Genomic DNA, 288,358 nt, shown 5'->3' with positions numbered 1-288,358 from the left:
AATATATCAAAAAGAAAAGATTCTATAATGCATTCAAGCAGTACCAAACCACAAAACTGACATACATTCCAATACAATAGTTCTTTATAACATATCAGTTTCCCTCAAGATTCATGCATCAACAAAATACATAGTATTTAAAGGAGGGTGGAAGATGTCGTTTTGGACTTTTTAAAAGGTAGACCGGCAAAAATTGGGAGTTCTTTTATTACATAAGATAATATTTTACAGCTAGGGTATTATATTTGATTATTTGTGTATCATTAAAAATATAATAATGGCATTCCATCATATCAAAATTCATGAGATACCGACAAAGAACATTTTATCCATTACTAAGAAACATAATGATCAAAACTTGAATTCCAGACGTTGAATAATCTTTCGATAATTCGTTTTATGTCAAAATCAAATGAACGAATGGATGATTTCACACGACATCACGTTGATCATGAATGCAAGTACCACTTGATCGCATTGATCGACTCATTATAAATGCAAGTTTGTACATTATACGGGGTAATTTACTTTCTGATGAAACGGACATAATCATATATAATCAAGAAAACCGAAGCCTTAGCCTTACAAATCTACTAAAGAATTATCTACGTACATATATAAGGTATTATATATATATATATATATATATATATATATATATATATATATATATATATATATATATATATATAGTGGTAGGATCAAGAGAGAAGTAACCATTCGGGGGAAGCGGTGGAAGCAAAAACTTTTTTTTTTCATTTTTTTAAAAAACTTTGTTCACGAACATTATAGATGAGATGAAAATATGAACATTTAGTAGAGACACTTTGTGATAAATGTTTTTATTTTGGCGGAAAAACGCTCGAAGAAGTAATATATAACAATTATCGTGTTTTTCGAGCGTATTTTGAGGTTTTAGCTATTGGGGTTTAGATATTAGGGTTTAGATATTAGGGTTTATAGGGTTTAGATATTAGGGTTTAGAAATTTAGGGTTTAGGGTTTAGATTGAGTTTTTAACACGAACGGTTTAGAGTTTAGGGTTTAGGGTTTGGTGTTTTGGGTTTATGGAATAAACCCAAAACACCAAACCCTAAACTCTAAATCGGGCTAAATTTTACTTCACAAAACATGAAAAAAAAAATGTTAACATTTTTCACGAACAATATTATCTTGAATGTTATTTTTGTCGATCGTTTTTCCGTCAAAATAATAACATTCATCACGAAGTGTCTTTTCTAAATGTTCATATTTTCATCCAATCTATAATGTTCGTGAACAAAGTTTTTTCAAAAAGCGAATTTTTTTTTGCTTCCCCCCGATTGGTTACTTCCCAATTGATCCTGCCCCTATATATATATATATATATATATATATATATATATATATATATATATATATATATATATATATATATGTTGTAATATATTAATAAAATAAATATATGTTGTAATATATTAATAAAATAAATATATGTTGTGTCGTCATAATAGAATAGAAAATTAGTTATCAATTTTCAAAGTAAAAACCAACGTTTAACATCAATATTCACCAGATTATAAATTCATAATAATTAATTATTGAACAAACAATAACAATGAATTGTATATTTATTGTAAATGAATTGTATACAAAAAAAATTGCATACACAAATTACTCCATAAATGGATGATGGTAAAATTCGCATTTTTGATAGCAACCTATTTATGCTTTGCTGCCTTGTTCATTTGCTTCCAATTCACATAATTGTCTCCATTCCTCTAAGACAAATCACGTACATACCCTCTTTCAGTTCCATCTATTGCTCACATGTGTGCATTAATCATTACAAAATTACAATTTTTTGCTACAAATATAATTCCATTCCTTTCCATATATATAATACAAAAACATATATCCTCATATATATTTGATATTTGGTTAAATAGATAACTCTAGTAGTCTACGTATCCATCCCCGCTAATTAAATTTTCCCACATACATTCTGAAGTGAAGAACTAACTTAGGGAAAAAGAATTATTCATTCATTCGTGATTCAATTTTGCTATTCTTATTAAATCGATCATCATATCACAAAATAATTTAATGGATATGTTATAATATTCTTACAAAAGGTCTTAAGTTAAAAATTCACTAGCATTAAATCTTGAGACGGTCAAAGAAATAATCAGATATATTATATGATCTGAGACCGTGTTACAAAATAAAAATATTCTTGATTATTTAGTTTGATCGATCCGTAGACAACTAAGGATTTATATCCAACAAATGTTTGTGAGCTACTGATATATATATATATATATATATATATATATATATATATATATATATATATATATATATATATATATATATATATATATATATATATATATATATAGGGGCATGATCAATGGAGAAGTAATCAATCGGGGGGAAGCGGGAGGAAGCAAAATTATTTTTTTTTCGTTTTTTTTTTTGAAATTTTCATTTTCCGGCATCAAGATCACACGAAAATATGAATATTTAGAAAAGACACTTCGTGATGAATGTTATTATTTAGGCGGAAAAACGATCGACAAAAATAACATTCAAGATAATATTGTTCGTGAAGAATATGAACGTTTTTTTTTTCTTCATGTTTTGCGAAGTAAAATTTAGCCCGATTTAGAGTTTAGGGTTTGGTGTTTTGGGTTTATTCCATAAACCCAAAACACCAAACCCTAAACCCTAAACCGTAAACTCTAAACCGTTCGTGTTAAAAAACTCAATCTAAATCTTAAATCTAAACCCTAAACCCTAAATTTCTAAACCCTAATATCTAAACCCTATAAACCCTAATATCTAAACCCTAATATCTAAACCCCAATAGCTAAAACCTCAAAATACGCTTGAAAAACACGATAATTGTTATATATTACTTCTTCGAGCGTTTTCCCGCCAAAATAAAAACATTTATCACAAAGTGTCTCTACTAAATGTTCATATTTTCATCTCATCTATAATGTTCGTGAACAAAGTTTTTTCAAAAAACGAAAAAAAAAGTTTTTGCTTCCCCCCGCTTCCCCCCGAATGGTTACTTCCCTCTTGATCCTAACACTATATATATATATATATATATATATATATATATATATATATATATATATATATATATATATATATATATATATATATATATATATATATATATATATATATATATATATATATATATATATATATATATATATAAAGGATCCTGAGAGAACTTGACAAGGAAGAGAACCCATAGTACCATGTTATTTCATGAAGAGCAGCAACAACTTTTTCTACTTTCAGGTTGAAGTTGATTTAACAATTAAACTGATTTCATGCCTCGATTCCTTCTGCAAATTTGTTTCAAATCATCCATAGAACCTTCATTGATCATTATATTGATCAGAAACATCACAGATTCTTCCAATCAAATTATTGACTGAAGAACGCAAAAGTTTGACTTCAAATCTGCGAATTCATTGATGAATCTCCAGCTGATCTGAAGCATTACGAAGCTGAAAAATATCACGAGGACTCTAAAACAGCTCTCGGATCAAATTTTGGTGGAGTAGATTTTGCACAACTAATCAATCACCACTTTGCGGTTAAAAACGAAGAACTCGAGATCGATTAGCTTAAATCTATTGTTGTTGAGGCTTGCTGATGATTTGAGAATGCTAGGAATCGTATTAGGAATGAGAAACTGATCTCAATTCATGTTGTTACGAATTTGATTTGTGGTGTTCATCTTCAAAAAACAGTGTCCGCACCTAAAATAAGCTCAATCTGCACGTAGATCGACTCAATCTGCACGCAGATCGACTCATTCTGCACGCTGATCGACTCAATCTGCACGCAGATTGAAGGTTAGTCTGAAGGTTAGTTCGATGGTTCTCTTGGTTCTCTATCATCTTTGGTTCTCTGTGGATCCTCACCCTATATATATATATATATATATATATATATATATATATATATATATATATATATATATATATATATATATATATATATATATATATATATATATATATATATATATATATATATATATATATATATATATATATATATATATAGTGGTAGGATCAAGAGGGAAGTAACCAATTGGGGGGAAGCGAGGGGAAGCAATTTTTTTTTTCGTTTTTTGAAAAAACTTTGTTCACGAACATTATAGATTGGATGAAAATAAGAACATTTAGAAAAGACACTTCGTGATAAATGTTATTATTTTGGCAGAAAAACGCTCGAAGAAGTAATATATGACAATTATCGTGTTTTTCGAGCGAATGTTGAGGTTTTAGACATTAGTGTTTAGATATTAGGGTTTATAGGGTTTAGAAATTTAGGGTTTAGGGTTTAGATTTAGGGTTTAGATTTAGGATTTAGATCGAATTTTTAACACGAACGGTTTAGAGTTTAGGGTTTAGGGTTTGGTGTTTTGGGTTTATGGAATAAAACCAAAACACCAAACCCTAAACCCTAAACTCTAAATCGGGCTAAATTTTACTTCACAAAACATGAAGAAAAAAAACGTTAACATTCTTCACGAACAATATTATCTTGAATGTTATTTTTGTCGATCGTTTTTCTGCCAAAATAATAACATTCATCACGAAGTGTCTTTTCTAAATGTTCTTATTTTCATCCAATCTATAATGTTCGTGAACAAAGTTTTTTCAAAAATTGAAAAAAAAATTTTTGCTTCCCCCCGCTTGGTTACTTCCTCATTGATCCTGCCCATATATATATATATATATATATATATATATATATATATATATATATATATATATATATATATATATATATATATAATTCTAACTATAATATAATTAAATTCTACAAACATTAGGAGTCGTAGTATTTTATAAAAAATTTTTTTTTTACCCTAGGCATGGTTCGTTTTCCTCTATATATATGTTTTTTCCTGATAGAAATATATATAGTATTAATTTACAGCACACACATATATAAGGTGTATTAACAGTTATTTTATTATTTAATTTATAAAAGAATGTAAATGTAATCTTGAAAGTTTGCCACTTATAATTATCGTCATAAGACTATTCATAATAGTGGCTATAACGTGACAAGACGATAAGGCTTTGAGGGATCGGATGAGTGTGACGTGATGAATGTGGTGATATGAATAAAATAAAGCAGCGGGGAAGATGTTAGAATAGAGTGTTGAGTGATGTGTTAAAATTGTATTGTGAGTTAGTTAAAAATGTGATAAAAAACAGGTAAATACACTTTAGAGGCCTTTAAATAAATGAATGAATAAGGTAAAAAAAAAAAGTGAAAATATAATAATCAAACACCCATTAAGTTCAAGGTGGTGAGCATGTTGATGGCGTTATGAACTAAAAAGGTTTTCAGAACACTACACAAGAAGGAGCCTAGATAGTAGTTGTATGGCAAACTTGCAATTTTAGTATATTGTATATGTACAAGATGATTGATATTCATAATTCGATTGCTAGGAATTATAAACTTCAAACAAAACATGTGAATGATCGCCAAATCACAAACTACAATAAAAAATGGATAGTCACAAGCAAAACGATAAATAAATATAAAAAACACAGGAATTTAGCGTGGTTATATCTCATCTTCAATCGCATGACAAAAATTTTATATTAATGATACGCATACCCGATTAGCTCGTGTAACGCATCACACATGCGTTGTCACACATGCTGCATAAAGAGCGCCCCTTTTCAAAATAATAGCTCATTTCAAACTTATTTTGAAACATTTATTTCTTTCTTACTTGCGGTTTGTTCTAGTACTTTATGCAGGTATCTTGCTGAGATTACATGCTATGAAGATGGCAGTTAATAGCAGTTGGATAGATGCAGTTTTCTACAGCGTAATTTATTATTAATTTATGATTATTGCTAAAGTTGATGGAAAGAAGTATTTTGTGTTGATTCTTTCAACAATACTAGTAGAGGGACTGGAACTGACATTTTTGGAAATTTGGGCTCAAGGGAGTATATAACCCTAATCATCTCTCAGATTAGGATTACGATCATATTTATCATCTGCACACTGTTGGCTTCTTCTCTCATTCGTTTAAGCATATTTCTCCATATTTAATCCTTGTTATTTTTTCTCTTTATTGAGTGATTTGTTGATCATTCCACATCTTGTGGCTTGATTGTGAGGTGTGTTTAGTTCCTGTATTTGCTCTATTCAAATACAATTGATATTGTTTGAGTGATTAGGGTTGAAATCTTGTTTCTGGATTGATTCTTGTGTGTAATCATTACAGATTGTGTAATTGTGGTTGAATATTTGTTGATTTTCATAATTTTACATGGTATCAGAGCGGTTACACTCTTGATTTTGTTCGATTGAAAAAAGGTTTTTTAGGGTTTCTTCGTGATTCGGTGTTATGTGGTTGTATTTGAGATCTTTTGAAGATTGAAAGAGGTTTGTGTAGGTTCGTTTGTCAATTGGTGAACTGTGGTTGGTGATATTCATCAAAACCCCAATTTATCAAAATTAGGGCTAGGGTTTCTACCTGTCGAAAAAGGACTTTCGCTGCTTATTCTTCGTCTTCTCTCTGATTTCTTTTGATCTTCAAAGGGGAGTCTCGCGTTTATTCATACTATTTGGCTTTCCTAATTGTTTAGTTGCTTCTTGTGGTTATTTGTTATACAATTAATAGATTAATTAATCACTGTGCCCAACTCTTGATCCAAGTTCTTGAAACTTGTGAAAACCTGATCAAGCACAGGTTAGATTAATTAGTCAATTGTTTGTTCTTTTGTTATTACTTCTTGTTTTTCTTGATTGTTTCTGTGAAATATGGGTTATAGTGGTGGAGGTGCTACTTCTGCTACTCAGATTAATAAGTTGGATTTTAGTGATCCACTTTATCTTCATTCTAATGATACAACTGGAACACCAATAATATATGTCAAACTAAAAGGCACAAAAAATTACAATATCTAGAGTAGATCTATGAAATTGGCTTTATCTACTAAGAATAAAATTGGTTTTATTAATGGAACTGTGATTAGAAGTCAAACTAATGATATTCTTGCTTCTCAATGGGACAGATGCAATTCAGTTGTACTGTCCTGGATTCTTGGGTCTGTAACAGAAAACCTGTATTGTGGTCAAATTTTTTCTTCTAATGCAACTGATGTATGGAATGAGCTTTAAGAAACCTATGATAAAATAGATACTTCTATCATTTATAACTTACATCATCAAATTAATAATCTAAAACAGAATGATAATTCACTTTCTGAATATTATCATAAGCGTAACACTTTGTAGAAACAATATGATGCTATGGTGTCCTCACCAATTTGTACATGTGGTGCAACTGCCTGCACATGTGCTGCAGCTACATCACATAAAGAACATACAAAGATGATGAAGTTAATGCAGTTTTTAATGGGCTTAAGTAATGAATATTCAACTGTTAGAAGTAATATTTTACTTAGGGATGTTGTTATGGATGTAAAAGAAGCATATGCTTTAATTTCCAGGGAAGAATCTTATAAAGGAATCTCATATGATAAAACTGTTAAAACTCAAACTAGTGCTTTTGTTATTCAAGCTAATAACACTTTCAATAAGAATAATAATAATTCTGGTAACTTCTATGGTAATAATGGTAATAATTGTAATAATAGAAGTTCAAATCAGAACTTAAAATGTAAAAAGTGTAAAAAAATTGGTCACACAATTGAAAGATGTTATGAAATTGCTGGGTATCCTCCTTCTTTTAGGAGAAGAACTAGTGGTAATCAAGCTAATAACTATAATAACAGTTCTGGAAATAAAAATTACTCCAATAACAGTGTTACCAAAGATGATTTACCAGGGACAGCTCCTGCTAGTCTGACTAATGATCAATTGATGAAGCTTCTTAATTTGATTAATGATAATGCTGCTACTGTGGATGCTAGTACAAATATGGCAGGTAAAATTGTCAATCATTATGTTTATTTCAATTCAAATTTTAAGAAGTTTTTTAATGGTCATATTAATGATAAATTCAAAAACAAAAGTCAAGGGTGGATCATTGATTCAGGTACTAACCAACATATGACTGTGTCTGAAACTGGTCTAAATAAAGTTGTTGATATTTCTCAGTTAAACTTAAATGTTGGTCATCCTAATGGAACTCAAGCTAAAGTTACAAAAGTTGGAAATTTAAAGCTTTCAAACAATGTGATTTTATATGATGTGTTGGTTGTTCTTGAATACTGTGTTAGTCTCATGTCTGTTCATAAGTTGTCTAAAGATAGTAAATTAACTGTCAGTTTTGATGAGAATAAATGTTTTATTCAGGACTTGAAAGCTAAGACAAGATTAGGGACTGGTAGTCAATCTGGTGGTCTATATGTGTTTGATTATTACAATATGAATGTGTTAGGTATGACTTGTAATGTGTGTGTGTGCATTATGTTTCTGCTCAGTTGTGGCATGCAAGGCTTGGTCATCCTTCTGATCAAGTCTTGAAGGTTAAGGCATAAACTAGATTTAAAAGATTTTAAAGAAAATTGTCCCTGTGATATATGCCATAAGGCAAAACAAACCAGGGAACCATTTCCTCTTAGTGATCATAAATCACAAGGGATAGGTGATTTAATACATTTAGATCTTTGGGGTCCATTTAAAGTTCAAAGTAAAGAGGGTTTTAAATATTTCTTAACTATTGTGGATGATTTTTCTAGAGCTGTGTGGATATATCTTCTTAAAAATAAAGAAGATACTTTTGATAACTTTCAAACTTTTATTCAATTAATTAAAAATCAGTTTAATAAAACCATTAAAGTCATAAGAAGTGACAATGGTACTGAGTTTATGAACAATAAAATGAGCAATTTTTTAAGGTTAAATGGTATTGTGCATCAGACTTCTTGTGCCTACACTCAACAACAAAATGGCATAGCTGAGAGGAAACATAGGCACTTGTTAAATGTTGCAAGGGCCCTTATGTTTTAAGGGGCGTTACCTTTAAATATGTAGAGTGAGTGTCTTTTAACTGCTTGTTACTTGATTAACATGACTCCTTCAAGTGTTCTCTCTGGAAAGACTCCTTATGAATATGTGTTCAAAAAAGAACCTAGTCTCTCTCACCTCAGATGTTTTGGTTGTTTGTGTTATGCAACTATTTTAAATACAGAAAATAAATTTTCTAGCAGGTCTTATAAGTGTATTCTCATTGGTTTTGGTAATGTGCAAAAGGGTTATAAATTGTTAAATTTAGAAAACAGAAGTTTTCTTTTTTCAAGAGATGTTAAATTTTATGAGAATATTTTTCCTCTGAAATCAAAATTTGTTGATAACAGTCAAAATGATCACAGTAGTGAAAGGGAAATTTTTTTTATGTTTGATCAAATTTTTCAAAATGACCAAAATGTCTTAAGTCCCAATGATGATGTGAGAGCAGCATATGATGGTGATGGTAGTAGTACAAGTGGCTACACTAGTGATCATAGTCCTACAAATGGAAGTTATACTTCTAGTAGAGATAGTGGTTCTAGTGAAGGTCCAAGTACTTCTGCAACTCCCATGGATAACATATCCTCTCCTGAGGGCAATACTTTTGTAAATGAAAACAATACTAGTTCTGTTCATACTCAACCTGTAAGGAGGACTTTCAGAGAATCTGTGCTTCCAAAAAATTTTGATGATTATGTTTTAGATGGAAAGGTTAAATATGGGATTGAAAAAGTTGTTAACTATTCTTTGCTTACTCATGATAATATGTGCTTTACTACTAATCTTAATAAGTCTTATAAACCTAAATCATTTTATGAGGCTTCTCAAGATAGCAATTGGGTTGAGGCAATGAATCAAGAAATTGAAGCTCTTAATAGAAATAATACTTGGATTATTACTGATTTACCCTCTGATAGAAAACCCATTGGTAGCAAATGGATTTATAAAATTAAGTATAAATCTAATGGTGAGATATAAAGGTATAAGGAAAGGCTGGTAGCCAAAGGCTATAGTCAAAAGGAGGGAATAGATTATGATGAAACTTATTCTCATGTGGTTAAACATGTGACTGTCAGATGTATTACTACGTTGGTTGTTCAAAATAACTTGCCTTTGTATCAACTTGATGTGAATAATGCTTTTCTTTATGGTGATCTGAATGAAGAAATTTATATAAAACTGCCTGAAGGATATTTTTTTAAAGATGAAACTAAAGTTTGCAAATTAGTTAAGTCTTTATATGGTTTAAAACAAGCTCCTAGGTAATGGAATCATAAGTTAAATTCTGCATTAATTGAGCATGGTTTTGTGCAAAGTGTTTCTGATCATTCTTTATATGTTAAAAACATCAATGATGTTTTCATTGCTTCACTTGTTTATGTTGATGATATTGTTATCACAGGAAATAATTTGACTGAAATTGAGAACTTTAAGAGGTTTCTTAAAACAAAATTTATGATTAAAGATCTTGGTATACTTAAATATTTTCTTGGTATTGAAATTTTACTAAATAATTATGGTATATGCATGAATCAAAGGAAATATTGTCTTGAATTATTGAATGATTATGGGATGCTAGGGTGTAAACCTATGAGCACTCCCATTGAGGTTAACTTGAGTGTTGAAAATGTTCCAAGTCTAAAAGACAGATTTCTTACTAACATTACAGAATACCAAAAACTTGTTGAAAGGTTAATATACTTAACTCTAACAAGACCTGATATTGGATTTGTTGTGCAAGTTTTGAGTCAATATATTCATGCTCCCCTTCAGTCTCATTTTAATCTTGCATTTAGGGTTTTAAGGTATTTAAAAGGTTCTCCTGGAAAAGGAGTACAAATTGTTAAAAGTGATTCCTTTAAACTCTTTGCATATAGTGATTCTGACTATGCTAAATTCAAACTTGATAGAAAATCTGTCACTGGTTATTTGGTATATTTATGTAATTCATTAGTCTCTTGGAAAAGTAAAAAACAAGCAACTATTTCTAGGTCTTCAGCTGAAGCTGAATATAGGGCCATGGGTTCAGTTGCTTGTGAAATCATTTGGATTAAAAACTTATTGCAAGAGCTTAATATTAATGTTGAGCTTCCTGTAAACTTATTTTGTGATAATAACTCTGCTTTACAACTTGTAGCCAATCCTTGTTTTCATGAAAGGATCAAACATTTTGAAGTGGATGTACATTTTATAAGAAATAAAGTTGCTACAGGCATAATAAAACCTGTGAAAGTTGAATCTAAAGTTCAACTTGCAGATATTTTAACTAAAGGTTTAACTGCAGGTCAACATGACCTTCTGGTAAGATAGTTAGTGTAGTGACCCGAACTTTTCCATGTTTATATATATATTAAATGAAATTATTATTTACATGATTAAGTGTTTCCAACATGTTAAGCAATCAAACTTGTTAAGACTTGATTAATTGAAATAGGTTTCATATAGACAATTGACTACCCAAGTTGACCGGTGATTCACGAACGTTAAAACTTTTAAAAACTATGCGATGACATATATATGGTTATATATATAGTTAACATGATTTTATTATAAGTATGTATCTCATTAGGTATTTTAACAATGAGTTATATACATAAAAATGAGACTATTAATTTAAGAAACTCGAAAACGATATATATAACGATTATCGTTATAACAAAGTCTTACTAGGTACATATGAATCATATTAAGATATTGATACACTTGGTTAATTATGTTAAATGATAAGTAAATATATTATTAAGTGTATTAACAATGAAATACATATGTAAAAATAAGACTACTAACTTAATGATTTCGAAACGAGACATATATGTAACGATTATCGTTGTAACGACATTTAACTGTATATATATCATACTAAGATATATTATATATCATAATATCATGATAATATAACAATTTAACATCTCATTTGTTATAATAAACAATGGGTTAACAACATTCAACAAGATCGTTAACCTAAAGGTTTCAAAACAACATTTACATGTAACGACTAACGATGACTTAACGACTCAGTTAAAATGTATATACATGTAGTGTTTTAATATGTATTCATACACTTTTGAAAGAATTCAAGACACTTATCAAAATACTTCTACTTAACAAAAATGTTTACAATTACATCCTCGTTCAGTTTCATCAACAATTCTACTCGTATGCACCCGTATTCGTACTCGTACAATACACAGCTTTTAGATGTATGTACTATTGGTATATACACTCCAATGATCAGCTCTTAGCAGCCCATGTGAGTTACCTAACACATGTGGGAACCATCATTTGGCAACTAGCATGAAATATCTCATAAAATTACAAAAATATGAGTAATCATTCATGACTTATTTACATGAAAACAAAATTACATATCCTTTATATCTAATCCATACACCAATGACCAAAAACACCTACAAACACTTTCATTCTTCAATTTTCTTCATCTAATTGATCTCTCTCAAGTTCTATCTTCAAGTTCTAAGTGTTCTTCATAAATTCCAAAAGTTCTAGTTTCATAAAATCAAGAATACTTCCAAGATTGCAAGTTTACTTCCAAGTTTTCTAAATCCATTCCAAGTAATCATCCAAGATCAAGAAACCTTTGTTACTTACAGTAGGTTATCTTTCTAATACAAGGTAATAATCATATTCAAACTTTAATTCAATTTCTATAACTATAACAATCTTATTTCGAGTGGAAATCTTACTTGAAATTGTTTTCGTGTCATGATTCTGCTTCAAGAACTTTCAAGCCATCCAAGGATCCTTTGAAGCTAGATCTATTTTTCTCATTTCCAGTAGGTTTATCCAAGGAACTTGAGGTAGTAATGATGTTCATAACATCATTCGATTCATACATATAAAGCTATCTTATTCGAAGGTTTAAACTTGTAATAACTAGAACATAGTTTAGTTAATTCTAGACTTGTTCGCAAATAAAAGTTAATCCTTCTAACTTGACTTTTAAAATCAACTAAACACATGTTCTATATCTATATGATATGCTAACTTAATGATTTAAAACCTGGAAACACGAAAAACACCGTAAAACCGGATTTACGCCGTCGTAGTAACACCGCGGGCTGTTTTGGGTTAGTTAATTAAAAACTATGATAAACTTTGATTTAAAAGTTGTTATTCTGGGAAAATGATTTTTATTATGAACATGAAACTATATCCAAAAATTATGGTTAAACTCAAAGTGGAAGTATGTTTTCTAAAATGGTCATCTAGACGTCGTTCTTTCGACTGAAATGACTACCTTTACAAAAACGACTTGTAACTTATTTTTCCGACTATAAACCTATACTTTTTCTGTTTAGATTCATAAAATAGAGTTCAATATGAAACCATAGCAATTTGATTCACTCAAAACGGATTTAAAATGAAGAAGTTATGGGTAAAACAAGATTGGATAATTTTTCTCATTTTAGCTACGTGAAAATTGGTAACAAATCTATTCTAACCATAACTTAATCAACTTGTATTGTATATTATGTAATCTTGAGATACCATAGACACGTATACAATGTTTCGACCTATCATGTCGACACATCTATATATATTTCGGAACAACCATAGACACTCTATATGTGAATGTTGGAGTTAGCTATACAGGGTTGAGGTTGATTCCAAAATATATATAGTTTGAGTTGTGATCAATACTGAGATACGTATACACTGGGTCGTGGATTGATTGAAGATAATATTTATCGATTTATTTCTGTACATCTAACTGTGGACAACTAGTTGTAGGTTACTAACGAGGACAGCTGACTTAATAAACTTAAAACATCAAAATATATTAAAAGTGTTGTAAATATATTTTGAACATACTTTGATATATATGTATATATTGTTATAGGTTCGTGAATCAACCATTGGCCAAGTCTTACTTCCCGACGAAGTAAAAATCTGTGAAAGTGAGTTATAGACCCACTTTTAAAATCTAATATTTTTGGGATGAGAATACATACAAGTTTTATAAATGATTTATAAAATAGACACAAGTACGTGAAACTACATTCTATGGTTGAATTATCGAAATCGAATATGCCCCTTTTTATTAAGTCTGGTAATCTAAGAATTAGGGAACATACACCCTAATTGACGCGAATCCTAAAGATAGATCTATTGGGCCTAACAAACCCCATCCAAAGTACCGGATGCTTTAGTACTTCGAAATTTATATCATATCCGAAGGGTGTCCCGGAATGATGGGGATATTCTTATATATGCATCTTGTTAATGTCGGTTACCAGGTGTTCAACATATGAATGATTTTTATCTCTATGTATGGGATGTGTATTGAAATATGAAATCTTGTGGTCTATTGTTATGATTTGATATATATAGGTTAAACCTATAACTCACCAACATTTTTGTTGACGTTTAAAGCATGTTTATTTTCAGGTGAATACTAAGAGCTTCCGCTGTTGCATACTGAAATAAGGACAAGATTTGGAGTCCATGTTTGTATGATATTGTGTAAAAACTGCATTCAAGAAACTGATTTCGATGTAACATATTTGTAATGTAAACCATTATGTAATGGTCGTGTGTAAACAGGATATTTTAGATTATCATTATTTGATAATCTACGTAAAGCTTTTTAAACCTTTATTTATGAAATAAAGGTTATGGTTTGGTTTAAAATGAATGCAGTCTTTGAAAAACGTCTCATATAGAGGTCAAAACCTCGCAACGAAATCAATTAATATGGAACGTTTTTAATCAATAAGAACGGGACATTTCAATTGGTATCCGAGCGTTGGTCTTAGAGAACCAGAAATTTGCATTAGTGTGTCTTATCGAGTTTGTTAGTATGCATTAGTGAGTCTGGACTTCGACCGTGTTTTCTTTAAAAATGATTGCTTAACATTTTTGTTGGAAACTATATATTATTAACATGTATATATTATGTGATATATTAATCTCTTAACATGTTTGATATTGTATAGATGTCTACCTCTAGCACAAATCCCATTGACTCACCTAATAATAATGAAGAGTCGAATATATATTGGACTGATTCACAAGTTCCCGAAGAGGAACCGGAAGAAGAATCAGAACCGGAAGAGGAGGAACCGGAGGAGGAAATAGAACCGGTGGGGGAAATAATAAAACGGTTAAGTAAAAGAAAATCCTCAACCAACCGACCAAGGTTAATTATGGTCAATGGTGTTTCCGCCAAGGAAGCAAAATATTGGGAGGATTACCAATTCTCCGATGAATCGGATTCCGACGAGAATTCCGATGATGTTATAGAAATTACCCCAACTGAATTTAAAAAGGCAAAAGAAAATAATAAGGGAAAGGGCATAAAAATAGAGAAATCTAATTCCAACCCCGATGAACTTTATATGTATCGTCAACCCCCGAAGTCGTTAAGTTGTAACAATGACCCGGGAACCTCTAAACCACCAGGTTTTTCGAAACCGTTGTGGAAAACGACAGCTAGTATTAGGGGAACATCATATATCCCTAGAAACTTGGCAAAATGAAACAAAACCGAAGAAGAAGAAACGAGCGAGTCGGAATAAGATAGTTGTATTCGTGTGGTGTAATATATGTAATATAGTGTGCTTATGCGTTATGATATATGTAAAAATTGCTTGTATTAATAAGTATTTTTTTATGAATCTAACTCTTGTCTATTTTACAGTTTAAAAACACAAAATAGATAGACAACCCAATATTTTAAGAGACCTACCCGGAGACATGATTGATGAAATCTTGTCTAGAGTCGGTCAGAATTCCTCGGCACAACTATTTAAGGAGAGATCAGTTTGTAAGACATTCGAAAAACGATCCAAGAATGCCTTAGTTTATAAAAGGCTTTTGTTCGAAAGATGGGGGATATCACATTGGGAAATCCATAAGTTACGATGTGTTTACTTTGACGCATATATTGCGGGGAACCCAAATGCTATTTTACGCAACGGGTTAAGAAATTATTTTGACTCAATATATCCAAATATAGGACTTCATGATTTAGAAAAAGCGGCTAACATGCAACATAAAGAAGCATGCTATGCTTACGGGTTAGTAATGTTCGCTTCTCACCAAAGTGAGAAAAAAGAACATCGGGCTACAACTATTAAACAAAACGTTCCCACAAGTGACGGAGTCGGTAATTGGGGTAAGAAATGAGGTTTTTAGGTTATTACGAGACTGTTGGTCATTACGTAACCCTCGTCCCTTTGACGACGTTACAACACGCTGTCTTATCAACGGCCATAACAGTTATGTTCCACAAGACCAAGGATGGGAAGTAGTCCTGGTAAAACCAGAATGCATGACTTGTTTCTGGACGTATGAATTACGTGTCTTTATTGACTTTGCTGAACGACTTGTGTACTAGCTAGAATTATCTTCACAACTATCTTGTATCAAAGTTATTGTGTGCTATATTTCATGCTTTATGTAAAATAAGCGGTATTGTAAGTTTGTAAAATATTGTATAAAAGTTTGAACGCGAAATATTATTATAATCAGTTTTTCATATAGAATTGTAGTAGTTGAATTGTATATTAGCTACTAAGTATGAACTTAACGGGTAGGTACTACCCAAATTTAAACTTATAAAATGCTAATATGAAGAAAAAACTTTTATAAATGAGTTCATATTATGCTACGAAATACTATTAACTACTCTTAATATTCTGTATGATTAACTTGTTCCATTTGACTATTTTGAAGGAAATGGCACCGACTACTCGACACACCGTGAATATGAATGAAGAGGAATTCCGTACTTTTCTAGCTTCAAACATAGCCGCAGTACAGGCTGCGCTACATACCAACAATAACCTTGGATCTAGCATTACAGGAAATCGTGTAGGATGCACCTACAAAGAATTCACTGCCTGCAAACCTTTGGAATTTGATGGAACCGAAGGACCGATCGGATTGAAACGGTGGACCGAGAAGGTTGAATCGGTGTTTGCCATAAGTAAGTGTACTGAAGAGGACAAAGTGAAGTACGCTACGCATACCTTCACAGGTTCTGCGTTAACTTGGTGGAATACCTATCTAGAGCAAGTGGGACAAGATGATGCGTACGCACTACCATGGTCAGCATTCAAGCACTTGATGAACGAGAAGTACCGTCCCAGAACCGAGGTCAATAAGCTCAAGACAGAACTTAGAGGGTTACGAACCCAAGGATTTGATATTACCACGTACGAAAGACGATTCACAGAATTGTGCCTATTGTGTCCGGGAGCGTTTGAAGATGAGGAAGAGAAGATCGACGCGTTTGTGAAAGGATTACCGGAAAGAATCCAAGAAGATATAAGTTCACACGAGCCCGCCTCCATACAACAGGCATGTAGAATGGCTCACAAACTAGTGAACCAGGTTGAGGAAAGAATTAAAGAACAGAAGGCTGAAGAGGCCAATGTGAAGCAAGTCAAAAGAAAGTGGGAGGAAAACGGTGATAAGAATCACCAATACAACAAAAACAGCAATTACAATAATAATCGCAACAATTATCCCAACAATCGCAACATCAATCGCAACTACAACAAATGGCCCAACAACAACAACAACAACAACAACAACAACAACAACAACAACAACAACAACAACAACAACAACAACAACAACAGCAACTACAACAATCATCCCAACAACAATAACAACCGCAACAACAACAACAATCAGAAGCAGCTATGCCAAAGGTGTGAAAAGTATCACTCGGGGTTCTGCACCAAATTTTGCAACAAGTGTAAAAGAAATGGTCATAGCGCGGTGAAGTGTGAGGTCTACGGACCAGGGGTTAACAGAACGAAAGGAACAAATGGTGTCGGAACGAGTAATGGCGGAGCAAGTAGTGTCGGAGCAAGTTATGCCAATGTAGTTTGTTATAAATGTGGAAAACCGGGCCACATTATTAGAAATTGCCCGAACCAGGAGAACACGAATGGACAAGGCCGCGGAAGAGTTTTCAATATTAATGCGGCAGAGGCACAGGAAGACCCGGAGCTTGTTACGGGTACGTTTCTTATTGACAATAAATCTGCTTACGTTTTATTTGATTCGGGTGCGGATAGAAGCTATATGAGTAGAGATTTTTGTGCTAAATTAAGTTGTCCATTGACGCCGTTGGATAGTAAATTTTTACTCGAATTAGCAAACGGTAAATTAATTTCAGCAGATAATATATGCCGGAATCGAGAAATTAAACTGGGTAGCGAAATATTTAAGATTGATTTGATACCAGTAGAGTTAGGGAGTTTTGATGTAATAGTTGGCATGGACTGGCTGAAGAAGGTGAAAGCAGAGATCGTATGTTATAAAAATGCAATTCGCATTATACAAGAAGAAGGAGAACCCTTAATGGTGTATGGAGAAAAGGGCAACATGAAGCTACATCTTATTAGTAATTTGAAGGCACAAAAACTAATAAGAAAAGGTTGCTATGCTGTTCTAGCACACGTCGAGAAAGTACAAACTGAAGAAAAGAGCATCAATGATGTTCCCGTCGCAAAAGAATTTTCCAATGTATTTCCGAAAGAATTACCGGGACTACCTCCACATCGATCTGTTGAATTTCAAATAGATCTTGTACCAGGAGCTGCACCAATAGCTCGTGCTCCTTATAGACTCGCACCCAGCGAGATGAAAGAACTGCAAAGCCAACTACAAGAATTATTAGAACGTGGTTTCATTCGACCAAGCACATCACCATGGGGAGCTCCTATTTTGTTTGTCAAGAAGAAGGATGGTACATTTAGGTTGTGTATTGACTACAGAGAGTTGAACAAACTTACCATCAAAAACCGTTATCCACTGCCGAGAATTGACGACTTATTTGATCAACTACAAGGCTCTTCGGTTTATTCGAAGATCGATTTACGTTCTAGATATCATCAAATGCGAGTAAAGGAGGATGATATTCCAAAAACTGCTTTTAGGACGTGTTATGGTCATTACGAGTTTATGGTTATGCCGTTTGGATTGACTAACGCACTAGCTGTGTTCATGGACCTTATGAACCGAGTGTGTGGGCCATATCTTGACAAGTTTGTCATTGTTTTCATCGATGACATACTTATTTACTCAAAGAATGATCAAGAGCACGAAGAAAATTTGAGAAAAGTGCTAAAAGTATTGAGGAAAGAAAAACTGTACGCTAAGTTTTCAAAGTGTGCATTTTGGTTGGAAGAAGTTTAATTCCTCGGTCACATAGTGAACAAAGAAGGTATCCAGGTGGACCCAGCAAAGATCGAAACCGTTGAAAAGTGGGAAACCCCAAAAACTCCGAAGCATATACGTCAATTTTTAGGATTGGCTGGTTACTACAGAAGATTCATCCAAGATTTCTCCAAAATAGCAAAACCCTTGACTGCATTAACGCATAAAGGGAAGAAATTTGAATGGAAGGATGAACAAGAGAAGGCGTTTCAATTATTGAAGAAAAAGCTAACTACGGCACCTATATTGTCATTGCCTGAAGGGAATGATGATTTTGTGATTTATTGTGACGCATCAAAGCAAGGTCTCGGTTGTCTATTAATGTAACGGACCAAGGTGATTGCTTATGCGTCTAGACAATTGAAGATTCACGAGCAAAATTATACGACGCATGATTTGGAATTAGGCGCGGTTGTTTTTGCATTAAAGACTTGGAGGCACTACTTATATGGGGTCAAAAGTATTATATATACCGACCACAAAAGTCTTCAACACATATTTAATCAGAAACAACTGAATATGAGGCAGCGTAGGTGGATTGAATTGTTGAATGATTACGACTTTGAGATTCGTTACCACTCGGGGAATGCAAATGTGGTAGCCGACGCCTTGAGCAGAAAGGACAGAGAACCCATTCGAGTAAAATCTATGAATATAATGATTCACACTAACCTTACTACTCAAATAAAGGAGGCGCAACAAGGAGTTTTAAAAGAGGGAAATTTAAAGGATGAAATACCCAAAGGATCGGAGAAGCATCTTAATATTCGGGAAGACGGAACCCGGTATAGGGCTGAAAGAATTTGGGTACCAAAATTTGGAGATATGAGAGAAATGGTACTTAGAGAAGCTCGTAAAACCAGATACTCAATACATCTTGGAACGGGGAAGATGTACAAGGATCTTAAGAAACATTTTTGGTGGCCAGGTATGAAAGCCGATATTGCTAAATATGTAGGAGAATGTTTGACGTGTTCTAAGGTCAAAGCTGAACATCAGAAACCATCAGGTCTACTACAACAACCTGAAATCCCGGAATGGAAATGGGAAAACATTACCATGGATTTCATTACTAAATTGCCAATGACTGCAAGTGGTTATGATACTATTTGGGTAATAGTTTATCGTCTCACCAAGTCAGCACACTTCCTGCCAATAAGAGAAGATGACAAGATGGAGAAGTTAGCACGACTGTATTTGAAGGAAGTCGTCTCCAGACATGGAATACCAATCTCTATTATCTCTGATAGGGATGGCAGATTTATTTCAAGATTCTGGCAGACATTACAGCAAGCATTGGGAACTCGTCTAGACATGAGTACTGCCTATCATCCACAAACTGATGGGCAGAGTGAAAGGACGATACAAACGCTTGAAGACATGCTACGAGCTTGTGTTATTGATTTCGGAAACAGTTGGGATCGACATCTACCGTTAGCAGAATTTTCCTACAACAACAGCTACCATTCAAGCATTGAGATGGCGCCGTTTGAAGCACTTTATGGTAAAAAGTGCAGGTCTCCAATTTGTTAGAGTGAAGTGGGGGATAGACAGATTACGGGTCCGGAGATAATACAAGAAACTACCGAGAAAATCATCAAAATTCAACAAAGATTGAAAACCGCCCAGAGTCGACAAAAGAGCTACGCGGACAGTAAAAGAAAAGATATAGAGTTTGAAATTGGAGAAATGGTCATGCTTAAGGTTTCACCTTGGAAAGGCGTTGTTCGATTTGGTAAACGGGGGAAACTAAATCCAAGGTACATTGGACCATTCAAGATTATAGATCGTGTCGGACCAGTAGCTTACCAACTGGAGCTACCTCAACAACTCGCGGCTGTACATAACACTTTCCACGTCTCAAATTTGAAGAAATGTTTTGCTAAAGAAGATCTCACTATTCCGTTGGACGAAATCCAAATCAATGAAAAACTTCAATTCATTGAAGAACCCGTCGAAATAATGGATCGTGAGGTTAAGAGACTTAAACAAAACAAGATACCGATTGTTAAGGTTCGATGGAATGCTCGTAGAGGACCCGAGTTCACCTGGGAGCGTGAAGATTAGATGAAGAAGAAATACCCGCATTTATTTCCAGAAGATACGTCAACACCTCCAACTGCTTAAAATTTCGGGACGAAATTTATTTAACGGGTAGGTACTGTAGTGACCCGAACTTTTCCATGTTTATATATATATTAAATGAAATTTTTATTTACATGATTAAGTATTTCCAACATGTTAAGCAATCAAACTTGTTAAGACTTGATTAATTGAAATAGGTTTCATATAGACAATTGACCACCCAAGTTGACCGGTGATTCACGAACGTTAAAACTTGTAAAAACTATACGATGACATATATATGGTTATATATATAGTTAACATGATTTTATTATAAGTATGTATCTCATTAGGTATTTTAACAATGAGTTATATACATAAAAATGAGACTATTAATTTAAGAAACTCGAAAACGATATATATAACGATTATCGTTATAACAACGTCTTAAAAGGTACATATGAATCATATTAAGATATTGATACACTTGGTTAATTATGTTAAATGATAAGTAAATATATTATTAAGTGTATTAACAATGAAATACATATGTAAAAATAAGACTACTAACTTAATGATTTCGAAACGAGACATATATGTAACGATTATCGTTGTAACGACATTTAACTGTATATATATCATACTAAGATATATTATATATCATAATATCATGATAATATAACAATTTAACATCTCATTTGTTATAATAAACAATGGGTTAACAACATTCAACAAGATCGTTAACCTAAAGGTTTCAAAACAACATTTACATGTAACGACTAACGATGACTTAACGACTCAGTTAAAATGTATATACATGTAGTGTTTTAATATGTATTCATACACTTTTGAAAGACTTCAAGACACTTATCAAAATACTTCTACTTAACAAAAATGCTTACAATTACATCCTCGTTCAGTTTCATCAACAATTCTACTCTTATGCACCCGTATTCGTACTCGTACAATACACAGCTTTTAGATGTATGTACTATTGGTATATACACTCCAATGATCAGCTATTAGCAGCCCATGTGAGTTACCTAACACATGTGGGAACCATCATTTGGCAACTAGCATGAAATATCTCATAAAATTACAAAAATATGAGTAATCATTCATGACTTATTTACATGAAAACAAAATTACATATCCTTTATATCTAATCCATACACCAATGACCAAAAATACCTACAAAAACTTTCATTCTTCAATTTTCTTCATCTAAATGATCTCTCTCAAGTTCTATCTTCAAGTTCTAAGTGTTCTTCATAAATTCCAAAAGTTCTAGTTTCATAAAATCAAGAATACTTCCAAGATTGCAAGTTTACTTTCAAGTTTTCTAAATCCATTCCAAGTAATCATCCAAGATCAAGAAACCTTTGTTACTTATAGTAGGTTATCTTTCTAATACAAGGTAATAATCATATTTAAACTTTAATTCAATTTCTATAACTATAACAATCTTATTTCGAGTGGAAATCTTACTTGAAATTGTTTTCGTGTCATGATTCTGCTTCAAGAACTTTCAAGCCATCCAAGGATCCTTTGAAGCTAGATCTATTTTTTTCATTTCCAGTAGGTTTATCCAAGGAACTTGAGATAGTAATGATGTTCATAACATCATTCGATTCATACATATAAAGCTATCTTATTCGAAGGTTTAAACTTGTAATCACTAGAACATAGTTTAGTTAATTCTAAACTTGTTCGCAAATAAAAGTTAATCCTTCTAACTTGACTTTTAAAATCAACTAAACACATGTTCTATATCTATATGATATGCTAACTTAATGATTTAAAACCTGAAAACACGAAAAACACCGTAAAACCGGATTTACGCCGTCGTAGTAACACCGCGGGCTGTTTTGGGTTAGTTAATTAAAAACTATGATAAACTTTTATTTAAAAGTTGTTATTCTGGGAAAATGATTTTTATTATGAACATGAAACTATATCCAAAAATTATGGTTAAACTCAAAGTGGAAGTATGTTTTCTAAAATGGTCATCTAGACGTCGTTCTTTCGACTGAAATGACTACCTTTACAAAAATGACTTGTAACTTATTTTTCCGACTATAAACCTATACTTTTTCTATTTAGATTCATAAAATAGAGTTCAATATGAAACCATGGCAATTTGATTCACTCAAAACGGATTTAAAATGAAGAAGTTATGGGTAAAACAAGATTGGATAATTTTTCTCATTTTAGCTACGTGAAAATTGGTTACAAATCTATTCCAACCATAACTTAATCAACTTGTATTGTATATTATGTAATCTTGAGATATCATAGACACGTATACAATGTTTCTGAAAGGACCCGTCCTAATCCACCTGGACGAAGTCATCAACATTTGGTCCCATTGCGATGATCGGCTCCAAGTAATGCCCATATATTGAGCAAATACACAGCGGAAGACTTAATTCGTACCTGAGAATAAACATGCTTTAAAGTGTCAACCAAAAGGTTGGTGAGTTCATAGGTTTATCATAACAATCATTTCAATATGTTAATAGACCACAAGATTTCATAATCATAAACATAATACACTCGCAAGTGTATGTAAAGCATTCTAAGTGGTTGAGCACTTGGTAACCATACTTAACATTTAATCAACGTCGCATATTCCCTTTATTATGAAATCTCACTACACCGTACCAAGTGTAGTCACCAAAACGAAGTACTGTGCAACCGTTGAATACTGGTCGTCCAGTCCGGTTGGGGTTGTCAGGCCCGATAGATCTATCAACAGGATTCGCGTTTACAATACCACATGTAAATAGTAGTTACCAAGCTACAGGGAAGTATGTCAGTGGTACAACTCAACGTAGAATATATTTTTAAGTACTTGTGTCTATTTCGTAAACATTTATAAAAGCAGCGCATGTATTCTCAGCCCAAAAATATATATTGCAAAAGCAATTAAAAGGGAGCAAATGAAACTCACTTTTGCCTTGAAGGTATTTAATTCGACTTGGTCTCCGATAAATATCACGAACCTAACCATATATATAATATATCAACATATTTTCTTTTTAAGTAATCGTTACATATATATATACTTTTAATACTTTTAATATTTTCTTAGTCCGTAGTTAGCAGTCCGATGTTAGTGGTCCACAATTAGTTGCTTAAATAAAATAAATAAAGACCCCATCGTATTCGTATTGATCAGAATTAATCTCGACCCATGGTACCATGTTGTCAAATGACGTGTTGCGTACATAAAGTACCGTGTTGTCAAATGACGTGTTGCGTACAATCATGAGGTCTTATGATTAATCTTCTCGTGTTGTTTACGGGTGGTCCTGAAATATATAAAATTAAATCATAAGTAATTATATATAAAATATCATATTAATTAGAAAAGATATGATTAATTTACTTTTTCTCCAAATATTTTCGTAGCTAAACTAGCTTCGGATACCCAATCTTGTTTTAGTCGTAGTTTCTTCATTACAACTCCGTTTTTGTTGGTTCAACTTGCCACTTCCTTGGATCGAGTCAAATTTTAAGACTATGAACTGAAAATACCTTAGTTTGTATTCAAAATAACAGGTTATAGGTCAAACTTTGGTAAAACTTATGAAAGTGATCATTTCCGTCATAAAAACAACATCTAGATGATCATTTTTATAAAAATAGTTACACTTTGAGTTAAACCATGAAATTTTTATGTGTTAACATATTCATAAGAAATATCATTTTTCCAATATATGAACTTCCAATTCAAAGTTTAAAATGGTTTTTAATTATCCAACCCAAAACAGCCCCCGGTTGCACTCTGACGACGTATATTCAGTTTTAAGGTGTTCTTTGTAAAAACAAGTTGTATCTTGTTAAGTTAGCATATCATTATGATATATTACAGGTCTTGAAGTGTTTTAAAAGTCAAGTTAGAAGGATCTATTTAGTTAGCGAACAAGTTTGAAATCATTCAAACTATGTTCTTGTTGTTAAAATTTTATACCACAAAATAAGATAGCTTTATGAATATGAATCGAATAAGATTATGAATAAGGTTACTACCTCAAGTTACTTGGATAAAGCTACTGGAAAGGATGTATAATTCTTGATCTTCAAAGAGTTTTTGAAATAGGTTCAAAAGATTAAAAGTATAAACTTGAAATGGATGTTCTTCATGAAGTGTTCTTGAATGATTATTATGAGATGATTAGGGCTTGATTCTTGAAGTAGTTTTTGAAGATGATGAAGATTAATTTGTTGGAATTTAGTGTGTTCTTGAGTAGGTGTTTAAAGAGAATAGATTTTTAAGAGAATTTATGAAGTAATGATGGAAAAATAAAATGAATATACATGTATATGTAATATCACAATTTTGGAATGGAATCAAAAATAGATTTTCAAGTTGTAATTTAGCTAAACTACTTGACACTAAAGGTTAAACTTTGTCTAAACATGTTCCTCCATAATTAAAAAAAGTTGAAAATGATGTTTTACTATTTGTATATACGAATAGTAAATACATCTAGAAGCTGTGTATTATACGGGTATAATACGGGTATAAAATGTCCTTGTCTTGATGTCTAAAGATGTCTCATGAGTCATATGTAATAACAAAGATGTCTTTTTCCATGATAAAAGGTTGAAAATGATGTTTTCCTATTAGTATATTCCAATAGTAAATACATCTAGAAACTGTGTTTTAATACATCTTAATACAATATATATATATTTATTTTAACTTAGAACTTTTAACGTCGTTAAGCGTTATATATATATATATATATATATATATATATATATATATATATATATATATATATATATATATATATATATATATATATATATATATATATATATATATATATATATATATATATCGTTTCGAAGTCCTTAAGTTAGTAGTCTCATTTTATGTATATAATCCATTGTTAATATATTTAATGAGATACTTAATTATCATATATTCAAGTTATATATAATCTATATATATCCATATTAATACAAGTTATGACGTTCATGAATCGTCGGACAAATGGATGGTCAATGGGTAATTGATTACATGAATATAGTTTCAAACTTTTCGAGACTCAACATTACAGATTTTGCTTATCGTGTCGGGAACATATAGAGATTAAAGTTTAAATTTGATCGGAAATTTCTGGGTCATCACAGTACCTACCCGTTAAAGAAATTTCGTCCCAAAATTTGAGTGAGGTCGTCATGGATAACTATAAAAATGTTTTCATGACGAATATGAGTTGATAATAAAGTTTTATCATCATTGGGTAATATAGATAAAACAATTTGATTACACGAGGAGTATAAGCGAAGCTATAGCATAAGAATGAATAAATGCAGATTTGACTTAACCGGTGGCGTAGTCAAGATTGATTTCCGGAATTCAAGGAATTTAGAAGAAATCTTCATAATAAGATTTGATTCTTCGGTAACTAAGGAGATTCAGATCTTCTTTGGTTATACGCGATAATCTGCTTCGATTGTTCTGTCGGATATTTCCCTATAAATCCACACTCTCCATTTCCAGACAACCCACACCTTCTATTCTTTCTTACTCAATTCATACCTTAAAGCATTCGTTAATATGCTTCATCCCATTCTGATCCTTGATATACTCTTAACTTTCATATCTGTCATTCTTCTCTTTCATCTACCGCCGGAAGAATCTATTCATTTCTATTATTTCCTTGGGATTATAATGTTTTTAATTCTCCCGTGTCTTTACGTTGCAATACGTATTGATATATATGATTTGTAATTTATGTGCTATTGTCGAGCTTTATATTTTCTTTTATATTCAAGAGTTATATACTTTTGTCTCCTCTTTCCGACTTCAAGTCAAGCGAATAATGGTCTGGAATTTGTAGGTATAGATTTTGAATTGAACATAGTTAATGTTCTAAGGAGGGAATCATAATGCCATGATCTTGATTTGTCAAATTACCAGTATATCCAGAAAGATAGAACTATCAAGATGATATGTTCTTAATATGTTTGGAGATTGGATAGAATGTAAGAGTCGTGTAATATGGCACATGATGATGGTACTGTGAATCATCACATTCCATTAGAAACTCAACATGACTTACTGTAATATAATGACGTTGATCAAGTGTCATTATATTATACTAATTCATGCTTCAGTTCCCAACACTACTTCAAAAATATTCATACTTCAATTTCGAAGGTTTCAGATTTTAGAAACTAACATAGTTTCTTTTATGATGTAGGACAGATATTATGGAGAGATAAATGATCTCAGATAAGAATAGTTGTGAAAATATCTCCAAAAATATGGAGAATATGTATAAAGAAAGATGCGAAGATATCTTATAATATTTAAGATAAGATGATGATGAAGAATATCATCTGGAAAGGTTTAGAATAAGAAGTGAGGTGTTTGCTAACGATTTCAGCAGACATTGAATCATTTGGATCATTTGAAGGCAGGTTTAGTCTTTATGATTTATCTACAGCCTCTTTCATACTTCGCTCAATCCGTTTTCCAGTTCTAAACCTTCTCTTTTTCTGAGCTTTACAAACACATTATACTTTATCATCAAACTTTTGACTGTTAAAGTCGTTTACAGTTTTTGCTGCTTCATCAGCATTTCAAGAACTAGTTCGTAGTTCAGGGTGTTTTTCAGAAACTTCACATTCGAAGTATGTAATTCTTGGGAATAGACGTTATAGGTATAACTGGAGAAGTTCTGCGAGATTTTCAAAATACTGATTGCTGATTCCTGGTAATTGGTACGTCAATTCTTGGTACAGGATGTGGGTGAATATACGGTCAAGTTTTAACGAACAATTATAATGGCTTTTCAGAAAGACTTAAACCATTGAGTAATGGAGTTGTTGGTAATTTTACTGCTGATGTGGTAGAATATGAAAGGTTCCCTAACAACGATGGCGAAAGGGCAATGTGTCTATCGAGGTTAGAATAAGGCTAGTAGAAGTTGACTTGCTGGAACTGTGACAAAAATTGGCTACTTTGAAATGGAATCGTAAAATTATTTTTGATAATATCAATGCCAATGAAGCTGGCACAGATACGGGTTAAATATTTACTTAGTTTCTGAGAGCTTTTCAGGTGCATAAATATATGCAAAAATCTTTTCTTTCGTAAATGAGGTGCGGTTGGTTCATTCTCCCGATTGAGATGTTTTCAAGAATCATAAAAGGTTTGAACGCAGATTGTATTCATCAAGATACAAATGAGGTTGAAGATGAAATCAAGTGGCAAGTTTGAAGAAGTGTTTAGTTTCATATGTTATAATCAATATTTTAATTCGTTTTAATTGTCCAATGTTGATAGTCTACAGTTAGCAGTCCACAGTTAGCAGTGCGTATATACAATTAATTGACGTATCGTGACCCATTGTACAACGTATTGTCTCAGAATTAATCCGATGTATTGTGTACATGTGTCCCGATTTTTAAAGTGCGTAAAGTAAATAACAAAAATTAAATAACGATAAATAAAATTGCGAGAATATAAATTGCGATAAATAAATTGCGATAAATAAAATTTAATCAGTTAGCTAGGAACAGTTAGCTAGGAACAGTTAGCGTGGAATCTTAACAAAATTCTTCTCATAGTTAGATTGTTTGCTTCTAACAAATTTTATCCAATGTTTTCTTCATTATGCCACTTGTTGGATTCTGATAGGTCAAAACCCAAATATGAAATTGAATGAAAATGGTTATTCTGTGGTGTACAGATTCATATATCGGTGAATGTAAACATGGTAATAGATGATCATTGAATCAGATTTGAAGAATGTACAGTGTAACTTATTAATGTGAAATCTAAATATTCCTCGGGTATTACCTACCCGTTAAAATATTCTCATCATTAACAGTTTGTGCAAAAGAATTTTTAGTTACAATCTTTATGAAAATATACATACATATATATTTTCTTCAGATGTAATCATGGATTTAATGAGTCAATAAGATATTAAACTCATTTGATTTATCGTTAGTACTAGATTACATGATCTCTAAAACATTAGAGATTACATAATCGCCATGTCGAACGAAGATAAATGAGGTAGAACGATACGTAAAGCGAAGATAATCGATGTAGAACGATATGTAGAACGAAGATCATACTCGAAGTACAGATGGTGATATTGAGGCGTGTGTTGTTGATATCCAAGGTACAGATTGTGATGTTGAGGTTTACGACGCGGTTGTGGTTGGGGGTAATAAAAGTACCGTTGGCGTTGATGATGGTGGTGCTGATTATGCTGCTGGGGCTGCTGCTGGTGTTTGTATCCTTCGCACCATATTCTCTAAAGCCACTACCCGAGCGCGAAGTTTGTTGACTTCTTCTATTATACCGGGATGATTGACGGTTGGAGCGAGCGGATGAATAAGATTCGTAATATGGGATAGTATATAATCGTGACGAGATACTCTAGAAATGAGAGAGAAAATGGTTTCTCGAACAGGTTCACCGGTAAGTGCTTCGGGTTCATTGCCAAGAGGGCAATTTGGTGGATGGAAGGGATCGTCTTCTTCTTGTCTCCAGTGATTTAGTATATTACGAACCCATCCCCAATTCATCCAGAATAGATGATGGGAAATTGGTTGATCCATTCCAGTGACGCTGCTTTCGGAGCCCGAATGGAAATCCATATCGGCATAAGTGTCGGAATCTGAAGAGTTCGAACTAGATGCGGAATCCATCTTGTATAATGGGGAAAATGAATTTTTGGTATGGAATAGATTATAGGAGTTAGATTTGGTACTCTTCAATACATAATTTACATATGTATATATAATACCAAATCCCATAAATTACGAAGAATCTTTGAAAAAATATCAGTCAAAGTTCACAATAACAGATATGCTAAGATAAGAATTCGTCTATACACTATTATGCAATAAATGCAGGAAAATGCATCTAGACTTAAGATGATAAGCAGATAATTTTCTAAGGATGATAAGTAGATGAATTCCGACTAGAAATGATAAGCAAAACTTTTGACATGTAGACACGGTCGAAGTCCAGACTTACTAATGTAACCTAACGACTCTCTGTTAGACACACTAATGCAAGACCAGGTTCGCTAAGACCACCGCTCTGATACCAACTGAAAGGACCCTTCCTAATCCACCTGGACGAAGTCATCAACATTTGGTCCCATTGCGATGATCGGCTCCAAGTAATGCCCATATATTGAGCAAATGCACAGCGGAAGACTTAATTCGTACCTGAGAATAAACATGCTTTAAAGTGTCAACCAAAAGGTTGGTGAGTTCATAGGTTTATCATAACAATCATTTCAATATGTTAATAGACCACAAGATTTCATAATCATAAACATAATACACTCGCAAGTGTATGTAAAGCATTCTAAGTGGTTGAGCACTTGGTAACCATACTTAACATTTAATCAACGTCGCATATTCCCTTTATTATGAAATCTCACTACACCGTACCAAGTGTAGTCACCAAAACGAAGTACTGTGCAACCGTTGAATACTGGTCGTCCAGTCCGGTTGGGGTTGTCAGGCCCGATAGATCTATCAACAGGATTCGCGTTTACAATACCACATGTAAATAGTAGTTACCAAGCTACAGGGAAGTATGCCAGTGGTACAACTCAACGTAGAATATATTTTTAAGTACTTGTGTCTATTTCGTAAACATTTATAAAAGCAGCGCATGTATTCTCAGCCCAAAAATATATATTGCAAAAGCAATTAAAAAGGGAGCAAATGAAACTCACTTTTGCCTTGAAGGTATTTAATTCGACTTGGTCTCCGATAGATATCACTAACCTAACCATATATATAATATATCAACATATTTTCTTTTTAAGTAATCGTTACATATATATATATATACTTTTAATACTTTTAATATTTTCTTAGTCCGTAGTTAGTAGTCCGATGTTAGTGGTCCACAATTAGTTGCTTAAATAAAAAAATAAAGAACCCATCGTATTCGTATTGATCAGAATTAATCTTGACCCATGGTACCATGTTGTCAAATGACGTGTTGCGTACATAAAGTACCGTGTTGTCAAATGACGTGTTGCGTACAATCATGAGGTCTTATGATTAATCTTCTCGTGTTGTTTACGGGTGGTCCTGAAATATATAAAATTAAATCATAAGTAATTATATATAAAATATCATATTAATTAGAAAAGATATGATTAATTTACTTTTTCTCCAAATATTTTCGTAGCTAAACTAGCTTCGGATACCCAATCTTGTTTTAGTCGTAGTTTCTTCATTACAACTCCGTTTTTGTTGGTTCAACTTGCCACTTCCTTGGATCGAGTCAAATTTTAAGACTATGAATTGAAAATACCTTAGTTTGTATTCGAAATCACAGGTTATAGGTCAAACTTTGGTAAAACTTATGAAAGTGATCATTTCCGTCATAAAAACAACATCTAGATGATCATTTTTATAAAAATAGTTACACTTTGAGTTAAACCATGAAATTTTTATGTGTTAACATATTCATAAGAAATATCATTTTTCCAATATATGAACTTCCAATTCAATGTTTAAAATGGTTTTTAATTATCCAACCCAAAACAGCCCCCGGTTGCACTCTGACGACGTATATTCAGTTTTAAGGTGTTCTTTGTAAAAACAAGTTGTATCTTGTTAAGTTAGCATATCATTATGATATATTACAGGTCTTGAAGTGTTTTAAAAGTCAAGTTAGAAGGATCTATTTAGTTTGCGAACAAGTTTGAAATCATTCAAACTATGTTCTTGTTGTTAAAATTTTATACCACAAAATAAGATAGCTTTATGAATATGAATCGAATAAGATTATGAATAAGGTTACTACCTCAAGTTACTTGGATAAAGCTACTGGAAAGGAAGTATAATTCTTGATCTTCAAAGAGTTTTTGAAATAGGTTCAAAAGATTAAAAGTATAAACTTGAAATGGATGTTCTTCATGAAGTGTTCTTGAATGATTATTATGAGATGATTAGGGCTTGATTCTTAAAGTAGTTTTTGAAGATGATGAAGATTAATTTGCTGGAATTCAGAGTGTTCTTGAGTAGGTGTTTAAAGAGGATAGATTTTTAAGAGAATTTATGAAGTAATGATGGAAAAATAAAATGAATATACATGTATATGTAATATCACAATTTTGGAATGGAATCAAAAATAGATTTTCAAGTTGTAATTTAGCTAAACTACTTGACACTAAAGGTTAAACTTTGTCTAAACATGTTCCTCCATAATTAAAAAAAGTTGAAAATGATGTTTTACTATTTGTATATACGAATAGTAAATACATCTAGAAGCTGTGTATTATACGGGTATAATACGGGTATAAAATGTCCTTGTCTTGATGTGTAAAGATGTCTCATGAGTCATATGTAATAACAAAGATGTCTTTTTCCATGATAAAAGGTTGAAAATGATGTTTTCCTATTAGTATATTCTAATAGTAAATACATCTAGAAACTGTGTATTAATACATCTTAATACAATACATATATATTTATTTTAACTTAGAAGTTTTAATGTCGTTAAGCGTTATATATATATACATATATATATATATATATACATATATATATATATATATACATATATATATATACAATAATATATATATATATATATATATATATATATATATATATATATATATATATATATATATATATATATATATATATATATATATATATATATATATATATCGTTTCGAAGTCCTTAAGTTAGTAGTCTCATTTTATGTATATAATCCATTGTTAATATATTTAATGAGATACTTAATTATCATATATTCAAGTTATATATAATCCATATATATCCATATTAATACAAGTTATGACGTTCATGAATCGTTGGACAAATGGATGGTCAATGGGTAATTGATTACATGAATATAGTTTCAAACTTTTCGAGACTCAACATTACAGATTTTGCTTATCGTGTCGGGAACATATAGAGATTAAAGTTTAAATTTGATCGGAAATTTCTGGGTCATCACAGTTTCGACCTATCATGTCGACACATCTATATATATTTCGGAACAACCATAGACACTCTATATGTGAATGTTGGAGTTAGCTATACAGGGTTGAGGTTGATTCCAAAATATATATAGTTTGAGTTGTGATCAATACTGAGATACGTATGCACTGGGTCGTGGATTGATTCAAGATAATATTTATCGATTTATTTCTGTACATCTAACTGTAGACAACTAGTTGTACGTTACTAACGAGGACAGCTGACTTAATAAACTTAAAACATCAAAATATATTAAAAGTGTTGTAAATATATTTTGAACATACTTTGATATATATGTATATATTGTTATAGGTTCGTGAATCAACCACTGGCCAAGTCTTACTTCCCGACGAAGTAAAAATCTGTGAAAGTGAGTTATAGTCCCACTTTTAAAATCTAATATTTTTGGGATGAGAATACATGCAGGTTTTATAAATGATTTACAAAATAGACACAAGTACGTGAAACTACATTCTATGGTTGAATTATCGAAATCGAATATGCCCCTTTTTATTAAGTCTGGTAATCTAAGAATTAGGGAACAGACACCCTAATTGACGCGAATCCTAAAGATAGATCTATTGGGCCTAACAAACCCCATCCAAAGTACCGGATGCTTTAGTACTTCGAAATTTATATCATATCCGAAGGGTGTCCCGGAATGATGGGGATATTCTTATATATGCATCTTGTTAATGTCGGTTACCAGGTGTTCACCATATGAATGATTTTTATCTCTATGTATGGGATGTGTATTGAAATATGAAATCTTGTGGTCTATTGTTACGATTTGATATATATAGGTTAAACCTATAACTCACCAACATTTTTGTTGACTTTTAAAACATGTTTATTTTCAGGTGAATACTAAGAGCTTCCGCTGTTGCATACTAAAATAAGGACAAGATTTAGAGTCCATGTTTGTATGATATTGTGTAAAAACTGCATTCAAGAAACTGATTTCGATGTAACATATTTGTATTGTAAACCATTATGTAATGGTCGTGTGTAAACAGGATATTTTAGATTATCATTATTTGATAATCTACGTAAAGCTTTTTAAACCTTTATTTATGAAATAAAGGTTATGGTTTGTTTTAAAAATGAATGCAGTCTTTGAAAAACGTCTCATATAGAGGTCAAAACCTCGCAACGAAATCAATTAATATGGAACATTTTTAATCAATAAGAACGGGACATTTCAGTTAGGGCTTGTTGACTTATTTCAAAATAAGTTTGAGGGGGAATGTTCAAAATAATAGCTCATTTCAAACTTATTTTGAAACATTTATTTCTTTCATACTCACTTGCGGTTTGTTCTAGTACTTTATGCAGGTATCTTGCTGAGATTACATGCTATGAAGATGGCAGTTAATAGCAGTTGGATAGATGCAGTTTTCTACAGCTTAATTTATTATTAATTTATGATTATTGGTAAAGTTGATGGAAAGAAGTATTTTGTGTTGATTCTTTCAACAATACTAGTAGAGGCACTGAAACTGACATTTTTGGAAAGTTGGGCTCAAGGGAGTATATAACCCTAATCATCTCTCAAATTAGGGTTACGATCATATTTTTCATCTGCACACTGCTGTCTTCTTCTCTCATTCGTTTAAGCATATTTCTCCAGATTCAATCCTTGTTATTTTTCCTCTTTATTGAGTGATTTGTTTATCATTCCACATCTTGTGGCTTGATTGTGAGGTGTGTTTAGTTCCTGTATTTGCTCTATTCAAATACAGTTGATATTGTTTGAGTGATTAGGGTTGAAATCTTGTTTCTGGATTGATTCTTGTGTATAATCATTACAGATTGTGTAATTGTGGTTGAATAATTGTTATTTTCATAGTTTTACAGCCCCACAATGCTCGACGTACGGAGAAGGGCTTAGCGCACAACATCATAAAGCCTGCAAGCGTTGGGTCGACGTACAGTCTGTCAGAAAGTGTTGTAGCTTGCAGGGTGTATGTGGCAGACAAGAATCAGGTCTGACGAGATTTTTTTTTTACTTTTGTCGGCTCCCTCTTGAAAGGAAGTACTATTGGGACATGCCACGATCCCCTAGCCTTATTACGCGGCACTAGATGACAAAGAGGAATACCCTATAAATAAGAGGTCCAAGTCACAACAAGAGGAGAGGGGGGGGGGGGGGAATTTCACCTGGTCTCACACATATACTATTTTTAGCTTCGAAGCATAACCAATATAGTCGCGCTACTCACACATCGCAACTTTCACCCGCGCTACCGGACTCATAGCATTTTACTAGACTCACTCACGGTCAATAGGTAACGTTCCATGAACATAAATCCTACAATCCGTCCCGAGCCATCAATAACCGGCTATCCCGTCGATGGTGGGTCTACGTTTAACCACCTCTGTCGAGATTCGCATATTGCAAGGGGTTATTCACGGTACACCGGACCGGAGAGTTAAACTCGAATGACACTTATATCCCCCTTTAATCGTTGTCAAGCATGGACCGGACCCGACACTTCTATTCTATGCTTGATCAAATATACGTGCGCAAACCAATGATTTTTTATTATAATTTTCTTGCATACAATTAGAGGACGTTGGGGTGGCATTATCTAGGCGTAAAATAAATAGTTTCCTAATCGGAATCAAATTTTCTACGCAAGTCATCCTTGCAATCCACGAGGCACACCTCGCGATCCGCTAGACCCCTCTATCTAGTATCGAGACAGCTTCGGCCAGAATCTTGCAATTCTCGTGCCTCATAACTTGCACCTCTCGATTTGCGGACCTTCCATGATTTGAAATTGTTCTTAGGTAAATACAAGATCATCTTCACACCTAACTAACATCGATCTCCTTCAATTCTATATTAATCTACGTGAATTATGATCTGAATCGAATGATATTTCCTGGTCCGGCCCATTTTGAGGTACGTGCATTCTTGTGATTTAGAGTATATCTCACCGATTTAAGAGATGCCATCACATTCTCTAGAGGGCAAAGTCGATATATCACATCAAATCATCACATCGTCAATGGTCTGTTAAATTCCAAAAAGTAACATTCTCTATAGATCAATTAATTATATTCAATATACATATAATGCCATTCTATCTGGCAACCAAAATGTATCTCGTGACATTTAATTCAAATTATTGCTCCTAAAATCCAAATCAAATAAACACCTTTTTAATATATTTAAAAAAAATATAAGAGTAAAATGGATTTTTTTAGCAGATCTCACCGACTCGTCTTACGTCAAATATGGGTTGAGAAAAATTGTGTAACCCATGGTGAAAATCGAACTCATGACCTTTATTTTAATGTCCCTTGGACTATATACAATTGCAGGACATATTTGCAATTTATAGTACAAACGAGCAGGATGGTGGCCCATGTTTCGCTAGGGAAAACCTAAAAATGATGTTAAAAGAAGAAAATAATTTTTCTAATGACAGCCTTAAGGGCTGTCGTTAAGAGATTTAGACATGCTTTATCTGCTTGTAAATTTATAATAGTCAACCCACTCCCACAACCATCATATTGTACCACATGTTATGCATACTTTTAATTCTTAATGACAGCCCTAAGGGCTGTCATTAGAAAAATTCATCTTCTTTTTCTAAATATAAAAGTCGTTTCTCAAAGAAAAGAAAAAAGAGGTAAGCGGCTAATAATAAAAACAAATGACAATCTTAACCTTTAATGAACAGCAAAAATTGGACTAAAACGAGAATTGTATGAATTTAAATGCCAAAATTTTTCATGGGTAGGGCTGTCATTAGAAAAATTCATCTTCTTTTTCTAAATATAAAAGTCGTTTCTCAAAGAAAAGAAAAAAGAGGTAAGCGGCTAATAATAAAAACAAATGACAATCTTAACCTTTAATGAACAGCAAAAATTGGACTAAAACGAGAATTGTATGAATTTAAATGCCAAAATTTTTCATGGGTTTTAGGAATATTGATATTGATAATGATAATGATAATGATGATATAATTGTGTATATATTGACTTGATGACATTATATGTTACTTTGGAAATCCAATAAAATTGGAATGATGGATAAAATAACCAAAAATGATCCATTAGTAATAGTATATTGTAGTAAACTTAACGTACTTATGTCCTACATGCATAAACACTATAGCAGCAAAATAAAAATAATGTTTGTTTATGGTATAGGATTCTTTTGTTATGTGAATAAAAATGAACACGTGAGGCGAATTTACTTTGGGAAAGTACATTCACATGAGTCCTTCTTCATTCCAAACAAACTTAAATGAAGCATCAAGTTAGAAGGTAAGACATACAAGACAATGAGGTGAGTGAGTTGATGTTATGTGGGGAGTAAAAATATATTGTCTATACAAGAGAATTGTGACAACTCGAAAATTTCCGACCAAATTTAAACTTAATCTTTATATGTTTCCGACACGATAAGCAAAATCTGTAATATTGAGTCTCAAGAGTTTTGAAATTATATTCATGTAATCAATTACCCTTTGACTGTGCTCGACGAGTCACGAACATTTATGTGTATACAGATATGTATATATAATATATAGTTATATTAATTGAAAACGTTAATAAAGTATTAGATGTATAATACTTTACATGAACGTAATTAGTTCGATATATGTTATCGATGGAATTAAAAGATAATATTAAATGATTGATTTATCAGATACATTGTGATATGATTAGGGGTCTCGGTTGTGAGGTCCACTGTGATTTAAAGAAATCTGTTCTTTTTAACGGTATTCGAAATAAATGGTAAAGTGATTTACAAGTAAGAACAAATGTGTCAACTAACGAAGATTAGACAAAAGTTGGTGGAGAATTGAAATTCATAATATTCAATCGGTTTAGTTTTAAACGTACGGAAACGTTTTTCGATTCAATAGAACTTGATTATTAAAATGTTTTGTTTAAATAACATAATTTGAATATATACAATATGATATTAACTATTAGAATTAAATATATAAACTCACAACGTGTATTTAAAACGTGTTTATGAATATTGAATATATATATAGTTTCAAATTAGTTAAGTAAACAATAGTAACACTTGTTTATTAATTCGATTAATATTTACTTATGTTAATTAGAACGTTTAAGAAGTTAAAATAAACGCTAGTACATAATGGAACTATATCTACTCAAGTTTTAAAATGAAAACGTTATATGATATAATATTTTCTAAACGGTCTTAAATTATACTTTGAAATATAATTAGTTTTGAAAAACTAAATATTATATTATTAAATAAATATTTTAATCATATATAATATTTACAAATATATATATATATATATATATATATATATATATATATATATATATATATATATTACAAGGTGATTAAATATAATATTAACTAGATACAAAACGTTTTGATTATATATATATATATATATGTATATATAACGAAACGATGGTTTAAAGAAACAAATGACCATAACACTCAAATATATAAGTTACATTTCTTATAATATAATTTATCGTTGGTTAAGTCTAATTATTGATAAAGGTACGTGTCGCGAAACGTAAAGTAAAAGTTTTCTAAGCGTACGAAAGGACGTTCGAAAAACCGGAACCGGTACGTAAGTCGAGCGTCAACGTACAATTCATCGGTGCTAAAATTACAAATCAACTATGCACGAGAATATAATATAATATTTAATTAATTCTAAAGATTAAATATATTATATATTAAATAATATTTATATATGTGTCGGCAGGATGTTTAAATCATTTGTAAGCTGTAATTGGGACTCATGCACTCGTATGAGATCCCTCTCACAAACTCATGCAAGTGCATGAGGGGTAGGTGAGATTACACTCCTTTAAAAGTCGGCAATTTCGTTTATGAATTCATGTTTTTTCATTCATCTATCTCCTGAATTCTCTATATACATATATATATTTATATTATTATTATTATTATTAAGATTAATATTATTAATCTTATAATTATAATTAGTAGTATTAATATTATTATTAGTATTACTACATAAAATACTACGACGAGGTTATGAGTGAGTAATTTCAAACGGGTTTTATGAGCGGGATAGAGCTAAGGAAATTATGGGTTATAGCTATGGAGGTTATGGGTATGGTTCGGGGGTATAGCTTGTGAGTCAAACATAGTGTTGATCATCTCCGTTGCGTCTACGTACTTTCTTGCAATATTGAATCACAATATTGATACGTGAGCATTCATATCTTATCTTTTATATATTAATAGTGTATCCCTGACTAGTGTTCGAGTATATATGAATATGCATGCTTGTATGCTTAAGTTCGTCGTTAGATAATTTATGATGAATCACGAATTTGATACATATGCTACTGATATAATGTATATGATATGTATGTCGTTGGAAAGCTGACGAAAAATTAATAACTTTTCATTTAGAAAGCGTATGGTTTCGATGAACGGATTAAAAGATATAGTCAACCAAATTATCATTAATTTTAGTATTATTATTAAAATGATTATTATTATTACTATCGTCGTTATTATCGTCTTTATTATTATTATCTAATTATTATTATTATTATTATTATTATTATTATTATTATTATTATTATTATTATTATTATCATTATCGTTATTAATAAAAGTATTATCATTAAAAATTGTTATTGTTATTATTATTACTATCGTTATTATCGTTAAGGTTATTATTAATATTACTAATATTATTATTATTATTATTATTATTATTATTATTATTATTATTATTAGTATTATGATTAATATTATTATAATATTTATTATTATCATTAAAACTAATATTATTATCATCTAATTATTATAATTACTATTATTATTATCATTATTATGAATGCGATATAAAAGAGGACTACAAGCTATTAAACAAATTAATTAGGAAATAATGAGTATAAGTATCATGATGAAATTAAAATATTGTAAGATATTGATTCAGATAAAAATACCGTTTTCATTATTTTTTTCATTATTATTATTATTATTAAAAGTATCATTAATATTAAAAATATCATTTTTATTAAAATTATCATTTAAATAGAAATATCATTGTTATTATAAAATATCATTATTATTATTATTATCATTTTAGTATTATTATTAAAAATTATCATTTTAAATAAAATTATTATTGTTATATAAAAATATTATTATTATTAAAAAGTATCGTAATTATTAAAATTATCATGATTAGAGTTATCATTTTATCATAATTGATATCATCATTAGTAAATATAAATATTTTTATTATTATTAGTAGGATAATAATTATTATTATTATTATTACAAAATAATATAACATTTATTTATTATTATTATCAATATTATCTTATCAAATAAATTTGTGATACAAAGATATTTTTACCACACGTAATATAATAATACATACCACTATATTTTTATGATATTAAGTGAACTTTATAAATTTTATTACTTAAGATATATAAAAGTATATTTTTCATATATAAATTTTAATATAAATTTTTATTAACAAATGACTTTTATTATTTACTCTAGTAAAATCTGATAAATATATTTAAATATATAAGACGGCTATATTTAAGTTATATGATAAACATGTATAGATTTTGGAAGTCATTTTGGGTCCAGTTGACTTTTGTTGACTTTTGCATGATAATCTCGAGCATTAGGATTGTGATACACTACGACTTGACCTAAATTATTAGACAGATATTGATCAACATATAAATATATATACTTAATATAGGTTCGTTAATCCGAGGCCAACCCTACACTTGCTCAATGACGTCATATGTATTTTTACTACGAAATACAGTATCGTGAGTTTCATTACTCCTTTTTTAAATGCTTTTGCAGTATATATTTTTGGGACTGAGAATACATGCGTTGTTTTATAAATGTTTTGCGAAATAGACACAAGTAATCGAAACTACATTCTATGGTTGGATTATCGAATCGAATATGCCCCTTTTTAGTTTGATAATCTAAGAATTAGGGAACAGACAACCTAATTGACGCGAATCCTAAAGATAGATCTATCGGGCCCAACAAGCCCCATCCAGGTTACGGATGCTTTAGTACTTCGAATTTATCATGTCCGAAGGGAGTCCCGGAATGATGTGGATATTCTATATGCATCTTGTTAAGGTCGATTACTAGGTGTTCACCATATGAATGATTTTTATCTCTATGCAGTTTGCGAAATGCCTGATATGAGATGTATATTTATGAGAAATGGAAATGATAATCTTGTGGTCTATTAAAATAATGGAAATGAATGTTTATGATAAACTAATGAACTCACCAACCTTTTGGTTGACACTTGAATGTATGTTTATTCTCAGGTATTAAAGAAATCTTCCGCTGTGCATTTGCTCATTTTAAAGTTATTACTTGGAGTCATTCATGGCATATTTCAAAAGACGTTGCATTCAAGTTGTTAAGTTCAATAAAGATTATCATTAAGTAAATGACAGATTAAGTCATATATAGTTTGGATATATTATGAAATGGTATTCATGCCTGTCAACTTTCGTTATAATGAAAGTTTGTCTTTTAAAAACGAAGGCAATATTTGTAAAATGTATCATATAGAGGTCAAATACCTCGCAATGTAAACATATGTTATTGTATTTGTCCTTATGGATTAGGACGGGTCGCTTCATGTGGTATCAGAGCGGTGGTCTTAGCGAACCAGGTCTTGCATTAGTGTGTCTAACTGATAGTTATTAAGATACATTAGTGAGTCTAGACTTCGACCGTGTCTGCATATCAAAAGTTTTGCTTATCATTTTTGTCGAAAATTACCTACTTATCATTCTTAGTTTAGACACGTCTTACCTCATTGATTGCATGAATAGTGTATAGACAAAATTCATATCTTAGCGTATCTGCTAATTCATATCTTAGCGTATCTTTTACTGTAAACTTTGCCTGACATAATCCGTAAATTCCTCCGTAATCTACGAAATCTTTTGTTCTATATATATAGATATTCTATGTAATTAGAATACTATCCGATAGTCGGAAATCATTTCATATCGAAAAATCCTTTATTTAATCGTACGAAATGGAATTCGCCACTAGTTCAAGTCCCTCGGATTCCGATATGGAGTTTTACTTGAGCTCCGAAAGCAGTATGACCGGAATGGATCAACCAATTAGCCATCATCTATTCTGGATGAATTGGGGATGGGTTCGTAGCCTACTTAATCATTGGAGACAAAAAGAAGGTGATCCCTTTCATCCACCACATTGCCCTCATGGCGAAGAACTTGAAGCACTTACCGGCGAACCTGTTCGAGATACCATTTTCTCTCCCATTTCCAGAGTATCCCATCACGATTATATACTATCTCAAATTCTAGATCTTATTCACCCGCTCGTCCGAACTACCGATCATCCCGGTGTACTAGAAGAAGTCAACAAGCTTCGCGCTAGAGTGGTGGCTTTGGAGAATATGATGCAGAACTTACAAGCATCACAAGCCCCACAAACACCAACTGCACCACCCGCATCAACACCAACAGTACCATTACCACCACCAACAACATCCGCATCGCAAGCCTCAACATCACAATCTGTCTCACGAGCATCAACGCCATGCGCCCTGTAAATACCAAGGAATACCAATAACAACAAACGATGAAGTATTGATTCATAACTTCATCGGAGAAATATTCTACGGTGATTATGTAATCTCCAAAGTTTTAGAGATTATTTATTCGAATCATAACCGTAAATCAAGATGAGTGGATGGATAGAGATGTTAAAGGGGAGAATAGAAACCCTGAAAGAAATGATGCGTGCGTTACAAAAATAGACTTGTTATACAAGCAGCAATGGCAGTACCGTCAGCATCACCAGCACCATCAGTACCGACAGCACCACCAGCACCAGCAGCACCTACAACATCACAAGCTCCGCCAGACCCATAATCACCGCGGACATCATCACTAATCAACAACGCGTATATTGTATCAACGAGTTATGAAATATTAACTCATTTTCCCTAAAGAAATTATATATATATATATATATATATATATATATATATGAATTTTGAAGTCAAAATACATTTCTTCGTACTAAGCTATTACGTGTGAATTCTCAAGGGTAGAGACTACTCCGTTAATTCATATTACTAATATGCTATAATGTACATCCTTCGTTAATAATTTAACACGGTAACTATAATCCCTGCTTCAACTTAATAGATTCTATTTCATAATGAATCAAGTGTATTATTCAAGTACATGTTTGGTTTTACACTTTCATTTTCGATGTACTCGAAACTTTCTAGAAACATCATTCGTGCCTTACGAAGTTTACAAAAATCCCACGAAAAACAACATCATTCACCAAAGAAATATCAATAGATGAATAATGAAGTATTAATTCATAATTTCACTCAAGTGGAAGAAATTCTCAGCAAAGATTACGTAATTTCTAAAGTTTTAGGAATTGTTCAATTCTAGTTCCAACCGAATGAGTTTAATTTAACATTAACTCATTAAATCTATATTACATCTGAAGAAAATATACATGCATATATTTTCATAAAGACTGTAATAAAATTCATTTATACAAAGTACTAGTTGTGAAATTTTTTTTAACGGGTAGGTAATACTTGAGAGATATTTAAATTTCACAATAATATATTACACTGTACATTCTTCAATTCTGAATCATTAACTATACTCACTACTTTCACAACAATATACATTCTTTCATAAAATCAGGACAACCATTTCATAACAAATTCAATTACATATTCTGATTTTGGACAGATCAGAAATCCAAGTCAAGATTTTACAGAAGATATCACTCTTAGATTCTTATATCTTTGAAAATCATACTTTGAATCCAAACTATACTAGAACATCACTTTTATTCATAAAAACACGGAAACATATTCGAGTCATTCAAGATTCACGACGATTGCATCATACAGATATTGACGATGACAACCTGCGTTCAAACCCTTCAAAATTCTTGAAAACACCTCAACTAAGGAACAATCGAGAAAATCAACCAATCTCACGTTATCAATGGAAAGAAGGATTTACGCATATAGCGATACACCTGGAAAACTCTCGAAACCAAAGTAACAGCTTAACACATATCTGTATCAGATCCCTTGGCATTTATTACCAAAAATAACTTTGCAATCCCTTTTCAAAGTAGCAAATTTTTTCACAGCTTCAACAAGCCGATTTTGACTTTTCATTCGAATTAGCCTTATTATATCCTTGATATATACGTTATCTTTTCGCCATCGTTACCGGGGAAACTTTTATATTCCACCACATTATCAGCAGATGTACCAACAACTTCATTACTCTTTGGCGTAAGCCTCTCTGAAAAATCATTATATGTACTCATTGAAACCCCATCATCTACTCATCTGCATCTTGTAACGATAATTTCCATACCAATTACCGAGAATCAGCATTCAGTATTTCGAATCTCGCAGCGTTTCTACATCAATAGTTATATGTATACATATAACATTTATCTCCTAGAATTATGATCTTTAATTCTGAAATTCTAAAAAGCACAAAGTCTACGAATCAATACCCTGAATTTTGAAAAAATGCTGATGAAGCAGCAAAAACTGTAAACTACCTTAACATCTAAAAGTTTAATGATAAAGAATAGTGTATGGCAAAGCTCAGAAAAAGAGAATGTTTGGTACTGGAAAACGGATTGAGCAAACTATGAAGGAGACTGTGGACAAATCACAAAGACTAAACCTGCCTTCAAAGAGTCCAAATGATCCAGTATCTGTAGAAGTCATTAACGAATACTTTGCTCCTAACTCTAAACCCTTGCGGACAATATTCTTCATCATCCTCTAATCTTAGAAATTCTAAGATATCATCGTATCTTTTATTATAAATATCCTCGATATTTCTGAAAATATTTTTCTAACTATTCTTATCTGAAATCATTTATCTCTTTGCACTATCAGTGTTACACCTAAAGAAAACTGTTCAGTTTCTATATTCTGTAAACCTTCGAGTTTAAATTATGAATGTTTTAAAGTAGTGTTGGGAACTGAAGCAATAGTTAGTATAATATAATGACAGTTGATCAATGTGATTATATTATAGTAAGTCATGCTGAGTTTCTAATGGAACGTGATGATTCACAGGTCATAACGTCATCATGTGTCATGTTACACGACTCTTACATTCTACCTAATCTCCAAACATATGAAGAACATATCTTCTTGATAATTCTATTTTTCCGGATATTCTGGTAATTTAACAAATCAAGATCGTGCCATTACAATTTCCTTCTTAGAACATTAACTATGTTCATTTCGAAATCCATACCCACGAATTCTAGACAATTACTTACTGTACTTAAGGTTGAGAAGAGAAGACGAAAACATGAAGCTTCGAAGTATAAAGAGGAGTATAATCACAGCAAATTTGAGAGAGTATTAACTGTGGATGTCAATGATTATAGAAAGACAGAAGCAGAGACATCGAAATATAAGGGAAAATATAAAACCCAACAACAACCCAGAAATTACAAACCGTATATATCGATACATATAGCAATATAAAGACAAGGGAGGACTAAAAACACTATAAAACGAAGAGTATATTAGAAGTAAATAGATTCTTCCGGTGGCAGATGAAAAAGAAGAATGACAGATATGAAAGTTAGGAGTATATCAAGAATCAGAACGGGATGGAGAATATTGATGAATGCTTTAAAGTATGAATTGAGGGAGAAAGAATAGAGGATGTGAGCTGTGGAAAATAAGGAAATGAAGGGAGTGGATTTATAGTGAAACATCCGACAGAGCAATCGAAATAGATCATTGAAGTTAATCAAAGAAGATCCTAATTTACTTAATTACTGAAGAATCAAATCTTATCAAAAAGATTTTCTCCAAATCCTTTGAACTCTGGAAATCAACCATATCTACGTCAAAAGATATGACAAAACTTTACCTTTCTCATTTCACTCTTTTGTGATAGCTTCACTTATACTCTTCGCGTAATCGAATTGTTTTATCCATATTACTCAATAAAGATAAAACTCTAATTATCAACTCATATTCGTCATAAAAATATTTTTATTATTAGCCATGACGACCTCGATCAAATTTCAGGACGAAATTTCTTCAACGGGTAGAAACTGTGACAACCCGAAAATTTCCGACCAAATTTAAACTTAATCTTTATATGTTTCCGACACGATAAGCAAAATCTGTAATATTGAGTCTCAAGAGTTTTGGAATTATATTCATGTAATCAATTACCCTTTGACTGTCCTCGACGATTCACGAACATTTATGTGTATACAGATATGTATATATAATATATAGTTATATTAATTAAAAACGTTAATAAAGTATTAGATGTATAATACTTTACATGAACGTAATTAGTTCGATATATGTTATCGATTGAATTAAAAGATAATATCAAATGATTGATTTATCAGATACATTGTGATATGATTAGGGGTCACGGTTGTGAGGTCCGCTGTGATTTAAAGAAATCTGTTCTTTTTAACGGTATTCAGAATAAATGGTAAAGTGATTTACAAGTAAGAACAAATGTGTCAACTAACGAAGGTTAGACAAAAGTTAGTGGAGAATTGAAATTCATAATATTCAATCGGTTTAGTTTTAAATGTATGGAAACATTTTTTGATTCAATAGAATTTGATTATTAAAATGTTTTGTTTAAATAACATAATTTGAATATATACAATATGATATTAACTATTAGAATTAAATATATAAACTCACAACGTGTATTTAAAACGTGTTTATATATATATATATATATATATATATATATATATATATATATATATATATATATATATATATATATATATATATATATATAGTTTCAAATTAGTTAAGTAAACAATAGTAACACTTGTTTATTGATTCGATTAATATTTACTTATGTTAATTAGAACGTTTAAGAAGTTAAAATAAACGCTAGTACATAAAGGAACTATATCTACTCAAGTTTTAAAATGAAAATGTTATATGATATAATATTTTCTAAACGGTCTTAAATTATACTTTGAAATATAATTAGTTTTGAAAAACTAAATATTATATTATTAAATAAATATTTTAATCATATATAATATGTACAAATTTATATATTTAAATGAAGATATATATATATATATATATATATATATATATATATATATATATATATTATAAGGTGATTAAATATAATATTAACTAGATACAAAACGTTTTGATTATATATATATATATATATATATATATATATATATATATATATATATATATATGTATATGTATATATAACGAAACAATGGTTTAAAGAAGCAAATGACCATAACACTCAAATATATAAGTTACATTTCTTATAATATAATTTATCGTTGCTTAAGTCTAATTATTGATAAAGTTACGTGTCGCGAAACGTAAAGTACAAGTTTTCTAAGCGTACGAAAGGACGTTCGAAAAACCGGAACCAGTACGTAAGTCGAGCGTCAACGTACAATTCATCGGTGCTAATATTACAATTCAACTATGCACGAGAATATAATATAATATTTAATTAATTCTAAAGATTAAATATATTATATATTAAATAATATTTATATATGTGTCGGCAACATGTTTAAGTCATTTGTGAGCTGTAATTGGGACTCATGCACTCGCATGAGATCCCTCTCACAAACTCATGCGAGTGCATGAGGGGTAGGTGAGATTACACTCCTTTAAAAGTCGGCAATTTCGTTTATGAATTCATTTTTTTTCATTCATCTATCTCCTGAATTCTCTATATACATATATATATATATATATATATATATATATATATATATATATATATATATATATATATATATATATATATATATATTATTATTATTAAGATTAATATTATTAATATTATAATTATAATTAGTTGTATTAATATTATTATTAGTATTACTACATAAAATACTACGACGACAATATGAGCGAGTAATTTCAAATGGGTTTTATGAGCGGGATAGAGCTAAGGAAATTATGGGTTATAGCTATGGAGGTTATGGGTATGGTTCGGGGGTATAGCTCGTGAGTCAAACATAGTGTTCATCATCTCCGTTGCGTCTACGTACTTTCCTGCAATATTGAATCACAATATTGTTACGTGAGCATTCATATCTTATCTTTTATATATTAATAGTGTATCCCTGACTAGTGCTCGAGTATATATGAATATGCATGCTTGTATGCTTAAGTTCATTGTTAGATAGTTTATGATGAATCACGAATTTGATACATATGCTACTGATATAATGTATATGATATGCATGTCGTTGGAAAGCTGACAAAAAATTAATAACTTTTCATTTAGAAAGCGTATGGTTTCGATGAACGGATTAAAAGATATAGTCAACTGAATTATCATTAATTTTAGTATTATTATTAAAATAATTATTATTACTACTGTCGTCGTTATTATCGTCGTTATTATTATTATCTAATTATTATTATTATTATCATTATCGTTATTAATAAAAGTATTATCATTAAAAATTGTTATTGTTATTATTATTACTATCGTTAAGGTTATTATTAATATTACCAATATTATTATTATTATTATTATTATTATTATTATTATTATTATTATTATTATTATTATTATTATTATTATTAATATTATTAGTATTATCATTAATATTATTATAATATTTATTATTATCATTATCATTAAAACTAATATTAGTATCCTCTAATTATTATAATTACTATTATTATTATCATTATTATGAATGTGATATAAAGGAGGACTAAAAGCTATTAAACAAATTGATTAGGAAATAATGAGTATAAGTAACATGATGAAATTAAAATATTGTAAGATATTGATTCAGATAAAAATATCGTTTTCATTATTTTTATCATTATTATTATTATTAAAAGTATCATTAATATTAAAACTATCATTTTTATTAAAATTATCATTTTAAATAGAAATATCATTGTTATTAATTTTAGTATTATTATTAAAAATTATCATTTTAAATAGAATTATTATTGTTATATAAAAATATTATTATTATTAAAAAGTATCGTAATTATTAAAATTATCATGATTAGAATTATCATAATATCATAATTAATATCATCATTAGTAAATATAAATATTGTTATTATTATTAGTAGGATAATAATAATTATTATTATTATTACAAAATAATATAACATTTATTTATTATTATTATCAATATTATCTTATCAAATAAATATGTGATACAAAGATATTTTTACCACATGTAATATAATAATACATACAACTATATTTTTATGATATTTAGTGAACTTTATAAATTTTATTACTTAAGATATATAAAAGTATATTTTTATCATATATAAATTTTAATATATTTTTTTATTAACAAATGACTTTTATTATTTAATCTAATAAAATCTGATTAATATATTTAAATATATAAGACGACTATATTTAAGTTATATGATAAACATGTATAGATTTTGGAAGTCATTTTGGATCAAGTTGACTTTTGTTGACTTTTGCATGATAATCCCGAGCATTAGGATTGTGATACACTACGACTTGACCTAAATTGTTAGACAGATATTGATCAACATATAAATATATATACTTAATATAGGTTCGTGAATCCGAGGCCAAACCTACACTTGCTCAATGACGTCATATGTATTTTTACTACGAAATACAGTTTCGTGAGTTTCATTACTCCCTTTTTAAATGCTTTTGCAGTATCTATTTTTGGGACTGAGAATACATGTGCTATTTTATAAATTTTTTACGAAATAGACACAAGTAATCGAAACTACATTCTATGGTTGGATTATCGAATCGAATATGCACCTTTTAAGTCTGGTAATCTAAGACTTAGGGAACAGACACCCTAATTGACGCGAATCCTAAAGATAGATCTATCGGGCCCAACAAGCCCCATCCAGGTTACGGATGCTTTAGTACTTCAAATTTATCATGTCCGAAGGGAGTCCCGAAGTGATGGGGATATTCTATATGCATCTTGTTAAGGTCGATTACCAAGTGTTCACCATATGAATGATTTTTATCTCTATGCAGTTTGCGAAACGCCTGATATGAGATGTATATTTATGAGAAATGGAAATGAAAATCTTGTGGTCTAATAAAATAATGGAAATGAATGTTTATGATAAACTAATGAACTCACCAACCTTTTGGTTGACACTTGAAAGCATGTTTATTCTCAGGTATTAATGAAATCTTCCGCTGTGCATTTGCTCATTTTAAAGTTATTACTTGGAGTCATTCATGGCATATTTTAAAAGACGTTGCATTGAAGTTGTTGAGTTCAATAAAGATTATCATTAAGTAAATGACAGATTAAGTCATATATAATTTGGATATATTATGAAATGGTATGCATGTCTGTCAACTTTTGTTGTAATGAAAGTGAAAGGACCCGTTCATATTGATTATAAACGATTCACAATAGTTGATTACATCGCGAGGTACTTGACCTCTATATGATACATTTTACAAACATTGCATTCGTTTTTAAAAGACAAACTTTCATTACATTGAAAGTTGACGGCATGCATACCATTTCATAATATATCCAACTATAAATGACTTAATAATAATCTTGATGAACTCAACGACTCGAATGCAACGTGTTTTGAAATATGTCATGAATGACTCCAAGTAACATCTTTATAATGAGCAAATGCACAGCGGAAGATTTCTTTCATACCTGAGAATAAACATGCTTTAAAGTGTCAACCAAAAGGTTGGTGAGTTCATTAGTTTAACATAAATAATCATTTCCATCATTTTAATAGACCACAAGATTTTCATTTCTCATAAATATACATCCCATGCATAGAGACAAAAATCATTCATATGGATTGAACACCTGGTAACCGACATTAACAAGATGCATATAAGAATATCCCCTATCATTCCGGGACATCCATCGGACATGATAAAACAACATCGAAGTACTAAAGCATCCGGTAGTTTGGATGGGGTTTGTTAGGCCCAATAGATCTATCTTTAGGATTCGCGTCAATTAGTAGATCGGTTTACTAATTCTTAGGCTACCAAGCAAAAGGGGCATATTCGGCTTCAATCATTCAACCATATAATGTAGTTTTAATTACTTGTGTTTATTTCATCAAATATTTATAAAAGTGATGTGTAAAACCTAGTATATAATTTATCTTGGAAAAAGCCGGTTTAAAGATTACTACACTCTAACGGGCAGTGTACCCGATCGTGTAATAGTATAAAGTTGGTAATTCCGAAATCGTTCCAAGGACAGTTTAAACGTGAGAATTAAAGATTGTAATTAATGGAAATAAACTAAGTTAATCTAGAAAATGGAAATTACGAGATAATAGTCTTGGTGGCTATTTAACGATTAGCCAAATCAAAGATAGATTTAATTGATAACAAGAAAGAACAATATTTTTGGTATTTTAAGATTTAAGCTTTAAAGCAAACAAACAAGTAAAAATAAGATAGTTGTAAACATATAGGAGAACGAATGCTTGTCTAGACCTTTTACACCTAGTATTGGATGTATTTAGATTACGCCCCAGCTATTATCTAACTTATGTGAATTATCTAGTCGTTTCACCTGGAATTCCCCAGCGCAAACACTTCAATTAAGATTACACGACACGGAATTCCCCGTAGCCTAAGACCTCCTAATTGTGACCAAATTTTCAACTGAGATGAAGACTCGAATCACAATCACACCAACTCTCGTTGCGTATAATTCACCCCTATTTCGTCTAGCCTTTTGAATCCAATTTACTCTCGTCTCCGAGTAAGCAAATAACCAATTAAGATAAACCAATTATAAATTTATGTATTAAATCAATGAACTCTCGTCCTACCAAACAAGTACACAACCAATTGAATCGAAAAGTCTAGCTTTAATAAGAATCGTTCTTTAATTCAAACATCAAAACATCATAAATTAAATGAATAACTGATAAGTAGCATCCAACACATAGGTTTATAAGTCTAGACAAACATTAAATAACTTAGCCAATAACCATGGCAATAATAGAAATAAAAAACAAACAATTAAGATAATTCATTATGGTTGATAAGAATTAAACCTAGTTGAAATCTTGATCTTGAACGATTGACGAATCAAAATGTGTTTCCAGAATGATTGAGTTGATTAGATGATGTTGGGATTCCCCAAAAATCACTAAAAATCGCCCCAAAGTTGCTGGAATTCGTCAGGATAAAAAGTGATAAAAAGTTAGGGTTTAATTCCCTATTTATAGCTCCAAAACCGACAACAGTAACGACCCACGCCACGGGCCTTCGGGCCGCGCCACGGCTTAAAACGTCTCCAGAATCCAACCTCTTTCACAATGCTCGACCCTCAAAATTAGGCATAACCCGCACCGCGGGCCTTCTGGCCGCGCCGCGGCTTAGTACTTGCACAGATTCTCTTCTTTTTTTACACCACAAAAATGCCTAAAACCTCATTGCTTCATCATATTAAGGCACCGCTGATAAAATAACATGGAACATACCTCAAAATGATCAAAAAGGCGTATAAAAGATCTTCTCGGCTCTCAAATCATAATCTTCCCAATTATCGCGAATAAAGACCAAAACCGTATCCAATTGGACTAAAAATGAAGGATATTGCCATGATAAATATATGAGAAATGTGCAATATCAAATCACCCCACACTAGAGTCTTACTTGTCCTCAAGCAAATTCGACTCGAAAATAATCATCTACTAAATGATAACGTCTTCATAAATGATAGTAGAATCAACGAACAATAACCAAATGAGCAACTAGCGTGGGTACAGTTTAAAGAGAACATATCAATAATGTAACTTCCACTTGTAATCCCAAAAATCTCCAACATCCCCAAATAAAGTATCGGCACAATAATAATAATAATAATAATAACACGAACAACGTGCACCAAATATGTAATCCAAATAAATGTAGAGAATCCCGAACCTAATAATGTCTTCAAATATAGAACGAGGATACAGGTGGAAGCCATGACCCGAGAAGGTGAAACACACGAACCAAAGAACCGTACAGGCTACCCCACGATTGGTCAAGCTAATGCCTTCCACAGTACCTAACATCGTGAGATATCGGTAAGAAAATAATGTGCTTAGGAGGATACACATTACGTCTGGATATCATCGATAATCATGAGGTAATCATCTAATCCGTTAAGTCAACCATAAAGATTGAGGTTCATCAGACTTAAAAGCTGATATCTTACCTTTCCGTAGGTTATCCAATGGGAATCTGATCAATCACTGATGTGATGACCCGGAAATTTCTGACCAAATTTAAACTTAATCTTTAACGTTTCCGACACGATAAGCAAAGTCTATGAAGTTGAATCTCAAAATTTTAGAACTGTTTCATGTATTCAATTACATTTGATTACTCTCGACGATTCACGAACAATTATATATATATATATATATATATATATATATATATATATATATATATATATATATATATATATATATATATATATATATATATATATATATATATATATATATATATATATATATATATATATATATATATATATATATAAGACGTACAAGTAAACACTATTTACTACAGTAAAAATCACTTTGCTACAGTAAAACACTATTTGCTACAGTGAAAACGACTTTGCTACAGTAAAACACTATTTGCTACAGTGAAAACGACTTGCTACAGTGGTACAGTGAAAATAACTTTGCTACATGAAAACACTATTTGCTACAATAAAAAACTATTTGCTACAGTGAAAAACTATTTGCTACAGTAAACACTATTTGCTACAGTAAACACTATTGCTACAGTACACTATTTGCTACAGTAACACTATTTACTGCAGTATTTTTATGTCGACGAGCTAAAAGTTAAACGATTGTGAGCTGGATCCTCTAGCCATGCGATCGCATGGCCAAGGAGGCTAAACCCCATGCGATCGCATGGGGTACTGTAGCAGGCCACATACTATAAAAACTCGATTTGGTTCCAGTTTGTTTCCTCACTCAATTTTACTCCGTAAGTATTTATTTATTTAAATTATTATTATTATTATTATTATTATTATTATTATTATTATTATTAAGATTAATATTATTATTAATCTTATTATTATTAGTATTAGTATTATTAATTAATATTATACATAAAATACTACGACGAGGTTATGAGCGTGTCACTTTCAAAATGGGTTTTCAAGCGGGATAGAGTAAGGAAATTATGGGTTATAGCTATGGAGGTTATGGGTAATATTCATAGGTATTATTTGCAAGTCAAACCTAGTGTTTATCATCTTCGTTGCGTCTACGTACTTTCCTACAATATTGAATCTCAATATTGATACGTAAGCACTCATATTTTATCTTTTATATATTAATTGTGTATCCATGTCTAGTGCTCGAGTATATATATTTATATATGCTTGTATGCTAAATTTCATCGTTAAACAGTTTATAATGAATCACAAATTAAATACATATATTACTGGTAAAAGGTATATGATATACATGTTTTTGGAAAGCTGGCGAAAAATCAATAACTTTTCATTTAGATATCGAATAGTTTCGATAAACGGATTAAAAGATATGATCAACTGAATTATGATTGACGTTAATTGAAATTGCTTTTGAATCTGCAATTAAGATTTAAACAACTTGTTTACGAGATTGATAAATGAACTTTTAAATATTACCAACCGAGTAAATGAATCCTTATATAAGGCACGTCTCGTTTTGTTGAACTATTGTCAAAATTGACTTTTTGAAACGACTTTGGATAACTTTTGTATGTCGATCTCGAGCATTAGGATTGTGATACACTATGATCTGACCTAGCTTGATAGACATTTATTGACCAACATATGTTCTCTAGGTTGAGATCTACGATTAATTGATATTCCGAGTTTCGGTGACATTACGATGAATAACTTTATGTGCTGCTAAGGTGAGTTTCATATGATCCCTTTTTAATTGCTTTTGCAATATACATTTTTGGGCTGAGAATACATGCACTTTATTTAAACGCAATGGATACAAGTATATATTTAATTCTACACCGAGTTTAAACTGAAAATCCCTTAGCTTTGGTAACTAGTAACTGCCAGTACATAGGATGTGGACTGGTGGGCGCGAATAACAGTATATGGATCCATAGGACTTGACATCCTCGTCCGAGCTAGAGCGCTAGCCTTTTAACGGACGTGCGTTATTTGAGTTTAGGACACGTTGGTTTGCGTGTATTAAAGCGAATGGGGTATTTATCATTATAACGTTAAAGTTTAGTTACCAGGGTGCTCTGTTATGTAGAATCTATTGATAAACGTTTCTGGATAAAACAACTGAAATCTTGTGATCCACTTTTATATACAGATTATGCGAAACACTAAAACTATGAACTCACCAACCTTTGTGTTGACACTTGTTAGTATGTTTATTCTCAGGTTCCCTAGAAGTCTTCCGCTGTTTTCTTATATGTTATACAAGCTATGTGCATGGAGTCTTACATGGCATATTTTTCGAGGAAACGTTGCATTCACCAAATCATCACCATGTATCTTATTTTGACTGCATTGTCAACGGAAGTACTATTGTAAACTATTATTACGCTGATTGTCTATATGTAGAAATCATCAGATGTCGAAAACCTTTGATTTAAATATACATTTATGGTGTGCCTTTTCAAAAGAATGCAATGTTTACAAAACGTATCATATAGAGGTCAAATACCTCGCAATGAAATTGATGAATGACGTGTTCATCCATATGGATTTGGAGCGATCGTCACAGTTGACATTTTGTGTATCATGGTGCGCTTCCCATTTGGCTAGCAAATCTCCCTCATTGAGATAAGCTTTGACTACCAGTTTCCTTGTTTGATGTTGAGGCCTGATAGATTTTCAGTCGATTTTAGCAATGACTTTTCAAGATTTTTCGTCACCCTACAACTGATCTGGACTACAACTTCTGAAATAAATCAGCAAGTGTGTCGTTCGGGAGACTTGACTCCCTTAAGGATGGAATAGATACATCCTGTGTGGTTAAATAAAGTGGTCGGGTGCAACATTGTCCTTGTTAGGAGAAACAATGAGGATCACCCTGTTAAAGTTTTCGATCTAGCACATGGTCCGGTTTCGACCACATGCTACTATCACCGTTCATACGGTTGACACTCGCCTTGGTGCAAGTGACCAATGTATAAATTTTTATGTTCATGTAGAATTTCACATTCAAAATAATGAACATGTTTTGAAAGTTCAAGACTTTCACCTCTAACAGTACCTCATCGTGATATGATGTGTAATGAAATGGTACAGCTTAAGAGGTATACGTACCAAGTGAAATGGTCGGAAGACTTTACTTCCTTAATGAGTGGATCTGACTCACTCGGGAGTGCCAATCTATTTCAATTGACACTCGGTTTGAAGCAACTTTCGAAAGACTTTACTTCCGATAAATCCCAAAAACCTTTGGGTGTCATAGTTTTTGGCTATGGGTTGTGTTGTCTAAGCAAACACAAGCACGTAGCTATTGTTCCTAAAAAGGACAACACTGGTGAAGCTCAAGGCTCCTCTTCCCACAGTATCACACCATTAGATGATGTAATAATAAAATGGTATAGTTTTAAAAGTCTGCTATACCAAGTAACCAAAAGTTTTTGATCTGGCACGTGATTCGGTGACAATCACGCTATGCAATCACCGCTCTCTCACGGTTTACACCCATTTTGGTACAGGTGACCTACTATTGAGTTCTTTGAACTCGTAGGATTTCATGTCCAAGAAAATGAACATGTGGAACACTTTTGGCTTCTTTGAATTCACAAATTAAATCATTAAAATACCAAGCCATATCATAACCAATTTTCATACACAAGGGTTTTGGCTGAATTTTCAATGGTTTTTCTATTTTTTCTTATTTTTCTCTAAATTTTTCAAATTTTTTTTTACGACCAAAACTCGTGAAACGTCAAGTCTTTTTATATCAAAACTAATATGATGATGATTCCATTAACAACCAACCCGCAAGAATTTACATCCCCACCCCACACTTGAGATCAAGTAATGTCCCCATTACTTGATTTCAAAAATGGATTAAATTCAGAAGGGTAAAAGGAGGAATAAGGTAAGACTTGCCAAGTTACAAACATGAATCGTGGAATGCTAGTGACAGACCGGCCTGCACTTAATGTCATTCCTCGATAGTTATCACGCAATGTTCATCATCAAAAGTACCTGCAATGAATCCAAACAAATATACAATGCTCTACAAAATGGTGTATTTCATTGAGTCGTGCACTCGACTCGACCCCTATAATCAGCCTTTAGTGGGGTCTGAATCACCCACACTTAGCTGACGATACGAGAAATCAGTAGAGTATGTTCCACGAATCAGCAATGTCAACCAGTCATTTACACCGCGAGTTGTGAACATTAAATTTGGGAGTTCATTTACCTTCTTCATGGAGAACTCTAAAATAACCCAAAATTTAGAAGATGTATCACCCTTAAAATCAGATTGAGACACTCGAATGTACCCCACAGTCATGTTCAAATCAAATGGGTCCTTACATACCGTCGTCCTCATACTATAATCACTGTGATATCCATCTAAAAATGAACCATTACTCTCCTCAATATCAACATCCTCTGGAATAAGTGTGGACCAGCTCTGAATCTCAACTATGGAACGAGATTCAACCTCTAATTTCACTTCCTTCAATTCCTCAGTCGTAGGCTCATACCCATTAGCCATTAGAACAACTAACAAATCATCTTCCTCCTCCACCATAGTCTCATCTATATAACTAGAAGGGCAAGAATGTAATTCCGAGAAATCCTGCAAAAGCTCAGAAAGTGGATCTAAACGAGTATGTTTTTCAACAACGAGTTCGTCTTGCAAAATAGATTGTGATCTTATAAGTTGTGGAGCTGGACCGGACTCCATCACATTAGAATGTTCCGGAAACATAATCAATGGTGAATAAAGATTGGTAGCAAGTTGCGTAATAGGTAAGGGACTCGAATGTTTTACGTCCGGATTCATGCATCATTGCCAAGACCCATAAAAACACGGACAGAAACCTTCAGCTATCATCCTCTCTTTCATAGACCTTTTTTGAGTGTTAACCACAATTTCATTAACTTCTTTCTCTTGGTACCCCTCGTTGGTAACACTAGGAGATGAATATAATGCGATTAGTTTCTTCCGTTCTATTCTCATTCTCTCAGCCATTGTCATATTCCTGTAGTCAATCATTTCCCTGTAACTGACAAAAACAAAGAAAAGAATAAAAGCACCGACTCTAGAAAATGATAAATACTAAAAAGGAACAAGAACTACCTAAAAACAAAAAGACTCAAACAAATCACAACTAGCAACAATCTCAAATTGACACAACTATCCCCGACAGCGGCCCCAAAAACTTGATGTGTAAAATCTAGTATATAATTTATCTTGGAAAATGCCGGTTTAAAGATTACTACACTCTAACAGGCAGTGTACCCGATCGTGTAATAGTATAAAGTTGATAATTCCGAAATCGTTCCAAGGACAGTTTAAACGTCAGAATTAAAGATTGTAACTAATGGAAATAAACTAAGTTAATCTAGAAAATGGAAATTACGAGATAATAGTCTTGGTGGCTATTTAACGATTAGGCAAATCAAAGATAGATTTAATTGATAACAAGAAAGAACAATATTTTTGGTATTTTAAGATTTAAGCTTTAAAGCAAACAAACAAGTAAAAGTAAGATAGTGGTAAACAAATAGGAGAACGAATGCTTGTCTAGACCTTTTACACCTAGTATTGGATGTATTTAGATTACGCCCCAGCTATAATCTAACTTATGTGAATTATCTAGTCGTTTCACCTGGAATTCCCCAGCGCAAACACTTCAATTAAAATTACACGACACGGAATTCCCCGTAGCCTAAGACCTCCTAATTGTGACCAAATATTTCGACTGAGATGAAGACTCGAATCACAATCACACCAACTCTCGTTGCGTATAATTCACCCCTATTTCGTCTAGCCTTTTGAATCCAATTTACTCTCGTCTCCGAGTAAGCAAATAACCAATTAAGATAAACCAATTATAAATTTATGTATTAAATCAATGAACTCTCGTCCTATTAAACAAGTACACAACCAATTGAATCGAAAAGTCTAGCTTTAATAAGAATCGTTCTTTAATTCAAACATCAAAACATCATAAATTAAACGAATAACTGATAAGTAGCATCCAACACATAGGTTTATAAGTCTAGACAAACATTAAATAACTTAGCCAATAACCATGGCAACAATAGAAATAAAAAACAAACAATTAAGATAATTCATTATGGTTGATAAGAATTAAACCTAGTTGAAATCTTGATCTTGAACGATTGACGAATCAAAATGTGTTTCCAGAATGATTGAGTTGATTAGATGATGTTGGGATTCCCCAAAAATCACTAAAAATCGCCCCAAAGTTGCTGGAATTCGTCAGGATAAAAAGTGATAAAAAGTTAGGGTTTAATTCCCTATTTATAGCTCCAAAACCGACAACAGTAACGACCCGCGCCGCGGGCCTTCGGGCCGCGCCGCGGCTTAAAACGTAGCCAGAATCCTACCTCTTTCACAATGCTCGACCCTCAAAATTAGGCATAACCCGCGCCGCGGGCCTTCTGGCCGCGCCGCGGCTTAGTACTTGCACAGATTCTCTTCTTTTTTTTACACCATAAAAATGCCTAATACCTCATTGCTTCATCATATTAAGGCACCGCTGATAAAATAACATGGAACATACCTCAAAATGATCAAAAAGGCGTATAAAATATCTTCTCGGCTCTCAAATCATAATCTTCTCAATTATCGCGAATAAAGACCAAAACCGTATCCAATTGGACTAAAAATGAAGGATATTGCCATGATAAATATATGAGAAATTTGCAATATCAAAAAGCGCATGTATTCTAAGTCCCAAAAATACATATTGCAAAAGCATTTAAAAAGGGAGCAAATGAAACTCACAATACTGTATTTTGTAGTAAAAATACATATAACGTGTAACATCCCGCCTTTTTCCATTTATTTTTCCGTTATACTAATATAAAGTCCGTTATATGTTTATAACATCTCCCGTTGATACGCGTTTTAAATTATCTCGTTTAGGTAATTCCCGCACCCGAACGAAAGTTGAGGGACTAAACTTGACAAGGGATCAAACCCTTGACTAGGTCAAAGGGTCAAACCCCTTTCACCCATTCATTACCATCTCCCTATCTCTCTCTCTTTCTCTCTAGCAAGAACACACCCAATTTCCTTTCTCATTCATTCATCATCTAAATCCGGATTAGGGAGCTAGCAACCAAATAAATTACATATTCGTGATCCTCTCTTCATCCTCTTCATTTTGGTACCAACTTCATCTCATTTGGGTAACTTTCTAAAATCACTAGATTTTGTGTTCTTGATGTTTTTAACTTATAAAAGTGTTAATTAGTGTCTATGGCTCAAGTCTAACATGAATATATGATTTATATGCTCGATCTCGTTGTTTTAGTGTAACTAACATGAACTTGAATTTTGGTGTGATGTTCTTGAATTTTGGATGATCATATGTTGTTAGATGTTGAAAGTTGATGTTTTAATTGTGTTACTAGCATCACTAGCTTCAATTTGATGTATAGGTTGATTAAGGAAACTCCAAAAACATGATTATTGATTTTGAGATGTTTGACTAGGGTTTGATAGTTCTTGACATGCATTTTTGGATGCTTGAATGCCATGGAATGTTAATTATTAGTGTTTAGTTGTAATGTATGTTTCATTACCTTCAAAACGGCATATTATATGTGTGAATTGGTTTCCCGAAACTCAAATTGCATTTGAAGAACTTGAAACCTTAAAAATGAACGTTTAATGATCACTTGATGAGTTTTCGGCTATTATAAATGATGTTTTTGTTTGGTGAAACATGTTTAGTTGTGTTCCTTGTCAAAAGAGCTTTCCAACGGTATAAGATACGTCTTCTAGTTGTTTACGGTTTGAGTTTTGCGTTTGTTTGAAAATTGACCAAGTCTTGAACAAGTGAAACAGGCCTGGGACCAGGCCACGGCCATTGTCGCGGCGCGACAGGCCTGGCCGCGGCGCGGCATAAGCCGTGCCCAGCTTCTGTCTCCGGTGTCCATTTTATGGAAAATGTTTGGCATACTACGGACCTCCGATTCACATGAAACTTGTTCTAACATGTTCATATATGATTAAAAACCTCAGAAAAATAGTTCGGAACCCGACCCGAACGTGTTGACTTTCGTTGACTTTGACCGACCAAAGTTTGACTTTTAATCAAACTTAACCAAATATTTGTGCAATAGTTCTAACATGTTTTTATACTTGTACCTTGCATGAAACATGACAATTTGATTCACATGCTATTATGATCGAGTCTTAACGAGCCATAGGACTAATTGAACATCTTTGACCTATCGTGTTTACCGTTATTGATACAACCTATATGTTTAGGTCAAGACTAGCTTCGTCTTTGCACGCGTCTACTTGTTGAAGTACTTTATTAACTCTTGCACTCAAGGTGAGATCATAGTCCCACTTTTACTCTTTTTGAACTTATATTTGGGATGAGAAAACATAAACGATTCTTTTGAACTAAGTGAACACAAGAACGGGAAAACAAACATTCTACATACGAGTTTAGAACAAAAATCCTCAATTCGATTATCATTAGTTACACTTGCCGGGTGTAAGCGAGAACTTATGTTATATGGCCATATGGGTTGACAACCCTCATCTTTGACGGTTCGCTACCGTCTACGGATGAAATATATTTTCGAGAATCAGTGTTTGTTCTAGCACTAAGTGATGGGGTATACAATGGAAGGAATGTTAAGCTTTGATAATTGGGTGCTCGTGAAACAAACTTTTGGAATGTATTACTATTATTTCATTGATGCAAATCTTGTGGTTCACTTGTACTTACTTACTTAAACCTATGATTTCACCAACGTTTTCGTTGACAGATTTCTATGTTTTTCTCAGGTCCTTGAACGATACATGATACATGCTTCCGCTCATTAATTTGATACTTGCATTGGATGTCGAGTATACATGCATACATGGAGCGTCTTTTGGATACTTTTAAATTGTGTCGCATAAGTTTCATTTGTACTTAAAACTTGGTATCGTAACTTGTGGTGGAACTATTCTTGTAAAACTTGAACAACCTTTACATTTGAAATGAATGCGACATATCTTTTGGTCAACGTTGTTTTAAAGACTTATGACCACGTAACGGGACCTAAGTAGACGGCGCCGTCAATGACGATTTGGTCGGGTCGCTACAGATGGTATCAGAGCGTTGGTTGTAGGGATTTAGAGTTCATTGGTGTCAACCTCGAGTCATAGGGTACATTGGTGAGTCTAGACTACAACCGGCATATAGACTTGAAGTAGGAATTACTTGACTACTTGTGCATTTATACTCGAACGCTTCTACTCATATCTACTCTTAGTTCATCTTAATCTCACGTTGTTTAATTTGATTGACACGCCACCTTGACTATATGAAATGATGTCGAATGCACATATGATTCAGGGTAATATAATTTCCGGGATTATATTACGGTGACTCATATGAACGTTCCGACATTATGACATAAAGAATTTAAGGCGAGTCGAGGAAAAAACTTCTCTTTATCTTTATTCTATATCACGGTTAGTATTATTGAGAATACTAATCAATGATATTCTTGTGTCTTGAAGGAACAATGGCTCCTCGTCGTGTACGCCGCAATGAAACTCCCGAACAAGCTCTCGAACGGATGATAGCTACCGCCGTAGATGCGGCCATGGCCGGTCACTCATCCAACAACAATAATAATAACAACCACAACAACAACAACAACAACAACAACAATGGAGCCGGAAACTCAAACGAGGGATGCTCCTATAAAGCTTTCATGGGGTGCAAACCTCACACTTTTGATGGAACCGGGGGACCGGTCGTGCTCACCCGATGGTTTGAGCAAACGGAAGCCGTCTTTAGCATAAGCGGTTGTCGGGACCAAGACAAGGTCAAATACTCCACTCACACCTTCGCCGGTGTCACTCTTACATGGTGGAATACTTATGTACAATCGGTGGGTACCGATGAAGCTCATGCCCTCTCTTGGGCCGATCTAAAGGAAAAGATGATTGTTGAATATTTTCCGCGCGAAGAAACCCGAAAGCTTGAGGAAGAATTAAGAGCTTTGAAAGCGGTCGGAAACGATCTTAAAGCTTATAATCAACGCTTCGCCGAACTATCCTTGATGTGTCCTAATCTTGTTAACCCCGAATCCCAAAGGATTGAGCTCTACATGCTCGGTCTTCCAAAAAGCATCAAACAAGGGGTGATGTCATCCAAACCCACTACTCATCAAGCCGCTATGAACATGGCTCGCCAACTAATCGAAACGGTTGACGAAATCGTAGTTCCGGCACCTAAGGCCGAGGATAAATCGAGCGGCAACAAAAGAAAGTGGGAACCCTCCCAATCAAGCAACAACAACTTTGCTAAGAAGCCTTACACCTCCGACGGCAAGAAAGGTTATGCCGGGAACCTACCTCTTTGCAACAAATGCAACAAACATCACTTTGGCGAATGTAGTAAGTTAATTTGCCACCGGTGCCAAGGAGTTGGTCATAAGGCCAACGATTGTAAAAGTGCCACTCCCGTCGCTCGAAAGTGGCCCAATGCACCAAAGACGGGCACTTGTTACGAATGTGGCCAAACGGGTCATTATAGAAATGCATGCCCGAAAAGGAAAGATAACACCAATACGCGCGGCCGAGCTTTCAACATCAACACCGAGGAAGCCCGGGATGACACTGAACTAGTCACGGGTACGTTCCTTCTCAACAATTTTTATGTCTCTTGCTTATTCGATTCGGGTGCCGATAAATGCTTTGTATCCAAGACTTTGACTCATTATTTTAGCACTCCACCTCTTCCATTAGATACCACTTATACCATTGAGGTGGCTAACGGGAAACTATTAAGTGCCAACACATATTACCGGGGGTGTACGTTAAACATTTTGGGTAAGGAATTTGAAATTGACTTGATACCCATGGAACTAGGAAGCTTTGAAGTAATAATCGGTATGAATTGGTTAGTCAAAACGAAATCTCACATTCTTTGTGATCTTAACGCAATCCGAATTCCTATCGAGAATGGTGAACCTTTGATTGTCCACGGCGATAAGAGTTGCACCAGACTCAACCTCGTTTCGTGCCTTAAAGTTAGAAAACTACTCCGTAAGGGTTGTTTTGCGATCCTTGCCCACGTTAAGAAAGTCGAGTCCGATGATAAGCATATCGATGATGTGCCAATTGTTAGTGACTATTCCGATGTATTTCCCGATGAATTGCCGGGTCTTCCGCCTCATCGACCGGTTGAATTTCAAATCGATCTTATTCCGGGAGCCGCACCCGTAGCACGTGCACCATATAGACTCGCTCCATCTGAAATGCAAGAATTGCAAAGTCAAATCCAAGAACTACTTGATCGTGGTTTTATCCAACCTAGCCATTCACCTTGGGGCGCTCCGATTTTGTTTGTTAAAAAGAAAGACGGATCCCTACGAATGTGCATTGATTATCGCGAACTAAATAAATTGAAGGTTAAGAACCGATATCCTCTTCCTCGCATCGATGACCTCTTTGATCAACTACAAGGGTCTTGTGTATATTCGAAAATCGATCTCCGCTCGGGTTATCATCAATTGAGGGTTAAGGGGGAAGATGTCTCCAAAACCGCTTTCCGAACTCGTTATGGTAGTTATGAATTCCTTGTCATGCCATTTGGTCTCACTAACGCACCGGCGGTGTTCATGGATCTTATGAACCGCGTGTGCAAACCGTATCTCGATAAATTCGTTATTGTGTTCATCGATGACATATTGATCTATTCTAAAAATGAAGAAGAGCACGAACAACATCTCCGACTTGTGCTTGAACTTTTAAGACAAGAACAACTCTATGCCAAATTCTCCAAGTGTGAATTTTGGTTAAAGGAAGTTCAATTTCTTGGTCATGTTGTAAGTGACCAAGGTATTAAAGTCGATCCATCGAAAATCGAAGCCATTAGCAAATGGGAGACTCCTACTACTCCTACTCACATTCGTCAATTTTTGGGTCTCGCCGGGTACTATCGTAGATTCATCGAAAATTTCTCTTTGGTTGCACGTCCTCTAACCGCATTGACTCACAAGGGAAAGAAATTCATTTGGGCGACCGAACATGAATCCGCATTCCAAATCTTGAAAACGAAGCTAACCACCGCTCCTATCTTGTCACTTCCCGAAGGCAATGATGACTTTGTTGTATATTGCGATGCCTCAAAACATGGTTTTGGGTGTGTATTGATGCAACGAACGAAAGTCATTGCTTATGCTTCTCGACAACTCAAAATTCATGAACGAAACTATACGACACATGATCTCGAACTCGGAGCCGTTGTCTTTGCACTTAAAATGTGGAGACACTATCTTTATGGAACCAAGAGTACTATCTTTACCGACCACAAAAGTCTCCAACACATTTTCGATTAAAAGCAACTAAACATGAGACAACGACGGTGGATTGAAACTTTGAACGATTACGATTGCGAGCTTCGTTACCATCCCGGGAAGGCAAATGTAGTAGCCGATGCCTTAAGTCGAAAAGAAAGAGTGGTGCCTCTCCGTGTCCGAGCTTTAAACATCACCATTCACACCAACCTTAATAGCCAAATTCGGGTAGCCCAAGATGAGGCTCTCAAGGATGAAAACATCTCTCTCGAACACTTGAACGTCCTCACCTCTCGATTCGAAGTTAAAGAAACCGGACTCCGATATTTCGCCGGAAGAATTTGGGTGCCTAGTTATGGGGATCTACGAAGCCTTATTTTAGATGAAGCCCATAAGTCACGATACTCGATTCACCCCGGTGCCAATAAGATGTACCACGACCTTAAACAACTATATTGGTGGCCGAACATCAAAAGGGACGTAGCTACTTATGTTTCCAAGTGTTTGACATGTTCCAAAGTCAAAGCCGAACACCAAAGACCGTCCGGACTACTTCGACAACCCGAGATCCCGCAATGGAAGTGGGAAGGGATAACGATGGATTTTATCACCAAACTACCAAAAACGACGGGCGGTTATGATACCATTTGGGTTATTGTTGACCGTCTCACCAAATCCGCACACTTCCTGGCCATGAAAGAAACGGACAAAATGGAGAAACTTGCACAACTTTACATTAAGGAGATCGTAGCCCTACACGGTGTACCTTTATCGATTATCTCCGACCGAGATGGCCGTTTCATTTCTAGATTTTGGCGTACACTGCAAGAAGGGTTGGGAACGCGTTTAGACATGAGCACCGCATATCATCCTCAAACCGATGGACAAAGCGAACGTACAATTCAAACCTTAGAAGACATGTTACGAGCTTGCGTGGTTGATTTCGGAAAAGCTTGGGACAAGCACTTACCTCTCGCCGAGTTCTCTTATAACAATAGTTATCACGCGAGTATTAAAGCCGCACCCTTTGAAGCGCTATATGGCCGCAAATGTCGTTCACCTCTTTGTTGGGCCGAGGTAGGCGACGTGCAAATCACCGGACCCGAACTCATTCACGAAACTACCGAGAAAATCGTTCAAATCCGAGATAGGCTTAGGACGGCCCGAAGTCGTCAAAAGAGCTATACCGATAAACGACGCAACGATCTTGAATTTCAAGTCGGTGACTGAGTAATGTTAAAAGTCGCACCTTGGAAGGGTGTAATCCGTTTTGGGAAACGCGGGAAGCTAAATCCGCGGTATATTGGTCCTTTCGAAATCTTGGAGCGTATTGGAACCGTTGCTTATCGTTTAGATCTTCCGCCTCAATTGAACTCCGTTCATCCTACCTTCCATGTATCTAACTTGAAAAAGTGTCTTGCCGAACCCGATATCGTCATCCCTCTTGAGGAACTTACTATTGATGACAAGCTTCATTTTGTGGAAGAACCGGTTGAAATTGTGGATACCTCCGTCAAGACATTGAAACAAAGCCGAATCCCGATTGTTAAAGTCCGTTGGAACGCCAAAAGGGGACCCGAGTTTATTTGGGAAAGACAAGATCAAATGCAAAGGAAGTATCCTCATCTATTCGTGAATTCAGAAACGCAAGATCTCGAGGGAGAAACAACGACTACTACGCCTACTTAAATTTCGGGACGAAATTTCTTTTAAGGAGTAGGTAATGTAACATCCCGCCTTTTTCCATTTATTTTTCCGTTATACTAATATAAAGTCCGTTATATGTTTATAACATCTCCCGTTAATACGCGTTTTAAATTATCTCGTTTAGGTAATTCCCGCACCCGAACGAAAGTTGAGGGACTAAACTTGACAAGGGATCAAACCCTTGACTAGGTCAAAGGGTCAAACCCCTTTCACCCATTCATTACCATCTCCCTATCTCTCTCTCTTTCTCTCTAGCAAGAACACACCCAATTTCCTTTCTCATTCATTCATCATCTAAATCCGGATTAGGGAGCTAGCAACCAAATAAATTACATATTCGTGATCCTCTCTTCATCCTCTTCATTTTGGTACCAACTTCATCTCATTTGGGTAACTTTCTAAAATCACTAGATTTTGTGTTCTTGATGTTTTTAACTTATAAAAGTGTTAATTAGTGTCTATGGCTCAAGTCTAACATGAATATATGATTTATATGCTCGATCTCGTTGTTTTAGTGTAACTAACATGAACTTGAATTTTGGTGTGATGTTCTTGAATTTTGGATGATCATATGTTGTTAGATGTTGAAAGTTGATGTTTTAATTGTGTTACTAGCATCACTAGCTTCAATTTGATGTATAGGTTGATTAAGGAAACTCCAAAAACATGATTATTGATTTTGAGATGTTTGACTAGGGTTTGATAGTTCTTGACATGAATTTTTGGATGCTTGAATGCCATGGAATGTTAATTATTAGTGTTTAGTTGTAATGTATGTTTCATTACCTTCAAAACGGAATATTATATGTGTGAATTGGTTTCCCGAAACTCAAATTGCATTTGAAGAACTTGAAACCTTAAAAATGAACGTTTAATGATCACTTGATGAGTTTTCGGCTATTATAAATGATGTTTTTGTTTGGTGAAACATGTTTAGTTGTGTTCCTTGTCAAAAGAGCTTTCCAACGGTATAAGATACGTCTTCTAGTTGTTTACGGTTTGAGTTTTGCGTTTGTTTGAAAATTGACCAAGTCTTGAACAAGTGAAACAGGCCTGGGACCAGGCCACGGCCATTGTCGCGGCGCGACAGGCCTGGCCGCGGCGCGGCATAAGCCGTGCCCAGCTTCTGTCTCCGGTGTCCATTTTATGGAAAATGTTTGGCATACTACGGACCTCCGATTCACATGAAACTTGTTCTAACATGTTCATATATGATTAAAAACCTCAGAAAAATAGTTCGGAACCCGACCCGAACGTGTTGACTTTCGTTGACTTTGACCGACCAAAGTTTGACTTTTAATCAAACTTAACCAAATATTTGTGCAATCGTTCTAACATGTTTTTATACTTGTACCTTGCATGAAACATGACAATTTGATTCACATGCTATTATGATCGAGTCTTAACGAGCCATAGGACTAATTGAACATCTTTGACCTATCGTGTTTACCGTTATTGATACAACCTATATGTTTAGGTCAAGACTAGCTTCGTCTTTGCACGCGTCTACTTGTTGAAGTACTTTATTAACTCTTGCACTCAAGGTGAGATCATAGTCCCACTTTTACTCTTTTTGAACTTATATTTGGGATGAGAAAACATAAACGATTCTTTTGAACTAAGTGAACACAAGAACGGGAAAACAAACATTCTACATACGAGTTTAGAACAAAAATCCTCAATTCGATTATCATTAGTTACACTTGCCGGGTGTAAGCGAGAACTTATGTTATATGGCCATATGGGTTGACAACCCTCATCTTTGACGGTTCGCTACCGTCTACGGATGAAATATATTTTCGAGAATCAGTGTTTGTTCTAGCACTAAGTGATGGGGTATACAATGGAAGGAATGTTAAGCTTTGATAATTGGGTGCTCGTGAAACAAACTTTTGGAATGTATTACTATTATTTCATTGATGCAAATCTTGTGGTTCACTTGTACTTACTTACTTAAACCTATGATTTCACCAACGTTTTCGTTGACAGATTTCTATGTTTTTCTCAGGTCCTTGAACGATACATGATACATGCTTCCGCTCATTAATTTGATACTTGCATTGGATGTCGAGTATACATGCATACATGGAGCGTCTTTTGGATACTTTTAAATTGTGTCGCATAAGTTTCATTTGTACTTAAAACTTGGTATCGTAACTTGTGGTGGAACTATTCTTATAAAACTTGAACAACCTTTACATTTGAAATGAATGCGACATATCTTTTGGTCAACGTTGTTTTAAAGACTTATGACCACGTAACGGGACCTAAGTAGACGGCGCCGTCAATGACGATTTGGTCGGGTCGCTACATAACGGCATTGAACAAGCGTAAGGTTGGTCTCGGATTCACGAACCTATATCATTTATACGTATATTAACACATATAATGGTAATCTAACAAATTTATGTAATATTATTAATTGTTATTTTTACGTTTTATTAATAACTAAATTAACTATATTTATTTTTATATACATTAAATAGATAATTAATATTTATTACAAACATATTAATATAGTTATGTTTTATGTAAATAATATATATTTATATAGAAAATCTTTATTTGATATATTAATAATACTAATAATAATAATGATAAAAATAATAATATTAGTGTTAGAAATAATAAAAATGATAATAAAAATAATAATGATAAAAATAATGATAATTCTTAATAATAATAATAATGATAGTTATAAAAATGATAAAAAAAATCAGTTTCAATAATAATACTGCTTACAATAAAAATGATGATAATAATAATAATAATAATAATAATAATAATAATAATAATAATAATAATAATAATAATAATAATAATAATAATAATAATAATAATAATAATAATAATAATAATAATAATAAAAATGAGTAATAAGTAAACTACCTCAAAGAAGTAGTCCTAAAAAATGCCCAAGTCCGGTTTTGAACCCGCGACGTCCCACTAACCTGATAACATCCTTAACGATTACGCTATGTGTTTCAATTCTGAAGTAATACCCAACTTAAATTGTTTTTAACTTTTACTTCTGCATCCTTCTTCTTCTTTTCTAAAAAAAATAATGCCCGAGCCCGGGCTCGAACCCGTGATCTCTCGATAACCCAAATCACCTCTTAACCAACCATTCAATTCTGTTTTAATTTATAAACTTATTCTATTTAATCCATCGTCTTCTTCGTGTTTTTGTCATCATATATCTCGGATTACAATCAATATGCATCATTCTTTTCATATTATACCTCGATCATCTTTATCATTTTAATTGTTTCAACATGGATTATTATTATCATCATATTCATGTAATCATCAACTTATCAATTATCTTCATCGTTTTACCTCATCATTAATCTTAACCATCATCATTATCATTCATATCTATACGTATCATCATCATTTTATATTATCATCATCTAATCCGTAACATCATTAACTCATCATGATCACTACATCATCATCACCTAATCATCACGACATCTTGTTCACGTCTACCATCATAATCATCACTACTAAATTATCAAAGAATCATAAACTTCATTTAATCATCTTAAAATACAAAAGCCCACTTATCAATATATTAAGTTCATCTTGCCCACAAGCACCAAAGTACTCCAGGCCCATCACATAAGTTAAAGGCCTGCGGCCCAATCTAATAAGAGCCCATTTAGCCAACTAGTCCACTAATTCGTTTTTAATTTAGACAACTTGTTATATTTTATCTTCTTTTGTCGATGGAAAAAGAAATGAAACAAGAAGCTGTCACTTTCCTTGCAGCTCATTACCTAACATAAAATCACACGTCCTGTATCATTTTCTCAATTAATGTCATCACCATCCATGTTCTGTTCCGTTCCTTCCTTCTTCTCGCCAATATTTTAATTAAGCATCATCTAGATTATATGTACAGCAGTTTGACCAAACAGCTGTTCATCGAGAGAGAAAAATATAACTCGCTGCAGTAGCAGTAGTGTAGATCTTTACGGTAGTGGTGTTAAGGTGGTGATAAAGTGGTGATGAATGAACCGGTGGTGGTGTTGTACCGATTCAAAATAGACACAACAGAAAGCGTACAAGGCGAGTAGCAGTAATTTTTGAACAATAATAGTTATTTATTACGTTGGGTTTTCTAATGTGGATTTACAAAGAAAAGAACTACAAACAGTTAAGCCTAATAGTTCGGTTAATGGTAATAGGGTTTAGTTTGTGTGTGGCTTTTGTAAATAGAAGTAACACTGCATCATCATCATCTATATTACATTGTAATTGTGCAGTGAATCATGAGCAGGGAACAATAACAGACGTAGTTGCAGTATTTTTAAACGGTGATGGGAAAGAAAGAAAAGAGAAAGAAAAATAATAATAATAATAATAAAAGAATACCGGCGGTCATGTCAGGAAACAGACACAACAGAAAGCTGAGTTGTTGTTTGAACTACAACAGGTAGTAGTTTAGTAGGTATCCAAGTGATGGTTCAATGATTTTGAATGATGGTGACGATGGTAGTTTGAGTTTGAAGTTCTTAGTGATCGAAGGTTAATTCAATGATGGCGTTTATGGTGGGTTATGGTGGTGGATGGATGAGGCGGAAGGTGATGGTACATGGTGGTTGCTCGTGGTGTTCAAGAATGAAGGTGGTATGGTGCTCGGTGATGGTCACGATGGTAGTGATGGAATCCATGGTGGCGTGGCCGGTGGTTGAATATTGAGCGAAGGTTGGGGTAGAGAAGGAAGTTCATAAGCATGTATGCATAAGTATCATGTAAATATATAATTATAGATATATATAATACAATAATAGATTTAATAGTAATATAATAATAACCCTCAAATTAAACGTGTGATATCAATTCACTATGCTGCCGACACTTCTTCACGGCCCGTGTATCGTGTACTATTTGAAATCAGGGGCGAATAAAAGTCTTCGAAAAAATCTCAAAATTTTAATTTAAGTATCTTTATTTATTTAGGTCATTATGGTATAAAATCCAGTCATTAATTTAATAGATAAAAATTACATCAACTGTCTCTCTCATTTATGGGTAAAATATAAAAAAAATGTTAAAATTAAATAATTAGATCCTAAATGTACTTTTAATAAGCCTATAAATTATATAACTCATTTTCGGATCACCTTTTATTTTAAAATCATTTAAGTTCATTTTTAACTTGATTAATAACCATCAAGATGATAAACGAGTGCTATTATTGTTTCCTAAATGAACTCAAAACTATTTATTTTTGAATTACATTATATTTACATAAATATACTTTAACTAACAAATTAATTATTAATTCAAATCATAAAATCATATAATACTTTATTTAATATTAATATTATATATACCTATATATATACATATTTAATTACACACAATTGTTCGTGAATCGTCGAGAACAGTCGAAGGTCAATCGACTATATGAAATAGTTCAAAATTTTGAGACTCAGTTTAACAGACTTTTCTTATCGTGTCGAAATCAAATAAAGATTAAGTTTAAATTTGGTCGGGAATTTCCGGGTCGTCACAGTACCTACCCGTTAAAGAAATTTCATCCGGAAATTTGATTGGGATGGTCATGGCTGACAATAAGTATGTTTTCATAACGAATATGAGTTGATAAATAGAGTCTTATCATTATTGATTATCATAGGTATAAAGATTCGATTATGTGAAGCGTACGAGTGAAGTTATCCCAAAAGAGTGAATTGAAGAAATAAAGTTTCGACTTAACTTTTGACGTTGTCTTGGTTGAATTCCGGAATTCAAGGTATTTAAAGAAAATCTTCGAAATCTAAAGATCTGTTTCTTCGGTGAATAGGGGAATTACGATCTCTTTTAATAAATACGGTGATCTGCCTCGATTGCTCTGTCGGATATTTCCATTATAAATTCACTTTTTCCGTTCCGTTAATTTTCACCACCTTAATACTTTCTTTCTTAGTTCATACATCCAAAAGATTGTGAAAATACTTAATCCCGTTCTATTCCTTGATATTTTCCTAATTATTATTTCTGTCATCCTTCTTTTCAATCTTCCACCAGGAAAATCTGTTTACTTCTGCTATTACCTTGGGGTGATACTATTCTTAATTCTACCGTGTCTTTATATTGCTATTCATATTAATATGCACGGTTTGTAATCTCCGTGTTGTTATCGGGCTATATATTTTCTCTTATATTTTGGAGCTCTTTACCTTTTTATTCTCTTCTCGATCTCTAGTAAAGCGAGTAACGGTCCAGAATTCGTAAGTATGGAGTTTCGAATGAACTTAATGTTCTAAACAAGAAAGAACGTAATATCATGATTTGATTTTCCAAATTACCAGAATCACTGAGAATAGAACTATCAAGAATATACTTTCTTGATATGTTCAGAAGTTAAGCAGAATGAAAGAGTTATGTAACATGACACATGATGACGTTATGATCTGTGAATCATCATGTCTCATTAGAAACTCAGCATGACTTACTGTAATATAATCACGTTGTTCAAGTATCATTATATTATACTAACTCATGCATCAGTTCCCCAACATTACTTCAAACATCCAAATTTTAAGTTCGAATTTTTTTCAGAATTTAGAAACTAAAACAGTTTCCTTTCTGATGTGACACTAATATCGCGAAGAGATAAATGATTTCAGATAAGAATAGTTATGAAAATGTCTTCAGAAATATCGAGGATATTTATAATGAAAGATTCGATGATATCTTAGAATTTTAGAAATCAAATTGTGATGAAGAAATTCATTCATGATGATTTAGAGTAATTAAGGAGCAAGGTATTCGCTAAATATTTCATCAGAATTAGAATCATCAGGATTCTTTATGTACAAGTTTAGTCCTTGTTATTTGTCCACAGCCTCCCTCATACTTTGCTCAATCCGTTTTCCAGTTCCAAAACTTCTCTTTTTCTGAGCCTTGCCAATACACTATTCCTTATCATCAAACTTTTTAATGTTAAGGTCATTTACGGTTGTCTACAGTTTCTACTGCTTCATTCAGCTTTTTCAACATTCAGTGTATTATTTCGTAGACTAGGTGCTTTTCAGAATTTCAGAATGGAAGATCATAATTCTAAGAGATAAATGTAATATGTATACATATAACTGTTAATGTAGACATGCTTCGAGGTTCGAAATACTGATTGCTAATTCCCGGTAATTGATGTGGTAATTCTCATTATAAGATGTGGATGAGTATATGAATAGGTTTTAACGAACAAATATAATGGTTCTTCGAAGAGACTTAAGCCAATGAGTAATGAAGTTGCTGGTAAGTTCGCTGCTAATGTGGTGGAATATAAACGGTTTTTCGGTAACGATGATGAAAGGAAAACTTATATATCAAAGCTACAATAAGGCTAATCCGAATGAAAGTCAAAGTTGATTTGCTGGAGCTGTGACAAAATTGGCTAGTTTAGAAAAAGATTGTAAAGTTATTTCCGGTAATAACAACGGCAAAGGAGCTAGCACATATACGTGTTAAATGTTTTCTCAGATTCCGAGTGTTTCTAGGTGCATAACTCTATGCATAAATCTTTTCTTCCGTAGATGAAGTGCGGTTGGTTCATCTTCTCGATTGAGGTATTTTCAAGAATCATGAAAGGTTTGAACGCAGATTAGAATCTTCAAGATACAAACGAGGTTTAAGATGAAATCAAGTGGCAAACTTGAAGAAATGTTTAGTTTCATATGTTATAATCAATATTTTAATTCATTTTAATTGTACAATGTTGGAAGTCTACAGTTAATAGTCCACAGTTAGCAATTCAATAATTCATATATAATTTAATATATAATATTTGAATTAATTAATACGTATTGTGACCCGTGTACATGTCTCAGACTCGATCACAACTCAAAGTATATATATTATTGTAGAATCAACCTCAACCCTGTATAGCTAACTCTATCATTACTGCATATAGAGTGTCTATGGTTATTCCAAATAATATATATAGATGCGTCGATATGATATGTCAAAACATTGTATACGTGTCCCGATATTTAAAATGCGTAAATAACAGTATTTAAATGACGATAAATAAAGTACGTAAAATAAATAACATAAATTAAATGACAATAAATAAAATTGAGAGAATTAAATTGCGATAAAATAAATTGCGATAAATAAAATGTAATCAGTTAGCTAGGAACAGTTAGCTGGAAACAGTTAGCGTGGATTCTTAACAAAATTTCTCATAGTTAATTTGCTTGTTTCTAACAAATTTTATTTTTGTCCAATGTTTTCTTCATTATGCCACTTGTTGGATTCTGATAGATCAAAATCCAAATATAAAATTGAATGAAAATGGTTATTTTGCGATGAACGAATACGTATATCGGTGGATGTAAGTAGGATAGTAAATGATTGTTAAATCAGATTGGAAGAATTTACAGTATAACATGTTAATATGAAAGTTAAATATTTCCTCGGGTATTACCTACCCGATAAAATATTTTCACCATTAACAGTTTGTACGAAAGAATTTTTAATTACAATCTTTATGAAAACGTATATATACATATATATTTTCTTCAGAGGTAATCATGGATTTAATGAGTTAATGTGATATTAAACTCTTTTGATTTACCGTTGGAACAAGAATATATAATCCCTAAAACATTAGAGATTACATAATCGCCATGAAGAACGAAGATAATTGATGTAGAACGATACGTAGAACGATGATTATACTTGAGGTACAGAATGAGATGTTGAGGCATGGATTGTTGATACTTGGGTTGTTGGTGGTACTGGTATTGCCTATGATGTTGTTGAAGCTGGTATGTTTTGCACCATATTTTTAAAATTGATTACTCGAGCGCGAAGCTCGTTGACTTCTTCCATTATTCCCGAATGATTGACGGTCGGAACGAGTGGATGAATAAGATTTAGAATTGTGGATAGAATATAATCGTGACGAGCTACTCTAGAAATGAGGCTAAAAATGGTGTTTCAGATAGGTTCACCAGTAAGTGTTTCAGGTTCTTCACCAAGAGGTGAATTCAGTTGGTGGAAGGTATCGCCTTCTTCGCGTCTCCGTTGATTAAGTAGACAAAGAACCCACCTCCAATTCATCCAGAATAAATGATGGCTGATTGGTTGATTCATTCCGGTGATGCTGCTTTCGGAGTTTAGGTGAGCATCCATGTCGGAATAGCTGTCGAATTCCGAAGAACTTGAACTAGTGGCGAGTTCCATTCTGTACGATTGAGTAAAGGGTTTTTCGATATGAAATGATTTTCGGAGATCGGATGATATTCTAATTACATAGAATACCTATACATAGTACAGAAGATTCCGTAGATTACGGAGGGAATTAAGGAAATGTGTCAGATAAAATCTACAGTAACAGATACACTAAGATATGGATTGGCAGATACACTAAGATATGAATTTGTTTATACACTATTCATGTAATCAATGTAGTAAGATGTGTCTAGACTAAGAGTGATAAGCAGTGATTCTTTAAGAATGATATGCATGTAATTTTCGACACGAAATGATAAGCAAAACTTTTGACATGCAGACACGGTCGAAGTCCAGACTCGTTAATGCATCCTAACGACTTATCAGTTAGACACACTATTGCAGACCTGGTTCGCTAAGACCACCGCTCTGATACCAACTGAAAGGACCTGTTCATATCGATTATAAATGATTCACAATAGTTGATTACATCGCGAGGTACTTGACCTCTATATGATACATTTTACAAACATTGCATTCATTTCTAAAAGACAAACTTTCATTACATTGAAAGTTGACGGCATGCATACCATTTCATAATATATCCAACTATAATTGACTTAATAATAATCTTGATGAGATCAACGACTCGAATGCAACGTCTTTTGAAATATGTCATGAATGACTCCAAGTAACATCTTTATAATGAAATGTCCCGTTCATATTGATTATAAATGTTCTATATTAATTGATTTCGTTGCGAGGTTTTGACCTCTATATGAGACGTTTTTCAAAGACTGCATTCATTTTTAAAACAACCATAACCTTTATTTTATCAATAAAGGTTTTAAAAACATTACGTAGATTATCAAATAATGATAATCTAAAATATACTGTTTACACACGACCATTACATAATGGTTTACAATAGAAATATATTACATCGACATATGTTTCTTGAATGCAGTTTTTACACAATATCATACAAACATGGACTCCAAATCTTGTCCTTATTTTAGTATGCAACAGCGGAAGCTCTTAATATTCACCTGAGAATAAACATGCTTTAAACGTCAACAAAAATGTTGGTGAGCTATAGGTTTAACCTATATATATCAAATCGTAACAATAGACCACAAGATTTCATATTTCAATACACATCCCATACATAGAGATAAAAATCATTCATATGGCGAACACCTGGTAACCGACATTAACAAGATGCATATATAAGAATATCCCCATCATTCCGGGACACCCTTCGGATATGATATAAATTTCGAAGTACTAAAGCATCTGGTACTTTGGATGGGGTTTGTTAGGCCCAATATATCTATCTTTAGGATTCGCGTCAATTAGGGTGTCTGTTCCCTAATTCTTAGATTACCAGACTTAATAAAAAGAGGCATATTCGATTTTGATAATTCAACCATAGAATGTAGTTTCACGTACTTGTGTCTATTTTGTAAATCATTTATAAAACCTGCATGTATTCTCATCCCAAAAATATTAGATTTTAAAAGTGGGACTATAACTCACTTTCACAGATATTTCCTTCTTCGGAAATAAGACTTGGCCACAGATCGATTCGCGAACCTATACAAATATGTACATATATATCAAAGTATGATCAAAATATAATTACAACCATTTTTATTATGTTTTAAAGATTTGAGTGTATTAAGTCAGCTTTCCTCGTTAGTAACCTACAACTAGTTGTTCACAGTTAGATGTACCAAAATAAATCGATATATATTATCTTGAACTAATCCACGACCCAGTGTATACACGTCTCAGGCTAGATCACAACTCAAAGTATATATATTTTTGGAATCAACCTCAACCCGGTATTGCTAACTCCAACATTACTGCATATAGAGTGTCTATGGTTGTTCCAAATAATATATACATGGGTCGATATGATATGTCAAAACATTTGCATACGTGTATATGGTATCCCAAGATTACATAATATATTAGAATATATGTATAATAAAATATAAGTTAGCTAGGATATGATTTGTATAGATTTGTTAAACATTTCCCGTAGCTAAAAAGATCAAAAATATCCAATCTTGTTTTACCCATAACTTCTTCATTTTAAATCCGTTTTGAGTAAATAAAATTGCTATGGTTTCATATTGAACTCTAATTTAAGAATCCAAAAAGAAAAAGTATAGGTTTATAGTCAGAAATTTAAGTTACATGTCAATTACTAAAGAGGTAGTCATTTCTGTCGAAAGAACGACATCTTGATGACCATTTTGAAAAACATACTTTCACTTTGAGTTTAACCAAGATTTTTGGATATAGTTTCATGTTCATATGAAAAATAATTTTCCCAGAAGAACAACTTTTAAATCAAAGTTTATCAAAGTTTTTAATTATCCAAACCAAAACAGCCCCCGGTTTCACTACGACGGCGTATATCCGATTTTATGGTGTTCATCGTGTTTCCAGGTTTTAAATCATTAAGTTAGCATATCATATAGATATAGAACATGTGTTTAGTTGATTTTAAAAGTCAAGTTAGAATGATTAACTTTATTTGCGAACAAGTTTAGAATTAACTAAACTATGTTCCAGTGATTACAAGTTTAAACCTTCGAATAAGATAGCTTTATATGTATGAATCGAATGATGTTATGAACATCATTACTACCTCAAGTTTTCTGGATAAAACTACTGGAAATTATAAAAATGGATCTAGCTTTAAAGGATCCTTGGATGGCTTGAAAGTTCTTGAAGCAGAATCATGACACGAAAACAGTTCAAGTAAGATTTTCACTCGAAATAAGATTGTTATAGTTGTAGAAATTGAATCAAAGTTTGAATATGAATATTACCTTGAATTAGAAAGATAACCTACTATAAATAACAAAGGTTCCTTGATCTTAAATGATTACTTGGAATGGATTAGAAAGCTTGGAAGTAAACTTGCAAACTTGGTAGTATTCTTGATTTTTATGAAACTATACTTATGAAATTTATGAAGAACACTTAGAACTTGAAGATGGAACTTGAGAGAGATAAAATAGATGAAGAAAATTGAAGAATTAAAGTGTTTGTAGGTGTTTTTGGTCGTTGTTATATGGATTAGATATAAATGATATGTAATTTTGTTTTCATGTAAATAAGTCATGAATGATTACTAATATTTTTGTAATTTTATGAGATATTTCATGCTAGTTGCCAAATGATGGTTCCCACATGTGTTAGGTGACTCACATGGGCTGCTAAGAGCTGATCATTGGAGTGTATATACCAATAGTACATACATCTAAAAGCTGTGTATTGAACGAGTACGAATACGGGTGCATACGAGTAGAATTGTTGATGAAACTGAATGAGGATGTAATTGTAAGCATTTTTGTTAAGTAGAAGTACTTTGATATGTGTCTTAAAGTCTTTCAAAATTTTAAGAATACATATCAAAACACAACATGTATATACATTCTAATGGAGTCGTTAAGTCTTCGTTAGTCGTTACATGTAAGTGTTGTTTTGAAACCTTTAAGTTAACGATCTCAATTAATGTTGTTAACCCAATGTTTATTATATCAAATTAGATGTTAAATTATTATATTATCATGATATTATGATGTATGAATATCTCTTAATATGATATATACATTAAAATATCGTTACAACGATAATCGTTACATATAAGTCTCGTTTCGTAATTCTTGAGTTAGTAGTCTTGTTTTTACATATGTAGTTCATTGTTAACACACTTAATGATATATTTAAATATCATTTTATCATGTTAAATATAGTGTATCAATATCTTAATATGATACATATGTATTTAGTAGACGTTATCATAACGATAATCGTTATATATATCATTTCGAGTTTCTTAACTTAGTAATCCCATTTCTTATGTATATCACACATTGTTAATATATTTAGTGAGATACTTACTCATCATAATCTTATGTCAACCATATATATATGTCCATATATACCACAACATGTAGTTTTTACAATTTTGTAACGTTCGTGAATCGCCGGTCAACTTGGGTGATCAATTGTCTATATGAAACTTATTTCATTTAATCAAGTCTTAACAAGTTTGATTGCTTAACACGTTGGAAACATTTAGTGATGTAAATATCAATCTCAATTAATATATATAAACATGGAAAAGTTCGGGTCACTATAGTACCTACCCGTTAAATAAATTTTGTCCCGAAATTTTAAGCTGTTGAAGGTTTTGACGAATTTTCTGGAAATAGATGCGGGTACTTCTTCTTCATCTGATCTTCACGCTCCCAGGTGAACTCAGGTCCTCTACGAGCATTTCATTGAACCTTAACAATCGATATCCTGTTTTGCTTAAGTCTCTTAACCTCACGATCCATTATTTCGACGGGTTCTTCAATGAATTGAAGTTTTTCATTGATTTTCATTTCGTCCAACGGAATAGTGAGATCTTCTTTAGCAAAACATTTCTTCAAATTCGAGACGTGGAAAGTGTTATGTACAGCCGCGAGTTGTTGAGGTAGCTCCAGTTGGTAAGCTAGTGGTCCGACACGATCTATAATCTTGAATGATCCAATGTACCTTGGATTTAGTTTCCCCCGTTTACCAAATCGAACAACGCCTTTCCAAGGTGAAACCTTAAGCATGACCATTTCTCCAATTTAAAACTCTATATCTTTTCTTTTACTGTCCGCGTAGCTCTTTTGTCGACTCTGGGCGGTTTTCAATCGTTGTTGAATTTGTATGATTTTCTCGGTAGTTTCTTGTATTATCTCCAGACCCGTAATCTGTCTATCCCCCACTTCATTCCAACAAATCGGAGACCTGCACTTTCTTCCATAAAGTGCCTCAAATGGCGCCATCTCAATACTAGAATGATAACTGTTTTTGTTGGAAAATTCTGCTAATGGTAGGTGTCGATCCCAACTGTTTCTGAAATCAATAACACATGCTCGTAGCATGTCTTCAAGCATTTATATCGTCCTTTCACTCTGCCCATCAGTTTGTGGATGATAGGCAGTACTCATGTCTAGACGAGTCCCCAATGCTTGTTGCAACGTCTGCCAGAACCTTGAAACAAATCTACCATCCCTATCAGAGATAATAGAGACGGGTATTCCATGTCTGGAGACAACCTCCTTCAAATACAATCGCGCCAACTTCTCCATTTTGTCATCTTCTCTCATTGGCAGGAAGTGTGCTGACTTGCTGAGACGATCAACTATTACCCAAATAGTATCATAACCACTTGCAGTCCTTGGCAATTTAGTAATGAAATCTATGGTAATGTTTTCCCATTTCCATTCCGGGATTTCAGGTTGTTGTAGTAGACCTGATGGTTTCTGATATTCAGCTTTGACCTTAGAACACGTCAAACATTCTCCTACATATTTAGCAATATCGGCTTTCATACCCGGCCACCAAAAGTGTTTCTTGAGATCTTTATATATCTTCCCCACTCCGAGATGTATTGAATATCTGGTTTTATGTGCTTCTTTAAGTACCATTTCTCTCACATCTCCAAACCTTGGTACCCAAATTCTATCAGTCCTATATCGGGTTCCGTCTTCCCGAATATTAAGATGTTTCTCTGATCCTTTGGGTATCTCATTCTTCAACTTTCCTTCTTTTACAACCCCCTGTTGCACCTCCTTTATTTGAGTAGTAAGGTTAGTACGAATAATTATATTCATAGCTTTTACCCGTATAGGTTCTCTGTCCTTTCTACTCAAAGCGTCGGCTACCACATTCGCCTTCTCCGAGTGGTATCGAATCTTAAAATCATAATCATTCAACAGTTCAATCCACCTGCGTTGTCTCATATTCAGTTGCTTCTGATTAAATATGTGTTGGAGACTTTTGTGTTCGGTATATATAATACTTTTGACTCCATATAAATAATTCCTCCAAGTCTTTAATGCAAAAACAACAGCACCCAATTCCAAATCGTGAGTTGTATAATTTTGCTCGTGAATCTTCAATTATCTAGACGCATAAGCAATCACCTTCGTTCGTTGCATTAATACACAACCGAGACCTTGCTTTGATGCGTCACAATAAATCACAAAATCATCATTCCTTTCAGGCAATGACAATATATGTTCCGTAGTTAGCTTTTTCTTCAATAACTAAAACACCTTCTCTTGTTCATCCTTCCATTCAAATTTCTTCCCTTTATGCATTAATGCAGTCAAGGGTTTTGCTATTTTGGAGAAATCTTAGATGAATCTTCTGTAGTAACCAGCCAATCCTAAAAATTGACGTATATGCTTCGGAGTTTTTGGGGTTTCCTACTTTTCAACGGTTTTGATCTTTGACGGGTCCACCTGGATACCTTCTTTGTTCACTATGTGACCGAGGAATTGAACTTCTTCCAACCAAAATGCACACTTTGAAAACTTAGCGTACAGTTTTTCTTTCCTCAATACTTCTAGTACTTTTATCAAATGTTCTTCGTGCTCTTGATCATTCTTTGAGTAAATAAGTATGTCATCGATGAAAACAATGACAAACTTGTCAAGATATGGCCCACACACTCGGTTCATAAGGTCCATGAACACAGCTGGTGCGTTAGTCAATCCAAACGGCATAACCATAAACTCGTAATGACCATAACGCGTCCTAAAAGCAGTTTTTGGAATATCATCCTCTTTTACTGGCATTTGATGATATCCGGAACGTAAATCAATTTTAGAATAAACCGACGAGCCTTGTAGTTGATCAAATAAGTCATCAATCTCGGAAGTGGATAACGGTTTTTGATGGTAAGTTTATTCAACTCTCTGTAGTCAATACACAACCTAAATGTACCATCCTTCTTCTTGACAAACAAAACAGGAGCTCCCCATGGTGATGTGCTTGGTCGAATGAAACCACGTTCTAATAGTTCTTGCAGTTAGCTTTGCAGTTCTTTCATCTCGCTGGGTGCGAGTCTGTAAGGAGCACGAGCTATTGGTGCAGCTCCTAGTACAAGATCTATTTGAAATTTAACAGATCGATGTGGAGGTAGTCCCGGTAATTCTTTCAGAAATACATCGGGAAATTCTTTTGCGACGGGAACATTATTGATGCTCTTTTCTTCAGTTTGTACTTTCTCGACATGTGCTAGAACATCATAGCAACCTTTTCTTATTAGTTTTTGTTCCTTCAAATTACTAATAAGATGTAGCTTCGTGTTGACCTTTTCTCCGTACACCATTAAGGGTTCTCCTTCTTCTCGTACAATGCGAATTACATTTTTGTAACATACGATCTATGCTTTCATCTCCTTCAGCCAGTCCATGACAACTATTACATCAAAACTCCCTAACTCTACTGGTATCAAATCAATCTTAAATATTTCGCTACCCAGTTTAATTTCTCGATTCCGGCATATATAATCTGCTGAAATTAATTTACCGTTTGCTAGTTCGAGTAAAAATTTACTATCCAACGGCGTCAATGGACAACTTAATTTAGCACAAAAATCTCTACTCATATAGCTTCTATCCACATCCGAATCAAATAAAATGTAAGTAGATTTATTGTCAATAAGAAACGTACCCGTAACAAGTTCCGGGTCTTCCTGTGCCTCTGCCGCATTAATATTGAAAACTCTTCCGTAGCCTTTTCCATTCGTGTTCTCCTGGTTCGGGCAATTTCTAATAATGTGTCCCGGTTTTCCACATTTATAACAAACTACATTGGCATAACTTGCCCCGATACTACTTGCTCCGCCATTACTCGTTCCGACACCATTTGTTCCTTTTGTTCTGTTAACCCCTGGTCCGTAGACCTCACACTTCGCCGCGCTATGACCATTTCTTTTATACTTGTTGCAAAATTTGGTGCAGAACCCCGAGTGATACTTTTCACACCTTTGGCATAGCTGCTTCTGATTGTTGTTGTTGTTGCAGTTGTTATTATTGTTGGGATGATTGTTGTAGTTGTTGTTGTTGTTGTTGTTATTGTTGTTGTTGTTGTTGTTGTTGTGCCGTTTGTTGTAGTTGCGATTGATGTTGCGATTGTTGGGATAGTTGTTGTTGTTTTGGTGACTCTTATCACCATTTTTCTCCCACTTTCTTTTGACTAACTTCACGTTGGCCTCTTCGGCCGCCTGTTCTTTAATTCTTCCCTCAATCTGGCTCACTAGTTTGTGAGCCATTCTACATGCCTTTTGTATGGAGGCAGGCTCGTGTGAACTTATATCTTCTTGGATTCTCTCCGATAATCCTTTCACAAACGCGTCGATCTTCTCTTCCTCATCTTCGAATGCTCTCGGACACAATAGGCACAATTCTGTGAATCGTCTTTCGTACGAAGTAATATCGAATCCCTGTGTTCGTAACCCTCTAAGTTCTGACTTGAGCTTATTTACCTCGGTTCTGGGACGGTACTTCTTGTTCATCAAGTGCTTGAATGCTGACCACGGTAGCGCGTAAGCAACATCTTGTCCCACTTGCTCTAGATAGGTATTCCACCATGTTAACGCAATACCTGTGAAGGTATGCGTAGCGTACTTCACTTTGTCTCCTTCAGCACACTTACTTATGGCAAACACCGATTCAACTTTCTCGGTCCATGTTTCAATCCAATTGGTCCTTCGGTCCCATCAAATTCTGAAGGTTTGCAGGCAGTGAATTCCTTGTAGGAGCATCCTACATGATTTCTTGCGCCGTTAGCTGTATTGCTAGATTCAGAGTTATTGTTGGTATGTAGCGTGGCCTGTACTGCGGCTATGTTTGAAGCAAGAAAGGCACGAAATTCCTCTTCACTCATATTCAAGGTGTGTCGAGTAGTCGATGCCATTTCCTTCAAAATAGTCAAATGAAACAATTTAATCATACAGAATATTAAGAGTAGTCAATAGTATCTCGTAGCATAATATGAACTCATTTATAAAAGCTTTTTCTTCATATTAGCGTTTTATAAGTTTAAATTCGGGTACTACCTACCCGTTAAGTTCATACTTAGTAGCTAATATACAATTCAACTACTACAATTCCATATGAAAAACTGATTATAATAATATATCACACACAAATATTCTTCGAACTTACAACTTCGCTATATTACATATAACATGAAATATAGTACACTTTGATACAGGACAGTTTTGAAGATAAATCTAGTTAATACGCAAGTTGTTCAGCAAAGGAAATAAAGACACATAATTCATAAGTCCAGAAACAAGTCATGCATTCTGGTTTTACTAAGACGACTTCCCATCCTTGGTTTTGTGGAAAATAACCGTTATGACCTTTAGCTAGGCAGCATGTTGTAATGTCGTTAAAAGGACGAGGGTTTCGTAATGTCCAACATCCCCGTAATAATCTAAAAACCTTGTTTCTTACCCCAACTACTGAATCCGTCACTTGTGGGAAAGTTTTATTTAAAAGCTACAATCCGATGTTCTTTTTCTCACTTTGGTAAGAAGCGAACATCAATAACCCGTAAGCATAACACGCTTCTTTATGTTGCATGTTAGAAGCTCTTTCTAATTCACGAAATCCTATGTTGGGATATGTTGAGTCAAAATAGGTTCTTAACCCGTAGCGTAAAATTGCATTTGGGTTCCCCGCATTTAACGCTTTAAAGAAAACACAGCGTAACTTAATGTCTCCTCAATGTGATATACCCCACATATCAAAGGAAAGCCTTTTATAAACAAAGGCATTTCTGAAAAGTCTTTCAAATGTTTGACAAGTTAATTTCGCCATAACTAAATGTGCTGATGAATTCTGACCGACTCTAGACAAGATTTCCTCAATCATATCCTCTGGTAGGTCTTCTAAAATATTCGGTTGTCTACCCTTAACGTCCATTTTGTTTTTATGCTGTAAAATAGACAAGGATTAGATTCGTAATAACAAACAATACAAGCAATTTTTACATAGAACATAAAAGTACAAGCACACTACAATACATTTATTACACAACATGCTCACACCCCTCTAATCTGAATCACTGGTTTCTTCTTCTTCGGACTTGGTTCTTTTTCCTAATCTTCTAGGGATATATGATGTTCCTCTAATACGAGTCGTCGTTTTCCACAATGGTTTAGAAAAACCTGGTGGGTTAGAGGTTCCCGGGTTATTGTCACGATATTTAAAATACGGGTGTTGACGTTACATATAAAGTTCATCGGGGTCGGAATCAGATTTCTCTATTTTGATGCCTTTTCCCTTATTATTTTATTTTGCCTCCTTAAATTGGGTCGGGGTAATTTCTATAACATCATCGGAATCCTCATCAGGATCCGATTCATCGGAAAATTGCTAATTTTCCCAATATTTTGCTTCGTTAGCGGAAACACCATTGACCATTATTAACTTTGGTCCATTGGTTGAGGATTTTCTTTTATTTGACCGGTTTTCTGTGGTTCCTACTATTCCCCCCTTTGGAACCTCTTCTTCTTCCGGTTCCTCTTCTTCTGGTTCCTCTTCTTTCGGTTCCGTTTCCTCTTCTTCCGGTTCTTCGAGAACTTGTGAATCTTGCCAATATATATTCGACTCTTCGTTATTATTAGGTGAGTCAATGGGATTTGTGCTAGAGGTAGACATCTATCACACAATATCAAACATGTTAAGAGATTAATATATTACATAATATTTACATGTTAATAATATATAGTTTCCAACAAAAATGATAAGCAATCATTTTTAAAGAAAACACGGTCGAAGTCCATACTCACTAATGCATCCTAACAAACTCGATAAGACACACTAATGCAAATTTTTTGGTTCTCTAAGACCAACGCTCGGATACCAACTGAAATGTCCCGTTCATATTGTCATAACCCGTCCTTAACCATAAGAACGTGTTAGATAACGTATGATTTCATTGCGAGGTATTGACCTCTATATGCGACATTTTTAAAAGAACAACTGCATATATTTTACATTACAAACCATAATTCTTATTTTGATACAAGCTTTAGACAAAATAAAGATGATTATCGTTTAGCGATAATCTTAGACTTACAAACTTTACAAATGATGATAACAACACGATTTCTAGCATATTTTACAATACAAATCCTCGGATATGCAGTTTTATTTTTGACACAAATATGAGTACGCAAGATCCTGCTTAAATTCAACATGTTGCAGCGGAAGCTTCTAATTATCACATGAGAATAGACATGCTTAAAACGTCAACATAAAGTTGGTGAGATATAGGTTTAATGCCGGCAGCAATATATATATATAGACCACAAGATTTCATATATAAACGTTTTAATAAAAATATTCTAAGTGGTTGAGCACTTGGTAACCATACTTAACATTTAATCACGTCGCATATTCCCTTTATTATGAAATCTTACTACACCGTACCAAGTGTAGTCACAAAACGAAGTACTGTGCAACCGTTGAATACTGGTCGTCCAGTCCGGTTGGGGTTGTCAGGCCCGATAAATCTATCAACAGGATTCGCGTTTACAATACCGCTGTAAATAACAGTTACCAAGCTACAGGGAAGTATGCCAGTGGTACAACTCAACGTAGAATATATTTTTCAGTTACTTGTGTCCATAACGTAAAACATAAAATACATGTATTCTCATCCCGAAATACTTAGAGTTTAAAAGTGGGACTATATACTCACTTTCGTCTTGAAGATATGTAATTTTGACTTGGTCTCCGATTGATATCACGAACCTATCCATATATAGTTTATCAATATATTTCTATTTTAAACAATCGTCACATATATATACTTTTTATACTTTTAATAGTTTTAATAATTTCTTAGTCCGTAGTTAGCAGTCCGATGTTAGTAATTCAATTTTAATGGTTCATTTTTAGGTGTTTAATAAACCCCCAATGAAATAAATAAAAACCCCCATCGTATATGTATTGGTCGAGATTAATCTTGACCCACGGTACCGGTGTTGTCAAATGACGTGTTGCGTACATAAAGTACCGGTGTTGTCAAATGACGTGTTGCGTACAATCGTGGGATCTTATGATTAATCTTCTCGTATTGTTTACGGGTGATCCTGAACCATATAAAATTAAATTATGAGTACATATATATAAAATATCATGTTATTTTAAAAAATTGTGATTTATTTAATTTTCTCCAATTATTTTCGTAGCTAAACTAGTCTTAGATATCCGATCTCGTTTTGGTCATAGTTTCTTCGTTACAACTCCGTTTTCGTTGATTCAACTTGCCACTTCCTTGGATCGAGTCCCTCTTTAAGACTATGAACTGTAAATACCTTAGTTTGTATTTGAAATCACAGGCCATAGGTCAAACTTTAGTGAAACTTATGAAGTTGATCATTTTCCATCATGTAAACAACCTTAAATGATTATTTTTCTAAAAATACTTATACTTTGAGTTAAATCATGAAATTTTTATGTGTTAACATATTCATAGTAAATATCAATTTTCCAGAAAATAAGTCTCCAATTCAAAGTTCAAAATAGTTTTTAATTATCCAACCCAAAACAGCCCCCGGTTGCACTCCGACGTCGTAAATTCAATTTTTAAGGTGTTCTTTGAAGAACCAAGTTTTACCTTGTTAAGTTAGCATATATTTATGATATATTACAGGTCTTGAATTATTTTAAAAGTTAAGTTAGAAGGATCTATTTAGTTTGCAAACAAGTTTGAAATCATTCAAACTATGTTCTTGTTGTTAAAATTGTATACCATAAAATAAGATAGTTATATATATATGAATCGAATAAGGTTATGAACAAAGTTACTACCTCAAGTTACTTGGACAAGATTGCTGTAAGAAATAAGAAAAATCCTAGAACCAAAGAGTGGTGGAGTTGGATTGAAGATTGGAAGCAACTTAGGACATAAACTTGAAATGAAAGTAGTATTTTGTAGTGTTTTTGTTTGATCTTGATATGGTGGTTATTAAGGTGATTCTTGAGAGGATTTTTGCTGGATTTCTTAGGGATGCATGAGGCTTGTAAGTGTGTGTTCCTAGCTAGAGAAATGATGTAGTAAAAATTGAAAAATGGATGGGGTATATAAGGTTAAAATTTCGTGAATGGGGGGGGACAAAACAAGATTTTTATGTTGTAATCTTGTGAAATTTTCCATGCTAGCATCCAATCAAGGTTACCTCTCTTGGAGGGCAGTAATATGGCTGATTTAGATGTTGATTTGATGTGTATATACCAATAGTAAATACGTATAGAAGCTGGGTATGATACGGGTACATATACCCTTGATATACGTATAGAAATCTTGAGAAAACGGAACGAGGATTCAAATATAACTATCTTTTGTAAATACACTTATATTGTTTTATGTATTTAAGTCCTTAAAAAGTGATTAAATACATTAATTATACGATATATGTATAAACATTATAGGTCATAAGTATTTATATCAAAAACGTTACTTAAAGTTATCGTTTTGAAAACTTAAGTTAGTAGTTTCAAAATATACTTATAACTTATTGTTATTAATACAAAATGAGATATTAAAACATCCTTAGATCATGTTAAATATGTATATATACATAAATATACACAAACGTATAATTATCATATGTTATATAGTTCGTGATATCATCGGTCAAACTAGACGGTCAAACGTTGTGTAAAACTCTTTTCAAAAACATAAATCTCAACAATTTGGATTGCTTATCATGTTGGTAAGGTTTAATTTATGTAAATATTAATCTTATAAGTATAGAATGATCGAAAAAGTGCGGGTCATTACAGTACCTACCCGTTAAATAAATTTCGTCCCGAAATTTTAAAATTGTACCTATTTTGCGTCATCGGGAAACAAGTGTGGATACTTTTGTTTCATTTGATCCTCTCGTTCCCAAGTAAACTCGGGACCCCTTCGAGCATTCCAACGAACCTTAACGATCGGTATGTTGCTCTGCTTGAGCCGTTTAACTTCACGATCCATGATTTCGATTGGTTCTTCGATGAATTGTAGTTTCTCGTCGACATGGATTTCTTCAAGAGGAATGGTGAGGTCTTCCTTTGCAAGACACTTCTTAAGGTTTGAGACGTTAAAGGTATTATGTACTCCGGCGAGTTGTTGTAACTCGAGTCGATAAGCTACCGGTCCAATGCGTTCGATGATCTTGAACGGGCCTACATACCTTGGGTTTAGTTTACCCCTTTTTCCAAAACGTATTACACCTTTCCAAGATGACACCTTTAACATAACCATGTCACCGATCTGAAACTCTAATGGTTTCCTTCGAACATCGGCGTAGCTCTTTTGGCGACTACGGGCTGTTTTCAATCTCTCCTTGATTTGTACTATCTTCTCAGTCGTTTCGTGTATGATCTCGGGACCAGTTAATTGTCGATCTCCTACTTCATTCCAACAGATAGGAGATCTACACTTCCTTCCATACAGTGCTTCGAATGGCGCAGCTTTAATGCTCGCATGATAACTATTATTATACGAGAATTCTGCTAACGGTAAATACTTATCCCATCCGTTTCCAAAATCGATCCCACATGCCCTGAGCATGTCTTCAAGAGTTTGAATCGTTCTTTCACTCTGCCCATCGGTTTGCGGATGATATGCGGTGCTCATATCCAAACGAGTTCCTAGGGCCTCCTGTAGTGATTGCCAGAACTTTGAGGTAAATCTACTATCACGATCGGATATAATGGAAATAGGTATTCCATGCCTTGAAACAATTTCCTTTATATACAATCGTAATAGTTTCTCCATTCTATCCGTTTCCTTTATAGGCAAGAAATGTGCAGACTTGGTGAGATGATCAACAATCACCCAAATGGTGTCGTATCCCCAGGCAGTCTTTGGTAACTTCGTGATGAAATCCATGGTAATACCATCCCATTTCCATTCTGGGATTTCTGGTTGTTGAAGTAACCCTGACGGCTTTTGGTGTTCTGCTTTGACCTTGGAACAAGTTAAACACTCCCCAACATATGTTGCAACGTCTGTCTTTAAATTAGGCCACCAATAATGTGTCTTAAGATCTTGATACATCTTTCCAACTCCAGGATGTATCGAGTATCTTGTCTTATGTGCCTCGTTCAATATCAACTTCCTTAATCCACCCAACTTCGGTACCCAAATACGATTTGCAAAATATCGAATTCCATCTTCCCGCATAACGAGTTGCTTCTCATACTTCTTCATTATTTCATTTCCTATATTTTCTTTAGTAAGTGCTTCTCGTTGAACTTCTTTGATTTGTGAGTTGAGATTCATGCGAATTTTTATGTTCATCGCTCGTACTCGAATTGGTTCTCGTTCCTTTCTGCTTAGAGCGTCGGCCACCACGTTTGCTTTCCCGGGATGATAACGAATTTCACAATCATAGTCATTTATTAACTCAACCCACCTACGTTGCCTCATGTTCAGCTGTTTTTGATCGAAAATATGTTGAAGGCTTTTATGATCAGTAAACACAGTGCATTTAACCCCATACAAGTAGTGTCTCCATATCTTCAATGCAAACACGACTGCTCCCAGTTCTAGATCATGCGTCGTATAATTCCGCTCGTGAATCTTTAATTGTCGGGATGCGTATGCAATAACTTTCTTTTGTTGCATAAGAACACAACCAAAACCTTGTCGCGAAGCATCACAATATATTTCAAAATCATCGTTCCCTTCAGGTAACGATAAAATAGGCGCCGTAGTTAACTTCTTCTTCAGTAATTGAAATGCGTTCTCCTGCTCCGAGGTCCATTCGTATTTCTTCCCTTTTTGCGTTAATGCTGTCAACGGCTTAGCTATTCGGGAAAAATCTTGAATAAACCTTCTATAATAACCGGCTAAACCCAAAAATTGGCGTATCTGCATTGGTGTTTTAGGAGTCTCCCATTTTTCAATGACTTCAATTTTTGCTGGATCAACCTGAATTCCTTTGCTACTAACAACGTGGCCAAGAAATTGCACTTCTTTCAACCAGAAAGCACACTTAGAAAATTTAGCGTATAGCTGTTCTTTTCTCAACAACTCTAATATCAACCTTAAATGCTGCTCATGCTCTTGCTCACTCTTGAAATAGATAAGAATATCATCAATGAAAACGATAACAAACTTATCTAAATATGGACTACAAACTCGATTCATGAGGTCCATGAATACAGCTGGTGCATTTGTCAACCCAAACTGCATGACCAAAAATTCGTAATGACCATAACGTGTCCGAAAAGAAGTTTTCGGTATATCTTCTTCTTTGACGCGTAGTTGATGATAGCCCGATCTTAGGTCGATTTTCGAATAAACACATGATCCTTGCAGTTGATCAAATAAGTCATCAATTCTCGGTAGTGGATACCGATTCTTGATAGTTAACTTATTTAATTCACGATAATCTATACACATCCTAAAAGATCCATCTTTCTTTTTAACAAATAGAATCAGAGCTCCCCATGGTGAAGTACTTGGTCGTATGAATCCACGATCCAGTAATTCTTTTAACTGACTCTGAAGTTCTTTTAACTCGGACGGTGCTAGTCTATATGGAGCACGGGCAACTGGTGCAGCTCCTGGTACTAAATCTATTTGAAATTCTACAGATCTAAATGGAGGTAATCCCGGCAACTCTTCCGGAAAGACTTCAGGAAAATCTCTTGCCACAGGCACGTCATTAATGCTCTTCACTTTTTCCTTCGTTTTGACTTTATTAACATGTGCTAAGATAGCATAGCACCCTTTCTTCAAGCACTTTTGAGCTTTCAAATAACTAATGAGTTTTAGCTTTGAGTTACCCTTCTCTCCATAAATCATTACTGGCGTTTTATCCTTACAAGGAATGCGAATTGCCTTCTTGGAACACACAACTTCAGCTCCTACTTTGGACATCCTGTCCATGCCGACTATTACATCAAAACTTCCTAATTCTACGGGTATCAAATCAATCTTAAATGTTTCTCCGGCTAAATTTATTTTACAATCACGGCAAATTTTATCGGCTTTAATTAGTTTACCATTAGCTAACTCAATCATGTACTTAGCATCTAGAGGTAATGATGAACAATTCAATTTAGCGTAAAAGCCTCTACTCACGTAACTTCTATCGGCACCAGTATCAAATATAATAGATGCGGATAAGTTATTAATGGTAAACGTACCCGTAACAAGCTCCGGGTCTTCACACGCCTCTCTAGCATTAATAACAAATGCTCTTCCACGTGCAGATCCATTATTCTTCTCTGGATTCGGACACTGGCTCTTATAGTGACCTTGTTTTCCACACCCATAACAAGTAATGGTAGCCAAAGCAGTTCTATTTGCATTAGTGGCAGGAGTCTTGGTACCATTTGTATTTGTAACGAGAGCCCTACAATCTTCAGCAAGATGACCCTTTCGATTACATTTGTTGCATACCACATTGCAGTAACCAGAGTGATGTTTGTGGCATCGGTTGCATAAAGGACTTTGTCCTTTGTAACCAAAACCTGAACCACTACCCGCACCTTTCGTGGTTTCTTGTTTCTTAAAAGATTGTTGTTGGTTACCTCGATCATAATTTCCATTCCACTTTCTTTTGTTACCCAATACCTTCACATCAGTATTGGATGATTTCTTATCCAAGATGACCTGATCCATTAGCTCATTTTCCATGGTTATAGCTTCATGAATTGTCTTAGGTCTCGATGCTGTAACGTTTGCCTTGACCTTTGTGGGCAAACCATCTTTGTACATTTCAATCTTCCGTTCTTCGGTTGGAACCAATTCAGGACATAGCAAAACTAATTCCATGAATCGCTGATTGTAGTTGGTGATTTCAGTACCAACAACCTTCAGACTTCGTAATTCATCTTCCAACTTCCTAACCTCGTTCCTTGGACAATATTCGTTGATTAACATTGTTTTGAATTCTTCCCATGGAGTATCATAAGCTACATCTCCTCCTACAGCCTTCACATAATTTTTCCACCACGTGAGTGCACTATCTTGTAAAGTGCACGATGCATACTTGATCATGTCCTTTTCAACACAACCACTGATTTTAAACACAGTCTCCATCTTTTCTATCCACCGGGTTAAACCGATCGGTCCTTCCGTTCCACTGAATGATGAGGGCTTGCAAGCTTGAAAAGTCTTGTAGGTACATCCTACACGAGGATTTGGGTTAACTGCAGCAGCTCTTGCAGCTTCGACCCATAACATTCTGTCGTTCACTCGCTGGTTGATGAATTCCTCGACTTCTTGTTCCATCATTCGATTCACTCGCGCCATTTCCTAATGAAAGAAAATAATTATTCACATGGAATATTATAGATGTAGTGTGTATTTATAGTACATTATAGCTTGTTAATAATATGAACTAGGTATTATTATAAAAGCCTTTTCTTCTTATTAGCGTTTTATAATTATATCTAGGGTAGTACCTACCCGTTAATGTTCATACTTAATAGCTTAGTACAGAACCAATTACTACAATCTAAATAATACTTAACCATGGAAAATTATTGCATTTCATACTTCACTATTTTACATATGCTTATCTTACATCGAACATTAAGCAAACCACTCTAATAATATTATACAAAACATTATATGATCCCATGGTTTAATACGGCAGCACATCGTTTGGTCTATTTTCTAGGACGTTTAGGTTCAAGGAATGGCCTAACGCTTATCCTAGCTGTCTGCCTATATTTTGGCGGTGGGGCTGAAGAACTGGATGCCGGGATAGAACGAATAGGAATAGCGGGAATAGGGGTGGTAGTGTCTAGTGGAGTTGGTGCCACATCATCCTTATTAAACTCAGGATTTGAATTTTCTAATTCATTAGCCTTTCGTTTCTTTCCTAGTTCGAACTCGTCTTTTGTAATTTCCTGTATTTCTTCCTCGGGTTCACTTTCCTCCTCGGGTTCACTTTCCTCCTCGGGTTCACTTTCCTCCTCGGGTTCACTTTCTTCCTCGGGTTCACTTTCCGGGTTCTCTATAGTTGGTTCATCCGGAATTTGTGAGTCTTCCCCAAAGATATCATTTTCGTCATCGGATAGGTTAATGACTGGAACACCATCTGAAGATTCTGGTTCGGAGTCGCTGAATGTGATAACAAGTTTTGAGCCCGACATCTATCATACAACAACTAACCCATTAGTACTACATAATATTTACATATAAATTTTAACCAACAATGATAAGCAATGGTTTTTAAATCAGACCCGGTCAAAGTCCAGACTTACTAATGTATCCTAACGACTTATCGGTTAGACACACTAATGCAAACCTGGTTCGCTAAGACCACCGCTCTGATACCACATGTCATAACCCGTCCTTAACCATAAGAACGTGTTAGATAACGTATGATTTCATTGCGAGGTATTGACCTCTATATGCGACATTTTTAAAAGAACAACTGCATATATTTTACATTACAAACCATAATTCTTATTTTGATACAAGCTTTAGACAAAATAAAGATGATTATTGTTTAGCGATAATCTTAGACTTACAAACTTTACAAATGATGATAACAACACGATTTCTAGCATATTTTACAATACAAATCCTCGGATATGCAGTTTTATTTTTGACACAAATATGAGTACGCAAGATCCTGCTTAAATTCAACATGTTGCAGCGGAAGCTTCTAATTATCACCTGAGAATAGACATGCTTAAAACGTCAACATAAAGTTGGTGAGATATAGGTTTAATGCCGGCAGCAATATATATATATATAGACCACAAGATTTCATATATAAACGTTTTAATAAAAATATTCTAAGTGGTTGAGCACTTGGTAACCATACTTAACATTTAATCACGTCGCATATTCCCTTTATTATGAAATCTTACTACACCGTACCAAGTGTAGTCACAAAACGAAGTACTGTGCAACCGTTGAATACTGGTCGTCCAGTCCGGTTGGGGTTGTCAGGCCCGATAAATCTATCAACAGGATTCGCGTTTACAATACCGCTGTAAATAACAGTTACCAAGCTACAGGGAAGTATGCCAGTGGTACAACTCAACGTAGAATATATTTTTCAGTTACTTGTGTCCATAACGTAAAACATAAAATACATGTATTCTCATCCCGAAATACTTAGAGTTTAAAAGTGGGACTATATACTCACTTTCGTCTTGAAGATATGTAATTTTGACTTGGTCTCCGATTGATATCACGAACCTATCCATATATAGTTTATCAATATATTTCTATTTTAAACAATCGTCACATATATATACTTTTTATACTTTTAATAGTTTTAATAATTTCTTAGTCCGTAGTTAGCAGTCCGATGTTAGTAATTCAATTTTAATGGTTCATTTTTAGGTGTTTAATAAACCCCCAATGAAATAAATAAAAACCCCCATCGTATATGTATTGGTCGAGATTAATCTTGACCCACGGTACCGGTGTTGTCAAATGACGTGTTGCGTACATAAAGTACCGGTGTTGTCAAATGACGTGTTGCGTACAATCGTGGGATCTTATGATTAATCTTCTCGTATTATTTACGGGTGATCCTGAACCATATAAAATTAAATTATGAGTACATATATATAAAATATCATGTTATTTTAAAAAGATGTGATTTATTTAATTTTCTCCAATTATTTTCGTAGCTAAACTAGTCTTAGATATCCGATCTCGTTTTGGTCATAGTTTCTTCGTTACAACTCCGTTTTCGTTGATTCAACTTGCCACTTCCTTGGATCGAGTCCCTCTTTAAGACTATGAACTGTAAATACCTTAGTTTGTATTCGAAATCACAGGTCATAGGTCAAACTTTAGTGAAACTTATGAAGTTGATCATTTTCCATCATGTAAACAACCTTAAATGATTATTTTTCTAAAAATACTTATACTTTGAGTTAAATCATGAAATTTTTATGTGTTAACATAATCATAGTAAATATCAATTTTCCAGAAAATAAGCCTCCAATTCAAAGTTCAAAATAGTTTTTAATTATCCAACCCAAAACAGCCCCCGGTTGCACTCCGACGTCGTAAATTCAATTTTTAAGGTGTTCTTTGAAGAACCAAGTTTTACCTTGTTAAGTTAGCATATATTTATGATATATTACAGGTCTTGAAGTATTTTAAAAGTTAAGTTAGAAGGATCTATTTAGTTTGCAAACAAGTTTGAAATCATTCAAACTATGTTCTTGTTGTTAAAATTGTATACCATAAAACAAGATAGTTATATATATATGAATCGAATAAGGTTATGAACAAAGTTACTACCTCAAGTTACTTGGACAAGATTGCTGTAAGAAATAAGAAAAATCCTAGAACCAAAGAGTGGTGGAGTTGGATTGAAGATTGGAAGCAACTTAGGACATAAACTTGAAATGAAAGTAGTATTTTGTAGTGTTTTTGTTTGATCTTGATATGGTGGTTATTAAGGTGATTCTTGAGAGGATTTTTGCTGGATTTCTTAGGGATGCATGAGGCTTGTAAGTGTGTGTTCCTAGCTAGAGAAATGATGTAGTAAAAATTGAAAAATGGATGGGGTATATAAGGTTAAAATTTCGTGAATGGGGGGGGGGGACAAAACAAGATTTTTATGTTGTAATCTTGTTAAATTTTCCATGCTAGCATCCAATCAAGGTTACCTCTCTTGGAGGGCAGTAATATGGCTGATTTAGATGTTGATTTGATGTGTATATACCAATAGTAAATACGTGTAGAAGCTGGGTATGATACGGGTACATATACCCTTGATATACGTATAGAAATCTTGAGAAAACGGAACGAGGATTCAAATATAACTATCTTTTGTAAATACACTTATATTGTTTTATGTATTTAAGTCCTTAAAAAGTGATTAAATACATTAATTATACGATATATGTATAAACATTATAGGTCATAAGTATTTATATCAAAAACGTTACTTAAAGTTATCGTTTTGAAAACTTAAGTTAGTAGTTTCAAAATATACTTATAACTTATTGTTATTAATACAAAATGAGATATTAAAACATCCTTAGATCATGTTAAATATGTATATATACATATATATACACAAACGTATAATTATCATATGTTATATAGTTCGTGATATCATCGGTCAAACTAGACGGTCAAACGTTGTGTAAAACTCTTTTCAAAAACATAAATCTCAACAATTTGGATTGCTTATCATGTTGGTAAGGTTTAATTTATGTAAATATTAATCTTATAAGTATAGAATGATCGAAAAAGTGCGGGTCATTACACATATTGATTATAAACGTTCCATATTAATTAATTTCGTTGCGAGGTTTTGACCTCTATATGAGACGTTTTTCAAAGACTGCATTCAATTTTAAAACAACCATAACCTTTATTTTATCAATAAAGGTTTTAAAAACATTACGTAGATTATCAAATAATGATAATATAAAATATACTGTTTACACACGACCATTACATAATGGTTTACAATAGAAATATATTACATCGACATATGTTTCTTGAATGCAGTTTTTACACAATATCATACAAACATGGACTCCAAATCTTGTCCTTATTTTAGTATGCAACAGCGGAAGCTCTTAATATTCACCTGAGAATAAACATGCTTTAAACGTCAACAAAAATATTGGTGAGTTATAGGTTTAACCTATATATATCAAATCATAACAATAGACCACAAGATCTCATATTTCAATACACATCCCATACATAGAGATAAAAATCATTCATATGGCGAACACCTGGTAACCGACATTAACAAGATGCATATATAAGAATATCCCCATCATTCCGGGACACCCTTCGGATATGATATAAATTTTGAAGTACTAAAGCATCCGGTACTTTGGATGGGGTTTGTTAGGCCCAATAGATCTATCTTTAGGATTCGCGTCAATTAGGGTGTCTGTTCCCTAATTCTTATATTATCAGACTTAATAAAAAGGGGCATATTCGATTTCGATAATTCAACCATTGAATGTAGTTTCACGTACTTGTGTCTATTTTATAAATCATTTATAAAACCTGCATGTATTCTCATCCCAAAAATATTAGATTTTAAAAGTGGGACTATAACTCACTTTCACAGATATTTCCTTCCTCAGAAATAAGACTTGGCCACGGATCGATTCACGAACCTACACAAATATGTACATATATATCAAAGTATGATCAAAATATAATTACAACCATTTTTATTATGTTTTAAAGATTTGAGTGTATTAAGTCAGCTTTCCTCGTTAGTAACCTACAACTAGTTGTCCACAGTTAGATGTACCAAAATAAATCGATATATATTATCTTGAACCAATCCATGACCCAGTGTATACATGTCTCAGGCTAGATCACAACTCAAAGTATATATATTTTTGGAATCAACTTCATCCCGGTATAGCTAACTCCAACATTACTGCATATGGAGTGTCTATGGTTGTTCCAAATAATATATATACATGGGTCGATATGATATGTCAAAACATTTGCATACGTGTCTATGGTATCCCAAGATTACATAATATATTAGAATATATGTATAATAAAATATAAGTTAGCTAGGATATGATTTGTATAGATTTGTTAAACATTTCCCGTAGCTAAAAAGATCAAAAATATCCAATCTTGTTTTACCCATAACTTCTTCATTTTAAATCCGTTTTGAGTTAATAAAATTGCTATGGTTTCATATTGAACTCAAATTTAAGAATCCAAAAAGAAAAAGTATAGGTTTATAGTCGGAAATTTAAGTTACATGTCAATTACTAAAGAGGTAGTCATTTTCGTCGAAAGAACGACATCTTGATGACCATTTTGAAAAACATACTTTCACTTTGAGTTTAACCAAGATTTTTGGATATAGTTTCATGTTCATATGAAAAATAATTTTCCCAGAAGAACAACTTTTAAATCAAAGTTTATCATAGTTTTTAATTATCCAAACCAAAACAGCCCCCGGTTTCACTACGACGGCGTATATCCGATTTTATGGTGTTCATCGTGTTTCCAGGTTTTAAATCATTAAGTTAGCATTTCATATAGATATAGAACATGTGTTTAGTTGATTTTAAAAGTCAAGTTAGAATGATTAACTTTATTTGCGAAAAAGTTTAGAATTAACTAAACTATGTTCCAGTGATTACAAGTTTAAACCTTCGAATAAGATAGCTTTATATGTATGAATAGAATGATGTTATGAACATCATTACTACCTCAAGTTTTCTGGATAAAACTACTGGAAATGAGAAAAATGGATCTAGCTTTAAAGGATCCTTGGATGGCTTGAAAGTTCTTGAAGCAGAATCATGACACGAAAACAGTTCAAGTAAGATTTTCACTCGAAATAAGATTGTTATTGTAACGACCCCTCAAAATTGCTATTGACGAGGCACGTTAATCATTGATTCCACAGTGAGGTTTTGACCTCTATATGATACGTTTTGATAAAATATTGCATTCATTAAAATAAGTGACTTTCTAAACATAGAAAGTTATAAACATGTGGGCAAGTGCTTAGGTATAAGCAAAACCCCGAAATACATAAGTCTTTAATTTACAGGTTGACATCACAGTCCAATTATTTATTACACAACGCAGTTTTATTTTGAATGCAATAAACTTTGTACAAAGCATGAGAGACTCCGTGCAGGCAACAAGCACATCACAGCGGAAGCATTCTAAGGACCTGAGAATAAAACATGCTAAAAAGTCAACACGAATGTTGGTGAGTTATTTGTTTAATTGCTCGAGTCATAAACATATATAAAGATAGACCACAAGATTTCATCAAAAGTTTATCAATAGATTCTACGTAACAGAGCACCCTGGTAACTAAACTTAACGCTATAGTGATAATTACCCCATTCGTTTTAATACACGCAAACCAACGTGTCTTAAACTCAAATAACATACGTCCGTTAAAAGGCTAGCGCTCTAGCTCGGACGGGGATGTCAAGCCTTATGGATCCATATACAATTATTCGCGCCCACCAATCCATATCCTATGTACTGGCACCTACTAGTTACCAAAGCTAAGGGATTTTCGATTTAACTCAGTGTAGAATTTAGTATGTACTTGTGTCTTACCGCGTTTAAAATAAATTACATGTATTCTCAGCCCAAAAATATTTAAAGTATTTAAAAAGGGAGACTATAAACTCACAGTTCAATATTGCGATTCAATATTGTAGGCAAATTGCGTAGACGTAATGATGGTAGACGACTGTATGGTTGGCCTTGGATTCAAGAACAATACCCTGAATAATACCTAATATTTCCTTAGCTTAAAGCGGTTTGAAACCCGAATTAAAAACACCCTCGTATATACCTTATTATTATTAAACTTAAATTTAAAATTATAATTATAATATAAATATAAATATTGAGAGTTAATGTGAAAGAGTTCGTCGAACAAACTGCGTATTTATATTACTTTTCGATTTACTGTAGCTCATGCGATCGCATGAGTTTTCAGTGTTTTTGTCATGCGATCGCATGGCCGCCTTTTCCGTTTTTTTTGCTAGTTCGCCGACATCAAAGTAGTGTTTACTGTAGCAAATAGTGTTTACTGTAGCAAATAGTGTTACTGCACAAATAGTGTTTACTGTAGCAAATAGTGTTACTGTAGCACTGTAGCACTGTAGCACTGTAGCAAAATACGGTTTCACTGTAGCAAATAGTGTTTTACTGTAGCAAATAGTGTTTTACTGTAGCAAAGTAATTTTTACTGTAGCAACTAGGGTTTTACTGTAGGAAAGTCGTTTTTACTTGTACATATATATATATATATATATATATATATATATATATATATATACATACATATAATTGTTCATGAATCGTTGAGAGTAGTCAAAGGTAATTGTATATATGAAACAGTTCTAAAATTTTGAGACTCAATCTAACAGACTTTGTTTAACGTGCCAAAATAATAAATCGTATTGAGAATTGGTTTAAATTAGTCGAAATTTTTCGGGTCATCACAGTACCTCCCCGTTAAAGAAAATTTCGTCCCGAAATTTTGAGTAGTACCTGTTTCATGAGCGATATCAGTGAACAAATGTGGATACTTTTGCTTCATTTGATCTTCACGTTCCTAAGTAAACTCGGGTCCTCGTCTTGCGTTCCAACGAACTCTAACTATCGGTATTTTGCTTTGTTTTAATTGTTTGACCTCACGGTCCATGATTTCAACAGGTTCTTCGACAAAATGGAGTTTATCATTAATTCGTATTTCGTCAAGAGGAATTACGACATCCTCTTCAGCTAAACATTTCTTCAAATTTGACACGTGAAATGTGTCGTGAACACTACTAAGTTCTTGCGGTAGCTTTAATCGATAAGCAACTGCTCCAATTCTTTCGGTGATTTCAAAGGGTCCTACGTACCTAGGACTTAGCTTTCCTCGTTTACCGAATCGTACAATGCCTTTCCAGGGTGACACTTTCAACATGACTTTGTCGCCCACTTGAAATTCTAGCGGTTTTCTTCTTACATCAGCATAACTCTTTTGGCGACTCATGGCCATTTTCAATCGCTGTTATATTTGAATGATCTTTTCGGTGGTTTCGTGAATAATTTCTGGTCCAGTAAGTTGTCTTTCTCCTACTTCACTCCAACAGATAGGAGATCTGCACTTTCTACCGTAAAGTGCTTCAAATGGTGCTGCATTGATGCTCGTATGATAGCTGTTATTGTATGAAAATTCCGCCAACGGTAAGTGTCGATCCCAACTGGTTCCAAAGTCAATCACGCATGCCCGTAACATGTCTTCCAATGTTTGTATTGTTCTTTCACTTTGACCATCTGTCTGTGGGTGATAAGCGGTGCTCATATCTAATCGAGTTCCCAATGCTTTTTGTAATGATTGCCAAAAACGTGATGTGAATCGGGTGTCGCGATCAGATATGATGGAGATGGGTACACCATGCCTGGAAACTACTTCCTTCAAATATAGGCGTGCTAATTTCTCCATACTGTCTGTCTCCTTTATTGGTAGGAAGTGAGCTGATTTAGTTAGACGATCAACTATCACCCAAATAGTATCATGACTACTTGCAGTCCTTGGCAATTTCGTAATGAAATCCATGGTTATTCTTTCCCATTTCCACTGCGGAATTTCTGGTTGTTGCAGTAATCCTGACGGCTTTTGGTGCTCAGCTTTAACCTTTGCACACGTCAAACATTTGCTTACATAAGTAGCAATTTCTGTCTTCATATTAGGCCACCAATAGAACTTCTTGAGATCGTGGTACATTTTCCCATTTCCTGGGTGAATTGAGTACCTCGTTTTGTGTGCTTCATCTAGTACTAGTTGCCTTAGGTTACCATGTCTTGGTACCCATATCCTACCAGCAAAATACAGGGTTCCATCGGCTTTTACTTCAAGTTGTTTTTCTAACCCTTTGCTCATTTCACCTTTTTCGTTTTCTTCTTTTAAAGTTTCTAACTGTGCTGCTTGAATTTGCTTTGTGAGATCAGTACGAATTGTAATATTTAAAGCTCGGACCCTAAGAGGTTTTACTCTTTCTTTTCGACTTAGGGCATCAGCTACAACATTAGCTTTTCCGGGGTGGTAACGAATTTCACAATCGTAATCGTTTAACAACTCTACCCAGCGACGTTGCCTCATATTGAGTTGTTTTTGATCAAAAATATGATGAAGACTCTTATGGTCGGTGTACACTGTACACTTGGTGCCATATAGATAGTGTCTCCATATTTTGAGTGCAAAAACTACTGCTCCAAGTTCCAAATCGTGCGTCGTATAGTTCTTTTCATGAATTTTTAGTTGTCGTGAGGCATATGCGATAACTTTTGTGCGTTGCATTAATACACATCCTAAACCTTGGCGCGAAGCGTCACAATAGATCACGAAATCATCATTTCCTTCCGGTAATGACAAAATGGGTGCAGACGTTAACTTCTTCTTTAATAACTGGAATGAGGATTCCTGTTCCGTGGACCAATCATACTTCTTTCCCTTTTGAGTCAATGCAGTTAAGGGTTTGGCGATTCTAGAGAAATCTTGAATGAATCTTCGGAAGTAACCAGCAAGACATAAGAATTGGCGGATTTGTGTTGGAGTCTTCGGTGTTTCCCATTTACTAATGGCTTCGATCTTGGCGGGGTCAACTTTAATTCCATGTTTACTGACAACATGGCCCAAAAATTGTACTTCTTGTAACCGGAAATCACACTTCGAAAATTTTGCGTACAATTCTTCTTTCTTGAGTATCTCTAGTACCAGTCTTAAGTGTTGCTCATGTTCTTCCTTGTTCTTCGAGTAAATCAATATGTCGTCGATAAAAACAATGACAAATTTGTCTAAATACGGTCTACAGATGCGATTCATTAGATCCATGAATACTGCTGGAGCATTATTCAATCCAAAAGGCATGACTAAAAATTCATAGTGACCGTAACGGGTTCTGAACGCTGTTTTAGGAACATCTTCTTCCTTCACTCTCAGCTGATGATATTCGGAGCGTAGATCAATCTTAGAATAAACACTTGATCCTTGCAATTGATCAAACAAATCATCAATCCTCGGTAATGGGTACCGATTCTTGATCGTTAATTTATTTAATTCTCGATAATCTATGCACATTCTCATAGATCTATCCTTCTTCTTGACGAACAGAATAGGAGCACCCCAAGGTGAAAAACTAGGACGAATAAATCCACGGTCCGATAATTCTTGCAACTGGTCTTGTAATTCTTGCATTTCTGAAGGTGCAAGTCTATATGGAGATCGGGCTACAGGTGCAGCTCCTGGTATGAGATCAATCTGGAATTCTACACATCTGTGTGGAGGTAGCCCCGGTAATTCTTCTGGAAATACTCCGGGATATTCTCTTACAACCGGCATGTCATTAATGCTTCTTTCTTCAGTATCGATTTTCTTTACGTGTGCCAGAATAGCATAACAACCTTTTCTTATAAGTTTCTGGGCCTTCATACAGCTGATAAAGTTCAGCTTTGAGTTGCTCTTCTCCCCATAAATCATTAATGACGTTTCATCCTTACGAGGGATGCGGATTTCTTTCTCATCGCAAACAACTTCCGCTCTTGTTTTGGACATCCAGTCCATGCCAACGATTACGTCAAAACTTCCTAGTTCTACGGGTATCAAATCGATTTTGAAGGTTTCACCAGCGAGATTCATTTCGCAACCATGGCAAATTTTATCGGCTTTTATCAGTTTACCATTAGCTAATTCAATAGTATATTTATCGTCTAGAGGTAATGATGCACATTTTAGTTTAAAACTAAAGTCTTTACACATATAACTTCTATCAGCACCCGTATCAAACATAATAGAAGCTAGTTGATTATTAACGGTAAACGTACCCGTGACAAGATTAGGATCCTCACGTGCTTTACTGGCACTAACATTAAATGCCCTCCCACGTGCGGGTTCTTTGTTCTTCTCCTTATCAGGGCATTGATTTATAAAGTGACCATACTTCCCGCATCCATAACATTTCTTGACATCGGTCAATTTTGTCTTTACTTCAAAAACGGTGGCATAACAATCTTTCGCCACATGTCCTTTCTTGTTGCACTTATCACAGACCACTTGGCAATAGCCTGCATGATGTGTGTAACACCTTTTGCAGAACGGATGAGGTCCCTTATAGTTTGGACTTGCAGTTTCCCTATCTTGTTTACCTTTAAAAGTTTCTTGTTTCTTCAGGTGAGTACTTTTGCCCTTATAGTCTTCCCATTTCCTCTTTCCTTCAGTTGTCTTGACTTCGGTAATTGGTGCCTTAATCGAACTCTCTGTGATCTGGTCTATGAGTTGGTGTGCCATTGTCATGGCTTCCTGCATCGTATTTGGTTTGGACGATGTAACATTTCCTTTGATATTGATCGATAAACCGTCAATATACATTTCTATCTTTCGTTTCTCGTTTGGCACCAATTCGGGACACAACAAGGCTAGTTCCATGAAACGCTTTTCATAGTTATTGAGATTCGCGCCGATAACCTTAAAATTACGTAACTCAGATTCCATTTTTCTGATCTCGTTTCGAGGACAGTACTCCTCGATTAGCATCTTTTTCAGTTCTTCCCAAGAGATATCATATGCCGTATCTATTCCTTCTGCTTTAGCATAATTGTTCCACCAAGTAAGTGCACCGTCTTGCAACGTACACGAAGCATACTTTGACTTGTCTCCGTTCGCACAATTACTGATTTTGAAAACGGACTCCATCTTTTCAAACCATCGGGTTAAACCGACTGGTCCCTCGGTTCCACAAAACGTCTGTGGTTTGCATCCTTGAAAAGTTTTGTATGAGCATCCGTTTCGTGAGTTTGTGTTTACGGCTGCTGCTTTGGCTGCTGCTTCGGCTGTTGCTTTTGCTGCCTCGGCTGCAGCAATTCTTTCATTCACACGTTTCTCGACTAGTTGCTCAAACTCAGCATCCGACATTTGAGACATGTTTCTTCAATAAACACAACAGATATAATTTAATCATATAGAATATTATAGGTAAAATGAGTTGTCAATAGTTAATCGTATCATATTAATAATATGAACCGATTATTATAAAAGCCTTTTCTTCTTATTAGCATTTTATAATTATTTCTAGGGTATTACCTACCCGTTAAGTTCATACATAATAGCTAGTACAAGGAATTAACTACTAAAATCCTAATAATATTCCACTATGAAAAATTATAGCGAGTTACTACATTATTATGTAATAATAATAATAAGAAGTAGTAATAATACAAATAATCATTCCATGCATTTATTATTAATAAACTAAAATAATACAATACCATACAATACTGATATTTTACATATGCTTATTTTACATAACAAGATAGAGTAGCACACATAAGCAATAAAATAGCGCATGGAAGATTTATGGTTGCGAGGTCGTTTATTCAGAACTATCAGAAACTTCTTCCCATTTGGTTCTCTCTGCCAATTGTTTTTGTGCACATGGTCCGACAGACATTCTGGCAGTGTATTTTATTTTTGGTTGGGGTTTTGAGGTACCCGTTGCCTCAGTGGGTTTAATACAATAAGGGTGGTTACGGATCGAATGGTCCTATTCTTTTTTAATAATTAAGGACATTTTATTATTGTGGTTGTTTTTATTATCTATAGCAAGTTGAAATTTCTCCTTAGTGATCTCTTTTATTTCATTAGCGAAATCCTCCTCCTTACTGATCTCGTCTGTTGACGAACTGTCTGAGTCATGTGTAGGAGAATATGATGACGAACTGCAAGAATATGTACCGGTGGTCATGAACCGAAATCTTCCAGGCGTAATCGGCACAACCCGCCCGTCGGCGGTATATCTGGACCAATGTCCATATTTGTTTAGAAATGGACGATCCTCGTTTACTCCAGGGATCATGGGTCCATGCCAACGATACTGTAGCTCCGGAAAACTAGAGTTGGGTGGAGCTGGAACCTCCTCTGGGTTTACCGGGAGTTGAGATTCCCCGGCTAACACAATTTCTTCTTTAATAGGTATTGGAACGCCCTTTTCAGTTGTGGATAGAATAGATTCAGTGTCCGATTCTGAGTCGTACAAAATGATAGGATTAGAGGAAGTCATCTATCACATAATTGAAACAACAATTACATTAGCATATAAATATATTACATATAATGTTTTTGACCAAATGATAAGCAAAAATCAGTAAAAACAAATATGGTCATAATCCAGACTCACTAATGCATCCTAACAATTACCAGTTAAACACACTAATGTAATTTCTGGTTCCCTATGACCTCAAGCTCGGATACCAACTGTAACGACCCGTCAAAATTGCTATTGACGTGGCACGTTAATCATTGATTCCACAGTGAGGTTTTGACCTCTATATGATACGTTTTGATAAAATATTGCATTCATTAAAATAAGTGACTTTCTAAACATAGAAAGTTATAAACATGTGGGCAAGTGCTTAGGTATAAGCAAAACCCCGAAATACATAAGTCTTTAATTTACAGGTTGACATCACAGTCCAATTATTTATTACACAACGCAGTTTTATTTTGAATGCAATAAACTTTGTACAAAGCATGAGAGACTCCGTGCAGGCAACAAGCACATCACAGCAGAAGCATTCTAAGGACCTGAGAATAAAACATGCTAAAAAGTCAACACGAATGTTGGTGAGTTATTTGTTTAATTGCTCGAGTCATAAACATATATAAAGATAGACCACAAGATTTCATCAAAAGTTTATCAATAGATTCTACGTAACAGAGCACCCTGGTAACTAAACTTAACGCTATAGTGATAATTACCCCATTCATTTTAATATACGCAAACCAACGTGTCTTAAACTCAAATAACATACGTCCGTTAAAAGGCTAGCGCTCTAGCTCGGAAGGGAATGTCAAGCCCTATGGATCCATATACAATTATTCGCGCCCACCAGTCCATATCCTATGTACTGGCAGCTACTAGTTACCAAAGCTAAGGGATTTTCGGTTTAACTCAGTGTAGAATTTAATATGTACTTGTGTCTTATTGCGTTTAAAATAAATTGCATGTATTCTCAGCCCAAAAATATTTAAAGTATTTAAAAAGGGAGACTATAAACTCACAGTTCAATATTGCGATTCAATATTGTAGGCAAATTGCGTAGACGTAATGATGGTAGACGACTGTATGGTTAGCCTTGGATTCAAGAACAATACCCCAAATAATACCTAATATTTCCTTAGCTTAAAGCGGTTTGAAACCCGAATTAAAAACACCCTCGTATATACCTTATTATTATTAAACTTAAATTTAAAATTATAATTATAATATAAATATAAATATTGAGAGTTAATGTGAAAGAGTTCGTCGAACAAACTGCGTATTTATATTACTTTTCGATTTACTGTAGCTCATGCGATCGCATGAGTTTTCAGTGTTTTTGCCATGCGATCGCATGGCCGCCTTTTCCGTTTTTGTTTGCTAGTTCGCCGACATCAAATAGTGTTTACTGTAGCATATAGTGTACTGTAGCAAATAGTGGTTTACTGTAGTAAATAGTATTTACTGTAGCAAATAGTGTTTTACTGTAGCAAATAGTGTTGCAAGTCGTTTTCACTGTAGCACTGTAGCAAAATACGGTTACTGTAGCAAATAGTGTTTTACTGTAGCAAATAGTGTTTTACTGTAGCAAAGTAATTTTTACTGTAGCAACTAGGGTTTTACTGTAGGAAAGTCGTTTTTACTTGTACATATATATATATATATATATACATACATATAATTGTTCATGAATCGTTGAGAGTAGTCAAAGGTAATTGTATATATGAAACAGTTCTAAAATTTTGAGACTCAATCTAACAGACTTTGTTTAACGTGCCAAAATAATAAATCGTATTGAGAATTGGTTTAAATTAGTCGAAATTTTTCGGGTTATCACAGTTATAGTTGTAGAAATTGAATCAAAGTTTGAATATGAATATTACCTTGAAATATAAATAACAAAGGTTCCTTGATCTTAGATGATTACTTGGAATGGATTAGAAAGCTTGGAAGTAAACTTGCAAACTTGGTAGTATTCTTGATTTTTATGAAACTATACTTATGGAATTTATGAAGAACACTTAGAACTTGAAGATGGAACTTGAGAGAGATCAATTAGATGAAGAAAATTGAAGAATGAAAGTGTTTGTAGGTTTTTTTGGTCGTTGGTATATGGATTAGATATAAAGGATATGTAATTTTGTTTTCATGTAAATAAGTCATGAATGATTACTAATATTTTTGTAATTTTATGAGATATTTCATGCTAGTTGCCAATTGATAGTTCCCACATGTGTTAGGTGACTCACATGGGCTGCTAAGAGCTAATCATTGGAGTGTATATACCAATAGTACATACATCTAAAAGCTGCGTATTGTATGAGTACGAATACGGGTGCATACGAGTAGAATTGTTGATGAATCTGAACGAGGATGTAATTGTAAGCATTTTTGTTAAGTAGAAGTACTTTGATATGTGTCTTGAAGTCTTTAAAAAGTGTAAGAATACATATCAAAACACAACATGTATATACATTCTAATGGAGTCGTTAAGTCTTCATTAGTCGTTACATGTAAGTGTTGTTTTGAAACCTTTAAGTTAACGATCTCAATTAATGTTGTTAACCCAATGTTTATTATATCAAATGAGATGTTAAATTATTATATTATCATGATATTTTGATGTATGAATATCTCTTAATATGATATATACATTAAAATATCGTTACAACGATAATCGTTACATATAAGTCTCGTTTCGTAATTCTTGAGTTAGTAGTCTTGTTTTTACATATGTAGTTCATTGTTAACATACTTAATGATATATTTAAATATTATTTTATCATGTTAAATATAGTGTATCAATATCTTAATATGATACATATGTATTTAGTAGACGTTATCATAACGATAATCGTTATATATATCATTTCGAGTTTCTTAACTTAGTAATCTCATTTCTTATATATATCACACATTGTTAATATATTTAGTGAGATACTTACTCATCATAATCTTATGTCAACCATATATATATGTCCATATATACCACAACATGTAGTTTTTATAATTTTGTAACGTTCGTGAATCGCCGGTCAACTTGGGTGATCAATTGTCTATATGAAACTTATTTCATTTAATCAAGTCTTAACAAGTTTGATTGCTTAACACGTTGGAAACATTTAGTCATGTAAATATCAATCTCAATTAATATATATAAACATGGAAAAGTTCGGGTCACTACATATAATGAGCAAATGCATAGCGGAAGATTTCTTTCATACCTGAGAATAAACATGCTTTAAAGTGTCAACCAAAAGGTTGGTGAGTTGATTAGTTTAACATAAATAATCATTTCCATCATTTTAATAGACCACAAGATTTTCATTTTAATTTCTCATAAATATACGTCCCATGCATAGAGACAAAAATCATTCATATGGATTGAACACTTGGTAACCGACATTAACAAGATGCATATAAGAATATCCCCTATCATTCCGGGACATCCATCGGACATGATAAAACAACATCGAAGTTCTAAAGCATCCGGTACTTTGAATGGGGTTTGTTAGGCCCAATAGATCTATCTTTAGGATTCACGTCAATTAGTAGATCAGTTTACTAATTCTTAGGCTACCAAGCAAAAGGGGCATATTCGGCTTCGATCATTCAACCATATAATGTAGTTTTAATTACTTGTGTCAATTTCGTCAAATATTTATAAAAGCGCATGTGTTCTCAGTCCCAAAAATATATATTGCAAAAGCATTTAAAAATGGAGCAAATGAAACTCACAATACTGTATTTTGTAGTAAAAATACATATAACGGCATTGAACAAGCGTAAGGTTGGTCTCGGATTCACGAACCTATATCATTTATATGTATATTAACACATATAATGGTAATCGAACAAATTTAGGTAATATTATTAATTGTTATTTGTACGTTTTATTAATAACTAAATTAACTATATTTATTTTTATATACATTAAATAAATAATTAATATTTATTACAAACATATTAATATAGTTATGTTTTATTTAAATAATATATTTTTATATAGAAAATATTTATTTGATATATTAATAATACTAATAATAATAATGATAAAAATAATAATATTAGTGTTAGAAATAATAAAAATGATAATAAAAATAATAATGATAAAAATAATGATAATTCTTAATAATAATAATAATGATAGTTATAAAAATGATAATTTTTATAAAAAAATCAGTTTCAATAATAATACTGCTTACATTAAAAATGATAATAATAATAATAATAATAATAATAATAATAATAATAATAATAATAATAATAATAATAATAATAATGAGTAATAAGTAAACTACCTCAAACAAGTAGTCCTAAAAAATGCCTAAGTCCGGTTTTGAACCCGCGACGTCCCGCTAACCCGATAACATCTTTAACCATTACGCTATGTGTTTCAATTCTGAAGTAATACCCAACTTAAATTGTTTTTAACTTTTACTTCTGCATCCTTCTTCTTCTTTTCTAAAAAAATAATGCCCGAGCCCGGGCTCGAACCCGTGACCTCTCGATAACCCAAATCACCTCTTAACCAACCATTTAATTCTGTTTTAATTTATAAACTTATTCTATTTAACCCATCGTCTTGTTCGTGTTTTTATCATCATATATCTCGGATTACAATCAACATGCGTCATTCTTTTCATATTATATCTCGATCATCTTTATCATTTTAATTGTTTCAACATGGATTATTATTATCATCATATTCATCTAATCATCAACTTATCAATTATCTTCATCATTTTACCTCATCATTAATCTTAACCATCATCATTATCTTTCATATCTATACGTATCATCATCATTTTATATTATCGTTATCTAATCCGTAACGTCATTAACTCGTCATGATCACTACATCATCATCACCTAATCATCACGACATCTCGTTCACGTCTACCATCATAATCATCACTACTAAATTATCAAAGAATCATAAAATTCATTTAATCATCTTAAAATACAAAAGCCCACTTATCAATATATTAAGTTCATCTTGCCCACAAGCACCAAAGTACTCCAGGCCCATCACATAAGTTAAAGGCCTGCAGCCCAATCTAATAAGAGCCCATTTAGCCAACTAGTCCACTAATTCGTTTTTAATTTAGACAACTTGTTATATTTTATCTTCTTTTATCGATGGAAAAAGAAATGAAACAAGAAGCTGTCACTTTCCTTACAGCTCATTACCTAACATAAAATCACACGTCCTGTATCATTTTCTCAATTGATGTCATCACTTCTGTTCCATTCCTTCCTTCTTCTCGCCACTATTTTAATTAAGCATCATCTAGATTATATGTACATCAGTTTGACCAAACAGCTGTTCATTGAGAGAGAAAAATATAACTCGCTGCAGTAGCAGTTGTGTAGATCTTTACGGTAGTGGTGTTAAGGTGGTGATAAGATGGTGATGACTGAACCGGTGGTGGTGTTGTACCGATTCAAAACAGACAAAACAGAAAGCGTACAAGGCGAGTAGCAGTAATTTTTGAACAATAGTAGTTATTTATTACGTTGGGTTTTTCTAATGTAGGTTTACAAAGAAAAGAACTACAAACAGTTAAGCCTAATGGTTCAGTTAATGGTAATAGGGTTTAGTTTGTGTGTGGCTTTTGTTAATAGCAAGTAACACTGCATCATCATCTATATTACTTTGTAATTGTGCAGTGAATGATGAGCAGGGAACAATAACAGACGTAGTTGCAGCATTTTTAAACGGTGATGGGAAAGAAAGAAAAGAGAAAGAATAATAATAATAATAATAGTAATAATAATAATAATAATAATAATAATAATAATAATAATAATAATAATAATAATAATAATAATAATAATAATAATAATAATAATAATAATAATAATAATAATAATAATAATAATAATAAAAGAATACCGGCGGTCATGACAGGAAACGGACACAGCAGAAAGCTGAGTTGTTGTTTGAACCACAACAAGTAGTAGTTTAGTAGGTATCCAAGTGATGGTTCGATGATTTTGAATGATGGTGACGATGGTAGTTTGAGTTTGAAGTTCTTAGTGATCGAAGGTTAATTCAATGATGGCATTTATGGTGGGTTATGGTGGTGGATGGATGAGGCGGAGGGTGATGGTACATGGTAGTTGCTTGTGGTGTTCGAGAATGAAGGTGGTATGGTGCACGGTGATGGTCACGATGGTAGTGATGGAATCCATGGTGGAGTGGCCGGTGGTTGAAGATTGAGAGAAGGTTGGGGTAGAGAAGGAAGTTCATAAGCATGTATGCATAAGTATCATGTAAATATATAATTATAGATATATAATAGAATAATAGATTTAAAAGTAATATAATAATAACCCTCAAATTAAATGTGTGATCTCAATTCACTATGCTGCCGACACTTCTTCACGGCCCGTGTATCGTGTACTATTTGAAATCAGGGGCGAATAAAAGTCTTCGGAAAAATTCCAAAATTTTAATTTAAGTATCTTTATTTATTTAGGTCATTATGGTATAAAATTCAGTCATTAATTTAATAGATAAAAATTACATCAATTGTCCCTCTCATTTATGGGTAAAATATAAAAAAAAAATGTTAAAATTAAATAATTAGATCCTAAATGTACTTTTAATAAGCCTATACCTTATATAACTCATTTTCGGATCACCTTTTATTTTAAAATCATATAAGTTCGTTTTTAACTTGATTAATAACCATCAAGATGATAAACGAGTGCTATTATTGTTTCCTAAATGAACTCAAAACTATTTATTTTTGAATTACATTATATTTACATAAACATACTTTAACTAACAAATTAATTATTAATTCAAATCATAAAATCATATAATACTTTATTTAATATTAATATTATATATATATATATATATATATATATATATATATATATACATATTTAATTACACATAATTGTTCGTGAATCGTTGAGAACAGTTGAAGGTCAATCGACTATATGAAATAGTTCAAAATTTTGAGACTCAATTTAACAGACTTTGCTTATCGTATCTAAATCAAATAAAGATTAAGTTTAAATTTGGTCGGGAATTTTCGGGTCGTCACAGAAAGTTTGTCTTTTAAAAGCGAATGCAATGTTTGTAAAATGTATCATATAGAGGTCAAATACCTCGCAACGTAACCATATGTTATTGTATTCGTCCTTATAGATTAGGAAGGGTCGCTTCAAGAATTAAGAAAAGAACTATGTCGTGTAGGTTGTGTGGTTTTGTTAGATCGGTTTTCTTGAGTTTTTGTTTTTGTTTTTTTTAACGGTGATTTTTTGGCATCAGTGGATCATTTATTTCAAAGACCCTCATCATTTTCACTTATCACACACGTTCGGATAGAAACCCGAATCCGATTGAGAGTACCCGGAAACACATCCATTCGAACAGTGTTCCTGAGTAGAGGTCCGTGAACGAATCCGGTAAAAACTCCCTATAGGGTCAACATATAACACCATTATTGGTGTTCAATTATTTTAAAGATAATCATGTCATCCCTAATGATCGAACTCATGACATCTCCCTATCCCATGGCATAAAGTACATGGGAAAACCGTTAGGCTACGCCCGTAAGTTTTCTTGAGTTGTCTTCGTGTTTTGTCTAGCTTCTCGCTAGTTTTTATATATAAAATATTTGCCTTAAAAAAACAACTCTAATGGATAACATAGTGGTTAGATGTTTGAAAAATTTCATATTCTCTATTAGTTACAACGAGAATAAAATATTTGCGCATCGCGGCAGGGTGATTTTGGTCGGTTAACAATCGTTTTATTGAAGGTTTAGAAAAACAGTCAACCAATCAGTTAATTGAACGCTAAAAAATGATTAAACAGCCGGTTTATATGAATGTTTTAAAAAACGATTAAGAGTCGGTTAATTGAACGATTAAAAAATAAAAGGAATAAATAAGAAAGGAAAATATACAAACATCGCACGTCATTGTAGGGTGATTTTGATCGGTTAACGGTCGATTAATTGAGCATTTAGAAAAAGGCAGTTAGTGGTCGGTTAGTTGAGCAATAAAATAAATAGGAGTAAAAAAGAAATATGAAAAAAAGATGTGAGAAAAAAGTGTAAAAAAATGGAAAAGAATATATAAAGAAAACCCATTTATCAAATTACCCCCAAATTTAGAGGTATTACCATTTACCATGTTGCCATGGTAAATAGTAAACCCTGATCTGTTTTCTCTATGAGTTACAACGAGAATAAAATATTCGCGCATCGCGGCAGGGTGATTTTGGTCGGTTAACAATCGTTTTATTGAATGTTTAGAAAAACGGTCAACCACTCGGTTAATTGAACGTTAAAAAAATGATTAAAATAGCTGGTTAATTTGAACGTTTTAAAAAACGATTAAGAGTCGGTTGATTGAACGATTAAAAAATAAAAGGAATAAATAAGAAAGGAAAATATACAAACATCGCACGTCGTTGTAGGGTGATTTTGGTTGGTTAATGATCAATTAATGGAGCATTTAGAAAAAGACAGTTAGTGGTCGGTCGGTTGAGTAGTAAAACAAATAGGAGTGAAAAAGAAATGTGAAAAAAAGATGTGCGAAAAAGGTGTAAAAATGGAAATGAATATATAAAGAAAACCCATTTATCAAATTACCCCCAAAATTTAGAGGTATTTACCATGTTGCCATGGTAAATAGTAACTCCAGATCTGTTTTAGTTTATAGATAAATAAATAAATAAATTGCCTTGCTTTAAAAAAAAAATTAAGGGTACGCTTAGGCTACTTTAATCAATCATAAATTTTTCACTTGAAAAAATATCAATAATAAATTTAAATGAATAAGATTGTACAGATTCCAATTATCCATAAACGTCAAATATTTTAAATTTGATGTATAATCGGATTAGCCCTAACTATTTTTGACTCACTTCTCTAGTCACTTTAAAATATGTTATTAATAAAGTATGAAATTGAAACCTTTTGTAAAAAGGGAATAATATGTACACAACCAAATTTTGTTATATACACAACCATCATGCTTTATAGTGTTATACAGTACAACACTGTAAAGCATGATAGTTGTATACATAACAAAATTTGGTTGTGTAATCTATTCTATATCTTATATTATACTGTATACAAATAATATGTGAGAGTGTTCAAAAGGAAATCACTATTTTGAAAGGAAATAAATACATAAATAAATAAATAACAACTATCATAAATTATCTTAGGTTCACCAATACAAATAGTAAAAAGTGAAAATGTTTACGATAATAAGTATCCGTTTTACTCTCTCTCCTAGAAACCTCTCCGTACATCTTAAAAAAAAAACGAACATATATTGTTTTTGCCCTAATTTCTACAGCCGCCACCATCTTCAAATTGCTTCCTTCTTTTGCTGGTTCGTAGTTCTCTGCAGCCCTCTTTTTCGACCACCGGCATCTCGCCAGTGGTCTGGATCTATTGTTCTGTTTCAATAAGCTTCAACCACATTTTATTCTTCCAGGCGGCGGCTTGCCGATCATCTTCTCCGATCTCTTTCCTGCGACCAGTCGACGATTTCATGGGTTTTTCATGGAATCTGCGAACCGGGTGTGTTTGAGGTTGTGTTGGTCTTTCTGTCCCATTCGAAGGTTTTTAGCCCCGCTGCATTTTGAATCCCGTACCTTACTGTCATCTATTTTCTTCTTGGTGGTTGAAGGAGACGAGTTCCGGTGGAACTCTACATCCATCTTGATCTTGTTCCGGTATTTCTGGAGGTATGGTTCGTATTTTTGGGCTGGAGGTTGAATGTGTTTGCTTTTATTTTCGAAATCTGTAAATTCTGAAGGTAGGCGGCTACCGTGGCTACTGGTGGCTAATGGCAGCTACTGGCGACCAGTGGTGGTTGCTAGCAGACGTTGGCGGGCACTGGTGGCTGTAGGTGGCTGGTATTAGCGGTTGTTGGTGGTCACTAGCGGCTGTCGACGGCTGATGGTGACTTATTGTTGCTGAGATGTTGTTGGTGGCCGCTAGTGGTTGCTGGTGGCCTTCGATGGTGCTACTGGTGGTTGCTGGTGACGTTGCTGGTTGTTGGTAGTGGCTGTCATCGGACGGTTTGCCGATGGGTCTGCAGGTTTATTATTAAAAAGTAAAAAATATATATATAATTTTAAAAATTTGGTGAAGATGGATGGTTTTCTTTGCAGTTTGATTATGCGTTTCGTCTGTATGATAGCCGCGTGTGGTCTTGTTCATTCCATTTAACCCGTCGTCTTGTCTATTCGGTTGGGCTCGATGTTGTTGCCGACGTTGTTGACTTAGTCAGCTTCGAAAAGTTGATGTATGTTGAGGTGATCTCTCGGGGTGTTTTTGGCTGCCGGACGGTGATTGATACTTAGTCGATGGGCTCGATGTTTGTCTGGGTTGGTTACTTGGAGAGGTATTTGGGTTTATCGGATACGAGAGATTTCTTTGGTTTGCAGGCCTCGGGTTAGGTGTTCTTAGGTTGCCCGGTGAACGTTATTTATGTGTGGCTTTTGAGGAGTGTCGAATGCGACGTTTGGATACGGGATCGGGTTATTTTGTATGTTTTAGGTTTAATGTATGGTGGTTTGTTATTTGCTAGCAATTTCATTAGCTTTCAATAGTGCTCGCTCTATAATTTCAATGTTGTTGTCCGTTTGAGTAGGTCATGTAGAGCTAGCGTCATTGAGTTTTGGTTGGTTGTGATCAAGTATTTTTCAACAGATCGGTAGAATCTGCTCAATTAGATCATTTGATCTATTATATATATACATATAAATATTTTCGCATATATATATATATGTGTGTGTGTGTGTGTATATATATATATATATATATATATATACATACATACATACATACTAGCTTAAGACCCGCGAATTCGCGGGATTTTTTTATAGGTCAAATCAAATTTTTATTTGTTCCATCAATAGTATTTCGTATTGTATATGTTATGTTGATTATAAAGCAAAACAATATTAGAAATGATGGTGTGTTAATATTACAAAAACAAATTTATCAATATAACTAATAGACAAAATTTGTCTTATTTGTTATGAACAGTACTATTCAGTTTTTCACTTTTCACAAACCAATCCCTTAACTTCCATTAAAATACAAATCGAACCCCCCACTTTATACCTATATTCTAAATTATTATTTATCCCATCACTAACATCAAAAATACTGAATAATAACACCCACCACGCTTTACCGACTTGTACACTACGCTCTAACAGTAGGACCCACATAGGCCACTACTGTGCTACATTTTTTTTTCCTCCAACGATAAAAGAAGCAACTTTCTTAAAAGGAACAAACCCTTCAATGCTACCAAAAGATGTCGAAAAACATTCTTTTTACAAAATAGATCAACTAACTTTAATGCTAAAAGAAAGCAACTTTCACAAAAGGAACAACCCTTCAATGTTAGATGTCAAAAAAAAAAAAAAATATTTTTTACAAAATAGAGAAATACTTTTTTTTTAACTCGCATTCAAAACGGTGTCCCCGGCGCGAAGCGAGGGCTCCACAACTAGTTAAAACAAAGTTGTAAACCATAATATCACTACAAAGCGAGACTTTCTACTCACTTTTCAAGTCGAGTTTCCCACATCCTACTTCATGATTCTAATCTTGTAACGTGTTGATGAATTGTATAGAGAGCGAAAGTCGTTTGATTTATCATGAGTATACTTTGAACGTGCTTTAAGGTAACAACTAACAACATCTAAATTTCATTATTCTTTTAATTTGTTATAATTGTAAACATATTGGGTACATTTCAAAGGACGGTAAATTCCAAATTATTATATGATGGTGATCTAAAAGCAACAGAAACATCATATAAATTGATGGTGATCACACATCTTCTATTTCTCAATTGTATTTCAATATATAAATAATACTTAACAACTAATTACATTGAAATTTTCATATAAAAAGTAACACATAATTGTTTGGTGATTAATTATTAACCTTTTTTCAATCTCTACTTTTCTTGGAAGGAAGACTGCTAATTTAGCTCTCTTCCTTCCTAACTACAATGAAATCAAAACCAAAAACTATTACATAAGAAACAATGAATGAAATTGTGTTGATCGTCAATGAACAAATAAATAATATGGTTTGAAGATTAATAACGCATCGAAGTTGTTTTGTTGATCGAATCTTGATACATTGAAGCTTACTAAATATACATTATATACAATGAATGTTGAATGAATTAAGAAAATACCGAATTAAGATCCAATATAGCTGTTCTATATATAAAAAACTAATGTAATATTTGTAACATCCCGTTTTTCATCATACATGTCCGAGGTACGTGTTTGATCTTTAGAACGTTTATACTTGGTTGCATATGTGGTTACATGACTTAAGAACAAGTTTAGGGACCCTACTGTTAAACTGTCGCGTTGAAGCTTGGTATGCCGCGAGTTGGCTTGTCGCGATCCGCGACAAAGTTGGTTGATACGCGACGGTTGAAAACCACCCCACCTGATCAACCTGTCGCGTCTGAGCTATCACTGTCGCGTTTTGGTTGTCGCGAATCGCGACACATAGTCACGAAACGTGACAATATCGTTGAATTGACCTTTTTAACCAGTTATTAAGGGAATCTTTGGGGGTGTTTTGGTCTTTTTACTTGGTGAACGGTTTGGGGAGCCTAAAAACTGATACAAGCCTATCCTAACCTCATTAAACACTTCTCCATCTACCCATATTCAATTTTAGAGAGAGAGAGAGAGAGTGTGTGTGTGTGTGTGTGTGAGTTTTAGAGTGAGAGAGCTCACTTTGGGGAAGAAGAAGGCCAAATTGTAGTGACCCGAACTTTTCCATGATTATATATTATATGATATTCATATTTATATGATTAAATATTTCCAACATGTTAAGCAATCAAACTTGTTAAGACTCGATTAATTGAAATGAGTTTATGTAGACAATTGACCACCCAAATTGACCGGCGATTCACGAACGTTAAAACTTGTAAAAATGACATGATGATGATGATGATGATATATATATATATATATATATATATATATATATATATATATATATATATATATATATATATATATATATATATATATATTTAACATGATATTATGATAAGTAAGTATCTCACAAAGTATTTTAACAAAGAGTTATATGCATAAAATGAGACTACTGAATTAAAGAACTCGAAACGATATATATAACGATTATCGTTATAACAACGTCTGAATTAAAATAAATACATATGTATCGTATTAAGATATTAATACACTATGTTTAACATGATAAAATGATAATTAAATATATCATTAAGAATGTTAACAATGAACTACATATGTAAAACAAGACTACTAACTTAAGGATTTTGAAACGAGTTATATATATAACGATTATCGTTGTAATAACGTTTTAATGAATATATATCATATTGAGATATATTCAAACACCATGTTATCATGATAATATAACAATTTAACATCTCATTGGATATAATAATAATGGGTTGATTACATTAAACAAGATTGTTAACTTATAAGTTTCGAAACAACACATACATTTAAAGACTAACGATGAGTTAATGACTTAATTAAAATGTATATATATGTAGTGTATTAAGATGTATTAATACACTTTTGGAAGACTTCAAGACACATATCAAAACACTCATACTTATCAAAGTTGGTTACAATTGCATTCTCGTTCATTTTCATCAACAATACTACTCGTATTCGTTCGGTACCCGTACTCGTACAATACCCAGCTTCTATGTAACGACCCTGGAAATTCCAACATTTATTTATTAATAATAATTATTATTAATACGTGTGATTAAACGAATGTATGTTATTACATTTACATGTTACCATGATTGCCCGTACTTGACTTTTAAGTACCCGAAACGTCTTTGTGACACTCGAAACTTTCACGAATAATATTTTTAGATATTATTTGCATTCATGATTAAGTTTATTAATCATTTTAATTAACTAAGGCTTTTAGTTAATTACTTGGGCTTTGTTGGACTTAACTTGTTAGTTACTTGAACTTGGGCTTTTATTGGTGTTAATGGACTTAAAGAGCCCACTCTACTTCTTTAATGGATTATTTAGCCCATTTAACATGTAAGTATTACCTTAGAATTAAACTAGACTAATAAACCTTGTATGGAATCTAGTTACATGATACTTCCCATGTAAGCACCCTCATTAACCAACTTTTAAAGGCTTTACATGTATGAGACTAGTAGATAATTTCCTACCCCTCTTTTCCTCTTTGGCCGTGACTTTGGGGGTTGTAAAGGGAGGGTTTAGTTTCAAATTTTGTTTACTTCTTACTTCCATTCTTTCATTCCAAAACACACACAAAGTTACTTGCATTTCTCTCTACTTTTCCTCTCACTTTTCTCTCAAAATAGTGTAAGTAATATGAACATTCTTCCTCATTTCTTGTCTTAAAAACCGAATACTTAGCACCTCTTTATCATCATCATCTTTTGTTACTTGATTATTGTTTACTTACTTGTAATTGTTAGTTGTAGTTGCTTACTTTGTTGTTGTTGTTCTTTACTAGTTACAAGATCAAACTTACTAGTTTGATTCTTCATTCATCTTGTATTTACAAGAACATTTAAGAACATAAACATACTAGTTTATGTTCTACTTTTAAAGTTTCAAAGACTTAAGTTCATGTGTTGTGAAAACATACTTGTAAGTCATGTTAGTAAACTTTAAAGTTTACTTTCTTAAAGATCAAACTTTGGTTTGAATCTTTAAAGTATGAAATCCATGAACTCATTTACTTGTTTATTTAGTATTACTTGCACTTTAATTTTATGATTTTGGTTGTTGTTGGTCAAGTACTACAAGTTAGTCTTGATCTCATATCTCTTGGTACTAAAAGATAACTTAAAAGTTCAAGAACACATAAATAAGTTTTCTTTAAATATAACTTTGTATACTTATGCTTGATCTAGACTTTTGGGTCTTGGATCTTCAAGATCTAACTAAGAACTATGTTCTACATCTTAAGATCTTGATTAGTTAGTTTACTTTCAAGTTTGTAACTTGTTATTAGCTTTAAAGTTCATGTATGTGTTAGATCTAAGACTTTGATGTAACATTGGTTCATCAAAACACTTACAACTCTTAAGTGAAGTTGTGCTACATGTCTTGGACTTGCACAAGGGTTATGATGGTCAAAACTTGGTAAATATGATGTAAACACATCAATGAGTTGTACACTTGAAGCTATAGGCATCAAGGATGAGAACCATGATGAACATCAAACACCAAACCCACCGGAACCCATTATTTATCTGCTTACTGTTCTCTGCCTACTGTTCTGCTGTTTCTGTAACAGACCAGTAGACCTGCGCTGTTGTGATTATTATTTTCAAATAGATCTTTCCAAGTAGATAACTTTTCATATAGGACTCTTCTTAATCCGAGTTACGGTTTAGGATTTATGGCCCTCCGATCGTCACTATGTCCTTTTAACGTTGTGCAGAAATTTCTGACCTACTCGCACTTAGACCGTCGCCACGGTCAAACAAAGATGAGTTTGCTTCTGGAAATTTTACCACACTTAAAGGACTCATATACGGATCCATGGCCACTGGTCTCACCTTATTTCAGTAAGGGTAGAGGTCGTGGTGACTGACTGAAATCAGCCTTTGTTTTAAACTACTTTCATAAATAAACCTACTTTACGTCTTTTGTTTGATGATGAATGATGATGACCCTTAAGACCTTGTTTACATACTTTTAAACCTATTAAGACGATTTACTGACTTAGTACTATTTGACTTAGGTTGAGGACCTTCGGACCGATTACTTGCACACCTTTTCCGAACCGACTTTACAACTACATTATCATTGTGAGTTATAGCATTCCCTTTTTACTTTAACTTATTTTGGGAACTGAGAATACATGCGGATTTTATGTTTTACATACTAGGCACGAGTACTTAAACTTTATATATGTGTGGGTTATACAACGGCATAAACATTCCCTTTAGCTCGGTAACGTTTAATCATTGGTTTTTGAACCGTGAACGCGAATCTTAGATATGGATCCATAGGGTTTGACATCCCCACTCGGGCTAGTCGCGCTAGCATTTAACGAGTGTTTAATACTTCGTAAACATACGCACTTGCCAAGTGTACTTTCAGGGGGTATAAACGTTAAGTTAGTTACCAAGTGCCCACGGTTAACATATACTTTATCATACTGTTTTGAAACGCTCGTTGTAGCACTGAAATCTCGTGGCCTACTTACATTACTGTTATACTTAAACTATAGCTCACCAACCTTTATGTTGACATTTTTAAGCATGTATTTCTCAGGTGCTTGAGGTTAGCTTCCGCTTTGTACTTGTTATGCTGTAGACACCCGCTGCTTAGAGTTGTCACCGCATGAACTACTTTATCTTGCATTCAAACTTTAGTACTTTTGAACTATGCTTTGTAACGACCATTTTGGGTCACGTACACTTATTTATTTGCTTCTACTTAGCGAAGCATGCTTTTGGATTGTAAAACATTTGACGTTAGTTATGACGTCACCTTTTATTAATGAATGCAAACTCTTTTTGAAATCGCATATAGTACTTAACCTTGTAATGATCCTGTTGTTGATGGTCCGTACATGATGATTTAGTACGGGGCATCACATTTGGTATCAGAGCATTGGTTGTAGGGAATTAGGTTGCATTAGTGAGTCTAAGACCGACCCAAGTAGGATTCACTAATAGGACTAATCTACAACTTGCTAGTTTACTTGTTTCTGCGAAACTTACTGCATGCTGCTGCTTGCTTTTACTGCTATATATCGTATACTGCTACTTGTTTACACTACTGCATGATATTATCTGCTTTCGATTGCATGCTACTGCATTATATTACTGCACGTTACTGTTTACTACTACTGCATGCTACTGCTTACTTCTATTGCTGCATGAACTTACTGCATGTTACCATTTCCTTTTTACTGATATGTAAACTCGCTGTATGCTTTTGCTTACTCTCATTACTGCATGCCACTATCTGCTTTTAACATGTTACTTCGGTATGATACTGTTACTATTGCCATGCTACGTGCTGATGTAAACGATCTAGGCTGCTGTAGTTGTTATGCCTGGATTACGCGCTTGCTACATGTCTATTATTCGTTGTACCGACGTGGAGAACTTATCCTTCCCAGTTCAGATGTTTTCCTGAACTACTTTCCCGCTCGTCTAACCCTAAGAACAAGTAGTGTAATCCACCTGTTACTACTGCTCCACCGTTCCTGAGATCAAAAACATTACTTCACGCAATCTAGAAGATTGTTCAGTTGACACAAACCCTGTACGCTTTCATGACCGTCACTTAAGTCTTTCATTCTTCACCACCGCTCGACGATCTAACGACACCTCTGGACTTAGGTCCCTAACACTACTAGACATTGGAGCAGTCGGGAAGGCATTCCCTTTAACAAGGTCGTAGTGTCTTCTACTGATGCTCAGCCATACCCAAAGACTTGGGAGTCACCTCGAGACACATCGTATCACTACTTGTTACACGTACAACTCAACACGAGACCCAGATTGAATTTCTAGAAAGGAATCTAACGACGTTACTTGGACCCGAATATTTTAAAGAAACTTCGAGGCATTTAAGCATTGGTGCACGACCTATGGAACATACGCACCCACACCGAGAAACCGTGAGATTAGTTGTGTAGATTTTGTTTTGAGATGGCATAGATATAGCACCGTTAGATGAAATTGTGTATAATTGGAAGTGATCACGTTACATTGACCATATGGAATGGTATTGGAATGAACACACGATTTAGTACAATATAATGACGCCGGGCCAGCGTGATTATATTGAAGTAAATCATGCAGAAGTTCCAATATTACTGCATGAGGAATATGGGGTGATCCAGGGGAAAATTTGTTAGGAATCACTTGAGCATACGCAATATAGCCTGTTAAAGGTAGGAAAAGAATAACCACGTAGCCCAGATACTATACAAGAAGGGCTTTGATTGCAGGACTGATAACCTGAAAATTTGTTATAGATATCGACACCCTGGATATTTAAGGAAAAGTTTCACTATAGGAAAAACTTTAAACTTACCTGCGGTAAAGAAACCATTATGAAAACTTGCATGGATCCTGATTCTCGTTAGGGTACGTTTCGGCACAACGTTTTATTGTTTCGGAGTTGTTCAATACTAGAATGATAGAAACCTTACATCTAAGAACCTTAGCGTTATCATGAATAATAAACCATCAACAACCATGGGAATTAAGTATTCTATAGGACACAAGCAAATGGTAAACTGAGGAAGATAGAAGAATAATTTAAGGTAGTACTTTAAGATTAACAGGTGGGTCATTTGGGGATGACCTCTTATTAACCAAACTTGGGAGTTTTAATGTAGTAGTTGAAAAGGATTAGTTACCTACGTACAGGCATATGTTATTTGAGAAGATTGATAGAATTTTTCATAGTAGTACAGTAAGATTTGATTTGGGGTGAACTATAAGATTCACCTAATACTCATCAAGTTAGGAAGTTTGATGAAATAGTTGGAACGAACTGACTTTCAAGGATGAAAGAGGAATTTATTTATAATCAGGAAAAATTTATTCGTATACCTCGCAAGAATGGTGAAACTATTATGGGGAGAGATGTAGCCCGAAAACTGAACCTTATTAGTTACATGACAACAACCCGAAATCTCACAATGGGAATGGGAAGAAATTCATCACTAACTACCAGGGACGGTAGGCAGTTAGGACATCATCTGGGTTATTATTGACCATCTCGCCAAAACTACTCACTTCCTAGCCATGAAAGAAACCGATACAATGGACAAACTTGCACAACGATACGTAAAGGAAATTTTATTCCGTTACTTCAGCAATTCAAATTCTATATTGAAGATTTCTCAAGAATCTCATTTGATACTCATTCTTACGCAACTCTAAATCCTAACTTATTACAAGGAATTTCTTATTCGATGATAACCGCAACATCATCTTTCTTACCTCGATATTAGTCATACCAGTTCGAAACCTTCTAAAAATCAATGAGTGGTTAACTCTCATCCTCATGCCCTCCCATTCGTATCTCACTTATAAGCAACAACTTCACACTTAAGCTTTTTTTTTGGTCAAAAGACTTATGCCCTACAAATAGTCATCAATCACATATAAATTCAATGGTTTTTATTACCTCAAATATCACTCGAATTTTCAAAAGTCTTTTACACGATTCTCATCAATCTTTTCCAACTTGTAATCTCCGAAATATGAAAATTTCGTTTGCCAAAATTTTCCACACATTATTTTACTGTGCTATCCTCTCAAAGCTTTATAAAAATAAATTTATTTTGTTTGCCATTCATGAAAATTTTTGAATTCGTATCCGTTATATAAAATAAAGTAAATGAGTATTAATTTTTGACAAGTACATATAAAACTTCACTTTCACTGTTACAAATCAAATCTTTTATTCAAAATATATCATACTTTGAACGGTACGTGTTGTACATAACCCTAATTTACTAAGAACTTCATTCCTTCTCTTACATTGTCACCATAAACGATTTTTATAAAACCTTTGTTGCTTATTATATAAAACTTTTCGTTGCTCATTCGTACCCAAGTCATCATGAAAACTTTGCAACCGTTGAAATCGAAAGATTCATGTGTGTATGTGTTGAAGACACTTCTGCCACATCATTCAGAGCCTTTGGGCATCCACTGACACTTAAACTATTTAAAAACCATTGCGTTACCCCATGGATTTGTTTCACCGCACCAGTTAGAACAATGCTCTTTCTTACATGACTCTAAATACTGACTCATTCCAAAAAACTCTCATTTAGTGATACCAACACCATCAGTATTCAGACCTTATCATTAGTCATGACCTGGTTGGCATTTTGTAAATTCAAGAAGCGATTAACTTCTCATCCTCGTGCTCTATCCTTCGTACCTCACTCTTTAGCAACGGCTTCGCAAGTGAATATTTTGGCCCAAAGACTTGTGTCCCGATTATTACCAAAACTACATTTATGTCATTAGTTTTCATTTCCTAGTAACTGGCCCCCGATGATTCAAAGCTTTTTCACTCAATCTTTTCCAACTCGTAACCTTTGAAATACGAAAACTATGTTTATCAAAATTTTTACACATTGTTTATTTGTGCGGTCCTCACAAGATTTACAGACAATGAAAGTACTAAAAAATTTTTGGTCACTTAAACGATTTATAAAATCATATATGTATAAATTTATACTTACTTATTTTGATACTAAGTTATATCTTCAATTATTAAAAAAAAAAAACCGCTCCTTACCGAGTTATTCAACTTAAGTCAAATAGTTTTGAGTAAAATGGTACACGTTGTACCTACTTCTAAATTTACTAGGAACTTCGTTCCGTTTACGTTGTCACAACAAACATTTAAAGGTTTTGTTTTTCAAAACTCCGTTAGTTGATTTTATTAAAGGTTTTCGTATATTATACTACACCATGTATGGAACACACTTTTTATCGCCCTCTGTTAAGAGATGAAACTTACTATTAAGATCTTTTGTTAAAAACTCTTGAGCCACTTTGGATGGAGGTTTTATAAAAAAATTATTAGAAAATCTTTGCACTCATAAAATGTTCTTTTAAAGCTAGACATGACAAAAATGCGGGCCAATAAATCAGTTTTCAGGGTACACTCAGTAGCCACTCCATCGTAGGACAAGCACTAGGTGAGTTTCCACTCTCAATACTTCACGGATAAACGCAACACCCTCGTAAACATCATCTCTATGAATCAGTATGTTGAGATACAAGAATCATTTTGGAGATTCTTTTCACTCGGAATAAACCATTCTTTAGGACTAAGAGTTCACGTATCTTCTCATCCGCTCACCCCCTTAAGTACACAGATAAATTCAGAACGAACCACACAAGGAGTTCACTCTCATGCCTTTCGTGCGACTTTCTTTTGGAAATGTAATATAAGATACTCTGAGAACCTGTGAATCTTGTTACCCCCTTTGGGAGGCGACTGCTTAAAACATCTACCACACTGATGTGGTTACTCTACACATTCATTCCTTCATTGGTTGCAACTGTATGTTGCTCTAGTTAACGTTAACCCTAACTTCAACATGTAACTGAAAGGATGAAGTTACATTACAGAACAGTGCTTTCATTCCATCCAAGGATAAGTCCATCTACAGTGTGGTAAAATAGGTGGTACCTTTCATTTTTCGCTCAGACCATCCTAAAGACACTAAATAATTATGGCTTGCAAGTCCGATTGGTCACTTTCAGCTAAAATTTCAACTCATTAATTCAAATGAAACGTTCTTAAATATCGGGTTCCTTATGCCTATGGCCTCCTTCTGAAATCAAGGGGTTTTGTAAAATCCGTGGCTAACGCTATCCAGACATCAAATAGCATGGTTGTGATCACCATGTTTTCCATCCTACCTGTCAGCTTTGTATTACGACATAAGCGCTCGATGTTTTAGATGAGTTTAGAAACATTCATGATGCATTTCAAGCATCCATCTTACTGAAGATGCCTGTAAGGCTAGACACACCATCTATCCTTTTGTGGATATACATTCAGATGACATACTCATGTTAAGCAGAAACGAAATCGATTTGCGGATCTTTTAAGACACGAGACTTAATTAATGGCATGTACCCATTCTTACTTTCATACACTGAAATACCTTTCAGGGTAAATAACTTACTTCTGAGCCCACGGGTCTCACGGAACTATGATACGCTCCTTATTATTCGAATACGGTACCATTATTGGACACTCCTTAAAATTTCGGGACGAAATTTTCTTTAACAGGTGGGTAATGTAACGACCCTGGAAATTCCAACATTTATTTATTAATAATAATTATTATTAATACGTGTGATTAAACGAATGTATGTTATTACATTTACATGTTACCATGATTGCCCGTACTTGACTTTTAAGTGCCCGAAACGTCTTTGTGACACTCGAAACTTTCACGAATAATATTTTTAGATATTATTTGCATTCATGATTATGTTTATTAATCATTTTAATTAACTAAGGCTTTTAGTTAATTACTTGGGCTTTGTTGGACTTAACTTGTTAGTTACTTGAACTTGGGCTTTTATTGGTGTTAATGGACTTAAAGAGCCCACTCTACTTCGTTAATGGATTATTTAGCCCATTTAACATGTAAGTATTACCTTAGAATTAAACTAGACTAATAAACCTTGTATGGAATCTAGTTACATGATACTTCCCATGTAAGCACCCTCATTAACCAACTTTTAAAGGCTTTACATGTATGAGACTAGTAGATAATTTCCTACCCCTCTTTTCCTCTTTGGCCGTGACTTTGGGGGTTGTAAAGGGAGGGTTTGGTTTCAAATTTTGTTTACTTCTTACTTCCATTCTTTCATTCCAAAACACACACAAAGTTACTTGCATTTTTCTCTCTACTTTTCCTCTCACTTTTCTCTCAAAATAGTGTAAGTAATATGAACATTCTTCCTCATTTCTTGTCTTAAAAACCGAATACTTAGCACGCTTTATCATCATCATCTTTTGTTACTTGATTATTGTTTACTTACTTGTAATTGTTAGTTGTAGTTGCTTACTTTGTTGTTGTTGTTCTTTACTAGTTACAAGATCAAACTTACTAGTTTCATTCTTCATTCATCTTGTATTTACAAGAACATTTAAGAACATAAACATACTAGTTTATGTTCTACTTTTAAAGTTTCAAAGACTTAAGTTCATGTGTTGTGAAAACATACTTGTAAGTCATGTTAGTAAACTTTAAAGTTTACTTTCTTAAAGATCAAACTTTGGTTTGAATCTTTAAAGTATGAAATCCATGAACTCATTTACTTGTTTATTTAGTATTACTTGCACTTTAATTTTATGATTTTGGTTGTTGTTGGTCAATTACTACAAGTTATTCTTGATCTCATATCTCTTGGAACTAAAAGATAACTTAAAAGTTCAAGAACACATAAATAAGTTTTCTTTAAATATAACTTTGTATACTTATGCTTGATCTAGACTTTTGGATCTTCAAGATCTAACTAAGAACTATGTTCTACATCTTAAGATCTTGATTAGTTAGTTTACTTTCAAGTTTGTAACTTGTTATTAGCTTTAAAGTTCATGTATGTGTTAGATCTAAGACTTTGATGTAACATTGGTTCATCAAAACACTTACAACTCTTAAGTGAAGTTGTGCTACATGTCTTGGACTTGCTCAAGGGTTATGATGGTCAAAACTTGATAAATATGATGTAAACATATCAATGAGTTGTACACTTGAAGCTATAGGCATCAAGGATGAGAACCATGATGAACATCAAACACCAAACCCACCGGAACCCATTATTTATCTTCTTACTGTTCTCTGCCTATTGTTCTGCTGTTTCTGTAACAGACCAGTAGACCTGGGCTGTTGTGATTATTATTTTCAAATAGATCTTTCCGAGTATATAACTTTTAATATAGGACTCGTATTAATCCGAGTTACGGTTTAGGATTTATGGCCCTCCGATCGTCACTATGTCCTTTTAACGTTGTGCAGAAATTTCTGACCTACTCGCACTTAGACCGTCACCATGGTCAAACAAAGACGAGTTTGCTTCTAGAAATTTTATCACACTTAAAGGACTCATATATGGATCCATAACCACTGGTCTCACCTTATTTCAGTAAGGTTAGAGGTCGTGGTGACTGACTGAAGTCAGCCTTTGTTTTAAACTGCTTTCATAAACGAAACCTACTTTACGCCTTTTGTTTGATGATGAATGATGATGAACCTTAAGACCTTGTTTACATACTTTTAAACCTATTAAGATGATTTACTGACTTAGTACTATTTGACTTAGGTTGAGGACCTTCGGACCGATTACTTGCACACCTTTTCCGAACCGACTTTACAACTACATTATCATTGTGAGTTATAGTATTCCCTTTTTACTTTAACTTATTTTGGGAACTGAGAATAGATGCGGATTTTATGTTTTACATACTAGGAACGAGTACTTAAACTTTATATATGTGTGGGTTATACAACGGCATAAACATTCCCTTTAGCTCGGTAACGTTTAATCATTGGTTTTTGAACCGTGAACGCGAATCTTAGATATGGATCCATAGGGTTTGACATCCCCACTCGGGCTAGTCGCACTAGCATTTAACGAGTGTTTAATACTTCGTAAACATACGCACTTGCCAAGTGTACTTTCAGGGGGTATAAATGTTAAGTTAGTTACCAAGTGCTCACGGTTAACATATACTTTATCATACTGTTTTGAAACGCTCGTTGTAGCACTGAAATCTCGTGGCCTACTTACATTACTGTTATACTTAAACTATAGCTCACCAACCTTTGTGTTGACATTTTTAAGCATGTATTTCTCAGGTGCTTGAGGTTAGCTTCCGCTTTGTACTTGTTATGCTGTAGACACCCGCTGCTTAGAGTTGTCACCGCATAAACTACTTTATCTTGCATTCAAACTTTAGTACTTTTGAACTATGCTTTGTAACGACCATTTTGGGTCACGTACACTTATTTATTTGCTTCTACTTAGCGAAGCATGCTTTTGGATTGTAAAACATTTGACCTTAGTTATGACGTCACCTTTTATTAATGAATGCAAACTCTTTTTGAAATCGCTTATAGTACTTAACCTTGTAATGATCCTGTTGTTGATGGTCTGTACATGATGATTTAGTACGGGGCACCACATTCTAGTTGTACATACTATTGGTATATACACTCAATGATCAGCTCCTTAGCAGCCTTAATGAGTCATCAAACATGTGGGAACCATTCTTTTTAATCTTGTATGAATTATTTAGCAAGATTACAAAAATATTATTAATCATTCATGAATTATTTACAAGAAAACAAACTTACACATCCTTTATATCTAATCCATATATCACGACCCAAAACACATACAAACACCTTCTTTCTTCAATTTTCTTCATCTAATTGATCTCTCTCAAGTTCTATCTTCAAGTTCTAAGTGTTCTTCATAAATTCTATAAGTTCTAGTTTCATAAAATCAAGAATACTTTCAAGTTTGCAAGTATACTTCCAAGCTTTCTAATCCATTCCAAGTAATTATCTAAGATCAAGAAACCTTTGTTATTTATAGTAGTTTATCTTTCTTATTCAAGGTAATATTCATATTCAAACTTTGATTCGATTTCTATAACTATAACTATCTTAATTCGAGTAGTAATCTTACTTGAAATTGTTTTCGTGTCATGATTCTACTTCAAGAACTTCCAATCCATCAAAGATCTTTTGAATCTCAAGTTATTTTTTCATCATTTCCAGTAGGTTTACCTACTATAATTGAGGTAGTAATGTTGTTCATAACCTTGTTCGATTCATATATATATATATATATATATATATATATATATATATATATATATATATATATATATATATATATATATATAACTATCTTATTCGAAGATTATAACTTGTAATCACTAGAACATAGTTTAGTTAATTCTAAACTTGTTCGCAAACAAAGTTAATCCTTCTAACTTGACTTTTAAAATCAACTAAACACATGTTCTATATCTATATGATATGCTAACTTAATGATTTAAAACTTGGAAACACGAAGAACACCGTAAAACCGGACATACGCCGTCATAGTTAAACCGGGGGCTGTTTTGGGTTGGATAATTAAAAACTATGATAACCTGTGATTTAAAAGTTGTTCTTCTGAGAAAATGATATTTCTTATGAACATGAAACTATATCCAAAAATCATGGTTAAACTCAAAGTGAAAGTATGTTTTTCAAAATGGTCATCAAGATGTCGTTCTTTCGACGGAAATGACTATCTCTTTCAAAAATGACTTTTAACCTGTATTTCTGACTATAAACTTATACTTTTTCTGTTTAGATTAATAAATTATGGTTCGATACGAAACCATAGCCTTTTGAATCACTCAAAACGGATTTGAAATGAAGAAATTATGGGTAAAACAAAATTGGATAGAATTACTAGTTTAGCTAAGAAAATTTTATAACAAATCTATACTAACCATATCCTAACTAACTTATTCTATATTCTATATATATAATATACCTTGATAGACCATAGACACGTATACAATGTTTTGACATATCATATTGTCATAACCCGTCCTTAACCATAAGAACGCGTTAGATAACGTATGATTTCATTGCGAGGTATTGACCTCTATATGAGACATTTTTGAAAGAAAACTGCATATATTATACATTACAAACCATAACCATTATTTTTGTTACAAGCTTAAGACAATAAAAAGAAGATTAACGTTTAGCGATAATCTTCGACTTACAAACTTTACAAATGATGACAACAACACGGTTTCTAGCATATTTTACAATACAACATCTCGGATATGCAGTTTTATTTTTGACACAAACATGCGTACGCAAGATCCTGGTTAGATCCAACATGATGCAGCGGAAGCTTTAGAAATCACCTGAGAATAGACATGTTTTAAAAAGGTCAACATAAAGTTGGTGAGATATAGGTTTAGTGCCGGCAGCAATATATATATAGACCACAAGATTTCGTATATAAACAGTTTAATAAAAGTATTCTAAGTGGTTGAGCACTTGGTAACCATACTTAACATTTTCACGTCGCATATTCCCTTTAATATGAAATCTTACTACACCGTACCAAGTGTAGTCACAAAACGAAGTACTGTGCAACCGTTGAATACTGGTCGTCCAGTCCGGTTGGGGTTGTCAGGCCCGATAGATCTATCAACAGGATTCGCGTTTACAATACCGCTGTAAATATTAGTTACCAAGCTACAGGGAAGTATGCCAGTGGTACAACTCAACGTAGAATATATTTTTCAGTTACTTGTGTCCATATCGTAAAACATAAAATACATGTATTCTCATCCCGAAATATTTAGAGTTTAAAAGTGGGACTATATACTCACTCTTGTCTTGATGATATAAATAATTTGACTCGGTCTTCCGGTTGATATCACGAACCTATCCATATATAATATATCAATATGTTTTCATTTTTAAACAAACGTTATAAATATATACTTGTTATACTTTTAATACTTTGAATAATTCCTTAGTCCGTAGTTAGCAGTCCGATGTTAGTAATTCAATTTTAATGGTTCATTTTTAGATGTTTAATATACCCGCAATGAAATAAATAAAACCCCCAACGAAATCAATAAAACCCCATCGTATATGTGTTGGTCGAGATTAATCTTGACCCATGGTACCGGTGTTGTCAAATGACGTGTTGCGTACATAAAGTACCGGTGTTGTCAAATGACGTGTTGCGTACAATCATGGGATCTTATGATTAATCTTCTCGTGTTGTTTACGGGTGATCCTGAACCATATAAAATTGAATTATAAGTACATATATATAAAATATCATGTTATCTTAGAAATATGTGATTTATATCATTTTTTTTCCAATTGATCCCGTAGTTGAAATGATCTAGGATAACCAATTTTGTTTCGGTCATAGTTTCTTCGTTACAAATCCGTTTTCGTTGATTCAAATTGCCATCTTCTTGGATCGAGTTCTTCTTTAAGACTATGAACTGTAAATACCTTGGTTTGTATTCAAAATCATACGGCATAAGTGAAACATTAGTGAAACATATGAAGTTAAACATTTTTGTTACAACAAAATCATTTAATGACCATTTTTCCAAAAATACTTATACTTTGAAAAACCAAGTTTTACCTTGTTAAATTAACATATAAATAAGTTATGTTACATGTCTTGAAGTATTTTAAAAGTTAAGTTAGAAGGATCTATTTAGTTTGCAAACAAGTTTGAAAACATTCAAACTATGTTCTTGTTGTTAAACTTGTATACCACAAAATATGATAGCTATATCTATATGAATCGAATAAGGTTATGAACATAGATTCTACCTCAAGTTCCTTGGATGAAGTTGCTGTAAAAGAGAAGTAAGAAGCTAGAATCAAAAGGGTACTAGAGGTGGATGAAAGATTGGAAGTAAGTTGGTGTTCTTGGAGGGTTTTCTTGAAGTGTTTTTGTATGGTTTTCTTATGGTGTTTTAGTATGGTTTTTGAAGCTAGATTTTTGTAGATGTGAGCTGAGATGATTAAGGGGTTTAAGGCTCATAAGTGTGTGTGTTTTAGAGTTAGTGATCTAGTGAAGAAAATGGAAATGAGCATGTATATATATACACATATCAAAAACGTGATATATAGATATATGATATGTATAACTTTGTTTTGTTACAAATAAGTCTTGATAAATGACTAAAGATGGTTCCCACAAGTTGTTATCATGTCCCTTAATCATTCATGGCTGATCATTGGTATTTCCTATTGGTATATACCAATAGTAAATACATCTAGAAGCTAGGTATGATACGAGTACAAATACTCTAGTTATACGTATAGAAATTTTGTGAAAAATGGATTGAGGATTCAAATATAGCTATCTTTTGTGAATACACTTATATGGTTTTATGTATTTAAGTCTTTAAAAGTGATTAAATACATTACTTATACGATACATGTATAACATTATATGTCTTAAGTATTTATGTCAAATAACGTTACGTATAGTTATCGTTTTGAAAACTTAAGTTAGTAGTTTCAAAATACACATATAACTTGTTGTTATTAATATAAAATGAGGTATTAAAACATTCTTTAATCATGTTAAATATGTATATATACATATATATACACAAACGTATAATTATCATATATTGTATAGTTCGTGATATCATCGGTCAAACTAGACGGTCAAACGTTGTGTAAAACTCTTTTCGGAAATATAAGTCTCGACAATTTGGATTGCTTATCATGTTGGTAAGGTTTAATTTATGTAAATATTAATCTTATAAGTATAGTATGATCGAAAAAGTGCGGGTCGTTACATTACCTCCCCGTTAAATAAATTTCGTCCCGAAATTTTAAAATTGTACCTATTTTGCGTCATCGAGAAACAAGTGCGGATACTTTCTTTTCATCTGACCCTCGCGTTCCCAAGTAAACTCGGGACCTCTTCTAGCATTCCAACGAACCTTAACAATCGGTATATTACTCTGTTTGAGCTGTTTAACTTCACGGTCCATGATTTCGATTGGTTCTTCGACGAATTGTAGTTTCTCGTCGACATGGATTTCTTCAAGAGGAATGGTGAGGTCTTCCTTTGCAAGACACTTCTTAAGGTTCGAGATGTGAAAGGTATTATGTACTCCAGCGAGTTGTTGCGGTAACTCGAGTCGATAAGCTACCGGTCCAATGCGTTCGATGATCTTGAACGGGCCTACATATCTTGGGTTCAGTTTACCCCTTTTTCCAAAACGTATCACACCTTTCCAAGGTGACACCTTTAGCATAACCATGTCCCCGACCTGAAACTCTAATGGTTTCCTTCGGACATCGGCGTAGCTCTTTTGGCGACTACGGGCTGTTTTCAATCTCTCCTTGATTTGTACTATCTTCTCAGTCGTTTCGTGTATGATCTCGGGACCAGTTAATTGTCGATCTCCTACTTCATTCCAACAGATAGGAGATCTACACTTCCTTCCATACAATGCTTCGAATGGCGCAGCTCCAATGCTCGCATGATAACTATTATTATACGAGAATTCTGCTAACGGTAGATATTTATCCCATCCGTTTCCAAAATCGATCACACATGCCCTGAGCATGTCTTCGAGAGTCTGAATTGTTCTTTCACTCTGCCCGTCGGTTTGCGGATGATATGCGGTACTCATATCCAAACGAGTTCCTAGTGCCTCCTGTAGTGATTGCCAAAACTTTGAGGTAAATCTACTATCACGATCGGATATAATGGAAATAGGTATCCCATGCCTTGAAACAACTTCCTTTATATACAATCGTAATAGTTTCTCCATTCTATCCGTTTCCTTTATAGGTAAGAAATGTGCAGACTTGGTGAGACGATCAACAATCACCCAAATGGTGTCGTATCCCCAGGCAGTCTTTGGTAACTTTGTGATGAAATCCATGGTAATACCATCCCATTTCCATTCTGGGATTTCTGGTTGTTGAAGTAACCCTGACGGCTTCTGGTGTTCTGCTTTGACCTTAGAACAAGTTAAACACTCCCCAACATATGTTGCAACGTCGGTCTTTAAATTAGGCCACCAATAACGTGTCTTAAGATCTTGATACATCTTTCCAACTCCAGGATGTATCGAGTATCTTGTCTTATGTGCCTCGTTCAATATCAACTTCCTTAATCCACCCAACTTCGGTACCCAAATACGATTTGCAAAATACCGAATTCCATCTTCCCGCATAACGAGTTGCTTCTCATACTTCTTCATTATTTCATTTCCTATATTTTCTTTAGTAAGTGCTTCTCGTTGAACTTCTTTGATTTGTGAGTTGAGATTCATGCGAATTTTTATGTTCATCGCTCGTACTCGAATTGGTTCTCGTTCCTTTCTGCTTAATGCGTCAGCCACTACATTCGCTTTCCCGGGATGATAGCGAATCTCACAATCATAGTCGTTTATTAACTCGACCCACCTACGTTGCCTCATGTTCAATTGTTTCTGATCAAAAATATGTTGAAGGCTTTTATGATCAGTAAACACAGTGAATTTAACCCCATACAAGTAGTGTCTCCACATCTTCAATGCAAACACGACTGCTCCCATTTCTAGATCATGCGTCGTATAATTTCGCTCGTGAATCTTCAATTGTCGGGATGCGAATGCAATAACTTTCTTTCGTTGCATAAGAACACAACCAAAACCTTGTCGCGAAGCGTCACAATATATTTCAAAATCATCGTTCCCTTCTGGTAACGATAAAATAGGCGCCGTAGTTAACTTCTTCTTCAGTAATTGAAATGCGTTCTCCTGCTCCGAGGTCCATTCATATTTCTTCCCTTTTTGTGTTAACGCTGTCAACGGCTTAGCTATTCGGGAAAAATCTTGAATAAACCTTCTATAATAACCGACTAAACCCAAAAATTGGCGTATCTGCGTTGGTGTCTTAGGAGTCTCCCATTTTTCAATAGCTTCAGTTTTTGCTGGATCAACCTGAATTCCTTCGCTATTAACAACGTGACCAAGAAATTGCACTTCTTTCAACCAGAAAGCACACTTAGAAAATTTAGCATAAAGTTGTTCTTTTCTCAACAACTCCAGTATCAACCTTAAATGCTCTTCATGCTCTTGCTCACTCTTGGAATAGATAAGAATATCATCAATGAAAACGATAACAAACTTATCTAAATACGGACTACAAACTCGATTCATGAGGTCCATGAATACAGCTGGCGCATTCGTCAATCCAAACGGCATAACCAAAAATTCGTAATGACCATAACGTGTCCGAAAAGCAGTTTTCGGAATATCTTCTTCTTTGACGCGTAGTTGATGATAACCTGATCTTAGGTCGATTTTTGAATACACACATGATCCTTGCAATTGATCAAATAAGTCATCAATTCTCGGTAGTGGATACCGATTCTTGATAGTTAACTTATTTAATTCACGATAGTCTATACACATCCTAAAAGATCCATCTTTCTTCTTAACAAACAAAATTGGAGCTCCCCACGGTGAAGTACTCGGTCGTATGAATCCACGGTCCAGTAATTCTTTTAACTGACTTTGAAGTTCTTTTAACTCGGACGGTGCAAGTCTATATGGAGCACGAGCCACTGGTGCAGCTCCTGGTACTAAATCTATTTGAAATTCTACCGATCTAAATGGAGGTAATCCCGGCAATTCTTCCGGAAAAACTTCAGGAAAATCTCTTGCCACAGGCACGTCGTTGATGCACTTTTCTTTCTTTTCGACTTTATTAACATGTGCTAAAATAGCGTAACATCCCTTTTCTAAACACTTCTTGGCTTTCAAACAGCTAATGAGTTTTAGCTTTGAATTACCCTTCTCTCCATAAATCATCACCGGTATTTTATCCTTACCAGGAATACGAATTGCCTTCTTAGCACAAACAACTTCCGCTCCTATTTTGGACATCCAGTCCATGCCGACTATTACATCAAAACCTCCTAATTCTACGGGTATTAAGTCGATTTTAAACGTTTCTCCGGCTAGATTTATTTCACAATCACGACAAATTTTATCGGCTTTAATTAGTTTACCATTAGCTAACTCAATCAAGTACTTAGCATCTAGAGGTAATGATGAACAATTCAATTTAGTGTAAAAATTTATACACACGTAACTTCTATCGGCGCCAGTATCAAATAAGATAGATGCTGATAAGTTATTAATGGTAAACGTACCCGTAACAAGCTCCGGGTCTTCTCGTGCCTCTCTAGCATTAATAACAAACGCTCTTCCACGTGCAGGTCCGCCATTCTTTTCTGGATTCGGGCACTGACTCTTATAGTGACCTTGTTTTCCACACCCAAAACAAGTAATGTTAGCCAAAGCAGTTCTATTTGCGTTGGTGGCAGGAGTCTTGTTACCATTTGTAACGAGAGCCTTACAATCTTCAGCAAGATGTCCCTGTCTATTGCATTTAGTGCACAACACACTACAGTAACCAAAATGATGTTTGTGACAACGGTTGCATAAAGGACTTTGTCCTTTGTAACCAAAGCCTGAACCACTACCCGCACCTTTCGTGGTTTCTTGTTTCTTATAAGGTTGTTGTTGGTTACCTCGATCATAACCTCCATTCCACTTTTTCTTGTTCCCCAATACCTTCACCTCAGTATTGAATGCTTTCTTGTCCAAAATGACCTGATCCATTAGCTCGTTTGCCATGGTTATAGCTTCATGAATTGTTTTAGGTTTCGATGCCGTAACGTTTGCCTTGACCTTTCTGGGCAAACCACCTTTGTACATTTCAATCTTCCGTGCTTCGGTTGGAACCAATTCAGGACATAGTAAAACCAATTCCATGAATCGCTGATTGTAGTTGGTGATTTCAGTACCAACCACCTTTAAACTTCGTAACTCATCTTCTAACTTAATAACCTCATTCCTTGGACAATACTCGGTGATTATCATCGCTTTGAATTCTTCCCATGGAGTATCATAAGCTACATCTCCTCCTACCGCCTTCACATAATTCTTCCACCATGTGAGTGCACTATCTTGTAAAGTGCACGATGCAAACTTGGTCATGTCTTTTTCATCACAACCACTGATTTTGAACACCGTCTCCATCTTTTCTATCCATCGGGTTAAACCGATCGGTCCTTCCGTTCCACTGAATGATGATGGCTTGCAAGCTTGAAACGTCTTGTAGGAGCATCCTACACGAGGATTTGGGTTAACTGCAGCAGCTCTTGCAGCTTCGACCCATAGCATTCTATCGTTCACTCGCTGGTTGATGAGTTCCTCGAGTTCTTGTTCCGTCATTCGATTCAATCGCGCCATTTCCTAATGAAAGAAAATAATTATTCACATGGAATATTATAGATGTAGTGTGCATTTATAGTACATTTATAGCTTGTTAATAATATGAACCAGGTATTATTATAAAAGCCTTTTCTTCTTATTAGCGTTTTATAATTATATCTTGGGTAGTACCTACCCGTTAATGTTCATACTTAATAGCTTAGTACAGAACCAATTACTACAATCTAAATAATACTTAACCATGGAAAATTATTGCATTTCATACTTCGCTATTTTACATATGCTTATCTTACATCAAACTTTAAGCAAACCACACTAATAATATTATACAAAACATTATTTGATTCCATGGTTTAATACGGCAGTGCATCGTTCGGTCTATTTTCTAGGGCGTTTAGTTCCAATGAATGGCCTAACGCTTATCCTAGCTGTCTGCCTACGTTTTGGCTGAGGAGCCGAAGAACTAGACGCCGGGATAGCACTAATAGGAATAGCGGGAATAGGGGTGGTAGTGTTGAGTGGAATTGGTGCCACGTCATTCTCACTAAGTTCGGGATTTGAATTTTCTAATTCATTCGCTTTTCGTTTCTTTCCTTGATCGAATTTTTCTTTCGTAATTTCTAGTATTTCTTCCTCGGGTTCACTTTCTTCTTCGGGTTCACTTTCCTCTTCGGGTTCACTTTCCTCCTCGGGTTCACTTTCCGATATTTCAATAGTTGGTTCATCCGGAAATTGTGAGTCTTCCCCAAAAATACCACTTTCGTCATCGGATATGTTAATGACTGAAACACAATCTGAAGGTTCTGATTCGGAGTCGCTGAATGTGATAATAAGTTTCCAGCCCGACATCTATCACATAACAACTAACCCATTAGTACTTACATAATATTTACATATAAATTTTTAACCAACAGTGATAAGCAATGGGTTTTAAAATCAGACCCGGTCAAAGTCCAGACTTTACTAATGTATCCTAACGACTTCTTGGTTAGACACACTAATGCAAACCTGGTTCGCTAAGACCAACGCTCTGATACCACATGTCATAACCCGTCCTTAACCATAAGAACGCGTTAGATAACGTATGATTTCATTGCGAGGTATTGACCTCTATATGAGACATTTTTGAAAGAAAACTGCATATATTATACATTACAAACCATAACCATTATTTTTGTTACAAGCTTAAGACAATAAAAAGAAGATTAACGTTTAGCGATAATCTTCGACTTACAAACTTTACAAATGATGACAACAACACGGTTTCTAGCATATTTTACAATACAACATCTCGGATATGCAGTTTTATTTTTGACACAAACATGCGTACGCAAGATCCTGGTTAGATCCAACATGATGCAGCGGAAGCTTTAGAAATCACCTGAGAATAGACATGTTTTAAAAAGGTCAACATAAAGTTGGTGAGATATAGGTTTAGTGCCGGCAGCAATATATATATAGACCACAAGATTTCGTATATAAACAGTTTAATAAAAGTATTCTAAGTGGTTGAGCACTTGGTAACCATACTTAACATTTTCACGTCGCATATTCCCTTTAATATGAAATCTTACTACACCGTACCAAGTGTAGTCACAAAACGAAGTACTGTGCAACCGTTGAATACTGGTCGTCCAGTCCGGTTGGGGTTGTCAGGCCCGATAGATCTATCAACAGGATTCGCGTTTACAATACCGCTGTAAATATTAGTTACCAAGCTACAGGGAAGTATGCCAGTGGTACAACTCAACGTAGAATATATTTTTCAGTTACTTGTGTCCATATCGTAAAACATAAAATACATGTATTCTCATCCCGAAATATTTAGAGTTTAAAAGTGGGACTATATACTCACTCTTGTCTTGATGATATAAATAATTTGACTCGGTCTTCCGGTTGATATCACGAACCTATCCATATATAATATATCAATATGTTTTCATTTTTAAACAAACGTTATAAATATATACTTGTTATACTTTTAATACTTTGAATAATTCCTTAGTCCGTAGTTAGCAGTCCGATGTTAGTAATTCAATTTTAATGGTTCATTTTTAGATGTTTAATATACCCGCAATGAAATAAATAAAACCCCTAACGAAATCAATAAAACCCCATCGTATATGTGTTGGTCGAGATTAATCTTGACCCATGGTACCGGTGTTGTCAAATGACGTGTTGCGTACATAAAGTACCGGTGTTGTCAAATGACGTGTTGCGTACAATCATGGGATCTTATGATTAATCTTCTCGTGTTGTTTACGGGTGATCCTGAACCATATAAAATTGAATTATAAGTACATATATATAAAATATCATGTTATCTTAGAAATATGTGATTTATATCATTTTTTTCCAATTGATCCCGTAGTTGAAATGATCTAGGATAACCAATTTTGTTTCGGTCATAGTTTCTTCGTTACAAATCCGTTTTCGTTGATTCAAATTGCCATCTTCTTGGATCGAGTTCTTCTTTAAGACTATGAACTGTAAATACCTTGGTTTGTATTCAAAATCATACGGCATAAGTGAAACATTAGTGAAACATATGAAGTTAAACATTTTTGTTACAACAAAATCATTTAATGACCATTTTTCCAAAAATACTTATACTTTGAAAAACCAAGTTTTACCTTGTTAAATTAACATATAAATAAGTTATGTTACATGTCTTGAAGTATTTTAAAAGTTAAGTTAGAAGGATCTATTTAGTTTGCAAACAAGTTTGAAAACATTCAAACTATGTTCTTGTTGTTAAACTTGTATACCACAAAATATGATAGCTATATCTATATGAATCGAATAAGGTTATGAACATAGATTCTACCTCAAGTTCCTTGGATGAAGTTGCTGTAAAAGAGAAGTAAGAAGCTAGAATCAAAAGGGTACTAGAGGTGGATGAAAGATTGGAAGTAAGTTGCTGTTCTTGGAGGGTTTTCTTGAAGTGTTTTTGTATGGTTTTCTTATGGTGTTTTAGTATGGTTTTTGAAGCTAGATTTTTGTAGATGTGAGCTGAGATGATTAAGGGGTTTAAGGCTCATAAGTGTGTGTGTTTTAGAGTTAGTGATCTAGTGAAGAAAATGGAAATGAGCATGTATATATATACACATATCAAAAACGTGATATATAGATATATGATATGTATAACTTTGTTTTGTTACAAATAAGTCTTGATAAATGACTAAAGATGGTTCCCACAAGTTGTTATCATGTCCCTTAATCATTCATGGCTGATCATTGGTATTTCCTATTGGTATATACCAATAGTAAATACATCTAGAAGCTAGGTATGATACGAGTACAAATACTCTAGTTATACGTATAGAAATTTTGTGAAAAATGGATTGAGGATTCAAATATAGCTATCTTTTGTGAATACACTTATATGGTTTTATGTATTTAAGTCTTTAAAAGTGATTAAATACATTACTTATACGATACATGTATAACATTATATGTCTTAAGTATTTATGTCAAATAACGTTACGTATAGTTATCGTTTTGAAAACTTAAGTTAGTAGTTTCAAAATACACATATAACTTGTTGTTATTAATATAAAATGAGGTATTAAAACATTCTTTAATCATGTTAAATATGTATATATACATATATATACACAAACGTATAATTATCATATATTGTATAGTTCGTGATATCATCGGTCAAACTAGACGGTCAAACGTTGTGTAAAACTCTTTTCGGAAATATAAGTCTCGACAATTTGGATTGCTTATCATGTTGGTAAGGTTTAATTTATGTAAATATTAATCTTATAAGTATAGTATGATCGAAAAAGTGCGGGTCGTTACACATATTGACATCATCTATATATATTATTTTGGAATTACCGTAAGACACAATATGCGGTAATGCTCGAGTTAGCATATAATGGGTCGAGGTTGATTCTAAAATAATATATATACCTTGAGTTGTGATCGAGTCTGAGACATGTATACACTGGGTCGTGGATTGATTCGAGATAATATGCATATATTGATTTATTTATGTACTACTAACTGTGGACAACTAATTGTGGACTACTAACGTTGGACTGCAAACTTAACAATTTAAATCGTCAACACGTAATAAAATATGTTGTGAATATATTTCGATCATACCTTGATATGTATGTATATATTTGTTATAGGTTTGTGAATCAACCCGTGGCTAAGTCTAATTCTCGACGAATTAAAAATATGTGAAAGTGAGTTATAGTCTCACTTTTAAAATCTAATATTTTTAGGATGAGAATACATGTAGTTTTATAAATGTTTTACAAAATAGACACAAGTACGCGAAACTACATTCTATGGTTGGATTATTAAACCGAATATCGCCCTTTTTAGCTTGGTAGCCTAAGAATTAGGGAACTGGCCCCTAATTGACACGAATCCTAAAGGCAGATCTATGGGCCTAACAAACCCCATTCTGGAATTTGGAATGCTTTAGTACTTCGAGTTTTTATCATATCCGATGGGAGTCCCGGAATGATGGGGATATTCTATATGCATCTTGTTAATGTCGGTTACTAGGTGTTCACCATATGAATGATTTTTATACAGATTGATATATATCTGTGTGCAATTTATGAAAAATGAAATCTTGTGGTCTATTATTACAAATTGATATATAGGTTAAACCTATAACTCACCAACATTTTTGTTGACGTTTTAAGCATGTTTATTCTCAGGTGATTATTAAGAGCATCCGCTGTTGCATGTTAAATTAAGGACAAGATTTGGAGTCAGCATGCTTGTAATATATTGTTTAAAAACTGCATTCGGGAACTTATTTTGTTGTAACATATTATTATTGTAAACCATTATGTAATGGTCGTGTGTAAGCGTTATATTTTAGATTATCATTGTTTGATAATCTAAGTTATGTCTTTTAAACATTTGGTGATTAAATAAAGGTTATGGTTTGTTTAAAAACGAATACAGTCTTTGAAAAATGTCTCATATAGAGGTCAAAACGTCACAACGAAACCAACTAATATGAAACATTTATAATCGATATGAACGGGGCATTTCAGTTGGTGTCAGATCGTTGGTCTTAGAGAACCAGAAATTTGCATTAGTGTGTCTTATCGAGTTTGTTAGGATGCATTAGTGAGTCTGGACTTCGACCGTGTTTACTTTAAAAACGATTGCTTAACATTTTTGTTGGAAACAATATCTTTTTACATGTAAATATTGTGTGGTATATTACTAATATGTTAGTTGATGTGTGATAGATGTCTACTTCAAGTACCAATCCCATCAACTCACCTAATAACAATGAAGAGTCGAATGTATTTTGGGAAGATTCACAAATTCCGGAAGAAGAAGAAGAAGAACCGAAAGAAGAGGAACCGGAAGAAGAGGAACCAGAAGAAGAGGAACTGGAAGAAGAAGAAGTTCCGGAGGAGGAAATAATAAAAATCACAGAAAAACCGTTAAATAAAAGAAAATCTTCAACCAATGGACCAAAGCTAAAAATGGTTTGTGGTGTCTCCGCTGGGGAGGAAAAATATTGGGAAGATTACCAAATTTCTGATGAATCGAATCCCGACGAGGGTTCCGATGATGTTATAGAAATTACCCCGGCTCAATTTAATAAAGAAAAAGAAAACAATAAGGGAAAATCTATAAAAATAGAGAAACCCGACCCCAAACCCGATGAACAATATGTTATGATGAGATATCCCGATGTAGTATACCGTAAACACCCGCATTTCTTAAATTTTAACTATAACTGTAACGACCCGACCTTTTTTGACTTATGTTTTTACTTGTTGCTTTCACGAAACTTCATATTTGTGCGTACTGTGATAGATTATATTCTAGGATCATGAATTATGTTAAATACTTTCATTAATGCCTTGCAACGTGCTTTTAAGTACTTAACGCGATCCTTGATTGCATTTACGACCATTAGTGTCACTTAAGGATTAAAACGAGATACGTACTTGGTACACGTTAAACTTTCATCATAATTGGAATATTATGACTGCGTAAACGTAATTGTTAATTATTAATGGCAATTACTTGGTTTTATGGTCCCTTAATTAAGCTTAGTGTTTACTAAGGCTTACTAGTCACCTTAATGGACTTTATCTTAGTGGACTTCCAAGGCCCACCCTACTTACTTGATGGGTTCACTTAATGGACTAGTTAATGGACTAATTTAGCCCATTAAGCATAAGACAAAACCCATTAGTTAATTAGACAAGATTAAGCATGCTTGGTACCATATACTTACACTTTTTAGCCTTTTGTTCCATGCCACCCAACATGTACAACCACCACCATGTACCACCATCCAATAGCAAGCAAATGGTCCCCCCACCCCCAATTCTAACTGTTGGCCTAAGGGTCACCACTAACACCACCACTTCATTTTAAACATCTCATTCTCATTTCAAAAACACACACACTTATTCTTTCAAATTTCTCTCTACTTTTCTCTCATCTTTTCTTGAAGAAACTTGAAGGTTTTGATTCTTTTTCTCTTCTTTTTCTTCTCAAAACCGTAGCATCATCATCATCATTGTTATTTTTGGAGTTTGGTTTTTATAACTTCAATCCTCATGTTATCTTGCAATCTTTGATCTCTTTTATGATAAAGAAGCAAGAACAAGGATCAAAGCTTTGTAGCTTTTGGTTCTACATGAACTTGTAGCAATTTTTAAGATCAAATTACTTTATGATCTTCTTCATGTTCAAGTATTGAAACTTTAAAGTTCATTTCATGAAGATTCAAGTTTATGACTTGATATCTTTTTATATAAAGAATCCTTACTTGAACTTGTTTATTTTTGACTTTAAATCTATCATTTATGTTTATGGATTTCAATTTGTTTAAGTGGCTTGGTCAAAGATTACTTGTTAAACTTTGATCTCATAAATCTTGTAAGCAAAGTCCAACTTTGAAAGTTGAAGAACAAGAAAGTTTAAGCTTACTAGTTTACAACTTTCACACATGTAAGATTGATCTAAGATATATAACTTATGGTCATCTAACTTGTTAAAACAAGAATTCATTTATTTGTGTTCACTTTACTTTACAAAATCTAAGTTTCTTAGCTTATGGTTGTGTAAAGTTGAAGGTCTAAGTGTTTTGACTTAGGGTTTCACCAATAACATGAAATCTAGACTTTTTAGTCTAAGATCTTTAATATCTAGTTAAGATATAAGCTCTCTAGCTTAAGGTCTTGATTATTTAGTTGATTCAAAGTTTATAGCTTTATAAGACTTGTATTTGTGTTGAAACTAAGAAAAGTGATGCAACCTTGGTTCATCACCTTGCTCAAACTCTCACATGAGTTGTTACTTAATTCTTAGTCTTTATTGTTTTTTGTTGATGGTAGAACCTTGGTCAAAAGTGATGCAAACACATCAACGAGTTGTACACTTGAAGCTATAAGCATCAAGGATGAGAACCGTGATGAGCATCAAGCACCAAGAAACCCGCCGGAGCACCTTGCTTACTGTTTTCTAGATCTGATCTTTCACCTGGGCTACTTGAAAAGTTGATTTCCAGGTATTTCAGTTTGAGTAGATGACTTTTTGTTTAAGACTCGTCTTAATCCGATATACGGTTTAGGATTTATAGCCTTCCGAAAGTCACTATGTCTTTGTAACGTTGTGCTGAAATTTCTGACCTACTCGCACTTAAATGGTCGCCACGGTCAAACGAAGACGAGTTTGGTTCTGAAAATTGGTTAGTGGTTGGAGGACTCACATACGGATCCATGGCCACTAAATACAAGTCTTTTCGATTTGTATAGAGGTCGTAGCAGCTGAACGAAGTCAGCCTTTGTTTCGATCTCTATTCTTGATTGAAACCTACTTTACTCTTTTTGATTGATGATGAATGATGATGATACTTAAGACTTAATTTACGTACTTTTAAACCTTTGGGAACGATTTACTGAATTAGTAACTTTTGACTTAGGTTGAGGACCTTTCGGACCAACTACTTACTTACTTATCTCGTATCAACTTTTACTGCTTATTCACTGTGAGTTATAGCTTCCCTTTTTACTTCAACTATTTTTAGGACTTAGAATACATGCGCTTTTTATGTTTTACTTACTAGGCATGAGTACTTAAGCTTTTATATGTGTGGGTTATATAACGGCATAAACTTTCCCCTTAGCTCGGTAACGTTTAGTCATTGGTTTTTGAACCGGTGAACGCAAATCTTAGATATGGATCCATAGGGTTTGACATCCCCACTCGGGCTAGTCGCGCTAGCATTTAACGGGTGTTTAATACTTCGTAGACTTACGCACTCGCCAAGTGTACTTTTAGGGGGTGATATTTCCGTTAAGTTAGTTACCAAGTGCCCACGGTTAAGCATATACTTTTCATACTATTTTGAATACGAAATCTCGTGGCCTACATTACATTATTGTTACAATTAAACTATAGCTCAACAACATTCGTGTTGACTTTTAAGCATGTTATTTCTCAGGTGCTTAGATGTTTGATGCTTCCGCTGTATTAGTCTCGCTGTTAGACTTGCTGTGTAGACTCCCGCTGCTTTTGTTTAGAGATGTCTCTGCATGAAACTTTTACTTTGCATTCACGAACTATGTTACTTTTGAACAATGAATTTGTAATGACCTTTGAGTCTCGTACTTATGTTATTGCTTTCTATTCGTAGAAACACAATGTCGTTTGTAAAACATTTGACGTCGGTAAAGATGTTACCCCTTTTTATGAATGCAAACATATTTTAAAACAGCATATAGTGTTTGACTTTGTAATGATCATGTTGTTGATGATCCGCACACGTTAACTTTGCAACAGTAAAACACTATTTCAAAATGAAAATGTATATATATATATATTTTACAAGGTGATAAAATAAAATATTAACTTAATCTTAAAAACGATTTGATATTAAATATATGTTAACAAATAGCGAGACGATGATTTAAAGAAGTAAATGACCAAAACACTCAAATGTATAAATTATTTTTCGAGTGTAACATCCCGCCTTTTCCCGTTTACCTTTCCGTCATACTATTTTAAATTCCGTTATGTAATTATAACATCTCCCGTTGATACGCGTTTTAGATTATCTCATTTAGGTAATTCACGCACCCGAATGAAACTAGAGGGACCAAGCTTGCCAAAGTGCCAAACCTTTGACTAGGTCAAAGGGTCAACACCCTTTCTCATCCATTCATTCTATCCATTTCATTTTTCCTTTTCATTTAATACTTTCAAGTATTCTCTCAAATCTTCAAACAAAGAACTCATCATCCATCCAAGATCTAGCAAGTGTTTCACAAAACAAATTACATATTTTGAATCCTTACAACTTCCTCTTCGATTCCATACCGATTTCATTACATTTGGGTAACTTTCTAAAATCACTAGATTTTGTGTTCTTGATGTTTTTAACTTATAAAGTTGTTAATTAGTGTCTATGGCTCAAGTCTAACATGAATATATGATTTATATGTTCGATTTTGTTATTTGAAGTAACTAGCTTGAGTATGAACTTTGGTGTGCTTGATTTGGTGATTTGGTTGTTTGAATGCTATAAATGCATGTATTAAATGTGTTCCTAGTATCACTAGCTTCAATTTGATGTTTAGGTTGCTTGAGAAAACTCCATAAACTTGATTAGTGATTTTGGTGAATTTGGGTTAGGGTTTGAGAAGCTTGAAATGAATATTTGATGCATTGTATGCCATGAATTATTGTTAGTAAGTAGTTAGTTGTATTGTATGCTTGATTACCTACAAAACGGCGTGTTTTATGTATGCATTAAATGCCCGAATCATAAATGTGCACTTATAAAATTTGAAGCATTAAATGTGTGCATTGATTGATCATTTGATTTGAAAAGTCGGTTATCGCAAATAAGGTTTTGGTTGGTAAAATGTATTTAGTTGTGTTCCTTATCAAATTACCTTTCCAACGATATAAGATGCGTGTCATAAGTTTTTACGGTTTGTGTTTTGTGTTTGATCAAAGTTCGGAAAAAGACTTGAACAATTGAAACTGACCAGGTACCAGCACCCGTTAAATGCCGCGGCGCGGCAGCCTTGGGTCGCGGCGCGACCTAAGGCGTGTCCAGCTTCTGACCTCCTTGGTCAAAATAAGAAAAATGTTTGGCACGCTATGGACCTCCGATTCACATAAGACTTGTTCTAATATGCTTATATATGAATAAAAACCTCAGAAAAATAGTTCGGGACCCGACCCGAACGCGTTGACTTTTTCGTTGACCTTGACCGACCAAAGTTTGACTTTTTGTCAAACTTAACCGAATGATTATGCGATCTTTCTAACATGATCCTATACTTGTATCTTGCATGTAACTTGACAATTTGATTCACATGCTACATAATCGAGTCGTATTGAGCCATATGACTAATTGAACATCTTTGACCAATCGTGACTATCGTTATTGATACAACCTATTTGTTTAGGTCGAGACTAGCATTGTTCTTGCATACGTTACTTGTTGGAGTAAATTTACATTCATACACTCAAGGTGAGATCATAGCCCTACTTCTCAAATACTTTTATACTTTTAAAATCGTGGGATGAGAAAACATATACATTACATACTTATATATACTTTTCACATGTATATATATACTTTTCATACTTTGATACTTTAAATACTATACGAAAGCAAAGATACATACGAGTTAGAACGAAAATCCTCAAGTCCAATTATCATTAGTTACACTTGTAGAGTGTAAGCGAGAAATTATGTTGTGTGGCCATGCGGGTTTGACGAACCCTCATTCAGATGAATGAAACGTACTTTCGATGTATAGTGTAGGTTCTAACACTATTATGCAGAGGTAAGATTCAGTTAAGCTTGATAATTGGGTGCTCGTGATACAAATACATCTTTTGAGATGTATACGCTTGATAAACGATTTATACTAAGCCTTGTGATACAAATATACTTTATGCATCAACTATGATTTCACCAACATTTTCGTTGACAGATTCTTTTATGTTTTCTCAGGTCTTTGAATGCTTAAATGATACATGCTTCCGCTCATTCTTTTTGATACTTGCTTTGGATGTCGAGTATACTTGCATACGTGGAGCGTCTTTTGACTACTTTCAAATTGTGTCGCATATGTTTCATTTATACTTTAAACTTTGCTATGTAACAAATTGTCGAACTACTTTGTAAACCTTGAAACATCCACACTTATGAAATGAATGCGACATGTTTTCGGTCAAACGTTGTCTTAAAGACTTATGACCATGTAATGGGACCTACGTAGATGGCGCCATCAAACATGATTTGGTCAGGTCACTACAGATGGTATCAGAGCATTGGTTGTAGGGATTTAGAGTTCATTGGTGTCGACCCCGAGTCATAGGGTACATTGGTGAGTCTAGACTATAACCGGCATATAGACTTGACGTAGGAATTACTTGACTACTTGTGCATTTATACTCGAACTCTCCTACTCATATCTATCCTTATTCTACCTTAATCTCACGTTGACTAATTTAATTGACATGCCACCTTGACTTAGTGAAATAATGTCGAATGCACATATGAATTAGGGTAATATAATTTTCGGGATTATATTACGGTGACTCATATGAACGTTCCGATATTATGGCATAAAGAATTTAAGGCGAGTCAAGGAAAATTTTCTCTCTATCTTTATTCCATATCATGATTAGTATTATTGAAAATACTAATCAACGGTATTCTTGTGTTTTGAAGGAACAATGCCTCCTCGTCGCGTGCCACGCCATGAGACTCCCGAACAAGCACTACAACGAATGGTGGCCACCGCCGTAGAGGCGGCAATGGCCGGTCACTCCTCCAACAACAACGATAACAACAACCAAGGGGCCGGTAACTCTAGAGAAGGGTGCTCCTACAAAGCTTTTATGGGGTACAAACCTCACACTTATGATGGAACCGGGGGACCGGTTACTCTCACTCGATGGTTCGAACAAACGGAGGCCATCTTTAGCATAAGCGGTTGTCGGGACCAAGACAAGGTCAAATACTCCACTCACACTTTCGCTGGTGTCGCCCTCACGTGGTGGAACACCTATGTTCAATTGGTGGGTACCGATGAAGCTGATGCCCTCTCTTGGGCCGACTTAAGGGAGAAGATGATTGTTGAATACTTCCTTCGCGAAGAAACCCGAAAGCTCGAACAAGAGCTAAGAACTTTGAAGGCGGTCAGAAACGATCTCTTTAGTAACCCGAACTTTTCCATGTTTATATATATATTAAATGAAATTGTTATTTACATGATTAAGTGTTTCCAACATGTTAAGCAATCAAACTTGTTAAGACTTGATTAATTGAAATAGGTTTCATATAGACAATTGACCACCCAAGTTGACCGGTGATTCACGAACGTTAAAACTTGTAAAAACTATATGATGACATATATAGGGTTATATATATAGTTAACATGATATTATGATAAGTAAACATATCATTAAGTATATTAATAATGAACTACATATGTAAAAACAAGACTACTAACTTAATGATTTTGAAACGAGACATATATGTAACGATTATAGTTGTAACGTCATTTAATGTATATATATCATATTAAGAGATATTCGTACATCATAATATCATGATATTATAATAATTTAAAATCTTATTTGATATTATAAACATTGGGTTAACAACATTTAACAAGATCGTTAACCTAAAGGTTTCAAAACAACACTTACATGTAACGACTAACGATGACTTAACGACTCAGTTAAAATGTATATACATGTAGTGTTTTAATATGTATGCACCCGTTCAGTTTCATCAACAATTCTACTCGTATGCACCCGTATTCGTACTCGTACAATACACAGCTTTTAGATGTATGTACTATTGGTATATATACTCCAATGATCAGCTCTTAGTAGCCCATGTGAGTCACCTAACACATGTGAGAACCTTCATTTGGCAACTAGCATGAAATATCTCATAAAATTACAAAAATATGAGTAATCATTCATGACTTATTTACATGAAAATAAAATTACATATCCTTTATATCTAATCCATACACCAACGACCAAAAACACCTACAAACACTTTTATTCTTAAATTTTCTTCATCTAATTGATCTCTCTCAAGTTCTATCTTCAAGTTCTAAGTGTTCTTCATAAATTCTACAAGTTCTAGTTTCATAAAATCAAGAATACTTCCAAGTTTGCTAGCTTACTTCCAATCTTGTAGAGTGATCATCCAACCTCAAGAAATCTTTCTTATTTATAGTAAGATATCTTTCTAATATAAGGTAATACTCATATTCAAACTTTGGTTCAATTTCTATAACTATAACAATCTTATTTCGAGTGATGATCTTACTTGAACTTGTTTTTGTGTCATGATTCTGCTTCAAGAACTTCAAGCCATCCAAGGATCCGTTGAAGCTAGATCCATTTTAATCTTTTCCAGTAGGTTTATCCAAGGAACTTAAGGTAGTAATAATGTTCATAACATCATTCGATTCATACATGAAAAGCTATCATATTCGAAGTGGTAAACTTGTAATCACTAGAACATAGTTTAGTTAATTCTAAACTTGTTCGCAAATAAAGTTAATCCTTCTAACTACACTTTTAAAATCAACTATACACATGTTCTATATCTATATTATATGCTAACTTAATGATTTAAAACTCGGAAACACGATAAACACCATAAAACCGGATTTACGCCGTCGTAGTTACAACCGGGGGCTGTTTTGGTTTGGATAATTAAAAACTATGAAAAACTTTGATTTAAAAGCTATACTTCTGGGAAAATGATTTTTCTTATGAACATGAAACCATATCCAAAAATCATGGTTAAACTCAAAGTGAAAGTATGTTTTTCAAAACAGTCATCAAGATGTCGTTCTTTCGACGGAAATGACTACCTCTTTCAAAAACGACTTGTAACTTGTATTTCCGACTTTAAACCTATACCTTTTCTGTTTAGTTTCATAAATTCAAGTTCAATACAAAACCGTGGCCGCTTAAATCACTCAAAACGGATTAGAAACGAAGAAATGGCGAGCAAAACAAAATTGGTAAAAACTACTCATTTTAGCTACGTGAAAATTGGTAACAAATCTATTCCAACTATAAATTAATCAACTTGTATTGTATATTATGTAATCTTGAGATACCATAGACACGTATACAATGTTTTGACCTATCATGTCGACACATCTATATATATTTCGGAACAACCATAGACACTCTATATGTGAATGTTGGAGTTAGCTATACAGGGTTGAGGTTGATTCCAAAATATATATAGTTTGAGTTGTGATCAATACTGAGATATGTATACACTGGGTCGTGGATTGATTCAAGATATATATATATATTAAATTATTCATGTACGATCAATTGTGGACTTCTAACATCGGACCGCTAACTGGACAACTAAAAATCATCAACACGTAATAAAGAATATATTGTGAATATATTTCGATCATATTTTGATATATGTATATATTGTTATAGGTTTGTGAATCAACCCGTGGCCAAGTCAAATTCTCGACGAAGTGATATTTGGTGAAAGTGAGTTATAGTCCCACTTTTAAAATCTAATATTTTTGGGATGAGAATACATGCAGGTTTTATAAATGATTTACAAAATAAACACAAGTACGTGAAACTACATTCTATGGTTGAATTATCGAAATCGAATATGCCCCTTTTTATTAAGTCTGGTAATCTAAGAATTAGGGAACGGACACCCTAATTGACGCGAATCCTAAAGATAGATCTATTGGGCCTAACAAACCCCATCCAAAGTACCGGATGCTTTAGTACTTCGAAATTTATGTCATATCCGAAGGGTGTCCCGGAATGATGGGGATATTCTTATATATGCATCTTGTTAATGTCGGTTACCAGGTGTTCACCATATGAATGATTTTTATCTCTATGTATAGGATGTATATTGAAATATGAAATCTTGTGGTCTATTGTTACGATTTGATATATAGGTTAAACATATAACTCACCAATATTTTTGTTGACGTTTAAAGCATGTTTATTCTCATGTGAATACTAAGAGCTTGTAGTGACCCGAACTTTTCCATGTTTATATATATTAATTGAGATTGATATTTACATGATTAAATGTTTCCAACATGTTAAGCAATCAAACTTGTTAAGACTTGATTAATTGAAATATGTTTCATATAGACAATTGACCACCCAAGTTGACCGGTGATTCACAAACGTTAAAACTTGTAAAAACTATATGATGACATATATATGGATATATATAGTTAACATGATACTATGATAAGTAGACATATCATTAAGTATATTAACAATGAACTACATATGTAAAAACAAGACTACTAACTTAATGATTTTTAAACGAGACATATATGTAACGATTATCGTTGTAAAGACATTTAATGTATATATATCATATTAAGAGATATTCATACATGATAATATCATGATAATATAATAATTTAAAATCTCATTTGATATTATAAACATTGGGTTAACAACATTTAACAAGATCGTTAACCTAAAGGTTTCAAAACAACACTTACATGTAACGACTAACGATGACTTAACGACTCAGTTAAAATGTATATACATGTAGTGTTTTAATATGTATTTATACACTTTTGAAAGACTTCAATCCACTTATCAAAATACTTCTACTTAACAAAAATGCTTACAATTACATCCTCGTTCAGTTTCAACAACAATTCTACCCGTATGCACCCGTATTCGTACTCGTACAATACACAACTTTTAGATGTATGTACTATTGGTATATACACTCCAATGATCAGCTCTTAGCAGCCCATGTGAGTCACCTAACACATGTGGGAACCATTATTTGGCAACTAGCATGAAATATCTCATACAATTACAAAAATATGAGTAATCATTCATGACTTATTTACATGAAAACAAAATTACATATCCTTTATATCTAATCCATACACCAACGACCAAAAACACCTACAAACACTTTCATTCTTCAATTTTCTTCATCTAATTGATCTCTCTCAAGTTCTATCTTCAAGTTCTAAGTGTTCTTCATATATTCTACAAGTTCTAGTTACATAAAATCAAGAATACTTTCAAGTTTGCTAGCTCACTTCCAATCTTGTAAGGTGATCATCCAACTTCAAGAAATCTTTGTTTCTTACAGTAGGTTATCATTCTAATACAAGGTAATAATCATATTTAAACTTTGGTTCAATTTCTATAACTATAACAATCTTATTTCAAGTGATGATCTTACTTGAACTTGTTTTCGTGTCATGATTCTGCTTCAAGAACTTCGAGCCATCCAAGGATCTGTTGAAGCTAGATCCATTTTTCTCTTTTCCAGTAGGTTTATCCAAGGAACTTAAGGTAGTAATGATGTTCATAACATCATTCGATTCATACATATAAAGCTATCTTATTCGAAGGTTTAAACTTGTAATCACTAGAACATAGTTTAGTTAATTCTAAACTTGTTCGCAAACAAAAGTTAATCCTTCTAACTTGACTTTTAAAATCAACTAAACACATGTTCTATATATATATATGATATGCTAACTTAATGATTTAAAACCTGGAAACACGAAAAACACCGTAAAACCGAATTTACGCCGTCGTAGTAACACCGCGGGCTGTTTTGGGTTAGTTAATTAAAAACTATGATAAACTTTGATTTAAAAGTTTTTATTCTGAGAAAATGATTTTTATTATGAACATGAAACTATATCCAAAAATTATGGTTAAACTCAAAGTGGAAGTATGTTTTCTAAAATGGTCATCTAGACGTCGTTCTTTCGACTGAAATGACTACCTTTACAAAAACAACTTGTAACTTATTTTTCTGACTATAAACCTATACTTTTTCTGTTTATATTCATAAAATAGAGTTCAATATGAAACCATATCAATTTGATTCACTCAAAACGGATTTAAAATGAAGTGGTTATGGGTAAAACAAGATTGGATAATTTTTCTCATTTTAGCTATGTGAAAATTGGTAACAAATCTATTCCAACCATAACTTAATCAACTTGTATTATATATTATGTAATCTTGAGATACCATAGACACGTATACAATGTTTCATCCTATCATGTCGACACATCTATATATATTTCGGAACAACCATAGACACTCTATATGTGAATGTTGGAGTTAGCTATACAGGGTTGAGGTTGATTCCAAAATATATATAGTTTGAGTTGTGATCAATACTGAGATACGTATACACTGGGTCGTGGATTGATTTAAAATAATATTTATCGATTTATTTCTGTACATCTAACTGTGGACAACTAGTTGTAGGTTACTAACGAGGACAGCTGACTTAATAAACTTAAAACATCAAAATATATTAAAAGTGTTGTAAATATATTTTGAACATACTTTGATATATATGTATATATTGTTATAGGTTCGTGAATCAACCAGTGGCCAAGTCTTACTTCCCGACGAAGTAAAAATCTGTGAAAGTGAGTTATAGTCCCACTTTTAAAATCTAATATTTTTGGGATGAGAATACATGCAGGTTTTATAAATGATTTACAAAATAGACACAAGTACGTGAAACTACATTTTATGGTTGAATTATCGAAATCGAATATGCCCCTTTTTATTAAGTCCGGTAATCTAAGAATTAGGGAACAGACACCCTAATTGACGCGAATCCTAAAGATAGATCTATTGGGCCTAACAAACCCCATCCAAAGTACCGGATGCTTTAGTACTTCAAAATTTATATCATATCCGAAGGGTGTCCCGGAATGATGGGGATATTCTTATATATGCATCTTGTTAATGTCGGTTACCAGGTGTTCACCATATGAATGATTTTTATCTCTATGTATGGGATGTGTATTGAAATATGAAATCTTGTGGTCTATTATTATGATTTGATATATATAGGTTAAACCTATAACTCACCAACATTTTTGTTGACGTTTTAAGCATGTTTATTCTCAGGTGATTATTAAGAGCTTCCGCTGTCGCATACTTAAATAAGGACGAGATTTGGAGTCCATGCTTATATGATATTGTGTAAAAACTGCATTCAAGAAACTTATTTTGTTGTAACATATTTGTATTGTAAACCATTATGTAATGGTCGTGTGTAAACAGGATATTTTAGATTATCATTATTTGATAATCTACGTAAAGCTTTTTAAACCTTTATTGATGAAATAAAGCTTATGGTTTGTTTTAAAATGAATGCAGTCTTTGAAAAACGTCTCATATAGAGGTCAAAACCTCGCAACGAAATCAATTAATATGGAACGTTTTTAATCAATAAGAACGGGACATTTCAGTTGGTATCCGAGCGTTGGTCTTAGAGAACCAGAATTTTTCATTAGTGTGTCTTATCGAGTTTGTTAGGATGCATTAGTGAGTCTGGACTTCGACCGTGTTTACTGGAAAAATGATTGCTTAACAAATTTTGTTGGAAACTATATATTTTTAACATGTGAATATTATGTGATATATTAATCTCTTAACGCGTTTGATATTATGTGATAGATGTCTACCTCTAGAACAAGTCCCATTGACTCACCTAATAATAATGAAGAGTCAAATGTAAATTGGAATGATTCGTGGACTGATTCACAAGTTCCTGAAGAGGAACCGGAAGAAGAGTCGGAACCGGAAGAAGAATCGGAACCGGAAGAAGAATCGGAACCGGATGAATAAATAGAACCGGTGGGGGAAATAATAAAACGGTTAAGTAAAAGAAAATCCTCAACCAACCGACCAAGGTTAATTATGGTCAATGGTGTTTCCGCCAAGGAAGCAAAATATTGGGAGGATTACCAATTCTCTGATGAATCGGATTCCGACGAGAATTCCGATGATGTTATAGAAATTACCCCAACTGAATTTAAAAAGGCAAAAGAAAATAATAAGGGAAAGGGCATAAAAATAGAGAAATCTAATTCCAACCCAGATGAACTTTATATGTATCGTCAACCCCCGAAGTCCTTAAGTTGTAACAATGACCCGGGAACCTCTAAACCACCAGGTTTTTCTAAACCAATGTGGAAAACGACGGCTCGTATTAGGGGAACATCATATATCCCTAGAAACTTGGCAAAACGAACCAAAACCGAAGAAGAAGAAACAAGCGAGTCGGAATAAGATAGTTGTATTCGTGTGGTGTAATATATGTAATATAGTGTGCTTATGCTTTATGATATATGTAAAAATTGCTTGTATTAATAAGTATTTTTTTTATGAATCTAACTCTTGTCTATTTTACAGTATAAAAACACAAAATGGATAGACAACTCAATATTTTAAGAGACCTACCCGGAGACATGATTGATGAAATCTTGTCTAGAGTCGGTCAGAATTCTTCGGCACAACTATTTAAGGCGAGATCAGTTTGTAAGACATTCGAAGAACCAAGAATGCCTTGGTTTATAAAAGGCTTTCGTTCGAAAGATGGGGGATATCACATTGGGAAATCCATAAGTTACGATGTGTTTACTTTGACGCATATATTGCGGGGAACCCAAATGCTATTTTATGCAATGGGTTAAGAAATTATTTTGACTCAATGTATCCGAATATTGGACTTCGTGATTTAGAAAAAGCGGCTAACATGCAACACAAAGAAGCATGTTATGCTTACGGATTAGTAATGTTCGCTTCTCACCAAAGTGAGAACAAGAACATCGGGCTACAACTATTAAACAAAATGTTCCCACAAGTGACGGAGTCAGTAATTGGGGTAAGAAATGAGGTTTTTAGATTGTTACGGGACTGTTGGACATTACATAACCCTCGTCCCTTTGACGATGTTACAACACGCTGTCTTATCAACGTCCATAACGGTTATGTTCCACAAGACCAAGGATGGGAAGTAGTCCTAGTAAAACCAGAATGCATGACTTGTTTCTGGACGTATGAATTACGTGTCTTTATTGCCTTTGCTGAACGACTTGTGTACTAGCTAGAATTATCTTCACAACTATCTTGTATCAAAGTTATTGTGTGCTATATTTCATGCTTTATATAAAATAAGCGGTATTGTAAGTTTGTAAAATATTGTATAAAAGTTTGAACGCGAAATATTATTATAATCAGTTTTTCATATAGAATTGTAGTAGTTGAATTGTATATTAGCTACTAAGTATGAACTTAACGGGTAGGTACTACCCGAATTTAAACTTATAAAACGCTAATATGAAGAAAAAGCTTTTATAAATGAGTTCATATTATGCTACGAAATACTATTAACTACTCTTAATATTCTGTATGATTAACTTGTTCCATTTGACTATTTTGAAGGAAATGGCACCGACTACTCGACACACCGTGAATATGAATGAAGAGGAATTCCGTACTTTTCTAGCTTCAAACATAGCCGCAGTACAGGCTGCGCTACATACCAACAATAACCTTGGATCTAGCAGTACAGGAAATCGTGTAGGATGCACCTACAAAGAATTCACTGCCTGCAAACCTTTGGAATTTGGTGGAACCGAAGGACCGATCGGATTGAAACGGTGGACCGAGAAGGTCGAATCGGTATTTGCCATAAGTAAGTGTACTGAAGAGGACAAAGTGAAGTACGCTACGCATACCTTCACAGGTTCTGCGTTAACATGGTGGAATACCTATCTAGAGCAAGTGGGACAAGACGATGCGTACGCACTACCGTGGTCAGCATTCAAGCACTTGATGAACGAGAAGTACCGTCCCAGAACCGAGGTCAATAAGCTCAAGACAGAACTTAGAGGGTTACGAACCCAAGGATTTGATATTACCACGTACGAAAGACGATTCACAGAATTGTGCCTATTGTGTCCTGGAGCATTTGAAGATGAGGAAGAGAAGATCGACGCGTTTGTGAAAGGATTACCGGAAAGAATCCAAGAAGATATAAGTTCACACGAGCCCGCTTCCATACAACAGGCATGTAGAATGGCTCACAAACTAGTGAACCAGATTGAAGAAAGAATTAAAGAACAGACTGCTGAAGAGGCCAATGTGAAGCAAGTCAAAAGAAAGTAGGAGGAAAACGGTGATAAGAATCACCAATACAACAACAACAGCAATTACAACAATAATCGCAACAATTATCCCAACAATCGCAACATCAATCGCAACTACAACAAACGGCCCAACAACAACAACAACAACAACAACAACAACAACAACAACAACAACAACAACAACAACAACAACAACAAAAACAACAACAACAACAACAACAACAACAACAACAACAGCAACTACAACAATCATCCCAACAACAATAATAACCGCAACAACAACAACAATCAGAAGCAGCTATGCCAAAGGTGTGAAAAGTATCACTCGGGGTTCTGCACCAAATTTTGCAACAAGTGTAAAAGAAATGGTCATAGGGCGGCGAAGTGTGAGGTCTACGGACCAGGGGTTAATAGAACGAAAGGAACAAATGGTGTCAGAACGAGTAATGGCGGAGCAAGTAGTGTCGGAGCAAGTTATGCCAATGTAGTTTGTTATAAATGTGGAAAACCGGGCCACATTATTAGAAATTGCCCGAACCAGGAGAACACGAATGGACAAGGCCGCGAAAGAGTTTTCAATATTAATGCGGCAGAGGCACAGGAAGACCCGGAGCTTGTTACGGGTACGTTTCTTATTGACAATAAATCTGCTTACGTTTTATTTGATTCGGGTGTGGATAGAAGCTATATGAGTAGAGATTTTTGTGCTAAATTAAGTTGTCCATTGACGCCTTTGGATAGTAAATTTTTACTCGAATTAGCAAATGGTAAATTAATTTCAGCAGATAATATATATCGGAATCGAGAAATTAAACTGGTTAGCGAAACATTTAAGATTGATTTGATAACAGTAGAGTTAGGGAGTTTTGATGTGATAATCGGTATGGACTGGTTGAAAGAAGTGAAAGCAGAGATCGTTTGTTACAAAAATGCAATTCGCATTATACGAGAAAAAGGAAAACCCTTAATGGTGTACGGAGAAAAGGGCAACACGAAGCTACATCTTATTAGTAATTTGAAGGCACAAAAACTAATAAGAAAAGGTTGCTATGATGTTCTAGCACACGTCGAGAAAGTACAAACTGAAGAAAAGAGCATCAATGATGTTCCCGTCGCAAAAGAATTTCCCGATGTATTTTCGAAAGAATTACCGGGATTACCCCCACATCGATCCGTTGAATTTTAAATAGATCTTGTACCAGGAGCTGCACCAATAGCTCGTGCTCCTTACAGACTCGCACCCAGCGAGATGAAAGAACTGCAAAGCCAATTACAAGAACTTTTAGAGCGTGGTTTCATTCGACCAAGCACATCACCGTGGGGAGCTCCTGTTTTGTTTGTCAAGAAGAAAGATGGTACATTCAGGTTGTGTATCAACTACCGAGAGTTGAACAAACTTACCATCAAGAACTGCTACCCACTACCGAGAATCGACGACTTATTTGATCAACTACAAGGCCCGTCTGTTTATTCAAAGATTGACTTACGTTCCGGGTATCATCAAATGCGGGTGAAGGAAGATGATATTCCAAAGACTGCTTTCAGAACACGTTACGGTCATTACGAGTTTATGGTCATGCCGTTTGGTTTAACTAATGCACCAGCTGTGTTCATGGACCTTATGAACCGAGTGTGTGGACCATACCTTGACAAGTTTGTCATTGTTTTCATTGATGACATACTTATTTACTCAAAGAATGACCAAGAACACGGTGAACATTTGAGAAAAGTGTTAGAAGTATTGAAGATGGAAGAATTGTACGCTAAGTTTTCAAAGTGCGCATTTTGGTTGGAAGAAGTTCAATTCCTCGGTCACATAGTGAACAAAGAAGGTATTAAGGTGGATCCGGCAAAAATAGAAACTGTTGAAAAGGGGGAAACCCCGAAAACTCCGAAACACATACGCCAGTTTTTAGGACTAGCTGGTTACTACAGAAGGTTCATCTAAGACTTTTCCAGAATAGCAAAACCCTTGACTGCCTTAACGCATAAAGGGAAGAAATTTGAATGGAATGATGAACAAGAGAAAGCGTTTCAGTTATTGAAGAAAAAGCTAACTACGGCACCTATATTGTCATTGCCTGAAGGGAATGATGATTTTGTGATTTATTGTGACGCATCAAAGCAAGGTCTCGGTTGTGTATTAATGCAACGAACGAAGGTGATTGCTTATGCATCTAGACAATTGAAGATTCACGAACAAAATTATACGACGCATGATTTGGAATTAGGCGCGGTTGTTTTTGCATTAAAGACTTGGAGGCACTACTTATATGGGGTCAAAAGTATTATATATACCGACCACAAAAGTCTTCAACACATATTTAATCAGAAACAACTGAATATGAGGCAGCGTAGGTGGATTGAATTGTTGAATGATTACGACTTTGAGATTCGTTACCACCCGGGAAAGGCAAATGTGGTAGCTGATGCCTTGAGCAGGAAGGACAGAGAACCCATTCGAGTAAAATCTATGAATATAATGATTCATAATAACCTTACTACTCAAATAAAGGAGGCGCAACAAGGAGTTTTAAAAGAGGGAAATTTAAAGGATGAAATACCCAAGGGATCGGAGAAGCATCTTAATATTTGGGAAGACGGAACCCGGTATAGGGCTGAAAGGATTTGGGTACCAAAATTTGGAGTTTTGAGAGAAATGGTACTTAGAGAAGCTCATAAAACCAGATACTCAATACATCCTGGAACGGGGAAGATGTACAAGGATCTCAAGAAACATTTTTGGTGGCCGGGTATGAAAGCCGATGTTGCTAAATATGTAGGAGAATGTTTGACGTGTTCTAAGGTCAAAGCTGAGCATCAAAAACCATCAGGTCTACTTCAACAACCCGAAATCCCGGAATGGAAATGGGAAAACATTACCATGGATTTCATCACTAAATTGCCAAGGACTGCAAGTGGTTTTGATACTATTTGGGTAATAGTTGATCGTCTCACCAAATCAGCACACTTCCTGCCAATAAGAGAAGATGACAAGATGGTGAAGTTAGCACGACTGTATTTGAAGGAAGTCGTCTCCAGACATGGAATACCAATCTCTATTATCTCTGATAGGGATGGCAGATTTATTTCAAGATTCTGGCAGACATTACAGCAAGCATTAGGAACTCGTCTAGACATGAGTACTGCCTATCATCCACAAACTGATGGTCAGAGTGAAAGGACGATACAAATGCTTGAAGACATGCTACGAGCATGTGTTATTGATTTCGAAAACAGTTGGGATCGACATCTACCGTTAGTAGAATTTTCCTACAACAACAGCTACCATTCAAGCATTGAGATGGCGCTGTTTGAAGCACTTTATGGTAGAAAGTGCAGGTCTCCGATTTGTTGGAGTGAAGTGGGGGATAGACAGATTACGGGTCCGGAGATTATACAAGAAACTACCGAGAAGATCATCCAAATTCAACAACAGTTGAAAACCGCCCAAAGTCGACAAAAGAGCTACGCTGACATTAAAAGAAAAGATATAGAATTTGAAATTGGAGAGATGGTCATGCTTAAAGTTGCACCTTGGAAAGGCGTTGTTCGATTTGGTAAACGAGGGAAATTAAATCCAAGGTATATTGGACCATTCAAGATTATTGATCGTGTCGGACCAGTAGCTTACCGACTTGAGTTACCTCAACAACTCGTGGCTGTACATAACACTTTCCACGTCTCGAATTTGAAGAAATGTTTTGCTAAAGAAGATCTCACTATTCCGTTAGATGAAATCCAAATCAACGAAAAACTTCAATTCATCGAAGAACCCGTCGAAATAATGGATCGTGAGGTTAAAAGACTTAAGCAAAACAAGATACCAATTGTTAAGGTTCGATGGAATGCTCGTAGAGGACCCGAGTTCACCTGGGAGCGTGAAGATCAGATAAAGAAGAAATACCCGCATCTATTTCCAGAAGATTCGTCAACACCTTCAACAGCTTAAAATTTCGGGACGAAATTTATTTAACGGGTAGGTACTGTAGTGACCCGAACTTTTCCATGTTTATATATATTAATTGAGATTTATATTTACATGATTAAATGTTTCCAACATGTTAAGCAATCAAACTTGTTAAGACTTGATTAATTGAAATATGTTTCATATAGACAATTGACCACCCAAGTTGACCGGTGATTCACGAACGTTAAAACTTGTAAAAACTATATGATTACATATATATGGATATATATATATATATAGTTAACATTATACTATGATAAGTAGACATATCATTAAGTATATTAACAATGAACTACATATATAAAAACAAGACTACTAACTTAATGATTTTTAAACGAGACATATATGTAACGATTATCGTTGTAAAGACATTTAATGTATATATATCATATTAAGAGATATTCATACATGATAATATCATGATAATATAATAATTTAAAATCTCATTTGATATTATAAACAATGGGTTAACAACATTTAACAAGATCGTTAACCTAAAGGTTTCAAAACAACACTTACATGTAACGACTAACGATGACTTAACGACTCAGTTAAAATGTATATACATGTAGTGTTTTAATATGTATTTATACACTTTTGAAAGACTTCAATACACTTATCAAAATACTTCTACTTAACAAAAATGCTTACAATTACATCCTCGTTCAGTTTCAACAACAATTCTACCCGTATGCACCCGTATTCGTACTCGTACAATACACAGCTTTTAGATGTATGTACTATTGGTATATACACTCCAATGATCAGCTCTTAGCAGCCCATGTGAGTCACCTAACACATGTGGGAACCATTATTTGGCAACTAGCATGAAATATCTCATAAAATTACAAAAATATGAGTAATCATTCATGACTTATTTACATGAAAACAAAATTACATATCCTTTATATCTAATCCATACACCAACGACCAAAAACACGTACAAACACTTTCATTCTTCAATTTTCTTCATCTAATTGATCTCTCTCAAGTTCTATCTTCAAGTTCTAAGTGTTCTTCATATATTCTACAAGTTCTAGTTACATAAAATCAAGAATACTTTCAAGTTTGCTAGCTCACTTCCAATCTTGTAAGGTGATCATCCAACTTCAAGAAATCTTTGTTTCTTACAGTAGGTTATCATTCTAATACAAGGTAATAATCATATTCAAACTTTGGTTCAATTTCTATAACTATAACAATCTTATTTCAAATGATGATCTTACTTGAACTTGTTTTCGTGTCATGATTCTGCTTCAAGAACTTCGAGCCATCCAAGGATCCGTTAAAGCTAGATCCATTTTTCTCTTTTCCAGTAGGTTTATCCAAGGAACTTAAGGTAGTAATGATGTTCATAACATCATTCGATTCATACATGAAAAGCTATCATATTCGAAGGTTTAAACTTGTAATCATTAGAACATAGTTTAGTTAATTCTAAACTTGTTCGCAAAAAAAGTTAATCCTTCTAACTTGACTTTTAAAATCAACTAAACACATGTTCTATATCTATATGATATGCTAACTTAATGATTTAAAACCTGGAAACACGAAAAACACCGTAAAACCGAATTTACGCCGTCGTAGTAACACCGCGGGCTGTTTTGGGTTAGTTAATTAAAAACTATGATAAACTTTGATTTAAAAGTTGTTATTCTGAGAAAATGATTTTTATTATGAACATAAAACTATATCCAAAAATTATGGTTAAACTCAAAGTGGAAGTATGTTTTCTAAAATGGTCATCTAGACGTCGTTCTTTCGACTGAAATGACTACCTTTACAAAAATGACTTGTAACTTATTTTTCCGACTATAAACCTATACTTTTTCTGTTTAGATTCATAAAATAGAGTTCAATATGAAACCATAGCAATTTGATTCACTCAAAACGGATTTAAAATGAAGAGGTTATGGGTAAAACAAGATTGGATAATTTTTCTCATTTTAGCTACGTGAAAATTGGTAACAAATCTATTCCAACCATAACTTAATTAACTTGTATTGTATATTATGTAATCTTGAGATACCATAGACACGTATACAATGTTTCGACCTATCATGTTGACACATCTATATATATTTCGGAACAACCATAGACACTCTGTATGTGAATGTTGGAGTTAGCTATACATGGTTGAGGTTGATTCCAAAATATATATAGTTTGAGTTGTGATCAATACTGAGATACGTATACACTGGGTCGTGGATTGATTTAAGATAATATTTATCGATTTATTTCTGTACATCTAACTGTGGACAACTAGTTGTAGGTTACTAACAAGGACAACTGACTTAATAAACTTAAAACATCAAAATATATTAAAAGTGTTGTAAATATATTTTGAACATACTTTGATATATATGTATATATTGTTATAGGTTCGTGAATCAACCAGTGGCCAAGTCTTACTTCCCGATGAAGTAAAAATCTGTGAAAGTGAGTTATAGTCCCACTTTTAAAATCTAATATTTTTGGGATGAGAATACATGCAGGTTTTATAAATGATTTACAAAATAGACACAAGTACGTGAAAATACATTCTATGGTTGAATTATCGAAATCGAATATGCCCCTTTTTATTAAGTCCGGTAATCTAAGAATTAGGGAACAGACACCCTAATTGACGCGAATCCTAAAGATAGATCTATTGGGCCTAACAAACCCCATCCAAAGTACCGGATGCTTTAGTACTTCGAAATTTATATCATATCTGAAGGGTGTCCCGGAATGATGGGGATATTCTTATATATGCATCTTGTTAATGTCGGTTACCAGGTGTTCACCATATGAATGATTTTTATCTCTATGTATGAGATGTGTATTGAAATATGAAATCTTGTGGTCTATTATTATGATTTGATATATATAGGTTAAACCTATAACTCACCAACATTTTTGTTGACGTTTTAAGCATGTTTATTCTCAGGTGATTATTAAGAGCTTCCGCTATCGCATACTTAAATAAGGACGAGATTTGGAGTCCATGCTTGTATGATATTGTGTAAAAACTGCATTCAAGAAACTTATTTTGTTGTAACATATTTGTGTTGTAAACCATTATGTAATGGTCGTGTGTAAACAGTATATTTTAGATTATCATTATTTGATAATCTACGTAAAGCTTTTTAAACCTTTATTGATGAAATAAAGGTTATGGTTTGTTTTAAAATGAATGCAGTCTTTGAAAAACGTCTCATATAGAGGTCAAAACCTCGCAACGAAATCAATTAATATGGAACGTTTTTAATCAATAAGAACGGGACATTTCAGAGCTTCCGCTGTTGCATACTAAACTAAGGACAAGATTTGGAGTCCATATTTGTATGATATTATGTAAAAACTGCATTCAAGAAACATATGTCGATGTAATATATTTCTATTGTAAACCATTATGTAATGGTCGTGTGTAAACAGTATATTTTAGATTATCATTATTTGATAATCTACGTAATGCTTTTAAAACCTTTATTGATAAAATAAAGGTTATGGTTGTTTTAAAAATGAATGCAGTCTTTGAAAAACGTCTCATATAGAGGTCAAAACCTCGCAACGAAATCAATTAATATGGAACGTTTATAATCAATATGAACGGGACATTTCAGTTGGTATCCGAGCGTTGGTCTTAGAGAACCAGAAAATTTGCATTAGTGTGTCTTATCGAGTTTGTTAGGATGCATTAGTGAGTCTGGACTTCGACCGTGTTTTCTTTAAAAATGATTGCTTAACATTTTTGTTGGAAACTATATATTTTTAACATGTGAATATTATGTGATATATTAATCTCTTAACGCGTTTGATATTATGTGATAGATGTCTACCTCTAGAACAAGTCCCAATGACTCACCTAATAATAATGAAGAGTCAAATGTAAATTGAAATGATTCGTGGACTGATTCACAAGTTCCCGAAGAGGAACCGGAAGAAGAGTCGAAACCGAAAGAAGAATCGGAACCTGAAGAAGAATCGGAACCGGAAGAAGAAATAGAACCAGTGGGGAAAATAATAAAAAGGTTAAGTAAAAGAAAATCCTCAATCAACCGACCAAAGTTAATTATGGTCAATGGTGTTTCCGCTAAGGAAGCGAAGTATTGGGAGGATTACCAATTCTCCGATGAATTGGATCCCGACAAGGATTTCGATGATGTTATAGAAATTACCCCAACACAATTTAATAAGTCAAAAGAGAACAATAAGGGAAAGGGCATAAAAATAGAGAAATCTGATTCCAAAACCGATGAACTTTATATGTATCGTCAACACCCGTATTTCTTAAGTTGTGACAATAACCCGGGAACCTCTAAACCACCAGGTTTTTCTAAACCAATGTGGAAAACGACGGCTCCTATTAGGGGAACATCATATATCCCTAGAAACTTGGCAAAACGAACCAAAACCGAAGAAGAAGAAATGAGCGAGTCGGAATAAGATAGTTGTATTCGTGTGGTGTAATATATGTAATATAGTGTGCTTATGATTTATGATATATGTAAAAATTGCTTGTATTAATAAGTATTTTTTTTATGAATCTAACTCTTGTCTATTTTACAGTATAAAAACACAAAATGGATAGACAACCCAATATTTTAAGAGACCTACCCGGAGACATGATTGATGAAATTTTGTCTAGAGTCGGTCAGAATTCCTCGGCACAACTATTTAAGGCAAGATCAGTTTGTAAGACATTCGAAGAATGTTCCAAGAATGCCTTGGTTTATAAAAGGCTTTCGTTCGAAAGATGGGGGATATCACATTAGGAAATCCATAAGTTACGATGTGTTTACTTTGACGCATATATTGCGGGGAACCCAAATGCTATTTTACGCAACGGGTTAAGAAATTATTTTGACTCAATATATCCGAATATAGGACTTCGTGATTTAGAAAAAGCGGCTAACATGCAACATAAAGAAGCATGTTATACTTAAGGGTTAGTAATGTTCGCTTCTCACCAAAGTGAGAACAAGAACATCGGGCTACAACTATTAAACAAAACGTTCCCACAAGTGACGGAGTCGGTAATTGGGGTAAGAAATGAGGTTTTTAGGTTATTACGAGACTGTTGGTCATTACGTAACCTTCATCCTTTTGACGACGTTACAACACATTGTCTTACTATCGGTCACAACGGTTATGTTCCACAAAACCAAGGATGGGAAGTGGTATTAGTAAAACCAGAATGCATGACTTGTTTCTGGACGTATGAATTGCGTGTCTTTATTGCCTTTGCTGAACGCCTTATTTATTAACTAGAATTATCTTCGCAACTACTTTGTATCAAAGTTTTATGTGCTATATTTCATGCTATATGTAAAATAGCGGTATTGTAAGTTTGCAAGTTATTGTATAAAGGCTTGAATATGATTTTTTGTTTTTGTTTTTGTGATTAGTTTTTCATATAGAATTGTAGTAGTTGAAATGGTATGTTAGCTACTAAGTATGAACTTAACGGGTAGGTACTACCCGAATTAAAGAGTATAAAATGCTAATATGAAGAAAGAGCTTTTATAAATAAGTTCATATTACGCTACGAAATACTATTGACTACTCTTGATATTCTATATGATTAACTCATTTCATTTGACTATTTTGAAGGAAATGGCACCGACTACTCGACACACCTTGAATATGAGCTAAGAGGAATTTCGTGCCTTTCTTGCTTCAATCATAGCCGCAGTACAGGCTGCGGTACATACCAACAACAACCTTAGATCTAGCAGTACAGGAAATCGTGTAGGATGCACCTACAAAGAATTCACTGCCTGCAAACCTTTGGAATTTGATGGAACTGAAGGATCGATCGGATTGAAACGGTGGACCGAGAAGGTTGAATCGGTGTTTACCATAAGTAAGTGTACTGAAGAGGACAAAGTGAAGTACGCTACGCATACCTTCACAGGTTCTGCGTTAACATGGTGGAATACCTATCTAGAGCAAGTGGGACAAGATGATGCTTACGCACTACCGTGGTCAGCATTCAAGCACTTGATGAACGAGAAGTACCGTCCCAGAACCGAGGTCAATTAGCTCAAGACAAAACTTAGAGGGTTACGAACCCAAGTATTTGATATTACCACATATGAAAGACGATTCACAGAATTGTGCCTATTGTGTCCGGGAGCGTTCGAAGATGAGGAAGAGAAGATCGACGCGTTTATGAAAGGATTACCGGAAAGAATCCAAGAAGATATAAGTTCACACGAGCCCGCCTCCATACAACAAGCATGTAGAATGGCTCACAAACTAGTGAACCAGATTGAGGAAAGAACAGACTGCTGAAGAGACTAATGTGAAGCAAGTCAAAAGAGAGTGGGAGGAAAACGGTGATAAGAATCACCAATACAACAACCACAGCAATTACAACAATAATCGCAACAACTATCCCAACAATCGAAACATCAATCGCAACTACAATAAACGGGCCAACAACAACAACAACAACAATAACAACAACAACAACAACAACTACAACAATCATCCCAACAACAATAATAACCGCAACAACAACAACAATCAGAAACAGCTATGCCAAAGGTGTGAAAAGTATCACTCGGGGTTCTGCACCAAATTTTGCAACAAGTGTAAAAGAAATGGTCATAGCGCGGCGAAGTGTGAGGTCTACGGACCAGGGGTTAACAGAACGAAAGGAACAAATGGTGTCAGAACGAGTAATGGCGGAGCAAGTAGTGTCGGAGCAAGTTATGCCAATGTAGTTTGTTATAAATGTGGAAAACCGGGCCACAATATTAGAAATTTCCCGAACCAGGAGAACACGAATGGACAAGGCCGCGAAAGAGTTTTCAATATTAATGCGGCAGAGGCACAGGAAGACCCGGAGCTTGTTACGGGTACGTTTCTTATTGACAATAAATTTGCTTACGTTTTATTTGATTCGGGTGCGGATAGAAGCTATATGAGTAGAGATTTTTGTGCTAAATTAAGTTGTCCATTGACGCCTTTGGATAGTAAATTTTTACTCGAATTAGCAAATGGTAAATTAATTTCAGCAGATAATATATGTCAGAATCGAGAAATTAAACTGGTTAGCGAAACAATTAAGATTGACTTGATACCAGTAGAGTTAGGGAGTTTTGATGTGATAATCGGTATGGACTAGTTGAAAGAAGTGAAAGCAGAGATTGTTTGTTACAAAAATGCAATTCGCATTATACGAGAAAAAGGAAAACCCTTAATGGTGTACGGAGAAAAGGGCAACACAAAGCTACATCTTATTAGTAATTTGAAGGCACAAAAACTAATAAGAAAAGGTTGCTATGCTGTTCTAGCACACGTCGTGAAAGTACAAACTGAAGAAAAGAGCATCAATGATGTTCCCGTCGCAAAAGAAATTCCCGATGTATTTCTGAAAGAATTACCGGGATTACCCCGACATCGATCCGTTGAATTTCAAATAGATCTTATACCAGGAGATGCACCAATAGCTCGTGCTCCTTACAGACTCGCACCCAGCGAGATGAAAGAACTGCAAAGCCAATTACAAGAACTTTTAGAGCGTGGTTTCATTCGACCAAGCACATCACCGTGGGGAGCTCCATTTTTGTTTGTAAAGAAGAAAGATGGTACATTCAGGTTGTGTATCGACTACCGAGAGTTGAACAAACTTATCATCAAGAACCGCTACCCACTACTGAGAATCGACGACTTATTTGATCAACTACAAGGCTCGTCTGTTTATTCAAAGATTGACTTACGTTCCGAGTATCATCAAATGCGGGTGAAAGAAGATGATATTCCAAAGACTGCTTTCTGAACACGTTCCCGTCATTACGAGTTTATGGTCATGCCGTTTGGTTTAACTAATGCACCAGCTATGTTCATGGACCTTATGAACCGAGTGTGTGGACCATACCTTGACAAGTTTGTCATTGTTTTCATTGATGACATACTTATTTACTCAAAGAATGACCAAGAACACGGTGAACATTTGAGAAAGGTGTTAGAAGTATTGAGGAAGGAAGAATTGTACGCTAAGTTTTCAAAGTGTGCATTTTGGTCGGAAGAAGTTCAATTCCTCGGTCACATAGTGAACAAAGAAGGTATTAATGTGGATCCGGCAAAGATAGAAACTGTTGAAAAGTGGAAAACCCCGAAAACTCCAAAACACATACGCCAGTTTTTAGGACTAGCTGGTTACTACAGAAGGTTCATCCAAGACTTTCCCAGAATAGCAAAACCCTTGACTGCATTAACGCATAAAGGGAAGAAATTTGAATGGAAGGATGAACAAGAGAAAGCGTTTCAGTTATTGAAGAAAAAGCTAACTACGACACCTATATTGTCATTGCCTGAAGGGAATGATGATTTTGTGATTTATTGTGATGCATCAAAGCAAGGTCTCGGTTGTGTATTAATGCAACGAATGAAGGTGATTGCTTATACGTCTAGACAATTGAAGATTCACGAACAAATTATACGACGCATGATTTGGAATTAGGCGCGGTTGTTTTTGCATTAAAGACTTGGAGGCACTACTTATATGGGGTCAAAAGTATTATATATACCGACCACAAAAGTCTTCAACACATATTTAATCAGAAACAACTGAATATGAGGCAGCGTAGGTGGATTGAATTGTTGAATGATTACGACTTTGAGATTCGTTACCACCCGGGGAAGGCAAATGTGGTAGCTGACGCCTTGAGCAGAAAGGACTGAGAACCCATTCGAGTAAAATCTATGAATATAATGATTCACACTAACCTTACTACTCAAATAAAGGAGGCGCAACAAGGAGTTTTAAAAGAGGGAAATTTAAAGGATGAAATACCTAAAGGATCAGAGAAGCATCTTAATATTCGGGAAGACGGAACCCGGTATAGGGCTGAAAGAATTTGTGTACCAAAATTTGGAGATATGAGAGAAATGGTACTTAGAGAAGCTCATAAAACCAGATACTCAATACATCCTGGAACGGGGAAGATGTACAAGGATCTTAAGAAACATTTTTGGTGGCCAGGTATGAAAGCCGATATTGCTAAATATGTAGGAGAATGTTTGACGTGTTCTAAGGTCAAAGCTGAGCATCAGAAACCATCAGGTCTACTACAACAACCTGAAATCCCGGAATGGAAATGGGAAAACATTACCATGGATTTCATTACTAAATTGCCAAGGACTGCAAGTGGTTATGATACTATTTGGGTAATAGTTGATCGTCTCACCAAGTCAGCACACTTCCTGCCAATAAGAGAAGATGACAAGATGGAGAAGTTAGCACGACTGTATTTGAAGGAAGTTGTCTCCAGACATGGAATACCAATCTCTATTATCTCTGATAGGGATGGCAGATTTATTTCAAGATTCTGGCAGACATTACAGCAAGCATTAGGAACTCGTCTAGACATGAGTACTGCCTATCATCCACAAACTGATGGGCAGAGCTAAAGGACGATACAAACGCTTGAAGACATGCTATGAGCATGTGTTATTGATTTCGGAAACAGTTGGGATCGACATCTACCGTTAGCAGAATTTTCCTACAACAACAGCTATCATTCAAGCATTGAGATGGCGCCGTTTAAAGCACTTTATGGTAGAAAGTGCAGGTCTCCGATTTGTTAGAGTGAAGTGGGGGATAGACAGATTACGGGTCCGGAGATAATACAAGAAACTACCGAGAAGATCATCCAAATTCAACAACGGTTGAAAACCGCCCAAAGTCGACAAAAGAGCTACGCTGACAATAAAAGAAAAGATATAGAATTTGAAATTGGAGAGATGGTCATGCTTAAAGTTGCACCTTGGAAAGGCGTTGTTCGATTTGGTAAACGAGGGAAATTAAATCCAAGGTATATTGGACCATTCAAGATTATTGATCGTGTCGGACCAGTAGCTTACCGACTTGAGTTACCTCAACAACTCGCGGCTGTACATAACACTTTCCACGTCTCGAATTTGAAGAAATGTTTTGCTAAAGAAGATCTCACTATTCCGTTAGATGAAATCCAAATCAACGAAAAACTTCAATTCATCGAAGAACCCGTCGAAATAATGGATCGTGAGGTTAAAAGACTTAAGCAAAAAAAGATACCAATTGTTAAGGTTCGATGGAATGCTCGTAGAGGACCTGAGTTCACCTGGGAACGAGAAGATCAGATGAAGAAGAAATACCCGCATTTATTTCCAGAAGATACGTCAACACCTCCAACTGCTTAAAATTTCGGGACAAAATTTATTTAACTGGTAGGTACTGTTGTGACCAGAACTTTTCCATGTTTTTATATATATTAAATGAAATTGTAATTTACATGATTAAGTGTTTCCAACATGTTATGCAATCAAACTTGTTAAGACTTGATTAATTGAAATAGGTTTCATATAGACAATTGACCACCCAAGTTGACCGGTGATTCACGAACGTTAAAACTTGTAAAAACTATATGATGACATATATATGGTTATATATATAGTTAACATGATATTATAATAAGTAAACATATCATTAAGTATATTAATAATGAACTACATCTGTAAAAACAAGACTACTAACTTAATGATTTTGAAACGAGACATGTATGTAACGATTATCGTTGTAACGACATTTAATGTATATATATCATATTAAGAGATGTCCGTACATTATAATATCATGATATTATAATAATTTAAAATCTCATTTGATATTATAAACATTGGGTTAACAACATTTAACAAGATCGTTAACCTAAAGGTTTCAAAACAACACTTACATGTAACGATTAACGATAACTTAACGACTCAGTTAACATGTATATACATGTAGTGTTTTAATATGTATTCATACACTTTTGAAAGACTTCAAGACACTTATCAAAATACTTCTACTTAACAAAAATGCTTACAATTACATCCTCGTTCAGTTTCATCAACAATTCTACTCGTATGCACCCGTATTCGTACTCGTACAATACACAGCTTTTAGATGTATGTACTATTGGTATATACACTCCAATGATCAGCTCTTAGCAGCCCATGTGAGTCACCTAACACATGTGGGAACCATCATTTGGCAACTAGCATGAAATATCTCATAAAATTACAAAAATATGAGTAATCATTCATGACTTATTTACATGAAAACAAAATTATATATCCTTTATATCTAATCCATACACCAATGACCAAAAACATCTACAAACACTTTCATTCTTCAATTTTCTTCATCTAATTGATCTCTCTCAAGTTCTATCTTCAAGTTCTAAGTGTTCTTCATAAATTCTACAAGTTCTAGTTTCATAAAATCAAGAATACTTCCAAGTTTGCTAGCTTACTTCCAATCTTGTAGAGTGATCATCCAACCTCAAGAAATCTTTCTTATTTACAGTAAGATATCTTTCTAATATAAGGTAATACTCATATTCAAACTTTGGTTCAATTTCTATAACTATAACAATCTTATTTCGAGTGATGATCTTACTTGAACTTGTTTTTGTGTCATGATTCTGCTTCAAGAACTTCGAGCCATCCAAGGATCCGTTGAAGCTAGATCCATTTTTCTCTTTTCCAGTAGGTTTATCCAAGGAACTTAAGGTAGTAATGATGTTCATAACATCATTCGATTCATACATGAAAAGCTATCATATTCGAAGTGGTAAACTTGTAATCACTAGAACATAGTTTAGTTAATTCTAAACTTGTTCGCAAATAAAGTTAATCCTTCTAACTACACTTTTAAAATCAACTATACACATGTTATATATCTATATGATATGCTAACTTAATGATTTAAAACCCGGAAACACGATAAACACCATAAAACCGGATTTACGCCGTCGTAGTTACAACCGGGGGCTGTTTTGGTTTGGATAATTAAAAACTATGAAAAACTTTGATTTAAAAGCTATACTTCTGGGAAAATGATTTTTCTTATGAACATGAAACCATATCCAAAAATCATGGTTAAACTCAAAGTAAAAGTATGTTTTTCAAAACGGTCATCAAGATGTCGTTCTTTCGAAGGAAATGACTACCTCTTTCAAAAACGACTTGTAACTTGTATTTCTGACTATAAACCTATACCTTTTCTGTTTAGTTTCATAAAGTCAAGTTCAATACGAAACCGTCTTAAATCACTCAAAACGGATTAGAAACGAAGAAATGGCGAGTAAAACAAAATTGGTAAAAACTACTCATTTTAGCTACGTGAAAATTGGTAACAAATCTATTCCAACCATAACTTAATCAACTTGTATTGTATATTATGTAATCTTGAGATACCATAGACACGTATACAATGTTTCAACCTATCATGTCGACACATCTATATATATATCGGAACAACCATAGACACTCTATATGTGAATGTTGGAGTTAGCTATACAGGGTTGAGGTTGATTCCAAAATATATATAGTTTGAGTTGTGATCAATACTGAGATATGTATACACTGGGTCGTGGATTGATTCAAGATATATATATATATATATATATATATATATATATATATATATATATATATATATATATATATATATATATATATATATATATATATATATATATATATATATATATATATATATATATATATATATATATATATATATATATATATATATATATATATTAAATTATTCATGTACGATCAATTGTGGACTTCTAACATCGGACCGCTAACTGGACAACTAAAAATCATCAACACATAATAAAGAAAGTATTGTGAATATATTTCGATCATATTTTGATATATGTATATATTGTTATAGGTTCGTGAATCAACCCGTGGCCAAGTCAAATTCTCGACGAAGTGATATTTGGTGAAAGTGAGTTATAGTCCCACTTTTAAAATCTAATATTTTTGGGATGAGAATACATGCAGGTTTTATAAATGATTTACAAAATAGACACAAGTACGTGAAACAACATTCTATGATTGAATTATCGAAATCGAATATGCCCCTTTTTATTAAGTCTGGTAATCTAAGAATTAGGGAACAGACACCCTAATTGACGCGAATCCTAAAGATAGATCTATTGGGCCTAACAAACCCCATCCAAAGTACCGGATGCTTTAGTACTTCGAAATTTATATCATATCCGAAGGGTGTCCCGGAATGATGGGGATATTCTTATATATGCATCTTGTTAATGTCGGTTACCAGGTGTTCACCATATGAATGATTTTTATCTCTATGTATGGGATGTATATTGAAATATGAAATCTTGTGGTCTATTGTTACAATTTGATATATATAGGTTAAACCTATAACTCACCAACATTTTTGTTGACGTTTAAAGCATGTTTATTCTCAGGTGAATACTAAGAGCTTCCGCTGTTGCATACTAAAATAAGGACAAGATTTGGAGTCCATGTTTGTATGATATTATGTAAAAACTGCATTCAAGAAACATATGTCGATGTAATATATTTCTATTGTAAACCATTATGTAATGGTCGTGTGTAAACAGTATATTTTAGATTATCATTATTTGATAATCTACGTAATGCTTTTAAAACCTTTATTGATAAAATAAAGGTTATGGTTGTTTTAAAAATGAATGCAGTCTTTGAAAAATGTCTCATATAAAGGTCAAAACCTCGCAACGAAATCAATTAATATGGAACGTTTATAATCAATATGAACGGGACATTTCAATCTCAATCCCTATAACCAACGCTTCGCCGAGCTATCCTTGATGTGTCCTAATCTCGTGAACCTCGAATCTCAAAGGGTTGAACTCTATGGGTGGTCTTCCAAAGAGCATCAAACAAGGTGTGATGTCCTCCAAACCCGCTAATCATCAAGCCGCTTTGAACATGGCCCGCCAGTTAATAGAAACGGTGGATGAAGTAGTAGTGCCGGCTCCTAAGGCCGAGGATAAAATGGGCGACAACAAAAGAAAGTGGGAACCCTCTCAATCCAGCAACTACAACAACAACCCCGCCAAGAAGCCTTTCACTCCCGACGGTAAGAAAGGTTATGCTGGAACTTTACCGTTTTGCAACAAGTGCCACAAACATCATTTGGGTGAATGTGGAAGGCCGTATTGCATCAAGTGTCAAAAGAGTGGCCATTTGGCCCACGAATGTAGAAACACCGCTCCCATTACTCAAAAGGGGCCCAATGCACCAAGACCGGGTGTTTGCTATGAATGTGGCCAATGGGGTCACTATAGAAATGCATGCCCGAAGAAGAAAACCAACCCCAACACACGCGACCGAGCTTTCAACATCAACACCGAGGAAGCCCGAGATGACAATGAATTAGTCACGGGTACGTTTCTTCTCAACAACACTTATGTTACTTGTTTATTCGATTCAGGTGCCGATAAATGTTTTGTATCCAAGACTTTGATTCATTCTTTCAGCACTCCACCACTCCCACTAGATACCACTTATACCATTGAAGTGGCCAATGGAAAACTATTGAGTGCTGACACATATTACCGGGGGTATACGTTAAACATTTTGGGTAATGAGTTTGAAATTGACTTGATACCCATGGAACTAGGAAGCTTCGATGTAATAATCGGTATGAATTGGCTAGCCAAAATGAAATCTCACATTCTTTGTGATCTTAACGCAATCCGAATTCCTATCGAGAATGGTGAACCTTTGATTGTTTATGGCGATAAGAGTTGCACCGGACTCAACCTCTTTTCGTGCATTAAAGTTAGAAAACTACTCCGTAAGGGTTGTTTTGCGATCCTTGCTCAAGTTAAGAAAGTCGAGTCCAATGAGAAGTATATCAATGATGTGCCAATTGTTAGTGACTTTTCCGATGTATTTCCCGACGAATTGCCGGGCCTTCCATCTCATCGACCGGTTGAATTCCAAATCGATCTTATTCCGGGAGCCGCACACGTAGCACGTGCACCATATAGACTCGCTCCATCCGAAATGCAAGAATTGCAAAGTCAAATCCAAGAACTACTTGATCGTGGTTTTATCCAACCTAGTCATTCACCTTGGGGCGCTCCGATTTTGTTTGTTAAAAAGAAATACGGATCCCTACGAATGTGCATTGATTATCGTGAACTAAACAAATTGACGGTTAAGAACCGATATCCTCTTCCTCGCATCGATGACCTCTTTGATCAACTACAAGGGTCTTGTGTATATTTAAAAATCGATCTCCGCTCGAGTTATCATCAATTAAGGGTTAAGGGGGAAGATGTCTCCAGAACCGCTTTCCGAACTCGTTATGGTAGTTATGAATTTCTTGTAATGCCATTTGGTCTCACTAATGCACCGAAGATGTTCATGGATCTTATGAACCGCGTGTGCAAACCGTATCTTAATAAATTCGTTATTGTGTTAATCGATGACATCTTGATCTATTCTAAAAACGTAGAAGGACACGAACAACATCTCCGACTTGTGCTTGAACTCTTGAGATAAGAATGACTCTATGCCAAATTCTCCAAGTGTGAATTTTGGTTGAAGGAAGTTCAATTTCTTGGTCATGTTGTAAGTGACCGAGGTATTAAGGTCGATCCATCGAAAATCGAAGCCATTAGTAAATGGGAGACTCCTACTACTCCTACTCACATTCGTCAATTCTTGGGTCTCGCCGGATACTATCATAGATTCATCAAAGATTTCTCTTTGGTCTCTCGTCATCTAACCGCGTTAACTCATAAGGGAAGAAAATTGGTTTGGGCAACCGAACAAGAATCCGCATTTCAAATCTTGAAAACGAAGCTAACCACCGCTCCTATCTTGTCACTTCCCGAAGGCAACGATGATTTTGTTGTGTATTGCGACGCCTCGAAACATGGTTTTGGGTGTGTGTTGATGCAACGAACGAAAGTCATTTCTTATGCTTCTCGACAACTCAAAATTCATGAACGAAACTACACGACACATGATCTCGAACTCGGAGCCGTTGTCTTTGCACTTAAAATGTGGAGACACTATCTTTATGGAACCAAGAGCACTATCTTTACCGATCACAAAAGTCTCCAACACATCTTCGATCAAAAGCAACTAAACATGAGACAACGAAGGTGGATTGAAACCTTAAACGATTACGATTGCGAGCTTCGTTACCATCCCGGAAAGGAAAATGTAGTAGCCGATGCCTTAAGTCGAAAAAAAAGAGCAGTGCCTCTTCGTGTCCAAGCCTTAAACATCACCATCCACACCAACCTTAATAGCCAAATTCGGGTTGCCCAAGATGAGGCTCTCAAGGATGAAAACGTTTCACACGAACTCTTGAACATTCTCGTCTCTCGATTCGAAGTTAGGGAGACCGGACTTCGATATTTCGCCGGAAGGATTTGGGTGCCTCGATACGGGGACCTACGAAGTCTTATTTTAGATGAAGCCCATAAGTCACGATACTCGATTCGCCCCAGTGCCAATAAGATGTACCACGACCTTAAACAACAATATTGGTGGCCGAACATCAAAAGGGACGTAGCTACTTATGTTTCCAAGTGTTTGACATGTTTCAAAGTCAAAGCCGAACACCAAAGACCATCCGGACTACTTCAACAACCCGAGATCCCGCAATGGAAGTGGGAAAGGATAACGATGGATTTTATCACCAAACTACCAAAAACGACGGGCGGTTATGATACCATTTGGGTTATTGTTGACCGTCTCACCAAATCCACACACTTTCTAACCATGAAGGAGACCGACAAAATGGAGAAACTTGCACAACTTTACATCAAGGAGATCATAGCCCGACACGGTGTACCTTTATCGATTATCTCCGACCGAGATGGCCGTTTCGTTTCTAGATTTTGGCGTACATTACAAGAAGCGTTGGGAACGCGTTTAGACATGAGCACCGCATATCATCCCCAAACCGATGGGCAAAGCGAACGCACAATTCAAACCTTGGAGGACATGTTACGAGCTTGCGTGGTTGATTTTGGAAAAGCTTGGGACAAGCACTTACCTCTCGCCGAGTTCTCTTACAACAATAGTTATCACGCGAGTATTAAAGCCGCACCTTTTGAAGCACTATATGGCCGAAAATGTTGTTTACCTCTTTGTTGGGCCGAGGTAGGTGACGTACAAATCACCAGACCCGAACTCATTCACGAAACCACTGAGAAAATCGTTCAAATCCGAGATAGGCTTCGGACGGCCCAGAGTCGTCAAAAGTGCTATACCGACAAACGACGTAACGACCTTGAATTTCAAGTCGGTGACCGAGTAATGTTAAAAGTCACACCTTGGAAAGGTGTAATCCGTTTTGGGAAACGCGGGAAGCTAAATTCGCCGTATATTGGTCCTTTTCGAAATCTTAGAGCGTATTGGAACCGTTGCTTATCGTTTAGATCTTCCACCTCAATTAAACTCTGTTCATCCTACCTTCCATGTATCTAACTTGAAAAAGTGTCTTGTCGAACCCGATATCGTCATCCCTCTCGAGGAACTTACTATTGATGACAAACTTCATTTTGTGGAGGAACCGGTTGAAATTTTGGACACCTCCGTCAAGACATTGAAACAAAGCCGAATTCCAATTGTTAAAGTCCGTTGGAACGCCAAAAGGGGACCCGAGTTTACTTGGGAAAGTCAAGACCAAATGCAAAAGAAATACCCTCACTTGTTCCTGGTTCCGGAAACGCAAGATCCCGAGAAAGAAACAACGATTACTACGCTTGCTTAAATTTTGGGACGAAATTTCTTTTAAGGAGTAGGTAATGTAACTCCGGCCTTTTTCCGTTTACCTTTCCGTCATACTATTTTAAATTCCGTTATGTAATTATAACATCTCCCGTTGATACGCGTTTCAAATTATCTCGTTTAGGTAATTCACGCACCCGAATGAAACTAGAGGGACCAAGCTTGCCAAAGTGCCAAACCTTTGACTATGTCAAAGGGTCAACACCCTTTCTCATCCATTCATTCTATCCATTTTATTTTTCCTTTTCATTTAATACTTTCAAGTATTCTCTCAAATCTTCAAACAAAGAACTCATCATCCATCCAAGATCTAGCAAGTGTTTCACAAAACAAATTACATATTTGGAATCCTTACTACTTCCTCTTCGATTCCATACCGATTTCATTACATTTGGGTAACTTTCTAAAATCACTAGATTTTGTGTTCTTGATTTTTTTAACTTATAAAGTTGTAATTAGTGTCTATGGCTCAAGTCTAACATGAATATATGATTTATATGTTCGATTTTGTTATTTGAAGTAACTAGCTTGAGTATGAACTTTGGTGTGCTTGATTTGGTGAGTTGGTTATTTGAATGTTATAAATGCATGTATTAAATGTGTTCCTAGTATCACTAGCTTCAATTTAATGTATAGGTTGCTTGAGAAAACTCCATAAACTTGATTAGTGATTTTGGTGAATTTAGGTTAGGGTTTGATAAGCTTGAAATGAATATTTGATGCATTGAATGCCATGAATTATTGTTAGTAAGTAGTTAGTTGTATTGTATGCTTGATTACCTACAAAACGGCGTGTTTTATGTATGCATTAAATGCCCGAATCATAAATGTGCACTTGTAAAATTTGAAGCATTAAATGTGTGCATTGATTGATCATTTGATTTGAAAATTCGGTTATCGCAAATAAGGTTTTGGTTGGTAAAATGTATTTAGTTATGTTCCTTGTCAAATTACCTTTCCAACGATATAATATGCGTGTCATAAGTTTTTACGGTTTGTGTTTTGTGTTTGATCGAAGTTCGGAAAAAGACTTGAACAATTGAAACTGACCAGGTACCAGCACCCGTTAAATGCCGCGGCACGGCAGCCTTGGGTCGCAGCGCGACCTAAGGCATGTCCAGCTTCTGACCTCCTTGGTCAAAATAAGAAAAATGTTTGGCACTCTATGGACCTCCGATTCACATGAGACTTGTTCTAACAGGCTTATATATGAATAAAAACCTCAGAAAAATATTTCGGGACCCGACCCGAACGTGTTGACTTTTTCGTTGACCTTGACCGACCAAAGTTTGACTTTTTGTCAAACTTAACCGAATGATTATGCGATCTTTCTAACATGATCCTATACTTGTATCTTGCATAAAACTTGACAATTTGATTCACATGCTACATAATCGAGTCGTATTGAGTCATATGACTAATTGAACATCTTTGACCAATCGTGACTATCGTTATTGATACAACCTATTTGTTTAGGTCGAGACTAGCATTGTTCTTGCACACGTTACTTGTTGGAGTAAATTTACATTCATACACTCAAGGTGAGATCATAGCCCCACTTCTCAAATACTTTTATACTTTTAAAATCGTGGGATGAGAAAACATATACATTACATAATTATATATACTTTTCACATGTATATATATACTTTTCATACTTTGATACTTTAAATACTATACGAAAGCAAAGATACATACGAGTTAGAACGAAAATCCTCAAGTCCAATTATCATTAGTTACACTTGTAGAGTGTAAGCGAGAAATTATGTTGTGTGGCCATGCGGGTTTGACGAACCCTCATTCAGATGAATGAAACGTACTTTCGATGTATAGTGTAAGTTCTAACACTATTATGCAGAGGTAAGACTCAGTTAAGCTTGATAATTAGGTGCTCGTGATACAAACACATCTTTTGAGATGTATACGCTTGATAAACGATTTATACTAAGCCTTGTGATACAAATATACTTTATGCATCAACTATGATTTCACCAACGTTTTCGTTGACAGATTCTTTTATGTTTTCTCAGGTCTTTGAATGCTTAATGATACATGCTTCCGCTCATTCTTTTTGATACTTGCTTTGGATGTCGAGTATACTTGCATACGTGGAGCGTCTTTTGACTACTTTCAAATTGTGTCGCATATGTTTCATTTGTACTTTAAACTTTGTTATGTAACAAATTATTGAACTACTTTGCAAACCTTGAAACATCCACACTTATGAAATGAATGCGACATGTTTTCGGTCAAACGTTGTCTTAAAGACTTATGACCATGTAATGGGACCTACGTAGACGGCGCCGTCAAACATGATTTGGTCGGGTCGCTACATCGAGTGATATAATTTAGGGATAATTTAAGGCTATATTTTGACAAAGGTACGTGTCCCAAAATGTAAATTACAAGTTTTCACAGCATACGAAGGGACACTCGAAAAACCGGGACATAAGTCGCGTGATGACGTACGACTTATCGGAACATAAATTACAAGTCAACTATGCACGTGAATTTAATATAATATATAATTAATTATATAAATTATATATTATAAATATAATTAATAAATATGTCGACAAGCGTAGGACAAAACAGATGTGAGCTGGATTTTTCAGCCATGCGATCGCATGGCAAACCAGTGCAAACCCCATGCGTTCGCCTGGGGTACTTTTTCAGGCCAGGTCCTATAAATTCATTCGTTTTCTGTTTTGATCGAACATATATCTTTCCATCTACTCTCTCTGTATTATTATTATTATTATTATTATTATTATTATTATTATTATTATTATTATTATTATTATTATTATTATTATTATTATTATTATTATTATTATTATTATTATTATTATTATTATTATTATTATTATTATTATTATTATTATTATTATTATTATTATTATTATTATTATTATATTATTATTATTATTATTATTATTATTATTATTATTATTAAGATTAATAATATTAATCTTATTATTATTAGTATTAGTATTATCAGATATCGTTACCGTTATTATTAGTATTTTACATAAAATATTACGACGAGGTTATGGCCAAACAATTTCAAAATGGGTTTTCGAGCGGGATATAGCTAAGGAAATTATGGGTTATAGCCATGGAGGTTATGGGCATGATTTGAGGGTTTTACTTGTGAGTCAAACTAGTGTTTATCATCTTTGTTGCGTCTACGTACTTTTCTACAATATTGAATCTCAATAATGATACGTAAGCACTCATATCTTATCTTTTATATATTAATAATGTATCCATGTCTAGTGCTCGAGTACATATGTTTAGGCATGCTTGTATGCTAACTTTCGTCGTTAAATAGTTTATGATGAATCACGAATTAAATACATATATTACTGATAAAAGATATATGATATGCATGTTTTTGGAAAGCTGGCGAAAAATCAATAACTTTTCATTTAGAAATCGCGCAATTTCGGTGAACGAATCAAAAGATATGATCAACTGAATTATGATTGACGTTAATTGGAATTTCTCTTGAATCTGCAATTAATATTTAAACAACTTGTTTGTAAGATTGATAAATTGGATTTTTGAATATTACCAACCGAGTAAATGAATCCTTATATAAGTCACGTCTCGTTTTGTTAAACTATTGTCAAAATTGACTTTTTGAAACGACTTTGAATAACTTTTGTATGTCGATCTCGAGCATTAGGATTGTGATACACTATGACCTGACCTAGCTTGATAGACATTTATTGACCAACATATGTTCTCTAGGTTGAGATCTACGGTTATTTGGTAATCCGAGTTTCGGTCACATTTTGGTGAACGACTTTATATGCTGCTAAGGTGAGTTTCATATGCTCCATTTTTAATTGCTTTTGCAATCTATATTTTTGGGCTGAGAATACATGCACTTTATTTTAAACGTAATGGATACAAGTACATACTAAATTCTACACCGAGTTTGAACCGAAAATCCCTTAGCTTTGGTAACTAGTAACTGCCGGTTATAAGAACTGGTGGGCGCGAGTAGTAGTATATGGATCCATAGGGCTTGATATCCTCGTTCGAGCTAGAGCACTAGCCTTTTAACGGACGTATGCTATTTGAGAAGCGTACACGTTGGTTTGCGTGTATTATTAAGATGATTATACAAAAGGTATAAATTATATATACGTTAAGTTTAGTTACCAGGGTGCTCAATTTTGTAGAATATTTTGATAAACGTTTCTGGATGAAACAATTGAAAACTTGTGATTCACCTTTATATATAGATTATGCGCAACATTAAAACAATGAACTCACCAACCTTTGTGTTGACACTTTAAAGCATGTTTATTCTCAGGTTTCTAGAAGTCTTCCGCTGTTTGCTTATATGTGATACAAGCTATGTGCATGGAGTCATACATGCTTTATTCAAGAAAACTTTTCATTCATAAAATCATCACCGTGTATCTTATTTTGACTTCATTGTCAACGGATGTATTATGGTAAACTATTATTTATGGTGATTGTCTATATGTAGAAATCATCAAACGTTGAAAACCTTAGAAATTGATATTCATTTATTGTGTACCTTTTGAAAAGAATGCAATGTTTACAAAACGTATCATATAGAGGTCAAATACCTCGCAATGAAATCAATGAACGACGTGTTCATCCAAATGGATTTGGACGGGTTGTCCCACATTGTTGCTGACTCACAGATCCCATCACCGCTACCCTCCGACGACTCCGGGGAATCACCTTCCAGTGGACTCGTGCTTGACCTTATGGATGTCTCAGACAGAGACGAGGAATCCGCGGAGATTCCAGCTCCACCCAGCCCTAGACTCCCGTGGCCACAGTACCATTCTGGTGGTACTGTGATTCCTGGGGGAAATGGGGACGGTCCTTTCCGTAATGAGCATGGACATTGGGCTAGACGCCTTGCTGATGGACGTGTTGTGCCGATCCCACCTGGCATATATCGACTTATGACCACCGGTCGGGCGGATCCACCTTCAGATGATTCAGACGATTCATCATCCGATGACACCAGCGAGAAGGATTCCGAGGATGATTCCGAGGAGGACCCCGAGGAGGAGCCCGTGCAGCTACCCTCTACCCCGTCGAAGAAGCGGTATCGTTTCGATGGTACTGTTACTACAGGGGTTAACAGAGGTAGACCGTTCGTGGATGCACGTGGATAGTTGGTTAGGGTTACCACCCGTAAGCAGGTTGTACCATATCCTGCTGATCCATTCGTGTATAAGACCGCTCGTTATGCACCTTCTACTTTTGGCACTGCATCGTCTGCACCACCGGCGCCTTCTGCACCACCGGCACTACCTGCGCCACCTGCCCCACCAGCATCTTCCACCGTCGAGGAGCTGACGAGGGAAGTGCATACCCTCCGTGCTCGGGTGACTGAGCTCGAGGACCAGAGGACCCACCTGATGGACATCATTTACCCACCATCACCATAGGGCTATTGTATTAGATTTCATTATGTAATCCCGTTGGTAGTTTCATGTTTTACTCATGTATTGTATGAACCTTATGCGGATGTATGCAACTTTCTTATTAATGAATAGAACTTAATGTTGTTTAATTTTTACACGGTGTTCTATTTATGCTATTGTATGATGATTTTGTGGTATCTGTATCTAGTTTGAATTACTTAATTACTTTGTGTTGTGTTGATTCCATATCGGTTACCATATGCCATAATATTATTAATTATTGAATGCTGAATTTTGACTTAAGTCAAAATTTTGTTTAGAAGATCAATGGCAAACGGAAGAGTTCCAAGAGAAACGCCCATAGTGGCACATATTGAGGAAATGATAACTGCTCGAGTAGCTGCAGCAATGGCGAATGTCAACCCCCAAGCTCCACCGGCTAACCAGAACATTCAGAACGGGTGCACCTATAAGGAATTTCAGAGCTGCAAGCCCCACAATTTCATTGGTACTGAGGGGAAGGTCAGATTAACGAGGTGGTTTAAGAAGTTGGAAGCTGTATTCCGTGTGAGTAACTGCTCAGAAGTGAACAAAACTAAGTACGCCTCCTGCACGTTGTCGGACGGCGCTTTAACATGGTGGAACACACTTGCTCAGGCTAAGGGAATTGACGAGGCTTATGCTACACCATGGGAGGAGTTTAAAAGTGCTATGATCGAGGAGTACTGCCCCAAGACCGAAATTCAGAAGATGGAAGCGGAGTTTTGGGAACTGAAAGTTGTAGGGACTGATCTTGATGGCTATAACTGCAGGTACATGGAGTTAGCTTTGATGTGCCCCACGATAGTTACCCGTGAATTTAAACGAATGGAACGGTATTTGTAGGGACTTCCCAAGACCATTCAGGGAAATGTCACCTCTTCGAAACCGGCAGATGTCCCGGAAGCTATGCGCATGACGCACACCCTGATGAACCAGATCACCCGCAAGGAACCAGAGAAAGCGAAATCAGAATCAGGAGCTAGTAATGAGAAGCGTAAGTGGGAAGGCAACAAAGGAAAGGTCTTTGATCAGAACCCACCTAAGAGGCATGAGGGTTTCAAGGGAAACAACGACTGGAGGAACCCCAACCCGAACCCTAGCTCGAACCCTAACTACAAGGGTAGTCTCCTGCAGTGCAAGAGATGCTATAAGCATTATACTGGGTACTGCAACGTGTTATGTGAAAAGTGTAAGAGGACTGGGCACATTGGCAAAGATTGCAAGATCACCACCCCAACTGTGAAGACAAACCCTACTGGACCAAGAAAGTGTTTTGAGTGCGGTCAGCAAGGTCACTTTAAGAACGAATGTCTGAACAAGAAGAATGATGGCAGGCCAGCACGTGGAAGGGTTTTCAACATGAATGCCAGGGATGCCCGTGAGGATCCTGACTTGGTCACATGTACATTCACTATCAATAACCTATTTGCTTCTGTCTTATTTGATACTGGTGCCGATAGGAGTTATATATGTAGACATTTTTGTTCTAAGATAGACTGGTTGTTAGTACCTTTAGACGGGAGTATTCTTGTTGAAGTAGCCAATGGGAAACTTGAGAAAGCTGACCAAATTGGCCGAGGAGGTATAATAAACCTAGCCGGTGTGGACTTTGAGATTGATTTGATACCCATCAAGTTGGGAAGTTTCGATATGATAGTTGGTATGGACTGGTTGTCCAAAGTAAGAGCAGAACTTGTTTGTGGAGAGAAGATTATCCGTATACCTCGCAAAGATGGTGTGCCATTGATTGTACACGGAGAGAAAGGTTGCCCAAAGTTGAACCTTATTAGTTGCATGAAGGCACAGAAAGTCATGAGGAAAGGGCGTTTTGCTATTCTGGCACATGTGAAGAAGTTAGAAACCGAGGAGAAGAGCGTTGATGATGTGCGGATTGTGAACGAATTTCCCGACGTCTTTCCAGAAGAGTTACCTGGATTACCGCTGCCGCGATCAGTGGAATTCCAGATTGATCTAGTACCAGGAGATACACCTGTAGCTCACGCACCTTATCGACTTGCACCTTCCGAAATGCAAGAGTTTTAGAGTCAACTACAAGAATTGTTAGACCGTGAATTTATCCAACCAAGCTCTTCGCCTTGGGGCGCTCCTGTTTTGTTTGTAAAGAAGAAGGATAGATCTTTCTGCATGTATATTGATTACCGAGAACTCAACAAGTTGACGATCAAGAATCGGTATCCCCTTCCCAGAAGTGATGATCTTTTCAATCAGCTGCAAGGATCAAGCGTTTACTCTAAGGTCGATTTGCGATCCGGTTATCACCAGTTGAGGGTGAAGGAGAGCGATGTGATGAAGACTGCGTTCATAACCCGTTATGGTCATTATGAGTTTCTCGTGATGCCATTCGGTTTAACCAACGCACCTGCCGTGTTCATGGATCTCATGAATCGCGTATGCAAACCATACCTACACATGTTCGTTATCGTCTTCATAGATGATATTCTCATCTACTCCAAAAGTGAAGCAGAACATGAGCAACATCTCCGACTCGTACTGGAACTCTTAAGACAAGAGCAACTTTATGCCAAATTCTCCAAATGTGAGTTTTGGTTGAAGGAAGTCCAATTTTTGGGTCATATTTTGAGCGATCAGGGTATCAAAGTTGATCCCACAAAGATCGAAGCTATCAGCAAGTGGGAAACCCCCACTACTCCAACTCATATCCGCCAATTTCTAGGCCTCGCCAGTTATTATCGAAGGTTCATTGAAGGTTTCTCTCTAATTGCACGCCCATTAACCGCACTGACTCACAAAGGGAATAAATTCGTTTGGGCAACCGAGCAAGAGTCAATATTTCAAACCTTGAAGCAGAAGTTGAGCACCGCACCTATCTTATCCCTTCCCGAAGGCAGTGATGATTTTGTCGTTTATTGCGATGCCTCAAAAAATGGTTTTGGGTGTGTACTAATGCAACGAACGAAAGTTATTGCTTATGCCTCAACTGAAGATTCACGAGCGAAATTACACGACTCATGATCTCGAGCTAGGATCCATTGTCTTTGCATTAAAACTGTGGAGACACTATCTTTATGGAACAAAGAATACCATCTTCACTGACCATAAGAGTCTCCAACACATCTTTGATCAGAAACAACTGAACATGAGACAGTGACGATGGATTGAGACGCTGAACGACTACGATTGTGAACTTCATTACCATCCTGCCAAGGCAAATGTTGTAGCCGATGCTTTGAGCCGAAAGGAAAGAATGGTACCTCTTGGTGTCCGAGCCTTGAACATCACCATCCATTCAAATCTCAATAGCCAGATCCGAGTAGCCCAAGATGAGGCTCTCAAAGAGGAGAATATTTCTCAAGAACATTTGAACATATCCTCGCTTCTCGATTTGAGGTCAAGGAGACTAGACTCCGGTACTTTGTCAGAAGAATCTGGGTGCCTAGTAATGGGGATTTACGAAGCCTCATTCTAGACTAAGCCCACAAGTCAAGATATTCGATTCATCCAGGAGCTGGTAAGATGTACCACGATCTCAAGGAGCAGTATTGGTGGCCTAATCTCAAGAAGGATGTTGCTACTTATGTTGGGAAGTGTTTGACTTGTTCGAAAGTTAAGGTCGAACATCAAAGGCCATTTGGGTTACTTCAGTAACCAGAAATCCCGCAATGGAAGTGGGAAAGGATAACAATGGACTTCATTATGAAACTACCAAAGACGGTGGGCGGATATGATACCATCTGGGTTATTATTGACCGTCTTACCAAATCTGCACACTTCTTAGCCATGAAAGAAACTGATACGATGGAAAAACTAGCTCAGCTATACGTAAAGGAAATTGTATCTCGTCATGGTGTTCGCTTATCGATTATCTCAGATTGCGATACCCATTTCGCTTCTAGATTTTGGCGTTCTTTGCAAGAAGCCTTGGGGACTCATCTCGACATGAGCACTGCGTATCACCCACAAACTGACGGACAAAGCAAGCGAACGATTCAAACTTTGGAAGACATGTTGCGTGCTTGTGTTATAGATTTCGGAAAGTCTTGGGAAAAGAATTTACCGGTAGCCGAAATTTTTTACAACAACAGCTATCATTCGAGTATTAATGCCGCACCTTTCGAAGCGTTGTATGGCCGTAGGTGCCGTTCTCCTATTTGTTGGGCCGAAGTGGGTGAAAAGTAAATCACCGGATACGAGCTAGTCCATGAAACAACCGAGAATATTGTCCAAATTCAAGCGAGGCTCAAGATGGCCCGTGATCGTCAAAAAAGTTATGCCGACCTTAAACAAAAGGATTTCGAATTCAAAGTGGGTGATCGCGTAATGTTGAAAGTCGCACCTTGGAAAGGTGTAATCCGTTTCGGAAAGCGTGGAATGTTAAATATGCGATACATTGTTCCTTTTGAAATCTTGGAGCGTGTTGGACTCGTTGCTTACCGTTTGGATCTTCCGACACAATTGATCTCCGTTCATCCTACTTTTCACGTGTCAAATTTGAAGAAATGTCTTGCTGAACCAGAACTTGTCATACCACTAGAAGAACTTATGATTGATGACAAACTCCACTTCGTGGAAGAACCCGTTGACATTATGGACCGTGAGGTCAAGACCTTGAAACATAACAAGATTCCGATAGTCCGAGTCCGATGGAATGCAAAACGAGGACGCGAGTTTACCTGGGAACGAGAGGATCAAATGATGCAGAAGTATCCTCACCTTTTCCCGACTCCTCCATCTACCACAGATTAAAAATTTCGTGACGAAATTTTCTTTAACAGGTGGGTAATGTAACGACCCGACCTTTTTCGACTTATGTTTTTACTTGTTGCTTTCACGAAACTGCATATTTGTGCGTACTGTGATAGATTATATTCTGGGATCATTAATTATGTTAAATACTTTCGTTAATGCCTTGCAACGTGCTTTTAAGTACTTAATTACTTAACGTGATCCTTGATTGCATTTACGACCGTTAGTGTCACTTAAGGATTAAAACGAGATACGTACTTGGTACACATTAAACTTTCGTCATAATTGGAATATTATGACTGCGTAAACGTAATTGTTAATTATTAATGGCAATTACTTGGTTTAATGGTCCCTTAATTAAGCTTAGTGTTTACTAAGGCTTACTAGTCACCTTAATGGACTTTATCTTAGTGGACTTCCAAGGCCCACCCTACTTACTTGATGGGCTCACTTAATGGACTAGTTAATGGACTAATTTAGCCCATAAAGCATAAGACAAAACCCATTAGTTAATTAGACAAGATTAAGCATGCTTGGTACCATATACTTACACTTTTTAGCCTTTTGTTCCATGCCACCCAACATGTACAACCACCACCATGTACCACCATCCAATAGCAAGCAAATGGTCTCCCCACCCCCATGCTAAACCTCGGCCTAAGGGTCACCACCAACACCACCACTTCATTTTAAACATCTCATTCTCATTTCAAAAACACACACTTATTCTCTCAAATTTCTCTCTACTTTTCTCTCATCTTTTCTTGAAGAAACTTGAAGGTTTTGATTCTTTTTCTCTTCTTTTTCTTCTCAAAACTGTAGCATCATCATCATCATTGTTATTTTTGGATTTTGGTTTTTATAACTTCAATCCTCATGTTATCTTGCAATCTTTGATCCCTTTTATGATAAAGAAGCAAGAACAAGGAGCAAAGCTTTGTAGCTTTTGGTTCTACATGAACTTGTAACAAATTTTAAGATTAAATTACTTTATGATCTTCTTCATGTTCAAGTATTGAAACTTTAAAGTTCATTTCATGAAGATTCAAGTTTATGACTTGATATCTTTTTATATAAAGAATCCTTACTTGAACTTGTTTATTTTTGACTTTAAATCTATCAATTATGTTTATGGATTTCAATTTGTTTAAGTGGCCTGGTCAAAGATTACTTGTTTAACTTTGATCTCATAAATCTTGTAACCAAAGTCTAACTTTGAAAGTTGAAGAACAAGAAAGTTTAAGATTACTAGTTTACAACTTTCACACATGTAAGATTGATCTAATATATATAACTTATGGTCATCTAACTTGTTAAAACAAGAATTCATTTATTTGTGTTCACTTTACTTTACAAAATCTAAGTTTCATAGCTTATGGTTGTGTAAAGTTGAAGGTCTAAGTGTTTTGACTTAGGATTTCACCAATAACATGAAATCTAGACTTTTTAGTCTAAGATCTTTAATATCTAGTTAAGATCTAAGCTCTCTAGCTTAAGGTTATGATTATTTAGTTGATTCAAAGTTTATAGCTTTATAAGACTTGTATTTATGTTGAAACTAAGAAAAGTGATGCAACTTTGGTTCATCACCTTGCTCAAACTCTCACATGAGATGTGTCTTAATTATTAGTCTTGATTGTTGTGTGTTGATGGTAGAACCTTGTTCAAAAGTGGTGCAAACACATCAACGAGTTGTACACTTGAAGCTATAAGCATCAAGGATGAGAACCGTGATGAGCATCAAGCACCAAGAATCCCACCAGAGCACGTTGCGTACTGTTTTCTGGATCTGATCAGTCTCCTGGGCTATTGGAAAAGTTGATTTCCAGGTAGTTCGGTTCGATTAGATGACTTTTCGTTCAAGACTCATCTTAATCCGATATACGGTTTAGGATTTATAACCTTCAGAAAGTCACTACGTCTTTGTAACATTGTGCTGAAATTTCTGACCTACTCGCACTTAAACCGTCACCACGGTCAAACGAAGACGAGTTTGGTTCTGAAAATTGGTCAATGGTTGGAGGACTCACATACGGAGCCATGGCCACTAACTAAGCGTCTTTTTTGAATTGTATAGAGGTCGTAGCAGCTGAATGAATCAGCCTTTGTTTCGATCTCTATTCTTGATTGAAACCTACTTTACTCTTTTTGATTGATGATGAATGATGATGATACTTAAGACTTAATTTACGCACTTTCAAATCTTTACGAACGATTTACTGACTTAGTAACTTTTGACTTAGGTTGAGGACATTTCGGACCAACTAGTTACTTACTTATCGCGTATCGACTTTTACTGCTTATTCACTGTGAGTTATAGCTTCCCTTTTTACTTCAACTATTTTTGGGACCGAGAATACATGCACTTTTTATGTTTTACTTACTAGGCACGAGTACTTAAACTTTTATATGTGTGGGTTATATAACGGCATAAACTTTTCCCTTAGCTCGGTAACGTTTAGTCATTGGTTTTTGAACCAGTGAACGCGAATCTTAGATATGGATCCATAGGGTTTGACATCCCCACTCAGGATAGTCGCGCTAGCATTTAACGGGTGTTTAATACTTCGTATAATTACGCACTCACCAAGTGTACTTTTAGGGGGTGATATTTACATTAAGTTAGTTACCAAGTGCCCACGGTTAAGCATATACTTTTCATACTGTTTTGAATACGAAATCTCGTGGCCTACATTACATTATTGTTACAATTAAACTATAGCTCACCAATATTCGTTGTAGTGACCCAAACTTTTCCATGTTTATATATATATTAAATGAAATTGTTATTTTCATGATTAAGTGTTTCCAACATGTTAAGCAATCAAAAATGTTAAGACTTGATTAATTGAAATAGGTTTCATATAGACAATTGACCACCCAAGTTGACCGGTGATTCATGAACGTTAAAACTTGTAAAAACTATATGATGATATATATATATATATATATATATATATATATATATATATATATATATATATATATATATATGTGTGACGACCCGGAAATTTCCGAACAAATTTAAACTTTATCTTTATATCATTAGATAAATATTTCAAACATATATATTACGTACAAATTTACAATTCTAAATAAAAATATATATATATATATATATATATATATATATATATATATATATATATATATATATATATATATATATTTAACTTAGTCATAAAACGTCTTGATTTAAAATAATATATTTTGATAAACAACGAGCCACTGATTTATTGAAGCAAATGACCACAACGCTCAATTTTATAAGCTACATTTTTTATAAGATAATTTATTGATGAGTAAGTCAAATTATTAATAAGGGTACACGTCGCGTAACGTAAAAGGCTAGTTTTCTAAACGTACGAACGTGCGCTCGAAAAACCGAAAGTGGTACATGAGTCGTGTGACAACGTCCGTGTCATTTGAATAAAAATTATATTTTTTATCATGCACATAAATATAATATAATATATAATTAATTATATAGATTAAATATTAATTTATATATAATAATAATTATTAAGGTGTCGGTAGCCTTTGTTAAACGAATGTGACTTACAAGTGTGGCTCATGTGATCGCATGAGGCCACCCTCACAAACTCATGCGATCGCATGAGTGGTAGGTGGGGGTGAAGATGCTATAAATTGGACGATTTCGGTTCGAGTGATTCATTCTTCTTCCCAGTTCTCATATAAATATATATTATTATTATTATTATTATTATTATTATTATTATTATTATTATTATTATTATTATTATTGTTGTTGTTGTTGTTGTTGTTGTTGTTGTTGTTGTTGTTGTTGTTGTTGTTGTTGTTGTTGTTGTTGTTGTTGTTGTTGTTGTTGTTGTTGTTGTTGTTGTTGTTGTTGTTGTTAATCCTAATATTATTATTAGTAGTATTAGTATTATACCTAAAATAATACGACGAGGGCATGAACAAACTATTTCAAGACAAGTTTTTCGAGTGGGATAGGGCTAAGGAAATTATGGGTTATAGCTATGGAGATGATGGGTATGGTTCATGGGTATGCTCGTGAGGTTAATTTAGTGTTTATCATCTCCGTTGCGTCTACGTACCTTTCCTGCAATATTGAATCTCAATATTGATACGTGAGTACTCGTAATTTAATTTTTATATATTAATAGTGTATCCCTGACTAGTGCTCGAGTATATAGGATTATGCATGCTTGTACTTTTGATATTGCCATTAGATAGGTTATGTTGAATCCTGAATTAGTTACATATGCGGTTGAGATAAGGTATAAGATATGCATGTCGTTGGAAAGCTAGCGAAAAATTATTAACTTTTCATTTAGAAATCGCGTGATTTCAATGAACGGATTAAAAGATATGGTCAACTGAATTATGGTTAACGTTAATTGAAATTGTGTTTGAAACTGTAAATTAATATTTAAACAACTTGTCTATGAGATTGATAAATTGGATTTTCAAATATTACTAATCGAGTAAATGAATTTCTATATAAGGCACGTTTTGTTTTGTTGATCAATTGTCAAAGTTGACTGTCTTATCATGTTTTAAAGCTTTATAAACACTATAATCTGATTTTTATAAGTATTGGAAAACTATGTGAAATAATAAAATATTTTCGATTGCCATGATAATTCAAATATAATATAGCTCCTGAAATAAATAATCATTTGAGTTTGATAAACTATAAATTCGTTCAATTATCAAGACTTTTATTATGTTAATAGACATGTATAGATTTAAAGATCATATTGGGTAAGATTAACTTTTGAGATGACTTTTGCTAACTTTTGTATATCGGTCTCGAGCATTAGGATTGTGATACACTATGACCAGACCTAATTTGTTAGACATGTATTGACCAACATATGTTCTCTAGGTTGAGATCTACGGTTATTTTACATTCCGAGTTTCGGTCACATTCCGGTGAATTACTTTATGTGCTGTTAAGGTGAGTTTCATTTGCTCCCTTTTTAAATAATTTTGCAATACATATTTTTGGGCTGAGAATACATGCACTTTATTTTAAAAATAATGGACACAAGTACATACTAAATTCTATACTGAGTTTGAACCGAAAATCCCTTAGCTTTGGTAACTAGTAACTGCCGGTTATAAGAACTGGTGGGCGCGAGTAGTAGTATATGGATCCATAGGGCTTGATATCCCCGTCCGAGCTAGAGCACTAGCCTTTTAACGGACGTATGCTATTTGAGAAACATACACGTTGGTTTGCGTGTATTATGATGATGATTATACAAAGGGTATAAATTATATATACGTTAAGTTTAGTTACCAGGGTGCTCAATTTCGTAGAATATTTTGATAAACGTTTCTGGATGAAACAACTGAAAACTTGTGATTCACCTTTATATACAGATAATGCACAACATTAAAACTATGAACTCACCAACTTTTGTGTTGACACTTTTAAGCATGTTTATTCTCAGGTTTCTATAAATCTTCCGCTGTTTGCTTATATGTGGTACAAGCTATGTGCATGGAGTCATACATACTTTATTCAAGAAAACTTTGCATTCACAAAATCATCACCGTGTATCTTATTTTGACTACATTGTCAACTAGTGTATTATGGTAAACTATTATTTATGGTGATTGTCTATATGTAGAAATCATCAAACGTTGAAAACCTTAGAAATTGATATTCATTTATTGTGTACCTTTTGAAAAGAATGCAATGTTTACAAAACGTATCATATAGAGGTCAAAACCTCACTATGAAATCAATGAATGATGTATTCGTCCAAAGGGATTTGGAAGGATCGTCACAGTTGGTATCAGAGCTTGAGGTCATAGGGAACCAGAATTTGCATTAGTGTGTTTAACTGGTAATTGTTAGGATGCATTAGTGAGTCTGGACTATGACCGTATATGTTTTTACCGAGTTTTGCTTATTATTTCTTGTCAGAAATTACCTGTTATTATCTTAAGCCTAAGACACGTTTTACTGCATTAATTGCATAGATAGTGTATGGACAAATTTCGTATCTTAAGCATATCTATTACAGTAAACTCTGTCTTACACTTTCCGAAAATTTCTCCGTAACTTATGGGATTTTGTTATTATATATACATATGTAAATTATGTATCGGAGAATACCAAACTAAATCCTATAATCTATCTCATATCAAAATCAATTTCCTGATTATACAAGATGGATCACGTATCTAGTTCAAATTCTTTAAACTCCGACAGCTATTCCGATATGGATATTCACCTGAACTCCTAAGACAGTGTAACCGGAATGGATCAACCAATTAGCCATCATCTATTCTGGATGAATTGGGGATGGGTTCGTAGTCTACTTAATCATTGGAGACAAGAAGAAGGCGATCCCTTCATTCCACCACATTCCCCCCTTGGCGAAGAACCTGAAGCACTTACCGGCGAACCTGTTCGTAATACCATTTTCTCTCTCATCTCCAGAGTATCTCGTCATGATTATATACTATCTCAAATTCTGGATCTCATTCATCCGCTCGTCCGAACCAACAATCATCCCGGTGTAATAGAAGAAGTCAACGAGCTTCGCGCTCGGGTAGTGGCTTTGGAGAATATGGTGCAAAGGTTACAAGCACCAGCAGCAGCACCAACAGCAACAGTACCACCATCAGCAACACCAACAGTACCATCACCACCACCAACAACAACATCCACATCCTACACTTCAACATCACAATTTGTACCTTGAGCATCAACGTCATACTCACCATAGATACCAAGGAGTACCAACAACAATAACCGATGAAGTATTGATTCATAACTTCATTGGAGGAATATTCTGCGGAGATTATGTAATATCTAAAGTCTTAGAAATTATCTATTCCAGCCATAACCGTAAATCAGATGAGTGGACCAAAACGATAGAAGGAAGAGTAGAAACCCTGACCAGAATGGTGCACGATTTACAAGCTAGACTTGTTTTACCAGCAGCATCAACAGTACCGTCAGTATCACCAACACTGGCAAAACCTGTAGCACTACAAGTCCCGCCAATTCCGTAATCACCAACATCATCACAAATCAACAACGCGTATATTGTATCAACGAGATATGAAGTATTAAATCATTTCCCCTGAAGAAATTATATGTATATTTAATATATATGAATTTTGAAATCAAAATAAATCTTTTCATACTAAGCTATTACGTGTGAATCTTAACTGGTAGGTACTACTCGGTTAGTTCATATTACTAATATGCAATGATGTACATCCTTCATTAACGACATAACCATCGTTAATTACAATCTATGTTTCAAATTCAATGAATTCATTTTCATAATAAACTAAGTGTATTATTCAATTACACGTTTGATTTTACACTTTCATTTTCGATGTACTCAAAACTTTCTAGAAAACATCATTCGTACCTTGCGAAGTTAGCAAGAGTTCCATAAGCACCAACATGATTCACTAAGGAAATATCAATAAAACTGAATAACGAAGTATTGATTACATTAGTGAAATACTCCTCGAAGATTATTAAATCTTTAATGTTTTAGAGATTATTCATTTCTGATCCAGCTGAAAATCAAATGAGCTTAATATGATATTAACTCATTAAATCTGTATTACATCTGAAGAAAATATACATATTTATATTTTCATAAAGACTGTAATAAAATTCTCGGGTACAAAATATTACTTGTGAAACTTTTAACGGGTAGGTAATACCCGAAAGATATATGAATTCACAATTGATATGTTACATTATTTGATTTTGATTCGGCAAATCATCAACTATACTCACTACTTTCACAACGATATACATTCTTTCCTAGAAATCAAAACAACCATTCGCATTCAAATTTGATTACATATTCTGATTTTGAAAAATCAGAATCCAAGCCAAGATTTAACAGAAAATATCACTCTTAGATTCTTATATCTTTCAAAGCTATACTTTGACTTCAAAACTGTGCTAGAACATCACTTCTATTCATAAACCCAGTAAAAAAATATTTGTATCATTCAAAATTCTAGAACATCATATGTATCTTGACAATTACAATCTTCATGCAAACCCTTCAAACTTTTGAAAACACCTCGGATTGATAACCGACGATTCGGTTATGATAACTTTGAATGCTGATGAAGCAGCAAAAAAAAAAAAAAACTGTAAACGACCTTAACAGCCAAAAGTTTGATGATAAAGAATAGTGTGTTGGCAAAGCTCAGAAAAAAGAGAAGGTTTGGAACTGGAAAACGGATTGAGCAAAGTATAAAGGAGGCTGTGGATAAATCACAAAGACTAAACCTGCCTTCAAAGAATCCAAATGATTCAGTATATGTTGAAGTCATTAACGAATACATTGCTCCTGATACTAAACCCCTACAGACAATATTCTTCATCATCCTCTGATATTAAAAATTCTAAGATATCATCGCATCTTTCATTATAAATATCCTCCATAATTCTAAAGATATTTCCATAATTATTCTTATCTGAAATCATTTACCTCTTCGTGCTATCTGTATTACATCATAAAAGAAACTATTTTAGTTTCTAAATTCTGAAACTTTCGAGTTTAAAATAGGAATATTTTTGAAGAAGTGTTGAGAACTGAAGCATGAGTTAGTATAATATAATGACACTTGATCAACGTGATTATGTTACAGTAATTCATGCTGAGTTTGTAAATGGAATGTAATGATTCACAGATCATAACATCATCATGTGCCATGTTACACGACCCTTGTATCCTATTTAATCTCTAAAATATCAAGAAAATATTTCTTGATGATTCGGTCTTTTCCAGGGTATTCTGGTAATTTAACAAATCAAAATCGTGCCATTATCATTTCCTTCCTAGAACATTAACAATATTCATTCCGAAATTTATATATGCGAATTCTGGACTATTACAAAAGATGCCTAATCGTAAAAAGAAGAAACGAAGGGACAAAGCTCCGAAATAGAAATTGGAGTATAAATCGCAGCAAATAGGAGGGAGTATTAACTGTAGATGACAATGATTATAGAAGACAGAAGTAGGGACATTGAAATATAAGGGGAGATATAAAACCCGATAACAACGCATAAATTACAAACCGTGAATATCAATGTTTATCGCAACATAAAGACACGGGAGAATTAAAAGCACTATAACCCCAAGAGCAAAGTAGAAGTAAGCAGATTCCTCTGGTGAAAGTTGGAAAAGGAGAATGATTGTTGCGATAGTAATGATAAGGACAAGGATCGGAACTGGATTAAGCATTTTCACAATCTTTTGAATTTGAGAATTAAGTATAGGAATGGTAAAAGTGACAAACCGGAAGAAGTTAATTTATAGTGAAATATTTTATAGAGAAATCAAGGCAGATCTCCGCATTTAATTAGAGAGATCCTAATTTCCTTATTCGCCGAAGAATCAAATCTTTTAGATTTAGAAGATTTTCTTTAAATCCCTTGAATTCCGGAATTCAACTAAGACAACGTCAAAAGTTAAGACAAAACTTTAGTTCTCATTTCATTCCTTTTAGGATAGCTTCACTCGTACTCTTCAATTAATCAAATCGTTTTATCTATATTACTCAATAGTGATAAAACTCTATATACCAACTCATATTCGTCATAAAAACATTTTTTTATGATTAGCCATGACGACCACGATCAAATTTCGGGACGAAATTTCTTTAACGGGTAGGTACTGTGACGACCCGAAAATTTCCGAACAAATTTAAACTTTATCTTTATATCATTAGATAAATATTTCAAACATATATATTACGTACAAATTTACAATTCTAAATAAAAATATATATATATATATATATATTTTAACTTAGTCATAAAACGTCTTGATTTAAAATAATATATTTTGATAAACAACGAGCCACTGATTTATTGAAGCAAATGACCACAACGCTCAATTTTATAAGCTACATTTTTTATAAGATAATTTATTGATGAGTAAGTCAAATTATTAATAAGGGTACACGTCGCGTAACGTAAAAGGCTAGTTTTCTAAACGTACGAACGTGCGCTCGAAAAACCGAAAGTGGTACATGAGTCGTGTGACAACGTCCGTGTCATTTGAATAAAAATTATATTTTTATCATGCACGTAAATATAATATAACATATAATTAATTATATAGATTAAATATTAATTTATATATAATAATAATTATTAAGGTGTCGGTAGCCTTTGTTAAACGAATGTGACTTACAAGTGTGGCTCATGTGATCGCATGAGGCCACCCTCACAAACTCATGCGATCGCATGAGTGGTAGGTGGGGGTGAAGATGCTATAAATTGGACGATTTCGGTTCGAGTGATTCATTCTTCTTCCCAGTTCTCATATAAATATATATTATTATTATTATTATTATTATTATTATTATTATTATTATTATTATTATTATTATTATTATTATTATTATTATTATTATTATTATTATTGTTGTTGTTGTTGTTGTTGTTGTTGTTGTTGTTGTTGTTGTTGTTGTTGTTGTTAATCCTAATATTATTATTAGTAGTATTAGTATTATACCTAAAATAATACGACGAGGGCATGAACAAACTATTTCAAGACAAGTTTTTCGAGTGGGATAGGGCTAAGGAAATTATGGGTTATAGCTATGGAGATGATGGGTATGGTTCATGGGTATGCTCGTGAGGTTAATTTAGTGTTTATCATCTTCGTTGCGTCTACGTACCTTTCCTGCAATATTGAATCTCAATATTGATACGTGAGTACTCGTAATTTAATTTTTATATATTAATAGTGTATCCCTGACTAGTGCTCGAGTATATAGGATTATGCATGCTTGTACTTTTGATATTGCCATTAGATAGGTTATGTTGAATCCTGAATTAGTTACATATGCGGTTGAGATAAGGTATAAGATATGCATGTCGTTGGAAAGCTAGCAAAAAATTATTAACTTTTCATTTAGAAATCGCGTGATTTCAATGAACGGATTAAAAGATATGGTCAACTGAATTATGGTTAACGTTAATTGAAATTGTGTTTGAAACTGTAAATTAATATTTAAACAACTTGTCTATGAGATTGATAAATTGGATTTTCAAATATTACTAATCGAGTAAATGAATTTCTATATAAGGCACGTTTTGTTTTGTTGATCAATTGTCAAAGTTGACTGTCTTATCATGTTTTAAAGCTTTATAAACACTATAATCTGATTTTTATAAGTATTGGAAAACTATGTGAAATAATAAAATATTTTCGATTGCCATGATAATTCAAATATAATATAGCTCCTGAAATAAATAATATTTTGAGTTTGATAAACTATAAATTCGTTCAATTATCAAGACTTTTATTATGTTAATAGACATGTATAGATTTAAAGATCATATTGGGTAAGATTAACTTTTGAGATGACTTTTGCTAACTTTTGTATATCGGTCTCGAGCATTAGGATTGTGATACACTATGACCAGACCTAATTTGTTAGACATGTATTGACCAACATATGTTCTCTAGGTTGAGATCTACGGTTATTTTACATTCCGAGTTTCGGTCACATTCCGGTGAATTACTTTATGTGCTGTTAAGGTGAGTTTCATTTGCTCCCTTTTTAAATAATTTTGCAATACATATTTTTGGGCTGAGAATACATGCACTTTATTTTAAAAATAATGGACACAAGTACATACTAAATTCTATACTGAGTTTGAACCGAAAATCCCTTAGCTTTGGTAACTAGTAACTGCCGGTTATAAGAACTGGTGGGCGCGAGTAGTAGTATATGGATCCATAGGGCTTGATATCCCCGTCCGAGCTAGAGCACTAGCCTTTTAACGGACGTATGCTATTTGAGAAACATACACGTTGGTTTGCGTGTATTATGATGATGATTATACAAAGGGTATAAATTATATATACGTTAAGTTTAGTTACCAGGGTGCTCAATTTCGTAGAATATTTTGATAAACGTTTCTGGATGAAACAACTGAAAACTTGTGATTCACCTTTATATACAGATAATGCGCAACATTAAAACTATGAACTCACCAACTTTTGTGTTGACACTTTTAAGCATGTTTATTCTCAGGTTTCTATAAGTCTTCCGCTGTTTGCTTATATGTGGTACAAGCTATGTGCATGGAGTCATACATACTTTATTCAAGAAAACTTTGCATTCACAAAATCATCACCGTGTATCTTATTTTGACTACATTGTCAACTAGTGTATTATGGTAAACTATTATTTATGGTGATTGTCTATATGTAGAAATCATCAAACGTTGAAAACCTTAGAAATTGATATTCATTTATTGTGTACCTTTTGAAAAGAATGCAATGTTTACAAAACGTATCATATAGAGGTCAAAACCTCACTATGAAATCAATGAATGATGTATTCGTCCAAAGGGATTTGGAAGGATCGTCACAATATATATATATATATATATATATATATATATATATATATATATATATATATATATATATATATATATATATATATATATATATATATATTTAACATGATATTATGATAAGTAAACATATCATTAAGAATATTAACAATGAACTACATATGTAAAAACAAGACTACTAACTTAATGATTTTGAAACGAGACATATATGTAACGATTATCGTTGTAACGAAATTTAATGTATATATGTATCATATTAAGAGATATTCATACATCATAATATCATGATAATATAATAATTTAAAATCTCATTTGATATTATAAACATTGGGTTAACAACATTTAACAAGATCGTTAACCTAAAGGTTTCAAAACAACACTTACATTTAACGACTAACGATGACTTCACGACTCAGTTAAAATGTATATACATGTAGTGTTTTAATATGTATTCATACACTTTTGAATGACTTCAAGACACTTATCAAAATACTTCTACTTAACAAAAATGCTTACAATTACATCCTCGTTCAGTTTCATCAACAATTCTACTCGTATGCACCCGTATTCGTACTCGTACAATACACAGCTTTTAGATGTATGTACTATTGGTATATACACTCCAATGATCAGCTCTTAGCAGCCCATGTGAGTCACCTAACACATGTGGGAATCATCATTTGGAAACTAGCATGAAATATCTCATAAAATTACAAAAATATGAGTAATCATTCATGACTAATTTACATGAAAACAAAATTACATATCCTTTATATCTAATCCATACACCAATGACCAAAAACACCTACAAACACTTTCATTCTTCAATTTTCTTCATCTAATTGATCTCTCTCAAGTTCTATCTTCAAGTTCTAAGTGTTCTTCATAAATTCCAAAAGTTCTAGTTTCATAAAATCAAGAATACTTCCAAGATTGCAAGTTTACTTCCAAGTTTTCTAAATCCATTCCAAGTAATCATCCAAGATCAAGAAACCTTTGTTACTTATAGTAGGTTATCTTTCTAATACAAGGTAATAATCATATTCAAACTTTAATTCAATTTCTATAACTATAACAATCTTATTTCGAGTGGAAATCTTACTTGAAATTGTTTTCGTGTCATGATTCTGCTTCAAGAACTTTCAAGCCATCCAAGGATCCTTTGAAGCTAGATCCATTTTTCTCATTTTCAGTAGGTTTATCCAAGGAACTTGAGGTAGTAATGATGTTCATAACATCATTCGATTCATACATATAAAGTTATCTTATTCGAAGGTTTAAACTTGTAATCACTAGAACATAGTTTAGTTAATTCTAAACTTGTTCGCAAATAAAAGTTAATCCTTCTAACTTGACTTTTAAAATCAACTAAACACATGTTCTATATCTATATGATATGCTAACTTAATGATTTAAAACCTGGAAACACGAAAAACACCGTAAAACCGGATTTACGCCGTCGTAGTAACACCGCGGGCTGTTTTGGGTTAGTTATTTAAAAACTATGACAAACTTTGATTTAAAAGTTATTATTCTTGGAAAATGATTTTTATTATGAACATGAAACTATATCCAAAAATTATGGTTAAACTCAAAGTGGAAGTATGTTTTCTAAAATGGTCATCTACACGTCGTTCTTTCGACTGAAATGACTACCTTTACAAAAACGACTTGTAACTTATTTTTCTGACTATAAACCTATACTTTTTATGTTTAGATTCATGAAATAGAGTTCAATATGAAACCATAGCAATTTGATTCACTCAAAACGGATTTAAAATGAAGAAGTTATGGGTAAAACAAGATTGGATAATTTTTCTCATTTTAGCTACGTGAAAATTGGTAACAAATCTATTCCAAGCATAACTTAATCAACTTGTATTGTATATTATGTAATCTTGAGATACCATAGACACGTATACAATGTTTAGACCTATCATGTCGACACATCTATATATATTTCGGAACAACCATAGACACTCTATATGTGAATGTTGGAGTTAGCTATACAGGGTTGAGGTTGATTCCAAAATACATATAGTTTGAGTTGTGATCAATACTGAGATATGTATACACTGGGTCGTGGATTGATTCAAGATAATATTTATCGATTTATTTCTGTACATCTAACTGTGGACAACTAGTTGTAGGTTACTAACGAGGACAGCTGACTTAATAAACTTAAAACATCAAAATATATTAAAAGTGTTGTAAATATATTTTGAACATACTTTGATATATATGTATATATTGTTATAGGTTCGTGAATCAACCAGTGGCCAAGTCTTACTTCCCGACGAAGTAAAAATCTGTGAAAGTGAGTTATAATCCCACTTTTAAAATCTAATATTTTTGGGATGAGAATACATGCAGGTTTTATAAATGATTTACAAAATAGACACAAGTACGTGAAACTAAATTCTATTGTTGAATTATCGAAATCGAATATGCCCCTTTTTATTAAGTCTGGTAATCTAAGAATTAGGGAACAGACACCCTAACTGACGCGAATCCTAAAGATAGATCTATTGGGCCTAACAAACCCCATCCAAAGTACCGGATGCTTTAGTACTTCGAAATTTATATCATATCCGAAGGGTGTCCCGGAATGATGGGGATATTCTTATATATGCATCTTGTTAATGTCGATTACCAGGTGTTCACCATATGAATAATTTTTATCTCTATGTATGGGATGTTTATTGAAATATGAAATCTTGTGGTCTATTGTTACGATTTGATATATATAGGTTAAACCTATAACTCACCAACATTTTTTGTTGACGTTTTAAGCATGTTTATTCTCAGGTAATTATTAAGATCTTCCGCTGTCGCATACTTAAATACGGACGAGATTTGGAGTCCATGCTTGTATGATATTGTGTAAAAACTGCATTCAAGAAACTTATTTCGTTGTAACATATTTGTATTGTAAACTATTATGTAATGGTCGTGTGTAAACAGGATATTATAGGTTATCATTATTTAATAATCTACGTAAAGCTTTTTAAACCTTTATTGATGAAATAAAGGTTATGGTTTGTTTTAAAATGAAGGCAGTCTTTGAAAAACGTCTCATATAGAGGACAAAATCTCGCAACGAAATCAATTAATATGGAACGTTTTTAATCAATAAGAACGGGACATTTCATTCGTGTTGACTTTTAAGAATCTTATTTCTCAGGTGCTTAGACGTTTGATGCTTCCGCTATATTAGTCTCGCTGTTAGACTTAATGTGTAGACTCCCGCTGCTTTTATTTTTGTGATTAGTTTTTCATATAGAATTGTAGTAGTTGAAATGGTATGTTAGCTACTAAGTATGAACTTAACGGGTAGGTACTACCCGAATTAAAGAGTATAAAACGCTAATATGAAGAAAGAGCTTTTATAAATAAGTTCATATTACGCTACAAAATACTATTGACTACTCTTGATATTCTATATGATTAACTCGTTTCATTTGACTATTTTGAAGGAAATGGCACCGACTACTCGACACACCTTGAATATGAGCGAAGAGGAATTTCGTGCCTTTCTTGCTTCAAACATAGCCGCAGTACAGGCTGCGCTACATACCAACAACAACCTTGGATCTAGCAGTACAGGAAATCGTGTAGGATGCACCTACAAAGAATTCACTGCCTGCAAACCTTTGGAATTTGATGGAACCGAAGGACCGATCGGATTGAAACGGTGGACCGAGAAGGTCGAATCGGTTTTTGCCATAAGTAAGTGTACTGAAGAGGACAAAGTGAAGTACGCTACACATACCTTCACAGGTTCTGCGTTAACATGGTGGAATACCTATCTAGAGCAAGTGGGACAAGATGATGCGTACGCACTACCGTGGTCAGCGTTCAAGCACTTGATGAACGAGAAGTACCTTCCCAGAACCGAGGTCAATAAGCTCAAGACAGAACTTAGAGGGTTACGAACCCAAGGATTTGATATTACCATGTACTAAAGACGATTCACAGAATTGTGCCTATTGTGTCCGGGAGCGTTCGAAGATGAGGAAGAGAAGATCGACGCGTTTGTGAAAGGATTACCGGAAAGAATCCAAGAAGATATAAGTTCACACGAGCCCTCCTCCATACAAGAGGCATGTAGAATGCCTCACAAGCTAGTGAACCAGATTGAGAAAAGAATTAAAGAACAGACGGCTGAAGAGGCCAATGTGAAGCAAGTCAAAAGAAAGTGAGAGGAAAACGGTGATAAGAATCACCAATACAACAACAACAGCAATTACAATAATAATCGCAATAATTATCCCAACAATCGCAACTACAACAAACGGCCCAACAACAACAACAACAACAACAACAACAACAACAACAACAACAACAACAACAACAACAACAACAACAACAACAACAACAACAACAACAACAACAACAACAACAACAACAACAACAACAGCAACTACAACAATCATCCCAACAACAATAACAACCGCAACAACAACAACAACAACAACAATCAGAAGCAGCTATGCCAAAGGTGTAAAAAGTATCACTCGGGGTTCTGCACCAAATTTTGCAACAAGTGTAAAAGAAATGGTCATAGCGCGGCGAAGTGTGAGGTCTACGGACCAGGGGTTAACAGAACGAAAGGAACAAATGGTGTCGGAACGAGTAATGGCGGAGCAAGTAGTGTCGGAGCAAGTTATGCCAATGTAGTTTGTTATAAATGTGGAAAACCAAACCACATTATTAGAAATTGCCCGAACCAGGAGAACACGAATGGACAAGGCCACGGAAGAGTTTTCAATATTAATGCGGCAGATGCACAGGAAGACCCGGAGCTTGTTAAGGGTACGTTTCTTATTGACAATAAACCTGCTTACGTTTTATTTGATTCGGGTGCGGATAGAAGCTATATGAGTAGAGATTTTTGTGCTAAATTAAGTTGTCCATTGACGCCGTTGGATAGTAAATTTTTACTCGAATTAGCAAACGGTAAATTAATTTCAGCAGATAATATATGCCGGAATCGAGAAATTAAACTGGGTAGCGAAATATTTAAGATTGATTTGATACCAGTAGAGTTAGGGAGTTTTGATGTAATAGTTGGCATGGACTGGCTGAAGAAGGTGAAAGCAGAGATCGTATGTTATAAAAATGCAATTCGCATTGTACGAGAAGAAGGAGAACCCTTAATGGTGTACGGAGAAAAGGGCAACATGAAGCTACATCGTATTAGTAATTTGAAGGCACAAAAACTAATAAGAAAAGGTTGCTATGCTGTTCTAGCACACGTCGAGAAAGTACAAACTGAAGAAAAGAGCATCAATGATGTTCCCGTCGCAAAAGAATTTCCCGATGTATTTCTGAAAGAATTACCGGGACTACCTCCACATCGATCTGTTGAATTTCAAATAGATCTTGTACCAGGAGCTGCACCAATAGGTCGTGCTCCTTATAGACTCGCACCCAGCGAGATGAAAGAATTGCAAAGCCAACTGCATGAACTATTAGAACATAGTTTCATTCAACCAAGCATATCACCATGGGGAGCTCCTGTTTTGTTTGTCAAGAAGAAGGATGGTACATTTAGGTTGTGTATTGACTACTGAGAGTTGAACAAACTTACCATCAAAAACCGTTATCCACTGCCGAGAATTGACGACTTATTTGATCAACTACAAGGCTCGTCGGTTTATTCGAAGATCAATTTACGTTCTGGATATCATCAAATGCGAGTAAAGGAGGATGATATTCCAAAAACTGCTTTTAGGACGCGTTATGGTCATTACGAGTTTATGGTTATGCCATTTGGATTGACTAACACACCAGCTGTGTTCATGGACCTTATGAACCGAGTGTGTGGGCCATATCTTGACAAGTTTGTCATTGTTTTCATCAATGACATATTTATTTACTCAAAGAATGATCAAGAGCACGAAGAACATTTGAGAAAAGTGCTAGAAGTATTGAGGAAAGAAAAACTGTACGCTAAGTTTTCAAAGTGTGCATTTTGGTTGGAAGAAGTTCAATTCCTCAGTCACATAGTGAACAAAGAAGGTATCCATGTGGACCCGGCAAAGATCGAAACCGTTGAAAAGTGGGAAACCCCAAAAACTCCGAAGCATATACATCAATTTTTAGGATTGGCTGGTTACTACAGAAGATTCATCCAAGATTTCTCCAAAATAGCAAAACCCTTGACTGCATTAACGCATAAAGGGAAGAAATTTGAATGGAAGGATGAACAAGAGAAGGCATTTCAATTATTGAAGAAAAAGCTAACTACGGCACCTATATTGTCATTGTCTGAAGGGAATGATGATTTTGTGATTTATTGTGACGCATCAAAGCAAGGTCTCGGTTGTGTATTAATGCAATGAACGAAGGTGATTGCTTATACGTCTAGACAATTGAAGATTCACGAACAAAATTATACAACGCATGATTTGGAATTAGGCGAGGTTGTTTTTGCATTAAAGACTTGGAGGCACTACTTATATGGGGTCAAAAGTATTATATATACCGACCACAAAAGTCTTCAACACATATTTAATCAGAAACAACTGAATATGAGGCAACGTAGGTGGATTGAATTGTTGAATGATTACGACTTTGAGATTCGTTACCACCCGGGGAAGGCAAATGTGGTAGCCGACGCCTTGAGCAGGAAGGACAGAGAACCCATTCGAGTAAAATCTATGAATATAATGATTCACACTAACCTTACTACTCAAATAAAGGAGGCGCAACAAGGAGTTTTAAAAGAGGGAAATTTAAAGGATGAAATACCCAAAGGATCGGAGAAGCATCTTAATATTCGGGAAGACGGAACCCGGTATAGGGCTGAAAGGATTTGGGTACCAAAATTTGGAGATATGAGAGAAATGGTACTTAGAGAAGCTCATAAAACCAGATACTCAATACATCCTGGAACGGGGAAGATGTACAAGGATCTTAAGAAACATTTTTGGTGGCCGGGTATGAAAGTCGATGTTGCTAAATACGTAGGAGAATGTTTGACGTGTTCTAAGGTCAAACCTGAGCATCAGAAACCATCGGGTCTACTTCAACAACCCGAAATCCCGGAATGGAAATGGGAAAACATTACCATAGATTTCATCACTAAATTGCCAAGGACTGCAAATGGTTTTGATACTATTTGGGTAATAGTTGATCGTCTCACCAAATCAGCACACTTCCTGCCAATAAGAGAAGATGACAAGATGGAGAAGTTAGCACGACTGTATTTGAAGGAAGTCGTCTCCAGACATGGAATACCAATCTCTATTATCTCTGATAGGGATGGCAGATTTATTTCAAGATTCTGGCAGACATTACAGCAAGCATTAGGAACTCGTCTAGACATGAGTACTGCCTATCATTCACAAACTGATGGGCAGAGCCAAAGGACGATACAAACGCTTGAAGACATGCTACGAGCATGTGTTATTGATTTTGGAAACAGTTGGGATCAACATCTATCGTTAGCAGAATTTTCCTACAACAACAGCTACCAATCAAGCATTGAGATGGTGCCGTTTGAAGCACTTTATGGTAGAAAGTGCAGGTCTCCGATTTGTTGGAGTGTAGTGGGGGATAGACAGATTACGGGTCCGGAGATAATACAAGAAACTACCGAGAAGATCATCCAAATTCAACAACGGTTGAAAACCGCCCAAAGTCGACAAAAGAGCTACGCTGACATTAAAAGAAAAGATATAGAATTTGAAATTGGAGAGATAGTCATGCTTAAAGTTGCACCTTGGAAAGGCGTTGTTCGATTTGGTAAACGAGGGAAATTAAATCCAAGGTATATTGGACCATTCAAGATTATTGATTGTGTCGGACCAGTAGCTTACCGACTTGAGTTACCTCAACAACTCGCAGCTGTACATAACACTTTCCACGTCTCGAATTTGAAGAAATGTTTTGCTAAAGAAGATCTCACTATTCCATTAGATGAAATCCAAATCAACGAAAAACTTCAATTCATCGAAGAACCCGTCGAAATAATGGATCGTGAGGTTAAAAGACTTAAGCAAAACAAGATACCAATTGTTAAGGTTCGATGGAATGCTCGTAGAGGACCTGAGTTCACCTGGGAATGAGAAGATCAGATGAAGAAGAAATACCCGCATTTATTTCCAGAAATACGTCAACACCTCCAACTGCTTAAAATTTCGGGACGAAATTTATTTAACGGGTAGGTACTGTAGTGACCCAAACTTTTCCATGTTTATATATATTAAATGAAATTGTTATTTACATGATTAAGTGTTTCCAACATGTTAAGCAATCAAACTTGTTAAGACTTGATTAATTGAAATAGGTTTCATATAGACAATTGACCACCCAAGTTGACCGGTGATTCACGAACGTTAAAACTTGTAAAAACTATATGATGACATACATATGGATATATATATATATATATATATATATATATATATATATATATATATATATATATATATATATATATAGTTAACATGATATTATGATAAGTAAACATATCATTAAGAATATTAACAATGAACTACATATGTAAAAACAAGACTACTAACTTAATGATTTTGAAACGAGACATATATGTAACGACTATCGTTGTAACGACATTTAATGTATATATATCATATTAAGAGATATTCATACATCATAATATCATGATAATATAATAATTTAAAATCTCATTTGATATTATAAACATTGGGTTAACAACATTTAACAAGATCGTTAACCTAAAGGTTTCAAAACAACACTTACATGTAACGACTAACGATGACTTAACGACTCAGTTAAAATGTATATACATGTAGTGTTTTAATATGTATTCATACACTTTTGAAAGACTTCAAGACACTTATCAAAATACTTCTACTTAACAAAAATGCTTACAATTACATCCTCGTTCAGTTTCATCAACAATTCTACTCGTATGCACCCGTATTCGTACTCGTACAATACACAGCTTTTAGATGTATGTACTATTGGTATATACACTCCAATGATCAGCTCTTAGCAGCCCATGTGAGTCACCTAACACATGTGGGAATCATCATTTGGCAACTAGCATGAAATATCTCATAAAATTACAAAAATATGAGTAATCATTCATGACTAATTTACATGAAAACAAAATTACATATCCTTTATATCTAATCCATACACCAACGACCAAAAACACCTACAAACACTTTCATTCTTCATTTTTATTCATCTAATTGATCTCTCTCAAGTTCTATCTTCAAGTTCTAAGTGTTCTTCATAAATTCCAAAAGTTCTAGTTTCATAAAATCAAGAATACTTCCAAGATTGCAAGTTTACTTCCAAGTTTTCTAAATCCATTCCAAGTAATCATCCAAGATCAAGAAACCTTTGTTACTTACAGTAGGTTATCTTTATAATACAAGGTAATAATCATATTCAAACTTTAATTCAATTTCTATAACTATAACAATCTTATTTCGAGTGGAAATCTTACTTGAAATTATTTTCGTGTCATGATTCTGCTTCAAGAACTTTCAAGCCATCCAAGGATCCTTTGAAGCTAGATCCATTTTTCTCATTTCCAGTAGGTTTATCCAAGGAACTTGAGGTAGTAATGATGTTCATAACATCATTCGATTCATACATATAAAGTTATCTTATTTGAAGGTTTAAACTTGTAATCACTAGAACATAGTTTAGTTAATTCTAAACTTGTTCACAAATAAAAGTTAATCCTTCTAACTTGACTTTTAAAATCAACTAAACACATGTTCTATATCTATATGATATGCTAACTTAATGATTTAAAACCTGGAAACACGAAAAACACCGTAAAACCGGATTTACGCCGTCGTAGTAACACCGCGGGCTGTTTTGGGTTAGTTAATTAAAAACTATGACAAACTTTGATTTAAAAGTTGTTATTCTAGAAAAATGACTTTTATTATGAACATGAAACTATATCCAAAAATTATGGTTAAACTCAAAGTGGAAGTATGTTTTCTAAAATGGTCATCTAGACGTGGTTCTTTCGACTGAAATGACTACCTTTACAAAAACGACTTGTAACTTATTTTTCTGACTATAAACCTATACATTTTCGGTTTAGATTCATGAAATAGAGTTCAATATGAAACCATAGCAATTTAATTCACTCAAAACGGATTTAAAATGAAGAAGTTATGGGTAAAATAAGATTGGATAATTTTTCTCATTTTAGCTACGTGAAAATTGGTAACAAATCTATTCCAAGCATAACTTAATCAACTTGTATTGTATATTATGTAATCTTGAGATACCATAGACACGTATACAATGTTTCGACCTATCATGTCGACACATCTATATATATTTCGTAACAACCATAGACACTCTATATGTGAATGTTGGAGTTAGCTATACAGGGTTGAGGGTGATTCCAAAATATATATAGTTTGAGTTGTGATCAATACTGAGATACGTATACACTGGGTCGTGGATTGATTCAAGATAATATTTATCGATTTATTTCTGTACATCTAACTGTGGACAACTAGTTGTAGGTTACTAACGAGGACAGCTGACTTAATAAACTTAAAACATCAAAATATATTAAAAGTGTTGTAAATATATTTTGAACATACTTTGATATATATGTATATATTGTTATAGGTTCGAGAATCAACCAGTGGCCAAGTCTTACTTCCCGACGAAGTAAAAATCTGTGAAAGTGAGTTATAGTCCCACTTTTAAAATCTAATATTTTTGGGATGAGAATACATGCAGGTTTTATAAATGATTTACAAAATAGACACAAGTATGTGAAACTACATTCTATGGTTGAATTATCGAAATCGAATATGCCCCTTTTTATTAAGTCTGGTAATCTAAGAATTAGGGAACAGACACCCTAATTGACGCGAATCCTAAAGATAGATCTATTGGGCCTAACAAACCCCATCCAAAGTACCGGATGCTTTAGTACTTCGAAATTTATATCATATCCGAAGGGTGTCCCGGAATGATGGGGATATTCTTATATATGCATCTTGTTAATGTCGATTACCAGGTGTTCACCATATGAATAATTTTTATCTCTATGTATGGGATGTTTATTGAAATATGAAATCTTGTGGTCTATTGTTACGATTTGATATATATAGGTTAAACCTATAACTCACCAACATTTTTTGTTGACGTTTTAAGCATGTTTATTCTCAGGTAATTATTAAGATCTTCCGCTGTCGCATACTTAAATAAGGACGAGATTTGGAGTCCATGCTTGTATGATATTGTGTAAAAACTGCATTCAAGAAACTTATTTCTTTGTAACATATTTGTATTGTAAACCATTATGTAATGGTCGTGTGTAAACAGGATATTATAGGTTATCATTATTTAATAATCTACGTAAAGCTTTTTAAACCTTTATTGATGAAATAAAGGTTATGGTTTGTTTTAAAATGAAGGCAATCTTTGAAAAACGTCTCATATAGAGGTCAAAACCTCGCAACAAAATCAATTAATATGGAACGTTTTTAATCAATAAGAACGGGACATTTCATTCGTGTTGACTTTTAAGCATCTTATTTCTCAAGTGCTTAGACGTTTGATGCTTCCGCTGTATTAGTCTCGCTGTTAGACTTGCTGTGTAGACTCCCGCTGCTTTTGTTTTTGTGATTAGTTTTTCATATAGAACTGTAGTAGTTGAAATGGTATGTTAGCTACTAAGTATGAACTTAACGGGTAGGTACTACCCGAATTAAAGAGTATAAAATGCTAATATGAAGAAAGAGCTTTTATAAATAAGTTCATATTACGCTACGAAATACTATTGACTACTCTTGATATTCTATATGATTAACTCGTTTCATTTGACTATTTTGAAGGAAATGGCACCGACTACTCGACACACCTTGAATATGAGCGAAGAGGAATTTTGTGCCTTTCTTGCTTCAAACATAGCCGCAGTACAGGCTGCGCTACATACCAACAACAACCTTGGATCTAGCAGTACAGGAAATCGTGTAGGATGCACCTACAAAGAATTCACTGCCTGCAAACCTTTGGAATTTGATGGAACCGAAGGACCGATCGGATTGAAACGGTGGACCGAGAAGGTCGAATCGGTGTTTGCCATAAGTAAGTGTACTGAAGAGGACAAAGTGAAGTACGCTACGCATACCTTCACAGGTTCTGCGTTAACATGGTGGAATACCTATCTAGAGTAAGTGGGACAAGATGATGCGTACGCACTACCGTGGTCAGCGTTCAAGCACTTGATGAACGAGAAGTACCTTCCCAGAAACGAGGTCAATAAGCTCAAGACAGAACTTAGAGGGTTACGAACCCAAGGATTTGATATTACCATGTACGAAAGACGATTCACAGAATTGTGCCTATTGTGTCCGGGAGCGTTCGAAGATTTGGAAGAGAAGATCGACACGTTTGTGAAAGGATTACCGGAAAGAATCCAAGAAGATATAAGTTCACACGAGCCCGCCTCCATACAACAGGCATGTAGAATGGCTCACAAACTAGTGAACCAGATTGAGGAAAGAATTAAAGAACAGACGGCTGAAGAGGCCAATGTGAAGCAAGTCAAAAGAAAGTGGGAGGAAAACGGTGATAAGAATCACCAATACAACAACAACAGCAATTACAATAATAATCGCAATAATTATCCCAACAATCGCAACATCAATCGCAACTACAACAAGCGGCCCAACAACAACAACAACAACAACAACAACAACAACAACAACAACAACAACAACAACAACAACAACAACAACAACAACAACAACAACAACAACAACAACAACAACAATAGCAGCAGCAAATACAACAATCATCCCAACAACAATAACAACCGCAACAACAACAAAAATCAGAAGCAGCTATGTCAAAGGTGTGAAAAGTATCACTCGGGGTTCTGCACCAAATTTTTCAACAAGTGTAAAAGAAATGGTCATAGCGCGGCGAAGTGTGAGGTCTACGGACCAGGGGTTAACAGAACAAAAGGAACAAATGGTGTCAGAACGAGTAATGGCGGAGCAAGTAGTGTCGGAGCAAGTTATGCCAATGTAGTTTGTTATAAATGTGGAAAACTGGACCACATTATTAGAAATTGCCCGAACCAGGAGAACACGAATGGACAACGCCACGGAAGAGTTTTCAATATTAATGCGGCAGAGGCACATGAAGACCCGGAGCTTGTTAAGGGTACGTTTCTTATTGACAATAAATCTGCTTACGTTTTATTTGATTCGGGTGCGGATAGAAGCTATATGAGTAGAGATTTTTGTGCTAAATTAAGTTGTCCATTGACGCCGTTGGATAGTAAATTTTTACTCGAATCAGCAAACGGTAAATTAATTTCAGCAGATAATATATGCCGGAATCGAGAAATTAAACTGGGTAGCGAAATATTTAAGATTGATTTGATACCAGTAGAGTTAGGGAGTTTTGATGTAATAGTTGGCATGGACTGGCTGAAGAAGGTGAAAGCAGAGATCGTATGTTATAAAAATGCAATTCGCATTGTACGAGAAGAAGGAGAACCCTTAATGGTGTACGGAGAAAAGGGCAACATGAAGCTACATCGTATTAGTAATTTGAAGGCACAAAAACTAATAAGAAAAGGTTGCTATGCTGTTCTAGCACACGTCGAGAAAGTACAAACTGAAGAAAAGAGCATCAATGATGTTCCCGTCGCAAAAGAATTTCCCGATGTATTTCTGAAAGAATTACCGGGACTACCTCCACATCGATCTGTTGAATTTCAAATAGATCTTGTACCAGGAGCTGCACCAATAGGTCGTGCTCCTTATAGACTCGCACCCAGCAAGATGAAAGAACTGCAAAGCCAACTGCAAGAACTATTAGAACATAGTTTCATTCGACCAAGCACATCACCATGGGGAGCTCCTGTTTTGTTTGTCAAGAAGAAGGATGGTACATTTAGGTTGTGTATTGACTACTGGGAGTTGAACAAACTTACCAGCTATGTTCATGGACCTTATGAACCGAGTGTGTAGGCCATATCTTGACAAGTTTGTCATTGTTTTCATCGATGACATACTTATTTACTCAAAGAATGATCAAGAGCACGAAGAACATTTGAGAAAACTGCTAGAAGTATTGAGGAAAGAAAAACTGTACGCTAAGTTTTCAAAGTGTGCATTTTGGTTGGAAGAAGTTCAATTCCTCAGTCACATAGTGAACAAAGAAGGTATCCAGGTGGACCCGGCAAAGATCGAAATCATTGAAAAGTGGGAAACCCCAAAAACTCCGAAGCATATACATCAATTTTTAGGATTGGCTGGTTACTACAGAAGATTCATCCAAGATTTCTCCAAAATAGCAAAACCCTTGACTGCATTAACGCATAAAGGGAAGAAATTTGAATGGAAGGATGAACAAGAGAAGGCGTTTCAATTATTGAAGAAAAAGCTAACTACGGCACCTATATTGTTATTTCCTGAAGGGAATGATGATTTTGTGATTTATTGTGACGCATCAAAGCAAGGTCTCGGTTGTGTATTAATGCAACGAACGAAGGTGATTGCTTATGCGTCTAGACAATTGAAGATTCACGAACAAAATTATACCACGCATGATTTGGAATTAGGCGCGGTTGTTTTTGCATTAAAGACTTGGAGGCACTACTTATATGGGGTCAAAAGTATTATATATACCGACCACAAAAGTCTTCAACACATATTTAATCAGAAACAACTGAATATGAGGCAGCGTAGGTGGATTGAATTGTTGAATGATTACGACTTTGAGATTCGTTACCACCCGGGGAAGGCAAATGTGGTAGCCGACGCCTTGAGCAGGAAGGACAGAGAACCCATTCGAGTAAAATCTATGAATATAATGATTCACACTAACCTTACTACTCAAATAAAGGAGGCGCAACAAGGAGTTTTAAAAGAGGGAAATTTAAAGGATGAAATACCCAAAGGATCGGAGAAGCATCTTAATATTCGGGAAGACGGAACCCGGTATAGGGCTGAAAGGATTTGGGTATCAAAATTTGGAGATATGAGAGAAATGGTACTTAGAGAAGCTCATAAAACCAGATACTCAATACATCCTGGAACGGGGAAGATGTACAAGGATCTCAAGAAACATTTTTGGTGGCCGGGTATGAAAGCCGATGTTGCTAAATACGTAGGAGAATGTTTGACGTGTTCTAAGGTCAAACCTGAGCATCAGAAACCATCGGGTCTACTTCAACAACCCGAAATCCCGGAATGGAAATGGGAAAACATTACCATAGATTTCATCACTAAATTGCCAAGGACTGCAAATGGTTTTGATACTATTTGGGTAATAGTTGATCGTCTCACCAAATCAGCACACTTCCTGCCAATAAGAGAAGATGACAAGATGGAGAAGTTAGCACGACTGTATTTGAAGGAAGTCGTCTCCAGACATGGAATACCAATCTCTATTATCTCTGATAGGGATGGCAGATTTATTTCAAGATTCTGGCAGACATTACAGCAAGCATTAGGAACTCGTCTAGACATGAGTACTGCCTATCATCCACAAACTGATGGGCAGAGCGAAAGGACGATACAAACGCTTGAAGACATGCTACGAGCATGTGTTATTGATTTTGGAAACAGTTGGGATCAACATCTATCGTTAGCAGAATTTTCCTACAACAACAGCTACCATTCAAGCATTGAGATGGTGCCGTTTGAAGCACTTTATGGTAGAAAGTGCAGGTCTCCGATTTGTTGGAGTGAAGTGGGGGATAGACAGATTACGGGTCCGGAGATAATACAAGAAACTACCGAGAAGATCATCCAAATTCAACAACGGTTGAAAACCGCCCAAAGTCGACAAAAGAGCTACGCTGACATTAAAAGAAAAGATATAGAATTTGAAATTGGAGAGATAGTCATGCTTAAAGTTGCACCTTGGAAAGGCGTTGTTCGATTTGGTAAAAGAGGGAAATTAAATCCAAGGTATATTGGACCATTCAAGATTATTGATCGTGTCGGACCAGTAGCTTACCGACTTGAGTTACCTCAACAACTAGCAGCTGTACATAACACTTTCCACGTCTTGAATTTGAAGAAATGTTTTGCTAAAGAAGATCTCACTATTCCATTAGATGAAATCCAAATCAACGAAAAACTTCAATTCATCGAAGAACCCGTCGAAATAATGGATCGTGAGGTTAAAAGACTTAAGCAAAACAATATACCAATTGTTAAGGTTCGATGGAATGCTCGTAGAGGACCCGAGTTCACCTGGGAACAAGAAGATCAGATGAAGAAGAAATACCCGCATTTATTTCCAGAAGATACGTCAACACCTCCAACTGCTTAAAATTTCGGGACGAAATTTATTTAACGGGTAGGTACTGTAGTGACCCGAACTTTTCCATGTTTATATATATATTAAATGAAATTGTTATTTACATGATTAAGTGTTTCCAACATGTTAAGCAATCAAACTTGTTAAGACTTGATTAATTGAAATAGGTTTCATATAGACAATTGACCACCCAAGTTGACCGGTGATTCACGAACGTTAAAACTTGTAAAAACTATATGATGACATATATATATATATATATATATATATATATATATATATATATATATATATATATATATATATATATATATATATATAGTTAACATGATATTTTGATAAGTAAACATATCATTAAGAATATTAACAATGAACTATATATGTAAAAACAAGACTACTAACTTAATGATTTTGAAACGAGACATATATGTAACGATTATCGTTGTAACGACATTTAATGTATATATATCATATTAAGAGATATTCATACATCATAATATCATGATAATATAATAATATAAAATCTCATTTGATATTATAAACATTGGGTTAACAACATTTAACAAGATCGTTAACCTAAAGGTTTCAAAACAAAACTTACATGTAACGACTAACGATGACTTAACGACTCAGTTAAAATGTATATACATGTAGTGTTTTAATATGTATTCATACACTTTTGAAAGACTTCAAGACACTTATCAAAATACTTCTACTTAACAAAAATGCTTACAATTACATCCTCGTTCAGTTTCATCAACAATTCTACTCGTATGCACCCGTATTCGTACTCGTACAATACACAGCTTTTAGATGTATGTACTATTGTTATATACACTCCAATGATCAGCTCTTAGCAGCCCATGTAAGTCACCTAACACATGTGGGAACCATCATTTGGCAACTAGCATGAAATATCTCATAAAATTACAAAAATATGAGTAATCATTCATGACTTATTTACATGAAAACAAAATTAGATATCCTTTATATCTAATCCATACACCAACGACCAAAAACACCTACAAACACATTCATTCTTCAATTTTATTCATCTAATTGATCTCTCTCAAGTTCTATCTTCAAGTTCTAAGTGTTCTTCATAAATTCCAAAAGTTCTAGTTTCATAAAATCAAGAATACTTCCAAGATTGCAAGTTTACTTCCAAGTTTTCTAAATCCATTCCAAGTAATCATCCAAGATCAAGAAACCTTTGTTACCTATAGTAGGTTATCTTTCTAATACAAGGTAATAATCATATTCAAACTTTAATTCAATTTCTATAACTATAACAATCTTATTTCGAGTGGAAATCTTACTTGAAATTGTTTTCGTGTCATGATTCTGCTTCAAGAACTTTCAAGCCATCCAAGGATCCTTTGAAGCTAGATTCATTTTTCTCATTTCCAGTAGGTTTATCCAAGGAACTTGAGGTAGTAATGATGTTCATAACATAATTCGATTCATACATATAAAGTTATCTTATTCGAAGGTTTAAACTTGTAATCACTAGAACATAGTTTAGTTAATTCTAAACTTGTTCGCAAATAAAAGTTTATCCTTCTAACTTGACTTTTAAAATCAACTAAACACATGTTCTATATCTATATGATATGCTAAATTAATGATTTAAAACCTGGAAACACGAAAAACACCGTAAAACCGGATTTACGCCGTCGTAGTAACACCGCGGGCTGTTTTGGGTTAGTTAATTAAAAACTATGATAAACTTTGATTTAAAAGTTGTTATTCTGGGAAAATTATTTTTATTATGAACATGAAACTATATCCAAAAATTATGGTTAAACTCAAAGTGGAAGTATGTTTTCTAAAATGGTCATCTAGACGTCGTTCTTTCGACTGAAATGACTACCTTTACAAAAATGACTTGTAACTTATTTTTCCAACTATAAACCTATACTTTTTCTGTTTATATTCATGAAATAGAGTTCAATATAAAACCATAGCTATTTGATTCACTCAAAACGGATTTAAAATGAAGAAGTTATGGGTAAAACAAGATTGGATAATTTTTCTCATTTTAGCTACGTGAAAATTGGTAACAAATCTATTCCAACCATAACTTAATCAACTTGTATTGTATATTATGTAATCTTGAGATACCATAGACACGTATACAATGTTTCGACCTATCATGTCGACACATCTATATATATTCGGAACAAACATACACACTCTATATGTGAATGTTGAAGTTAGCTATACAGGGTTGAGGTTGATTCCAAAATATATATAGTTTGAGTTGTGATCAATACTGAGATACGTATACACTGGGTCATAGATTGATTCAAGATAATTGATAAGGTTAAAAAGGAACATATATTTCATAGCATTATCCCCCAAGAAAGACAAGATTTTAGTTGTAATTGTTCCATATTCAAGTAATATTCGTTTATATTTAATAAGTGCGAAGACAAAAGGCGTAAACGAAGATTTGAAGACAAAAAGGTCCAAAATGCTCAAATGTACAAGATTCAATCAAAAAGGTTCAAAATATTTATGAAGGACGTCTAAAAATGACAAGAGTACAAGTTGCGGAACGCAAAGTACACGATATAAAATAATACGCGAAGACGTCCGAAAATCCGGAACCGGGACCCGAGCCAAGAAGAAACGCGCGACGCAACGGACCAAAAATATCTAGTCTACTATGCATATAAATATAATATAATATATAAATAATTATTAAAATTATTTATATTTTATTTATATTTAATATTATGTCGGCAAGCTATGAGACAAATCAATGTGAGCTGTCCAGGGTGGCCATGCGACTCGCATGGCCAGAAGGCTATTTCCCATGCGAGTCGCATGAGGATCAGAATCAGGCCTGGTCTATAAATTTGCCAGTTTTCGTTCGTTTTTACACACCACACACACAAATAATAATAATAATACTCCATAAGATAATAAATATATATATATATATATATATATATATATATATATATATATATATATATATATATATATATATATATATATATATATATATATATATATATATATATATATATAGTATAGATTAGTGTTATATTAGATTAGTTCGGGTTATGTAAAGGTTATTTTACGGGTTTTTGAAGTCGAAATTCTGTCCGTGTAACACTACGCGATAAATACTCAATGTAAGTTATGTTTTCCTTTTTAAATTAATGTCTCGTAACTAAGTTATTATTATGCTTATTTGAGCCGAAGTAATCATGATGTTGGGCTAATTACTAAAATTGGGTAATTGGACTTTGTACCATAATTGGGGTTTGGACAAAAGAACGACACTTGTGGAAATTAGACTATGAGCTATTAATGGGCTTTATATTTGTTTAACTAAATGATAGTTTGTTAATGTTAATATAAAGATTTACAATTGGGCGTCCCTATAAATTACCATATACACTCGATCGGACACGATGGGCGGGGTATTTATATGTACGAATAATCGTTCATTTAACCGGACACGGGAATGGATTAATAGCCACTAGAATAATTAAAACAGGGGTGAAATTATGTACAAAGGACACTTGGTATAATTGATAACAAAATATTAAAACCTTGGGTTACACTCAGTCGACATCCTGGTGTAATTATTAAACAAAGTATTAAAATCTTGTTACAGTTTAAATCCCCAATTAGTTGGAATATTTAACTTCGGGTATAAGGATAATTTGACGAGGACACTCGCACTTTATATTTATGACTGATGGACTGTTATGGACAAAAACCAGACGGACATATTAAATAATCCAGGACAAAGGACAATTAACCCATGGGCATAAAACTAAAATTAATACGCCGAACATCATGATTATGGAAGTTTAAATAAGCATAATCCCTTTTATTTCATATTTAATTGCACTTTTAATTTTCGCACTTTAATTTCTGTCATTTTAATTATCGTCATTTACTTTACTCTTTAAATTAAGTTTTTAGTTATTTTTAATATTTTGCATTAGCTTTTAATTGTGACTTTAAAATATAAAATCGACAAACCGGTCATTAAACGGTAAAACCCCCCTTTTTATATTTATATTTATATATTGTTATATAAAAATAAAGTGTTTCATAAGCCCGTCTCCCTGTGGAACGAACCGGACTTACTAAAAACTATACTACTTCGCGACTAGGTACACTGCCTATTGTGTTGTAGCAAGGTTTTGGTATATCCATTTTGTAAATATTTAATTAAAACTTGTTAAATTTTGTAGCATTCCGTATTAAAAATATACACTATTTCGTAACCCCGTGCTACCACATCAAGTTTTTGGCGCCGCTGCCGGGGAGTCGGCGAAATATTTATTTACATTTTTAGAAAAACAATATAAAATCCTAAAAATTAAAAAATTTAAAAATCTAAAAATTTAAAAAATTAAAACCGCAAAGAAAAAAAAATATATATATTTTTATATAATTTTAAGATTTTTATTTATAAAATTATCAAATATTTCTATTTTTAGTTTTATAAAAATATTAAGTTTTTATTTAAATTATATATATATTTTATTTAATATTTAAAACAGAAAATATAAATAAATATAAATAATACGGTTGAGCCTGTCATTTGACCCCCCTCATTTGAACCGGCTCTGGAGGTCATGCGACTCGCATGACCCTTAGCCTGAACCCCATGCAAGTCGCATGAGGGGTCTGACAGGGCCACATACAACCCTACTTTCGCATTAAATACGGTATTTTATTTATTATTATTAATATAAACCCTAATTAGTTTATTAATTTAATATTAATTAGTTTTAATTCTTAATTAATTTGTATTTTACTTTTAATTAGTTTTATTAATATATAAATTAATATCTTTAATAAATAATAATATAAAAATAATATTATTTTTTTATAAAAATTATTCTTTTTCTCAACTTTTTATATTTTGTATCTTTTAGTCGTTTAGCGTAATATTTGTATTTTGTCGTTCGTACTTAGTTTTAAATATAGATTTTGCCGTAGTTTATTTTTATATTTCTAGATTTTTAGGTTTGCCGTAAAATCCCTTAAGTACTTATTCCTTAGACTAAGATTTAGGTGCTTTAGAATTTTGCGACGCCATTTTTCGTACGACTTTCTTACTTTTATTTTTCGACGTCTATTTTTCTACTTTTTTATTTTTCGACACTTTTCGACGCGCAATCTATTTCTTTCTATTTTCTCGACACTCTAGTTTTTAGGACCTAGAATTTTCTCTATTTCTTATCTAATATCTCAAACAGAAAGAAAAATTATTTAAGCGGTTAAATTAATGGACGTTGACATTTTTCTGGTTCGTAGTAATAGTTGGATTTGTTAGTGGCTAGTTGTGGGCTTCCGATTTAAAGGGTCCTGGCTACCTGCTGCATCTTTTGGCTATTCGAAACGTGGGCAAAATCAGAAAAGTCTATTAATTGGACAACTTATATAAGTTTTTCTATTTTTATAACTAATAGGATAATTCGTGAATGCACCACATTGTAACTAAAATTTGGCCATCACAATAAAATGGAAAATTTTGAAAACAAGGCCTTGGAAACTCTTTTTGAACTCCAAAATCAATTAAATCAATACTCTCAACCGAGTGTTGATGACAATTCGGTCAGTCAATCTTGGATCGCGAACGACGAAACAATAACTGGTTGTGAAATCTGTGGAGATTATCACTCAACATGAGAATGTTACTATTACGTTCCTACTGAAAATTACGCACCCACAGAACCTGAATGGAACGATTATGAAGAACACAATTCTAATTGGGATTATTCCCAAGAAGATATTCAAACTCAACAACCAGAAGAACTTGAAGATTCTTTAGATTATATGAGAATCAAACTCGAAGAACTTGATGCTCAAAAGGAACAAATGAGAGAGTTTGTAAATAGGCAAGCTGAAACTCTATCAGATTACACACCTGTTGATCTGAGGAGTATTGTGCAAGAAAATCTCAAATCATCGAATTTTGATGAATTCGAGAGCTCCGAAATCACCAACTATCCCGATGATAATTCTTATTCAGCCTTACCAATTTCACAACATATCGACACATTAGCCTCTACCGACGAAGAAGATGTAAGGGTAACAAATTGGTACTCTTGGGAAAACGATAACGTTGAAAATTTTACCCCCGAGACCAAACCGAACTTCACCATTCCACAACCTCCTAACCCAATATTCTCAATAGACGAGTCATCTACTGAAGATGAACCACGAGCTGTAATAGATAATGACACCTCGGATTTCACCCAATTGGGTAATAGAGGTGAAACCTTTGATTCCGAGAATGAACGGAAGGAAATATTAGAAATTGTCCACCCTATAGATATAAGTATGTCGGTGTATATCGATCCATTTGACCAAGAACCAGAAAAGAGACATATCCATTTACTAAAAGCTACACTTAAAAAAGAATTAAGTAGTGACGATCGGGTGAGTCTAAACTTTAAACCCATTGATATATTATACACCACCCGAGATATAAATAACTGGCTCACTATTCTAATTCGTGGAACTTATTCTACCGACTTCACATGTCGTCAGCTAAGTGTGGGGAAGTCTAACCCCACTTAACGTTAAAATAGGGGTTCGGGTTAGTGCATAACTCGTTAATAACCATGCATGATAAGTTAGGGTAAAATATGTATTTTCAAAAAAATTAGCAAACAGTTCAGAAAAGCAACCATTTTTGAAGAAAAACATGTGTGATAAAACAAAAAGGAAGGAACGATGAGGCGCGCCATCTATCATTCGACGAGCTTTGTAAGTACAAACTAGGTATTCTTAATCACTTTTCTACACTAATCACCCTCATGAATTTATAATTAGAGTCTGATTTCATGCAAATGAGGGCATTGCATGATCTCAAGTGTGGGGAAGGGTTATAAATTCTCTCGGGTTTACACTTGGTTTATTTGCCAAATTTTGTGAAAATTTGAAAAATTTTCAACTAAATAAATTTAAAATCATGTTTATACATATTTATGAACGATGAAAACTAGGTGTTAATACCGAAATTATCGTTACCTAGAAAAGGACATAAATTGAGAAACAACCCAAAACGCTTGAATTCATTTAAAATGGAATAAAGGAAAATAACAAGGCAAAGAAAGAAACTAAGTGTGGGGAGAATATACCAAGTTATTAAAAACTATTTATCATATGTTTCTGTAAAGTTATTGCAGGTGTTTTTGTTTTGGACTAAATTAACTGTTTTACCCAATTTACTGTAATGAAAGATGGATCTACACGATGAATCAATTCCATCATTAAAAGGAAGTAAAGTCTTCCGAAAAAGACACGCGCTTCTTGATTTAGGTCATGAAGTTGTCGTCCAGACCAGCTGTAGGTTGATGAAAAATCTAGAAAAGTCATCACTAAAATCGGCTGGAAATCCACGGACCTCAGCATCAAACAGGGTCGCCAAGTGGTCAGATTTATCCTAACCATGAGAAGGATTTATCTCGTACAATGGGGGGGCACCGTGCAAATTAGCTTTATAAGACTAATGAATCAGATCCCCAGAAAGGATAATCTCCTTTAAAGATCAAAAATCAGCTTTTAAGCCTGATATTACTCAATCCTTGAGATTGACCTTAAAGATTGAGAATTACAAACTCATGGAATTCGATGATATCTAAACTCGAGCTTGAACGAGAAAATATTTTGATCAAAAATACAAACCGATTTGTTTTCTGAAAACCCATTTTCAATGCGTTCATTACCATTGAACGTAAAATCCTAGGAATTCACCTAGAATTCATTAGGTCACCTGAACCAAATTGGGTGTCAACCGTAAGAACGGTGGTTGCATAGCATGGTCAGAGACAGGACCTTGTGCCAGACCGAAAAATCAAAGGATGATCTTTACTATTGCTCCTACCAAGGATAGTTCTAGCATCCGACACGTTTTTAGACCATGAACAAATGCATGTCATTAGACATTGCCTTAACAGTTTCTTGTTCATCGCTTTCCTTTACAACCGGACGGTAGTTTACCGAAAGGTAATATACGGAACAAGTAAACTGGATGTGTGCTTTCCGATACCAGGATAGCAGTGGATTACACGAACCTAAAAGTTTTAAGCCAAAATATTGATCCACAAATATATTTTGCAACACCAAAGAATGGATTAAATCAGAAAACTTGTCTAGGATAAAATCTAGCTTGAATTTTCAAAAGATCAAATGTTTTGATAAAGATCCAATTTCCTTAAGGATCTACATTTTTATAAGTCATGTGGGACTGTAAACCGCCTTTCAAATGTGCACTTTGCTTTGGAAACCGAAAGTAAATCGGCTATTTGATTGCCAGTGTCGTTGACCTAAACCCGAGGCAACTATAAAAGACACACCCACCTTTAACCACATCGTTACTATCATTGTTTATACCGCTCTATCAAAATCACTAATGTATAAAGTGTGAAGAATAAAGAAGTGATTTGTATTATCCTATTTCAAGACTGTATTGCTTGAGGACAAGCAACGCTCAAGTGTGGGGATATTGATAAGGTTAAAAAGGAACATATATTTCATAGCATTATCCCCCAAGAAAGACAAGATTTTAGTTGTAATTGTTCCATATTCAAGTAATATTCGTTTATATTTAATAAGTGCGAAGACAAAAGGCGTAAACGAAGATTTGAAGACAAAAAGGTCCAAAATGCTCAAATGTACAAGATTCAATCAAAAAGGTTCAAAATATTTATGAAGGACGTCTAAAAATGACAAGAGTACAAGTTGCGGAACGCAAAGTACACGATATAAAATAATACGCGAAGACGTCCGAAAATCCGGAACCGGGACCCGAGCCAAGAAGAAACGCGCGACGCAACGGACCAAAAATATCTAGTCTACTATGCATATAAATATAATATAATATATAAATAATTATTAAAATTATTTATATTTTATTTATATTTAATATTATGTCGGCAAGCTATGAGACAAATCAATGTGAGCTGTCCAGGGTGGCCATGCGACTCGCATGGCCAGAAGGCTATTTCCCATGCGAGTCGCATGAGGATCAGAATCAGGCCTGGTCTATAAATTTGCCAGTTTTCGTTCGTTTTTACACACCACACACACAAATAATAATAATAATACTCCATAAGATAATAAATATATATATATATATATATATAGTATAGATTAGTGTTATATTAGATTAGTTCGGGTTATGTAAAGGTTATTTTACGGGTTTTTGAAGTCGAAATTCTGTCCGTGTAACACTACGCGATAAATACTCAATGTAAGTTATGTTCTCCTTTTTAAATTAATGTCTCGTAACTAAGTTATTATTATGCTTATTTGAGCCGAAGTAATCATGATGTTGGGCTAATTACTAAAATTGGGTAATTGGACTTTGTACCATAATTGGGGTTTGGACAAAAGAACGACACTTGTGGAAATTAGACTATGAGCTATTAATGGGCTTTATATTTGTTTAACTAAATGATAGTTTGTTAATGTTAATATAAAGATTTACAATTGGGCGTCCCTATAAATTACCATATACACTCGATCGGACACGATGGGCGGGGTATTTATATGTACGAATAATCGTTCATTTAACCGGACACGGGAATGGATTAATAGCCACTAGAATAATTAAAACAGGGGTGAAATTATGTACAAAGGACACTTGGTATAATTGATAACAAAATATTAAAACCTTGGGTTACACTCAGTCGACATCCTGGTGTAATTATTAAACAAAGTATTAAAATCTTGTTACAGTTTAAATCCCCAATTAGTTGGAATATTTAACTTCGGGTATAAGGATAATTTGACGAGGACACTCGCACTTTATATTTATGACTGATGGACTGTTATGGACAAAAACCAGACGGACATATTAAATAATCCAGGACAAAGGACAATTAACCCATGGGCATAAAACTAAAATTAATACGCCGAACATCATGATTATGGAAGTTTAAATAAGCATAATCCCTTTTATTTCATATTTAATTGCACTTTTAATTTTCGCACTTTAATTTCTGTCATTTTAATTATCGTCATTTACTTTACTCTTTAAATTAAGTTTTTAGTTATTTTTAATATTTTGCATTAGCTTTTAATTGTGACTTTAAAATATAAAATCGACAAACCGGTCATTAAACGGTAAAACCCCCCTTTTTATATTTATATTTATATATTGTTATATAAAAATAAAGTGTTTCATAAGCCCGTCTCCCTGTGGAACGAACCGGACTTACTAAAAACTATACTACTTCGCGACTAGGTACACTACCTATTGTGTTGTAGCAAGGTTTTGGTATATCCATTTTGTAAATATTTAATTAAAACTTGTTAAATTTTGTAGCATTCCGTATTAAAAATATACACTATTTCGTAACCCCGTGCTACCACATCAATAATATTTATCGATTTATTTCTGTACATCTAACTGTGGACAACTAGTTGTAGGTTACTAACGAGGACAACTGACTTAATAAACTTAGAACATCAAAATATATTAAAAGTGTTGTAAATATATTTTGAACATACTTTGATATATATGTATATATTGTTATAGGTTCGTGAATCAACCAGTGGCCAAGTCTTACTTCCCGACGAAGTAAAAATCTGTGAAAGTGAGTTATAGTCCCACTTTTAAAATCTAATATTTTTGGGATGAGAATACATGCAGGTTTTATAAATGATTTACAAAATAGACACAAGTACGTGAAACTACATTCTATGGTTGAATTATCGAAATCGAATATGCCCCTTTTTATTAAGTCTGGTAATCTAAGAATTAGGGAACAGACACCCTAATTGACGCGAATCCTAAAGATAGATCTATTGGGCCTAACAAACCCATCCAAAGTACCGGATGCTTTAGTACTTCGAAATTTATATCATATCCTAAGGGTGTCCCGGAATGATGGGGATATTCTTATATATACATCTTTTTAATGTCGATTACCAGGTGTTCACCATATGAATAATTTTTATCTCTATGTATGGGATGTTTATTGAAATATGAAATCTTGTGGTCTATTGTTACGATTTGATATATATAGGTTAAACCTATAACTCACCAACATTTTTTGTTGACGTTTTAAGCATGTTTATTCTCAGGTAATTATTAAGAGCTTCCGCTGTCGCATACTTAAATAAGGATGAGATTTGGAGTCCATGCTTGTACGATATTGTGTAAAAACTGCATTCAAGAAACTTATTTCGTTGTAACATATTTGTATTGTAAACCATTATGTAATGGTCGTGTGTAAACAGGATATTATAGGTTATCATTATTTGATAATCTACGTAAAGCTTTTTAAACCTTTATTGATGAAATAAAGGTTATGGTTTGTTTTAAAATGAAGGCAGTCTTTGAAAAACGTCTCATATAGAGGTCAAAACCTCGCAACGAAATCAATTAATATGGAACGTTTTTAATCAATAAGAACGGGACATTTTATTCGTGTTGACTTTTAAGCATCTTATTTCTCAGGTGCTTAGACGTTTAATGCTTCCGCTGTATTAGTCTCGCTGTTAGACTTGCTGTGTAGACTCCCGCTGCTTTTGTTTAGAGATGTCTCTGCATGAAACTTTTACTTTGCATTCACGAACTATGTTATTTTTGAACAATGAATTTGTAATGAAATTTGAGTCTCGTACTTATGTTATTGCTTTCTATTCGTAGAAGCACACTGTCGTTTGTAAAACATTTGACGTCGGTAAAGACGTTACCCCTTTTTTATGAATGCAAACTTATTTTAAAACAGCATATAGTGTTTGACTTTGTAATAATCCTGTTGTTGATGATCAGTACACGTTAATTTTGTACGGGGCATCACAATAACCGGGGAACATCTAAGCCACCAGGTTTTTCTAGAGCATTTGTGAAAAGGACGGCTCGTATTAGAGGATCACCATTTATCCCTAGAAAATTAGCAAAAGGAGCCGAGTCCGAGGAGGAAGAAACAAGTGAGTCGAAATAAAGAGTTGTAATCATGCTGTGTAATATATGTATTGTGGTGTGCTTGTACTTTTATGTTATATTTAAAAATTGCTTGTATTTTTTGTTAATTATCTTTTACGAATCTAATCTTCGTCTATTTTACAGTATAAAAACACAAAATGGACATTAAGGATAGCCAACCGAATATTTTAGAAGACCTACCACGGGATATGATTGATGAAATCTTGTCTAGAGTTGGTCAGAATTCATCGGCTCAATTGTTTATGGAAAAATTAGTTTGTAGGACATTTCAAAGACGTTCCAGGCATCCTTTGATTTATAGAAGGCTTTCCTTTGACAGGTGGTGTATCTCCCACTGGGACACCCTAAGTTGGCTCGTGTTTTCTTTGAGGCTATGTGTGCGGGAAATCCTATTGCACTTTTCCGCTTCGGGTTGAGGGCCTATTTTGACTCCCTATATCCCGATATAGGACTTCGTTCTTTAGAAAGGACTTCAAACATGCAACTCAAAGAAGCATGTTACGTTTACGGGTTAGTGATGTTCGCCTCTCATCAAATTGAGAAAAAGAACATCGGGTTGCAACTACTTAATAAAACATTTCCACGGGTAACGGATTCAGTAGTTGAGGTGAGAAATAAGGTTTTTAAATTGTTACGGAACTGTTGGGTATTTCATAACCCCCGTCCTTTTGACGACGTTACAACATGCTGCCTTGCCAACGGCCACAACGGTTATTTTCCACATGACCAAGGATGGGAAATAGTATTAGTAAAACCCGAATGCATGACTTGTTTCTAGTCCTATGAATTATGTGTCTTGATTGCCTTTACTGAACAATTTGCGTTTAACTAGAATTGTCTTCACAGCTGCTTTGTATCAAAGTTATTATGTGCTATATTTCAAGTTGTATGTAAAATAGCAGTATTGTACATTTATAAAGTATTGTATTAAAATTTGAACATTAAATATTATTATCAGTTTTTAATGATAGAATTGTAGTAGTTGATTTGTATATTAGCTACTAAGTATGAACTTAACGGGTAGGTAGTACCCGAATCTGAATTATAAAACGCTAATATGAAGAAAAAGCTTTTATAAATAAGTTCATATTATGCTACGAAATACTATTGACTACTCCTAATATTCTATATGATTAACTGAATTCTTTTGGCTATTTTTGAAGGAAATTGCACCGACTACTCGACACAACATGAACATGAGCGAGGAAGACTTCCGAGTTTTCCTTGCAGCAAAACATAGCCACAATACATGCTGCAATACAAAACAACAATAACTCTGAATCTAGCAATGGAACAAATTCCACAAGAAATCGTGTAGGATGCTCCTACAAAGAATTCACTACCTGTAAACCTCTGGAATTTGATGAAACTGAAGGACCAATCAGATTAAAACGGTGGACCAAGAAGGTCGAATCGGTGTTTGCCATAAGTAAATGTACTGAAGAAGACAAGGTAAGCTACACTACACATACCTTCACAGGTACTGCATTAACATGGTGGAACACCTACCTCGAGCAGGTGGGACAAGATGCTGCTTACTCACTACCGTGGTCAGCATTCAAACACATGATGAATGAGCAGTACCATCCCAGAAACGAGGTCAATAAGCTCAAGGCAGATCTTAGAGAATTACGAACACAAGGATTCAATATTACCACATACGAACAATGATTCACAGAGTTATGCCTATTGTGTCCAAGAGTGTTCGAAGATGAAGAAGAGCAGATTGACGCGTTTGTAAAAGGGTTATCAGAAAGGATTCAGGAGGATGTTAGTTCAAACGAGCCCACCTCCATACAAAAGGCAAGTCGAATGGCTCACAAACTCATAAACCAGATTGAGGGAAGAATTAAAGAGCAGGCGGCCGAGGAGGCCAAAATGAAGCAAGTCAAGAGAAAGTAGGAAGAAAACAGTGACAAGGGTCACCAATACAACAACAACAACAACAATCACAACCACCATCGCAACAACAATCACAACAACCGCAACAACAATCGCAATCCCAACAACAACTACAATAACCATCATAACAACTACAACAAACGTCCCAACAACAACAATCACAACAACAACCATTTCAATAACAACAATGACCACAAAAATCAGAAAAAGCCATGCCAAAGGTGTGAAAGGTACCATCCGACGGGGTTCTGCACGATATTTTACACCAAGTGTAATAGAAAGGGTCATGGTGCGATAAAGTGTGAAGTCTACGGACCGATGAATAACAGAATTAAAGAAACAAATAATGTCGGGACAAATAATGCCGCCATTGTTTGTTATGGATGTGGAAAATCGGGCCACGTCAAGAATAAGTGCCCGAACTAAGGAAATACAAATGGGCAAAGCCATGGAAGAGTCTTCAACATCAATACGGCAGAAGCGCAGGAAGACCCGGAGCTTATTGCAGGTACGTTTCTTATTGATGAAAAACCTGCTTATGTTTTATTTGATTCGGGTGCGGATAGAAGCTATATGAGTAGAGATTTTTGTGCCAAATTAAGTTGTCCATTAATGCCTTTGGATAATAAATTTTTACTCGAATTAGCAAACGGTAAATTAATTACAGCAGATTAAATATGCCGGAATCGAGAAATTAAACTGGTTGGCGAAACGTTTAAGATTAATTTGATACCAGTAGAGTTAGGGAGTTTTGATGTGATAATTGGTATGGACTGGTTAAAAAAGGAGAGAGCAGAGGTCGTTTGTTACCAAAATGCGATTCGCATTATGCGCGAAAAGGGAAAACCCTTAATGGTGTACGGAGATAAGAGCAACGCGAAGTTAAATCTTATTAGTAACCTGAAGGCACAAAAGCTAATAAGAAAAGGTTGCTATGCCGTTCTAGCACACATCGAGAAAGTCACATCCGAAGAAAAGAACATCAATGATGTTTCCGTCGCAAAAGAATTTCCCGATGTATTTCCGAAAGAATTACCGGGACTACCTCCACACCGATCTGTTGAATTTTAAATTGACCTTGTACCAGGAGCTGCACCAATAGCTCGTGCTCCTTACAGGCTCGCACCCAGCGAAATGAAGGAATTATGATGTTATGCGAGGTGTATACGAAATAGTTATATTTTTATTACGAAATACTATTAAATACGATACAATTTTACACAAGTTATTTATTTATTTATTGAATTGATATACCTAAACTTTGCTACAACACTATAGGCAGTGTACCTAATCGTAAAGTAGTGTAGTTTTTAGTAAGTCCGGTTCGTTCCGCAGGGAGCTAGCCAAGTTTAACGCTATATTTTTATTTTAAACTATATATATATATATATATATATATATATATATATATATATATATATATATATATATATATATATATATATATATATATATAAGTAGTATTATTATTATAAAAAGGGGGTTTTACCGTTTAATTACCGGTTTGTCGATTTTATGTCTTAAGTCGCAATTAAAACCTAATGTAAAATATTAAAAATAAATATAACTTAATTTAAAGCGTAAAGTAAATGATGATAATTAAAAGTGAGATAAATAAAAGTGCAATAATTTAAAGTACGATAAATAAAATGACAGTAAATAAAAGTGCGATGAGATATAAAATAAAGGAATTATGCTTATTTAAACTTCCGTAATCATGATGTTTGACGTGTTGATTTTAATTTATTACCATGGGTTAATTGTCCTTTGTCCTGGATTATTCGATATGTCCATCTAATTTTTGTCCATAACAGTCCATCAGTCATAAATATAAAGTGCGAGTGTCCTCGTCAAATTATCCTTATACCCGAAGTCAAATATTCCAACTAATTGGGGACTTAAACTGTAATAAGGTTTTAATACATTGTTAATGATTACACCAGGTTATCGACTGTGTGCAATCCAAGGTTTTAATACTTTATTAACAATTACACCAAGTGTCCTTGTATGTAATCCACCCCTGTTTTAATAAGTCCACAGAATATTAATCCATCCCCGTGTCCGGTTAAATGAACGATTATTAGTATTTATAAATATCCCGCCCATCGTATTCGATCGAGTGTATATGGCTATTTATAGATACGTCAAATTGTAAATCTCTATATTAAATTAACAAACTATCATTCAGTTAAACAAATATAAAGCCCATTAATAGCCCATAGTCCAATTTCCACAAGTGTCGGTCTTTTGTCCAAACCCCAATTATGGTACAAAGCCCAATAACCCCATCTTTAATATTTAGTCCAACATCACGATTACTTCGGCTTAAATAAGCATAATAAAAACTTAGCTACGAAAAATTAATTTAAAAAGGTTGAACATAAGTTACAATGAGTATTAATCGCGTAGTGTTACACGGACAAAATTTCGACTTACAAACTTAAAACATTCGCTAACATAACCTTATTATTATTAAACTTTAATATTAAAATTATAATTAAAATATAAATATAAATATATATTTAAGAGAGTGAGAGATAGATAATATATGGCGTGTATATTTTGTCTAGAATTCGCTTCAATTTATAGATGTGTTCAGCAACAGTACTCCATGCGATCGCATGGAGTTTCTTCTTCATAGCCATGCGATCGCATGGCCACCTTCCACTGGTCACATGTGATTCCAAAACGTGGGTTGCTCGTATTATTTAATATATATTATATAATATATATAATTTTATATAATTATATATATATTATATTATATTCTTGTGCATTGTTGACTTGTAATTTTAGGCCCGTTGCGTCGCGCGTTGATAGTTGGTTCATGTTCCATTTCCAAATTTTCGAACGTCCTTGCGTACTATTTAATATCTTGTACTTTGCGTTTCGCGGCTTGTACTCTTATAATTTTGAGACGTTTCTCATCAATAAATTGAACCACTTGGATTGTACTTTGTACTTTTTAGCTTTTTGTTCATTTGCATCTTCAATTCGTCAAATCTGTCTTTTGGCTTCACCTTTTAATATTTAAACGAATATCACTTGTAAATAGAACAATTGCAACTAAAAGCTTGTCTTTCTTGAAGAATAATGCTATGAAATATATGTTCGTTTTTAGCATTATCAAATATTCCCACACTTGAGCGTTGCTTGTCCTCACGCAATATAGAACTTGAATATAACTTTACTAGAATCACTTCTTTATTCTTCACACTTTGTACATCAGTGATTTTAATACGGCGGTATGAACAATGGTAGTAACGATGTGGTTTACAGTCCCATATGACTATAAAAATTTAGATCCTTTAAGGAAATAGGATCTATATGAAAATATTTGATCTTTTTAAAATTCAATCTAGCTTTTATCCTAGATAAGTTTTCTGGAATAACCCTTCACCGGTGTTTGCAAATTGTTTTTGTGGGTTTTGTGGGTTTCAGATTTTAAAATTTTAGCTTAAAACTTGCAGTTTTGTGTCACCCACTTGCTAACCTTGTATTATAAAAGCAACACGTCCAGTTTACTTGCTCCGTATATTACCTTTCGATAAACTACCTTCCGGTTGTAAAGGAAAGCGTTGAACAAGCAACTGTTAAGGCAATGTCCCGTGACATGCTTTTGATTATGGTCTATAACGTGTCGGATACAATTACTATCCTTTGTAGGAGCAATAGTAAAGATCACCCTATAGTTTTTCAGTCTGGCACAAGGTCCTATCTTCGACCATGCTATGCAACCACCATTCTTACGGTTGACACCCAATTTGGTTTAGGTGACCTAATGAATTCCGATGAATTCTTAGGATTTTACGTTCAATGGTAATGAACGCATTGAAAATAGGGTTTTCAGAAAACAAATCGGTTTGTAATTTGATCAAAATATTTTCTCGTTCAAGCTCGAATTTAGATATCATCGAATTCCATGAGTTTGTAATTCTCAATCTTTAAGGTCAATCCCAAGGATTGAGTAATATCAGGCTTAAAAGCTGATTTTTGATCTTTAAGGAGATTATCCTTTCTGGGGATCTGATTCATTAGTCTTATAAGCTAATTTGCACGGTGCCCCCCATTGTACGAGACAGATCCTCTCATGGTTAGGATAAGTCTGACCACTTGGCGACCGTGTTTGATGCTGAGGTCCGTGGATTTCCAGCTGATTTTCGAGAAAACTTTTCAAGGTTTTTCGTAGACTCTACAACTGGTCTGGACGACAACTTCCTGACCTAAATCAAGAAGCGCGTGTCTTTTTCTCGAAAGACTTTACTTCCTTTTAAATTCCATTTATATTACAATAAACTGGGTAAAACTGATTAATATCGTCCAAAACAAAAGTATCTTCAATTATTTGTACAAAAATATGTGATATATGTTCTAAATAACTTGATATATGTTCTAAATAACATCAAGTAATCACAATTCAGCTGGAAATCCACGGACCTCAGCATCAAACAAGGTCGCCAAGTGGTCAGACTTATCCTAACCATGAGAGGATCTATCTCGTACAATGGGGGACACCGTGCAAATTAGCTTATAAGACTAATGAACCGATCCCCAGAAAGGATAATCTCCTTAAAGATCAAAAATCAGCTTTTAAGACTGATATTACTCAATCCTTGAGATTGACTTTTAAAGATTGAGAATTACAAACTCATGAAATTCAATGTTATCTAAACTCGAGCTTGAACGAGAAAATATTTTGATCAAATTACAAACCGATTTGTTTTCTGAAAACCCTATTTTCAATACGTTCATTACCATTGAACGTAAAATCCTAAGAATTCACCTGGAATTCATTAGGTCACCTGAACCAAATCGGGTGTCAACCGTAAGAACGGTGGTTGCATAGCATGGTCGAAGGCAGGACCTTGTGCCAGACCAAAAAACTATAGGGTGATCTTTACTATTGCTCCTACAAAGGATAGTAATTGCATCCGACATGATATAGAGCATAATCAAAAGCATGTCACGGGACATTGCCTCAACAGTTGCTTGTTCAACGCTTTCCTTTACAACCGGATGGTAGTTTACCGAAAGGTAATATACGGAGAAAGTATACTGGATGTGTTTCTTTCCTAATACAAGGTTAGCAAGTGGGTGACACAAAACCATAAGTTTTGAGCTAAAATTTTCAAATCTGAAACCCACCAAACCCACAAAAACATTTTGCAAACACCGGTGAAGGGTTATTCCGGAAAACTTATCTAGGCTAAAAGCTAGATGGAATTTTCAAAAGATCAAATGTTTTCATAAAGATCCAATTTCCTAAAGGATCTAAATTTTCATAGTCATGTGGGACTGTAAACCACATCGTTACTATCATTGTTTATACCGCCGTATAGAAATCACTGATGTACTAAGTGTGAAGAATAAAGAAGTGATTCTAGTAAAGTTTTATTCAAGTTCTATATTGCTTGAGGACAAGCAACGCTCAAGTGTAGGAATATTTGATAATGCTAAAAATGAACATATATTTCATAGCATTATCCTTCAAGAAAGACAAGCTTTTGGTTGCAATTGTTCTATTTACAAGTGATATTCGTTTAAATAATAAAAGGTGAAGACAAAAGACAGATTCGATGACTTGAAGAAGCAAACAACCAAAACGCTAAAAAGTACAAAGTACAATCCAAGTGGTTCAATTTATTGATGACAAACGTCTAGAAATTACAAGAGTACGAGCCGCGAAATGCAAAGTACAAGATATTAAATAGTACGCAAGGACGTTCGAAAATCCGGAACCGGGACATGAACCAACTATCAACGCGCGACTCAACGGAGCTAAAATTACAAGTCAACGATGCACATGAATATAATATAATATATATAATTATATAAAATTATATATATTATATTATATATATTAAAATCGGGCAGCCCACATTTTAATTGACAAATGAGCTAATCCAGCTGGCCATGCAATTGCATGGCCTGGAAGAGCAATTTCCATGCGATCGCATGGCTGTAACAGTGTGGCCAGGTCTATAAATTGGACGAGTTTTCAGCGAATTATGGACATCATATATTATCTATCTCTCACTCTCTTAAATATATATTTATATTTATATTTTAATTATAATTTTAATATTAAAGTTTAATAATAATAATAAGGTTATGTTAGCGAATGTTTTAAGTTTGTAATTCAAAACTCTGTCTGTGTAACGCTACGCGATTAATACTCATTGTAAGTTATGTTCAACCTTTTTAAATTAATGTCTCGTAGCTAAGTTATTATTATGTTTATTTAAGCCGAAGTAATCATGATGTTGGACTAAATATTAAAGACGGGGTTATTGGCCTTTGGACCATAATTGAGGTTTGGACAAAAGACCGACACTTGTGGAAATTAGACTATAGGCTATTAATGGGCTTTATATTTGTTTAACTGAATGATAATTCGTTAACTTAATATAGAGATTTACAATTTGAGGTAATTATAAATAACCACATACACTCGATCGGACACGATGGGCGGGATATTTATAAATACTAATAATCGTTCATTTAACCGGACACGTGAATGGATTAATAGTCAATGGACTCATTAAAACGGGGGTGGATTACATACAAGGACACTTGGTGTAATTGAAAATAAAGTATTAAAACCTTGGATTGCACGCAGTCGATAACCTGGTGCAATCATTAACAATGTATTAAACCTTATTACAGTTTAAGTCCCCAATTAGTTAGAATATTTGACTTCGGGTATAAGGATAATTTGACGAGGACACTCGCACTTTATATTTATGACTGATGGACTGTTATGGACAAAAACCAGATGGACATATCGAATAATCCAGGACAAAGGACAATTAACCCATGGTAATAAACGAAAATCAACACGTCGAACATCATGATTACGGAAGTTTAAATAAGCATAATTCCTTTATTTTATATCTCATCGCACTTTTATTTATTGTCATTTTATTTATTGCACTTTTAATTATCGTACTTTTAATTATCGCACTTTTATTTATCGTCATTTACTTTACGCTTTAAATTAAGTTGTATTTATATTTAATATTTTACATTAGGTTTTAATTGTGACTTAAGACATAAAATCGACAAACCGATCATTAAATGGTAAAAACCCCCTCTTATAATAATAATAGTACTTATATATATACATAAACTCGTCTTGTTCCCTAACCACCATCATTGGACCCTCTTGTTCCCTATCTACACCTAAATACTCTCCAATGAGAGTAAAAAAATGCCTCCTCCTATTATTCCCCCATCCTGTATACCTTCCACCATTTTGGACAGATAAAAACCAACACAGTAGGGGATATTAACAAAGCTTCTAGTGTCTCGAATGCACTTAAGGTAAAATAAATCGTGTAAGGTCATTTTCTCCTTGTTGTTACCTCTTTGTGTAATCGATTTTGCTAAGAATCTATGTATTATACGAAGCTCGGCTTTATTACTATCTAAATATGAGTGTCTTCCTCCCCGTGTAAACACATTAAAATTTGACATACACCTCCAGATGGTGTTAGCGTCAAAATTTCTATCTACCCGCTCACCATGATAAATCAAATTTGTACAATCAGGTGATAGTAATTCAGCGGGAGTGTAAATCTGTAAAGCCCTAGCCATGTCCAGCATGGACATCCTGTATATCCTACGGCCAAGTAAAAATCTATGAAAACTCTTATCGTCTAACCTATCTACATCCTTATTAAAAGCTATAGTACTCATTAGCTCAACACACCACTCTTTATATACAGGCCTACGAGTGGTAAATAAATGTTCCCAATCGGAAAAAGAAGAGTTGCCATACCTTTGGATTAGATGCTGCCTAACTGGGTTAGCTAGGTGGACCCTTTCCAAAGGCTCCCAATCTATTACCCTTGGTACTTCTACATTTTTGGTCCAAAGCTTAAATTTGTTACTTTGGTACGTCCGGTAATATCTCCAACTTCTATCAAACCTTAAATTGGGATGCAACTGTTCTTCCTGAATTGTTGGGTGTTCTATTATATGATGAACGGGAAATACTACGTAGGTAATAAAAAATTGTGGTTCTGGTTCATAGTATGGTACGTGTTGATCATAATGTTGTTGTTGTTCAGGTTGTTGTTCCGGTTCGTGATATTGCATCTCTGGCTGTGGTTCCAGATCAGGTTGCCTAGACGATGATACACCGTCCGTATCTGTATTTCTCTGCAAAACACATTAAACACAAAATTTGTGCATCCAAATATGCATTAGTGTTAGCAAAATAACAAATTAAAACAATTACAATAACATGTTTAATCCATATTAAACTTATACTCATTTTTATATTTTTATCAATTCTACACTTTTTCAAATAAGCATATATGAAAATGTTTACAAAGTTCATAAGCATTCAACTCAAATAACATGTAAAAAAAATCATTACTACCAATTAAACAAGTTTCAAATGGCATTTATATCAAAATAATCAAGTTCATGAATTTTAGACTTAAAAAGTCCACTTTGATGCTCAAAAATCATGTTTAGGATCAAAGTTTGGATCATTTAGCAACCTAAACATGTTACACTACTTAATTTAGCACTAATTCATAATAAAAATCGGCCATAACCTGTTTATATCAAAAAGCCCCAAATTGCTCAAGAACACAAACCCTAGATTCCTAAAATTTTTAAGTTTAAGGCTTCAAATCATGTTAAATAGCATCAATCTAGGTTATACAAGCATAATATACTAACAATTTAACTTCAATTACACTAAAAATTATCAAAATCAAATTAGGACAAATATTTGTAATTATCACAAAAATTAGGAAATTTATGAGTTTAGGGGTGAAATTTTTACCTTTTTGCTTCCCATCTGAAGAAAGGCATGATTATAGCGGATTATAGCAACGAATTTTGTGAATTTTAGTGAAAAAATGGTGAAATTTGAGAGTGTTTTTTAGAGTGTTCGTGTGTTTGTGTGTGTTATTGTGGAAGACAGAATACTCGCTGCCTTTTGTTCCTGACCAGCATTCTGGGGCCATGCGATCGCATGGTTATCCCGTGCAATTCCCATGCGATCGCATGGGGTCCAGGTTTTTTTTATATATAAAACCTTTTACTTATAAAACACTTAATTAATTTTTAAAAATTTATTTTCATTTAGAATGAGGGCGTTTCGGATCTTTGTCCTAGTTCGTCTCTCAACAAAATTTTAAAATTTGTCACTTTAAAGGGTTGTTTTTAAAGCAAAGATTTTTGGGTTTTTTAATATTTTTGCATACTTTAGATCAATGAGATTAAAAATAATGATAATAAAATTTCTCGTCCCTCCCGTGGGTAAAGCAATTTCGATTCAACGACCTAATCTTCAACTCACGACGAATTTTAAATATCAAATTTTTAACTTAATGAAATAAAGTAAATTTTTGTTTTTAAATTCACATCAAACTTAAATTTAAAATACATAAAATTAAAAATTCATATAAATATCATTAATATTTTTATACATTAATTTTACAAACTTATATTGAGAATATTAATTTTTAAAATATTTAAAAACTTAAATATATTGGTTTTAGAAATTTACAATAATAATTTAATATTAATTTAAAAAAAGGTAAAAATTAAAATTAAAAATCTTTTTAGTCTTTTATCCCACTTTAATCAATCAAATATTATCAAAAATATACGCCCCTCTTTTGGGTAAAGTAATTTCGGCTATTTTACCTAGTTTTACTCCTGACGAATTTTTGAAATATTTTGGATTGATTGATTAAAGATATTTATACCTTATGAATAAACAGTAAATTTCGCAGTGATGTAATTAAATTTTTGTATGATATCAATAATTTCGGTTTCGCATACCTAATTTTATTGAATATCAATTTAATACTTTATAGCGAACGATTCAGCGTTTATTATCAAAAGGTTAAAAGCAATAAATAAAAACTGTACATACTTACCTGTGAGGTAAAATTCTCAGTGACATGCTTTAGCCGACTCATAGGAGAGTCGTGTAATTTGATTTTCCATAGCTACATAAGCGTAACCTCGATTCTTTAGTGACTTTTCTTCTAAACATATGAACGGTCCTTCTCTGCATAGAGTAACAAATTCGGTATTTTTATATGTTTGATTGTTCGAACATTTACCTTCTTGTGACCATTTTTCGCATTTATGACATCTTTCAAGATGTCGTGCTCTTCTTTTTGTTGCGGATTTTGATTTTCCTTTACCAAAATGTATCTTATGATGATCTTTCCTGAGTTCTTTTCTCACTTCTTCCATTTTGCCTCTTATGAATGATACCAGTTCACTCGAAAAAGTGTTATTATTACGTTTAGTAATCATAGCGTGTAGTAGTAGACCATGGTTTAGATCAAAGGAATTCTTCATTTAGTAAAACCTAAATGAAATAAAAATTCAGAATGGAGGGAGAAGACTAGTTCTTTAGGGTCTGCTAGGGAAAGACCATGCGGATTCCATTTTCGAAAACTACACGAAAATAGAAAATCTAACTCTAACAGAAATTCATATTACCCTTAAAATATTTGAATCTTCCCACACTTAGTTAGCTGTGGTGTCGAAATTGTGATTAACTTCATCTTCAACTTCCATTGGATTATCTATGTAATGTTTAACTTTGTGACCATTAACCTTAAATTCAATCTCATTTGAATTTATTAACTCTATTGTTCCATATGGGAAAACTCTTTTGACTATGAATGGTCCAGACCATCTTGATTTCAATTTTCCAGGAAATAGCTTGAATCGTGAATTAAAAAGAAGAACTCGGTCTCCTTCCTTAAATTCTTTTGAACTTAGGATTCTTTTATCATGCCATTTCTTCATTCTTTCTTTATAGATTAACGAATTTTTGTATGCATCATGTCTCAATTCTTCTAATTCATTTAGTTGACTTAACCGTAGACGTCCGGCTTCATGTAAATCAAGATTACATGTCTTCAAAGCCCAAAATGCTTTATGCTCAATTTCTACTGGAAGGTGACATGCTTTTCCGTAAACAAGTTTAAAAGGTGTGGTTCCAATTGGAGTTTTGTAGGCTGTTCTAAAAGCCCAGAGTGCATCCTCCAATTTCATGGACCATTCCTTTGGATTTGTGAAATGTCCCGTTCTTATTGATTAAAAACGTTCCATATTAATTGATTTCGTTGCGAGGTTTTGACCTCTATATGAGACGTTTTTCAAAGACTGCATTCATTTTAAAACAAACCATAACCTTTATTTCATAAATAAAGGTTTAAAAAGCTTTACGTAGATTATCAAATAATGATAATCTAAAATATCCTGTTTACACACGACCATTACATAATGGTTTACAATACAAATATGTTACATCGAAATCAGTTTCTTGAATGCAGTTTTTACACAATATCATTCAAACATGGACTCCAAATCTTGTCCTTATTTTAGTATGCAACAGCGGAAGCTCTTAGTATTCACCTGAGAATAAACATGCTTTAAACGTCAACAAAAATGTTGGTGAGTTATAGGTTTAACCTATATATATCAAATCGTAACAATAGACCACAAGATTTCATATTTCAATACACATCCCATACATAGAGATAAAAATCATTCATATGGTGAACACCTGGTAACCGACATTAACAAGATGCATATATAAGAATATCCCCATCATTCCGGGACACCCTTCGGATATGATATAAATTTCGAAGTACTAAAGCATCCGGTACTTTGGATGGGGCTTGTTGGGCCCGATAGATCTATCTTTAGGATTCGCGTCAATTAGGGTGTCTGTTCCCTAATTCTTAGATTACCAGACTTAATAAAAAGGGCATATTCGATTTCGATAATTCAACCATAGAATGTAGTTTCACGTACTTGTGTCTATTTTGTAAATCATTTATAAAACCTGCATGTATTCTCATCCCAAAAATATTAGATTTTAAAAGTGGGACTATAACTCACTTTCACAGATTTTTACTTCGTCGGGAAGTAAGACTTGGCCACTGGTTGATTCACGAACCTATAACAATATATACATATATATCAAAGTATGTTCAAAATATATTTACAACACTTTTAATATATTTTGATGTTTTAAGTTTATTAAGTCAGCTGTCCTCGTTAGTAACCTATAACTAGTTGTCCACAGGTAGATATACAGAAATAAATCGATAAATATTATCTTGAATCAATTCACGACCCAGTGTATACGTATCTCAGTATTGATCACAACTCAAACTATACATATTTTGGAATCAACCTCAACCCTGTATAGCTAACTCCAACATTCACATATAGAGTGTCTATGGTTGTTCCGAAATATATATAGATGTGTCGACATGATAGGTTGAAACATTGTATACGTGTCTATGGTATCTCAAGATTACATAATATACAATACAAGTTGATTAAGTTATGGTTGGAATATATTTGTTACTAATTTTCACGTAGCTAAAATGAGAAAAATTATCCAATCTTGTTTTACCCATAACTTCTTCATTTTAAATCCGTTTTGAGTGAATCAAATTGCTATGGTTTCATATTGAACTCTATTTTATGAATATAAATAGAAAAAGTATAGGTTTATAGTCGGAAAAATAAGTTACAAGTCGTTTTTGTAAAGGTAGTCATTTCAGTCGAAAGAACGACGTCTAGATGACCATTTTAGAAAACATACTTCCACTTTGAGTTTAACCATAATTTTTGGATATAGTTTCATGTTCATAATAAAAATCATTTTCTCAGAATAACAACTTTTAAATCAAAGTTTATCATAGTTTTTAATTAACTAACCCAAAACAGTCCGCGGTGTTACTACGACGGCGTAAATCTGGTTTTACGGTGTTTTTCGTGTTTCCAGGTTTTAAATCATTAAGTTAGCATATCATATAGATATAGAACATGTGTTTATTTTATTTTAAAAGTCAAGTTAGAAGGATTAACTTTTGTTTGCGAACAAGTTTAGAATTAACTAAACTGTGTTCTAGTGATTACAAGTTTAAACCTTCGAATAAGATAGCTTTATATGTATGAATCGAATGATGTTATGAACATCATTACTACCTTAAGTTCCTTGGATAAACCTACTGGAAAAGAGAAAAATGGATCTAGCTTCAATGGATCCTTGGATGGCTCGAAGTTCTTGAAGCAGAATCATGACACGAAAACAAGTTCAAGTAAGATCATCACTTAAAATAAGATTGTTATAGTTATAGAAATTGAACCAAAGTTTGAATATGATTATTACCTTGTATTAGAATGATAACCTACTGTAAGAAACAAAGATTTCTTGAGGTTGGATGATCACCTTACAAGATTGGAAGTGAGCTAGCAAACTTGAAAGTATTCTTGATTTTATGAAACTAGAACTTTTGGAATTTATGAAGAACACTTAGAACTTGAAGATAGAACTTGAGAGAGATCAATTAGATGAAGAAAATTGAAGAATGAAAGTGTTTGTAGGTGTTTTTGGTCGTTGGTGTATGGATTAGATATAAAGGATATGTTATTTTGTTTTCATGTAAATAAGTCATGAATGATTACTCATATTTTTGTAATTTTATGAGATATTTCATGCTAGTTGCCAAATGATGGTTCCCACATGTGTTAGGTGACTCACATGGGCTGCTAAGAGCTGATCATTGGAGTGTATATACCAATAGTACATACATCTAAAAGCTGTGTATTGTACGAGTACGAATACGGGAGCATACGAGTAGAATTGTTGATGAAACTGAACGAGGATGTAATTGTAAGCATTTTTGTTAAGTAGAAGTATTTTGATAAGTGTATTGAAGTCTTTCAAAAGTGTATAAATACATATTAAAACACTACATGTATATACATTTTAACTGAGTCGTTAAGTCATCGTTAGTCGTTACATGTAAATGTTGTTTTGAAACCTTTAGGTTAACTATCTTGTTAAATGTTGTTAACCCAATGTTTATAATATCAAAAGAGATTTTAAATTATTATACTATCATGATATTATGATGTACGAATATCTCTTAATATGATATATATACATTAAATGTCGTTACAACGATAATCGTTACATATATGTCTCGTTTCAAAATCATTAAGTTAGTAGTCTTGTTTTTACATATGTAGTTCATTGTTAATATAATTAATGATATGTTTACTTATCATAATATCATGTTAACTATATATATAACCATATATATGTCATCATATAGTTTTTACAAGTTTTAACGTTCGTGAATCACCGGTCAACTTGGGTGGTCAATTGTCTATATGAAACCTATTTCAATTAATCAAGTCTTAACAAGTTTGATTGCTTAACATGTTGGAAACATTTAATCATGTAAATATCAATCTCAATTAATATATATAAACATGGAAAAGTTCGGGTCACTACAGTACCTACCCGTTAAATAAATTTCGTCCCGAAATTTTAAGCTGTTGAAGGCGTTGACGAATCTTCTGGAAATAGATGCGGGTATTTCTTCTTCATCTGATCTTCACGCTCCCAGGTGAACTCGGGTCCTCTACGAGCATTCCATCGAACCTTAACAATTGGTATCTTGTTTTGCTTAAGTCTTTTAACCTCACGATCCATTATTTCGACGGGTTCTTCGATGAATTGAAGTTTTTCGTTGATTTGGATTTCATCTAACGGAATAGTGAGATCTTCTTTAGCAAAACATTTCTTCAAATTCGAGACGTGGAAAGTGTTATGTACAGCCGCGAGTTGTTGAGGTAACTCAAGTCGGTAAGCTACTGGTCCGACACGATCAATAATCTTGAATGGTCCAATATACCTTGGATTTAATTTCCCTCGTTTACCAAATCGAACAACGCCTTTCCAAGGTGCAACTTTAAGCATGACCATCTCTCCAATTTCAAATTCTATATCTTTTCTTTTAATGTCAGCGTAGCTCTTTTGTCGACTTTGGGCGGTTTTCAACCGTTGTTGAATTTGGATGATCTTCTCGGTAGTTTCTTGTATAATCTCCGGACCCGTAATCTGTCTATCCCCCACTTCACTCCAACAAATCGGAGACCTGCACTTTCTACCATAAAGTGCTTCAAATGGCGCCATCTCAATGCTTGAATGGTAGCTGTTGTTGTAGGAAAATTCTGCTAACGGTAGATGTCGATCCCAACTGTTTCCGAAATCAATAACACATGCTCGTAGCATGTCTTCAAGCGTTTGTATCGTCCTTTCGCTCTGCCCATCAGTTTGTGGATGATAGGCAGTACTCATGTCTAGACGAGTTCCTAATGCTTGCTGTAATGTCTGCCAGAATCTTGAAATAAATCTGCCATCCCTATCAGAGATAATAGAGATTGGTATTCCATGTCTGGAGATGACTTCCTTCAAATACAGTCGTGCTAACTTCTCCATCTTGTCATCTTCTCTTATTGGCAGGAAGTGTGCTGATTTGGTGAGACGATCAACTATTACCCAAATAGTATCAAAACCACTTACAGTCCTTGGCAATTTAGTGATGAAATCCATGGTAATGTTTTCCCATTTCCATTCCGGGATTTCGGGTTGTTGAAGTAGACCTGATGGTTTCTGATGCTCAGCTTTGACTTTAGAACACGTCAAACATTCTCCTACGTATTTAGCAACATCGGCTTTCATACCCGGCCACCAAAAATGTTTCTTGAGATCCTTGTACATCTTCCCCGTTCCAGGATGTATTGAGTATCTGGTTTTATGAGCTTCTCTAAGTACCATTTCTCTCATATCTCCAAATTTTGGTACCCAAATCCTTTCAGCCCTATACCGGGTTCCGTCTTCCCGAATATTAAGATGCTTCTCCGATCCTTTGGGTATTTCATCCTTTAAATTTCCCTCTTTTAAAACTCCTTGTTGCGCCTCCTTTATTTGAGTAGTAATGTTATTATGAATCATTATATTCATAGATTTTACTCGAATGGGTTCTCTGTCCTTCCTGCTCAAGGCATCGGCTACCACATTTGCCTTCCCCGGGTGGTAACGAATCTCAAAGTCGTAATCATTCAATAATTCAATCCACCTACGCTGCCTCATATTCAGTTGTTTCTGATTAAATATGTGTTGAAGACTTTTGTGGTCGGTATATATAATACTTTTGACCCCATATAAGTAGTGCCTCCAAGTCTTTAATGCAAAAACAACCGCGCCTAATTCCAAATCATGCGTCGTATAATTTTGTTCGTGAATCTTCAATTGTCTAGACGCATAAGCAATCACCTTCGTTCGTTGCATTAATACACAACCGAGACCTTGCTTTGATGCATCACAATAAATCACAAAATCATCATTCCCTTCAGGCAATGACAATATAGGTGCCGTAGTTAGCTTTTTCTTCAATAACTGAAACGCTTTCTCTTGTTCATCATTCCATTCAAATTTCTTCCCTTTATGCGTTAATGCAGTCAAGGGTTTTGCTATTCTGGAAAAGTCTTGGATGAACCTTCTGTAGTAACCAGCTAGTCCTAAAAACTGGCGTATGTGTTTCGGAGTTTTCGGGGTTTCCCACTTTTCAACAGTTTCTATCTTTGCCGGATCCACCTTAATACCTTCTTTGTTCACTATGTGACCGAGGAATTGAACTTCTTCCAACCAAAATGCACACTTTGAAAACTTAGCGTACAATTCTTCCTTCCTCAATACTTCTAACACCTTTCTCAAATGTTCACCGTGTTCTTGGTCATTCTTTGAGTAAATAAGTATGTCATCAATGAAAACAATGACAAACTTGTCAAGGTATGGTCCACACACTCGGTTCATAAGGTCCATGAACACAGCTGGTGCATTAGTTAAACCAAACGGCATGACCATAAACTCGTAATGACCGTAACGTGTTCTGAAAGCAGTCTTTGGAATATCATCTTCTTTCACCCGCATTTGATGATACCCAGAACGTAAGTCAATCTTTGAATAAACAGACGAGCCTTGTAGTTGATCAAATAAGTCATCGATTCTCGGTAGTGGGTAGCGGTTCTTGATGGTAAGTTTGTTCAACTCTCGGTAGTCGATACACAACCTGAATGTACCATCTTTCTTCTTGACAAACAAAACAGGAGCTCCCCACGGTGATGTGCTTGGTCGAATGAAACCACGCTCTAAAAGTTCTTGTAATTGGCTTTGCAGTTCTTTCATCTCGCTGGGTGCGAGTCTGTAAGGAGCACGAGCTATTGGTGCAGCTCCTGGTACAAGATCTATTTGAAATTCAACGGATCGATGTGGGGGTAATCCCGGTAATTCTTTCGGAAATACATCGGGAAATTCTTTTGCGACGGGAACATCATTGATGCTCTTTTCTTCAGTTTGTACTTTCTCGACGTGTGCTAAAACAGCATAGCAACCTTTTCTTATTAGTTTTTGTGCCTTCAAATTACTAATAAGATGTAGCTTCGTGTTGCCCTTTTCCCCGTACACCATTAAGGGTTTTCCTTTTTCTCGTATAATGCGAATTGCATTTTTGTAACAAACGATCTCTGCTTTCACTTCTTTCAACCAGTCCATCCCGATTATCACATCAAAACTCCCTAACTCTACTGGTATCAAATCAATCTTAAATGTTTCGCTAACCAGTTTAATTTCTCGATTCCGACATATATTATCTGCTGAAATTAATTTACCATTTGCTAATTCGAGTAAAAATTTACTATCCAAAGGCGTCAATGGACAACTTAATTTAGCACAAAAATCTCTACTCATATAGCTTCTATCCGCACCCGAATCAAATAAAACGTAAGCAGATTTATTGTCAATAAGAAACGTACCCGTAACAAGCTCCGAGTCTTCCTGTGCCTCTGCCGCATTAATATTGAAAACTCTTCCACGGCCTTGTCCATTCGTGTTCTCCTGGTTCGGGCAATTTCTAATAATGTGGCCCGGTTTTCCACATTTATAACAAACTACATTGGCATAACTTGCTCCGACACTACTTGCTCCGCCATTACTCGTTCCGACACCATTTGTTCCTTTCGTTCTATTAACCCCTGGTCCGTAGACCTCACACTTCACCGCGCTATGACCATTTCTTTTACACTTGTTGCAAAATTTGGTGCAGAACCCCGAGTGATTCTTTTCACACCTTTGGCATAGCTGCTTCTGATCGTTGTTGTTGTTGCGGTTATTATTGTTGTTGGGATGATTGTTGTAGTTGTTGTTGTTGTTGTTGTTGGGCCGTTTGTTGTAGTTGCGATTGATGTTGCGATTGTTGGGATAATTGTTGCGATTATTGTTGTAATTGCTGTTGTTGTTGTATTGGTGATTCTTATCACCGTTTTCCTCCCACTTTCTTTTGACTTGCTTCACATTGGCCTCTTCAGCAGTCTGTTCTTTAATTCTTTCTTCAATCTGGTTCACGAGTTTGTGAGCCATTCTACATGCCTGTTGTATGGAGGCGGGCTCGTGTGAACTTATATCTTCTTGGATTCTTTCCGGTAATCCTTTTACAAACGCGTCGATCTTCTCTTCCTCATCTTCGAATGCTCCCGGACACAATAGGCACAATTCTGTGAATCGTCTTTCGTACGTGGTAATATCAAATCCTTGGGTTCGTAACCCTCTAAGTTCTGTCTTGAGCTTATTGACCTCGGTTCTGGGACGGTACTTCTCGTTCATCAAGTGCTTGAATGCTGACCACGGTAGTGCGTACGCATCGTCTTGTCCCACTTGCTCTAGATAGGTATTCCACCATGTTAACGCAGAACCTGTGAAGGTATGCGTAGCGTACTTTACTTTGTCCTCTTCAGTACACTTACTTATGGCAAACACCGATTTGACCTTCTCGGTCCACCGTTTCAATCCGATCGGTCCTTCGGTTCCATCAAATTCCAAAGGTTTGCAGGCAGTGAATTCTTTGTAGGTGCATCCTACACGATTTCCTGTACTGCTAGATCCAAGGTTATTGTTGGTATGTAGCGCAGCCTGTACTGCGGCTATGTTTGAAGCTAGAAAAGTACGGAATTCCTCTTCATTCATATTCACTGTGTGTCGAGTATTCGGTGCTATTTCCTTCAAAATAGTCAAATGGAACAAGTTAATCATACAGAATATTAAGAGTAGTTAATAGTATTTCGTAGCATAATATGAACTCATTTATAAAAGCTTTTTCTTCATATTAGCGTTTTATAAGTTTAAATTCGGGTAGTACCTACCCATTAAGTTCATACTTAGTAGCTAATATACAATTCAACTACTACAATTCTATATGAAAAACTGATTATAATAATATTTCGCGTTCAAACTTTTATACAATATTTTACAAACTTACAATACCGCTTATTTTACATAAAGCATGAAATATAGCACACAATAACTTTGATACAAGATAGTTGTGAAGATAATTCTAGCTAGTACACAAGTCGTTCAGCAAAGGCAATAAAGACACGTAATTCATACGTCCAGAAACAAGTCATGCATTCTGGTTTTACTAGGACTACTTCCCATCCTTGGTCTTGTGCAACATAACCGTTATGGCCGTTGATAAGACAGCGTGTTGTAACGTCGTCAAAGGGACGAGGGTTACGTAATGTCCAACAGTCCCGTAACAATCTAAAAACCTCATTTCTTACCCCAATTACCGACTCCGTCACTTGTGGGAACGTTTTGTTTAATAGTTGTAGCCCGATGTTCTTGTTCTCACTTTGGTGAGAAGCGAACATTACTAATCCGTAAGCATAACATGCTTCTTTATGTTGCATGTTAGCCGCTTTTTCTAAATCACGAAGTCCAATATTCGGATATATTGAGTCAAAATAATTTCTTAACCCATTGCGTAAAATAGCATTTGGGTTCCCCGCAATATATGCGTCAAAGTAAACATATCGTAACTTATTGGTTTCCCAATGTGATATCCCCCATCTTTCAAACGAAAGTCTCTTATAAACCAAGACATTCTTGGAACGTTCTTCGAATGTCTTACAAACTGATCTCGCCTTAAATAGTTGTGCCGAAGAATTCTGACCGACTCTAGACAAGATTTCATCAATCATGTCTCCGGGTAGGTCTCTTAAAATATTGGGTTGTCTATCCATTTTGTGTTTTTATACTGTAAAATAGACAAGAGTTAGATTCATAAAAAAAATACTTATTAATACAAGCAATTTTTACATATATCATAAAGCATAAGCACACTATATTACATATATTACACCACACGAATACAACTATCTTATTCCGACTCGCTTGTTTCTTCTTCTTCGGTTTTGGTTCGTTTTGCCAAGTTTCTAGGGATATATGATGTTCCCCTAATACGAGCCGTCGTTATCCACATTGGTTTAGAAAAACCTGGTGGTTTAGAGGTTCCCGGGTCATTGTTACAACTTAAGGACTTCGGGGGTTGACGATACATATAAAGTTCATCGGGGTTGGAATTAGATTTCTCTATTTTTATGCCCTTTCCCTTATTATTTTCTTTTGCCTTTTTAAATTCAGTTGGGGTAATTTCTATAACATCATCGGAATTCTCGTCGGAATCCGATTCATCGGAGAATTGGTAATCCTCCCAATATTTTGCTTCCTTGGCGGAAACACCATTGACCATAATTAACCTTGGTCGGTTGGTTGAGGATTTTCTTTTACTTAACCGTTTTATTATTTCCCCCACCGGTTCTATTTCTTCATCCGGTTCCGATTCTTCTTCCGGTTCCGATTCTTCTTCCGGTTCCGACTCTTCTTCCGGTTCCTCTTCGGGAACTTGTGAATCAGTCCACGAATCATTCCAATTTACATTTGACTCTTCATTATTATTAGGTGAGTCAATGGGACTTGTTCTAGAGGTAGACATCTATCACATAATATCAAACGCGTTAAGAGATTAATATATCACATAATATTCACATGTTAAAAATATATAGTTTCCAACAAAATTTGTTAAGCAATCATTTTTCAAGTAAACACGGTCGAAGTCCAGACTCACTAATGCATCCTAACAAACTCGATAAGACACACTAATGCAAAATTCTGGTTCTCTAAGACCAACGCTCGGATACCAACTGAAATGTCCCGTTCTTATTGATTAAAAACGTTCCATATTAATTGATTTCGTTGCGAGGTTTTGACCTCTATATGAGACGTTTTTCAAAGACTGCATTCATTTTAAAACAAACCATAACCTTTATTTCATAAATAAAGGTTTAAAAAGCTTTACGTAGATTATCAAATAATGATAATCTAAAATATCCTGTTTACACACGACCATTACATAATGGTTTACAATACAAATATGTTACATCGAAATCAGTTTCTTGAATGCAGTTTTTACACAATATCATTCAAACATGGACTCCAAATCTTGTCCTTATTTTAGTATGCAACAGCGGAAGCTCTTAGTATTCACCTGAGAATAAACATGCTTTAAACGTCAACAAAAATGTTGGTGAGTTATAGGTTTAACCTATATATATCAAATTGTAACAATAGACCACAAGATTTCATATTTCAATACACATCCCATACATAGAGATAAAAATCATTCATATGGTGAACACCTGGTAACCGACATTAACAAGATGCATATATAAGAATATCCCCATCATTCCGGGACACCCTTCGGATATGATATAAATTTCGAAGTACTAAAGCATCCGGTACTTTGGATGGGGCTTGTTGGGCCCGATAGATCTATCTTTAGGATTCGCGTCAATTAGGGTGTCTGTTCCCTAATTCTTAGATTACCAGACTTAATAAAAAGGGCATATTCGATTTCGATAATTCAACCATAGAATGTAGTTTCACGTACTTGTGTCTATTTTGTAAATCATTTATAAAACCTGCATGTATTCTCATCCCAAAAATATTAGATTTTAAAAGTGGGACTATAACTCACTTTCACAGATTTTTACTTCGTCGGGAAGTAAGACTTGGCCACTGGTTGATTCACGAACCTATAACAATATATACATATATATCAAAGTATGTTCAAAATATATTTACAACACTTTTAATATATTTTGATGTTTTAAGTTTATTAAGTCAGCTGTCCTCGTTAGTAACCTATAACTAGTTGTCCACAGTTAGATATACAGAAATAAATCGATAAATATTATCTTGAATCAATCCACGACCCAGTGTATACGTATCTCAGTATTGATCACAACTCAAACTATACATATTTTGGAATCAACCTCAACCCTGTATAGCTAACTCCAACATTCACATATAGAGTGTCTATGGTTGTTCCGAAATATATATAGATGTGTCGACATGATACGTCGAAACATTGTATACGTGTCTATGGTATCTCAAGATTACATAATATACAATACAAGTTGATTAAGTTATGGTTGGAATATATTTGTTACTAATTTTCACGTAGCTAAAATGAGAAAAATTATCCAATCTTGTTTTACCCATAACTTCTTCATTTTAAATCCGTTTTGAGTGAATCAAATTGCTATGGTTTCATATTGAACTCTATTTTATGAATCTAAATAGAAAAAGTATAGGTTTATAGTCGGAAAAATAAGTTACAAGTCATTTTTGTAAAGGTAGTCATTTCAGTCGAAAGAACGACGTCTAGATGACCATTTTAGAAAACATACTTCCACTTTGAGTTTAACCATAATTTTTGGATATAGTTTCATGTTCATAATAAAAATCATTTTCTCAGAATAACAACTTTTAAATCAAAGTTTATCATAGTTTTTAATTAACTAACCCAAAACAGTCCGCGGTGTTACTACGACGGCGTAAATCTGGTTTTACGGTGTTTTTCGTGTTTCCAGGTTTTAAATCATTAAGTTAGCATATCATATAGATATAGAACATGTGTTTAGTTTATTTTAAAAGTCAAGTTAGAAGGATTAACTTTTGTTTGCGAACAAGTTTAGAATTAACTAAACTGTGTTCTAGTGATTACAAGTTTAAACCTTCGAATAAGATAGCTTTATATGTATGAATCGAATGATGTTATGAACATCATTACTACCTTAAGTTCCTTGGATAAACCTACTGGAAAAGAGAAAAATGGATCTAGCTTCAATGGATCCTTGGATGGCTCGAAGTTCTTGAAGCAGAATCATGACACGAAAACAAGTTCAAGTAAGATCATCACTTAAAATAAGATTGTTATAGTTATAGAAATTGAACCAAACTTTGAATATGATTATTACCTTGTATTAGAATGATAACCTACTGTAAGAAAAAAAGATTTCTTGAGGTTGGATGATCACCTTACAAGATTGGAAGTGAGCTAGCAAACTTGAAAGTATTCTTGATTTTATGAAACTAGAACTTTTGGAATTTATGAAGAACACTTAGAACTTGAAGATAGAACTTGAGAGAGATCAATTAGATGAAGAAAATTGAAGAATGAAAGTGTTTGTAGGTGTTTTTGGTCGTTGGTGTATGGATTAGATATAAAGGATATGTTATTTTGTTTTCATGTAAATAAGTCATGAATGATTACTCATATTTTTGTAATTTTATGAGATATTTCATGCTAGTTGCCAAATGATGGTTCCCACATGTGTTAGGTGACTCACATGGGCTGCTAAGAGCTGATCATTGGAGTGTATATACCAATAGTACATACATCTAAAAGCTGTGTATTGTACGAGTACGAATACGGGAGCATACGAGTAGAATTGTTGATGAAACTGAACGAGGATGTAATTGTAAGCATTTTTGTTAAGTAGAAGTATTTTGATAAGTGTATTGAAGTCTTTCAAAAGTGTATAAATACATATTAAAACACTACATGTATATACATTTTAACTGAGTCGTTAAGTCATCGTTAGTCGTTACATGTAAATGTTGTTTTGAAACCTTTAGGTTAACTATCTTGTTAAATGTTGTTAACCCAATGTTTATAATATCAAAAGAGATTTTAAATTATTATACTATCATGATATTATGATGTACGAATATCTCTTAATATGATATATATACATTAAATGTCGTTACAACGATAATCGTTACATATATGTCTCGTTTCAAAATCATTAAGTTAGTAGTCTTGTTTTTACATATGTAGTTCATTGTTAATATAATTAATGATATGTTTACTTATCATAATATCATGTTAACTATATATATAACCATATATATGTCATCATATAGTTTTTACAAGTTTTAACGTTCGTGAATCACCGGTCAACTTGGGTGGTCAATTGTCTATATGAAACCTATTTCAATTAATCAAGTCTTAACAAGTTTGATTGCTTAACATGTTGGAAACATTTAATCATGTAAATATCAATCTCAATTAATATATATAAACATGGAAAAGTTCGGGTCACTACAATTTGATCCTACGGTTTTCTCTAGAATACGTTTTAATGCTCGGTTGATATTTTCAACTTGTCCACTTGTTTGTGGATGATAAGCGGTTGAGATTTTATGAGTTACTCCGTATCTTTTGAGAACTTTCTCAAGTTGATTATTACAAAAATGAGTACCCCGATCACTCATTAAAGCTTTCGGTGTTCCGAACCTAGCAAAAAGACGTTTTAAAAAGTTGACTAAAACTCGTGCATCGTTAGTTGGGAGAGCTTGTGCATCCGCCTATTTAGATACATAATCAATGGCAACGAGAATGTAGAGATTATTATGAGATTTTGGAAATGGACCCATAAAGTCAATACCCCAAACGTCAAATACTTCACATACTTGAATGACATTTTGTGGCATTTCATCACGTTGACTTATTTTTTCGGCCCTTTGACAAGCATCACAGGATTTACAAAGAAGGTGTGCGTCTTTGAAAATTGTAGGCCAATAGAATCCAGCGTCATAGACTTTTCTTGCTGTAAGTTGAGGCCCATAATGCCTTCCTGTTGGTCCTGTGTGACAATGGTTTAAGATTTGACTAGCTTCATCTCCGAATACACATCGGCGTATTATTCTATCGGGACAACTTTTAAACAAATGTGGATCTTCCCAGAAATAGTGTTTTATATCACTAAAAAATTTCTTTCGTTTTTGGTACGACAACCCTTTTTCAAGAAATCCACATACTAAGTAGTTTGCATAGTCTGCAAATCATAGAATTTCATTATAATCAATTTTCAAAAGATATTCATCAGGAAAGTTATCTTGTATAGCCGATTCATTTAGAACTTCTAATTCGGGATTTTCAAGACGAGAAAGATGATCAGCTGCGAGATTTTCTGCTCCCTTTTTGTCTCGGATTTCAATATCGAACTCTTGTAAGAGTAAGATCCAACGGATTAATCTTGGTTTGGCATCTTGTTTTGAAAATAGGTATCTAAGAGCAGAATGGTCAGTATAGACCACCGTTTTTGCTAGAACGAGATATGAACAAAATTTGTCAAAAGCAAAGACAATAGCAAGGAGTTCTTTTTCAGTTGTTGTGTAGTTCGTTTGTGCTCCTTATAACATCTTATTAGCTTAATAAATAGGTTGAAATTGTTTTTCAATCATTTGTCCTAAACCGGTTCCCATTGCAAAATCACTTGCATCGCACATAAGTTCAAATGGTAGATTCCAATTTGGATTTATTATGATCGGTGCATTAGTGAGTTTTTCTTTAAGAATATTAAAAGATTTGATGCATTCATCCGAAAAGATGAATGGAGCATCCTTTTCTAGGAGTTTATTCATAGGAGTGGCAATTTTAGAAAAGTCTTTTATGAAACGTCGGTAAAAACCGACATGCCCTAAAAAACTCCTAACTCCTCTAACATTGGTGGGATGTGGAAGTTTAGCAATTATATCTACTTTAGCTCTATCCACTTCAATTCCATCCTTTGAAATTTTATGACCAAGAACGATGCCTTCTTTAACCATGAAATGGCATTTCTCCCAATTAAGAACTAGATTTGATTGTTCGCATCTAATAAGCATTCGTTCAAGATTAACTAGACATGTTTCAAAATTATCACCGAAGACTGAAAAGTCATCCATGAAAACTTCCATGCATTCTTCTATCATGTCATAAAAAATCGCCAACATGCACCTTTGAAAGGTTGCAGGGGCGTTGCAAAGTCCAAATGGCATGCGTTTGTAAGAAAAAGTACCATAAGGGCACGTGAAGGTGGTTTTTTCTTGGTCCTCGGGTGCTATTGGAATTTGAAAATATCCGAAAAACCGTCAAGAAAACAATAGTAACTGTTTCCGGCTAATCTTTCCAATATTTGATCAATGAAAGGTAAGGGAAAGTGATCTTTTCTGGTGGCGTCATTTAATTTTCTATAATCAATACAAACACGCCATCCTGTTACAGTCCTAGTAGGAATAAGCTCATTTTTTTCATTTGTGATGACAGTCATGCCACCCTTCTTAGGTACGCATTGAACTGGGCTTACCCATGGACTATCAGAGATTGGATAAATTAATCCTGCATCAAGCAGTTTAATAATTTCTTTCTTAACAACATCTTGCATATTAGGATTTAGTCTTCGTTGGCGTTGCACATAGGTTTTATGACCTTCTTCCATAAGGATTTTGTGTGTGCAATATGAAGGACTTATTACTTTAATATCATGAATCTTCCATGCAATAGCTGGTTTATGAGCTTTTAGCATAGTAATGAGTCGATATTTTTCATTTTCCGTAAGAGAAGATGATATTATTACAGGTAATTCAGATTCACCATGTAAATAAGCGTATTCCAAATGGTTTGGAAGTGGCTTTAACTCTAATATCGGTGGTTCTTCTATCGAGGATTTGTATCAATATCCGTCTTTATCTTTTAGCATTTGAAGTTCTTCTGTTGTTGGTTCATATTCATTAGCCATGAGTGCAGCTAACATTTCAGCTTCATCAGTTGGTTCAGTCCCTTCTCCTAAAGAACATTCTCCTGTTCCTTATAATTCTGGAAATTCTTCTAACAATTCTGCATGTGAATCTATAGTTTGAATATAATAACATGTATCATCTGCAGATTTTGGTTGTTGCATGGCTCTATCAACAGAAAAGGTAACACTCTCTTCCTCTATACTTAGGGTCAATTTCTTACCAAACACGTCTATTATTGCTTTAGCCGTGTTTAAGAATGGTCTTCCTAATATAAGAGGAACTCGAGAATCTTCTTCCATGTCCAGAATAATAAAATCTACTGGAAATACTAAAGTACCAACTTTAACTAGCATGTTCTCCATTATCCCTCTAGGATATTTTACTGATTGATCTGCTAGTTGTATGCTTATTCTTGTTGGTTTCAATTCTCCAAGGTCTAGTTTAGCGTATAATGAATACGGCATTAAATTTATACTAGCACCTAAGTCTGCCAATGCTTCTATTGAACTAAGACTTCCCAGAAAAAATGGAATTGTGAAGCTTCCTGGATCTGAAAGTTTTTCTGGTAGTTTATTCAATAGCACTGCAGAACAATTAGCATTCATAGTAACAGCCGAGAGTTCTTCCATTTTCTTTCTATTTGTGATTAGATCTTTCAAGAATTTGGCATACCTAGGCATTCCTGAAATTACATCAATGAAAGGAAGATTGACATTTATTTGTTTAAACATATCCAAGAATTTGGATTACTCGACTTCAAGTCTTTCTTTTCTCATTTTACTTGGGTAAGGAAGTGGTGGTTGGTATGGTTTAACATAAGGTTTTGCCTTAACTGTATTATCTTCATTAACCTTTTCAACTACTGATCTGTTTCCTTTTCTTGATCAGATTGTGTTTCTTGTGGAGTAGGAATAGAGTCATCAGAAATTACAGGTATTTCAGGTGGTTTAAGTGTAATACCACTTCTCGTGGTAATGGCTTTGGCTGTTTCATTCTGGGGGTTAGCATTTGTATCGCTGGGTAGACTTCCCAGTTTTTTTTCACCTATCAACCTTGCTAGGTTACTCACTTCTTGTTTCAAATTTTGAATTGAAGCTTGTTGATTTCTAAATGCTTGAGCATTTTGTTCATTAGTTTGTTTCTGAGATGTGAAAAATTGAGTTTGAGATTCAACTAGCTTCGACATCATGTCTTCTAAATTTGGCTTTTTATCATCGGTTTGTGGTGGTTTATTTGGAAAAATAGGTCTTTGCTGATTGTAAGTATTATTGGATACTTGCTGATGGCTAGGACCTTGTTGATTGTTGTATGGAACATTTCGGTTATAATTCTTGTTTTAATTGTAGTTTGGTCTTGGCGGTTGATAATTATTCTGATAATTATTTCCAGGTCTTTGGTTCATGTATGAAACATTCTCTCTTTGTTCCATTGTTTGTTCAATACTGAGTCAATCTTTTGTCAAATGTGGTCCTCCACACTGCTCACAACTAATTCGTATTGCATGAATATCTTTAGTCATCTTTTCCATTTGTCTTTCTAAAGCATCTATCTTTGCGGAAATGGAATCAAAGTCATGGCTAGAATCGGCTCTAGCCGCTTTAGATGATCTAACGATATCTTTTTCTTGATGCCACTCATGTGAGTGGGAAGCTGTGTTATCAATAATTTTGTAAGCTTCAGTTGCGGTTTTCTTCATAATGGAACCACCAGCTGCTATGTCGATGTCTTTTCGTGTAGTAATATCGCATCCTTGATAGAATATTTGTACTATTTGATAAGTGTCTAAACCATGTTGCGGACATCCTCTCAACAACTTTTCAAATCTTGTCCACGCCTCATATAGAGTTTCATTTGGCTTCTGTGTGAACGTAACTATTTCTCCTTGACGTCTCATGGCTTTAGATGCCGGAAAGAATTGTTTAAGAAATTTTTCAACTAAAACATCACATGTATCAATCGCCCCTTCAGGTAACGATTGTAACCAATCTTTGGCTTCTCCCTTTAAAGTCCAGGGAAATAACATGAGATAGATCTGTTAGTCCTCAACTTCTCTGATTTTGAACAGAGTACAAATCCTATTAAAGGTTCGAAGATGTTCGTTTGGATCTTCCTTCGGCGCACCACTAAATTGGCATTGATTAGTTACCATGTGTAGGATTTGTCCTTTGATTTCATAATCTGGTGCATTAATGTCTGGTTGAGTAATTGCGTGACCTTGGTCAGTGCGTTTAGCTCTCATTCGGTCTTCCATACTTAGAGGTTCCAGATTTTCCATGATTGAAATTGTTGAATCTGAATCACTAGAGGATTCTGACTTAATGGTTTCTTCCTCGACAATCTCTGAATGAGTAATTTGTGGTTCAGAAGGAATGATTAGTGGTTCAGGATCTCTGAATTGTCCCTGAATATCTTCCAGATTCTCAATTGTGAGGTCGGGTTCAAAAAAATGGATTATCGAAAATTTGAATTGGAGTACTTGGTCGACTAGATGATGATTCTAAAGAAAATCAACGGCGACAATATTGGCTAGATGTCTTGATCTGGTTACAGGTGGTGAACGTATGAAAGGTGGTGAACGTTTTGCTCGGTGCATTCACTGAATATCCTATTAGTTATAAAGATAAAAATTATATAAGTTATCAAATTAATAAACTTTTCTAATTTTGCCCACGTTTCGAATAGCCAATAGATGCAGCAGGTAGTCAGGACCCTTTAAATCGGAAGCCCATAACTCGCCACTAACAAATTCAACTATAACTACGAACCAGAAAATTTTGGATGTCTATCAATTTAACCACTTAAAATTATTTTTCGTCGAAGTTTAAAGAAAATAAAGAAAATTCTATGTCCTAAATAACTAGAGCATCGAGAAATAAGAAAGAAAAAGAGTGCGTCGAAAAACGTTTAAAAATAAAAGGTCGAAAAATAATAATAAGAAAGTAAAGCGTCGAAACTCAGAAGTCTAAAAACTAAATATTAAAAGTTGCGTCTAAAGGTATTAAAGCTTAAAAGGAATTCTATATCCAAAATGGCAATAACTTAATTAGGCACTAAATTCTATTAAATATTAAAGCAATGAGTGACGTCGTAAAATTCTAAAGCGCCTAAATCTTAGTCTAAAGAAAAAGTACTTAAGGGATTTTACGGTAAAGCATAAAAATCTAGAAATAAAAAAAAAAAAACTATGGCAAAAACTAAGTTTATACTAATTACGAACGAAAAAAATACAAATTACAAATTAAACTAATAAAAAGATACAAAAGTTAAAAATAAAACTTAGAGTTATAAAAATACAATTTTTATAAATATATTATTTTTATATTATTATTTTATAAAAGTATTAATTTTTATATATTAATAAACTAATTAACAACTTAAAAATATAAATTAAATAAAACTAAAACTAATTATTATTATATATAAACCTTAATTAACTAATTAATTAATAATAATAATTATTAAAACTAACCCTAATCCATACAAGTTTAAGGATCAGAGCTATTAGAAGCCCTCATGCGACTGCATGAATTTAAGGCATCCAGCTCATGCGATCGCATGGGCCTGAATTCCAGATCAGTTCTTGGGCTGCTACAGTATTGTGGCCCGAATACTTTCTATTATATATTTTTTTTTTGATTTTTTAATTTTACAAAATAATATGTAATACTAAAAAAAATCTTACTTATTAGTTTTAATTTTTAACAAAAGAAAAATAAAATTATAAACTTTTTAATTTTAACTAAACTTAAAAATATAGATATGTATTTTTCTTTTTCTTGTTTTTATATTTTTTTTTAACAAAATATTTTTACAAAATAGTTATATTTTTATTGCGAAATACTATTAAATATGATACAATTTTACACAAATTATTTATTTATTTATAGAATAGATATACCTAAACATTGCTACAACACTATAGGCAGTGTACCTAATCGTAAAGTAGTATAATTTTTAGTAAGTCCGGTTCGTTCCGCAGGGAGCTAGCCAAGTTTAACGCTATATTTTTATTTTAAACTATATTTGTGTGTGTATATATATATATATATATATATATATATATATATATATATATATATATATATATATATATATATATATATATATATATATATATATATATAAGTAGTATTATTATTATTATAAAAAGGGGGTTTTACCGTTTAATGACCGGTTTGTCGATTTTATGTCTTAAGTCGCAATTAAAACCTAATGTAAAATATTAAAAATAAATATAACTTAATTTAAAGCGTAAAGTAAATGACGGTAATTTAAAGTGCGATAAATAAAACTGCAATAATTTAAAGTACGATAAATAAAATGACAGTAAATAAAAGTACGATGAGATATAAAATAAAGGAATTATGCTTATTTAAACTTCCATAATCATGATGTTTAACGTGTTGATTTTAATTTATTACCATGGGTTAATTGTCCTTTGTCCTGGATTATTCGATATGTCCATCTGGTTTTTGTCCATAACAGTCCATCAGTCATAAATATAAAGTGCGAGTGTCCTCGTCAAATTATCCTTATACCCGAAGTCAAATATTCCAATTAATTGGGGACTTAAACTGTAATAAGGTTTTAATACATTGTTAATGATTACATCAGGTTATCGACTGTGTGCAATCCAAGGTTTTAATACTTTATTAAGAATTACACCAAGTGTCCTTGTATGTAATCCACCCCTGTTTTAATGAGTCCATTGAATATTAATCTATCCCCGTGTCAGGTTAAATGAACGATTATTAGTATTTATAAATATCTCGCCCATCGTATCCGATTGAGTGTATATGGCTATTTATAGATACGTCAAATTGTAAATCTCTATATTAAATTAACTTACTATCATTCAGTTAAACAAATATAAAGCCCATTAATAACCCATAGTCCAATTTCCTATTAAATTAACGAACTATCATTCAGTTAAACAAATATAAAGCCCATTAATAGCCCATAGTCCAATTTCCACAAGTGTTGGTCTTTTGTCCAAACCCCAATTATGGTACAAAGCCCAATAACCCCGTCTTTAATATTTAGTCCAACATCACGATTACTTCGGCTTAAATAAGCATAATAATAACTTAGCTACGAGACATTAATTTAAAAAGGTTGAACATAACTTAAAATAAGTATTAATCGCGTAGTGTTACACGGACAGAATTTTGACTTACAAACTTAAAATATTCGCTAACATAACCTTATTATTATTAAACTATAATATTAGAAATATAATTAAAATATAAATATAAATATATATATTTAAGAGAGTGAGAGATAAATAATATATGGTGTGTATATTTCGGCCATAATTCGCTTCAATTTATAGATGTGTTCAGCAACAGTACTCTACGCGATCGCTTCAATTTATGATTCCAAAACGTGGGCTGCTCGTATTATTTAATATATATTATATAATATATTATATAATTTTATATAATTATATATATATTATAATATATTCTTGTGCATTGTTGACTTGTAATTTTAGGCCCGTTGCGTCTCGCGTTGATAGTTGATTCATGTTCCGTTTCCAGATTTTCGAACGTCCTTGCGTACTATTTAATATCTTGTACTTTGCATTTCGCGTCTTGTACTCTTGTAATTTTGAGACGTTTCTCATCAATAAATTGAAGCACTTGGATTGTACTTTGTACTTTTTAGCTTTTTGGTCGTTTGCATCTTCAATTCGTCGAATCTGTCTTTTGTCTTCACCTTTTAATATTTAAACGAATATCACTTGTAAATAGAACAATTGCAACTAAAAGCTTGTCTTTCTTGAAGAATAATGCTATGAAATATATGTTCGTTTTTAGTATTATCAAATTACATAGCCAGTTACAAGAACTTTTAGAGCGTGGTTTTATTCTACCAAGCACATCACCGTGAGGAGCTCCTGTCTTGTTTTTCAAGAATAAGGATGGTACAATCAGATTGTGTATCGAGTACCGAGAGTTGAACAAACTTACCATCAAGAACCATTATCCACTACCGAGAATCAACGACTTATTTGATCAACTACAAAGCTCGTCGGTTTATTCGATGATTTATTTACGTTCAGGGTATCATCAAATGCGGGTGAAGGAGGATGATATTTCGATGACTGCATTTAGAACGCGTTACGGTCATTATGAGTTTATGGTTATGCCGTTTGGATTAACTAACGCACCAACTGTTTTCATGGACCTCATGAACCGAGTGTGTGGACCATATCTTAACAAGTTTGTCATCGTTTTCATCGATGACATACTTATTTACTCAAAGAATGATCAAGAGCACAAAGAACATTTGAGAAAAGTGCTAGAATTGTTGAGAAAGGAAAAACTGTACGCTAAGTTTTCAAAGTGTGCATTTTGGTTGGAAGAAGTTCAATTCCTCGGTCACGTAGTGAACAAAGAAGGTATTCAGGTTGATCCGTCAAAAATTGAAACCATTGAAAACTGGAAAACCCCGAAAACTCCGAAGAATATGCGCCAATTTTTAGGATTGGCTGGTTACTATAGAAGATTCATTCAAGATTTTTCCAAAATAGCAAAATCTTTAACTGCATTAACACATAAAGGGAAGAAATTTGAATGGAAGGATGAGCAAAAAAAATCATTTCAATTGTTGAAGAAAAAGTTAACTACGGCACCTATATTGTCATTGCCTGAAGGGAATGATGATTTTATGATTTATTGTGACGCTTTAAAGCAAGGCCTCGCTGTTGTTTTTGCATTAAAAATATGGAGGCATTACTTATATGGGGTCAAATGTACCATATATACCGACCACAAAAGTCTCCAAAATATATTAGATCAAAAACAATTGAACATGAGACAGCGTAGGTGGATTGAGCTATTAAATGATTACGACTTCGAGATTCGTTACCACCCGGGAAAAGCAAATGTGGTAGCCGACGCCTTAAGTAGAAAAGACAGGGAACCTATTCGAGTAAAAGCTATGAATATAATTATTTATACTAACCTCACTACTCGAATAAAAGAGGCGCAACAGGGAGTTTTGAAAGAAGGTAATTTGAAGGATAAAATACCCAAAGGATCGGAGAAACATCTTAATATTTGGGAAGATGGAACCTGGTATAGAGCTGAAAGAATTTGGGTACCAAAGTTTGGAGATGTGAGAGAAATGGTACTTAGGGAAGCACATAAAACCAGATATTCAATACATCCCGAAGCAGGAAAGATATACCAAGATCTCTAGAAACACTTTTGATGGCCGGGTATGAAAGCCGATATTGCTACATATGTGGGAGAATGCTTAACTTGTTCTAAAGTTAAAGCTGAACATCAGAAACCATCAGGTCTACTTTAACAACCAGAAATCCCGGAATGGAAATGGGAAAACATTACTATGGATTTCATTACTAAATTGCCAAGGACTGCAAGTGGTTATGATACAATTTGTGTAATAGTCGATCGTCTTACCAAGTCAGCATACTTCCTGCCAATAAGAGAAGATGACAAAATGGAGAATTTAGCACGAGTATACTTGAAAGAAGTCATCTCCAGACATGGAATACCAGTCTCTATTATCTCTGATAGGGATGGCAGATTTGTTTCAAGATTTTGGCAGACGTTACAACAAGCATTGGGGACTCGTCTAGATATGAGTACTGCCTATCATCCACAAACTAATGGGCAGAGTGAAAGGACGATACAAACACTTGAAGATATGCTACGAGCATGTGTTATTGATTTTGGAAATGGTTGGGATCGACATCTACCGTTAGCAGAATTTTCATACAACAACAGTTACCACTCGAGTATTGAGGCGGCACCGTTCGAGGCACTTTACGGTAGAAAGTGTAGGTCTCCGATTTGTTAGAGCGCGGTGGGGGATAGACAAATTACGGGTACGAAAATTATCCAAGAGACTACTGAGAAAATCATTCAAATTCAACAACGGTTGAAAACCGCCCAAAATCGACAAAAGAGCTGCGCGGACATTAGAAGAAAAGATTTAGAATTTGAAATCGATGACATGGTCGTGCTTAAGGTATCACCTTGGAAGGGTGTTGTTCGTTTTAGAAAACGGGGGAAACTTAACCCTAGATACATTGGACCATTCAAGATTATTGACCGTGTTGGACCAGTAGCTTATCGACTTGAATTACCTCAACAATTAGCCAACGTACATAATACCTTTCACGTCTCGAATCTGAAGAAACGCTTAGCTAAAGAAGATCTCACTATTCCTTTGGACGAAATTAAAATCAACGAAAAACTACAATTCGTTGAAGAACCCGTCGAAGTAATGGATCGTGAGGTCAAAGGACTTAAGCAAAACAAAATACCAATCATTAAGATTCGATGGAATGCTCGTAGAGGACCCGAGTTCACTTGGGAGCGTGAAGATTAGATGAAGCAGAAATACCCGCACTTATTTCCAGATGATGCGTCAACACCTCCAACTGCTTAAAATTTTGCGACGAAATTTATTTAACGGGTAGGTACTGTAGTGACCCAAACTTTTCCATGATTATATATTATAAAAGATTCATATTTACATGATTAAATGTTTCCAACATGTTAAGCAATCAAACTCGGTAAGACTCGATTAATTGAAATGAGTTTATGTAGACAATTGACCACCCAAATTGACCGGCGGTTCACGAACGTTAAAACTTGTAAAAACGACATGATATATATATATATATATATATATATATATATATATATATATATATATATATATATATATATATATATATATATATATATATATATATATATTTAACATGATATTATGATAAGTAAGTATCTCATAAAGTATTTTAACAAAGAGTTATATGCATAAAATGAGACTACTGAATTAAAGAACTCGAAACGATATATATAACGATTATCGTTATAACAACATCTGAATTAAAATAAATACATATGTATCATATTAAGATATTAATACACTATGTTTAACATGATAAAATGATAATTAAATATATCATTAAGAATGTTAACAATGAACTACATGTGTAAAACAAGGCTACTAACTTAAGGATTTCGAAACGAGTTATATATGTAACGATTATCGTTGTAATAACGTTTTAATGAATATATATATCGTATTAAGATATATTCATACACCATGTTATCATGATAATATAACAATTTAACATCTCATTGGATATAACAATAATGGGTTGATTACATTAAACAAGATCATTAACTTATAAGTTTCGAAACAACACATACATTTAACGACTAACGATGAGTTAACGACTTAATTAAAATGTATATATATGTAGTGTATTAAGATGTATTAATACACTTTTGGAAGAGTTCAAGACACATATCAAAACACTCATACTTATCAAAGTTGGTTACAATTGCATTCTCGTTCATTTTCATCAACAATTCTACTCATATTCGTTTGGTACTCGTACTCGTACAATACCCAGCTTCTAGTTGTACATACTATTGGTATATACACTCAATGATCAGCTCCTTAGCAGCCTTAATGATTCATCAAACATGTGGAAACCATTCTTTGTAATCTAATATGAATTATTTAGCAAGATTACAAAAATATTATTAATCATTCATGAATTATTTACAAGAAAATAAACTTACACATCCTTTATATCTAATCCATATATCACGACCCAAAACATATACAAACACCTTCATTCTTCAATTTTATTCATCTAATTGATCTCTCTCAATTTCTATCTTCAAGTTCTAAGTGTTCTTCATAAATTCTATAAGTTCTAGTTTCATAAAATCAAGAATACTTTCAAGTTTGCAAGTATACTTCCAAGCTTTCTAATCCACTCCAAGTAATCATCTAAGATCAAGAAACCTTTGTTATTTACAGTAGGTTATCTTTCTTATTCAAGGTAATATTCATATTCAAACTTTGATTCAATTTCTATAACTATAACTATCTTAATTCGAGTAGTAATCTTACTTGAAATTGTTTTTGTGTCATGATTCTACTTCAAGAACTTCCAAGCCATCAAAGATCATTTGAAGCTTAAGTTATTTTTTCATCATTTCCAGTAGGTTTACCTACTATACTTGAGGTAGTAATGGTGTTCATAACCTTGTTCGATTCATATATATATATATATATATATATATAACTATCTTATTCGAAGATTATAACTTGTAATCACTAGAACATAGTTTAGTTAATTCTAAACTTGTTTGCAAACAAAGTTAATCCTTCTAACTTGAATTTTAAAATCAACTAAACACATGTTCTATATCTATATGATATGCTAAATTAATGATTTAAAACTTGGAAACACGAAGAACACCGTAAAACCGGACATACGCCGTCAAAGTTAAACCGGGGGCTGTTTTGGGTTGGATAATTAAAAAACTATGATAACCTTTGATTTAAAAGTTGTTCTTCTGGGAAAATGATATTTCTTATGAACATGAAACTATATCCAAAAATCATGATTAAACTCAAAGTGAAAGTATGTTTTTCAAAATGGTCATCAAGATGTCGTTCTTTCGACAGAAATGACTATCTCTTTCAAAAACGACTTGTAACCTGTATTTCTGACTATAAACTTATACTTTTTTCTATTTAGATTAATAAATTATGGTTCGATACGAAACCATAGCCTTTTGATTCACTCAAAACGGATTTGAAATGAAGAAATTATGGGTAAAACAAAATTGGATAGAATTACTAGTTTAGCTACAAAAATTTTATAACAAATCTATACTAACCATATCCTAACTAACTTATTCTATATTCTATATATATAATATACCTTGATAGACCATAGACACGTATACAATGTTTTGACATATCATATTGACATCATCTATATATATTATTTTAGAATTACCGTAAGACACTATATGCGGTAATTCTCGAGTTAGCATATAATGGGTCGAGGTTGATTCTAAAATAATATATATACCTTGAGTTGTGATCGAGTCTGAGACATGTATACACTTGGTTGTGGATTGATTCGAGATAATATGCATATATTGATTTATTTATATACTACTAACTGTGGACTACTAATTGTGGACTACTAACGTTGGACTGCTAACTTAACAATTTAAATCGTCAACACATAATAAAATATGTTGTGAATATATTTCGATCATACTTTGATATGTATATATATATTTGTTATAGGTTCGTGAATCGACCCGTGGCCAAGTCTAATTCTCGACGAATTAAATATCTGTGAAAGTGAGTTATAGTCCCACTTTTAAAATCTAATATTTTTGGGATGAGAATACATGCAGTTTTATAAATGTTTTACAAAATAGACACAAGTACGCGAAACTACATTCTATGGTTGGATTATTAAACCGAATATCGCCCTTTTTAGCTTGGTAGCCTAAGAATTAGGGAACTGGCTCCTAATTGACGCGAATCCTAAAGATAGATCTATGGGCCTAACAAACCCCATTCTGGAATTTGGAATGCTTTAGTACTTCGAGTTTTTATCATATCCGATGGGAGTCCCGGAATGATGGGGATATTCTATATGCATCTTGTTAATGTCGGTTGTAGTGACCCGAACTTTTCCATGTTTATATATATTAATTGAGATTGATATTTACATGATTAAATGTTTCTAACATGTTAAGCAATCAAACTTGTTAAGACTTGATTAATTGAAATATGTTTCATATAGACAATTGACCACCAAAGTTGACCGGTGATTTACGAACGTTAAAACTTATAAAAACTATATAATGACATATATATGGATATATATATATATATATATATATATATATATATATATATATATATATATATATATATATATATATATATATATATATATAGTTAACATGATACTATGATAATTAAACATATCATTAAGTATATTAACAATGAACTACATATGTAAAAACAATACTACTAACTTAATGATTTTTAAACGAGACATATATGTAACGATTATCGCTGTAAAGACATTTAATGTATATATATCATATTAAGAGATATTCATACATGATAATATCATGATAATAAAATAATTTAACATCTCATTTGATATTATAAACATTGGGTTAACAACATTTAACAAGATCGTTAACCTAAAGGTTTCAAAACAACACTTACATGTAACGACTAACGATGACTTAACGACTCAGTTAAAATGTATATACATGTAGTGTTTTAATATGTATTTATACACTTTTGAAAGACTTCAATACACTTATCAAAATACTTCTACTTAACAAAAATGCTTATAATTACATCCTCGTTCAGTTTCATCAACAATTCTACTCGTATGCACCCGTATTCATACTCGTACAATACACAGCTTTTAGATGTATGTACTATTGGTATATACACTCCAATGATCAGCTCTTAGTAGCCCATGTGAGTCACCTAACACATGTGGGAACCATCATTTGGCAACTAGCATGAAATATCTCATAAAATTACAAAAATATGAGTAATCATTCATGACTTATTTACATGAAAACAAAATTACATATCCTTTATATCTAATCCATACACCAACGATCAAAAACACCTACAAACACTTTCATTCTTCAATTTTCTTCATATAATTGATCTCTCTCAAGTTCTATCTTCAAGTTCTAAGTGTTCTTCATATATTCTACAAGTTCTAGTTACATAAAATCAAGAATACTTTCAAGTTTGCTAGCTCACTTCCAATCTTGTAAGGTGATCATCCAACCTCAAGAAATCTTTGTTTCTTACAGTAGGTTATCATTATAATACAAGGTAATAATCATATTCAAACTTTGGTTCAATTTCTATAACTATAACAATCTTATTTCAAGTGATGATCTTACTTGAACTTGTTTTCGTGTCATGATTCTGCTTCAAGAACTTCGAGCCATCCAAGGATCCGTTGAAGCTAGATCCATTTTTCTCTTTTCCAGTAGGTTTATCCAAGGAACTTAAGGTAGTAATGATGTTCATAACATCATTCGATTCATACATATAAAGCTATCTTATTCGAAGGTTTAAACTTGTAATCACTAGAACATAGTTTAGTTAATTCTAAACTTGTTCGCAAACAAAAGTTAATCCTTCTAACTTGACTTTTAAAATCAACTAAACACATGTTCTATATCTATATGATATGCTAACTTAATGATTTAAAACCTGGAAACACGAAAAACACCGTAAAACCGGATTTACGCCGTCGTAGTAACACCGCGGGCTGTTTTGGGTTAGTTAATTAAAAACTATGATAAACTTTGATTTAAAAGTTGTTATTCTGAGAAAATGATTTTTATTATGAACATAAAACTATATCCAAAAATTATGGTTAAACTCAAAGTGAAAGTATGTTTTCTAAAATGGTCATCTAGACGTCGTTCTTTCGACTGAAATGACTACCTTTACAAAAACGACTTGTAACTTATTTTTCCGACTATAAACCTATACTTTTTCTGTTTAGATTCATAAAATAGAGTTGATTCACTCAAAACCATAGCAATTTGATTCACTCAAAACGGATTTAAAATGAAGAAGTTATGGGTAAAACAAGATTGGATAATTTTTCTCATTTTAGCTACGTGAAAATTGGTAACAAATCTATTCCAACCATAACTTAATCAACTTGTATTGTATATTATGTAATCTTGAGATACCATAGACACGTATACCATGTTTCGACCTATCATGTCGACACATCTATATATATTTCGGAACAACCATAGACACTCTATATGTGAATGTTGGAGTTAGCTATACAGGGTTGAGGTTGATTCCAAAATATATATAGTTTGAGTTGTGATCAATACCGAGATACGTATACACTGGGTCGTGGATTGATTCAAGATAATATTTATCGATTTATTTCTGTACATCTAACTGTGGACAACTAGTTGTAGGTTACTAATGAGGACAGCTGACTTAATAAACTTAAAACATTAAAATATATTAAAAGTGTTGTAAATATATTTTGAACATACTTTGATATATATGTATATATTGTTATTGGTTCGTGAATCAACCAGTGGCCAAGTCTTACTTCTCGACGAAGTAAAAATCTGTGAAAGTGAGTTATAGTCCCACTTTTAAAATCTAATATTTTTGGGATGAGAATACATGCAGGTTTTATAAATGATTTACAAAATAGACACAAGTACGTAAAACTACATTCTATAGTTGAATTATCGAAATCGAATATGCCCCTTTTTATTAAGTCTGGTAATCTAAGAATTAGGGAACAGACACCCTAATTGACGCGAATCCTAAAGATAGATCTATTGGGCCTAACAAACCCCATCCAAAGTACCAGATGCTTTAGTACTTCGAAATTTATATCATATCCGAAGGGTGTCCCGGAATGATGGGGATATTCTTATATATGCATCTTGTTAATGTCGGTTACCAGGTGTTCACCATATGAATGATTTTTATCTCTATGTATGGGATGTGTATTGAAATATGAAATCTTGTGGTCTATTATTATGATTTGATATATATAGGTTAAACCTATAACTCACCAACATTTTTGTTGACGTTTTAAGCATGTTTATTCTCAGGTGATTATTAAGAGCTTCCGATGTCGCATACTTAAATAAGGACGAGATTTGGAGTCCATGCTTGTATGATATTGTGTAAAAACTGCATTCAAGAAACTTATTTTGTTGTAACATATTTGTATTGTAAACCATTATGTAATGGTCGTGTGTAAACAGGATATTTTAGATTATCATTATTTGATAATCTACGTAAAGCTTTTTAAACCTTTATTGATGAAATAAAGGTTATGGTTTGTTTTAAAATGAATGCAGTCTTTGAAAAATGTCTCATATAGAGGTCAAAACCTCGCAACGAAATCAATTATTATGGAACGTTTTTAATCAATAAGAACGGGACATTTCAGTTGGTATCCGAGCGTTGGTCTTAGAGAACCAGAATTTTGCATTAGTGTGTCTTATCGAGTTTGTTAGGATGCATTAGTGAGTCTGGACTTCGACCGTGTTTACTTGAAAAATGATTGCTTAACAAATTTTGTTGGAAACTATATATTTTTAACATGTGAATATTATGTGATATATTAATCTCTTAACGCGTTTGATATTATGTGATAGATGTCTACCTCTAGAATAAGTCTCATTGACTCACCTAATAATAATGAAGAGTCAAATGTAAATTGGATTGATTCGTGGACTGATTCACAAGTTCCCGAAGAGGAATCGGAAGAAGAGTCGGAACCGGAAGAAGAATCGGAACCGGAAGAAGAATCGGAACCGGATGAAGAAATAGAACCGGTGGGGGAAATAATAAAACGGTTAAGTAAAATAAAATCCTCAACCAACCGACCAAGGTTAATTATGGTTAATGGTGTTTCCACCAAGGAAGCAAAATATTGGGAGGATTACCAATTCTCCGATGAATCAGATTCCGACAAGAATTCCGATGATGTTATAGAAATTACCCCAACTGAATTTAAAAAGGCAAAAGAAAATAATAAGAGAAAAGGCATAAAAATAGAGAAATCTAATTCCAACCCCGATGAACTTTATATGTATCGTCAACCCCCGAAGTCCTTAAGTTGTAACAATGACCCGGGAACCTCTAAACTACCAGGTTTTTCTAAACCAATGTGGAAAACGACGGCTCCTATTAGGGGAACATCATATATCCCTAGAAACTTGGCAAAACGAACCAAAACCGAATAAGAAGAAGAAACAAGCGAGTTGGAATAAGATAGTTGTATTCGTGTGGTGTAATATATGTAATATAGTGTGCTTATGCTTTATGATATATGTAAAAATTTCTTGTATTAATAAGTATTTTTTTTTATGAATCTAACTCTTGTCTATTTTACAGTATAAAAACTCAAAATGGATAGACAACCCAATATTTTAAGAGACCTACTCGGAGACATGATTGATGAAATCTTGTCTAGAGTCGGTCAGAATTCTTCAGCACAACTATTTAAGGCGAGATCAGTTTGTAAGACATTCGAAGAACGTTCCAAGAATGCCTTGGTTTATAAAAGGCTTTCGTTCGAAAGATGGGGGATATCACATTGGGAAATCCATAAGTTACGATGTGTTTACTTTGACGCATATATTGTGGGGAACCCAAATGCTATTTTACGCAATGGGTTAATAAATTATTTTGACTCAATATATCCGAATATTGGACTTCGTGATTTAGAAAAAGCGGCTAACATGCAACATAAAGAAGCATGTTATGCTTACGGATTAGTAATGTTCGCTTCTCACCAAAGTGAGAACAAGAACATCGGGCTACAACTATTAAACAAAACGTTCCCACAAGTGACGGAGTCGGTAATTGGGGTAAGAAATGAGGTTTTTAGATTGTTACGGGACTGTTGGACATTACGTAACCCTCGTCCCTTTGACGATGTTACAACACACTGTCTTATCAACGGCCATAACAGTTATGTTCCACAAGACCAAGGATGGGAAGTAATCCTAGTAAAACCAGAATGCATGACTTGTTTCTGGACGTATGAATTACGTGTCTTTATTGCCTTTGCTGAACGACTTGTGTACTAGCTAGAATTATCTTCACAACCATCTTGTATCAAATTTATTGTGTGCTATATTTCATGCTATATGTAAAATAAGCGGTATTGTAAGTTTGTAAAATATTGTGTAAAAGTTTGAACGCGAAATATTATTATAATCAGTTTTTCATATAGAATTGTAGTAGTTCAATTGTATATTAGCTACTAAGTATGAACTTAACGGGTAGGTACTACCCGAATTTAAACTTATAAAACGCTAATATGAAGAAAACGCTTTTATAAATGAGTTCATATTATGCTACGAAATACTATTAACTACTCTTAATATTCTGTATGATTAACTTGTTCCATTTGACTATTTTGAAGGAAATGTCACCGACTACTCGACACACCGTGAATATGAATGAAGAGGAATTCTGTACTTTTCTAGCTTCAAACATAGCCGCAGTACAGGCTGCGCTACATACCAACAATAACCTTAGATCTAGCAGTACAGGAAATCGTGTAGTATGCACCTACAAAGAATTCACTACCTGCAAACATTTGGAATTTGATGGAACCGAAGGACCGATCGGATTGAAACGGTGGACCGAGAAGGTCGAATCGGTGTTTGCCATAAGTAAGTGTACTGAAGAGGACAAAGTGAAGTACGCTACGCATACCTTCACAGGTTCTGCGTTAACATGGTGGAATACCTATCTAGAGCAAGTGGGACAAGATGATGCGTACGCACTACCGTGGTCAGCATTCAAGCACTTGATGAACGAGAAGTACCGTCCCAGAACCGAGGTCAATAAGCTCAAGACAGAACTTAGAGGGTTACGAACCCAAGGATTTGATATTACCACGTATGAAAGACGATTCATAGAATTGTGCCTATTGTGTCCGGGAGCATTCGAAGATGAGGAAGAGAAGATCGACGCGTTTGTGAAAGGATTACCGGAAAGAATCCAAGAAGATATAAGTTCACACGAGCCCGCCTCCATACAACAGGCATGTAGAATGGCTCACAAACTAGTGAACCAGATTGAAGAAAGAATTAAAGAACAGACTGCTGAAGAGGCCAATGTGAAGCAAGTTAAAAGAAAGTGGGAGGAAAACGGTGATAAGAATCACCAATACAACAACAACAGCAATTACAACAATAATCGCAACAATTATCCCAACAATCGCAACATCAATCGCAACATCAATCGCAACTACAACAAATGGCCCAACAACAACAACAACAACAACAACAACAACAACAACAGCAACTACAACAATCATTCCAACAACAATAATAACCGCAACAACAACAACAATCAGAAGCAGCTATGCCAAAGGTGTGAAAAGTATCACTCGGGGTTCTGCACCAAATTTTGCAACAAGTGTAAAAGAAATGGTCATAGCACGGCGAAGTGTGAGGTCTACGGAACAGGGGTTAATAGAACGAAAGGAACAAATGGTGTCGGAACGAGTAATGGCGGAGCAAGTAGTGTCGGAGCAAGTTATGCCAATGTAGTTTGTTATAAATGTGGAAAACCGGGCCACATTATTAGAAATTGCCCGAACCAGGAGAACACGAATGGACAAGGCCGCAGAAGAGTTTTCAATATTAATGCGGCAGAGGCAGAGGAAGACCCGGAGCTTGTTACGGGTATGTTTCTTATTGACAATAAATCTGCTTACGTTTTATTTGATTCGGGTGCGGATAGAAGCTATATGAGTAGAGATTTTTGTGCTAAATTAAGTTGTCCATTGACGCCTTTGGATAGTAAATTTTTACTCGAATTAGCAAATGGTAAATTAATTTCAGCAGATAATATATGTCGAAATCGAGAAATTAAACTGGTTAGCGAAACATTTAAGATTGATTTGATACCAGTAGAGTTAGGGAGTTTTGATGTGATAATCGGTATGGACTGGTTAAAAGAAGTGAAAGCAGAGATCGTTTGTTATAAAAATGCAATTCGCATTATACGAGAAAAAGGAAAACCCTTAATGGTGTACGGAGAAAAGGGCAACACGAAGCTACATCTTATTAGTAATTTGAAGGCACAAAAACTAATAAGAAAAGGTTGCTATGCTGTTCTAGCACACGTCGAGAAAGTACAAACTGAAGAAAAGAGCATCAATGATGTTCCCATTGCAAAAGAATTTCCCGATGTATTTCCGAAAGAATTACCGGGATTACCCCCACATCGATCCGTTGAATTTCAAATAGATCTTGTACCAGGAGCTGCACCAATAGCTCGTGCTCCTTACAGACTCGCACCCAGCGAGATGAAAGAACTGCAAAGCCAATTACAAGAACTTTTAGAGCGTGGTTTCATTCGACCAAGCACATCACCGTGGGGAGCTCCTGTTTTGTTTGTCAAGAAGAAAGATGGTACATTCAGGTTGTGTATCGACTACCGAGAGTTGAACAAACTTACCATCAAGAACCGCTACCCACTACCGAGAATCGACGACTTATTTGATCAACTACAAGGCTCGTCTATTTATTCAAAGATTGACTTACGTTCCGGGTATCATCAAATGCGGGTGATCAGAACACGTTACGGTCATTACTAGTTTATGGTCATGCCATTTGGTTTAACTAATGCACCAGCTGTGTTCATGGACCTTATGAACCGAGTGTGTGGACCATACCTTGACAAGTTTGTCATTGTTTTCATTGATGACATACTTATTTACTCAAAGAATGACCAAGAACACGGTGAACATTTGAGAAAGGTGTTAGAAGTATTGAGGAAGGAAGAATTGTACGCTAAGTTTTCAAAGTGTGCATTTTGGTTGGAAGAAGTTCAATTCCTCGATCACATAGTGAACAAAGAAGGTATTAAGGTGGATCCGGCAAAGATAGAAACTGTTGAAAAGTGGGAAAACCCGAAAACTCCGAAACACATACGCCAGTTTTTAGGACTAGCTGGTTACTACAGAAGGTTCATCCAAGACTTTTCCAGAATAGCAAAAACCTTGACTGCATTAACGCATAAAGGGAAGAAATTTGAATGGAATGATGAACAAGAGAAAGCGTTTCAGTTATTGAAGAAAAAGCTAACTACGGCACCTATATTGTCATTGCCTGAAGGGAATGATGATTTTGTGATTTATTGTGACGCATCAAAGCAAGGTCTCGATTGTGTATTAATGCAACGAACGAAGGTGATTGCTTATGCGTCTAGACAATTGAAGATTCACGAACAAAATTATACGACGCATGATTTGGAATTAGGCGCGGTTGTTTTTGCATTAAAGACTTGGAGGCACTACTTATATGGGGTCAAAAGTATTATATATACCGACCACAAAAGTCTTCAACACATATTTAATCAGAAACAACTGAATATGAGGCAGCGTAGGTGGATTGAATTATTGAATGATTACGACTTTGAGATTCGTTACCACCCGGGGAAGGCAAATGTGGTAGCCGATGCCTTGAGCAGGAAGGACAGAGAACCCATTCGAGTAAAATCTATGAATATAATGATTCATAATAACCTTACTACTCAAATAAAGGAGGCGCAACAAGGAGTTTTAAAATAGAGAAATTTAAAGGATGAAATACCCAAAGGATCGGAGAAGCATCTTAATATTCGGGAAGACGGAACCCGGTATAGGGCTGAAATGATTTGGGTACCAAAATTTGGAGATATGAGAGAAATGGTACTTAGAGAAGCTCATAAAACCAGATACTCAATACATCCTGGAACGAGAAAGATGTACAAGGATCTCAAGAAACATTTTTGATGGCCGGGTATGAAAGCCGATGTTGCTAAATACGTAGGAGAATGTTTGACGTGTTCTAAGGTCAAAGCTGAGCATCAGAAACCATCAGGTCTACTTCAACAACCCGAAATCCCGGAATGGAAATGGGAAAACATTACCATAGATTTCATCACTAAATTGCCAAGGACTGCAAGTGGTTTTGATACTATTTGGGTAATAGTTGATCGTCTCACCAAATCAGCACACTTCCTGCCAATAAGAGAAGATGACAAGATGGAGAAGTTAGCACGACTGTATTTGAAGGAAGTCGTCTCCAGACATGGAATACCAATCTCTATTATCTCTGATAGGGATGGCAGATTTATTTCAAGATTCTGGCAGACATTACAGCAAGCATTAGGAACTCGTCTAGACATGAGTACTGCCTATCATCCACAAACTGATGGACAGAGCGAAAGGACGATACAAACGCTTGAAGACATGCTACGAGCATGTGTTATTGATTTCGGAAACAGTTGGGATCGACATCTACCGTTAGCAGAATTTTCCTACAACAACAGCTACCATTCAAGCATTGAGATGGCGCCGTTTGAAGCACTTTATGGTAGAAAGTGCAGGTCTCCGATTTGTTGGAGTGAAGTGGGGGATAGACAGATTACGGGTCCGGAGATTATACAAGAAACTACCGAGAAGATCATCCAAATTCAACAACGGTTGAAAACCGCCCAAAGTCGACAAAAGAGCTACGCTGACATTAAAAGAAAAGATATAGAATTTGAAATTGGAGAGATGGTCATGATTAAAGTTGCACCTTGGAAAGGCGTTGTTCGATTTGGTAAACGAGGGAAATTAAATCCAAGGTATATTGGACCATTCAAGATTATTGATCGTGTCGGACCAGTAGCTTACCGACTTGAGTTACCTCAACAACTCGCGGCTGTACATAACACTTTCCACGTCTCAAATTTGAAGAAATATTTTGCTAAAGAAGATCTCACTATTCCGTTAGATGAAATCCAAATCAACGAAAAACTTCAATTCATCGAAGAACCCGTCAAAATAATGGATCGTGAGGTTAAAAGACTTAAGCAAAACAAGATACCAATTGTTAAGGTTCGATGGAATGCTCGTAGAGGACCCGAGTTTACCTGGGAGCGTGAAGATCAGATGAAGAAGAAATACCCGCATCTATTTCCAGAAGATTCGTCAACACCTTCAACAGCTTAAAATTTCGGGACGAAATTTATTTAACGGGTAGGTACTGTAGTGACCCGAACTTTTCCATGCTTATATATATTAATTGAGATTGATATTTACATGATTAAATGTTTCTAACATGTTAAGCAATCAAACTTGTTAAGACTTGATTAATTGAAATATGTTTCATATGGACAATTGACCACCCAAGTTGACCGATGATTTACGAACGTTAAAACTTGTAAAAACTATATGATGACATATATATGGATATATATATATAGTTAACATGATACTATGATAATTAAACATATCATTAAGTATATTAACAATGAACTACATATGTAAAAACAAGACTACTAACTTAATGATTTTTAAACGAGACATATATGTAACGATTATCGTTGTAAAGACATTTAATGTATATATATCATATTAAGAGATATTCATACATGATAATATCATGATAATATAATAATTTAAAATCTCATTTGATATTATAAACATTGGGTTAACAACATTTAACAAGATCGTTAACCTAAAGGTTTCAAAACAACACTTACATGTAACGACTAACGATGACTTAACGACTCAGTTAAAATGTATATACATGTAGTGTTTTAATATGTATTTATACACTTTTTAAAGACTTCAATACACTTATCAAAATACTTCTACTTAACAAAAATGCTTACAATTATATCCTCGTTCAGTTTCATCAACAATTCTACTCGTATGCACCCGTATTCGTACTCGTACAATACACAGCTTTTAGATGTATGTATTATTGGTATATAAACTCCAATAATCAGCTCTTAGCAGCCCATGTGAGTCACCTAACACATGTGGGAACCATCATTTGGCAACTAGCATGAAATATCTCATAAAATTACAAAAATATGAGTAATCATTCATGACTTATTTACATGAAAAAAAATTACATATCCTTTATATCTAATCCATACACCAACGACCAAAAACACCTACAAACACTTTCATTCTTCAATTTTCTTCATCTAATTGATCTCTCTCAAGTTATATCTTCAAGTTCTAAGTGTTCTTCATATATTCTACAAGTTCTAGTTACATAAAATCAAGAATACTTTCAAGTTTGCTAGCTCACTTCCAATCTTGTAAGGTGATCATCCAACCTCAAGAAATCTTTGTTTCTTACAGTAGGTTATCATTCTAATACAAGGTAATAATCATATTCAAACTTTGGTTCAATTTCTATAACTATAACAATCTTATTTCAAGTGATGATCTTACTTGAACTTGTTTTCGTGTCATGATTCTGCTTCAAGAACTTCGAGCCATCCAAGGATCCGTTAAAGCTAGATCCATTTTTCTCTTTTCCAGTAGGTTTATCCAATGAACTTAAGGTAGTAATGATGTTCATAACATCATTCGATTCATACATATAAAGCTATCTTATTCGAATGTTTAAACTTGTAATCACTAGAACATAGTTTAGTTAATTCTAAACTTGTTCGCAAACAAAAGTTAATCCTTCTAACTTGACTTTTAAAATCAACTAAACACATGTTCTATATCTATATGATATGCTAACTTAATGATTTAAAACCTGGAAACACGAAAAACACCGTAAAACCGGATTTACGCCGTCGTAGTAACACCGCGGGCTGTTTTGGGTTAGTTAATCAAAAACTATGATAAACTTTGATTTAAAAGTTGTTATTCTGAGAAAATGATTTTTATTATGAACATGAAACTATATCCAAAAATTATAGTTAAACTCAAAGTGGAAGTATGTTTTCTAAAATGGTCATCTAGACGTCGTTCTTTCGACTGAAATGACTACCTTTACAAAAACGACTTGTAACTTATTTTTCCGACTATAAACCTATACTTTTTCTGTTTAGATTCATAAAATAGAGTTCAATATGAAACCATAACAATTTGATTCACTCAAAACGGATTTAAAATGAAGAAGTTATGGGTAAAACAAGATTGGATAATTTTTCTCGTTTTAGCTACGTGAAAATTGGTAACAAATCTATTCCAACCATAACTTAATCAACTTGTATTGTATATTATGTAATCTTGAGATACCATTGACACGTATACAATTTTTTGACCTATCATGTTGACACATCTATATATATTTCGGAACAACCATAGACACTCTATATGTGAATGTTGGAGTTAGTTATACAGGGTTGAGGTTGATTCCAAAATATATATAGTTTGAGTTGTGATCAATACTGAGATACGTATACACTGGGTCGTGGATTGATTCAAGATAATATTTATCGATTTATTTTTGTACATCTAACTGTGGACAACTAGTTGTAGGTTACTAACGAGGACAGCTGACTTAATAAACTTAAAACATTAAAATATATTAAAAGTGTTGTAAATATATTTTGAACATACTTTGATATATATGTATATATTGTTATTGGTTCGTGAATCAACCAGTGGCCAAGTCTTACTTCCCGACGAAGTAAAAATCTGTGAAAGTGAGTTATAGTCCCACTTTTAAAATCTAATATTTTTGGGATGAGAATACATGCAGGTTTTATAAATGATTTACAAAATAGACACAAGTACGTGAAACTACATTCTATGGTTGAATTATCGAAATCGAATATGCCCCTTTTTATTAAGTCTGGTAATCTAAGAATTAGGGAATAGACACCCTAATTGACGCGAATCCTAAAGATAGATCTATTGAGCCTAACAAACCCCATCCAAAGTACCAGATGCTTTAGTACTTCGAAATTTATATCATATCCGAAGGGTGTCTCGGAATGATGGGGATATTCTTATATATGCATCTTGTTAATGTCGGTTACCAGGTGTTCACCATATGAATGATTTTTATCTCTATGTATGGGATGTGTATTGAAATATGAAATCTTGTGGTCTATTATTATGATTTGATATATATAGGTTAAACCTATAACTCACCAACATTTTTGTTGACGTTTTAAGCATGTTTATTCTCAGGTGATTATTAAGAGCTTCCGCTGTCGCATACTTAAATAAGGACGAGATTTGGAGTCCATGCTTGTATGATATTGTGTAAAAACTGCATTCAAGAAACTTATTTTATTGTAACATATTTGTATTGTAAACCATTATGTAATGGTCGTGTGTAAACAGGATATTTTAGATTATCATTATTTGATAATCTACGTAAAGCTTTTTAAACCTTTATTGATGAAATAAAGGTTATGGTTTGTTTTAAAATGAATGCAGTCTTTGAAAAACGTATCATATAGAGGTCAAAACCTCGCAACGAAATCAATTATTATGGAACGTTTTTAATCAATAAGAACGGGACATTTCATCGGTTACCGGGTGTTCACCATATGAATGATTTTTATACAGATTGATATATATCTGTGTGCAATTTATGAAAAATGAAATCTTGTGGTCTATTATTACAAATTGATATATAGGTTAAACCTATAACTCACCAACATTTTTGTTGACGTTTTAAGCATGTTTATTCTCAGGTGATTATTAAGAGCTTCCGCTGTTGCATGCTAAATTAAGGACAAGATTTGGAGTCAGCATGCTTGTAATATATTGTTTAAAAACTGCATTCGGGAACTTATTTTGTTGTAACGTATTATTATTGTAAACCATTATGTAATGGTCGTGTGTAAGTGTTATATTTTAGATTATCATTTTTTGATAATCTAAGTT

This window comes from Rutidosis leptorrhynchoides, chromosome 8, assembly GCF_046630445.1.
Source record: "Rutidosis leptorrhynchoides isolate AG116_Rl617_1_P2 chromosome 8, CSIRO_AGI_Rlap_v1, whole genome shotgun sequence".
NCBI classification, from domain to species: domain Eukaryota; kingdom Viridiplantae; phylum Streptophyta; class Magnoliopsida; order Asterales; family Asteraceae; genus Rutidosis; species Rutidosis leptorrhynchoides.
This window is presented reverse-complemented; position numbering follows the sequence as displayed.